General features: G+C 43.8%; 9 protein-coding genes across 25 annotated transcripts; 3 read left to right on the top strand and 6 right to left on the bottom strand.

Moving 5' to 3' along the window:
• Positions 1–3,477: 3,477 nt before the first annotated feature.
• LOC115152119 (achaete-scute homolog 1b-like) lies at positions 3,478–5,423 on the bottom strand. The gene has a single exon (XM_029696655.1). The coding sequence runs from the start codon at positions 5,049–5,051 to the stop codon at positions 4,440–4,442; it is 612 nt and encodes a 203-aa protein (XP_029552515.1). The 5' UTR covers positions 5,052–5,423; the 3' UTR covers positions 3,478–4,439.
• Positions 5,424–15,462: 10,039 nt separating this feature from the next.
• On the top strand, positions 15,463–25,140 carry LOC115152118 (interferon regulatory factor 7). Its single transcript, XM_029696654.1, has 10 exons — positions 15,463–15,573; positions 15,905–16,055; positions 16,231–16,399; positions 16,542–16,639; positions 16,777–16,837; positions 16,963–17,031; positions 17,196–17,401; positions 22,092–22,293; positions 23,822–23,937; positions 24,267–25,140. The coding sequence occupies exons 1-10, from the start codon at positions 15,566–15,568 to the stop codon at positions 24,435–24,437; spliced, it is 1,251 nt and encodes a 416-aa protein (XP_029552514.1). The 5' UTR covers positions 15,463–15,565; the 3' UTR covers positions 24,438–25,140.
• Positions 25,141–26,943: 1,803 nt separating this feature from the next.
• Positions 26,944–45,837, bottom strand: phrf1 (PHD and ring finger domains 1). 6 transcript variants are annotated; one of them, XM_029696649.1, is made up of 19 exons: positions 45,736–45,837; positions 44,576–44,696; positions 44,332–44,454; positions 43,995–44,191; positions 43,629–43,712; positions 43,208–43,341; positions 42,908–42,999; positions 42,593–42,759; positions 41,987–42,122; positions 41,775–41,899; positions 41,475–41,668; positions 41,126–41,254; positions 40,885–41,030; positions 35,416–37,144; positions 33,974–35,286; positions 33,586–33,662; positions 30,977–31,144; positions 30,435–30,563; positions 26,944–29,361 (listed from the first exon to the last, which is right to left on the bottom strand). In XM_029696649.1, the coding sequence occupies exons 2-19, from the start codon at positions 44,661–44,663 to the stop codon at positions 29,197–29,199; spliced, it is 5,196 nt and encodes a 1,731-aa protein (XP_029552509.1). In that variant the 5' UTR covers positions 44,664–44,696; positions 45,736–45,837; the 3' UTR covers positions 26,944–29,196. The 6 variants fall into 6 exon arrangements, with proteins under 6 accessions (XP_029552509.1, XP_029552508.1, XP_029552512.1 ...); XM_029696648.1 differs by having other exon boundaries at positions 44,576–44,700; positions 45,736–45,819; XM_029696652.1 differs by having other exon boundaries at positions 33,974–35,280; positions 44,576–44,700; positions 45,736–45,819.
• Positions 45,838–53,796: 7,959 nt separating this feature from the next.
• LOC115152116 (ras association domain-containing protein 8) lies at positions 53,797–121,428 on the bottom strand. Of its 4 annotated transcripts, none has more exons than XM_029696644.1 (6): positions 121,290–121,428; positions 62,101–62,302; positions 60,348–61,336; positions 56,584–56,749; positions 56,396–56,503; positions 53,797–54,832 (listed from the first exon to the last, which is right to left on the bottom strand). In XM_029696644.1, the coding sequence occupies exons 2-6, from the start codon at positions 62,201–62,203 to the stop codon at positions 54,801–54,803; spliced, it is 1,398 nt and encodes a 465-aa protein (XP_029552504.1). In that variant the 5' UTR covers positions 62,204–62,302; positions 121,290–121,428; the 3' UTR covers positions 53,797–54,800. The 4 variants fall into 4 exon arrangements, with proteins under 4 accessions (XP_029552504.1, XP_029552505.1, XP_029552503.1 ...); XM_029696645.1 differs by lacking the exon at positions 121,290–121,428 and adding an exon at positions 109,599–109,942; XM_029696643.1 differs by lacking the exon at positions 121,290–121,428 and adding an exon at positions 95,508–96,222.
• A 16,546-nt stretch (positions 121,429–137,974) lies between these two features.
• Positions 137,975–142,080, bottom strand: LOC115152112 (uncharacterized). Of its 3 annotated transcripts, XM_029696637.1 has the most exons (6): positions 141,968–142,080; positions 141,503–141,570; positions 141,233–141,301; positions 140,783–140,974; positions 140,514–140,686; positions 137,975–140,357 (listed from the first exon to the last, which is right to left on the bottom strand). In XM_029696637.1, exons 3-6 carry the CDS (start codon positions 141,247–141,249, stop codon positions 139,915–139,917), a joined length of 825 nt encoding a protein of 274 aa, XP_029552497.1. In that variant the 5' UTR covers positions 141,250–141,301; positions 141,503–141,570; positions 141,968–142,080; the 3' UTR covers positions 137,975–139,914. The 3 variants fall into 3 exon arrangements, 2 of the variants coding, with proteins under 2 accessions (XP_029552497.1, XP_029552498.1); XM_029696638.1 differs by lacking the exon at positions 141,233–141,301; XR_003867424.1 differs by lacking the exons at positions 140,783–140,974; positions 141,233–141,301.
• A 40-nt stretch (positions 142,081–142,120) lies between these two features.
• On the bottom strand, positions 142,121–145,595 carry LOC115152113 (leucine-rich repeat-containing protein 56-like). Of its 3 annotated transcripts, none has more exons than XM_029696639.1 (3): positions 144,502–145,595; positions 144,127–144,295; positions 142,121–142,509 (listed from the first exon to the last, which is right to left on the bottom strand). In XM_029696639.1, exons 1-3 carry the CDS (start codon positions 144,643–144,645, stop codon positions 142,211–142,213), a joined length of 612 nt encoding a protein of 203 aa, XP_029552499.1. In that variant the 5' UTR covers positions 144,646–145,595; the 3' UTR covers positions 142,121–142,210. The 3 variants fall into 3 exon arrangements, with proteins under 3 accessions (XP_029552499.1, XP_029552500.1, XP_029552501.1); XM_029696640.1 differs by having other exon boundaries at positions 144,188–144,295; XM_029696641.1 differs by having other exon boundaries at positions 144,254–144,295.
• A 23,257-nt stretch (positions 145,596–168,852) lies between these two features.
• On the top strand, positions 168,853–210,777 carry LOC115152114 (GTPase HRas). The gene is made up of 6 exons (XM_029696642.1): positions 168,853–169,177; positions 190,914–191,052; positions 194,821–194,999; positions 201,884–202,043; positions 202,325–202,449; positions 207,568–210,777. Exons 2-5 carry the CDS (start codon positions 190,942–190,944, stop codon positions 202,442–202,444), a joined length of 570 nt encoding a protein of 189 aa, XP_029552502.1. The 5' UTR covers positions 168,853–169,177; positions 190,914–190,941; the 3' UTR covers positions 202,445–202,449; positions 207,568–210,777.
• A 19,584-nt stretch (positions 210,778–230,361) lies between these two features.
• On the bottom strand, positions 230,362–233,678 carry LOC115151363 (leucine-rich repeat neuronal protein 2-like). The gene is made up of 2 exons (XM_029695278.1): positions 233,402–233,678; positions 230,362–232,369 (listed from the first exon to the last, which is right to left on the bottom strand). Exon 2 carries the CDS (start codon positions 232,126–232,128, stop codon positions 230,362–230,364), a length of 1,767 nt encoding a protein of 588 aa, XP_029551138.1. The 5' UTR covers positions 232,129–232,369; positions 233,402–233,678.
• Positions 233,679–258,031: 24,353 nt separating this feature from the next.
• Positions 258,032–281,882, top strand: LOC115152111 (putative adenosylhomocysteinase 3). Of its 5 annotated transcripts, none has more exons than XM_029696636.1 (17): positions 258,032–258,402; positions 271,511–271,616; positions 272,146–272,274; positions 272,657–272,757; positions 272,890–272,992; positions 273,185–273,279; positions 273,398–273,504; positions 278,012–278,128; positions 278,250–278,313; positions 278,414–278,502; positions 278,657–278,727; positions 280,360–280,454; positions 280,634–280,732; positions 280,817–280,885; positions 281,063–281,141; positions 281,246–281,366; positions 281,507–281,882. In XM_029696636.1, exons 1-17 carry the CDS (start codon positions 258,328–258,330, stop codon positions 281,511–281,513), a joined length of 1,527 nt encoding a protein of 508 aa, XP_029552496.1. In that variant the 5' UTR covers positions 258,032–258,327; the 3' UTR covers positions 281,514–281,882. The 5 variants fall into 5 exon arrangements, 4 of the variants coding, with proteins under 4 accessions (XP_029552496.1, XP_029552493.1, XP_029552495.1 ...); XM_029696633.1 differs by having other exon boundaries at positions 272,131–272,274; XM_029696635.1 differs by lacking the exon at positions 258,032–258,402 and having other exon boundaries at positions 271,420–271,616.
• Positions 281,883–288,358: the final 6,476 nt, after the last annotated feature.

Below are 288,358 nucleotides of genomic sequence, written 5' to 3'. Positions count from 1 at the left end.
TGCCATAGACTGTACAGACAACGTCCCTGAACCAATAACACTTGGTTGTATTCATTCAAGTGATACGGGGTGGAAGCTATTAACGTTTTAAGTCATTTTTTTGCCTAAAAACAAAAATACACACAGAATTGCAATAACAAAGCGTGTAACTTCTTCACTATCATCAAATTATTCAGACTATATAATTTACATAATTATTGCACTTTCCCTTTAAGAGGTATTGACGAGCAAAGTCAGAGTATTTCATATAAAGCTAACTACACCGCAGTAATGCTTAAATACAGTGTGGGTAGGCTGTGTGGGTAAGCTAGTCTTGGCTACATGATGAGAATATTATGGATTTGAGCAAGAATATTTTTATTTGTCCAATGGCAGTCAAGTGTCGATCATTTAACAAGAATTAGACCCTCGATATTTATTGGAAAGGAGCATCATACTCATCACTGTGCACTTTCGCCACCCTGTGAAGTTGATTACAACTTATTTCATCTGTAGTCTAACTGCATGGTTTCCCGAGTCGTAGTGGGAGGACCACACACCATATCATGGCGTGACTCCAAGTTTACTTCGATATATTGGTTATTAAATCAACATTTGTGCATAAAGGTGTTTCCAAAGCCATTTCTCACATTATTAATTTTACTGACAAAAAACATCACATCGTGCCGAACGCACAAATTATGTCAGCATTTTTTATTATTATTAATTCAATTTTTTTGGGGGGGGGTAGATCAGCTTTAATATTACTGATGAAAATGTGGATTTGCACAACCAAAGAATTTCGTCACAAACTGTCAGAAACCGTCTCAGGGAACCTCATCTGCGTGCTCATCGTCCTCACCAGGATCTTGACCTGACTTCAGTCGACAAATGCTCACCTTTGATGGCCACTGGTACACTGGAGAAGTGTGTTCTTCACGGATTAATCCAGGTTTCAACTGTATTTAACAGTATAGCTTCCGTCCCTCTCCTCGCCCCTACCTGGGCTCAAACCACGGACCCTCTGCACACATCGACAACAGCCACCCTCGAAGCATCGTTGCCCATCGCTCCACAAAAGCCGCAGCCCTTGCAGAGCAAGGGGAACAACTACTTCAAGGTCTCAGTGCGAGTGACGTCACCGATTGAAATGCTATTAGCGCGCACCCCGCTAACTAGCTAGCCATTTCACATCGGTTACATGTACACTCTTAGAAAAAAGGGTTCCAAAAGGGTTCTACCTGGAACCAAAAATAGTTATTCAAAGTGTTATCCTATGGGAACAACAAGGAACCCTTTTAGATTCTAGGTAGCACCTTTTTTTCTAAGAGTGTACTGGACAGATGGCAGACGTCATGGCGTCATGTGGGCGAGCGGTTTACTGATGTCAACATTGTGAACAGAGTGCCCCATGGTGGCAGTGGGGTTATGGTATGGGCATGCATAAGCTACGAACAACAAACACAATTGCATTTTATCAATGGCCATTTGAATGCAGACAGCTACCGTGATGAGATCCTGAGGCCCATTGTTATGCCATTCATCCTGCGCCAACACCTCATGGATCAGCATGATAACACACGGCCCCTACTAGCACGGATCTGTACACAATTCCTGGAAGCTGAAAATGTCCCAGTTCTTCCATGGCCTGCGTACTTACCAGACTTGTCACCCATTGAGCATGTTTGGGATGCTGTGGATCGAAGTGTACAACAGCATGTTCCAGTTCCCGCCAATATCCAGCATCTTTGAAGAGGAGTGGGACAACAGCCTGATCAATTCAATGTGTCTTGCGCTGCATGAAGCAAATGGTGGTCACACCAGATACTGACTGTTTTTCTGATCCACGCCCCAACCTATTTTTTAAAAGGTATCTGTGACCAACAGATACATAACTGTATTCCCAATCATGCCTTCCCTGTAGCTCAGTTGGTAGAGCATGGTGTTTGCAACACCAGGGTTGTGGGTTCGCTTCCCACGGGGGGCCAGCACAGAAAAAAAAAATGTATGATATGTATGAAATTGTATGAAATGTATGCATTCACTACTGTAAGTTCCTCTGGATAAGAGCGTCTGCTTAATGACTAAAATGTAAATGTAAATGTGAAATCCATAGATCAGGGCCTAATGAATTTATTTCAGTATATGAACTGTAACTCAGTAAGATCTTTAAGATTGTTGCATTTATGTTGCATTTATATTTTTGTTCAGTGTAGAACCCCTTTGTAGGGTTCTTTGAACAGAAGCCCTGGGGTTCTTCTTCAAAAGTGTTTCCATATAGAACCCTTGGGTTCCATATAAGGTTCTATATGGAACCAATTTCAGTTCCATATAGAGCCTTAAAGGGTGCCATATATATGAAGCATCCAGATGCTGTTATTCTAAGAGTGTAGACTCATTCCATTGCTTATCAAAATGTTGGTATCCGTTTTGTAAATCCAGGGTCAGCATGTTTTAGAATTCAACGCAAATTACCCAAAACATATTGGCCTTGCATATTATATCAGCCTCCATCCCAGCTCTTACAGTTGGGTTATATTATGATTCCAAAGAGAGATAAAGTAGCCTATACCCGGTGAAAGTAAACGAGTTATTTCTCTTTCTGCCTCGTAGGTTTTGGCATCGATGTTTATTTACAATGGAGTCTCCTTCATAATACGCATAATGAGACGCAAAGGCAGACACAATAGTGCGCACAATGGGGTGTTGTGCTCTCCATTTCGCAGGAGATGGGCTTTTTGATTGGGTTGTGTGCACCCTGAAAAACACAGTCGGGGATAAAAGTAGTCTACAAACCAAGGTTTTATTTAGACTGTTCTCAATCGGCCAATAACAATTTTTGACCCGCTGCATTGTCTTCCTGACTTTAGCTGAGCCATATTTCAAAGTGACTATAGGGCCTTCCCCTTTGAAGAAAGTGAATAGTATATACCTCTCCCTCCCTCCATCTCTCTCTCTCTCTCTATCGCCCGCCCGCTCTCTATCTCGCTCTCTATCTCTCTCTCTCTCTCCCTCTCTCTCTCTCTCTCTCCCCCCCTCTCTCTCTATATATATATATATATATCGCCTTCCCTCCCACCCTCCGCTCCAGGCCCTCCGTGTTATTGGGCGGAGAGAAAGCGAATGAAAAAGAAACAATGCAGTGCATGAAACGTAATATTAATCTCCCCGTTCTTTACACAGACAAAGCGCAAGGCATGGTGCACGTTTTTAAATGGTTATTGAGTGTTCACACAGCTGCGCAGTTCTCCCTTGTGTGCCAAAACAGCTTGGTAAATGGTCAGACTTGGCCTTTGAATAGAACCTCAGAAGAAGTCTATGTTTGCTCAGTGCAGACCCTCAGATATATTTGTAAATATGATTCAGGTGTGTCGACATAATAATCAAATCATATAGCCTATTATTTGTGAGTATGCCTGTCAGGCCTATACCTACTATTTGACAAGGCTGAGAAAATAAATTAAAAACTGGGTCCACATAATAATGCAACAACATATAATTTAATATAAATAGAGATATCTTTATTCATAACAAAAACTGTTTACACAAAATATATCTGTTAAAATCGCATATGTACACTTTAGGAGGCTACGAAAAACGGAGAGCAAGTGCATACATTGATAAAGGTCTCCATACCACGTAAAACCCTTCAATCTTTCCCGGGGGGATGTAAAAGATATTGTGACCAATCGCATGACACAGACATATGTGCCAATTCAGTTGTCCAGTCATATTTATCACTTCTCATGAGCTCTCACTGTCAGCAAAGTGGCAGTGTTCGTGGTTGCAGAACATTTGCATTGATCTCAATTAACAAAAATAAGTCTTTATATTTAAAAATAAGAATTTCAATTTCAGACAATGTACACCAACAAAGTTCATTTCAGATGGCGGGTCATCTTCGATACAATCTTCCCATCAGATGCAGTCAGTTGAAGGAGTCTTGCCCTTATCTGAAACTGGTGTCAACAGCAAAGTCCTTGAGCCACAACCGTGTACCTCTTCTGGGCTACTGTGCGGACTGCGCCGCTGCTGTGTCATTTATTAATGCACTTATTCAAAGTCATCAATAAATAAATAATTCCAAGCGTCACCCTGCAGTCATTCGACGCTTTGTCCATGCGTGAGCGCACACAGTATCTCCCCTGTTGTTCCGAGGGGAACCAAAGGGCCGTTCGTACTCCCTCCTCTCTTGTAGCATAGCAACGGTAACTCTGCTTTACTTTCCCCTTTCTTATTGCTTTCCACCTGCAAACGCTGCCTGGTGAGGGGAGAGAGAGAGCAAGTCGGTGCCAAGAGAGTGTTCACGGGTGCCTCGCCTTGCAGAGTGAATCGAATAACTTGACATTATTTTCAACTTCCGAGTCACTTCTGTTAAGAAGAAACCCCTGCCTATACACAGGTGCCCTGCCTATACACAGGTGCTGTGGGATGGTAACGACAATTAGGCTACCGGTGTCTCAGTATCTGTCGAACCAGGTGGTAAAGTCCAGCAGCTCCTGCTCCTCAGAGCTCAGGGGCTCATAGCTCCCCTCGTCGGACGAACAGCTGGAGTGGGGTGACTCTGGCTCGGCCGAGTAGCTGTTGGAGATGGTAGGGGAAGGCACCCCGCACTGGAAGGCGGCTGACACAGCATCATGCTCGTCCAGTAGCTGCTGCAGAGCTCGAATATACTCCACCGCGGACCGCAGCGTCTCCACTTTGCTCATCTTCTTGTTGGCTGCTCCGTTGGGCACGTGCTGACGCAGCGTCTGAAAGCCCATGTTTACCTGCTTAACTCGGTTCCTCTCGCGCTCGTTTCGCCGAGCCACGGCAACGGGGAGCTGCTGTGGGATGGAGTAGCCGAGTCCGTTAAAGCTGAGCCGCCGCTTGCAGCGCAGGAGCTCCGGGGAGCTGGAGCGCTGTCTTTTCAGCACCGTGGTCTTGCTTTGGTAGCCGGCTGCAGTGGTGTCATTGGGGAGAGCGCACTCCTGGGCTGGAGCGTGCAGGGTGATGGTGGTGCGTCTCTCCGTCAGTACAAATGGGCATGCGTTCTGCGCCAGTTGCGTGGTGGTGATGGTGGTAGTCTCCATCTTGGTCGGTGGGGAGACAGGCCTACAGACAGATGGGATTTGCAACAGCGCAACCTCACTGACAGAGAAGAAGAGAAGAAAATATAGACAGAGGTTGACAGTGCACTGCTCTCGTGTCCTTCGCGTGGGGACCGTGTGGCTATAGCTGAAGCGCTGAGGCTTTTTGGTGTCCAAGTCTTTCTTGACCGCGCTTGCTTACTCCACGAGCCGATCTGACCCAAACTTTGGCAGCACTCCTCTTTTCAACACGCGCCCCACACACCCCACCCCTTTGGAGATGCACGCTTCCCCGCGAGGCCCCGCCCCGCTGTGTGATTCTTCTGCTAGCCGACTCCGCGAGCCAGGCGCGTGGCTCCAGGAGCTCAATAAACAATCCCGAGCTTTCACTGCGCCAGGAGCACGCGCTGGGCTCATTTACATTCCAATGTCTCCAACTTGAAAGCCCAGTGGTGGATTCAAACGGCCTGCAACCGGGCAAAAGGAAAGCAAGACAGAGAGAAAGAAAAAAAATAGGAGAGAATGAAAAAAGTGAATGGTTTGGTGCTTTAAATGCCTTTTGAATTTGACAATGTACCCCTGGCACATCTTCAAATTATCAGTCTCTCCCCTTCCACCCTTCTCCTCTCGCTCTTTAAAATCCCAAATACCAAGGACGCTCTCTCCGGTATCCAGGCTACAGCCATTAAGAGGAAAATAAAAAGGCAAGCGTGTCTCTGTGTAGAATTATAGACCTTGCATAGAAACACGATTCATTTAAGGTAATATGAGTTGTGGATATGTCTGCCGTGTCCAATGACCGCACAACGAGTGCGCACATTGTCTGCATAGAGATTCAAGCATCTACTGTCTGGCAATATTGGCAGCTGACGATCGGTTAGATTCTGTGCCATTCCAACACTCAAATGCAAGCCTCAATTGTCATTCGTAAAACGTGTATTCGCAAATATGGATTTGGGTGTTTAGGCTACAAATATGTTATAACTAGGCCTATTCAACAAGGCAGTTATTACGCCATTGGACGTATTAATAAATATACAACTTTAAGTACCACCCTGAACTTTGTGTTCTTGTTTGAGGCGATTTTCCCCTTGGTCAATGTTGGATTGACGTTTTCAGCACCACATTCGACTGGACAGCACGTTGCAACAACAGTCCTTACGTTATTTATGGTCAAATGGCTGCACAAACCTAATCCTCCACATAATGTGTAAAAAGGACAATAGGCCTTTTGATTATTCCTTATTCCATATGTTTATAGAATGCAACATTTTGTATGATAACTCGTAACATTCTTTCCGCTCTTACAAAAATGTTAGTGAACTGGGCGATTTTCAACAAATAGTCTCAAATTTAAATCAATGCTCTTCTCCGGCTCTCGTCGTGTATTGTAAACTAATATTACATTCAACGAGACATCTCGAATATCTTGTCAAGTCGCGTTAAAAATAAACACGTAGTGACCTCTGGCGATGAAAATAAGACATCAAGCCGTACAATCGTTGTATCTTTCCATATCGCTATCGGCCAGTAGAGAGCAGCAGTGCATAAGCTTCAAGATTGGTGCTATGGCTTTTCAAAGGAACCGTATTTCAATAGGCCACTTTCCTATGATGCTATTGATTATTATTTTGTCTCCGAGTTAAAATGATGCACCAACAAGAACACAATAGACTACTAAATGGTTGATTTAAATGTGTCAATAGGGAATAGTGATGAGGTGTTTTCATCAGCTGTGCTTCATGAAGTAGGCCTATTTGTTTCTTAATGTGCAGTAGGTCTACACCACAGGAGGTTGGTGGCACCTTAATTGGGGAGAATGGGCTCGTGGTAATGACTGGAGCGGAATTAGTGGAATGGTATCAAATACATTAAACACATGGTTTCCAGGTGTTTGATGCCATTCCATTTGCTCCGTTCAGGACATTATTATGAGCCGTTCTCCCCTCCGCAGCCTCCACTGGTTATACTGAGTTTACAAAACATTAAGAACACCTTCCTAATATTGAGAACAGCCTAAATTCACAGTTGTGTCAAGTTGGCAGGATGTCCTTTGCGTGGTGGGCCATTGTTGATACACACGGGAAACTGTTGAGCATGAAAAACTCAGCAGCGTTGCAGTTCTTGACACAAACATGTGCGCCTGGCACCTAATACCATACCCCATTCAAAGGCACTTAAATATTTTGTCTTGCCCATTTACACTCTGAATGGCACACACACACAATCCATGTCTCAATTGTTTCAAGGCGTATTATTCTTTAACCTGTCTCCTCCACTTCATCTACATGGAGTGAAGAGGATTTAACAAGTGACATCAATAAGGGATAATAGATTTCACCTGGATTCACCTAGTCAGTCTGTCATGGAAAGAGCAAATGTTCTTAATGTTTTGTACACTCAGTGTATACAGTACCAGTCAAAAGTTTTAGAACACATACTCATTCAAGGATTTTTCTTTATTTGTACTATTTTCTACATTGTAGAATAATAGTGAAAGACATCAAAACTATGAAATAACACTTATGGAAGCATGTAGTAACCAAAACATATTATTCAAAGTAGGCACCCTTTGCCTTTATGACATCTTTGTACACTCTTGGCATTCTCTCAACCAGCTTAATGAGGAATACTTTTCCAACACTTGAAGGAGTTGACTGTTTTTCCTTCTGCGGTCCAACTCATCCCAAACCATCTCAATTGGGTTGAGGTCGGGTGATTGTGGAGGCCAGGTCATCTGATGCAGCACTCCATCACTCTCCTTCTTGGTCAAATAGCCCTTACACAGCCAGGAGGTGTGTTTTAGGTCATTGTCCTGTGGAAAAACAAATTATAGTCCCACTTAGCGCAAACCAGATGGGATGGCGCATTACTGCAGAATTCTGTGGTAGCCATACTGGTTAAGTGTGCCTTGAATTCTAAATAAATTACAGACCATGTCACCAGCAAAACACCATCACACCTCCTCCTCCATGCTTCACGGTGGGAACCACACATGCAGAGATAATCCGTTCACCTACTCTGCGTCTCACAAAGACATGGCGGTTGGAACCAAAAATCTCAAATTTGGACTCATCAGACCAAAGGACAGATTTCCACGGTCTAATTTCCATTGCTCGTGTTTCTTGGCCCAAGCAAGTGTCTTCTTCTTATTGGTGTCCTTTAGTAGTGGTTTCTTCGCAAAAATTAAACCATGAAGACCTGATTCACGCAGTCTCCTCTGAACAGTTGATGTTGAGATGTGTCTGTTACTTGAACTCTAAGAAGCATTTATTTGGGTTGCAATCTGAGTCTGGTAACTCTAATGAACTTATCCTCTGCAGCAGAGGTAACTCTGGGTCTTCCTTTCCTGTGGCGGTCCTCATGAGAGCCAGTTTTCATCATAGCGCTTGATGGTTTTTGCAACTGCATTTAAAGAAACTTTCAAAGTGCTTTAAATGTTCTGCATTGACTGATCTTCATGTCTTAAAGTAATTATGGACTGCCATTTCTATTGGCTTATTTGAGCTGTTCTTGTCATAATATGGACTTGGTCTTTTACCAAATAGGGCTATCTTCTGTATACCAACCCTACATTGTCACAACACAAATGATTGGCTCAAACACATTAAGAAGGAAATAAATTCCACAAAGGCACACCTGTTAATTGAAATACATTCCAGGTGACTACCTCATGAAGCTGGTTGAGAGAATGCCAGAGTGTGAAAAGCTGTCATCAAGGCAAAGGGTGGCTGCTTTGAAGCATCTCAAATATAAAATATTTTTTGGGTCACTACATGATTCCATATGTGTTATTTCAGAGTTTTGATGTATTCACTATTATTCTACAATGTAGAAAATAGTACAAATAAAGAAAAACCCTTGAATGAGTAGGTGTGCCCAAACTTTTGACTGGTACTGTATATAAACAATATCAAATATACCCGACAGTTAGTTGTGTTGGCCTATTATCATTGGCAGGTCAGGAGCTGGTCAAACCTGGACCTGGGGATAAAACTAGTTTCAACTGGTGATGCAATACCCAACTTCACACAGATTAGAAAATAAACACCCACAGGAAGTCCAAAACCCTTAGATCAGTATTATGCCAATACAGGGACACGTGGGTGTGTATAGTACATCTCTTTATGATCTTTTTACAAGCACTCATAGTGATGAAACCAGCTTATATGTACAGTATACCGTATCAGACCTGACTATACTCTGGGGTACAGAGTTACAGTAGATACTAAACATACCAGTCTATTTAGATAGTGTTGATAATTGCAGACAATTGAGAGAGGATGGAGACAGGGAGAGACAGACAGAGACAGAAAATCAGAGACAGATAGACTGATATAGAGAGAGGAAGGTATACATATAGATAGAATGGCAGAATGGTGTGGAGGGAGACAGAGAGAAAAATAGAGAGAAGTGGTTGTTTCTGATGGTCTCAATCTCCAAAGTAAAGCAGTTTGGATTTCCCCCTCAAAACTCCCTAAAATACAGGATTCTCGGGGGATCTTTGATTCAGAACTCTCTCTCTTAATTGTCTGCTCAACAATGCATGCTCTCCTCTCTGTGCTGCAAAATGCTGAATAATTTGGTATACTGGTAAGAAACTGGTAAGAAAGTTTGGCCACAATCCAGTGTCTAAACTGTTTTACCGGTATGATGCATTTTTCATGCACTTCCTAGTATGACAAGTGCTAATCACAAATTAAAGTAAGAAGAGGATTTCAACTAAGAGATTTGTCAAGAGATTTTCCTAAACATTTCTGAATTAATCCTTTGACCTTGACACACACTTCAGTAAATCTCTACCCACACTTCTCCATTCTCCACCAAAAGCCTGTGCAACACACCAACAGTGTGTGTGTGTGTGTGTGTGTGTGGCCGCGTGCGTGCATGTGTGTAAATAGGGATGTGAAAACTGCACTTTAGAGTCTGAATGAGGGAACTACATCCATCCCCGGTGCCGGTCCAGGGGCCTACGCCCGGCCACAGAGCCACAGGGGCCTGCTCCTACAAAAAGACAAGCCACAGATTAGGGCACAACAACAATTTCAATGAGCGGGAAGAGGGAAGTGTTCAGCAAGAGTGAATTTGGCTTCCTCATTCTTGAGACAGACATGGTGGAGCATGTATTGTATAGGTATAATATGACTACATTTTGTCCATTTACCACAGGTAAACCAGAGTGTGATGCCTTGATTAGGCTCACTGAGGCAGTGAAGATAGTCTGACCTATGCTAAATAGAGGCTTCCTTGAGACAAATAGAGAGAGTACTAGACTGCCACAGTGGTTGTAGTGATAGTGACTGAAATAGTAATAGACAGTGATATGACTTTTGCTTTTTCATCACTGTGTGGCAGCCTACCATTGCTTCCTACTCATTACGTGTGGGTGGGAGGACACAGATCTAGGATAAGGAGGAAATATGATTATTGTACATCCTGGTGTTTCCCCCTATTGTATGTCAGTGTGGTTGTATTAAAAGAGAGTGGTTGGAAAAAGGAACTGTTATTCTAGGCCCAGCTGAGAGACAATATTAGAGGTTCTCCCGTCAAGAAGAGGGCGTACCCACCCCCTCTCACTCAGCTCACTGTCACAGATGTGGGGTTATAAATAGGAACAATGCATAATCTTGTATTTACAGTGAAGTTTCATAAGTAACAATCTGTGGTGAGCCACCCTGGATCCTCTCGACCAATAGCACGTCACTCATAGCAGATGTTGTGGGTTATAGTTAGCCCACAAACCCTGGACTGCAACCCAATCCACTACTACTGTCCAGGCAAGTGGCTACACGGCTGAAGCAGAAGGGTACCTTGTAGAATGAATGAATGTATTAGGTCATGTTTGAATTGAACTCAAAGGGCTGTAGTGAAATGTATGTTTACTTATAAATAAATATATCTGCATTGTATCAACTTTGATATAAAATTAGAATGATTATATGATTTAAAGTCATTAGGCCAACAACATATGTGGATTGCTGATGCAAGCACTCAAAGTTTCTGATTAAAACTTTTCTAGTTGCAGGGTTCTAGGGGCCTTTGTCTTCCTCTGTATGCCTGAAATCCCCATAATTTCCCAGGAGGTATTGTTCAATGTGAATGCAATGAAAGGACCTTCAAAATGTACCATATGAACCACAGTTGGCATAGGGATAAATGTTTGTTTGTTTGTGAATTTCCACTCCTGGGGATAACATGAGACACACTTCCTGCAATTAGAATTCTTTAAGCAGTGACATGTGCTTTCAGTGCATTCTCGCTCCCTAATAGCCTAGCATCCATCCACTAGCGTGATAGGGGTGTTGAAACAAAACTAGCATGTCATTGAATTCCCATATGCATAAAATCCCTTTAGAACCAGTCAAATGGAATGTTACAGTTGTCACATACAGGTCTAACTCCCCTCCCAGAGGACCTGAGCCCTAGGATCATGCCTCAGGACTACCTGGCCTGATGACTCCTGGGTGTCCCCAGTCTACCTGGTCGTGCTGCTACTCCAGTTTCAACTGTTCTGCCTGCGGCTAGGGAACACTGACCTGTTCACCGGACGTACTACTTTGTCCCGAACCTGCTGTTTTTGACTCTCTTTCTCTACCGCACCTGCTCTTGACCTCTGAATTCTCAGCTATGAAAAGCCAACTGACATTTACTCCTGAGGTACTGACCTGTTGCACCCTCTACAACCACTGATTATTATTTGATCCAACTGGTCATCTATGAACGTTTGAACATCTTGAAGAACAATCTGGCCTTAAATGGCCATGTACTCTTATCATCTCCACCCGGCACAGCCAGAAGAGGACTGGCCACCCCTCAGAGCCTGGTTCCTCTCTAGGTTTCTTTCTGGGGAGTTTTTCCTAGCCACCATGCTTCTACATCTGCATTGTTTGCTGTTTGGGGTTTTAGGCTGTGTTTCTGTATAGCACTTTGTGACATCTGCTGATGTAAAAATGGCCTTATAAATACATTTGATTGACACAGAAGGATGGGAGTAAAATGCATGATGGGTCATTCAGTCTCCCTTAATCCAGAAACGGATGATTATGATGCATTACCATTACATGCTTTCCAAGACCCAATCCCAAATAAATTAATATCTACCTAAAACAAAAACTCCAGAACCAGGTGCTGTATGACACTTTAACTTCCGCCAGGTGCTCTACAGGCTATCAGCCTGCTATCAAAATAGGAATAAATGCTGATCTCTCTGTATAAGTGTCAGATTGACATCCTAAATGTTTGTTGTGATCAGTGGCGATTTTAGCATGACAATCTTGGTGGGGCAAACTCCCCCCCCCCCCCCATTTTTTTAGATGCACGCCAACAAAGCCACTACACAACACTAAACAGTACATTAATTGCACTATAACAATGACAAGCGGTGTCCACAAACATTTAGGGCCTACATAAAGCTGTCCTAACAGCAGAGCTTCTTTCCAGCACAATGGAGTGAATCCTTACCACTGCTACACCTGGCTATCAGCGGAGTCTTGTCTGGCAGCGAAACAATTAATTCAGCTTCATTTACTGCCTTTTAAAAAAACATAGCTGATATGGCTGACCATATCTCCATGGCATATTACATCATTTATGCAGCAGCATATAAGACATTTTTGGACTCACCTTGTTGTCCGCGGCGGTCCTTCTTTGGCAAATTTTGTCATCAAAGAAAATGTTTTACAATTCCGAGTTGGATGATAGTTCAAAACGTATTTTCCTAGTCTGACTTCCCAGTTGCAAAGCTTGCGGTTAGCCACTGTCACCGATTTCTTCCAAACAACTCATTGTTGAATTTGCGATTTCCAACTTGTTGTGTAATGTTTATGTCCAATGGCAGATGAGCACCGATACATTTTATCTATATTTTCTCTTCATTATTTCTCTTCATATGACAAGGATTAAAGACAATTTGCCAGTAGACTTGATTCACAATGATGACTGCTAGCTAAGATTGTGAAAGTAAGACGTTGACATGATCAGTCCAATCAAACTACTGTACATATAACGTGATTTGACATCATTTCTGTGACCAATGACCTTGAGCCTTCTTGAAAGGGCACTTGTAATATAACTCTATGGTAGGACCCAAAGGGCTGAAATTTTGGATGTCTACCATTACTAAAGGACTGAAGCTAGGCGATTCCGCAAGGTCCCCATGAGTGACAGATTTCCGAGCCAATCATAGTGCAATGCTCCTATTTTCTGCTGGCCCGCCCCACCACCACAGAAAGCACTGAGCTAGGCTGAAACACCTGCATTTTGGAGCTGCCTTACTCAAGAAAACAAAAAAGAGACGTGGTTGTATGCAGCTTTAATAACTCAATTATATACACTGCTCAAAAAAATAAAGGGAACACTTAAACAACACAATGTAACTCCAAGTCAATCACACTTCTGTGAAATCAAACTGTCCACTTAGGAAGCAACACTGATTGACAATACATTTCACATGCTGTTGTGCAAATGGAATAGACAACATGTGGAAATTATAGGCAATTAGCAAGACACCCCCAATAAAGGAGTGGTTCTGCAGGTGGGGACCACAGACCACTTCTCAGTTCCTATGCTTCCTGGCTGATGTTTTGGTCACTTTTGAATGCTGGCGGTGCTTTCACTCTAGTGGTAGCATGAGACGGAGTCTACAACCCACACAAGTGGCTCAGGTAGTGCAGCTCATCCAGGATGGCACATCAATGCGAGCTGTGGCAAGACGGTTTGCTGTGTCTGTCAACGTAGTGTCCAGAGCATGGAGGCGCTACCAGGAGACAGGCCAATACATTAGGAGATGTGGAGGAGGCCGTAGGAGGGCAACAACCCAGCAGCAGGACCGCTACCTCCGCCTTTGAGCAAGGAGGAGCAGGAGAAGCACTGCCAGAGCCCTGCAAAATGACCTCCAGCAGGCCACAAATGTGCATGTGTCTGCTCAAACGGTCAGAAACAGACTCCATGAGGGTGGTATGAGGGGCCGACGTCCACAGGTGGGGGTTGTGCTTACAGCCCAATACCGTGCAGGACGTTTGGCATTTGCCAGAGAACACCAAGATTGGCTAATTCGCCACTGGCGCCCTGTGCTCTTCACAGATGAAAGCAGGTTCACACTGAGCACATGACAGACGTGACAGAGTCTGGAGACGCCATGGAGAACGTTCTGCTGCCTGCAACATCCTCCAGCATGACCGGTTTGGCAGTGGGTCAGTCATGGTGTGGGGTGGCATTTCTTTGGGGGGCCGCACAGCCCTCCATGTGCTTGCCAGAGGTAGCCTGACTGCCATTAGGTACCGAGATGAGATCCTCAGACCCCTTGTGAGACCATATGCTGGTGCGGTTGGCCCTGGGTTCCTCCTAATGCAAGACAATGCTAGACCTCATGTGGCTGGAGTGTGTCAGCAGTTCCTGCAAGAGGAAGGCATTGATGCTATGGACTGGCCCGCCCGTTCCCCAGACCTGAATCCAATTGAGCACATCTGGGACATCATGTCTCGCTCCATCCACCAACGCCACATTGCACCACAGACTGTCCAGGAGTTGGCGGATGCTTTAGTCCAGGTCTGGGAGGAGATCCCTCAGGAGACCATCCGCCACCTCATCAGGAGCATGCCCAGGCATTGTAGGGAGGTCATACAGGCACGTGGAGGCCACACACACTACTGAACCTCATTTTGACTTGTTTTAAGGACATTACATCAAAGTTGGATCAGCCTGTTGTGTGTTTTTCCACTTTAATTTTGAGTGTGACTCCAAATCCAGACCTCCATGGGTTGATAAATTGGATTTCCATTGATTATTTTTGTGTGATTTTGTTGTCAGCACATTCAACTATGTAAAGAAAAAAGTATTTAATAACATTATTTCTTTCATTCAGATCTAGGATGTGTTGTTTGTTTAAGTGTTCCCTTTTTTTTGAGCAGTATATATATATATATATATTGTTTGCAAACTGATATGAGACACGTATTAATGCCAAAATAACATGCAAGCCCCACAAAACTTATATTTATATATATTTTGTATTTATTTTTTGTGCAAAAAATGTGGGTCTCAGAGCCCCACCTGCCCTGAATGACGGGTCGCCACTGGTTATGATACATCCTATTATTATGTGTTATTATGTGTTGTATATTAATGACCCTGCCACAGTTTGATTGCAGAAAAATTGCCCATTTTGTTTGTTTCGTTATAATTTGTTGACTGAACAAGAAGATGATGCAATCACGAATGTGCGATCTATCGTCGCAGCATAATTTTCACTTTCAGACCGACGTTGCTCAATGCTCAACACAATTTGATACACTTAATCAATGAGTTGGATACACATAGGTGCAATAGATTAAGGTACACAACCAACTGTGAGAATACATATTAATGATTCTCGTCATCTCTGTTCAATGGGGAAGTCCAACTCTATGACATCACGACGCCTATAAAACGTCTGTGCCCGGCATTGAACTGAAAACAATTAAGTTAGAACACTGACATAGTAATACACGTCCACAGTCAAACACGTCTCAGCATTAAAGATGCAAAGGTAAGTAACGTATTTCATATCTGTACGTCAGGTAAACAGAATTTTCTGGTAATCTGCAGACTATAGTAGTTAAATTGATAAATGTAAAATAGAGTTCGATTGATATTTCCAAGAGCTCGGCAATGCTTGGTGAATGTACTGTGCTTTTAGGTTACTGTAAAAAAACAATGTTACATATTGAATTGATTGTTGCGAGGTAGTACAATGGTAGTCTCTCTCTCTGGAATAAAGACGTGCTCTTTCAATGACACTTCACTCACCAATGTTGCCAATATACTGCCACTCCTTTTATAAGTATGTAGGCTATTTGCTTTCGCCCTGCATGTTTCAGCTGCAAACCTCAGTTCGCTGACTGGCTGATAGAACAGGTGCGGACCGAGCAATACACCGGTTTGTTCTTTATGGACAACAATAAGTTCAGAGTCCCGTGGAAACACAATTCTAGGAAGGATTGCTCCGAGGACGACCGTAAAATATTCAGGGTAAGGAATATATTGTGGAAGGTGGCCAGCGCTATGCAGAAAGTCAAGGCAGTAGAGGCTGTGGTTTGATTGTGAACTGCAGCGCATGAAACGTTACATTTTGTATGTATAATGATCTAATACATAACTTATGATGACAGTTCAATTCTATGGCACATCAATTATCTGGTTACAGGCATGGGCAGTGGTCAGCGGTAAAATCACTGAGCATCCCAATGACAAGGCAAAGTGGAAGACTAACTTCCGCTCTGCACTGAACAGCCTGTGCAGGCGTTTCAAGATGGTGGAAGACCACTCTAAGGACTCAAACGACCCCCATAAAGTCTACCTGGTCATCAATGAGTGTAAGATCACCATGGCTTGTGTAACTTAAGTGCCACAAGACTGTTTGCTTGCTGAACTAAAGCCTAGGCATTAGCTTAGGTAGCCAACTTGAGTATCTTTCCCCAATTGTTTTAATTGCTTTTTTACAATTTTTTTTAACAGATAACTATGAGAGCCCGCACATAGAAGAAATCACTCTGGAGAACTATGGCATTGACCATGCTCTCACCCCTACAGAAAACACCCCCCCAGGCATGGAGGTATAGTAACAGTACATCTATATTGAACCAGGAGCTGGTTATTTAACCCTGCCCTGATAGAAACCATGATTCTAGTTTTTTTTTTTAAGGAAACTTATGTTAAATCTGTGAATGTATTTTTCCCTCCCTCCAAACAGCATGATATACTGAACTTTAGCAACCTAACCTTGAACCACCTAGACCTGAACCAACATACAGGTACAGCACCTCCCCACCTGTTGAAAGTAACCCCTTACAATGGGTTGTTAATTATAAACATTTTAAATACAAATTCTGGAAAAAGCTTTCTAATGACATATGACAACTCTTCCTTTCTCCTCAAGAGAATTATATACCGGTACACACACACCACCCAGTGCCACCAGTCCTAATACAGCAGCCATATGCCCAAGGTATGCCAGGGCCATACAGCCACATGTCAAGGAAAAATCCACACATCCAACTTGTGTAAATAACATTTCACCATGTCTTTTCTGTACTGGAAAATAAAGTGCACTTCACTCATGCAGTACAATGTGACTTATTTGATTACCTTTCCTTTCCTATCTCCCAACAGTAAACCCGGATGCCCTGCTCAACCTGCCTGCCGCCCACTCATCTCTCTGGGACTTGGAGATCACCATCTCCTATAGGGGGAGCGAGATGCTAAAGACCCAGGTGTCAGGCCCCAGGGTTCAGCTCCACTACCAGTGTAATGCTCTCGAGCCCAACACCCAGCCCCTCTGCTTCCCCAGCACTGACGGGCTACCAGACCACAAACAGGTAGGGTACAGAAGCCCACCTGGTGCTGCTACCATTCACCTGCACTACTATCTGTGGTTCTGTGTACATGCCTGTGGTTTTCCAATATGTGTCTTTATTAGGGATGCACGATATATCGGAATCGGACGACATTAGCTAAAAATTCCAACATCAGTATCGCCCCGATGTCTAGTTCAACGGCGACGTGAAAAACCAATATCAAAGCTGACGTGCATACCTATGACGCTACGTAAAATTTTGCGCTAAACATGCAACACCGCATTCCTAACCTAGTCCACAATGTCTGCTGTGTGGCTCGAGCAGTCATTTAACAGTAAGAACATTTCAGCGAGACAACTCAAAGGCCAAATCCATTAACGCCAAGATAATGGCTTCATTGCCCTTGAGAATCAACCGTTCTGTCGTGGGAGACGTTGGCTTTTGCGACTGGTTGCGAACCAGTACACAGTAACGTTACCAAGTGTGCTAATGTTCAGATGTTGCCCTACCGGAGTTCCACAGTAATAGTGTCACTGCTATTAGCATCACGACATACTATGGAACACAGTTTGAGTCTTTGTGTACAAAAAGATACACGTCAAATCAAACTATTTGACGCGTTGAATAAGCTTTTCATTTGACATGCCAAATAACACTGTACTATTATAGAACGTTGTGTGTTCTGAATTTGCACGTGTAAGCCAAGTGTCACCACCACTATTAGTAGCGCTATACAAAAAAAGTCAAACACCAGCCATGAACTGTATTTACAATACCGCATTATTTGTTTGACTGCAGCTTCTGGGCTAGCAGCTTTAGCTTGGTACCTAGCTAACACCAATATGACCAGTAGAAACGGCAGTCATTTTCACTATTCGTAGGAATCCTTGTGAGTAACTATTGTTCACCTATTGACCTTCAGTTCATGAAGAAAAAATTATGGCTAGCCAGCTACTTAACCCTGTTGCCCAAAGCTAACGTTATAAGCAGCCAGCTAGCTTCATCTGGCTAGTGACTCTCGACCTGACTGGGTTGTGTTGTGAAGCTAGCCACAATAGTGGAATTTGCAGTATGCCTTCAAAATAAAAGTACCTAGTTGAAAGGGATGCAGAAGGTTACAATTGGAATCTTGCCATATTTTGACTAGATAATGTTAAACAAGGTTGGAATGTGAAGCAATAAAATGGTATGTCTACTCTGACACCCACAGAACACAACTTTGAGAGTTAATGCAAATATTAGTGTTGTAGCTCTTATCACGTGACTGTGAAATCACCTCCCCAGTCAGCCTATGATGCGTATTGACATTCATATCGCACTGTACGGCCTTACCTAAGGATTGGGGATCGATGAAATGGGGTAACGGTCTACTCAACTGAGGACGACGTTGGGAATTCAGACACCAAAACATCCACGCAGTATTGTTTTTCCTCTGGAATATTGTTCAATACACACAGGTTGACAAATGTGGCTCAATTCAGTTTGAGTCCCGCAATAAGAGCGACTAATGTTCTCTGGGTATCACTGAGTAGACTGATACCCCATATGTCATTGATCCACAATCCATAGGTAAGGCTGTACAGGGAAAAATTACACTGTACAGTGTATTGTATAATACACTGTTCAAAAAAAAGGGAACACTTAAACAACACAATGTAAATCACACTTCTATGAAATCAAACTGTCCACTTAGGAAGCAACACTGATTGACAATACATTTCAGATGCTGTTGTGCAAATGGAATAGACAACAGGTGGAAATTATAAGCAATTAGCAAGACACCCCCAATAAAGGAGTGGTTCTGCAGGTGGTGACCACAGACCACTTCTCAGTTCCTATGCTTCCTGGCTGATGTTTTGGTCACTTTTGAATGCTGGCGGTGCTTTCACTCTAGTGGTTGCATGAGACGGAGTCTACAACCCACACAAGTGACTCTGGTAGTGCAGCTCATCCAGGATGGCACATCAATGCGAGCTGTGGCAAGAAGGTTTGCTGTGTCTGTCAGCGTAGTGTCAGGGCATGGAGGCGCTACCAGGAGACAGGCCAGTACATCAGGAGATGTGGAGGAGGCCGTAGGAGGGCAACAACCCAGCAGCAGGACCGCTACCTCCGCCTTTGTGCAAGGAGGAGCACTGCCAGAGCCCTGCAAAAAGACCTCCAGTAGGCCACAAATGTGCATGTGTCTGCTCAAACAGTCAGAAACAGACTCCATGAGGGTGGTATGAGGGGCCGATGTCCACAGGTGGGGGTTGTGCTTACAGCCCAACACCGTGCAGGACGTTTGGCATTTGCCAGAGAACACCAAGATTGGCAAATTCGCCACTGGCACCCTGTGCTCTTCACAGATGAAAGCAGGTTCACACTGAGCACATGTGACAGTCTGGAGATGCCGTGGAGAACGTTCTGCTGCCTGCAACATCCTCCAGCATGACCAGTTTGGCGGTGGGTCAGTCATGGTGTGGGGTGGCATTTCTTTGGGGGGGCGCACAGCCCTCCATGTGCTCGCCAGAGGTAGCCTGACTGCCATTAGGTACCGAGATGAGATCCTCAGACCCCTTGTGAGACCATATGCTGGTGCGGTTGGCCCTGGGTTCCTCCTAATGCAAGACAATGCTAGACCTCATGTGGCTGGAGTGTGTCAGCAGTTCCTGCAAGAGGAAGGCATTGATGCTATGGACTGGCCCGCCCGTTCCCCAGACCTGAATCCAATTGAGCACATCTGGGACATCATGTCTCGCTCCATCCACCAACGCCACATTGCACCACAGACTGTCCAGGAGTTGGCGGATGCTTTAGTCCAGGTCTGGGAGGAGATCCCTCAGGAGACCATCCGCCACCTCATCAGGAGCATGCCCAGGCATTGTAGGGAGGTCATACAGGCACGTGGAGGCCACACACACTACTGAGCCTAATTTTGACTTGTTTTAAGGACATTACATCAAAGTTGGATCAGCCTGTAGTGTGTTTTTCCACTTAAATTTTGAGTGCGACTCCAAATCCAGACCTCATTGGGTTGATAAATTGGAATTCCATTGATTATTTGTGATTTTGTTGTCAGCACATTAAACTATGTAAAAAAAAAAAAAAAAAAAAAAAAAAAAAAGTTTCTAAATATTATTTCATTCAGATCTAGGATGTTATTTTAGTGTTCCCTTTATTTTTTTTGAGCAGTCAAAAATCCAGTGTGATTTCAACAGATGTCAAACTAACAACATTCCAACCTTGTTTAGCATGAGCTATTCAATTATGGCATAATTCTACAATTTGTATTCATTTGCATCTGTCAATGACACACTTATTTTTAAGGCTAACGGAAAAGTCCACTTTTTATTTTATTTAACCAGGTAGGCCAGTTAAACAAGTTCACATTTACAACTGCGACCTGGCCAAGATCAACAAAGCAGTGTGACAAAAACAACAGTTACACATGGGATAAACAAATGTACAGTCAAGAACACAATAGAAAAATCTGTATACAGTGTGTGCAAATGAGGTAAGGCAATAAATAGGCCAATAGTGGCGACGTAATTGCAATTTAAACTGGAGTGACGTGCAGATAAGGATGTGCAAGTAGAAATAAGTATTTGACCCCTCTGCAAAACATGACTTAGTACTTGGTGGCAAAACCCTTATTGGCAATCAGAGGTCAGACGTTTCTTGTAGTTGGCCACCAGGTTTGCACACATCTCGGGAGCAAATTTTTTTTTTTTTTTTTTTTTTTTGTCCCACTCCTCTGCCGACCATCCTCAAAAACCAATAGAAAAACCAACCATAAATATATATAAATGTGTATGAGACCATCCTCTTAGAAATGCAAGAGAAAGGTCATATTGTAAATTAGCTCCCTGGATGCAATTCCAATGGCTTCCACAAGGTGTCAGTCTGTCCAAGGTTTTAGGCGTGGAACTTCAAAAACGAATATGAAATACGTTTTAGTAGAAGGACAGTCTTGGAAATTCATGTTTGCGCGCCTTGAAATTACGCATCTGCTAATATCGGTTTCCTATTGAACATACTACTTTCCAAAATATTATAGTTTGATTTACATTTTAGGGTATCTGAGAAGTGAATAGAAACGTATTTTGACTTGTTGAAACAAAGTTTAGGGGTAGATTTTCGGATTTCTTTGCAAATTGAATGAGTGGATTACTCATCGATGGCGCCAACTAAACTGACTTTGGGATATAGAAAGATTTTATCTAACAAAACGACACTACATATTATAGCTGGGACCCTTTGGATGACAAAGAGGAAGATTTTCATAAAGTGAAAATTTAATCGTTATGTGTATGAAACCTGTGCCGGTGGAAAAATATTTTGTTGGGCGCCGTCCTCAAACAATCGCATGGCATGTTTTCACTGTGATAGCTACTGTAAATCGGACAGAGTAGTTAGATTAACAATAATTGAAGCTTTCAGCTGATAAGACACTTATGTACCAAGTGTTTAATATCCATAATTTTTGATTATTTGAATTACGTGCCCTCCAGTTTCATCGGAAGTTGTTCCGAATGCTTAAGGCCGCTTAAATTTTAAATATCAGCTTTTTTGGCAAGGAAAATATCGGTATCGGCCAAAAAAAGTAATTGGTGCATCACTAGTCTTTTTATATGAAACTGACTGGTTAATTCCCTAGCAACAAGATGCACTGGAGACGAGCGAAACAACTTTATTTTATTCCAAGACTAACTTTGTGCCTCAATTATACCAGATTGACTACACCAACTGCATCCTAAGAAGCGTCCAAAGGGGTCTTCTCCTCGAGGTACAAAACACTGGTATCTATGGTTACCGGCAGGACAAGTGCCACGTGTTCTCCAGTACTAGCAACCCCAGAGAGGCACACCCCGAACCCAGGAAGATGCCCCAAAATGAAATGGTACAACTGTTGAACTTCCAGCAGTACGAAAATGGTAAATATGGCTCACTGTCCGACACACAAACACAACACAAACTCGGCAAAAAAAGAAACGTCCCTTTTTCAGGACCCTGTCTTTCAAAGATAATTTGTAAAAATCCAAAACTTCAGATCTTCATTGAAGGGTTTAAAACTGTTTCCCATGCTTGTTCAATGAACCATAAACAATTAATGAACATGCACCTGTGGAACAACCGTTAAGACACTAACATCTTACAGACAGTAGGCAATTAAGGTCACAGTTATGAAAACTTAGGACACTGAAGGTCGAAAGTCAGTATCTGGTGTGGCCATCATTAAATCTCGCCATGGACTGCATCAGATTTGCCAGTTCTTGCTTTGAGATGTTACCCCACTCTTCCACCAAGGCACCTGCACGTTCCTGAACATTTCTGGGGGGGGAAGAGAATGGCCCGAGCCCTCACCCCCGATCCAACAAGTCCCAGATGTGCTCAATGGGATTGAGATCCGGGCTCTTCGCTGGCCATGACAGAACACTGATGTTCCTGTCTTGCAGGAAATCACACACAGAACGAGCAGTGTGGCATTGTCATGCTGGAGGGTCATGTCAGGATGAGCCTGCGGGAAGGGTACCACGCGAGGGAAGAGGATGTCTTCCCTGTAACGCAGTGTTGAGATTGCCTGCAATGACAAGCTCAGTCCGATGATGCTGTGACACACCGCCCCAGACCCTGATGGACCCTCCAAATCGATCCCGCTCCAGAGTACAGGCCTCATGTAATGATCATTCCTTCAACGATAAATGCGCATCCGACCATCACCCCTGGTGTGACAAACTTGTCAGTGAAGAGCACTTTTTCCAGTCCTGTCTGGTCCAGCGCAGGGTTTGTGCACGTAGATGACGTTGTTGCTGGTGATCTGGTGAGGACCTGCCTTACAACAGGCTTAAGCCCTCTGTCCAGCCTCTCAGCCTATTGTGGACAGTCTAGGCACTGATGGAGGGATTGTGCATTCCTGGTGTAACTCGGGCAGTTGTTGCCATCCTGTACCTGTCCCGCAGGTGTTACACATGGTCTGCCACTGAGGACAATCAGCTGTCCGTCCTGTCTCCCTGTAGCGCTGTCTTAAGCGTCTCTCAGTACGGACATTGCAACTTATTGCCCTGGCCACATCTGCAGTCCTCATGCCTCCTTGCAGCATGCCTAAGGCATGTTCACGCAGATGAGCAGGGACCCTGGGCATCTTTCTTTTGGTGTTTTTCAGAGTCTGTAGAAAGGCCTCTTCAGTGTCCTAAGTTTTCAGAACTGACTTAATTGCCTGTAAGCTGTTAGTCTTAACGACCGTTCTACAGGTGCATGTTAATTGTTTATGGTTCATTGAACAAGCATGGGAAACAGTGTTTAAACCCTTTACAATGAAGATCTGAAGTTATTTGGATTTGTACGAATTCTTTGAAAGACCGGGTCCTGAAAAAGGGACTTTTTTTTTTTGCAGTTTATATACACATTTCTCTAAGACCTGTATCCACTGTCAGCGCTTTGACAACCATCAACCTTTTTCAGAGCTGATAGCGTTTAAGGAGAACAGGCGAGGCTCACCTGAATATACCATCCACATGTGCTTTGGTGAGAAGTTCCCTGACGGAAAACCCCTGGAGAAGAAACTCATCGTCGTCAAGGTAACACGTTCATGAGCTTTAAATCAGTAAGGCAACAGGCAGAATATTAACTTAACCAGACATGGCTCCAACTGTTCCTAGAGAGCTACCATCCTGTAGGTTTTTGGTCCAACCCTAATCTTGTACACCTGATTTTACTAATTAGCTGGTTGAAAAGCTGAATCAGCTTAGTTACAACTGTAGGTTCACACCAACCCCAGGAACAGGGTTGGAGAGCCCTGCCCTAGAACAAACCTATATACAGTGTGCTGCATATCCTATTTTTGAAATGTCTTCTCTCCACCTCTTGTTTCTCATTCCCTTTCTCTCCCTTCACGCTTCTCTTCCAGGTGGTTCCCCTGATCTGTCGTTACTTCCACGAGGTGGCCCAGCAGGAGGGGGCGTCGTCCCTCCAGAATGACAACATCAGCCTGCAGATCTCCCACCACAACAGCCTGATGGAGCTCATCAATGCCACCTGGCCCAACGGCCCACAGCACACCATGGGGCAGTACTTCTAGACCACCAATTGTACCACATCACCAGTCCCTATCTAGGACCGGTATCGCACTACTGTATCACTTAATTTAATCTTCCCACAGGAAAGAAATGCTTAGCAAGTGGATATATAATGCAATTGTGTACGACTCAAACTTGTAGATCTTTGAAAGTCAGGCAAATGTTGGTGTTAGATCAGGGCTCTCCAATATTGTTCCTGGAGAGCTAGCCCTATAGGTTTCAATCAATCCTAATCTAGTGCACCAGACTTGAATAATTAGCTGGTTGATAAGCCGACTCAGGTTAGTTACAACTGGGGTTGGAGTGAACCTACAGGATGGTAGCTCTCCAGGAACAGAGTTGGAGAGCCTTGTTAGATTATTCTGATTTGTATCGTTTCTGTCAATGTGTCATGCAGTAGTATAGGCCATCCTTCTCTTGACAGGTTAACAGTGTGTCTTTTAAATATACATCAAATCACTATCGCTGCGTGTTTAATGTGTTAATGTCTCATTTAGTGGTATTTTCTCTTCTACTGAATTCCCTTCTGTCCCTATGGGCCACACTTTAAACCTGTCTAGGTCACTTAACCCTTCAGTCTGTTGTCTTTTGTATTGAAAAATCTGTTTTATTGTACTGAAAGTGAGCAAACTTCACCCTGGCATTGAAAAGCACAATTGTATAGTATTGCAAAACCAGATCAATAAACTTTGCCTTGTTTCCTTACATTGGTTTACATGATTTTACCCAGTGAATTATGAAATGTTTACTTTAGTACTGTATGTCATCCCTCCTAGCTAGCGTGTAGTAAGTGGCGTCATAAACACCTTGTGTTTCTCTCAAATATATTTTAAGTAATTTAATTTAGCAGTTGTCAAAGTGCTACCCAGCCTAAAACGCCAAAGGGCAAGCAATGCAGAAGCACGGGGGCTACATTTATGTCATTTAGCAGACGCTCTTATCCAGAGCGACTTACAAATTGGTGCATTCACCTTCTAGGAAAAACTCCCTAGAAACGTAGAGGAACTAGGCTCTGAGTGGTGGCAAAACCTCTTCTGCCTTTGCCGTCAGGAGATTTTCAGGCTACCATTAAGGCTAGATCTTCAAGACTTTAAAATGTTCAAAGACCAACAGGGTCAGATAATAACCAGTGGTTATATAGGGTGCAGTGATTTAACACCTCAGGAGTGTTATCTTTTCTCCAATTGCCAAGCATTGAGGTCTCAAACAGGTCCAAGAGGGTCAACAGCAAGTCCTGGACAAAGTAACATGTCCAGTGACACCAGTCAGGGTTCCATAGGAGCAGGCAGAATATGACAGGGTGGCTTGGGGACAGCCAGGTAGTCCTGAGGCTCCTAGACAGTGGTTACTTTGTCTAAAACAAACGGTATCATGTTCACCAGTGCTGTTGCAAACATGATGCAGGTCAATTTGGTTCCTTTAGCTTAAAAAAAAAATAATAATGCAGAAAATGAACCAATTGCTTTCATCTAGGAATGATTTCCACTTCTAGTAGTACTAGTCAGTTTTATGAAGTGATCATGCTTAACATTAACACTGTAAGGGGGGGGGGGTTTGGATAAAGATACTTAGGCCACTGAGTTTGGTAGGGTTGACTTTGTAGCCTTGAATAAACAAAGCTTTCAAATATATTTAATTATTTTAGATGCTTTGGGGTTTATCTTAAATGTATTTCAATGGTGAGAAATGAATACCAATAGAATTTCTATTTTTTTTATTAAATACATTGTCCCAGATATGTACAGTTGAGTGGGACCTCCAGGCCCAGTGCGACAGTCAAGGCAGCAGTAATGGCTCAGAGCAAACCATTACTCAGAGAAACCTACAGCAGACTGGGTGAAAATTAGGCATGGTTTCCACCTTCATTCCAGTCAATTCAGGCTTTAAAATGAATTGCTATGGAGAAGTGTAATGGCTGCTTTTAAAGCTAGAATGCACAGTTGGAAAAAAAAGGGGACACCCCACCTCTAAGTAAAAAGCTGAAGGATGGGCCTGGAGAAATGTAACCTCAAATCCATAGACGTGGAGAGCTATGGCTGCTTGGACTGACCATCCATGATATCAAAAGTATAGTTTTAACCATGTTTTGAGGCTATACAGTGTTTGCTTATATTGGAGTAAAACAGTCATATCTTGGGTTCTGATGGGGTACAACAGTTGAACTAAGCTCATAAGGCATTTATAAGTTATATTCAAGAATCAATGGGTATATATATTATATATTAATTTATAAGTCCAAAAATTGATGTAGCAACTGAGGATTCTAGCTTTAACATTTGACGGGAATTGAACTGAAATTAATATAACCCCCACCCTTGGTGAAATATCCAGCCTTATAATCATTTCATCACAGTTTGAGATGAACTACTTCTGTAAAGATTAGTAATATCCTGTTAAATATTATGTTAGTGGGTTCCTTTCCAAAATGTTACCCATTCAGTCAAAATATATCTTCACCCCAACCTTAAATTTTGCATGTTAGTAAAACATGAACACCACAAAAAAAAGTAAACTGGGACAAAAATGTATTTTATTTTACTTAGTTATCATTTTGTGTTCCCTCTGAAGCACTTGCCCTATGAGATCAAGTAATGAAGGAGAAAAAACAAAATACATTTAACTCAAGCACCTCCTTTCCCCACTCCTCTCAAAAACAAAGTACGTGAACTCAATTCCAATCAAACCCTAGACACTTCCTGCAGTATCTGATCCTTTCAGATCTACTTGTACAGTATACACAATTTGGTAGTAACTCCATCTGGCCCTCTGATACACCAATCCAATCCTTTTAGGTCTACAGAAGTGCCAAGGGGATATAATCTAGGGATCGATTTGAAATGTGAATATAGGTGTAGGACAAGACAGGTAGGTGCCCAGTCCAAGGCAGGTTCACACACATCCAGAATGGGAACATGCCAATGACAAAATGGAAAAGATAGGGGGATATACTTTAACGCACCTTTCTACAAATAAACTTTTAGAAGAGATCTAGAGGAGTCTTTGAAAATAAGTAGAGAAGGCCAACCGTTTTCAGGTACAGTTGTAAGAAGTATTCATTAGCAGGAAGGAAGTGAACCACTTCCACCAATGAGAAACAGTTATTACGGATGGCATGAATTGAATACCGTATGACTAGGGTCAGGGATTTCTCCCACCGACGACACCTGACTAGGAAATCCTTTGGCCCCTTGTTAAGAGTGTTTGTCAGGTCATGTCGTTATCAAAAACATCCTGGCCTTGACTAGGATTATGGACTATTACTTGATTACCAATTTCCAAGTTCGCAACTACAAGTGTGCCAATATTTGCAAGGACTAAAACAACTCGTTTGTTTGTGATAAAGAACAAACTCTGTCCGACCAGTGTCAAGAATAAGGGTTATTGCACATTATTCAAACTGGAAAATAAGCTTTTGGAATTAAACAGTCTTCCAGAAGAAATGTGAGCAACCAGTTGAGTTCATAACCAAGTGTGAATGTGTAAAGAAATGGGAAAAACATTGATTAGGCTGCAAGACAGGCATGATATGCTTTGTCTTATGACTTGTTAGCCTGTTACAAATATACAACAGGACTAGCCAATTGATTCTAGACGATTGTTAAACTAAGAGAAAACATAGGTGAAGGTGCAGTATTCACAAAACGTATATAAACTCCAGTGTCTGCTGGTTTTCACTAATCATTGGCAAATGACTGGTCAATTGATAAATTAAAGCTGATGATTGCAGTCACCTCACCTGGTTTCCTGTCTTAATCAAAACCTAATGAAAAGGTAGGATTAAAACCAGTAGACACTTTGGGCCTAGTCCAAACTTGAGAAAATTCACACAACTCAAACTTTCTCAACAAACATGCATTGATTATCAATGGGAATTTTTTTGAGGAAGTCTGAATTGTGTGCCCTCATCTCAAGTTAGTATTCTGCCAATAGAGACCAAAGGAGCGTTGACAATCTGAGCACCACTGAAGAGGACAGCCACTATGTGCAGAGCCACATACTGTATGGTCAACCAGCACTCCATCGGATCCACAGTTCCATAGCACAGAGACATTCACAAAAACAACAAACTTCATCCAGAACCATTCACAATATACATTTGTGAATTCCCGGTAGGCAGCTAACAACTGGAAGGGTGTACATAATGATCATTCAAAATCAATATTTACACCAAATCTAAAACCTGAAATAATCTTTTCTCCTTTTCAAAACAAATTGCATACTGGTGTTTTTCTGCATTGTGGCATTCTTTTAAAAAATACCCCTCTACTGCCCAAAAGATACAAAATAAAAAGCCACCACTGCTTCTATTCAGACATTTTGCCAGTAGAAATAGCTGCTTCACATTATCCCTTAGCCTCTTGACTGAAAGGCTATCTGACTGAGAGCTGTCTCTTTAAGACAGAATCTCTGTGCTAGCCTCGTACAGAGTAGACCAAGCTAGACCAACAAAGTACATCTACATGGTCTGGCCCCGGGTGAACCTGGAAACAAATTCAATTCAAAACAGATGCTTGGCAGTCAGTGGTAATCAAAGTGCCAGACAACACTGCGTGCAGTAAAAGTTACTTGCACATCTTTCAACGAAACGGCTCTTCCATGATTTTGTGAAACTGTGAATTACTATGGACAGAACATAACTTTATCGCACCAAAAAACTATGAAAGAAAAATCTAATTTGGAGGCACTCTTGCTCTAAGCCCTTGCTTGAGTCCCCTAAAAACACGTGACATGATCAGATAACAGAAATGATTGTGGATGATTTCACGGGGTCTCTGGATCGTTTGTTCTATCAGTTTCTGCCTCCTCCGTCTTCCCTCCATCCTCTCCTTTCCTGTGTTTCCTGTCATGTTTGTATTTGTCCACATAGGCTTTGACCAGGTTGGCCACTTTCACTGGGTTGATCTCTCCACTCTTACTGTGGCAGACCTGGAATCACAATGGATCATATACAAGTTAGAGAAGCAATTTACAAACAGTCAAATTATTTTATTTTTAATCCACAGTGAAACACAAGGGCTGCATTCCAAACACTTAAAAGACACACCCTATCCCCTCAGCCCTCAAATTAAGTGGACACTTCTGATGACGTATCATGACGTCTGACGTGTTTACACTTGCAGGGCGAGGAGGTAGGAAGGAATGATTTTTAAAAGGACCACCCTTGCCCGGAAATTCGTCACTTGTTCATCCCTCGATGATTGTGTTTTCAGCCACCGGTAGCTTGTGGGTGCTTTATATGCGCTACAGTCAATTATGATTGCATGTCTACTTATATTAACTATATAATTATTAATATATGCCTACTGTATGATAGCTAGCAAATGAATTAGCTAACTAACGTTAGCCTGCCTAGCTGGAACTTCTGAAGAAAAATGTTTTATTTCTACAATTTCCAAAAGCTAACCAAACAAAAATATAATTACTTTTACTAGACGCGTTTGTGCCGTCATGTGCATTAGTAGCCCAATTTCTAACCTTTTTACATCCGTTTTTACTTACACTTGTATGTTGACTTCTCCATATTGACGTTGAGGTTTTAAGTTTTGGCTGACTTTTCTTAGCAGATGTACAATCATCGCGAATTGAATTATGGGGCATTTCAGGCCCCTAAGTGAACATAATTGTACACTCACAAACTCGATAAAAAACGAGGGCTGAGGGGCTTACGTTCCAATCTTCCCAAGGGCATAAGGCGAGGGTAAGTGGATGACGGTGTGTCTTTTATGAGTTTGAAGCACAGCCACAGGCTGTCTTTCGTCATGTACTGCAAGAATTAGTGGAAGACTTAGTCGATTCTTGTAAATCTAAACTCTCATATTACACAGGTTGGGACAAGCCCCTACATCAACCAATGAAAGACACCTGATCTAAAGATTTACTCCCATGATAAACACCTTTGGTTTCATTATTTTGTGCATGTTCTCCAGTTCCTGTAAAAATTCATTTTAATTCGGAATTTCAAACCACATGACACATTTTGAGCCAATTATCAGGTCTACCTTCTGGACAGCCTTGCGTACGATTTCCTTGTACTCGTCCTTCGTGATGTCTTTCTTCTGGTAGAAGGGCTTGATTGCCAGTTTCACCTCCTTTATGGCTCTCTCCTGCATGTGAAGCTTCTTTATGTACTGAGGATAGACACCGGTGATTAGTCAACATACACTACTACACTATGAAGGGGACTTGTCATTTGTTGGCAAGAAGTATACAATGACATATATACAGTGCATTCAGAAAGTATTCAGACCCCTTGACTTTTTACAAATTTTGTTACGTTACAGCCTTATTCTAAAATTGATTAAATCGTTTTTTTTCTTCATCAATCTACACACAATACCCCATAATGACAAAGTGAAAAACAATGGACATTGCTGAGGGGAAAAAACAATTTAATCAATTTTAGAATAAGGCTGTAACATAACAAAATGTGGAAAATGTAAATGGGTCTGAATACTTTCTGAATGCACTGTATACACATAGATATCACACAAGTGTGCATTGATACATTTGAAGACCATCATTGTCTTTCTCTCAGACTCACATTATCGTTTCTGGAAGCATCATCCTCTCCTAGGGCTTCATTGGGTTCCCCCTGCACAAGTTTGGAGAGCCCTACTTGTGGTAGGCTGTTGGAGCTGGAGGGCGCACTGGCCCTCTTGGTGCTCTGAACCTTGGGGTCAGTGAGTGACGTAGCACCCAAGGCGGCCTCCTATGGGTGGGAAGGTTTACTGACTATGGGGTGAATCCCAATTTGAGATGTGTGTGCAAGTTAGATGTTCACATAAATAGTGCATTTATGTTAATGGAAGAATTACACAAAGATTTTAGGTATTGGTAAATTACAGTACAATACTAACATTTTTATTTTAACTATTGTATTTCATGTTCTTAAATCACAACAGCAATATTACCTAACTAATAAAATAAACATTGGCATAAATCTCAACCATTAATTGTCTCATCGAGACCTAGCAGGAAATATGTTATTGTGCTATGGTATTCCCAGCACATTAAGGCCTCTAACGTGTAACATTCCCCGTTCTACACTTTCTATTTCCCAAGTAAGGCTTCTACTTTCATTTCACTGAAACGCTGCTTTATCAGTTTCAGTTTCTGTCACATGATCTCTCTATAGACCCATGTGATCGGCAATGGCTTTACTCTGACAGCCACAACAACTGTTCTCCGAGTAAAACACAAAGACAGACTGCCACCCTGTGGCCTTTCAGGAGAGATGCATGTTAATTACAGGAACATTTGCGCTGAATGTTTTGGAGCACTAAATCCCAGATATCTATAAAGATCAACAGTACTACTTTATATTATTAATATGACTGGCCGGCAGTATGATGCTGTGACTAGGTGCCATTTCATAGTGAATTCCATACTGATTTATCGTAACCAAAGTTCCCTCTAAACTAGACCCGAGACGGTTACGCGGCTCCCCCAGACTAGCGCACACGGAGAGAAGCACGATATTGAACTTCACTCAACTTTCTAGAGTTTCCCTTTACTGTTGAAATTGTGATCGAGTCAACGTAGAATTAGCCACTTTCAATGCAACATATCGAAACAAAACGATCTATGCAAGAGATGTTGCTGTTCGCACAACGCTTCGGAGTAGGTTTCTATTGCGCACCACTCAGCCTATTCTCTACAGTCTACACAGACCAGTGTGGCATTACCAATCAGAGTTGCAGTAGGCCTATATACAAATAGGCATTGCCATATATTGAGCTGTGCCATTTACTTTGTACTGGACTGTTTTTACAGCTGTAGTCTTGAGTAGATGCGTTTGTTTTGAGATCAAAGCAAGAGCTGCATGAAGCCACATGTGCACATTTTGTTCATATCCTTTACCAGTTAGTGAGTTATTAGCCCAGTTATATATAATTTGTAGTCAACAATAGAGGAGTGATTGCTTTCTACAAGAACACTAAACGTGTACATTTCTAGACCACATTGAAAAGCGAGAGCTTTTTTTTGTCTTAAAGGGGCAGTGTTGTATTTTGAGACAGCCAAGTAGCCAATAGGCAGAGGGTAGCATAATGTGTCTGGTTCTCTGTAATAATGGTATGTAAATAATAATACATTTTATTTTGTAAAGTTGTTTCCTGCATCAAACAACATTTTCAGTCACCTCCTTGTCTGAAGGACAAGTGGACAAACAGGTTAGTGTTTTTTTCTAAAGTCTCATGGAATGTAGGCCTACGTTGAACTGCTACTGTAGGCTGAATGATAGAACAGCTATTTCCATGATAAAATTGGATGGATTTTGTCCATTATTTTTGATGCTAGGCCACTGGTAGACATACATTATAATCAAATACCCACAGTAGCCTACTTGACCACCATTAAAACTAACTTAAAGCGGGTACAGCCTCATTGTTCACAATAAACGCACGCTGGAAGTTGCACAGAATTTGAACTCAGCAGACCTGAAATTTGCTCAGTGTCAAACAAAAGTGAGGGGGAACATTGATCATAACTATACTGAACAAAAATATAAACGCAATGTGTAAAATTTTCTAAGAGTTAACTGAGTTACAGTTCATATAAGGAAATCAGTCAATTGAAAAATACATTAGGCCCTAATCTATGGATTTCACATGACTGAGCAGCGGTGCAGCCATGGGCCCACCCACTTGGCAGCAAGGCCCAAACACTGGGGAGCCAGGCCCAGCCAATCAGAATTTGAGACATCTGTGGCAAAACTGTGTGACAAAACAGCACATTTAAAGTGGCCTTTTATTGCCCCCAGCACAAGGTGCACTTGTGTAATGATCATGCTGTTTAATCAGCTTTTTGACATGCCACACCTTGGATGGATTATCTTAGCAAAAGAGAAATGCTCACTAACAGGGATGTAAACAAATTTGTGCACAACATTTGAGAGGAATAAGCTTTTTGTAAGTATGCCAAATTTCTGGGATTTTTAGTTCAGCACATGAAACCAACACTTTACATGTTGTGTTTATATTTCTGTTCAGTGTACATATTAGCAGGAAAGAAAGGCAGCATACAGCACAAAATAGTTAAGCACAAAATAGTTATCTAGGTAAGTAGGCAGGCCAACCTAATGCACGAATGCATCTATGTTTCTGAGAAGTAAGGAAGAGGTGTGTATGTGACGAGGTGGCTGAGCCATACCTGATTGGAAACCTGGGCGGAGGAGGCAGGTCTGCGAGCTCCCTCCTGTTTGAGCTTCAGTTTGTAGAGGGCCAGCTCTGAGACAGAGAAAACACACACGCTATGACCCTCTCTGTGTTATGTGAATTAGAGGTAGTTTCTGAACCGAGTCAAACAGCTGACTAGAAAAAGTTCTGTAATACAACACATAAGGGCTCTGATTAGGTCAATCCAGATTGTGGTAGGCTTAAATTGTATTCAAAATTAATTATGTTTCTTTGTCATATGCACAGGAACACTTGGTGTACACAGTACAATGACATGCTTACATGGAGGTTCACCTCTCAACAATGCAACAACAATAAGAAGAGAAAATGTAGAATATTTGAAAATGTACAATAATACTCACTACTGCCAGTCTTCTCTGGCTGTGGTCCATCTGGTTCCTGTAGGTTCCAGGTGACTCTCTTCACCGAGGGTTTGGCTTTAGCACCTGGCGTGACTGTCTTCACCTCTTCGTCCTCCCCTTCTCCCTCCTTCACCTCTTTAACCCCAGCCTCCCCTTTCTCTCCTCCTGGCTCTGCTTTCTCACTCTTCACATAGTCCAGAGTGTCCAGCATCATGTCCACGTCCATGTCATCAAGTTCATAGTCGGAATGCTCCTCTACCTCTTCCTTCACTGGGATGGTTTGGACAGATGGAGGGGTCTCTGTGAGGACCTTTGGTACTAGAGACAGGGATGGGCCCACCTGCTGGCCGGCTGTAGTCACTGCAGCCTGAGAAGGAGCAGGGACAGGGTTGGTGCGGAGTGTTGAGAAGCTGGGGCTGGGTTGGCCTGTGGGGGGAGCAGTGATGATGGAGGTCAGTTGTTGAGGCAGCTCAGGCCAGATGGGCTCAGTCTTGGTTTCCTTTAATACCTGGTATTTTTGTTCGGTTATGTCTGAGATGGGGAGGGCGCACGCCTCGTTTATGAGGGGGGGAGGTTTTTCCTTTTTGATCTCCTTGTGCTCCTGCAAGTCCTTGAACTCGCTGAACATTGACAGAGGTTTTTCTTCCTTGATTGGTTTACTATCCAGTGATTCTTCAAACATATCAAAGGCAGGCGGTATCTCTTTTTTGATTTCTTTGAGCAGCTTCGAGTCCTTGAGCAGTTTTGCTGAGAGAGAGGCGTGCTTCTCTGTTCTAAATTCATTGCCGTCACTCTCCTTTTTCACCTGGTAGACAGAGAGGACAGAATGAGGTTTGAGTCCTGCAGAAGAGGAAGGCATCTCTTGTTTGATCTCTCGCTCTTTTCTCTCTTCTTCAGCCTCTCTCTCCTCTTTCAGAGTAAGCACTTTCTCTTTTTTCTTCTCTTTCTGTTCTTCTAGCTCTTTGGAGGAGGTGGTTGAGAAAGACCCTGGTCTGTGTGTGCCCTGTGACGACCCCTCTTCTTTTCTCCTCTCTCTGGACCGCGACCTGGACCTCGGCCTCTTCTTGTCTTTTGACCGCACCTCAACCCTGTTCTTTGACCCAGAGGATGATGGTTGTGATTGTGAGTGGTCTTTCCTCCTCTCCCTGGACCTGGACCGTGAGCAAGACTGCCAGCGACCTCGTTTCTTGGCCTTTGATGGCCGACCCTTCTCTCTCTCACTTCCTCTGCTGTCGTTCCTCTCCCTGCTCCCCATCTTCTGCTTCCTACTCTGGGACCGCTCTCTGCTGCTGGAGCCGGACCCTGACCTCGACCTAAATCAAAATAATAATAGGAGTTATTATAATAACAGTATATACTAGAATACATTTCATAATTTATTATTAAAAGACCACAAAATCACTGCACACAGAATTGACATTATCACAGAATTACATTATTACCTGGAGCGCCTCCTGTCTTTGGAGAGCGAGCATGACCGTCTGTTCTTCTTGCGAGACCTCTCAGAGGCCTCAGAAGTGGAGCTGTCTGATGGAGAACGAAGCCTTCTCCTCTCCCTCGATTCTGAACGCCCGGACCTTCTCTCACCCCCCTCTTCTCTTCTCTTACCCTCCTCGTCTCCCCTCTTCCTCCCTTGCTGCGCCGGGGCCTTGTCTCCCCTTCTCCTGCCTGTCTCCGGGCTGTTTGAGGTGGACCGCCGTTCCGTGGAAGACCCCCCACCTTTGGATGTTTTCCTCCCATGGCCTGAGGGCCTGGAGGTTGATTTAGACCTGGACGGGGACTTGGGGGGGCTGTCCTGGGGCTCTGACTTGATCTCGGTTTTCACTATCTTGTTGCTGTGGTGGCTGGAAGCTGAGCTGGATGAGAAATGATCAGTCTTCTGGCTGTGGGGATCTCTACTCTTGCCCGTCTGCCCGTTCTCGCCCCCTTGTTCTTTCCTCTCCCTCTTCCCAGGGACATGGCTCTGGGACAGGGGTGTGCTGGTTCCAGTCATCCCAGACCTGGGTGTGTTGTGTGGGCCGTGACCAGGCTTTGCCGTGTCTGCCTCGCTCTTCACATCCAGAACTTCTCCTGAGCCCTCATCCCTCTCCAGTGACACCCTATTTTCCAGTGCCTCAGCTTTCACCTGGTAGATGGCACCTTCCTTGTGCGCCATGGATGGTATCCCCCCAGCATGGCTCTCTCCTTCACTTTCTGAGCCTGTTGGGTGGAAGGGGTCATATATATCCCCCTCCTCCTCCTCCTCCTCTTTTACCGGTGTGTGTGAGGTGGCCAGGGGCCTCTGTTTGCTGCTGCGCTCCTCTCTTCTCCTCTTTGCCGTCTCTTCTTCCGTGGACAGTGGTTCTTGACTGTTGCCGGCGGCAACCATTGCTGAGGCGTTGCTAAGCTGTCGGGCGTGCCACGCATTCCCACTGGCATTGATCCGGAAGCACACCGTGGATGCCAATATCGGGTTGGCTGGGGAATCAGAGGAAGAGGAAAAGGAGCTGGAGAAGGCAGATGAAGAGCCTGCTCGCTCTGGTCTCTGGGTCTGGCTCTCTGTCCTGCCCTGCTGCTGCTGGTCAACCCTTGGCTGCCTACCCCTGTTCCCACCCAGGCTGTTCACACAGGCCTCAGGGAAGCCATTACCATTAGCACGGCTACTACTACCCCCTCTACTGACACTGCCATTCGTTAGCACACCACTCTCCCGTTTTATCTTTGGTATCCTGGGAAGCACCGATACTGGTGCTTCCCATACTGGTTTAGGGGCAGCCTTCTTAGCCTGGGGCTGTGGTGGCACAGTCTCCCTCCCTCTTGACCGAGAGTCTGGGGTAGGAGTGGAGGTAGAGGTGGCTTCCCTCTGGGTCCCATGGGGGAGTTGTACACCAGTGGCCCCCCAGTGGCTGTGTCCAGGACTAGGGCTGGGTCTGGGAGGTGGGGAAGTCTGGCTGTGGGTGGCCGGGCAGGGGGATGAGGGGGTGAGAGGGGACGAGCAGGGCCCTGGGGAGCTGAGGGAGGGCCTGTTCAGTGGGCTACAGGAGGGTCCCACCACTAGGTCTCCGTTAGTGGGGAGAGAGAGGGAGCTGACTGCTGCTGGGTTCGGCGACATCCCTGAGTGGTTCTGGGCTACTGATTCACCAGAGCTGCTGCTCCTACTGCTGCCCAGCCTGGACAAAGACGACACACCCACTACAATACAAACACAAGACAACCATTTACTAACCCTTATTCTGCTGTTTAGCACAGAATCCAACAGACTTCAAAATCAATGATAGACAAGCAATACAACTAGGGCTGTCCCCGACTATAAAAAAATCTTGGTCGACGAGAGTCGTCCTGTTCCTTCGACCGAAATGTTTGTCAAAATGTTTAAACTTATTCCCCCCCCCCATGTGTTTGAATAAAACCAACGACATATGCACTGAGCTTGTCTGATGCTATAAGCACACTGTTTGGTTAAATAATTAAGACACACAAATGACTCAAGAAAGAGCCAAATGGACACATGGTAAAAACAAAATGACAGTGTGCCTGGCGCACATTGTCTCGCTCTCCTCCCTACTGCAGCGAAAAAGCACCACAGCATTTTAGTTTCTAACTGAAAAGTTCTGTTACCTACAGTTGAAGTCAGAAGTTTACATACACTTAGGTTGGAGTCATTAAAACTCGTTTTTCAACCACTCCACAAACTTCTTGTTAACAAACTATAGCATGACAAGTAATTTTTCCAACAATTGTTTACAGAGATTATTTCACTTAATCACAATTCCAGTGGGTCAGAAGTTTACATACACTAAGTTGACTGTGCCTTTAAACAGCTTGGAAAATTCCAGAAAATGATGTCATGGCTTTAGAAGCTTCTGATAGGCTAATTGACATAATTTGAGTCAATTGGAGGTGTACCTGTGGATGTATTTCAAGGCCTACCTTCAAACTCAGTGCCTCTTTGCTTGACATCATGGGAAAACCAAAATAAATCAGCCAAGACCTCAGGAAAAAAAAAATGTAGACCTCCACAAGTCTGTTTCATCCTTGGGAGCTATTTCCAAATGCCTGAAGGTACCACGTTCATCTGTGCAAACAATAGTACGCAAGTATAAACACCATGGGACCACGCAGCCGTCATACCGCTCAGGAAGGAGACGCGTTCTGTCTCCTAGAGATGAAGGTACTTTGGTGCGAAAAGTGCAAATCAATCCCAGAACAGCAGCAAAGGACCTTGTGAAGATGCTGGAGGAAACAGGTACAAAAGTATCTATATCCACAGTAAAACAAGTCCTATATCGACATAACCTGAAAGGCCGCTCAGCAAGGATGAAGCTCCAAAACCGCAATAAAAAAGCCAGACTACGGTTTGCAACTACACATGGGGACAAAGATCTTACTTTTGGAGAAATGTCCTCTGGTCTAATGAAACAAAAATAGAACTGTTTGGCCATAATGACCATTGTTATGTTTGGAGGAAAAAAGGTGAGGCTTGAAAGCCGAAGAACAACATCCCAACCGTGAAGCACGGGGGTGGCAGCATCATGTTGTGGGGGTGCTTTGCTGCAGGAGGAACTGGTGCACTTCACAAAATAGATGGCATCATGAGGCAGGAAAATTATGTGGATATACTGAAGCAACATCTCAAGGCATCAGTCAGGAAGTTAAAGCTTGGTCGCAAACGGGTCTTTCAAATGAACAATGAGCCCAAGCATACTTCCAAAGTTGTGGCAAAATGGCTTAAGGACAACAAAGTCAAGGTTTTGGAGTGGCCATCACAAAGCCCTGACCTCAATCCAATAGAACAATTTTGGGCAGAACTGAAAAAGCCTGTGTGAGCAAGGAGGCCTACAAGCCTGACTCAGTTACACCAGCTCTGTCAGGAGGAATGGGCCAAAATTCACCCAACTTATTGTGGGAGGCTTGTGGAAGGCTACCTGAAACGTTTGACCCAAGTTAAACATGTTAAAGGCAATGCTACAAAGTACTAATTGAGTGCATGTAAACTTCTGACCCACTGGGAATGTGATGAAAGAAATAAAAGCTGAAGTAAATCATTCTCTCTACTATTATTCTGACATTTCACATTCTTAAAATAAAGTGGTGATCCTAACTGACCTAAGACAGGGAATTCTTACTAGGATTAAATGTCAATAATTGTGAAAAACTGAGTTTAAATGTATTTGGCTAAGGTGTATGTACACTTCCGACTGTATACATACAAAAAATATATGGGGGATTGGAAATGATGCAGACAATTACATTGATGGAAGCAACAATCTATCCTCAATATTAAAGTTGATCCACCCCCTAAAAAAAAAAAACCTCAGCAACGAAGTGGTAGGCCACACAAGCTCGCAGAACAGGACCACGAGTGCTGAAGCACCTAAACATCGTCTGTCCTCGGTTGCAACACTCACTACCGAGTTCCAAAATGCCACTGGAAGCAACGTCAGCACAAGAACTGTTCGTCGGGAGGTTTATAAAATGGGTTTCCATGGCCGAGCAGCCGCACACAAGCCTAAGATCACCATGCGCAATGCCTAGTGTCGGCTAGAGTGGTGTAAAGCTTGCCGCCATTGGACTCTGGAGCAGTGGAAACGCATTCTTTGGAGTGATGAATGCTTCACCATCTGGCAATCCAACGGACGAATCTGGGTTTGGTGGATGCTAAGAGAACGCTACCTGCCCCAATGCATAGTCATAACTGTAAAGTTTGGTAGAGGAGGAATAATGGTCTGGGGCTGTTTTTCATGGTTCGGGCTAGGCCCCTTAGTTCCAGTGAAGGGAAATCTTAACGCTACAATGACATACTCAACAATTCTATACTTCCAACTTTGTGGCAACATTTTGGGGAAGGCCCTTTTTCTGTTTCAGCATGACAATGTTACCGTGCACAAAGTAAGGCTCATACAGAAAGGGTTTGTGAGATTGGTGTGGAAGAACTTGACTGGCCTGCACAGAGCCCTGACCTAAACCCCATCGAACACCTTTGGGATGAATTGGAACGCCGACTGCTAGCCAGGCCTAATCGCCCAACATCCTTGCCCGACCTCACTAATGCTCGTGGCTGAATGGAATCAAGTCCCTGCAGCAATGTTCCAACATCTAGTGGAAAGCCTTCCCAGAAGAGTGAAGGCTGTTATAGCAGCAAAGGGGGGACCAACTCCATATTAATGCCCATGATTTTGGAATGAGATGTTTGATGAGCAGGTGTCGACATACTTTTTGGTCATGTAGTGTATACATGGATGATTTATAAAGCCAGGCACATTTAACTGCTAGGCTATTGATTATACACCTAATTAAGTTGGGGTTTGTCCTCTCCTCAATTTGCTTAGACAATTAGGCTAAGCCCTATTCGCAATGGGACTAGTATTACTAGAGAAAGTTGGTTGTCATTATTACCCCAGAATGTTCATTATTCCAGAGGACAATTCAGATCGGATTAGTTTTTTCTAAACTGCCCCATGTAATTATTTTTTCCAATAGAATTACAATTATGACGGAAGGCTGGAGGTTTTTTTCTAGGCGTGAATATATTTCAACAAGTCGAGACGATAACAGGGCTACAATGATAACTCGAGCTTGGTCCCCAAGTTTCTAAACCATACCAAACCATCTGTGGTATAGTGTTGCCATAATATTTTAATTGAGGAAGTGTGATTAGTCCACTGAGACAGGCACGAATCAGAGTGGTGTCTTGTACACCATGAAAAAATATATTTAAAAAGTTGCGACTGCTCGACTAAAGAAATCTTGATCGACCAACAGCCTATCGACCAAACAATCTACCAGTCAACTAAATGAGGTCAGCCCTAAATAAGACGTTCACTAGTTCTTGAATAGCCAGGTATTAGATACGGAAAACAAAAATATTAGCAGAAAGAAAGAGAAAGGACAAGAGATTGAACTAAAGAAAGGAAGAAATTCTAGCAGCCCACCTGGTTTGGTAGCCTTGAGGGATCCGTCTCTGTTGATGACCACGTCTGAGCTGTCCATCAGCAGCATGCTCTGTCCTGATAGGATGCTGCCCAGAAGGTCAGGCACTGGGGCCAACGCCGCCACCTGGGGCAGGCTTGGGCCCCGCCTACAACACCATGGCAACCACAGGTCACACATGTACCATATTGAAGGATGTGAGCTACGTAACAACATAACGTGGGAGGAGATGAGAAGGGGTACCTGGAGATGCCAGCAGTGATTGGTCGGGCTACAGGCTGGTGCGAGCGGAGGGCAGAGCGAGATAAGCCATGCCTCTTAGCCTCCAGCAGTGATGTCATGGCCGAGGCATGCTCTTCCTCCTCTTCATTCCTGGGGTGGGATCAACAACAAATCAACATTCAGAACAGGGTTGGGGTGCATTCCACAATTGCTTGTTATTTTCCGAGTTTCTTTTTCTATTCATGGTTTTGTTAAAAAATATTGTTGTCTATATGTTCAGTGTTGTTCTGGCATTAGCTGGAGATTTCCACTTTCTGGTTGAATAAAGTACTATGTTATCTTATGGTTGTGAGTTCTGTCTGAGACAGACCTGTCAGTGAAGGGGTCCAGGTCAAAGGGGTCTCCATAGACAGAGAGCGAAGCAGCTCCTATGTCAGCTCTCATACTGCCCAGAGTGGTTTCTGTAGGCCGGTACACAGAGGGAAGGGACGAGCCCCATTTGGGCTTCCCTATCCCCAGGTTATGGGCTATACGACCACGAGATGTAGGCTTCTTCTTCACCACCTAGAAACACACGCAAATACACATAGCCAGATTGAACATGAGCACTCCTATCATTCTGTTGTAGGAATTATACTTTTCCTGCTATACGTGTTAAAAATTGTCACACCATTTTTCTTCTGGACTTGGTCCTCCTCACTCTCCGTTTCCTCCTCTTCACCCCAGTGCCTGCAGCTTTCCCCTTCTCACCCATGGCAGATGATGACCTCTTACTCTTGCCTTTCCTGCGCTTTACTGTGGGCACAGAGCAAATGCATCTCTTTTAACAACCCAGATATGCTGTGTGTCTGTGTGTGCGCGCGCATATGTGAGTGCGTTCACCTGTCCTGCGTCGTCGGCTGGATGGAGCACGGGGTGTGAGGTCCCGTATGTACACGGCTGTGTTGAGTCCTGCCACTACTGCGTTGATAGTGTCATCCAGCCAGGTGGACTGTGGCATCAGAAAACTGGGGGTAATCTGAGACCAGAGGTACACTGCATCACTCTACTGATTCTCGGTTGTCTATAGACAGGTTTTACTTGACATGAACTTCACAGCCGTCTGATGAGAGGCAGCCTGCAGCGTCACTCTGAAAAGCCACCTCTCTCTGACTCTCTATTCTATTCCTGCATGTCAAATGTTACTTTGTGCAAGTAGCGCATTGAAACGAGACAAAATAACAGTCATTCATCAAATGTTATGTAATGTTATGTAATACAATACTACATAGAAATACCCACCGTACACGTTTCAACCCATGAGGGAAAACTTCATTTTTCATTCTGTATGTACATTATCATGCTGCTCAATAAACAATCTTTGCTTACAGCGTTCATATCAATACTGCATATCGGTACTACAGAGTAAGGGCTGCTGACACTAGTGGTGAGTAGCGGAGTGAGGGAGAACAAAGAAGCCAGTAGGAAGCAACACGCCTCATGCCAAACCTGTGCAGTGCGTGCCTGGGTGATGCGGTGGCGGTTGACACTGGCGCGGACCCTCTCGCTTTGCTGGGTGCGGGCGATGGCTCGGGTGGGGCCCGTTGCGCGGGGGCGACTGGTTGTGGGACGGGCGCTGCTCAGACTCTCCACGTCGCTCTGCTCCTCTGAACCCCCTGAGGAGCAGAAACATTGATGAGCTCTGGGATCTTGGTAAAAGGACTTACCTGTACTGTACAATACCTGTACTACTGCTTTATACAAAGAGTATTGTCCACTTTTTTTCCTCAGAGGAAGACGTAATGACTCAATAGTACTGATTACTTGAATGGCGGTTGTTGGCTTGACACTCTGGGCAGAACCATTCTTCCACAGGAACAGCGTCTAGCGGGGGGGTCAGGCACTCCATGTGGTACCTTCCATGGAGCACAGACATAATAGGTTAGAGATTAGGGGTTAACATGGATATGATCAGATCATCATAAAAAAAACAGGGGGAAAAGGCAAAAGGGTTCATTTTAAATGACCAGATGGATGTATTCTGATTTGCCGATGTCATACAATCAGGAATTCATCATGAAAAATCCAAGAAAGATCAGGTGGTGTGTGTAGCTTGTGTCTCACCCTGCATCACAGCCGTCACAGAGCAGCAGTCGGTCTTCACGGTCGCTCCCCCCACACACCTCACAGCTGGTTTGTTCCAGCTCCAGGTCTATCACCTCCTCCTGGCCCTCCTTCACTGGCTTCTGCACTGTGATCTGCACTCAACCATCACAATATGCACATAGAGCAATGAGAGGAAAGTGACTGTCTGCAGCTCCCATGCATGATCCATATTTGGATACACAATGTTTGGACCATAATGTTCTTTGCCACAAAATAAATCAAACACCATTCATGAGGAATACACATGCCATCTGTAGTAGCTACTTCTCTACCTCTCAAAGACATCCCCACCCCAACACATTCATAACATGAAATCATGATCAAAGGCAAATATAAGACTTATATTCAACTACAGAAAGTCTGAACTTTTTTAACTCACCATTTTCTGCACTTTCCCACCATAACATTTTCTCAGGTAGATGTTATTGAAGACTATTCTGTCCACAGGACAGGAGTTTGCATTCTGAGGGAAGAACAAAAGCACGCTTGGAAGCACAACAGTTGGACACACTTTAACATATCATGACTGTCTGTCTTAACAAAACCTCAGTTTATAGGACTGAAAGTGAAAGCTGAGGTGTGGTGACTTGTCCATAGTTTCAGTGATGCTCATCAGTTTGACAGGTTAGTGTCTTCTAGTTCTTCCAACAATATCATAATTTTGAGTATGTACGAAGACTGAAGTGGGTAAAAGGCTTTGACCCCTTGACCCGTTTTCTTGCCCCCTCTGATGTCACCCACCAACCTTGGACCACTCAAGGATGCAGTCGAGGCAGAAGTAGTGTTTGCAGCTCTCTGGTGTGGCTACAGGCTGGCTGTGGAAAGAATTGAGGCAGATGGGACATTTCTCGGTGTCCTCGTCTGAGCTCAGACCTGCCAAGTCAGCAGACACTCCCCCCACCGCACCCTCCACCTCCTTCACAGCATCCTCCTCTTCTTCATCTGAGGAACAAGTATGTTGTATGGTCAGAGGTTATGAAACTCAAGTGGTAGGTCTATACCTTGGATACTAAAAGTGTATCATGAACCATTACCGATTCTTTCCTATGAGTTTAGTGGCCTACATCTCCATAACCTCTCACCATCACTATCCTCCTCCTCTTCTCCCTCATCTTCCTCTCCATCGAGGTGTTCTTCCTCCTCCTCCTCACCACTGTCAGAAGCTACCTCCTCAGATTCCTCCCCACCATCATCTGAATCTTCATCTGGATGTTGACAAAGTAAAGTGGATGTACAGCCTTACAAAGTTAGCTCTCGTATTCTTTCCAATAGTACTAAGATTCGCTCATTAGGCTATTCATAAAATGTGGGGATATGAGCCCATACCTGAGATTGCCCACAATGCTGGCCTTTTCCCTTTTCCGTGGGTGGCATTCCGGTTGATCAGCTCATCCTGGCTGTCCTCTTCGTCCATGGCTGAACATCAGAGGGCCTCCAGCACCAATCTCTAGCTAAATCAGAAAGGCTCTGCTTAAGTGAGACTTATGAATTGCCAGTAGCTGGAAAATACATTACATTTAAATGAGTGCCACAGCTCTTCACCTGGTCCACCCGCAAACAAAGCTTTCCTGTGTACTCAGTATTGACACCTGCTACAAACAAGGACGCTTGTAGAAATATCAGATTAGCACTTCATTAAATAGCGGTATGTGAAGGAGGTATATAAAAACCAGCTAGCATGTCACAAGTCAAGTGCCACTTGAAGTGGACAGCTAGTTAGTCCATTGACAAGAGATTTAACACAAAGGTTAAAGTCTTCCAGCCATAAATAACAAGCACAGACTGACAAACGAGGTAAAAATGTATACCAAGTTCTCTTTTTCAAGATTATAGTAGCTGTTTAGCTTAGCTAGCTAACAACTGTTGCTGCTTCAGTTTCCCCAACAACAAACACGCTGCGCGACTGTGGTTGTGCGCTACTGTGCATACATGCTGGCTAAAAGAGTTGCCTGTTGTTACTAGTAAACTTAAATACGCTTCGTTACCTAGCTACTTACCTTCTTGCAAATAAAACGTGTAAGTTATGGAATATTCTTAGCTAGATATGCAACACTAGCTAGCAATGCATGTTAGCTAGATATCTGCATTGTTTTGGAGAATAGCCTGCTAACATTAGCTTGCTAGCTAGCTAATGTTACCATTATTAGCTTGAGTCTAAATATAACTTGCAAGCTCGTTATCTTCGGTGCATGTGACATTCATATACCATAATGTTGATACATTAACAATTTCTCATTATTCAGGCATACGTTAATGTATACTTGGGGCGGCAGATAGCCTAGTGGTTAGAGCGTTGGGCCAGTAACTGAAAGGTTGCTAGATCGAATCCCCGAGCAGACAAGGTAAAAATCTGTCGTTCTGCAACTGAACAAGGCAGTTAACCCACTGTTCCTAAGCCGTCATTGTAAATAAGATTTTGTTCTTAACCAGTTAAATAAAATAAAAAATAAAAATAATTTGAACATGCAAAGTGTGTTTACACCTACCCTAAACAGTGTTTGGCGTAATTTCTCAGTCCACGATTTTTGTTGAGTGACATCGCCGGCTGGAGTGACGGAAATGGCCGAACGCACTCTTCTTCTTTTTGGGATTGGGTTGGCGGATCGCATACACCACCACCTACTGTACTGGAGTGTGAAGCCAATCACAGCCTACCTACATTAAATTCTCTTCATTATTTCTGTTCCTCTAAGTGAAATAGAGCCCTAGACAACACTTCCCTCCTCTTTCCTCCCCTCACTACACCACCCCTTTCACATAATCTCTCCCTATCACACAGTTCACAAAATGTCAACACATGCTCCATGACAAACACTCATCACACAGACCTGTTTCATGTCTCCCTACCATCCAGAACGTGGCATTCAAACCTGTGTGCCCAAACCCTAGTCTATTCCACACAACGTCCTCACTGCTACATCACACACTTCTTCCTTTACTGACTGGTGCCTCCTTTGACTACTAGCATCCCACTTTGCCAAAGATCGAGCCCTTTTGCCCGGCTCTAGGACTTGAGTTCCCTGCTTACCAGGGGGACCTGAATATCTACCCCCTCTCTCCTCACATAACTCTTAGCCACCACATCGGCCTTCTCATTACCCTCCACACCCAGCCAAATGCACTCAAATCGCTCTTGTACCTGAAAATGTATCCATTCAATAACTAAATGTATGCCATTTGATACACATATTTACGAAGTATACTCTCATGTAGTGTGTTATTTTGGCTATAGGGGGCGATGTAGAGTGGCAGACCAATCTAGGTTGGATAGGTGAAAGCATCTTCGTCAGATAACGCAGGTTTGGTTGAAACAATTTTATACAAATGTCCATTTCTTCCAAGCCTAGATGAAGAAGATTATGAAGTAGATCAGGCCAATTGGATTTAGGATTCACCCCTAGGTTTTTCCCCAGTCTTTTGACAATTTCAAACTACAGTGACTAAGCTCACCGACATAGCACACACCCCTGCAGCCACCGCAAGGGAATGTCATAAACCATTTTATTTTAATGACAGGAAATTAGCTTTAAACTGATTTTTTTTCTCACAACCTCATGGCAAAATGTGTAGAATAGCAGGAGATTAGCTATAAAACTGCAATTTTTTCTCTGCCGCATAGAAAAAAATGCTTTATAAAAAACATTTAGTTGGGGGGGCGTCTTGCTCGTACCTTCCGGGGCCCGGCGAAACTGCGCTATGCCACTGCCTATGATAACCATTATGCTGCCTATTAGGCTAGATGGTTTATAGGTTACCCATGCAAAGCCATCCAATCGTAAAACTTTACTGTAGGCTGTGTGTAGCCGGACTGATCATAAGACTAATAATGGGCATACCGGTTGCCTACATACTATGTGGCTCTGCCGCTCTCTGCTGGTTGATGTAAAAATGACGTATTACCTGAACGGGCCTGTTACATAATAAGCTAAAGCGTAAGACATTCCTGCTTAATTGTTGCTTTGTATCGTGTAATAATTTGTCCCTGTATCCGATTGTATCCAATCAAGTAAATGGTATGGTCTGGCATTTTCGACTTCAAACAGGTCACTTGGTAATGTTATTGAACCTGCGCGTTCAAATTTTGAACAATTTTACGCATAGCCCACCGTTGCTCAAGGCAAACTAGGCAAATAGCCTAGTTTTGCCGAGTTTGCCTTTAGAGACGGTGAGCTATGCGTAAAATTGTTCAAAATTTGAACTTTTGACCGCGACGGATTGGCTGGTGTCAAACAATCATTTTTCTCGCCTCGATGTATATAAAAACATATTTAAATAGTGTCTGAAGCTTTATTGATACTGGCGCGCAGGTTCAATAACATGACCATTTTTTATATTTGATGGGGACAATTGGGGACAATTATATGGTTGAATGAATAATGAAAGTAGTGTCACGATTAAGAGAAAATTGTGTGAATGATATTCAGATGAACCCGCCTGAGTTGCCTCTCACCACCCCACTGACCAGACCACTGTGATCTGGTCGGACCAAACAGTGCAGTAGTTAGAGGAAATGTGGGAATATTCAAGATAGAAATATGTGTAAAATTATTATGATTATGAAGATAATTGTCAGCAGGGGAGGGGAGTACTAAGAAAACGGTAATATAATATATTTATCAGCAAAATGTGAGTATCAATCTGTTTACAACGTGTATTAAATAATGGTATTAAATGGTATTAAACATGGTATTAAATAATGGTATTGAGTGTCGGGCAATTGTATCTGACATAGCACTTTGCGTCCTGCAGGGGATCTAAATAATTTAAGATGCTCCGTAACGCGCCTTGAATACTTCATGATTGCATTACCACATTAGTCTAGAATAGATCATACAGTCTGTGCCATTCGCGCTCTCTCGTTCTGGCTTCCACTACTGTAATGCAGCAGCATCCTTGGTACGTGCACAACCACACTCTCCTCATGGCAACACCGAACACAAGCGAACAGAGTTCAACCACTTTCAGTAGTAGAACGGGTAGAGCGCTCTTTCTCAAAACGGCTTAAATACACCTCCCTTGACTCAAGTGACCAATGTTGCATCACAGTTCGCCCGATTTTTTCACTGGGGGAATCTAGTCGTGAAAGCCTTTCTGATTAATGTTGCCGATTGCAGGAAATGTATGCCGTGAAAATGGTTCATTCCTAATGTAAGACGTGCAGAAATGAACGCGCCGCAACCCAACTATAACTCAGGGAAATCCACCAAACTCATTGGTGGTGTTAAGCACACCCCTTGGAGCTGTAATTCGATGGTTGTCTATTGGACGGCCTGTACAGTAGGAATATGACTGCCCACTGGCTTTACGAGACGTCAGTATCTGTATGATTTGCATATGCAGTTCAGGTTGCAGATGCAGGGGAGTGGGCATGGTTGGGGTAGCGCAAGTGGACTGAACTTCTGCGTTTGTCTAGCCCACACTGCTATTCTTTAAATGCACCTAACTTTAATGAAATATTGTACCTTCTTTTTCAGAAAACAGTTACATTGTTTGCATGCATTAAAGTGTAGCATTCATCAGAGCTATTGGAGTTATTTTCTCTTACAAATGACCTGTTCAAAAATAAAACTTGGGAGATTGGTGAGTAGGCTATACTGTATATTTTTATCTGGTGTAATTTTGTATTCTGTTCAAAATTAGAATATTTTCCAAATGTTTTTGAAATAGCTAGATACAATGTTTCACAGGGTGTATGATGTGTTATAGGCCTATGTTGTAGAATGAATCACTAGTCTTGATCATATTTGTAATTTTGACTGATAAGATTAAAAGAGAACCATGCTAAATATTTTACAACCGAAATGTATCCAGAATTCAGATGAAAATGCCAAAGATTAGCCTGCCAAACCAACTGAGATTGCCATATAGTTTTAAATCCAAAAGTTATTTTCAGCATTTGGATTCACACTATTTAGGCAACTGCTTTGCCAAATTCCTAAGGACACAATTAAGTTTATATCCGCATGCCATGTTGATATCAAATAAGATGTATGATAAGGATATTATTATTATTACTATGCTATTATTGTGTTATTACCACTCCCCAGCCACTCATGTTAGCATTTAGTAGGATATCTTACAAATCTGAAATCAGGTAAGCCACTGACTAACGTACATTGCGCCTATCCCAATTCCACTGTGCGTGTGACAGCGGCTAACCTGGTTTTAGGGAGACTTCCCTGCCCCTCCTGCCATCGTGGGAATGGCCCTGTCCAGACAGACTTTCTCTAAATGTAACGTATATCCGCAAGCTGTACATCTAGTGCTATCTGACACCTATTATAGCTTTACTGCTCTCCTTGTGGCCTTTCTGAGTACTGTATTATATCCTAGTACACAATCTCTAGACAGACTGTCAGTCAGAGGCCTTTATCAATAGGCTTACTATGGACCTTCCGTCCTATAGACCTTTCATGCCGTCTACTGGGACTCTACTGGTGGTGAGTTTTCCTTTGGCATTGCCTTAGTTGACTTTTATGTGTATTTTGTTAATTAGCATAGATACTTGTATCAATGTATATAACTATGTATACTCAGTTCCAAAACAATTAGCTTGACAATGTGTCCCTATGGGGAAAAAAAGTAAACTTTCTATTGAAATCATGTTGCCTCAAGTATATTTATTTCCTTCTTACTGTACAATTAAAAGCCTGTGTGTTGTTTCAGTATTGAGTTTATTGCCTCCTGGATGACTCAGTGACACCCAGTAGATAGTGTAGATATGTAAGTGATGTAAGTCAGACTCATTAACTGTGGCTTACGCAGCATGATGTGAACGTGCGAATGCTCACGGCACCACCCCATCAACAGGCAGTCATGCAGGCAGCAGGGCTATATCTAGAACATTCAGGACTGGCTACAAACAGCCTCTAGCCCCCTACCTCTTAGACCCAGGCACATGTGTACTGTACATTTTAAATGATTGGATAGGTATAAGCAGTATGGCAAAAGTGAAACTACCATCATAGGGCTTATACCTATCCAATCCTTTCAGATCTACACAAGTAAGTCTGTTTTTGGCAGGGCCCTCCTTCTTTCTAGTGATAACAACATTCAATGCCATGCCATGATTTCCAACCCACGTCCTGTCTAGATACATATTGATCTGTCTGGTTAAGGTCATTCTTTATAAAGTTTCTATATTTAAAAGGAAAAAGTTTCACCTGCCTCTTGCTGAAACATCCTAAACAGATTAGGTGAGAGAGGATCCATGTTGAGTGGTACTGTATCTGTGAGCAAACATAATGCCCTCATTAGGTTAGTACCCTGCCAAGCCATCATAATCTGTTAATGTTCTACTGTTTCAGATTGCTTTCCTCAGGGTTAGATTTTGAGTGGGTGAGGTTGTGTGTGTTTGTGTGTGAGAGTGGTAGTGCCCTTGTGACTGTTCTGTCTGTACAGGCCACAAAGGGGATGTTTCCAAAGATTAGAGACTAACTGGATGTGATTAAACTGCTCCTGAACTGGAAGGCCTTCCAGTGTGATAATCCCTAATAGGAAAACATCAATTTTACTCAGTCTGTGTTTTGCTATTTGTTTTTTCCCACATCTCTCTCTTATCTTCCCATGAGACTATCACACAACATTAGCGTTTAGTGTTTCACTTTCACTGCATACACATGTCAATGTGACCCTGCAACAGCTCAGTGTGTGTGTGTGTGTGTGTGTGTGTGTGTGTGTGTGTGTGTGTGTGTGTGTGCTTCCCTTTCCCAGGTGCGGTTTAGTGAAATCATACCAGATCACAGAACTGTCTCCCTCTCTCTCCTTTCTTTTCCCACTTCTCTCACTTTCTCTCTCTCTCTCCCTCCCTCTCCCCCTCTCTCTCTGTCTCCCTCTCTCTCTCTCTAGACTATGGGAATTGTAGGGATTTGGGGCTTATCTATCCCCAGCCAAGCCAGACATGTCCTGATCTTATCACCATAATCTAATTCCACGTAATTCACCTTAATATCAAAACTGTTTTGCCCTTTCAAGTAGCTCTGACAAACATACAGTACCAGTCAAAATTTTGGACACACCTACTCATTCAAGGGTTTCTCTTTATTGTGTACTATTTTCTATATTGTAGAATAATAGTGAAGACATCAAAACTATGAAATAACACATATGGAATCATGTGGTAACCAAAAAAGTGTTAAACCAATACAAATATATTTTATATTTTAGTTTCTTCAAAGTAGCCACCCTTTGCCTTGATGACAGCTTTGCACACTCTTTGCATTCTCTCAACCAGCTTCCCCTGGAATAACTTTCCAACAGTCTTGAAGGAGTTCCCACATATGCTGAGCACTTGTTGGCTGCTTTTCCTTCACTCTGCGGTCCAACTCATCCCAAACCATCTCAATTGGGTTGAGGTCGGGTGATTGTGGAGGCCAGGTCATCTGATGCAGCACTCCACCACTCTCCTTCTTGGTCAAATAGCCTTTACACAGCCTGGGGGTGTGTTGGGTTATTGTCCTGTTGAAAAACAAATGATAGTCCCACTAGGCGCAAACCAGATGGGATGGCGTATCGCTGCAGAATGCTGTGGTAGCCATGCTGGTTAAGTGTGCCTTGAATTCTAAAAGAATAACAGTGTCACCAACAAAGCACCCCCACAACATCACACCTCCTCCTCCATGCTTCAAGGTGGGAACCACACATGCAGAGATCATCCGTTCACCTACTCTGTGTCTCACAAAGACACGGCGGTTGGAACCATAAATCTCACATTTGGACTCATCAGACCAAAGGACAGATTTCCACTGGTCTAATGTCCATTGCTTGTGTTTCTTGGCCCAAGCAAGTCTCTTCTTGTATTGGTGTCCTTTAGTAGTGGTTTCTTTGCAGCAATTTGACCATGAAGGCCTGATTCATACAGTCTCCTCTGAGCAATTGATGCTGAGATGTGTCTGTTACTTGAACTCTGTGAAGCATTTATTTGGGCTGCAATTTCTGAAGCTGGTAACTGTAATGAACTTATCCTCTGCAGCAGATGTTACTCTGGGTCTTCCTTTCCTGTGGCGGTCCCCATGAAAGCCAGTTACATCATGCTTTTTGCGACTGCACTTGAAGAAACTTTCAAAGTTCTTGACATTTTCCTGATTGACTGACCTTCATGTCTTAAAGTAATGATGGACTGGTGTTTCTCTTTGCTTATTTCAGCTGTTCTTGCCATAATATGGACTTAGTCTTTTACCAAATAGGGTTATCTTCTGTATACCAACCCTACCTTGTCACAACACAACTGATTGGCTACAAATGTATTAAGAAGGAAAGAAATTCCACAAATTAACTTTTAACAAGGCACACCTGGTAATTGAAATGCATTCCATGTGACTACCTCATGAAGCTGGTTGAGATAATGCCAAGAGTGTGCAAAGCTGTCATCAAGGCAAAGGGTGGCTACTTTGAAGAATCTCAAATATAAAATGTATTTTTAGTGGTTTAACACTTTTTTGGTTACTACATGATTCCATGTGTTATTTCAGTTTTGATGTCTTCACTATTATTCTACAATGTAGAAAATAGCAAAAATAAAGAAAAACCCTGGAAAGAGTATATGTCCAGACTTTTGACTGGTACTGTGTGTGCCTCAGCTACTCCCCCAACCCACAGAGGTAAGGGTTACAACAGGCATGTATAGAAATGCCTGACATTGACAAAGTCATTAGACAGCTACCGAAGGGTGGAAAGGTCTAAATATATGGGTGCACATACAGTATGTAAAGAGATGAGGAATCTTTTTATGTGCTTTTCTGGGGATTCCTAACAAGTGGTAGCAAGGACAAATATTTACAGAGCTGTGGAGCAGCTAAGCAGAGTTTGTTTCAGGACAGTGGTGGTTCATATCAATCATTCCATCAGACAGCCACCATGTTTACACAGGTAAACACAGAGAGAGGGAGAACAGTGGGACTGAGTCATCTGACGTGGGTCCAGAGAGAAGTGGGTTTGATCACTGTTTATGATATCACTTACTGTAGTGGTGACATCCCTAACAAGCTTCATTAAAGAGCAGAAAACTGTGAATAAACATTTTACTTTTCAATGCTATCTAGTCTGCTAAATACACTATCAGGACCAGGGCTACTTATCATAAAAGGTTGGATAGATTTCATTTGCATTTTTGATCATTTGCATAGTCTGTTAAAACTAGATTGTACTGTCCTTGTTCCTAGTTATGCACTTGTGTCATGTTTGCTTTGGGAATAAGTTCCTTTTTATTTTCCATGTTCAATTACCAAAGCAAGTCACTGTGGTTGAGATGAGAGAAGAGGTCTAGACTGGAGCCTGGGAAATGGCGAGTATATGGTATGAAGAAGCACTTGAATAGAGAATGAGCGTGCATTAAATGTGTATGTTCAGCCATTTTGTGAGTGGACATGTCAGCATAGCATAGTAATCTCCATAGCAGTCGGTGCTAGGTCACACATACTGTATGTCTACTGTATTATAATCACCCCCCCCCCCCCCCCCCCCCCACACAGCTGCAGGTGCCAGGATGTGTGCACTACTTCCCTCCCACACCAAGGGAGACATTTTTGTAACAGACTGTGTGAGCCACCTGTGTGTAATGAATTTATTGTGCTTTCTGCCACTCACAGTGCATTGGAAGACTTGCAGTAACCATTCAAAACAGCTCCTTATAGCAGCCATTATTAATCTATGAATACCTAAAATAAATGTATAATGCATTAAACAAATGTGCCTCATTGAAAGAGCGACTTGAGTTTTGAGTCAGCTTTATGCACTAGCATGTGAAATATTTAGAGTTGGACATTCCCAACAACGGCCCATCCTTGCTATATCCTATTGTGTCACTAAACCAGGCCTGTATATGCAAGTACATCTGCAAATATGTGGTTTCTTCAATTCTTCAAAGATGTCTTTCAGAGGATTGAATGTTTTCATTAATTCAAAACACGACAACAACAGCCAGATTATCTAAAACATAATGCCTCATCTTTTATTATATTTAAATACACAGAAAAAGTAATAATTCTCTAGGTAAAAGGTTTCCTAAATTATTTTACATTTCATACATAGGTACTATGTATCGTACTTCATACGGTATACAGTAGCCAAATGCTGTAAATATATTTATGTAGTATATACAGTATGTATATAGTATATCAGTGGAGGCTGCTGGGGAGGACGGCTCATAATAATGTCTGGAACGGAGTAAATGGAATGGTATCAACCACGTGGAAACCATATGTTTGATGCCATTCCATTGACTCCATTCCAGCCATTATTATGAACCGTCCTCACCTCAGCAGCATCCACTGTAGCATATGTGGTAATCTGGATAATAATAATGACAGACAGTAGTTATAAAGACAAACAGGGGTTAAATAGAATATGTGGTGGTGACATTAAAGGGATAGTTCACCCAAATCACAAAATTACATATTGGTTTCCTTACCCTGTAAGCAGTATAGACAATGCATGACAACAATCCATGCTTTGGATTAGTGTTCCTGGCACTGTTTCCTGTAATATTGTAATTTGGGTGAACTATCCCTTTAACTGAACAGTGAACAACTCCTTGGCCCTGCTGTCCCTTGTTTTATCTCCATGATGATTCTCTGGATGTCACGACTGCAAGACACACAAAAATAAGTGGGGATGATGTCTCCATTCATTTGGTTTGGTTTGGAAAACACTTTTCTCGAAACCAATTTTCTTTTTAAGGCGGAAGGAGAGCTTGCTAGATAGAGATAGTAAAGCATGCCCTGGTAGTGGGTAGAAGTTTTTCCTAATCATTGATTCAGAGTCTGATTCTGAGTTATTTAACCACCTAATTGGTTAAAGATTGGGTCATAGGGACAACTGATCCTAGATCTGTGATGAGGGGCAACTTCTACCTCAAGCATGCTACTTCTATTTCCCCATTAAAGCCAGAGAAACAGTCCAAATACCTCAGCAACCTGGAGGGAGGAGGGAGAGCGCACACACACACACACACCGTGGAAACCCATTCCAACCGGTTAGGAGGAAACCCAACATCCCACATACTAGGCCATGGCCCTGTTTCAGTACTTCTGAAATGCATTGTTCCATCCTCTGTCCTTAGAAGTAATCACTCATCTGAAATATCATGGAAACTCTTACTTTACACTATCCAATCAAGTTGGATCAGAGATTACGTCACGGAAGGGAGGAAGGAAGGATGCATGTTTAAAGTATTCATACAGGGCCCATGGCCTCACACGGGAGAGAATGGACTGTGCAATACACCTTACAGAGTTCTGAGGTCAGGCTCTCTCTCTCTCTCTCTTTGGAAGTCAAAGGTCACCAACATACAAGACAATATGGAAGTAATCTCCCAAACAGAAACATAAAAGCCTCTCTGACACAATAATCAAAAATATATATTTTACACTACAGCCCGAATGGTCAGTCGTTGAGCCTTTTTTTATCAATTGTAAGCAGTAAAAATGTGTAAAGTGCAGTTGTGTTGAAACACAGCTGTCTGTAGAGAATAGGCCTGTTGTTCTGAGGGTGGAGAGACACCCTGCATCGCTGGACTGACTGGGGCAGGGGACACAGCGACATACTGTGGGGAATCATGAAGCACTCGCAGCTGCACCACCCGTCTGGATGTTACAGCACAGCTGGAGTGGAGGGAGCAGCAGGAGGCAGAGCTACTGGTAGTCCACAACATGCAAAACACACACACACACACACACACACACACGCACCTACGCACGCACGCACGCACAGACAGACAGAGAGAGAGCCTGACGGAAACAGCTAGAGAGAGCGGTGATCGAGAGAGAGAGACAGAAGTAAGGGAAAGAGAGAGCGGTTGGGATGAAATACAAAGAGAAGAGGGAGGGGAGATGTGCAACTGAGTAAGATGTTAGCAAAGCAGAGTTGAATAACATGATTGTAGACGGACCAATATAACAGATAACCAGAATGATCAGTGAATCAGATAGCATTAGAGGCGTAAAGGGGCAGTCAGAGGACAGAAGAAGGTCGTTAAGGGAAACCTTCAGGGGCAGGGAGGGGATTGGGGGCTCCATGCGAGGACCTCCACCCTTAGTAACAGAAAAGAGGGGTGTGGCCGCCAGGCATTTCCCCACAAAAAATCAAGCCGAGGCAGGGGGGAGGGAGACAGGGTGGGGTAGCGGCAGGTAGAGTGTCACACATACACACCCTCGGGGTTGAGGCTGGACACCAGCGGGTTCTGCAGGTTGCGGGGGTGTCCCAGGAACTGCTTGGCTGTGGGGCGGGGAGGCGACTCTGAGGGGAGCAGGCCCAGGTCTGGTGGAGAGAAAGATGGAGGTTTAAGGTGAGCAATCATCTGAGTGTGTGTGTGTGTGTGTGTGTGTGTGGATCTGCACCTCCATTCCTGTATCCTTCCTGTAGCAGGTGAGCTAGTTCTAGCTGGTCGCTGAGGTCTGTGCGTGAGTGTGTGTGTGTCGGCAGGACTCCCGCCTGCTGGATGAACTGCTGCAGGTTACACTGCCTCAACTCCTTGTTCAGCTCCTCCAACTCCTCCTGTTTCTCCTAGGGAGGGACACAGAGAGGGGGCCAGGACAGTCACACCTAATCCCAAATAGACCCCTACAGAGAGGGGGCCTAAACTGACACACTTAATTATCCTATAGGTATAGGTATTGGATAGGTCAAAAGTTGAGAATGGGCTTTAATGAGCAAATCTCTCTCCTCATTTCTCTCAAGGGAAAGAGGATACCTAGACAGTGACACAATTGAATGCACTCAAACAAAATGTGTCTTCCACATTTAACCCAACCCCTCTGAATCAGAGATGTGCAGGGGGCAGCCTTAAATCAACAGCACCCAGGGAGCAGTTGTTGGGGGTTAACTGCCTTGCTCAAGGGCAGAACGACATATTTTTCCAATTTGCCTGCTCAGGGATTCAAACCAGCAACATTTCAGTTACTGGCCCCACGCTCTTAACCGCTCTGAAATGTACATAGGACAGTTTCAGTCATGTTTGTATTTAGATACAGAACATTAAAGAAGTGGTGAGATGTTTTCAACATGAAAATGTTGCTATTGCATGAATCAACTCCTTTGTTTTCTGGGACTACCTCACAATATCCAAATATTGTATATCTGAAATGCTTAGTTGGAATATAAATCAATCACAAATATAGAGCTAACTGGCAGATTTGCAAGGTTTGCAAGGTTACTTGGACTAGTTACATAATCATAGGAACAAACGCAGACTAACAGGCGCTGAGTTCTTTCAAAGGCTGTAATTCCTATTCTCACCACTAGAGTGCAGCAACAGCCACAGCATTCATCTCAGATGTCAGATGCTCATCATCATTAACGAACAGTCAGTCACCTGCTGCATAAAACTCCAGCTCGCCACTGCTGCCTGCAAAGGTGTAACATTCATGAACATACAGTTCATAAGCTTGTTGCAATCAGCAAGGTGTCTTTAAGTGTATAGATGCCCATCAATTTGAATTGAACTTTGAGTTGGGTGAAAAAGAAGAGAGAAGCCACTTGTCTTGCCAACGTCAACTGTAAAGTCGCTCTCGGAACAGTCGAGAGAGAGAAAGGGAGAGAGGGGGGGTAGATAGAGAGAGATGTGCTCTACACCCTGCCGGAATGGATTAGTTGTGGGAAACAATTGACACCTGCAGGCTCATCTCCATTCAGATTCAGTGTTTATAGTCACATGTACTGGGGTTGCAGGTGTGTTTGTATTGTACAGTGAAAACCAGCAAGCTATGGCCCTGTACCAGGCAGCAAGTCGGTCCTTCCTCCTTGGAGAACCATTTATACAGGGCCAGGTAGCAGAGTGGTTAAGGGCGTTGGGCCAGTAACCGAAAAGTTCTTGGTTTCGAATCCCCAAGCCAACTAGGTGAAAAACTGTTGATGTGCCCTTAAGCAAGGCACTTAACCCCAATTGCTCCTGTAAGTCGCTCTGGATAAGAAATGTTGTGACTGACTAAATGAGTCAGTCATCATGACGATGTAGACCAAGTCACACTCCCACTAAGATGATCGACTGGCCTTCTAATGTAGCACAGCCGTTACTTATGGATCCCCAGGAGATGGGTTGTAATAGTCTAAGAGCGCCTATGGCCCTTTCTTAATGTGGGATGTAGCAAATGCACTCAACCCACATGAAATACATTACAATATCATTAGCTACATAATAAAATAAGGGGGGGTATTTGCACAATCAGTGTAGCCTTCTGTTTGTTTTCTTGGATAAACTTTCCAAAACCATTCTTCTACCTTGTAAAAAGCTGATCTTCCTACTGAAATAGAATGTACAATTCTGGGTGTATCTGACCTGAACAGTAGCCCTGATCCACAAAGTGGCTCTGTTCGAGTATCAGGTTTCATGTGGATTATGATGAGGCTTGTGTTTCCCTCCAACTGGGTAAGGCTATTATTCACCAGGCACTGCAGGCACAGCCTCACCACAACAACAACATTAGAGCCTCACCAATATGTTTTTTGGGGTCCGATACCGTTTCAGATTTTTTGGGGGGCAAAACTTTCCGATACTGATATATCTACCGATATACTGTTTTACAGCGGGGAAATAAAAAAATTGCCATCCAAAAGAGCAATTGTCCACTAACTATGCTACAAACGTTGTGACAATAATGACACATAAGAATGTCCACAAGTGTTCAGATAAGCATGAAATTCCCTTTTTTCATCCTATTTTTTGAATATCGGTTATTGTGGAGTTATCAGCCGATACCGATATAGCATTAAAAGACCAATACCGGCCGACAATATCAGTGAACCGATATATCAGTCCGGCTCTAAACAACATTACCGTCTCCAACTGTAAGCAAACTCTGACAGACCTGCTTGTGGCCAAGTCAAGGCAAGAAAATGCACTTGTGCAAATGAACAGTGAGTTCATTTGAGTAAAAGTAAAGATACCTTAATAGAAAATGACTCAAGCAAAAGTGAAAGTCACCCAGTAAGACACTACTTGAGTAAAAGTCTAAAAGTATTTGGTTTTAAATATACTTAAGTATCAAAAGTAAATATAAAAGTATGAATTGAAAATTCCTTATATTCAGCAAACCAGACAGCACAATTTTCTGGTTTTAAAAATGTACGGATAGCCAAATTTACAGATAGCACACTCCAACACTCAATTTACAAATGAAGCATTTGTGTTTAATGAGCCTGCAAGATCAGAGGCAGTAGGGATGACCAGGGATGTTCTCTTGATAAGTGTGTGAATTGGACCATTTTCTGTCCTGCTAAGCATTCAAAATGTAATGTGAAAGTGTACGGAGAAAAATTACATTATTTTCTTTAGGAATGTAGTGAAGTAAAAGTAAAAGTTCTCAAAAATATAAATAGTCAAGTAAAGTACAGATACCCCCAAAAAACACTTAAGTAGCACTTTAAACTATTTTTACTTAAGTACTTTACACCATGTTTATTCTGTTTTGATCTTTTTCTCCATTTAAAACACAAGAATATAAGGCAGTAGAGGTACTGTCAATGTCATACGAATGAGAGTACAGATTCGTATATGGGAGAGTATATCCAATCGGTCCAGATGAGAACTAGGCTGTCACAGCCAATCATACCAGTCAAGCAAGTTCAGTCAGACACCCAACAGGGGTCACATTACAATTCGTAGCAAACATTCTTCCAATTAGATACAAGTTGGATTTAAGTACAAAACATTGTTTAATTTTGAGCAAGTTTTTTTCCCAATAAATATACTGTAGATTTCCCCATCACCATTGGAATCAGAGATCATATTTACTTGTTGTTGAGTGTCATTGCACTGATAAGTGTATATGTGTGTGTTTGCTGCAGTGTGCTGGCAAGAGGGTGGGAGCTTAGGGTAGCTACACCAGTGGTTCCCAAACATTTTTGATAAAGCTTTTCAAATGTTCTTGTGATCCACCAGATCACAATGTAAAAGATCACTGCAGACCACCTTTAATTGACTGATGTCATTGATTGGCTCACTTGGTTTCCCAGGTTTGAATCAGTTTGTCCCACACCATTGACCCCCCATTTGGGAACCACTGAGCTACAACCATTGAGCTTCTTGTGGGTACTGGGTAGGTGTGTGGGTGAAGGAGAGAGCGAGCTACACCCCTCTCTCCAGGGCCCTGCCCTCTCTCCTTACCTGCAGCAGTGATTCGGCCTTCCCCAGAGCCTTGTCCGTCTCTGATAACGCCCCCTCCAGCTCCTCGCTGTGCCTCCCCTGGCTCTGTAGCTCCGCCCTCATCGCCCCTAGGGACTCCTCACCCCCTGCCTGATTGGCCCTCCCAGGCTGGGCGACGCCCCCTAGGCTCTCCCGTTGGATCTGCTGCTCAAGCTGGGCGGAGCGAGACGAGAAGTCGTGGAGTCGCCGGCCGCAGTCATCCATCTTGGAATGGAGCTCCCCCAGCCTCCTCCTCATCCCCCTCTCCCTCTCCACCTCCGCCTGCAGCTCTTCCTCCCAGAACGTCTCGTGGGCCAACTCGGCCTGGTTCCTCCTGGCTGCCTGCTCCAGAGCTTCCATCTCCTCCGGGAGACGAGCCTCTGGAACAGCGGAGGGGGCCGGGGAGGCCCTGTTCCAGGACCGAGAGTCTCTCTCCATGGCTTCCAGCTGGGCCTCAATGGCCCTCAGCCTCTCCTGCTGCTGAAGAACCTGCCGGAAAACCTCCTCTTTGGACGGACCCACTGGAGGGGAGGGAGAGGGAGAGTGGGGGGAGGGAGAAGGGGAGTGGGAGTGTGGGGATGGAGCATGGTGGGGAGGGATGGGGCTGGGTGAGGCCCTCTGTTCGGGGGAGTCGCGGGGAGACTTTCTGATGAGCTGCTTGGCTTTGGTTCTGGGGGAGGTGGAGGGCCCCAGGTTGAAGGTGAGGGACTTCTTGGGCTGGTTGTGTTTGAGGGGCTCTGGGTCGGGGTGTTTGGGCAGGGGAAGAGGGGTGATCCGGTCCTGGCTGGAGCCAGAGCCAGAGCCCAACCCTGGTCCATCACTGCTACTGGGGCCGGTGCGGCGCAGGAAGAACTGGACATCGTTGCTGTGCTGGCCCAGCTTGGCCAGGGACTCCAGGGGCTTCTCATTGGCTAACAGTTGCCTCTCTGAGTCCCTCAGTCTCTGGATTAGCACGTAGCGACCCGTCTGACCTGTGGCAGGAAGAGAGCGGGAAAGAGATCGGGAGAGAGAGGGAGAGACAGAGAGCCACAAATCACCACACATACCAGACATCACCACACAAATACACAGTAAGTGGGCATCATGTTGACACCCAAAGTTCCATAATCTATACAGTTAACTGCTAGTTGCCCTCTCTCTGGCTCTGGGCTATGGCTAATGGCTATACAAGACTCTAAACTCTAGGTCTGCAGTCCTTCAGTCAACTCTCTCTCTTTCTCACTTCTCTTAGCAATGAAGAATATGAGTAGAAGACTGTTGTATAAGTCTTATACAACATATAAACATTTTCAAACAAACTGAAATCTCCATGAGGACTCTGAAATGAGGACAAGCTCTCCCTAATGACCTGGCAGCCGCTCACGCACAGAGGAAAGGAACCTGCTAAATATGGAGTTTAGTTTTTGGCACTGCGGTATGCGGCTTCAGTACAGCCTGAGGGTGTGGTGACAGAAGCTTGCTCCATACCAAGTCAACCACTAGCCCATTTCCCCCTTGGCACTTCTTTGAGATCAGAAAGGATGGGATCGGTGGAAGACATATAGTAATACAGGAGTTCCACCTTGCCCTATGATCAGTGGGATTTTCACCATATTGCTGAATCCTATCCAATGTTTTCAGATCTAATTAAATGACTTTGGGGTAGGGGCCAGTCAGGGTTGGTTTGGAAAGAGCCTTAAGGATGTCAAGGGACAGAACTTGCACCCTAGAGAGGAAGAGGGACTGAGATACTGACCAATGGCCTGAGCCAGTGCGATGACCACATCCTGGCAGGAAGTCTCCTCTGATAGGCCACAGACCACGCGCACCACTCCATCCACCCACACCTTCAGCTCCATCTGAGACGCTACGAGATGCGACAAGGGCTTCAGTTCAGATCCGCTTGGCTTGGCTCGGTTTGGCTCAGTTCAGCATTGCATGGTGCTACTGACTCCTCTCTGCAAGGAAGAGAAACATGGATAAGATTAAACAACACCCTCACAACCAACCAACCAACCAACCAACCGACCAACCGACCGTACCGAAATACTATACTTGTTACACAGAACATGCCGAACTTCCACAACGTTATCTAGCCAAAGGGGCTGAAAAAAGTAATCCCTCAAGACAGAGCAGCATAATATTGTTGCTAACTTTAACACACCCTGTAGGCATCTGTGTCACATACAAGTGGCCCATTTCCTTCTCCATCTGTTGATTATTGAGGCTATGGGTTTAGCATCTCTCCTGCAGGCTCTATACGTAACAGAGCCGTTTTGACGTCAGGCCCTGCGTATGTGTGACTGAGTCTACCAGTAGTGACTGAGGTTTACATTTCCAGCCCACTGCCCCTGGGGAGCTGAGCAGAGCCGAGTATTGCGTTCCTGAAGTTTCCTGTTGGTTAGAGCTCCGATGGTACCTCACAGACCCGAGAGCGTCAACACAGATCTGTAACCCAATTAAATTCTCCACTTCCCTCCTTCAAAGACGTTAAGACAGCTTATTGCCAAGGGGAGTGGACAGGCAGAATGCACTGTAGCCACTCGGTGTGTGTGTGTTCCACTTTGATGCCTCCCACCAGGAGCTGACCTGGCAGACCTGGCAGACCTGGCAGACCTGGAACTTCAGAGACTGTCTCTGGGAAGAGCAGCGCAGCCTAACACAGGATGAGATTTAAGCCTGAGTGTATTTCACAGTGATGAACAGGAGCAGCACTTACCACTTCCCTGTGTGCTGATTTATGTCTATGCTTGATCTGTATTCCACTAATAACAAGGCAATAACATGCGTAGCCTGACTCAAAGTCAATAAAGCACACCCAGAGACCTTATTTTTTATTTTTATGACAGTAGTAGTAGGCTAGGCTTATAAAGTGTCTCATTTGGCACATGATAACTCAGTAAGGCCAAAGACACCAATATGACAGCGTGATCCTTAGAAAAGTTCTGTCAACATGAGTAATAGATCATATGACCCACTTGCTGTGTAACTGGCACACAGCACAGCTAGTGTTCGAGCTCCTCCCCCTAGCCTAGCCCCTCCCCCTCCTCTCGCTGAGGTGTTTTTACCCAAATCCTCTATTCTCTCCTCCCCACTGAGTGTTGACTGTGGTCCAGGGGCCACCTATACGGGAGCTGCCCAGCAGGAATGCACTGACTTCATCGGATGAGCACAAGAATTGCAGCTTTCTTAACAAACCATCATTATTACGGTTTATATACCATTACTAGCTCCCCTCCCTGTGACCAAGCTACCCCCAACATTACTCATGATGTGGTATTTACAGGCCAAACACTGGATGAGCTGGGGAGCAACAGGGGAGCTCATTTGGCAACAGGACACAGAACTATTCACAACACCACCACACAAAGGAGTCACAACTCAACATTGCCACATTTTGATCTAATCTTCCGGTTACTCACACAGGCTGTTTTCATTTAGAATGCAAGTCAGGGAGGGAGGAAGGGTTAATCTGCTTATCAACCTCACCAAAAGGGCATTCTAGCACTATGGTGGAATTGTCACGACTGGCCAAAATAGTTTTGCACTGTACTGCAATAACTATGTCCACATAAAAAATTCACACAGACCAAAGTGTGTTCACTCTATTCGGAATGAGATAAAATGAGTCATTTATCTATATCGCATTGCTTATCTCCTACAATAACAGCCCTCTTTCCTTCCTCTGGTATCGGTCAGGCCGAGAGCAGTGGAATGCTACCTTACAGGCCTGTGTGAGAGAGAGAGAGGGAGAGAGAGAGAGAGAGAGAGAGAGAGACGCTGGAACAAACTCTCCTTTGTCTGTGAGAAGACTAGGACTCTAAAAATACACTCAGTAACCCAGTAAATCAAACATGGCATGCAACACCAACCCATCACAGTGGCCTGAGAGAGACACCGCTCAACACACTCAGGTAGGAAACTGGAACAAACACTACACCTGAATTCCACAAAATGGCTTCCTTTCCTTGTCACTTGTATTGATCATGCAGAACTGGACGATAGGTGAAAGCAAGTGTAAAGGTTGACATAGGCCTTATCTAGTGTTTTCAGATGGTTGTAAAATCAGGTGGTGAGATAAAGTGAGGACATATTAGATAAGAAGAGGGTAACGCTTTGGATTAACAGAGGTATCTGTCCCCTGACCCCTATACATTAGATCAATCTCATATAGCACCTCACCTGGCCAAGTCTTATTGTCCAAACGAGCCCTAGTGTGTTGGGGGTCAAGTGTGAGAGGTTCTCACGCTCCCTATGACACCCTGTCCTCCCACAAAAACACACCTCATAGACAGTGAAATGTGATCAAGCACACCAACAGGAAATAAACCAACCACGTTACTGCCTGGCTATTCTCACTGTTTGTTTGTCACAGGAACAACGGTGGTATCTATGGGCAGGGCAGTTCTAGGGCAGTTCCGTGTAAAAAGCCCCATGAGCACTATCATGTGAAGTTCATAGGAGAACATACAATTTGGTGTCAAATGGAAGCTAAGAGAAATTACGGCATATGTGTTTTTAACCACTTTCCAGGAATAAGCAACTTTTTTTTACTGTCCCATACTGTATACTGTGCTGTCCAAACTTGTGAAACATCGACGTTTATAATTGGTTCAGATTTGGTCCGGCCAGGGAGGACTGACCAAATTTTAACTACATTCAACGTCCAATGACGTGCACTGTCAGTCGGTGCTTGTTACAGTAAATAGAAAAAAGGGTAGGTGTCATGGCAGGTGACAGTAAGAGCTGGGAGAAGTGACATATTGAGAGAGGAGAGAGAGAAAGGGGGAGAGTGAGAGGGAGGGGCTGTCAAGACTGTTTTCACAGTCTTGTCTTGACCACTAAGCTGAACATAACAGTATATCAGTGGCAGGGAAGACAGTAGCAGGAGATCAGTGGAAGGGAGGACAGTAGCAGGAGACCAGTGGAAGGGAGGACAGTAGCAGGAGACCAATGGAAGGGAAGACAGTAGCAGGAGACCAGTGGAAGGGAGGACAGTAGCAGGAGACCAGTGGAAGGGAAGACAGTAGCAGGAGACCAGTGGAAGGGAGGACAGTAGCAGGAGACCAGTGGAAGGGAAGACAGTAGCAGGAGACCAGTGGAAGGGAGGACAGTAGCAGGAGACCAGTGGAAGGGAGGACAGTGGCAGGAGACCAGTGGACAGAGGACAGTAGCAGGAGACCAGTGGAAGGGAAGACAGTTGCAGGAGACCAGTGGAAGGGAAGACAGTAGCAGGAGGCCAGTGGAAGGGAGGACAGTAGCAGGAGACCAGTGGAAGGGAGGACAGTAGCAGGAGACCAGTGGAAGGGAGGACAGTAGCAGGAGACCAGTGGAAGGGAGGACAGAAGCAGGAGACCAGTGGAAGGGAGGACAGTAGCAGGAGACCAGTGGAAGGGAGGACAGTAGCAGGAGACCAGTGGAAGGGAGGACAGTAGCAGGAGACCAGTGGAAGGGAAGACAGTAGCAGGAGACCAGTGGAAGGGAAGACAGTAGCAGGAGACCAGTGGAAGGGAAGACAGTAGCAGGTGACCAGTGGAAGGGAAGACAGTAGCAGGAGACCAGTGGAAGGGAGGACAGTAGCAGGAGACCAGTGGAAGGGAGGACAGTAGCAGGAGACCAGTGGAAGGTAGGACAGTAGCAGGAGACCAGTGGAAGGGAAGACAGTAGCAGGAGACCAGTGGAAGGGAGGACAGTAGCAGGAGACCAGTGGAAGGGAGGACAGTAGCAGGAGACCAGTGGAAGGGAGGACAGTAGCAGGAGACCAGTGGAAGGGAGGACAGTAGCAGGAGACCAGTGGAAGGGAAGACAGTAGCAGGAGACCAGTGGAAGGGAAGACAATAGCAGGAGACCAGTGGAAGGGAAGACAGTAGCAGGAGACCAGTGGAAGGGAAGACAGTAGCAGGAGACCAGTGGAAGGGAGGACAGTAGCAGGAGACCAGTGGAAGGGAGGACAGTAGCAGGAGACCAGTGGAAGGGAAGACAGTAGCAGGAGACCAGTGGAAGGGAGGACAGTAGCAGGTGACCAGTGGAAGGGAGGACAGTAGCAGGAGACCAGTGGAAGGGAAGACAGTAGCAGGAGACCAGTGGAAGGGAAGACAGTAGCAGGAGACCAGTGGAAGGGAGGACAGTAGCAGGAGACCAGTGGAAGGGAGGACAGTAGCAGGAGACCAGTGGAAGGGAGGACAGTAGCAGGAGACCAGTGGAAGGGAGGACAGTAGCAGGAGACCAGTGGAAGGGAGGACAGTAGCAGGAGACCAGTGGAAGGGAGGACAGTAGCAGGAGACCAGTGGAAGGGAGGACAGTAGCAGGAGACCAGTGGAAGGGAGGACAGTAGCAGGAGACCAGTGGAAGGGAGGACAGTAGCAGGAGACCAGTGGAAGGTAGGACAGTAGCAGGTGACCAGTGGAAGGGAAGACAGTAGCAGGTGACCAGTGGAAGGGAGGACAGTAGCAGGAGACCAGTGGAAGGGAGGACAGTAGCAGGAGGCCAGTGGAAGGGAAGACAGTAGCAGGAGACCAGTGGAAGGGAGGACAGTAGCAGGAGACCAGTGGAAGGGAAGACAGTAGCAGGAGACCAGTGGAAGGGAAGACAGTAGCAGGAGACCAGTGGAAGGGAAGACAGTAGCAGGTGACCAGTGGAAGGGAGGACAGTAGCAGGTGACCAGTGGAAGGGCGGACAGTAGCAGGAGACCAGTGGAAGGGAGGACAGTAGCAGGTGACCAGTGGAAGGGAAGACAGTAGCAGGAGACCAGTGGAAGGGAAGACAGTAGCAGGAGACCAGTGGAAGGGAGGACAGTAGCAGGTGACCAGTGGAAGGGCGGACAGTAGCAGGAGACCAGTGGAAGGGAGGACAGTAGCAGGAGACCAGTGGAAGGGAAGACAGTAGCAGGAGACCAGTGGAAGGGAGGACAGTAGCAGGTGACCAGTGGAAGGGCGGACAGTAGCAGGAGACCAGTGGAAGGGAGGACAGTAGCAGGTGACCAGTGGAAGGGAAGACAGTAGCAGGAGACCAGTGGAAGGGAAGACAGTAGCAGGAGACCAGTGGAAGGGAAGACAGTAGCAGGAGACCAGTGGAAGGGAAGACAGTAGCAGGAGACCAGTGGAAGGGAGGACAGTAGCAGGTGACCAGTGGAAGTGAAGACAGTAGCAGGAGGCCAGTGGAAGAGAAGACAGTAGCAGGAGACCAGTGGAAGGGAGGACAGTAGCAGGAGACCAGTGGAAGGGAGGACAGTAGCAGGAGACCAGTGGAAGGGAAGACAGTAGCAGGAGACCAGTGGAAGGGAAGACAGTAGCAGGTGACCAGTGGTAGGGAGGACAGTAGCAGGAGACCAGTGGAAGGGAAGACAGTAGCAGGAGACCAGTGGAAGGGAGGACAGTAGCAGGAGACCAGTGGAAGGGAGGACAGTAGCAGGAGACCAGTGGAAGGGAGGACAGTAGCAGGAGACCAGTGGAAGGGATGACAGTAGCAGGAGACCAGTGGAAGGGAGGACAGTAGCAGGAGACCAGTGGAAGGGAAGACAGTAGCAGGAGACCAGTGGAAGGGAGGACAGTAGCAGGAGACCAGTGGAAGGGAAGACAGTAGCAGGAGACCAGTGGAAGGTAGGACAGTAGCAGGTGACCAGTGGAAGGGAGGACAGTAGCAGGTGACCAGTGGAAGGGAAGACAGTAGCAGGAGACCAGTGGAAGGGAAGACAGTAGCAGGTGACCAGTGGAAGGGAGGACAGTAGCAGGAGACCAGTGGAAGGGAGGACAGTAGCAGGAGACCAGTGGAAGGGAAGACAGTAGCAGGAGACCAGTGGAAGGGAAGACAGTAGCAGGAGACCAGTGGAAGGGAGGACAGTAGCAGGAGACCAGTGGAAGGGAGGACAGTAGCAGGAGACCAGTGGAAGGGAGGACAGTAGCAGGAGACCAGTGGAAGGGAAGACAGTAACAGGAGACCAGTGGAAGGGAGGACAGTAGCAGGAGACCAGTGGAAGGGAAGACAGTAGCAGGAGGCCAGTGGAAGGGAGGACAGTAGCAGGAGACCAGTGGAAGGGAGGACAGTAGCAGGTGACCAGTGGAAGGGAAGACAGTAGCAGGAGGCCAGTGGAAGGGAGGACAGTAGCAGGAGACCAGTGGAAGGGAGGACAGTAGCAGGAGACCAGTGGAAGGGAAGACAGTAGCAGGAGACCAGTGGAAGGGAGGACAGTAGCAGGTGACCAGTGGAAGGGAGGACAGTAGCAGGTGACCAGTGGAAGGGAGGACAGTAGCAGGAGACCAGTGGAAGGGAGGACAGTAGCAGGAGACCAGTGGAAGGGAGGACAGTAGCAGGAGACCAGTGGAAGGGAGGACAGTAGCAGGAGACCAGTGGAAGGGAAGACAGTAGCAGGAGACCAGTGGAAGGGAAGACAGTAGCAGGAGACCAGTGGAAGGGAGGACAGTAGCAGGAGACCAGTGGAATGGAAGACAGTAGCAGGAGACCAGTGGAAAAGAGGACAGTAGCAGGAGACCAGTGGAAGGGAAGACAGTAGCAGGAGACCAGTGGAAGGGAGGACAGTAGCAGGAGACCAGTGGAAGGGAAGACAGTAGCAGGAGACCAGTGGAAGGGAGGACAGTAGCAGGAGACCAGTGGAAGGGAGGACAGTAGCAGGTGACCAGTGGAAGGGAGGACAGTAGCAGGAGACCAGTGGAAGGGAGGACAGTAGCAGGAGACCAGTGGAAGGGAGGACAGTAGCAGGAGACCAGTGGAAGGGAGGACAGTAGCAGGAGACCAGTGGAAGGGAAGACAGTAGCAGGAGACCAGTGGAAGGGAAGACAGTAGCAGGAGACCAGTGGAAGGGAGGACAGTAGCAGTAGACCAGTGGAATGGAAGACAGTAGCAGGAGACCAGTGGAAGGGAGGACAGTAGCAGGAGACCAGTGGAAGGGAAGACAGTAGCAGGTGACCAGTGGAAGGGAAGACAGTAGCAGGAGACCAGTGGAAGGGAGGACAGTAGCAGGAGACCAGTGGAAGGGAAGACAGTAGCAGGAGACCAGTGGAAGGGAGGACAGTAGCAGGAGACCAGTGGAAGGGAGGACAGTAGCAGGAGACCAGTGGAAGGGAAGACAGTAGCAGGAGACCAGTGGAAGGGAGGACAGTAGCAGGAGACCAGTGGAAGGGAGGACAGTAGCAGGAGACCAGTGGAAGGGAAGACAGTAGCAGGAGACCAGTGGAAGGGAGGACAGTAGCAGGAGACCAGTGGGAGGGAGGACAGTAGCAGGTGACCAGTGGAAGGGAGGACAGTAGCAGGAGACCAGTGGGAGGGAGGACAGTAGCAGGAGACCAGTGGAAGGGAGGACAGTAGCAGGAGACCCAACTGTGGTTTGTGACTACTATGGTTTCCCATTGTAGCCAATTCAATTGCACTAATTCCGTTACAGATTCTTCAGCAAATCTGTTACTGATTTGGTAACCGAGTGATGAGTTTTAATCATGTAATAATTCCTAAACAAACTTGATATCAGTAAAAACACTATATCTAATTGATAGGTCTACCTTTACTTGTTACTTCTGTGAAGTTTCATTATCCTCCCTCCTCATGAGGGAGAGAAAGAAAATATCTAAAATACTTGTTTTTTTAACAGAATTACACGGCACAAGGCAATGTTTCTTACATTTATACAAGGCATATCATTTATCCAAAAACTAAATGTAAGTGTTAATATTAGTCAGGGTTCTTCACTTCAACAGTATTATGTTTTGATGTTTTTATAATACCTTTTAAGACTTTTCTACCAGATGTTGTCTAAGACCCCTTTTCCATCTGTTTAACCAGAAATCAAAGCCTTTGCTTATTCCTCATTTCTTATATGGAAAATGGTTGAAACGTATAGTGGAGTCCTAAATTATTGACACCGCTGATAAATAAAGTAGTCAAAAGTTCAGTATTTGGTCCCATATTTTTAGCATGCTAAGATAACATCAAGCTTGTGAATCTACAAACTTGTTGGATGTATTTGAACTTCTTTTTGGTTGTGTTTCAGATCAATTTGTGCTCAATATAAATGAATGGTTAATAATGTATCGTGTCATTGTCACGTCTAATCCCGATCCACCTCTCCAGCGCTCGACGTCTCTAGGTTTACTAACCACCGGTCCTGGCAACCCATCATATACGCACACCTGTGCCTCAAGTGTTCTCTCTACAGCTCTAGTGGACTCCGGTGCCGCTGGGAACTTCATCAACCAGGCCCTCGCCTCCTCCCTGAACTTACCTCATAGCTGCTCTCCTCTCCTTTTCCTGTCCAAGCCCCGGATACGTGACCATTGGGATCCTGCACAATTATGCACATCACAGCACCACTCACTATCACTGTGGGAGAGCCTTCATGGAGAAGCTGGGGGTCATTGTCAGGACCGGCAGGGGGAGTGGGCCTCAGAACTCACTTCGTCACTCCTCCACTGAGCTGTCTCCCTTCCAGTGCATCCTGGGGTACCAGCCGGCCCTGGCCCAGTGGACTCCGAGCCAGACCGAAGCCCCTGCGGTGGATGAGTGGTTCCGGCGTGCAGAGGAGGTTTGGAACGCTGCCCATGAGAGGCTCCAATGCGCCGTCAACCGACAGAAGGACCAGGCGGACCGCCACCGCAGTGAGGCTCCCGTGTTCCATCCTGGTGATCGCATCTGGCTCTCCACCAGGAACCTCCCGCTCCGTCTGCCCTGCCGGAAGCTGAGTTTGTGGGGCGTTTCATTGTCCTCCGGAGGGCCATTGAGTTAACATACCGATTACAGCTCCCCACTAACTACCTGATCCCACCCTATTTTCATGTTTCCCTCCTCAGGCCGGTGGTTCCTGGTCCCATCATTAGGCACACCTGGACTTCATCACTACCCTGATTTCTCCCCTTTTATTTAGCCCTCAGTTGTCATCAGTCCTTAGTTGTTATTGTTTTCTCCCACATTCAGTACTCTTCTCATGTCATCAGTTCATTATTCCCTTCACCTTCTACACCTGCTTTCTGACTCCCGGTGTGTTACGTTACGCTCATTTTGGAGTCACTTTTATTGTATATTAGAATAGAATATGTTTCTAAACACTACTACATTAATGTGGATGCTACCATATTTATAATCCTGAATGAATTGTGAATAATGATGAGTGAAAAAGTTACAGAGGGTCAAAGATCATACCCCCAAGAAATGCTACTCTCTCGAAATTACCAAAAAACAGGGGATATGACCCTCTGTAACTTGCTCACTCATCATTATTCATGACCCCTACCTTTCTGGAGAAAATAAATGTATTACACAATCTCTTTCAGCAGATTTTTCACCTAGTTGGCTCAGGGATTCGAATCATCCACCTTTCTGTTACTGGCCCAAGGCTCTTAACCTCTAGGCTACCTGCCGCCCTGACACAGCATGCCAACATGCCACCAACAACAGCATGAAATATCATACATAATTAATCGTGCACATCTATCCTGGGATAATGTAAGTATGTCCAATGAGACATCCAGCAGCCTCTGACAGCTTCTCCAACCCCAACTGTCTTCAGGTCGACTTCACCACATCCTTACAGTGGCATTTCAAGCCCTGACTAACACTCATCTATGTGGTTGTGTGAAAGGTGTGGAGGATCCACACAGACCACTCACACATGTTCTGAAACACATCCACCACCGCTTTCCAGGTTTTCAAAAACACAAATATCCACCCAGGACCTCCACACCCAAAAGTCTCAGAGAACAGACAATTAGCAGCCCAGAAATATCCCCCGTCCCCATTCCCTCAACCCACCCTAAATTTCTCAATGCTGCTCTGCTCATGCTCATTATCTCCTAGTTCAGCCCAAATCCACCCAAAGAGACAGAACAGTGATTACAGACATGTGCCCTTCGCTTCTCTCACTTCCCTTCTCTTTTCATGCCTCTCATCATCATCACGAAGCTTCCGACATGGCTGCTTGCTACACACACTCATCCTTATTCCAATGGGATAAACAAACACTGACACACAGGTCTAGTCTGGTGCTCTGAAGGCTAAGGCTGACTCTTGCCACAGCTTGTTCTAGGGTTAAATAGGGTGAATAATGAGGTGTTCTTCCTCAAGAGAGAGAGCTCTTTGACCTGATAACCTCTAACCATGGTAACCATAGACACATTCCTGTGGCGACTAACTCACTTGATAGATCACTCTAAACACACACACACACACACACACACACGCACGCACGCACACACACGCACGCTCACGTAAACGCACACAGATTCATACAAGTACGCAGTTTTTCAAAAGTATCTTTAATCTGATTACAATCTTTTTGCTGGTACCGTGACTGCTGACGCAAATGCACACAGATTCACACAAGCAAGCACACAGTGGTCCATGCCAACCAATTCTAAGTTTCCACCGTACAGTAGAGGTGATGGTCATTCACTGGTGACATTTGTCTAGTTTAATGTCAGCCGAACTACTAGGGTCACCTCTGAGGGGGACATGAACACACATCTACACTCGACAAAGCACAACAGACTCAGTACAGGTTTTCCTCAAGTGATCAGCATCAAAGCCCACACCGACACAGAGGCAGCATATATCTTTCCGTCTGTGTGTAAAATAGTGTTTGTATCTGTATGAGTAACAGTTTCGGCCTGTATACAGCACAGGGCCCAAGACAAGTAGAGCATGAAGAGGCCTCCATATGTACTCCACAGCTGTTCATAGAGGGGAACACGCATACACACACACTTTCACAAAGACACACCTACTTACTGTACGCCAGACACACCTTAGAATAAAGGATATGGGAAAACTTTCCGCATGTGCTTTAGGATATGAATCCGATCCAACACCTGCCCCTTAGGCAGTGAAAAGCAAGGAGCGGTATGGGTGGATGTGTGCCCACACTAACTGCACTACATGCTAATTCAAATCTATCCCCGCCCCTCAGAGATAAAGCACTGTTGACACCAAGGCCCAGAGAGAGAGAGAGAGAGAGAGAGAGAGAGAGAGAGAGAGAGAGAGAGAGAGAAAGAAAGAAAGAAAGAAAGAAAGTATCCCTTGTCACTGAGTAGTCACATGGAAGAGAGGAGAACAATGAGGAACAAAGGCCAGTGTACAGCACACACACCCTCAAAGATGACGCACACACACAGAGTTTCAAATACGTTCTCATTCTCTATGAAACACAAACTTTAAAACATAATCTCTGTTCTCCCTCTTATCCTCACTCACAGGCAAACACACACAGTCCTTGACACACCAACAGCCAGTACCAGTGTAAGCATCACCCCCAGCTCCCTGAGGTAAACAGTGTGATAATGAGTGTCATTCTGGCAGTCTGGACAGTGGGCAGTGTCCTAGCGACGGGCACGACAGTAAACAGCTGGCACCAACCACCCTGGTCCCATTTGCACTTTGGGGAGACTCATTGTTACAATGGTCACACATATATTCCTCTGGGTTCCTCTTGCTTTGCACCCCAGAGACACTGATTGCTGCTCCTATCCGTAATGTACAACAACATGGTCTGTCACAATGGGCTCCACATATTCATGTCGTCATCACGCTCGCTTTGTTTGTTCGGCTTGACACTCATGACCGGCTTTGTTGGTTCTGTCCGTCTTGTCAGGCCGTCTGTTTTATGACCATTCTGCCCCAGGTGGGACAGCGATAACGCTATAAGAAAAGTCTTGATTAAACTTTCTTTTGTCCTCTCTAACATCCATACCCTCTATTCTTCTTCTGTCCCTCCATCGTTCAGAGCAGCTCCACAAGTGAGACAGGTAAGACTAATAAAACAGCCAATTAGGTCAAATCATCGTCATCTGCATCCAGCAGGGTTCTGACAACATAACCACATCACCGGATGTCTCCGCTACCGAGCATGTATAAAAGAAAAGATGACACACACGTCCAGTGGTTTGGAGCAGGTGCTAGAGGTCAAGGCACTGGCTCAGCAAAAAATAAAAGACTCAAGAGTCGAGAAACATCACAAAATGTTGTTTCGATAAACCACATGGGAGCATACTGTAGATCTTCAGTGTGCAGTCTTCTTGTACTTTTTTTTGCAACAGTACAGAGCAAGCAGCCTAGCAGTTTCTAACTTCTGAGGAGGAGGAGAAAGACAAGAAGCTGTCACATTCTGACACTCTAAACACAGACATAAAAAGCCCACAAAACTGCATCCTGCAGTAGGCCATATCTAAGCATATGTGTTCACATGCAGAAGTGATTAGCAGTAGCTTTGTCCTCCTACAGAGCTGCACTGACTGACTGACTGACTGACTGACTGACTGCAGTAGAGAACAGGGAGTGGTCACAGGCCCTGGAGGAAATAAGATCTGTGAACTCAAGCCTCCACATGCTTGCCTAAAAAGGACTTTAATTCCTGGAGAACTTTTCAAACAGGACCACACCTCAGACTCGAGCGGATTAACCTTTACTGTCTGTGACAATGTAATAAAGTGGTTTGAACAACAACAAAACCTCAATGGAAGGTTTAGTTTATTAGGAGGTCTTAGCAAAACAAAAAAAGCAGAAAGGTCCGTGTGTGTGGAGGTAGAGGCAGGTTTTTACTCCTGTCTGAGTCTGTATAGCTGTGTGTATGTGTGTGTGTGTGTTGCGTTTTTTTTCTCTCACACAGAGGGGGCCAGGCTGCTCTGGCCTCTCTAGACAGCCTGGTCTCATAGACTAGACGTAACATAGTAAAAGTAAATTCGGGACACACAAATTAGCATGATACTGTATGTTACGTTTGGTATTGTTGCATAAGACAGAAGGTTACTTGAGTAAATAACGAAAGTAGGTTGGTTGGTCGGTCAGGTTGATGGGTGGAGGTATAACGCAAATGTTACATTTTCAAATCTCATCACGGACAACTTTATAATTTTTGGTAATTAGCAATTACTTACTACTTTTTATTATATTATTACTTACTACTTTTTATCATATTATATTATTAGCAATTACTTACTACTTACTACTTTTTAGCTACTTTGCAACTACTTACCATGTTAGCTAACCATTCCCCTCACCTTAACCTTAATCCTGTAACCAACTCCTAAACTTAACTTTAACCCTATGTAACGGTTGTCGTCGGGAATGGAGGTCCAAAACGCAGCAGGAATGTGGATGCTCATCTTGTATTTTAAATAAAGGTGAACACCAAAATGACAAAAACGAAGAACTCACGAACAACAAAACAGTCTTGTCAGGCTCACACATGCAAAACAAGAAACAATCTCCCACAACACTACACCAAACAATTACCCATATATAGGACTCTCAATCAGAGGCAAAGCACCTGCCTCCAATTGAGAGTCCAACCCCCCATTAACCTACACATAGAACTACACCAACCCAGAAAGAACATAGAAGTACAAAACATAGAACATAAACCAAAACCCGTAAATAATAAATCAAACGCCCTACTAAATAAACCACCACCCCGAACCACATAAAACAAATACCCTCTGCCACGTCCTGACCAAACTACAATAACAAATAACCCTTATACTGGTCAGGACGTGACACCCTAACCCTAATCCTAACCTTTATCCCTTAATCCTAACCTCTAGCCTAGCTAATGTTAGCCACCTAGCTAACATTAGCATTAGCCACCTAGCTAACGTTATTCACAACAAATTGGAATTGGTAACACACCATATGTTTGCACATTTGTAACATATTGTACGAATCGCAAGTCGTAACATATCATATAAATTGTAATACGTAACATATCATACCAAATGGATGACAGACATCCAAAATGAATACACACCATACGAAATGTAACATATCATACTAATTGGCATGTCCCGGATTTACATTTAATATGTTACGTCTACCCCTGAGTCCAGGTTGGACACAGCTTGCTAATTAGACTGAGCGGTTGCCTGGTTTTCCAGCGAATGGAGCGCAGAAACAACTCATGAATAATGCATTTCACAGCACATTAATTTGGCAAATATTTCTCTGAACAAATCCCAAACACGTGACCGGCAGAGCCTCTTTGAAAATATCCCCTCTGTCTGTCTGTCTGTCTGTCGTAGCACTATTCAGATGCTAATGACTTAGCAGGAGGCATCATAAACTGTGGTAATAATAACACTTCACTGCTACAGACATCAATATCAACTCATTATTGGCTTGCTGAAGCCTTATATCCTCCAGGTTTGTGGGTTTATTTGCTGCAAGAATGACAATGTCTTTTATAATAAATTTGTGTTCTCAAAGCCTGTCAACAGTGTTTTAGTGGTTAGTTAATAATGTGGACACCTGTGTCTCTACGGCTCTGTGAAATGACAAGGCATATGCCAGCCAGGCATTGCTGAGCAATATCTCACTCAGTTTAAAAGATGCACAGTAACCACCCAGTTGGATACATATAAACCAACAGTAGCAACATACAGTATAAACACTAACAGCAGCAACAATAAGGCTAACGGACAGACCGACAGAGACAGACACCCAAGACATTCAGAGTGTCAGTCCTGCAGCCGAACAGCACAATGTGAAAACCACGGTCTGGGTGAAATCCCAACGATCATCAACTAGCTACCAAGCATGGCAATACTGACAAAGGAGTTGAATTCTCGTCATCACCAGTCACAGTCAGTCAGTGGGACAGTGACTTTATGACCGGTTCCTACTCTAAACCACAGAAAAGGCACACATCTGGGCAAAACGGTTTATATAGTCATGCCCAATCAGAGGTTATGGTGTGGTTTAATCATACCAAGAGAACACTATAGGTTTTGCTCACACTAATGACTCACCCCTACCTCATCCACTCACTGGCCTGACTAAATTCCCTGTTTTTGGCTGATTTAACTAACTTAACAGTTTACCCCTCTATGTTCACTAGACCAGTGTTTTCCAAATGGTGGGTCAGGGACAACTGGTGGGTCACAGCTGATTCCTTTTCCGTTGTTACATATCATTTCAGCAAGCCATGACACCCACCATCTCAGATTGTTCTGAAATTGTTCCTGTAGTTAAAATATAATTAGATCTATGAGAAATTAAGCTAATTGATTGCACCCAAATTTGACATTTTATTTTATAGGTTTCAGATAATGTTCAGTAAATATAGTAACCAAAATGAAAAGCCAAACACGGACCCCGACACTATGTTTGACAAGTAGTATGAAGCTGCAGTTTGGAGTATTGCTTCTCCATACTATGTAATGTATTTCCTGTGAATCTGGTAATGTTTTATTCCCCTGTTCAGAGAAATTTCTCATTGGAAATGAGAAGTCACTTGCATTATTTACCAAACAGTACTGTGAAAGTAGCAGGTGGCCACTAGAATCCGTAGTTCCTGTTATACCGCCACACTCCATTGTGCTGGTCAATTGTGTTTATTAAATAGATCACAACATTTCCTTTGCAACTTTGGGTAGTAAACCAAAAGATTTGGCTCATTATGAAAATAAATTATGTTGTCATCTACACAATTCAAGCCAGTCCTCGAAAGTAATTCAGTTTGTCCTTCTTTAAAACTTAATCACAACAATGGCGCCGGAGAAGGCTGACGTTGAATGTGTCCCCAACCGATTGTGTTTTTGTTTGTTTCTTTGCGTTATTTGTATTTTTGTAACGTTTTTTTTTACATAATGTTGCCGCTACCGTCTCTTATGACCGAAAATAACTTCTGGACATCAGGACTGCGATTACTCACCACGGACTGGCAGAATATTTTTTTCCTTTAACGAGTCTGACGAGCCCGACGCGAACGATATATTGCTTTCTCAGGAACAGGCCCAGATCCCCAGGATTTGCATGAAGAGGAGGCCGAACAAAAGGGGCCAGAGGGTGAGCTGCCTTCTGAGAATTTGTAGGCGATCGAATAAACCCCCACTTCCTTCCATTCTGCTAGCAAACGTGCAATATTTTGAGAATAAATCGATGACCTATGCGGAAGATTAATCTACCAAAAGGAAAATTCAAAACTATAATATCTTATGCTTCAAAGACTCGTGGCTGAACGACGGCACTATACTATGTACTGGCAGGATAGAACAGCGGTGTCTGGTAAGACAAGGGGAGGTGGACTATGTATTTTTGTAAACAACAGCTGGTGCACGATATCTAAGGAAGTCTCAAGGTTTTGCTCGTCTGAGGTAGAGTATCTCATGATAAAAGGAAGACCACACTATCTACCTAGAGAGTTTACATCTATATTCTTCGTAGCTGTCTATTTACCACCACAAACTGATGCTGGCACTAAGACCGCACTCAACAAGCTGTATACAGCCATAAACAAACAGGAAAACGGTCATCCAGAGGCGACGCTTCTACTGGCCGGTGACTTTAATGCAGGGAAACTTAAATCTGTTTTACCTAATTTCCACCAGCATGTTAAATGTGCAACCAGAGGGGAAAAAAACTCTGGACCACCTTTACTCCACATACAGAGACACATACAATGCTCTCTTCGCCCTCCATTTGGCAAATCTGACCATAATTCTATCCTCCTAATTCCTGCTTACAAGCAAAAGCTTAAGTAGGAAGCGCCAGTGACTAGATCAATAAAAAAAGTGATCAGATGAAGCAGATGCTAAGCTACAGGACTGTTTTGCTAGCACAGACTGGAATATGTTCCAGGATTCCTCCGATGGCATTGAGGAGCACACCACATCAGTCACTGGCTTCATCAATAAGTGCATCGATGATGTCTTCCCACCGTGACCATACGTATATACCCCAACCAGAAGCCATGGATTACTGGCGACATCCGCACTGAGCGAAAGGCTAGAGCTGCCGCTTTCAAGGAGCGGGACTCTAACCCGGAAGCTTATAAGAAATCCCGCTATGCCCTCCGACAAACCATCAAACAGGCAAAGCGTCAATACAGGACTAAAGTGACACAAGCCTACCAGATGTGCTAAACTACTTCTATGCTCGCTTCGGGGCAAATAACACTGAAACATGCATGAGGGCATCAGGAGTTCCTTAAGACTGTGTGATCACGCTCTCCGCAGTCAATGTGAGTAAGACCTTTAAACAGGTCAACATTCACAAGGCCACAGGGCCAGACGGATTACCAGGACGTGTACTGCGAGCATGCGCTGACCAACTGGCAAGTGTCTTCACTGACATGTTCAACCTCTCCCTGTCTGAGTCTGTAATACCAACATGTTTTAAGCAGACCACCATAGTGCCTGTGCCTAAGAATACTAAGGTAACCTGCCTAAATGACTACCGGCCCGTAGCACTCACGTCTGCAGCCATGAAGTGCTTTGAAAGGCTAATCATGGCTCAAATCAACACCTTTATCCCAGAAACCCTAGACCCCCTCCAATTTGCATACCACCCCAACAGATTCACAGATGATGCAATCGCTATTGCACTCCACACTGCCCTTTCCCACCTGGACAAAAGGAACACCTATGTGAGAATGCTATTCATTGACTACAGCTCAGCGTTCAACACCATAGTGCCCTCAAAGCTCATCACTAAGCTAAGGACCCTGGGACTAAATTCCTCCCTCTGAAATTGGATCCTGGACTTCCTGACAGGCCACCCCAGGTGGTAAGGGTAGGTAACAACACATCCGCCACACTGATCCTCAACACAGGGCCCCTCAGGGGTGCGTGCTCAGTCCCCTTCTGTACTCCCTGTTCACTCATGACTGCATGGCCAGGCACGACTCCAACACCATCATTAAGTTTGCTAATGACACAACAGTGGTAGGCCTGATCACCGACGACGATTAGACAGCCTATAGGGAGGAAGTCAGAGACCTGGCCGTGTTGTGCAAGGACAACAACCTCTCCCTCAACGTGATTAAGACAAAGGAGATGATTGTGGACCACAGGAAAAAGAGGACCGAGTACGCCCCCATTCTCATCAACGGGGCTGCAGTGGAGCAGGTTGAGAGCTTCAAGTTCCTTGGTCTCCACATCACCAACAAACTAACATGGTCCAAGGACACTAAGACAATCGTGTTGAGGGCACGACAAAACCTATTTAGGAGACTGAAAAGATTTGGCATGGGCCCTCAGATCCTCGAAAGATTCTACAGCTGCGCAATCGAGAGCATCCTGACTGGTTGCATCACTGCCTGGTATGGCAACAGCTCGGCCTCCGACCGCAAGGCACAACAGAGGGTAGTGCGAATGGCCTAGTACATTACTGGGGCCAAGCTTCCTGCCATCCAGGACCTCTATAACAGGCAGTGTCAGAGGAAGGCCCTAAAAATTGTCAAAGACTCCAGCCACCCTAGTCATAGACTTTTCCCTCTGCTACCCCATGGCAAGCGGCACCGGAGAGCCAAGTCTAGGTCCAAGAGGCTGCTAAACAGCTTCTACCCCCAAGCCATAACATCTAATCAAATCACTACCCACACTATCCCCCCCCTTTACACTGCTGCTACTCTGTTATCATCTATGCATAGTCAATTTAATAACTCTACCTACATGTACATATTACCTCAACTAACCGGTGCCCCCACACATTGACTCTGTACCGGTACCCCCCTGTATATAGTCTCACGATTGTTATTTTACTGCTGCTCTTTAATTACTTGTTACTTTTATTTCTTATTCTTATCCGTATTTTTTTTCAACTGCATTATTGGTTAGGGGCTCGTAAGTAAGTATTTCACTGTAAGGTCTACACCTGTTGTATTCGGCACATGTGACTAATACAATTTGATTTGATTTGTGTCCAGGAAACGGATCCTTTGTGTGTGGTTTATTCCCTTCAAAAAAGGTCTGGGTTAGTTACTGCTAGACCATTCCTTGTGAACAACCAAACCATTAGGCTACAGCAGTTCTAATGGTTTCAATGTTATGGTCTCTAATGGTCTTCAATGATAAAACTCCCAAACACACACTGTATAGTGTTTTGCTATTGTAATGGTATTGGGTTGCGTTGTGTTTAATGGTAAATATCACTAATCACAATACAAAGAGCTGTTTTTTAATAATTTTATTGAAAAACATAAGACTGCCATGCAATTAATAATTTTATTAGGATTTTAACGACTCTTTAGTCCTTAGCTCATTTCTCCATCAAAGTTTTGGGCTTTTAGGAAAAGTGTTCATATGAGAATTGCATAGGGATAGCCATCTCATAGATCGGTCACTTATTGGACTATTCAATGATAGTTGGGTTTAAGCATTAGGTTGCTATTAGGACAAACTGAATTTCCTTCATGGAGGACTGCCTTGAAATGTGACGATGACGACACAATTTATTTTCATAATGAGCCAAATCTATTGGCTTTCTGCACAAAGTTGCAAAGGGAATGGTGTGATCTATTTAATAAACACAAGAAATCAGAAAAATGGATAAAAGAGTGTGGCAGTATAGCATGAACAGCAGTATATAGTGATACTACTTTATGGTAAATAATGTAAGTGACTTCAATTATTAATTTCTCTGAACAGTGGAAAAAAAACATCACAGGGAATACATGACATAGTATGGAGAAGTAATACTCCAAGCCACAGCTTTATAAGACTTGTAAAACATAGAGAGCTAATACTGTATAGTGGTTGTTGGGGTGGGATTGGCATGGGGTGTGGGTGGTCCGTTGTGGCTTTTGACTATTTCTTTGGGATTCCTCATGTCTTACTCAATGGCAGGAAGAAGTTTGGTCCAAACCAGATGTTGGTGCTATATTTATTGAATATTATCCGAATACTATAAATTAAAATGTCCAATTTGGGTGCAATCAAGTATCTTAATTTCTCAGTGATCAAATTATATTTCTATAATGCTAACCGTATCTGTAACTAACTACAAAAAACGATTTCAGAACAATCTGAGATGGTGCGTGTCGAAATCCTCTTTCTTGTGCTTTTTGAGGTGGAACGACCCATTTGCTTCTGTTTAATTGGTGGGGCGGTAAAACTCTGTTTTAGGTGAGAGTTTGACAGACGTCAGCAGGAAATAAAGTTTGAGAAGAGCTGAACTATGTAGCAGGCCCAGTTTTAGTGGCTAATAACGACAACAATAGAGGCTTACTCATAGTTCCTCAGACCTACCTCATCCACAACCACAACTGATCTAACTGGATTAACACTTTATTCACTACTGTAAAGTATACAGCAGGCAACGTTTTTGTAAATAAATGAAGATGAAAAATAGAATGCGAGAGTAGAGAATAAGAGAGTAGAGAAAGAATGTCAGACAGAGAAGAGAAGGAAATTAGCCTAGATCAGAGTTTCCCAACTGGCCCCCAAAGTTTTCTGAGCAAAAATTATTGTTGACATAAGACTGTAAAAACACCCGCAAATCAGCTCCAAGTGATTTTAATTTTGGAAATCTGTTCCAAAGTATTCCCACGCATAATATATGTGATCATATACAAATGTAAGCAAGGTTTGAAATGATTATGTTTTAGTCAAATATTATATCTGTTTGGGCTGCTTACATGTCCATTTGCAGTCTACAAATGATTTGTAATTATGTTCCAGTCCCCTGACATCCGTTCAAGCAAAAATCATCTTGCTGCTGAATCTATTTGATGATCGCTGGCCTAGATCATATCATGTTGATGCTAGGTTTGTGCCCAGAATCTAGGACTAAAATTAAGAACAGAGAGTTCTTTATTTTAAATGGTATCCTTAAATTGCACTGATGACAGCTATATTGGTAGGCCGTGTTCTAGTCTCATCTGTGTGTGTGTGTGTGTGTGTGTGTGTGTGTGTGTGTGTGTGTGTGTGTGTGTGTGTGTGTGTGTGTGTGTGTGTGTGTGTGTGTGTGTGTGTGTGTGTGTGTGTGTGTGTCTCGGCCACCAGTACCAATGGGCTGGTCTCATTAGTAATTTAAGGCTCTTTCCATGTTTGCTAACATCAATAATTAAATCCATTTTTTCTTTTCCTTTTGGGGATTTAATGTTCCAGCAGTATGCTCCAAAATGTTCCAAATGATACCCATTTAAAGTGTTACAATGTTAAACCCCAAACACTAAGTTAAAGGTTGTCTGTAGCCTAAAACCAAACAACAAATGGGAGAGACTTTTGGGATCCAGTCCAGACTAATGCAGGTGTGTATACTTTAACAGGGCTGGACAGACAGTAATAATATATGACTCCAAAACATGGAGTTGTCGGCTAGATGAATGTTTTAACAGATGAGCTCTGTTCTGCATTCCACCCAGTTAGGTTACCTCCCAAGTCACCCAACCTGGCTGGGGCCATGCAATGTTAACAATGGGGCATTTCCGTGTAAAAAGCCCCATGAGCGCTAGCATGTGAAGTTCATAGGAGAACATACAATTTGGTGTCAAATGATAGATAAGAGTAGATGTTTGTGAAATTAAGGAATATATACATTTTTCAACCATTTTCCATCCTAAAAATTAAGAATAAGCAAAGGCTTTGATTTCTGGTAGAACAGAAAGGGGTCTTAGACAACATCTACCAGAAAAAGTCCTAAAACATACTAGAAATACATCAAATGACCGTGCCAAATAATATCAACATTTATACATAGTTTTGCGGAAATTATTTACCATCTGTAAGTTGAAGAAATATTACCAAGTGTCTTGTCTTTCTTTAAGATATTTTCTAATTTCTCTCTCTCATGAGGATGGAGGATAATGAAAGTTCACAGAAGTAACAAGTAAAGGTAGACCTACCAATTAGTTATAGTGTTTTTGCTGATAGCAATTTGGTTTATGATTTATTAAGTGATTAAAACATGTCATTCTGTTACCAAATCGGAACTGAATTGGCTACAATAGGAATTCATAATAGTCAGAGACTAACCACAGTTGGGTCACATGCTACTGTCCTCCCTTCCACTGGCACACTGTCAGCTCATAACTGTTTTCTTTCCCTTTCTATTATGTTGTGGTCAAAGCAAGTGTATGAAACCAGTCTGGACAACTCCCCCTCTTCTCTCTCCAGTTAACGTCACCTTGCTGACACCTACTCATGAACCCCCTCTCTTTCCATTTACTGTAACCAGTCCTCTCATCCACTGAGCACCGACCGACATTAGACATCCAAGGACGTTGAAAAGTAGTTGAAATTTGGTCAGTCCAAATCTGAACCAATCATAGACATCTGTTTCACAAGTTTGGACAGCACAGTACAGTACAAGAAAAGAAAGAATAGGTCATTACAATACAGTGTAGTACTGTAGAGTAGAGTACGGTTTAGTACAGTATAGTAAAGCACACTAGAGTAGAGTATAATTTACTGTACTGTACTCTACTGTACTGTAATGAACTATACTTTACTGTACTACTGTATTGTACTGAACTCTACTCTGATGTCCAAACTTATGAAACAGAGACGTCTATGATTGTTACAGATTTGGTCCGGTTTGCCCAACAGCAATTCAACACTGGTTTCAATTAAACTGAACTCAGCTTAGTTTCTATGAGGACCTAGTTCCATTTCTTCTCCATAACACGAGGGAAATATTTTCAAAGTTCCTAACCTGTGGTCATGCAATGGATACTGTAGTCAACCAACAGCAAGCTCTGTCCCATGGCACTAAACACATCTTAGTTTCCTACGGATCCATTTCTTCTCCTTCTCCTCCATTGAATCTCCTAAACACTAGTGAAACATGTATCAAAGTAATACACAGATTAGGTAATAAACAGATGTTATAGATGAACATGTAGCTCCATGGTTAAGTTCAGGGATATGCAAACCTAACACACACATCTCATAATGGCCCTGGGAGAGTGGGAGCAAACAACACAGGAATGTGAGTGTGAGAGTGAGTGAGTGAGTGAGTGAGTGAGTGAGTGAGTGAGTGAATGTGTGAGTGAGTGAGTGAGTGAGTGAGTGAGTGAGTGAGTGAGAGTGTGAGAGTGTGTGTGAGTGAGTGAGTGAGTGAGTGAGTGAGTGAGTGAGTGAGTGAGTGAGTGAGTGAGTGAGTGGACCTTCAGGTGAGGTCTGTACGTGAAACAGGATTCCTACACCCTGAGGAATATGTGTTGTGAAAGCATGCGTTCAGGACAGAGGTAAGGTCGCGGGGGGAGTAAGGTATGGGTTTAGGGGCAGAAGGGGTTTGGTATGAAGGGAGCCGAGTACGTGGATGTTTATGGATGCTATGAAGGTATTATTGACATGAGTGTGGTCATGCCGTGGGGATCTTTAGGTGAGTGTAGGGCTAAGAAGGGCTAAGGCCACTCATTAGGACAGATTTATAGAGTGGTGCGGAGGTGTCAGCCACAAATCTCATTAAACTGGGGGACGAGTGACAATTATCGCTCTCCAAGTGGAGGGGTGACTGGATGGAGTGGAGGATGTGGATTTATGGTGGAACTCCTCGTATCCCAGACACTTTAATGGAACAGTGTTGTACATCTGCCTCGCTCTGTCCCAGCCCCGGAAACCTCACTTTCACCCCTCTTAACACACACAGACACACACACACACAGACATGCGCATGTGCACACAGTGAGATAAACCTGCAGTTTGGTTCACACACACACAGTCAGGGATCCATAGTTGACACTGGCCAGGCTGTTGAGATTGATTTATTCTAGGGAAGATATGTCTACCCCCTGCGAACCAGGAGGGAGGCATGGGGGAGGGGTTAAGCTTTTCTTTGTGTATGCCTGGGATACATTTACTAAGTTATTTTCCACACACACAGCTCAGGCACTTTTCAATATTTCAACGCTAAAGTGTCTATGGTGGTACAACCAGTCCACAGTCAACAGAGCAGGATGGAGATATAGCCAATTTTGACTTCGTGTCTGTGGAATCTAGTGGAAACCGCTTATCGTCCGTTTTGACGGAATTGAAAATCACTGCACCATTTTAAGCACCGCCTTCATCAAATCCTGATTTGTCCAAATAATCAATAACGAAAAACCCCAAACCAGGAACTACTGCTGTTTGTAATCACATGATTCTACGTGATCCTTGACAGATTCTCGCCGTTACATCTGTCCAGGGTTTCCAGGTCTATTTAACCTTTCCAGCCCAATGACCATTCAAAACCCACCCAAAAGGCCTGAAAACTAGCTCAACATTTTGTTCCACAGCAAGAGAGGAGTTGCCACATTTATACAACAACCCTTTTTCCATAACGTTATCGAGCCAATTAAGAAGGAATATTGACGTAATCTGTAATGACATTAGAAGCAAAATTTGGTTGCGAACTATGACATAATAAACTCATTTGAATATGTCGCAAGAGAAAAGATAATTTGCCCTTATTAAACTCGCCAGATCACTTTCCATCAATGACTGTCGATTTAACTAATTTGACTGCTATGATTAAATGAGTTAATGTGTGGTTCCAACCGTGAAGCATTGATGAGGAGGTGTGATGGTGTGGGGGTGCTTTGCTGGTGACACTGTCAGTGATTTATTTAAAATTCAAAGCACAGTTAACCAGCATGGTTACCACAGCATTCTGTAGTGATACGCCATCCCATCTGGTTTGCGCTTAGTGTGACTATCATTTGTTTTTCAACAGGGCAATGACCCAAAACACACCTCCAGGCTGTGTATGGGATATTTGACCAAGAAGGAGAGTGATGGGGCTGCATCAGATGACCTGATCTCCACAATCACCCAACCTCAACCCAATTGAGATGGTTTGGGATGAGTTGGACCGTAGAGTGAAGGAAAAGCAGCCAAGCATATGTGCTCAGCATATGCTCAGCATATGTGGGAACTCCTTCAAGACTGTTGGTTGAGAGAATGCCAAGAGTGTGCAAAGCTGTCATCAAGGCAAAGGGTGGCAACTTTGAAGAAATTATTGTTTACATTCTTTGTAAACAATTTGTTTAACACTTTTTAGGTTACTACATAATTCCAAATGTGTTATTTCATAATTTTGATGTCTTCACTATTATTTTACAATGTAGAAAATAGTAAAAATAAAGAAAAACCCTTGAATGAGTAGGCGTGTCCAAACTTTTGACTGGTACTGTATAAATTAATAGGCTACTTGATGGTTAAAAGATGCAAATGTATAATTCTCCACATTTAATGTTAGTTTCATTGAGGACTTTTCCCCATAACAGAAGCCCGCGAGGGAGTTCCATAACTTCTGTTCCAAAACTTCCATTCCATAACTTCCATTTAAAATTTCCACTTGCGTTAAATAGCCTACCTACAACTGGTAAAAAAGTTGTCATGATGCTGATCTGTCTCTTTTCACTCATGTGACTCAGCCAATAGTGGACTAAGCTGTATGCTGCAGTGCTCTCTCAACTCACACACCTCCAGCCCTCCCCACCACTCCCTCAGCAACAGCCTGCCTCACTGGCTGATAGTCAGCAGCAGCAGGTCACACTGAAAATACAGTGAGGGAAAAAAGTATTTGATCCCCTGCTGATTTTGTACGTTTGCCCACTGACAAAGAAATTATCAGTCTATAATTTTAATGGTAGGTTTATTTGAACAGTGAGAGACAGAATAACGTTCGGTGGTCAACGTCACCGGCCTTCTAGCCATCGCCGATCCACTTTTCATTTTCCATTTGTTTTGTCTTTGTTTTACACACCTGGTTTCAATCCCCCAATCACTTGTTCATTATTTAACCCTCTGTTCCCCCATAGTTTTTTGTGAGTGATTGCATGTATACGGTCTGTTATTGTGGGCTAGTTTACTGTGTTGTATTTATTGATTCCTTGAGTAAATAACGTTCCTTACTCATATCTGCTGTCCTGCACCTGACTCCTCCACACCAGCTACACATAGGCCGATTACACCTTTAAAATCATAGATTTAGTACCCTGTGTGTGTGTGTGTGTGTGTGTGTGTGTGTGTGTGTGTGTGTGTGTGTGTTCAGACCCTCCACTGGCAAAGACTACATCTTTATTTACGGTCTTGTAAGATGCTGTGAGTCAACACGGCTCCTCAAACACAACACCCCATCGCCATGTCTCCGCCTGGCGTCACAAGACTCTCCCAGGGGATTGTGGGATGTTTGCGTTGCCACGGTAGCAAGACAGTGCTGAGGAGACAAAGCTGCGTCAAGATAAATCTCACTAGACGCACCACACACTGCAAAAAGGGAAATCTAAGCAAGCCTAAATATTTTATATTGAGTGATAATTCACTTAAAATATATATATTTTTCTTACCAAGTTAAATTATCTAACGTCATTGGCAAATATTAATTTATCTGATATTAAAATATTAAGGACAAATATCTTGAAGCCTTTTTTAGGTTAAAATAAGCAAAATGATCTGCCAATAATGTTAGATCACTTAGCTTGGAAAGAAAACAAATACTAATTATAATTGAATTATCACTCAATATAAGATATTTAGGCTTGCTTAGATTTCACGTTTTGCAGTGCGCACACACACAGCCCGTGGTCTCTACATCCACAGGTGTCCGGAAGCTTGGCAACACCGCCAAGGACACTGACAGAAAAAACACACACACACACACCCTTGTCTTCAGGTCAGGGTGAAAGAGGTGAAGCAGTACGAAACAGACAGGGCCACCGGTGAAGCTGAGTGCAGTGGAAAAGCACACCACCGTCACCCATGTAGACTGTTGTCAGTAGCAACAAATCCTGAGGTGTGTGTGTTATCAGGTTGTAGTCTGACAGTGAGGGAGTTTGTTGCTACTGGGGCACCAAGTTCTTGCTCTTTCACTACCGGACTAAGTGACCACAGCCTAACTGTCCGGGACTTTCCATTAGAACTTTTCTCTAACTGGTTGACTGAATGCAAACTTGCAGCAATTGGTATCAAACATTTCCCTCCAGAAACACAAACAGACTGAAAGCTATTGGTTCCTGCTACGCAGTTAGGGCCACGTTTACAAAGCAATGTAAACATGGCTTATTGAAAGAACTGATGAGGTAACATATGAAAGTCAAACTGTTCATAGAGCATAAGAGAAAGAAGAGAATAGATATTGTGTGTGTGAGTGAGTGAGTGAGTCAGAAGAGTACACATGAGGAGAGCAACACTGGATCAATGTTTTATCGCCGCAGTGCGCTCTCCTTCCTGAGCCAAGCACAACTCACTCACTCACTCACTAAAACACATAAGAAACATGCAAACATTTCTATACTGTTGCCTTGAGTTGAGTTCACTGTCAGTAGGTAGCTTAGGTCTCGTTGTGACAGGCAGAACCACTTCACAGCCTGAGGACAGTCACTATATACACCCACATCATGAGTTAGAGGGAACTGACTGCACTCACCAAGATTGCATTACATTACAGCTAGACACACACACACACAATTCATAACAGAGGCAGAGAAAAGGGGCCATGCTTCTCCATTGATGTATACTGACGTAATAAAAGGCCATTAAAAGTAACATCACAGCCATCCCTCAGAGGATGCTCCATTCTCTCCATGTAAAACACACCCAGCCCAATGTAATGGGAAATGAACCATACTGCAGGTTTAATCCTGTGTGTGTGTGTGTGTGTGTGTGTGTGTGTGTGTGTGTGTGTGTGTGTGTGTGTGTGTGTGTGTGTGTGTGTGTGTGTGTGTGTGTGTGTGTGTGTGTGTGTGTGTGTGTGTGTACAGACGAGAACTAAACAACCAGGCTAAGATAAGAGGGGAACTTAGAGGTGATGTCACTGACTGAGGAGACAGCTGGATGATGTGCTTCATTTTAGAAAACACACACACACCAACCACAAACACACACATAGCCAAGTTTAAGAGGATAATAAATGTGAGGCTCCTGTGTTTAAACACAATCACGTCCCTTCCTCCATCCACAACCATCTATTACCACTGACACCATCTCACACACACTGACAGACAGACACACATACTGGCACAGTCACACACTAAACACACTCTGAGAAACCAACATACACAAACAAATCACATTTTATTTGTCACATGCGCCGAATACAACAGGTACTGGCACAGTCACCTTACAGTGAAATGCTTATTTACAAGCCCTTTAACAATGCTTTAAGTATTTTTTATAAAAATTAAGTAAAAAATTGATACATTTTTTTTTTTTTAAAGGCACAAATTATTAAACAGCAGTAGTAAAATAACAACAGCGAGGCCATCTACAGGGGGTACGGGTACAGAATCAATGTGCAGGGGCAGCGGTTAGTCGAGGTAATTGGGGTAATATGTACATGTAGGTAGAGTTAAAGTGACTATGCATAGATAGTAAACAGAGTATCAGCAGCGTAAAAGAGGGGTCTGGGTAGCCCTTTGATTAGCTGTTTAGGAGTCTTATGGCTTAGGGGTAGAAGCTGTTAAGAAGCCTTTTGGACCTAGTCTTAGCGCTCGGGTACCGCTTGCCGTGTGGCAGCAGAGAGAGCAGTCGATGACTAGGGTGGCTGGAGTCTTTGACAATTTTTAGGGCCATCCTCTGACACCGCCTGGTATAGAGGTCTTGGATGGCAGGAAGCTTGGCCCCAGTGATGTACTGGGCCGTACGCACTACCCTCTGTAGTGCTTTGTGGTCGGAGGCCAAGCAGTTGCCATACCAGGCAGTGATGCAACCAGTCATTATGCTCTCGATGGTGTATAACCTTTTGAGGATCTAAGGACCCATTTTATATCTTTTCAGTCTCCTGAGGGGGAATAGGTTTAGTTCTGCCCTCTTCACGGCTGTCTTGGTGTGCTTGGACCATGTTAGTTTGTTGGGGATGTGGACACCAAGGAACTTGAAGCTCTCAACCTGCTCCACTGCAGCCCCGTTGATGAGAATGGGGGCGTGCTCAGTCCTCCTTTTCCTGTAGTCCACAATCATCTCCTTTGTCTTGATCACGTTGAGGGAGAGGTTGTTGTCCTAGCACAACACGGCCAGGTCTCTCCGTTGACGGTGATCGGGCCTACCACTGTTGTGTCATCGGCAAACTTAATGATGGAGTTGGAGTCGTGCCTGGCAATGCAGTCATGAGTGAACAGGGAGCACAGGAGGGGACTGAGCACGCACCCCTGAGGGGCCCCCATGTTGAGGATCAGCGTGGCGGATATGTTGTTACCTACCCTTACCACCTGGGTGCAGCCTGGCAGGAAGTCCAGGATCCAGTTGCAGAGGGAGGTGTTTAGTCCCAGGGTCCTTAGCTTAGTGATGAGCTGTGAGGGCACTGTGGTGTTGAACACTGAGCAGTAGTCAATGAATAGCATTCTCACATAGGTGTTCCTTGTCCAGGTGGGAAAGGGCAGTGTGGAGTGCAATAGAGATTGCATCATCTGGGGATCTGCTAGGGCGGTATGCAAATTGGTGTGGGTCTAGGGTTTCTGGGATAATGGTGTTGATGTGAGCCTTGACCAGCCTTTCAAAGCACTTCATGGTTACAGACGTGAGTGCTACGGGTCGGTAGTCATTTAGGCAGGTTACCCTTAGTGTTCTTGGGCACAGGGTCTGCTTGAAACATGTTGGTATTACATACTCAGACAGGGAGAGGTTGAAAATGTCAGTGAAGACACTTGCCAGTTGGTCAGCGCATGCTCGGAGTACACGTCCTGGTAATCTGTCTGGCCCTGTGGTCTTGTGAATGTTGATCTGTTTAAAGGTCTTACATCGGCTGCGGTGAGCGTGATCACACAGTCGTCTGGAACAGCTGATGCTCTCATGCATGTTTCAGTGTTACTTGCCTTGAAGTGAGCTTAAAAGTAATTTAGCTCATCTGGTAGGCTCGTGTCACTGGGCAGCTCTCGCCTGTGCTTCCCTTTGTAGTCTATAATAGTTTGCAAGCACTGCCACATCCGACGAGCGTCGGAGCCGGTGTAGTACGATTCGATCTTAGTCCTGTATTGATGCTTTGCTTGTTTGATGGTTTGTCGGAGGGCATAGCGGGATTTCTTATAAGCTTCCGGGTTAGAGTCCCGCTCCTTGAAAGCGGCAGCTCTACCCTTTAGCTCAGTGCGAATGTTGCCTGTAATCCATGGTTTCCGGTTGGGGTATGTACGTACGGTCACTGTGGGGACGACGTCATCGATGCACTTATTAATAAAGCCAGTGACTGATGTGGTGTACTCCTCAATGCCACCCAGAGATGGTTGCACATTTAACATGCTGGTAGAGATTTGTTAAAATTGATTTAAGTTTCCCTGCATTAAAGTCCTCGGCCACTAGGAGCGCTGCCTCAGGATGAGTGTTTTTCTGTTTTCTTATGGCGGTATACAGCTCATTGAGTGCGGTCTTAGTGCCAACATCGGTCTGTGGTGGTATGTAGACAGCTACAAAAAATACAGATGAAAATTCTCTTGGTAGATAGTGTGGTCTACAGCTTTTCATGAGATACTCAACCTTAGGCGAGCAAAACCTTGAGACAGATATCGTGCACCAGCTGTTGTTTACAAATATACAATCGCCACCCCTTGTCTTACCAGAGGCTGCTGTTCTATCCTGCCAATACAGTGTAAAACCCGCCAGCTGTATGTTCTTCATGTCGTCGTTCAGTCACGACTCAGTGAAACATAACACGGAACCCAAACCGGTTGTGCGCGTGCACCATCGTGCATAAATGTATTTTGTCCCCCAACACCAAAAGCGATCACGACACGCAGATTAAAATATCAAAACAAACTCTGAACCAATTATATTAATTTGGGGACAGGTCAAAAAGCATTAAACATTTATGGCAATTTAGCTTTTTACTGTTGCTAGCTAGTTTGTCCTGGGATATAAACATTGAGTTGTTATTTTACCTGAAATGCACAAGGTCCTCTACTCCGCCAATTAATCCACATATAAAACAAATTGTTTCTAGTCATCTCTCCTCCTTCCAGGCGTTTTCTTCTCTTGACTATATATTGCGATTGGCAACTTCATAAATTAGATGCATTACCGCTACTGACCTCGTTCGTCTTTCAGTCACCGACGTGGGTATAACCAATGAGGAGATGGCACGTGGGAACCTGCTTCTATAAACCAATGAGGAGATGGAAGAGGCAGGACTTGCAGCGCGATCTGCGTCAGAAATAGAACTCATTGGCGTGCGCGAGCAGTGTGGGTGCAATAATTGAATAATATAGATTTCTACATTTATTTTACAATGCTCGCGCATGCGACGCGAGCGGTGTAGTCAGCCTGTAAGATATTACAGTTTTTAATGTCCCGTTGGTAGTTTAAACACACATGCACACACAGAAAGCACATGAAGTATGGCTGTTCACTCAAATCAAATCCATTTTATTAGTTGCATACACATATTTAGCAGATGTTATTGCTGATGTAGCGAAATGCTTGTCTCAGGGTAAGCCAGGATATAAAATCACCTCTCTTTTTCTCTCTGACTCCCAAATCGATCCACAGGACAAGACAACAACTACAGACTCACAATAAGACGCTATCTCTAAACACACACACACATAGGCTAGGATAATGAGTTATGCTTTAGCATGTGTAGCCCTCCATAAATCGATCTTTAATCTGTGAGGGTAAAAAGAGCTTGGTGACGTGCTGGCTGTGGAAGAGACACCCATGGCTTTATCATGCCTTCTCACACACACATGCATGTATAGACATACAGACACACTCACCAGTACATGCACGGGTTGGACAGACAGTTCCAGGTTGTGCCATGTTACAGAGGAGGGGGCTTAGCACCAACAGGCACATTTAAGGACACAGTAGCCTGGTCAGGGACACTGAACACACACACACACACACACACACACACACACACACACACACACTTTGGTTGTTCCACCTCAAAAAGCACAAGAAAGAGGATTTTGACACCCACCATCTCAGATTGTTAATTACTCCAGAAACGATTTCAGAACAGATATGATTAGCATTCCTGATACATTATTTTGTTGAAATATAATTTGATCTTTGTGAAATTAAGCTAATTGATTACACCCAAATTGCCCCTTTTTATTTATAGGATTCATGATATATAGTAAATATAGTACCCAGCATCTGATTTGGATCAAACTTATTCCCACCAATAAGTAAGACATGCCACACATGGACACCCCACACCCTATGCCAATTCAACATACAGTATCAGTTCTCTATGTTTGACAAGTAGTTTAAAGCTGTAGATTGGAGTATTGCTTCTCCCTACTATGCAATGTATTACTTGTGAATCTGGTGATTTTTTTAACCTTTATTTAACTTGGCAAGTCAGTTAAGAACAAATTATTATTTACAATGACGGCATAGGAACAGTGGGTTAACTGACTTGTTCAGAGGCAGAACGACAGACTTTTACCTTGTCAGCTCAGGGATTCAATCTAGCAACCTTTCGGTTACTGGCCCAATGCTCTAACCACTAGGCTACCTGCCGCTCCTGATTCTCCCCTGTTCAGAGAAATTAGGAATTGAAGACACTTCCATTATTTACCATAAAGTAGTACCACTAGACACCGCTGTTCCTGCTATACAGACACACTCTTTAATCCATTTGGTCTATTATGTTTATTAAATAGATCACAACATTTCCTTTGCAACTTTGGGTAGAAAAACAATAGATTTGGCTCATTATGAAAATAAATTGTGGTCATCCTCACAATTCATACGAGTCCTCCATGAAAGTAATTCAGTTTGTTCGTCTTTTAGCAACTAATGCTTCTCTTCTCTCTAATGCCAAACTCTCCTTGAATAGTCCTGTATGGTCCAGTGTGGCTCTGTTGGTAGAGCATGGCCTTTGTACCACCAGGGTTGTGGATTCAATTACCAGGTCCACCAATATGAAACATATGAAAACATTTATTTTGGCATAACTGCAAGAGTCGCTTTGGATAAACGCGATTGCTAAATGGCATATATATTAGTCCAACTAGTGGCAGCTCTCTGAAGACTTTTCCTTCAAGCCCAAAACGTTGATGGAGAAATGGGCTAGAGACTAAAATGTTGTGACAAAATAAAATAATGTAATTGCATGGCAGTCTTATGCGTTTGGGTCTTTTACCATCGAAGACCACTAGAGAACATAACATTGAAACCATTAGAATTGAAGTAGCCTAATGTTTTCCTTGTTCACCAGGAATGGTCTAGCAGTAACTACTCTAGACATTTTTTTAAGGGAATAAACCACACACAAGGGTCCGTTTCCTGGACACAGATTAAGTGAAAAGAAAGACAAACAGAATTGCTTTCATGGAGGACTGGCTTGAATTGTGAGGATGACCACACTATTTATTTTCATCATGAGCGAAATCTATTGGTTTTCTACCCAAACTTGCACTTCTGGGTAAGCTTTTACTCAAACACAATATGACGCACTTATAATTTAAACACAAACTTCCTCACAAACTACTGAGGAACATTCAAACACATAAACTCCCTCATACAAACACACACACTCACGCAGAGAAACACACACACTCTTTCCCAGAACAAAATGTGTCACACTCACCAGGTGTGGAAATGTCTTCCTTCTCAGCTCTCGCTCTCTTTCTAGCTTTTTCTCTCTCAGGTAGATTCCACTCGCTCCTCCGAGTTCTGGAGCGTGGGATCAGGAAGTGTAGTCCCAGCGAACGAGGGAGGGAGTGAGTGAGTGTTTCAGGGGAGGTAAAGTCCAGCGGGGGTCAGAGTCAGACGAGGTGGCTGGAGATTAAACAGATCTGTCTGTCGGTACTCCTCTGTTTCTATCTTTCCTCTCCCTCTCGGTTTCTATCTGTCTCCCTCACTCGTTCGCTGGCTGTTTCAGGAATGCAGCTCTCCTGGGTGTTCTCACCACAGCAAAGATCTGAGACTGCTAAGCCTCTCTCTCTCTCCATTCTCTCTCTCTCGCTCTCTGCCCTGACACTGCTGACAGGGCAGGCCCCTCCCTCTCTCCAGGTAGTGTTAGTAGAGGAGTCTCTCTCTGCCTTTCTCTTTCACTCTTAATAACACACTCAGAATTGAATTTGCTGTATTGAACTGTCTTAATATTCACACCGTACACTGCATAGTGTGTGTGTGTGTATTTATGTGTGTGTTTGTGTACATACTACCTGAGGAAGTAGACTTCCTCCCTCTGGCCTCTGGTCACATGAACAGCTGACTATGCAAATGAGGCTCTCAGGTGATGTTCTCTTCCTGGAATGAGGTCACAGTTCCATGTCCAGGTGTGTGTGTGTGTGTGTGTGTGTGTGTGTGTGTGTGTGTGTGTGTGTGTGTGTGTGTGTGTGTGTGTGTGTGTGTGTAAATGTGAGTGTGTGTTTAAACAGTGAGGGAGCCTCTCCCAGAGAGTGCAGGGCAAACCTGACCATTTGGGTTGGGAACACACACATACGTCCTGCCCTCCAGGACATCTATTGTACAGCACCCGGTGTTACAGGAAGGCCAAGAAGATCATCAAGGACCTCAGCCACCTGAGCCATGGCCTGTTCACCCCTCTACCATCTTGTAGGCAGAGACAATAGAGGTAAATCAACGCTGGGACCGGGAGACTGAAAAACAACTTCTATCTCCAGGCCATCAGACTGTCCAATAGTCACCAGTAGCTGGTCTTCGGCCAGTACCCTGCCCTGAACTTTAGTCACTGTTACTAGCCGGCTACCACCCAGTACTCAACCCTGCACCTTAGAGACCGTGTGTGTGTGCGTGTCATGTTCTGCTAAGCTACTTAGGCTGGGTTTGGAACCATGCCAGACCAATTAGATTTTGTTGTGTTGAAATCAACAGCCAGACTGAGCATTAGGCTAATTTACAGACTAACCTGATATGATTCATAACCATCTTTAGCTAAACACATTCACAAACACAGACACATTGACACTAAAATGCAAAAGGATTGGTCTGTTTTTCTTGCAATAGCCCGTGTCCCAAACGTAATGCCATTTAGACGAGGCTAGGCCCAGCTTTTTACTTCAGCCTGAACTATAGAATCCCTCAGAGTTTCTTCACATTTGAGTCACAAGCTTTTGACACATTTAAGAGCTGAGATTCACAACAGATCCTGCCTGTAATTCTCTCTCACACAAACACACAGTAGGCCACTTCTGACTGGAACTAGAGTAAAGGTAGAGTACCCTAGAGGTTCAGCTGCTAGTGGCCAGGGTGAGAAAAGCAGAAGGTGTCAGAGGGAAGTAACTTTTTAAAGGGACAATTTCAAGAAGTCAGTCTTTTTCCTAACGATTAGGGCCTACTTAGTTGGGAAATCCCAAAAGTCAAACAGAGCCAACTGGACAGAGCAAGTTGGGTTAGTTGTGGGCCCTGTGATGTAATGAATTCTCTGAAGGTTCACTGTCACCTTTCAGGCATTCCTGAGGGTGCCTTCCTGCCTCCATACATCCCTTTTCCATCACCCCATCCCTCCCCCTCAACCACCCCTACTTTTCTATGACATTCAACCCCCCCCCTCCCCCCCACCCCCCTTCTCCATCCTTCCAGTTTGCATCCAGCAAAAAAGAAAGCAAGAAGAGATTAGGTCTAAAAAGCCTTCATCTTCGCATTCAAACCCAATACAGACACATTTCCTCCCTCTCACTGTTCAGTCCCAGCACACAAAAGACGTAGAGAGCATTCCTAAATCCACAACCCGGATCGCCAGACGGCATCCCTAGCCACGTCCTCAGAGCATGTACAGACCAGCTGGCTGAGGTGTTTACGGACTTATTCAATCTCTCCCTATCCCAGTCTGTTGTCCCCACTTGCTTCAAGATGTCATCATTGTTCCTGTACCCAAGAAAGCAAAAGTAACTGAACTAAATTACTATCGCCCCATGGCACTCACTTCTGTTATCATGAAGTGCTTTGAGAGGCTAGTTAAGGATCATATCACCTCTACCTTACCCGACACCCTAGACCCACTACAATTTCTATACCACCCCAACAGATCCAAGGATGACGAAATTGCCATCCCGCTGCACACTGCACAAATCCATCTGGACAAGAGGATAACCTATGTAAGGATGCTGTTCATCGACTACAGCTCAGCCGTCAACACCTTATTGCCCTATAAGCTCATCACTAAGCTCGGGGCCCTGGGTCTGAACCCAGCCCTGTGCAACTGGGTTCTGTGAAGGAGCTGATTGTGGACTTCAGGAGACAGCAGAGAGAGCACGCCCCATCCACATTGATGTGGCTGCATTGGAGAGTGTGAAAAGCTTCAAGTTCCTCGACTTGCACATCACTGACAACCTGAAATGGCCCATCCACACAGACAACATGGTGAAGAAGACGCAACAGCGCCTCTTCAACCTCAGGAGGCTAAAGAAATTCGGCTTGGCCCCTAAGACCCTCACAAACCTTTACAGATGCACAATTGAGAGCATCCTGTCGGGCTGTATCACCGCCTGGTACGGCAACTTCACCGTCCAGAACCACGGGGCTCTCCAGAGGATGGTGTGGTCAGCATAACTCATCACCAGGAGCACACTGCCTGCCCTCCAAGACATCTACAGTACCCGGTGTCACAGGAACACCAAGAAAATCATCAAGGACCTCAGCCACGCGAGCCACTGCCTGTTCACCCAGCAACCATCAAGAAGGCAGAGACAGTACAGGTGCATCAAAGCTGGGACCGAGACTGAAAAACAGCTCTATCTCCAGGCCATCAGACTCTTAAATAGTCACCACTAGCCAGTGGTAGAAAAAGTACCCAATTGTCATACTTGAGTAAAAGTAAAGATACCGTAATAGAAAATGACTCAAGTAAAAGTGAGTCACCCAGTAAAATCCTACTTTAGTAAAAGTCGAAAAGTATTTGGTTTAAAATATACTTAAGTATCAAAAGTAAATGGAATTCCTAAAAATATACTTAAGTATCAAAAGTAAAATAATAAATATTTCTAAAACCAGATGGCACCATTTTATTTTTTATATTTTTCATTGACGGATAACAAGGGGCACAATCCAACACTCAGACATAATTTACAAATAAATCATGTGTTTAGTGAGTCCACCAGATCAGAGGCGGTTGGGATGACCAGGGATGTTTTTTTTTTTGTGAATTAGACCATTTTCCTGTCCTGCCAAACATTAAAAATGTAACAAGTATCAGCAAAAATGTATGGAGTAAAAAGTACATAATTTTCTTTAGGAATTTGGTAAAGTAAATGTAAAGTACAGATACCCCCCAAAACTACTTAAGTAGTACTTTCAAGTATTTTAGCCGGCCTCTGCCCAGTACCCTGCCCTAAACTTTAGCCACTGTTACTAGCCGGCTACCACCCAGAATTCAGTCCTGCACCTTAGACAATGCTGCCCTATGTACATAGTCATTGAACACTGGTCACTTTAATAATGTTTACCCACTTCATATGTACTGTATATACTGTATTCTAGACAAGGCTCATCCTATATAAGTACTGCTGTGCACACCTTTTCTAGTCATATATTGTCCATTGCTCGTTCTAATAATTCTATATTTCTTAATTCCTTTATTTGTATCTTCTGGATTTACATGTATTGTTAGGTATTACCGCACTGTTGGAGCTAGGAACACAAGCATTTAGCTACACCCTCGATAACATCTGCTAAATATGTGTACGCGACCAATAACATTTTATTTGATTTGAGAATGATAAATAGACCTGTCTTTCCTGGGACTCTCTCAATTAGGTCCTGCGGAGGGTAGTGGGCTGAGGTTTTTTTTGTTGGCTGTTCTGCATCAGTCTTGAATAGCATTGTCTAAGGCTCAACTGTTTCCCCTCCCCCTCTTCAGAGATTAGACCTCCCTCTCTTGTTCCCCCGTTTCCCAGAAAACCTCATTCAACAGGTGGGAACAGGACAGATAGACACCGCACTGGGCAAAAACAGGTTGAATCATCATTGTTTCCACGTCATTCCAACCCCCAAAAATCAACAACGGAATATTAATTGGATTTGCAAAAAGTCATCAACGTCAGGGCGTGTCGTCTTTTTTTCACCCAACTTTTAACCTAAATCCAATGACATGGTGAAAACGTTTGTTGATTTCACTGTGAATTCACGTTAGTTGACAACTCAACCAAACGTAAACCAAAACTGGACGTTGAACGGACGTCTGTGCCCAGTGGGACAGGTCTTTAAAACAAACAAGAAGTAGAATCAGGCAGGGTCGTGTTCAATAGGAGCAAACACGAGAAAACACTTTAAACCTAAAAGGGACGACAGTCCAATAAGAACATTGATATTGTTTTTCCTTTTTTCCAATGTTTGCTTCATTGTTTGTCCAATTGAAGCCATCCCAGGATTGCAACGACACACTCTGAGTTTTGAACTTTTGTTGACAGATTTTGCGTTCAGGGTAAGTAAGACCAAGGTAATAGTAATGTTTTGTTTTTCCTTCCTAGCAGAGCTGTCATTATGGTCAGGGTCAAACTATTGCTCCTGCATTGTAGCTCTGCTCAGTGTATCATTAAGAAGGGCTGGATGGCTTTCTCTTAGGTCTTTGCATGGTTTACTCTTAAATATAGGCAGAAAACCTGGCTCAATGCCCTGAAACCTGGCTCAATGCCCTGAAACCTGGCTCAATCAGGGAATAATGTAAGTCTATCTTTATGATCTCATTAGGAAATCGTAATAATTAGTGATGCAGATATGAGATCTTTGGCCGATACCGATATCCGATATTTTCCTTGTAAAAAAAAAAACCCGATGCCGATTACCAATATTTAGAATTTTAGAGACCTTTTAAGCATTCTAGTACAGTTAAATAGTTAAGACACACACACGGACGCAGTGGTCTAAAGCACTGCATCTCAATGCAAGAGGTGTCACAACAGTTGTTGGTTCGAATTCAGGCTGTATCACTTCTGGCCATGATTGGGAGTACTATAGGGAGGCGCACAATTGGCCCAGCGTCGTCCCGGCCGTCAATGTAAATAAGAATTTGTTCTTAACTGACTAGCCTAGTTAAAGAAAGTTTACACACACACACCACACACTAACCAAAATTTTATTTTGTTGGCTTTTAAGTACAATTGAAGTCGGAAGTTTACATACACCTTAGCCAAATACATTTAACCTCAGTTTCACAATTCCTGACATTTAATCCTAGTAAAAATAGCCTGTCTTAGATCAGTTAGGATCACCACTTTATTTTAAGAATGTGAAATATCAGAATAATAGTAGAGAGTGATTAATTTCAGCTTTTATTTCTTTCATCACATTCCCAGTGGGTCAGAAGTTTACATACACTCATTAGTACTTGGTAGCATTGCCTTTAAATTGTTTAACTTGGGTCAAACGTTTTGGGTAGCCTTCCACAAGCTTCCCACAATAAGTAGGGTGAATTTTGGCCCCTTCCTCATGACAGAGCTGGTGTAACTGAGTCAGGATTGTAGGCCTCCTTGCTCGCATGCGCTTTTACAGTTCTGCCCACAAATTTTCTACAGGATTGAGGTAAAGGCTTTCTGATGGCCACTTCAATACCTTGACTTTGTTGTCCTTAAACCATTTTGCCACAACTTTGGATGTTTGCTTGGGGTCAATGTCCATTTGAAGACCCATTTGCGACCAAGCTTTAACTTCCTGACTGATGTCTTGAGATGTTGCTTCAATATATCCACATAATTTTCCTGCCTCATGATGCCATCTATTTTGTGAAGTGCACCAGTCCCTCCTGCAGCAAAGCACCCCACAACATGATGCTGCCACCCCTGTGCTTCACGGTTGGGATGGTGTTCTTCGGCTTGCGAGCTTCCCCCTTTTTCCTCCAAACATAACGATGGTCATTATGGCCAAACTGTTCTATTTTTGTTTCACCAGACCAGAGGACATTTCTCCAAAAAGTGCAATCTTTTTCCCCATGTGCAGTTGCAAACCTTAGTCTGGCTTTATTATGACGGTTTTGGAGCAGCAGCTTTTTCCTTGCTGAGCGGCATTTCAGGTTATGTCGATATAGGCCTCGTTTTACTGTGGATATAGATACTTTTGTACCCGTTTCCTCCAGCATCTTCACAAGGTTCTTTGCTGTTGTTCTGGGATTGATTTGCACTTTACATGCACCAAAGTACGTTCTTCTCTAGGAGACAGAACGAGTCTCCTTCCTGAGCGGTATGACGGCTGTGTGGTCCCATGGTGTTGATACTAGTGTACTATTGTTTGTATAGATGAACGTGGTACCTTCAGGTGTTTTGCTACCAAGGATGAAGCAGACTTGTGGAGGTCTACAATTTTTTTCTGAGGTCTTTTGATTTTCCCATGATGTCAAGCAAAGAGGCACTGAGTTTGAAGGTAGGCCTTGAAATATATCTACAGGTACACTTCCAATTGACTCAAATGATGTCAATTAGCCTATCAGACGCTTCTAAAGCCATGACATTATTTTCTGGAATTTTCCAAGCTGTTTAAAGGCACAGTCAACTTAGTGTATGTAAACTTCTGACCCACTGGAATTGGGATAGTGAAATCTAAGTGAAATAATGTGTCTGTAAACAATTTTTGTAAAAATTACTTGTGTCATGCACAAAGTAGATGTCCTAACAGACTTGCCAAAACTATAGTTTGTTAACAAGAAATTTGTGGAGTGGTTGAAAAACGAGTTTTAAAGACTCCAACATAAGTGTATGTAAACTTCCGACTTCAACTGTATGTCCCCATTACCAGTAAAACATAATCAAAACCTATTTCTTTCACTTACTTGCTGTGCTGTTTCGTTGTTAATTTTTTAGGTCATTTCATTCTTAACCAGGATTTCTATGGAACTCCGTTTGGGTCAAATAACATGACATAATCTGTTTCAGTAGCTATAGTTAGCTAGCTAACTATATAGCTAGGTGTCATCATCTAAAATAACCCTAATTTATAAGACAGTTCTTATCTGATTGATGGTGGTCGGACCCATCTACAGTGAGGGAAAAAAGTATTTGATCCCCTGCTGTTTTGTACGTTTGCCCACTGACAAAGAAATGATCAGTCTATAATTTTAATGGTAGGTTTATTTGAACAGTGAGAGACAGAATAACAACAACAAAATCCAGAAAAACGCATGTCAAAAATGTTATAAATTGATTTGCATTTTAATGAGGGAAATAAGTATTTGACCCCCTCTCAATCAGAAAGATTTCTGGTTCCCAGGTGTCTTTTATACAGGTAACGAGCTGAGATTAGGAGCACACTCTTAGAGGGAGTGCTCCTAATCTCAGTTTGTTACCTGTATAAAAGACACCTGTCCACAGAAGCAATCAATCAATCAGATTCCAAACTCTCCACCATGGCCAAGACCAAAGAGCTCTCCAAGGATGTCAGGGACAAGATTGTAGACCTACACAAGGCTGGAATGGGCTACAAGACCATCGCCAAGCAGCTTGGTGAGAAGGTGACAACAGTTGGTGTGAGTATTCGCAAATGGAAGAAACACAAAAGAACTGTCAATCTCCCTTGGCCTGGGGCTCCGTACAAGATCTCACCTGGTGGAGTTGCAATGATCATGAGAACGGTGAGGAATCAGCCCAGAACTACACGGGAGGATCTTGTCAATAATCTCAAGGCAGCTGGGACCATAGTCACCAAAAACAATTGGTAACACACTACGCCGTGAAGAACTGAAATCCTGCAGCGCCCGCAAGGTCCCCCTGCTCAAGAAAGTACATATACATGCTCGTCTGAAGTTTGCCAATGAACATCTGAATGATTCAGAGGACAAATGGGTGAAAGTGTTGTGGTCAGATGAGACCAAAATGGAGCTCTTTGGCATCAACTCAACTCGCCGTGTTTGGAGGAGGAGGAATGATGCCTATGACCCCAAGAACACCATCCCCACTGTCAAACATGGAGGTGTAAACATTATGCTTTGGGGGTGTTTTTCTGCTAAAGGGACAGGACAACTTCACCACATCAAAGGGACGATGGACGGGGCCATGTACCGACAAACCTTGGGTGAGAACATCCTTCCCTCAGCCAGGGCATTGAAAATGGGTCATGGATGGGTATTCCAGCATGACAATGACCCAAAACACACAGCCAAGGTAACAAAGGAGTGGCTCAAGAAGAAGCACATTAAGGTCCTGGAGTGGCCTAGCCAGTCTCAAGACCTTAATCCCATAGAAAATCTGTGGAGGGAGCTGAAGGTTCGAGTTGCCAAACGTCAGCCTCGAAACCTTAATGACTTGAAGAAGATCTGCAAAGAGGAGTGGGACAAAATCCTTCCTGAGATGTGTGCAAACCTGGTGGACAACTACAAGAAACGTCTGACCTCTGTGATTGCCAACAAGGGCTCTGTCACCAAGCACTAAGTCATGTTTTGCAGAGGGGTCAAATACTTATTTCCCTCATTAAAATGCAAATCAATTTATAACATTTTTGACATGCATTTTTCAGGATTTTTTTGTTGTTATTCTGTCTCTCACTGTTCAAATAAACCTACCATTAAAATTATAGACTGATCATTTCTTTGTCAGTGGGCAAACATACAAAATCAGCAGGGGATCAAATACTTTTTCCCCCTCACTGTGTGTAAAGCTAGCCACAATAAGGATTAGCCACAATAGTGAACTTTGCGGTTAGCCTTCAAAATAAAAGAATTATAATATTTGTATTCATTTGCATCACTGTCAATTACATACTTTTACTTTGAAGGCAAACTGCAAATTCCACTGTTGTGCCTAATCCTTATTGTGGCTAGCTTCACAACACATATCCCGATCCGGTCGAGTCTCACTAGCCAGATGAAGCCAGCTGGCTGTTTATAACGTTCGCTTTGGGCAACAGGATTAAGTAGCTGGCTAGCTATTTATTTTCATGAACATAAGTTCAATTTCAATAGGCGAACATCAAGTGGCAACCTAGCTACTTCTTACTCACAAGGATTCATAAATCATTGCTAAGAATAATGAAAATAACTGCAATTTCTACTGGTCATTGTTTTCAGGCTGGTTGTATTGGTGCTAGCTAGGTACCAAGCTAAAGCTAGCTACCCCAGAAGTTGCAGTCGAACAAATAATGCTTTATTACCAACGCGGTATTGTAAACACATCATTTGTGGCCGGTGTTTGCTTGTTTGCAGACTTTTTTTGTACAGCTTTAACAGTGCTACTGTAACTTTTTTGACATGCAAAGACCCATACGGCGTTTCATAGTATGTATGTCGTGAAGCTAATAGCAGTGACGCTATTACTGTGTAACTCCGGTAGTGCAACATCTGAAAAACAGCGCACTTGGTAGTGTGTACCGGTGCTTGACCAGTCAGCGAAAGCCAACATCACCCACGACAGATAATGGTTGATTGTCAAGGGCAATGAATTCCGTTATCTTGGCTTTAATGGATTTGGCCTTTGAGTTGTCTCGCTGAAATGTTCTTACTCTTTTAAATGACTGCTCGATCCACACAGCAGACATTGTGAGCTAGGTTAGGAATGCGGTGTTGTATTTTTAGCGCAAAATTTTACGTGGCGTTATTACGTCATGTACCTACATTATATTGGTATGCACGGTAGCTTTGACATCAGTTTTTAACATCGGCGTTAAACTACAAATCGGGTCGATACCAATGTTGGAATTTTTAGCTAATATCGTCCGATTCCGATATGTTCACCGATATATCGTGCATCGCTAATAATAATTCCACCTCATTTCATCTGTACTACTACAACAGGCCATTGTCTTGTCTGTGCATTAAAAATAGGAAAGAGAGAAGCGAACGTGGTAGCCTGTATCTCTTCCTCTGCTGTCATCCAGTCTAGACCAGTTTGGTGTCATCCCACAGCCAGAGCAGGGAAGGGCTCTCTCTCTCTCTCTGTCATGCATGGAGCACCTCAGTGTGGAACACAAAAGCCAGTCAGGGTTTAAGTCAACAGTACGCTCAAATCACACACTGACCCCAAGCCCCAACCCTCAGCTCCTCTACATTGTGGAAGTTCTGGTGGTGGGGGTGGGTGGGATAACAAACCGCCAGGCCAGACAGAGAGAGAAACAGAAAGACAAGCAAGTGTGGGAGAGAGAGAGAGAGAAAGAGAAAGATGGATAAACAGACCGAGATGGACAGACAGATGATCAAATTAACACACACACACATGGAGAGACAGAGAGAGAGAGAGAGAGAGAGAGAGAGAGAGATGAACAGAGTAGGCAGAGACAGAGAGAAACAATCCGACAGACAAAGAAACAGAGAGAGAGACAGGGGTAAAGAGAGACTGTGGGAGGTAGAGGGTCTGGAGGGTGGGGTTGTTGATGATGACAAAAGCCAGTGGGAGAAAGCAACGGTTATAACATTTGTTAAATTATGAAAATACTCCAAACTTTTTACATTTTTTAAATCTGTCAGATATTGAATTACAGCACATTAAACATTTTATTTGCACAGGCAAAAAATGAATGGAGTTCAGGGATTTTGGTTAACAATTCAGGGATTCAATGTATTGTAAAATGTCACTTTTATTGTCTAAGAATGCACTCATATATACATGTTCTAATGGTATCAGGATAAAATAAAGAAAATTATATGTGCCTCATTTGCAATTAATTAATATAAAAGGGTAGAACAGGGCTGCAACTACCAAAAACCTGAGCTGTCTAGGCCTCCTGCACTCACCTGAGCTGTCTAGGCCTCCTGCACTCACCTGAGCTGTCTAGGCCTCCTGCACTCACCTGAGCTGTTTAGGCCTCCTGCACTCACCTGAGCTGTCTAGGCCTCCTGCGCTCACCTGAGCTGTCTAGGCCTCCTGCACTCACCTAAGCTGTCTAGGCCTCCTGCGCTCACCTGAGCTGTCTAGGCCTCCTGCGCTCACCTGAGCTGTCTAGGCCTCCTGCGCTCACCTGAGCTGTCTAGACTGCCTCATTAATTTCGGTTGTTGTTGCAAAATTCAAAGGGGGTCAATAGTAGGACACCCTCAGATTAAAAATCAACAGGCTTGGCTCTCGATTACACCTATATCTACATACTTTACATTGTTTGCGAGATCAGACACAATATCACTATAATCCAAGTGTTCATTTTTGGGGGTGTTTTCATTTCAGCGCATCTAAATAGTAAACATTTCAACTGTATTGAATTATTACTTTTTCAAGTACACAAAAAAATTAACACCCATCAAAATAAAGGGAACCTTTCTTTTCATCCAAGTGTCAAGACAATGCATTAAATCATTGACGATGCTTTAGCATTCTTATATATGCAACGGAAAGATAATGTATTCCATTCAGCCCATTTCAGCCATTAACGGGGTGTGTTTGACAGGTCATTACAAACATTTCAGCAGAAAAAACAGCACAAGCAAGAGTATGAAAGAGTAGCAGGAGTAAAATGAAAGCAATCAATCAAGCCAGATTTAAGTGACAAGTGGATTTTGTAACCCTCAAACACAGGAAATAGAGATGGCTGAAGACAGATCCTCATGTGGGGGGCATGTGCTTTGGTAGTGGAAGGGCATGAACTCCCGGTTAGGGCAAATGGACCAGTCAGGTGATTAGAGGTCAGAGGTCAGAGGTCAGTGGTGAACAAAAACACAGAGTAAGCCTAACAGAGAGTGTGTGAGGTCCCCTAATGCAGGCACTGACGCTCTGTCTGTCTGAATCTCCCACTCCCTTTACTTGTCTGTCTGTCTGTCTGTCTGTCTGTCTGTCTGTCTGTCTGTCTGTCTGTCTGTCTGTCTGTCTGTCTGTCTGTCTGTCTGTCTGTCTGTCTGTCTGTCTGTCTGTGCCATTCTCTCTCTCTTTGATGTTTGGGGAAAGGGCTATCTATTGTTAGAACAATAAGTCTCAATGGCTTTCACTCCACTTCTCTTTCTCTTCCGTGGATCAAACGATTCATCTTGCTGTGTGTGCAGTGGGGTGGTGTGCACCCTACCCTTCCCTCTGCACACAACCGCCTGCCTGGGGAACATGACACTGTCTCCTCTCACATAATGGACTTGTATTGTTCTACTGCACATTTATTTTATAGATATCATCCTCACAATATGCCGTACGTCTCGTATTCTAGAGAGTGCTAGTGTAAAAGGCCTCATCAGAACCTGGCATAAAAATAATCTAGTAGCCTAAAGAATCTACAGAAACACTGCTTTGCCTAACACCACCAGCGGTGACATCATACAAAGCACCATGCAGCATGGAGCAACAACGCGGCCCAAGTCCCCGTTTCCTCTTAGTCAAGTATTAATGTCTACGGATAGATAAAGCCATGACACACTCCACCATAGCTTCCTGTGAGCACACACACACACACACACACTCATGGGGGCGCACACACACAAACAAACACACTTAAAATCCTGAGTAGATAAACAATTATTCACTCGTCACAGAACAGCTGTTTCCCAAACTGTCCAGTCAGTCTGCCTCCAGTACATTAGCCTCCCTGTCTAGATCCAGCCAGTCTGCCTCCCGTACATTAGCCTCCCTGTCTAGATCCAGCCAGTCTGCTTCCCATACATTAGCCTCCCTCTCTAGATCCAGCCAGTCTGCTTCCCATACATTAGCCTCCCTGTCTAGATCCAGCCAGTCTGCCTCCCGTACATTAGCCTTCCCATACATCCTTTTCAGACAAGACACAGACAAGTAATACAGTCTCTCTTATCAGCAACCCAGCTCTGAGTATGAGAGATAACCTCTCCCACGACTGGTCTCCCCTGAAATGAACCTGGTATGTCTGCTCTATTGTGTAGGAACTGATAACTGACTGATCTGCGCAGGTCCACTATCACAGGACAGCCAGGTCAATCGAGCAGTGTGTGTGTGTGTGTGTGTGTAACAGTAGATCCTCTGGCCATTAGACAGACAAGACAAGAGTGCACCTGTGGGAGTGGCCGAGAGCTCTGCTTCTGGCGTTGTCACGGATACCAAACACAGGGCAAGCCACCTGGTTGGTGGAGCCGGAGCAGGGCAGCCAAAAGAGGACAACACTTGAAGGCGGTTGCCATGCCAAAATGTGCCAAAATGGCCTAATTCACAGACACAGCCCAAAGATTGTGTCGGGACAAGGCCAGAGGAACACAGACAGCTCACAGCTGCAGTCTCAAGATCGCAGCTTTCTCTACTGCACGACCAATACAACCCAATGATTTTAAGAACACAAATCTTGAGACCACAGACACAAATGTCACGCCATCAGTTTAAATACAAAATCTTTCCATAGACTTCTACTGAAATTAAGACAACTAACTGTAAGGTCCATGTTTAGGGCTAATGCAGCTTTACACCAAAATTACCTGTCAATTTTAATTTCCCATGGAAAGGAAATCCACCGTCAATGTAAATAGCCTACATGAGAGCTTTGAAAATGTACCCTCACCTGGTATAAAGACAAGACATTTGTGCCAATGTTAGACCTGCATTCACCGTTAGACACTCAAGTGATTGCTCTGCTCTTGTCGTTACCATGGTAATGTCTTTAATAGATAAGCTACTGGTAAGAGCATTTTTCATCAGTCAGTTGCCAGAAGACAATGTGAATGCCACATAAGCAAACAAAAAGACAGTTCAATTGCAGACTGATTTTATCATTCCTTTTTTGTTACAATCTGCCTTAGAACGACATCAACGTCTATTACCTCACATTAATTAAAACACTCTGAAAGCAACAGTTTGACAAAGACAGCCAACAGAAAAGTACACAGAGCAAACTTGCAAAACATGGGACAAAAACCCAACAACTACTCACTTTTTTTAGTAGACTCCAACTGTTTGTCTGGGTCTCTGTGGTGGTGTGAAAGAAGAGCAAGAGAGAGAAACAGCCCTGTCACTGTGAGAGTGTGTTACACTGCTACCTGATCCAGTGGAGTGAATAAGAGCCCCCACACACTCAGCGCGACGTGGAGGGGAGGGGTGGGAGCAGGAGAGAAAAGTAAAGTGGTGCCGCCATTCTCTGTCACCCTGGAGACCAATGCTTTCAAAGAAATCGACCAATGACAAACACTGGCGATTGTGTTGAGACAAAAAAGTCACATGACTGCAGTTCCCTTAACACAAAAAGCACAGAGATAGAGGGTGCGAGAGAGAGAGAGAAAATAAGAAAAGAGACAGGGAAGATTTTATGAAAAAGACAGAGGAAGAGAGAGAGACAAAGACAGAGAATAATCGAAAAACAGACAGAGAGAAACAGAGAGAAAGAAAGGGGGATGGAATGGAAGTCAAAAGGGGGCCAGACACTGAAGAGGCCACCAGACCAAGTACTGTCCCCATTTTCCTCCTCCTCCCTGCTCAAGGGTGGGAGCAGATTCTAGTCCTGCTCAAACTTTAACTCCCTGCCCGCCATTACGCCCTTTGACCTGCTAACACCCCCACAGCCTCACTGTGCTCGAGGCACAAGTTGCCATTAACCACAGGCCAGCATACCCCATTCCTCCAATCCAAACCTTAGGCCTAACTATTAGGAGGATGGGAAAATATCTGACCCTGTATCAGTGGTTAAGGATTGTCCCATATCCTCCCTGTATTTCCCACGGCTGAGAGGATCAATGCTCTCTTCATTCTACACAACTGTGTGAGCCTGACGATAAGTGCTACAGCTTCAGTTGGTCCTACGTTCGGAAACAGCTGATATTCCACATTATTATCTGTTGTTGACACCATTCTGGTGTTGTCAACGGGTCTGCTGATGATAACACTGTCACAGGTGGCTGGTGTACCGTGTGATTTGATAAGAATGTGACTGGCTTCTGAAGTGCTGTTAAAGTGCAGTGCAGAAAAGCCCTGATTTCCCAACAACAGCTAACGTGTAGGGACTAGGGAGAGTGAAATACATGTAAACGGGCTAATCAGAAAAGATAGCTGTATATTTGCACTCACACATCCCTCACCTTTTCAGCAATACTTGAGCACATGATCTGTTTCACTAAATGACCCTCCTTCAGCAGTAAAATGCTCTCTCCAAAGGGGGTACACACCACAGAGGGAACAGACAGGTCTAAATGGCTAAGATTGATTTATTTGAAGTGGGTAATGGAGAGTTTTGACTGGAAATGAACTGCTCTGTGATAGCCCTTTAATGGCTGCTGAATTAGGCTTTTAGTAATAGCTGTACCATAGATCTCAGTTTAGCACGGATATTTAGGCTACATACAGCACCTAGCCTATTTGAAAATGAGATTTATCCCCAAAATGAACAATGAATGACCTATTGCACTGTAGCCTAATAGTAATAGAGGGTAGCCTAATAGCTATGGTTGTGGCATGCTCTATGAATGGATATAGCCTACTGTAAGCTTAACAAAAGTAGCCTTATAACATCCTAGTATGACAGTCATTTCAAAATCATAGATCCCCATAATCAGAGACTGAACAATGAGGCATAGTGTTTGAGCAGTGAGCAAGCAGCATGTTCTGTAAATACTGTGTTCCAGTATAATAGTGACTGACTGACTGTAGAGATAACCTGGAGCTGACAGGAGGAACCAGAAGCAGCCTAAGCTATGTTTTTATGGGCCTTTCATTCAGAGGAGAACATGTGAGTCACAGCTCTGATTAGGCTGTTGCAGGAGTACATGCAGGATTAAGTACACTAACACTTCTAACTGTTCTGACTGGGACAGAGGAAGAGTGTATATTGAGATCCACACAGTGAGTAGCCTAATTGGGGTGACGGGAACAGGGAGTACCTCTATGGATCTTTCTGGGTGACTGGTTAACAACGACATCATAGTGTTGGAGAGTGGACTGATGCGGGAGTACGTAGTTTACTTGGGGTCATGCCCATGAACGGAATGCACTCTGTCTACCCCACAGCTAACAGTGTGTAAGGATGAGTGATGTGTGTGTGGGTGATGTGTGTAAAGTGCTATCTCCAGCTGGTACACAAGCCTTTTTGTTTTCCAATGGAAAAGCAGCTGGACGGATGATTCAGTGTGGGGGGATTTCAGGGAGGAGGAGGGGGAGGAGGGCAAGGAGGGGGCAGACCTACAATTAGATACACATCTTTTGTTTCATTACAACAATATGATAAGACCCAATAGACACTGGGGGAGGGAATGTATTCATATCATGGGAAAATACACCATGAACATACCAAATTATGTTTTTGCGTTTCACTGAAGTGCAGCTCCCAAAGAAATAGAAAGATGCAAATGTGGCTTATTTTGCACTGCAGTTTTTAGATTGCAGAAGTAAACTGTTACTTCCACCATTAGGAGTTGAGGAGGAGCAGAATGGAAGGACTAGTCTACAGATCAGGGGGATGGGATGTTTACTAACAAAAAGCCTAAGATACAAACATAGCGCTAACTAAGTTCATGCTGAAATACTTTAATGGCATTCCACAGCAACAACGGCGGTCGGTGCCGTTTAAGATTAGGGAGGACGATTTTTGGGGGCCTTATGTCTATTACACCATATTGGATGACTGTCATTCATATTCCATTCACCCATCGATAGGTTTAGGCTACTACATGATACTCAAAGTTGCCCTATACCCATCATGCGGTTGCTACAACCTACAAATGATAGCTTATAATGTAGGTGCACAGGTCGAGAGACAAATTTGAGTAATCAAGGTGACAGACAGTGACACATTCAATACCACCTTGCACATTCTTGCCTGCATCTAGCTGACCTGGGGTGTAATCATTAGTCCAAAGAGTTGACTAACAGAGCTGCCTCAGGACCTGAACGACTTGCCTTAATAGAAGGAACCATGAATTCTGCTCTGTATCAGAGAATACTATAAGAGAATGTCAGGCCATCCGTCTGTGAGCTGAAGCTGGAGCGCAGCTGGGTCATGCAGCAATACAATGATCCAAAACACACAATCATATCTACATGAAAATGTCTAAAAAGACACAAATTTGATGCACTTGTACTGACCTCGCCTTCTGGATGATAGAGGGGTGAACAGGTCGTGAATGGGGTGGTTGATGTCCTTGATGATATTTTTGGCCTTCCTGTGACATCAGGCGCAGGTAGTTGGCCCCCAGTGATGCATTGGGCAGACCACACCACCCTCTGGAGAGCCCTGCGGTTGTGGGCGGTTGCCGTACCAGGCAGTGACACAGCCCAACAGGATGCTCTCAATTGCGCATCTGTAAAGGTTTGTGGGGGTTTTAGGGGCCAAGACAAATTTCTTCAGCCTCCTGAGGTTGAAGAGGCGCTGTTGCACCTTCTTCACCACACAGTCTGTGTGGGTGGACCATTTCAGATCCTTTCAGATCCTCAGTTATGTGTACACTGAGGAACTTGAAGCTTTCCACCTTCTCACTGCGGTCCCGTCTATGTGGATAGGGGCGTGCTCCCTCTGCGGTTTCCTGAAGTCCATGATCAGCTCCTTTGTTTTGTTGACGTTGAGGGAGAGGCTATTATCCTGGCATCACTCTCCCAGGGCGTCATTGTTGGTAATCAGGCCTACTACTGTTGTGTCATCTGCAAACTTGATGATTGAGTTGGAGGCGTGCGTGGCCAAGCAGTCATGGGTGAACAGGGAATACAGGAGGTGGCTGAGCACGCAGCCTTGTGTGGCCCCTGTGTTGAGGATCAGCAAAGTGGAGGTGTTGTTTCCTACCTTCACTACCTAGGGGCTGCCCTTCAGGAAGTCCAGGCCTTAGTTGCACAGGGCGGGGTTCTGACCCAGGGCCCCAAGCTTATTGATGAACTTGGGGGTTACTATGGTGTTGAATGCTGAGCTATAGTCAATGAACAGCATTACTATGCAGGTATTCCTCTTGTCCAGATGGGATAGGGCAGTGCGATGGCGATTGCATCGTCTGTGGATTTATTGGGGCGGTAAGCAAATTGAATTGGGTCTAGGGTGTCAGCTTTGATGGGTACAGGAACAATGGTGGACATCTTGAAGCAAGTGGGGACAGCAGACTGGGATAGGGAGAGATTTAATAAGTCCGTTAACACTCCAGCCAGCTGGTCTGCGCATGCTCTGAGGACACGGCTAGGGATGCCGTCTGGGCCGGCAGCCTTGTGAGGGTTAACACAAGTAAATGTCTTACTCACATCAGCCACAGAGAAGGAGAGCCACAGTCCTTTGTAGCGGGCCATGTAGGTGGCACTGTGTTATCCTCAAAGCGTGCGAAGAAGGTGTTTAGCTTGTCCGGAAGCAAGACGTCGGTGTCCGTGACATGGCTGGTTTTCCCTTTGTAGTCCATGATTGTCTGTAGGCCCGGCCACATACGTCTTGTGTCTGAGCGGTTGCACTGCGACTCCGTTTTGCCTGTTTGATTGCCTTACGGAGGGAATAACTACACTGTTTGTATTAAGTCCAGTGTTGTTCTTTGAGGGCTGTCATGGTATCGGCTTGAAGGGGAATATACACGGCTATGACTATAACCGGAGAGAATTTTCTTGGGAGGTAATACGGTCGGCATTTGATTGTGAGGTATTCTAGGTCGTGTGAACAAAAGGACTTGAATGTCTCTGTGTTATCACAATCATACCACGAGTAGTTAATCATGAAAGATACACCCCCGCCTTTCTTCTTCCCGGAGAGTTCTTTATTCCTGTCTGCGCGATGTACTGAGAACCCAGCTGGCTGTATGGATGGGGACAGTATATCCCGAGAGAGCCATGTTTCCGTGAAACAGAGTTTGTTACAATCCCTGATGTCTCTCTGGAAGGAGATCCTCGCCCTGAGCTCATCTACTTTATTATCCAGAGACTGAACATTAGCGATTAATATACTCGGAAGCGGTGGATGGTGTGCACACCTCCTGAGTTGGACTAGAAAACCACTCCGAATACCTCTTCTTCGTCGGCGGTGTTTTGGAGCAGCCTCTGGAATAAGTTCAATTGCCCTGGGGTTACGAACAAAGAATCCAATTCAGGAAAGTCATATTCCTGGTCGTAATGCTGGTGAGTTAACGCCGCTCTGATATCCTGTTGGGGATAGGGGGCAGTATTTGCACGGCCGGATAAAAAAACATACCCGATTTAATCTGGTTACTACTCCTGCCCAGTAACTAGAATATGCATATAATTGTTTGATTTGGATAGAAAACACCCTAAAGTTTCTAAAACTGTTTGAATGGTGTCTGTGAGTATAACAGAACTCATTTGGCAGGCCAAAACCTGAGAAGATTCCAAACAGGAAGCGCTCTCTCTGACCATTTCATGGCCTTCTTGATCATCTCTAACCAAAACAGGGGATCTCTGGCATAACGTGACATTTTCTAACGCTCCCATAGGCTCTCAGAAGGCGCCAGAACGATGAATGGTGGCTTTGCAGGCCATGGCTGAAAAACATTAGCGCATTTTGTAAGTGGTCGATCTGAGGACAATGAGACTGGAGGCGCGTGCATGAGCCGACACCATGTTTACTTTCTCTCTCTTTGAACGAAAACAACGACTCCCGGTCAGAATATTATCGCTTTTATAGCATAAAAATTGATTTTAAACAGCGGTTGACATGCTTCGAAGTACGGTAATGGAATATTTTGAAATGTTTTGTCACGAAACGCATCGGGCGCATCACCCTTCTTTACCCATCGGATAGTGTCTTGAACGCACGAACAAAACGCCGCTATTTGGATACAACTATGGATTATTTTGAACCAAACCAACATTTGTTATGGAAGTAGAAGTCCTGGGAGTGCATTCTGACAAAGACAGCAAGGGTAATCAAACTTTTCTAATAGTAAATCGGAGTTTGGTGAGTACCACACTTGGTGGGTGTCAAAATAGCTAGGCTGTGATGGCCGGGCTATCTACTCAGAATATTGCAAAATGTGTTTTCACCGAAAAGCTATTTTAAAATCGGACATAGCGAGTGCATAAAGGAGTTCTGTATCTATAATTCTTAAAATAATTGTTATGTTTTTTGTGAACGTTTATCGTGAGTAATTTAGTAAATTCACCGGAAGTGTTCGGTGGGAATGCTAGTCACATGCTAATGTAAAAAGCTGTTTTTTGATATAAATATGAACTTGATTGAACAAAACATGCATGTATTGTATAACATAATGTCCTAGGATTGTCATCTGATGAAGATCATCAAAGGTTAGTGCTGCATTTAGCTGTGGTTTGGGTTTATGTGACATTATATGCTAGCTTGAAAAATGGGTGTCTGATTATTTCTGGCTGGGTACTCTGCTGACATAATCAAATGTTTTGCTTTCGTTGTAAAGCCTTTTTGAAATCGGACAGTGTGGTTAGATTAACGAGAGTCTTGTCTTTAAAATGGTGTAAAATAGTTATATGTTTGAGAAATTGAAGTAATAGCATTTCTAAGGTATTTGAATATCGCACCACGGGATCACACTGGCTGTTGAGTAGGTGGGACGCAAGCGGATATCCCAGAGAGGATATCCAAAAGTTATTTCCGGCTGTATGTCATAACACAAAAAATGTCTGGGCTAATAATGTAAGAAATAACACACAAAAAAATCTAAATACTGCAAAGTTACTTAGAAGCTTGAAGCAGAGCTGCCATATCTGTCGGCGCCATCTTACATTTGGTTTTAAATATTCTTAAGTATCAAAAGTAAATGTAATTGCTAAAATATAGTTGAGTATCAAAAGTAAAAGTATAAATCATTTAAAATTCCTTATATTAAGCAATGCAGACGGCACCCTTTTCTTGTTTTTAAAATGTATGGATAGCCAGGGGCACACACTCCAACACTCAGACATTATTAACAAAAGATGCATTTGTGTTTAGTGAGTCCGCCAGGCCAGAGGCAGTAAGGATGACCACGTGTTCTCTTGATATGGTGAATTTGACAAATTTCCTGTCCTGCTAAGCATTGAAAATGTAACGAGTACTTTTGGTTGTCAGGGAAAATGTATGGAGTAAGAAGTACAATATTTTCTTTAGGAATGTAGTGAAGTAAAAGTAAAAGTTTAAAAAATATAAATTATAAAATAAAGTACAGATACCCCAAAAAATGAGTTAACAACAAATTCTTATTTATAATGACAGCCTACCCTGGCCAAACCCAGACGCCCTATGGGACTCTCAATCACCTAATGTGATGCACCCTGGATTAAAACCAGGGACTGCAGTGACGCCTCTTGCACTGAGATGCAGTGCCTTAGACCACCGCGCCACTTGGGAGCCCAAGTAGGACTTACCAAGTAGGACTTAATTAGTACATTAAATAATTTTCACACCACTTTTACGCTGCTGCTACTCTCTGTTTATCATATATGCATTGTCACTTTAACTATACATTAATGTACATACTACCTCAATTGGGCGGACCAACTAGTGCTCCCGCACATTGGCTAACCGGGCTATCTGCATTGTGTCCCGCCACCCACCACCCGCCAATCCCTCTTTTATGCTACTGCTACTCTCTGTTCATCATATATGCATAGTCACTTTAACCATATCTACATGTACATACTACCTCAATCAGCCTGACTAACCGGTGTCTGTATGTAGCCTCGCTACTTTTATAGCCTCGCTACTGTATATAGCCTGTCTTTTTAATGTTGTTTTATTTCTTTACTTCCCTATTGTTCACCTAATACCTTTTTTGCACCATTGGTAAGAGCCTGTAAGTAAGCATTTCACTTTCTACACCTGTTGTATTCGGCGCACGTGACAAATACACTTTGATTTGATTTGAACTTTGATTTGATTCGTACCATTAGACATACAACTATAAAGACTGCTGTTTTCCTACAGAACACTATAACAGCTGGCACTCTCACACTGCTATGGCAGATTATTTATTTCATAGGAAAAAGCAGCAACATCATGCACTGCATAGCCGCGGGAAGTAGGTTGGGGGTGCTGCGATTTTTTTGCCAGCACTGAAGATGTCTATATCAGTCTGCTAATACAGGACTAGTAAAGGCCCAGTGCACTAGTTTTGTGAAAAAAATGTAACTAAATGTAAATGTGTTTACCAGAATTTGTAACTTGAGTCTGATAACTATCTGTACAAAACAGTTCATCTGATAATACTTGTGGAATATAGAAATACTTGTTTGATATACTGTATTTTTTCCAGTTTCTTGAAATACTATGCAAATGCAACTTGTTTCTATGTGAAAGCTGAAATGGTCTATTAATTCCTTTTCCATGTTAGTAGACACTCTTATCCAGAGCAACTTACAGTAGTGAGTGCATACATTTTCATACTTTCTCATATTGGTCCCCCGTGGGAATTGAAGCCACAACCCTAACATTGCAAGTGCCATGCTACCAACTGAGCCACATCACCACAAACCACAAACCACTTGCCACAAACTCAATATGCCACGACAATATGCCACGGCTAAGGGCTGTGTCCAGACACTCCGCGTTGCGTGTACGACCTCTCCTAGGGCCTTATTGCTTAATTATACAACAATCTTTTTTGACAAAGCAGAGGCGCTGCAAAACAAAGTTGACCTCTCTACAGACACTACAGATGTCTATATCGGCCCGCTAATACTAGCAAAGGCTAAGTGCACTACTTTGTGATTTTTTATGTAGAGTACCAGTCAAACGTTTGGACACACCTTCTCATTCAACAGTTTTTACATATTTTTCCCATTTTCTATATTGTAGAATAATTGTGAAGACATCAAAAGTATTAAATAACACATATGGAATCATGTAGTAACCAAAAATGATGCATCACTCCATCACTCTGCTTCTTGGTCAAATAGCCCTTACACAGCTTGGAGGTGTGTGCTGGGTCATTGTCCTGTTGAAAAACAAATGATAGTCCCACTAAGCACAAACCTGGTTAAGCATGGCTACCACAATTCTAAATAAATCGGCAACAGTGTCACCAGCAAAGCACCCCCACAGCATCACACCTCCACCTCTATGCTTCACGGTGGGAACCACACATGCAGAGATCATCCGTTCACCTACTCTGTGTCTCACAAAGACACGGCGGTTGGAACCAAAAGTCTGAAATTTGGACGGACAGATTTCTACCGGTCTAATGTCCATTGCTCGTGTTTCTTGGCCCAAGCAAGTCTCTTCTTCTTATTGGTGTCCTTTAGTAGTGGTTTCTTTGCAGCAATTCTACCATGAAATCCTGATTCACGCAGTCTCCTCTGAACAGTTGATGTTGAGATGTGTCTGTTACTTGAACTCTGTGAAGCATTTATTTGGGCTGCAATCTAAGGTGCAGTTAGTCAGTGGCAATTTTAGCATGTAAATCTTGGTGGGGCAAACTCAACAAAAAAAGTAAGATGCATGCCAGCAAAGATACTACACAACACTAAACAATACATTAATTGCACTATGGCAGCAACAAGCGGTGCCCACAAACTGTTAGGGCTACACCTTACCACTGCTACACCTGGCTATCAGCGGAGCCTTGTCTGGCAGCGAAACAATTAATTCAGACTCATTTACTGTCTTTTTAAAAACCATAGCTGATATGGCTGATTTGCTTAAACAAATGTGGTTTCTACTGACAATTGAATTGTACAAACCATGGCATAAGGGAACAATGAGCGGATAAGAGGCATTCCGTAATATCGATTAAGATATTAATGAGCGAGCTACGGTAAGATGGACGTAGTCAATATAACTATTTGTTCAGCACTTTTGAAATGTACAGTGACAGAATGCAGAACATGGGCTGCTCTTACAGTATTTTCCCGTAGGATAGAGGGGGCATATAAGCAGACAATGAAACCTCTTACAATATTAGATGATGACATTTCTTAAAAACAGGTTATAGGCTGCAGCACCACCGAGTCAGAACAATGACGTAAAGCAAAATTAAATAAAATAGACCAAATTATTAGGGTGAGGCACATGGGCGACTAAAAGCTTACTACACAACATACACTTAGAATTACTTTCTTAGCTACGTTATACATATCTCTCTGGCATCCTACATAATTTATGAAGCAGCATGACATTTTGGACTTGTTGTGATGTGCTTGAACAGGAAAGTGGCGCGGCCGTCCTCCATGGGCAAAATTTGTCATCAAAGAGAAAGATTCTGGATTTACAGTTCCGAGTTGAATGACCGTTCAAAAACGTATTATTCCCAACTTCCCAGTTGCAATGCTTGCAGTTAACCACTGTCACGATTCCTTCCAAACCACTCATTGTTGAATTTGCGATTTCCAAATTGTTGTGTAATGTTTATGTCCAACGGCCGATGAGCACCGATACGTTTTTATCTATATTTTCTCTTCATTATTTCTCTTCATATGACAAGGATTAAGAAGGATTTGCCAGTAGACTTGATTCATGATGATGACTGCTAGCTAAGATTGTGAAAGTATGATGTTGACATGATCAGTCCAATCAAAGCTACTGTACATATAACGTGAGTTGACGTCATTTCTGTGGCCAATGACCTTGAGCATTCTTGGAAGGGCACTTCTAATGTAACTCTATGGCAGCACCCAAAGGGCTCACATTATTGACGTCTACCCTTACTAAAGGCGGGTGACAGTGTCCCCATGAGTGACAGAACACTGAGTCAATCACGGTACAATGCTCCTATTTTCTGCTGGCCCGCCCCACCACCACAGAAAGCACTGAGCTAGGCTGAAACACCTGCATTTTGGAGCTGACTGTTTGTACGCGGCTTTATTAACTCAATAATATATTTTTTTTTACATTGTTTGCAAACTGATATGTGACACGTATTAATGCCACAATAACATGCAAAACAGGCCACCCCCAAAATAGAATAAAATATTTATATATACATTTTATTTATTTATTTATTTTGGGGGGAAATAATGTGGGGCTCAAAACAGGCTCTGCCCCACCTGCCCTGAATGACGGGACTCCACTGCAGTTAATTGCTGATTTCTGAGGCTGGTAACTCTAATGAACTTATTCTCTAAAGGTAACTCTGGGTCTTCCTTTCATGTTGCGGTCCTCATGAGAGCCAGTTTCATCATAGGGCTTGTTGCTTTTTGCGACAGCACTTGAAGAAACTTTCAAGTTCTTGAAATTTTCCAGATTGACTGACCTTCATGTCTTAAAGTAATGATGGACTGTCGTTTCTCTTTGCTTATTTGAACTGTTGTTGCCATAATATAGACATGGTCTTTTACCAAATAGGGCTATTAGCTGTGTTTGCTATGGATGGGGGAAAAGTGTGGCTCGGGGGGGGGGGGGGGGGGGGGGGGTGAAGGAACTAATGGGATGCTTGAGGGGGGGCGTTTTCCTGCAGAGCAGATGCATAAATGCAGGAACTCCCTGAATGGCGGGTTGCAGTTGCACACTATTCGTCAGATCTTGTACAACTGTTTAACCATAGTGAAGGAATTGATCCCATTCACACATCAAAATATCAACCTGATATTTACATACTTGTGCAAATATTTCAATGGTAGAAAAATGGACACATTATGGTTATTGGAGGAGGCAATCAGAAACTGAAAACAAGTACACACACAACATTGAGCTGACTAGCATGGCTTACTTAGATAACACTACTGTAGCTGGCTAACAGGTGTTTTTTTGTGCAGGTGTTTTACCAATTTTGTCTCTTACCGGATTACAGCAATTCGGGGGTCAAACTACCGAGATCTTTGTCCCTTATTTCAGTGTTATTTTTTACAAGTTGTTTTGCCATGGAGTGCATGGTCCCGTTGAATCAACTCCCGACGGTCCCTGTCAGCTACTTTCTACTGGACATCAGACCCCAGGCCACTGTGTAAACAACAGTCTGATTGACATCTTAAAGGGGTAGTGTCTGGAGAATTTGGCCGACATGTATGAAAAAAGTTGTTGATGATGATGATGACTCGTGTCCAGGCTGGCGTATGCCATTTATTTCCTTTCTTGAAAGTAAGAAATAGATGCTAGATTTAGAAGTTTTTACTTTAAGTGCATTTTAATAACATAAAGTTGGCATATTTCTATTGAACTACAAAACAACAGATAGTTCTCATATCAGCTCCCCTTCCTTTAACAGCATTCCACTAACTTCTCCGAGCAACAGGTTCACCCCTTCTTCTGCCCATTTTTATTTCTATTTTCCTGCCTATGCCAAGAAACCAATGGTCTCATCGCTCATAGCAACAGTAAACAACGGCCTTGGAAAAACACTTCACATCCCCAACATAATCAGATTCCATGTAGGCCCACACTTACAGAGGTTGAGCTAACCATAGATACAATATGATACCTGTATGATACCTACATAGATACCTCAACTTCGTATCGGGCCTAACAACACCAGTGCCAATATATACTCCAAACACTCGGGCATTATCACTTAAATATTGTCTATGGTGCTAACAACAACTAATGTGACACAATTTGGTGACATCAAATCAGTTCTATGTAGGTTACTTTACTTTAGTTATTTCACAATGACAAACTGAAAGTTGTATAATGCTGTGAAATCAAATTGTAGCAACTTGTAATAGCCTACACTTTTTGTAATATAAATGTTCAAAGCTAAATGGTATCTGGCAGGCATCTATTGCAAACTCCATTTGCAAATATTAAACCCTAGCCAGCAGCTCTAGCAGCACTAAGCTAAGCTACACATGCATTGGCTTGTTGGCTACATCAATGAACATGTTCTTGATCTCAGTTTTTAACGCATAGGCAAAGCATACACTTAGATTGTTACAGCAAAGATTAGTGCAGAGGCCCAGATGAGATAGGCTTACATGGACCAGGGATGGTGTCACAGAGAGAATGGAATGGAATTCAAAACACCTTCCTCGCTTGCATAGGCGCCTGAGCAATGGAGCAAACGGAGCAGCTGTACCCACACTTTCAAAATATGTCACATTTGCTCCTACAACGCCCTCTACTGCTCATCCTGTGTCTCCTTGACCTGCCGCCACTCCCCCAGTACTCTCTCCCTCTCCCTCTCTCTGTGTGTGATTGTGTGGGCGGAGACAGGTGTACTGGAGTCAGAACAGATCCCCACCAGCTGCAACCTGTTCCGTAATCAAGACCTCTACAAATACTCAGCCCTGCCACTTCCATAATGCCAGATCATAATCTCTGCTAAGTCAGTCTACGTTTCTAGCCGTTTGTTGCTATTCAGTGCCTGTTTTCCTTGCCTGATGCTGTTTTCCTCTCCACTACAGTTCTGCCCGCTCTGCCTCTGGCCCCTGTCCCAGTTCCACATCTCGTCATCCTGCTACTCTGTCCTGGATTCCCCACTCTACTACTCCCTTGAATTCCCCTCCGGTCCTGCTTACCCTGTCTCAACCCCTCTCACTCCAGCCTCAGCCTCCGCACTTGGTTTCCAGCAACCCGCCCGAGCTTCCCCTGACCTGCACTCCATCTCCCCCCTGTGTGTCAATAAATACCATGGTTACTTCATCCCAGTCTCCTTGTCTGAGTCTGCTCTTGGGTTGCCCTGTTCCACTTCGCATAACAGTACGATCTGACACCAAAAGAGATGAACCCAGCAGACTCTGCTACTCTCCACCAAACCCTCGTCGGCCAAGGCGCCCTGCTCGAGCAACATGACCAAGCCCTAAAGACCCTTCTGGAGCACACCAAGGAGTTTTCACAGAGCCTGTCTGACCTACAGGGCCGACCCTTTGCCCAGAGCTCACAACCAGTTCCAAGTCCTTCTCCTCGGCTCCGGGATCCGTTTGTTCTGACTCCCGAGCATTACGATGGCAACCTCAGAGCTTGCACAGCCTTTTTGGTACAATGTTCACTTGTATTTGAGCAACAGCCCTACTCTTATGCTAGTGAACAGGCCAAGATTTCCTTTCTGATTGGCTGCCTCCATGCACTTTCCTGGGGCACGGCGGTCTGGGAGAGACAGTCCCCCATCTGCTTCTCCTACTCCAGATTCACAGAGGAGATGAAGGTCTTCGACTACCCGGTCTGCGGTAAGGATGTCGCTAAACGAGTCCTGTCCCTCCGTCAAGGCCCCCATAGTGTTGCTGAGAAGGCATGTGAGTTTCGCAGCTGAGAGTGGCTGGAATGAGGCCCTTCAGGGAGCATTCCAGAACGCACTCACTGAGACCCTCAAGGACGAGTTGGTGTCCAGGGATGAGCCTGATGGACTTGATGAACTCCTCTCTCACTATTCCCATTGAAAACTGTCTCCGTGAGCGTCAAGGGAGAGGGTAGGTAGGGTTGCATGTCCCATAACATCTGCTTCAGTGCCTTGTCATCCTTCTCCGACTGCATCCCATCCCCAGGCTCATGCAGATCCTGAACCCATGCAGCTCGGCCAGGCCTGTCTCTCTCCAGAGGAGAGGCAATGATGAATCAGCGCTAGGAGCTGCCTATATTGTGGTCCAGTTGGTAACTTTGCCTCCAGTTGTTCCCTGCATCCAGCAAAATAGGGGGCTCGGCAGTAGTAGGGGATATACTGTTGAGCCAAACCGCCTGCCCATCTTCCCCCAGACCCCTGCTTGAAGGCAACCTTGTGTGGCAGAGCCAGGCTTTTCCTCTGTCTGCTCTCATCGATTCGGGCGCCGATGAGAGCTTCCTGGACCAAGGTGTCATTACCCAGTTGGGCCTGGACACTGTCCCACTCGATTCACCCCTCGATGCCAACACTCTCAATGGACAGCTCCTCGTCCGTGTCTGTGAGAGAACCGTCCCTGTCATCCTGCGTTTCTCTGGAAATCACCAGGAAAAGATCAGTTTCCACATAATCGACTGTTCTTACTCTCCCCTGGTTCTTGGCCATCCTTGGTTAAAGCTACACAACCCACAGATTGACTGGACTGCCGGAAAGGTAACCACTTGGAGATCCTTTTGTCACAGGGACAGTTGCGTATGGACCCTGCCAAGGTCATGGCAGTCAGTGGCCTGGGCCATCTAACCTGAAACAGCTACAGCGTTTCCTGGGGTTTGCAAATTTTTGGACGTTTCATCCGCAACTACAGCCGTCTGGCTGCACTTCTCACCACTCTCACCCCCACCTCGTTCCACTGGACTCCTGAGTCAGAGGCAGCATTCCTTGAACTCAAGCTTCGCTTCACCTCCGCTCCGGTCCTTACTCAGCCCAACCCAGAACTCCAGTTCATTGTGGAGGTGGATGCCTCTGACACCGGGGTAGGTGCTGTTCTATCTCAACGTTCCTCCTCTGATCAGAAGGTCCACCCATGTGCATTCTTTTCCCATAAGCTCTCACCTGCAGAGGAATTTTGACATCGGAAACCGGGAACTCCTGGCAGTTAAGCTGGCTCTGGAAGAATGATGTCACTGGCTGGAGGGCTCTGTAACAACCTTCATCACGTGGACTGACCATAAAAACCTGTCCTACATCCAGACAGCAAAACGTCTGAACTCCCGGCAAGCCAAATGAGCCTTGTTCTTCGGTAGATTCAATTTCACACTCACTTATCGCCCTGGTTTGAAGAATACCAAGCCTGATGCCCTTTCTCACCAGTTCACCACCGACAACATGGGTACCGAGCCAGAAGCCATTATGCCATCCACCTGCATCGTTGCCGCCGTCACCTGGGAGATCGAGTCCCGTATCCGCCAAGCTCAGCAGAACCAGCCTGACTGGGTCAGGCTGACCCGGGTAACGGTCCTAGTAATGCTCTGTTTGTTCCAGATTGTGTTCGCTCTGATGTTCTTCAGTGGGGTCATTCTACCCATCTCACCAGTCACCCTGGTATGAACCGGACCCTCGCCTTCCTGCGTCAGCACCTTTGGGGGCCCACCATGGAGAGATGTCTGGGAGTTTGTCTCAGCCTGTTTGGTTTGTGCCAGGAACAAAACCTCCACTAAACCCACTTCCGGTCTGCTCCGCCCTCTTCCCATATCCAGTCGCCCCTGGTCACACACAGCTCTGGACTTCGTCACTGGCCTTCCCCCATCTAATGGTAACTCCATCATCCTCACCCTTATTGACAGGTTTTCCAAAATGGCTCACTTCATTCCCCTCTCCAAGCTCCCGTTCTCCAGGGAGACTGCAGACCTGTTAGTATCCCATGTGTTTCATCTGCATGGCATCCCCACTGATATCGTTTCCAACAGAGGACCCCAGTTTACCTCCCAGGTATGGAGATCCTTCTGTTCAGCTCTTGGTATCAATGTCAGTCTTTCTTCTGGATATCACCCCCAGACCAAACAGGCCAACCAAGAGATGGAGACTGCCCTACGCTGTGTGATTTCTGCTAAGTCTACACCCCGGGTCAAAAGGTATGGCTCTCATCGAAGGACCTGCCTTTGAAGATGGCATCGAAGAAACTTTCCCCCGATTCATTGGTCCCTTTGAAATTGACCGGGTCATTAACCCCTCTGCGGTGTGCCTGAAACTCCCAGTCTCTCTCAGGATCCATCCTACCTTCCATGTATCCCTGATTAAGCCTGTCTGCTCCAATTCCCTGTCTACTCCTGCAGCAGCTCCTCCACCCCCTCGGCTGATCAATGACCATCCTGCCTATACCGTCCGGCGGCTTCTGGACGTGCGCCGTCGTGGCTGGCAGCACCTGGTGGACTGGGAGGGATACGGGCCTGAGGAGCACTGCTGGGTGTCCGCCGTCACATTCTGGACCCCTCCTTCTTACGGGATTTCTATACCTCACACCTAGATAAGCCTGGTCAGGCGCCCGGGGGGGGGGGGGGGGGGGTACTGTCACATCTGCTCCTGCAATGCCCTCTATTGCTCATCCTGTGTCTCCTTGACCTGCTGCCACTCCCCCAGTACTCTCTCCCTCTCTCTCTGTGTGTGATTGTGTTGGCAGAGACAGGTGTGCTGGAGTCAGAGCAGATCTCCCCACCAGCTGTAACCTGTTCCATAATCAAGACCTCTACAAATACTCAGCCCTGCCACTTCCACACTGCCAGATCATGATCGCTGCTCAGTCAGTTTACGTTTCTAGCCATTTGTTGCTATTCAGATCCTCTTGTGCCTGTTTTTGTTGCCTGATGCTGTTTTCCCCTCCACTACAATTCTGCCCGCTCTGACTCTGGTCCCCGTCTCCAGTCCCATCATCCTGCTACTCTGTCCTGGATTCCCCACTCTACTACTCCCTTGAATTCCCCTCCAGACCTGCTTACCCTTTCTCAACCCCTCTCGCTCCAGTCTCAGCCTCAGCACCTGGTTTCCAGCAACCCGCCCGAGCTTCTCCTGACCTGCACTCCATCTCTCCCCTGTGTCAATAAGTACCTTGGTTACTTCATCCCAGTCTCATCGGAGTCTACTCTTGGGTTCCACTCCGCATAACAAAATAGGGGTATAATGTAATGTTTTGCAACACCACTTTTTACCAGAAAATTATTGTGATCCATTGGCTAATTTGTCATTTTTAGTAATGTTTTGAGCTTGTCTGTATTAAAATAGATAAGTGTTGCACCACCTATCCCCATCCTCAGAAGAGGAGTGGTTTTGACCACTTGCTTCGCTCCCGCACTCCACTGTTTTGATTCAGTGCTGTTAAAAAGCAGTAGTTGCACCACTTGTGTTTAAAATGAAAAGGCTCCTGCATGTCCGACGGTATTGGTCCAATTGTGTTACATATAATTCAAGCGACGTGCACCATGAGCAAATTCATTTTATAAAGTCACTTTGCCTGTAAGAATCATGATGAGCACAGGCATGTCTGCTTAGATTAGGCTTTGCTGTAGCGCAGACTCTGACTCTAAGTAGCCTTCCATCAGCCTAGCAAAGGTTGCACCTTAGCGGGATGTCAAGGAGTAGCTGGCAAGTGAGAGATTGTGACGTAGAAGTCTGTCCCTGTCCGCGGGCAGCATTTGGTACTTTAACGCACGCACACATTCATCACTCCTCCCTGCTCCGTTATCAGATAAGTTAACAATGTGGGTCGACACACAAGTTAACTTCTCTATCTTAGTACATACATTTCACACATATGTCAGTAGCCGGTTATGGTATAAAGAAATAAACAGACAAGTGTTCATATTTAATATAAGCAATATTTATTATACTTTTCGATGTTATGGATGAGCGCGTTGTTTGTTTGGTTCTGTTCCTCTATCTCCATCTCTGTAGCTTCCGGGTATGCTGGGATAAGGACCCGAGCTAAGGGAATTGGGCTGAGTTTGTAGTGCCTGTCCCGAATGGCTCGTTAATGTAAATGGGCATATTGAAAGACACTATGTCAGTAGTGATGTAATTTTGTAAATGTTATATTGGGATAAGGTTTCATAAAAAACGTGTTGCAATGTATATACTTTAGTATGTTTAGTTGAATGGAAAATGTAGGTTTGAATAGGTAATTGCTTAATTAATTAGTGTTAATTGTTCTCAGGGGAGGGGCTACCCCTACAAAAGGAGCCTCTCTTTCAGTTCAAGGAGAGGCATTTTGGATTGAGCTGTGGATTGGGCAGCATTGTTTTTAGCTGTCCCATAAGGTATACGTTTGATGGCAATACTGTTGTTTTTGTTACGGAATCACTATGTAAATAAACACCCTTGCACAGAAGAACTTTTGCCGCTCCGCCATCTTTTTATTTTTGATAGAGGTTAGGTTTTCCAGTTTAGCCTTCTGGCCTACTCTACGTGACAGAGATAAACAGTAGTCCCAATATTGGGCTACATGATTAAATCTGTGAAATTATTTTCCTTCCCAATCTTACACCATTCTGCATTTACCCCATATTTCCCAACTTCAAATTGGTTAAATCACATTGTTAAAATGTTTATATTCAGTTAGAAAAGTAACAGACCTGTTCAGCAGTACACAGCCTAGCCTACATCAGCTGGTGAGCTGGTGAGCTGAGGGGGTGCAATCATTCGTGTGGCCAGACATGCATTTTACATTCAGAAAGCAAAACGCATACCTTTCTAAAACTAGGCTACTTGGGGACCGAACCGTTAACCATTTGTTTAGCATACACCTTGTTCAATCATGTAACCTTATTTGCTAGCTATAGCAAACAACCTGGGGCACGTTCAGTAGAACTGTCAAGTCCTGACCATAGAGAGCTCTTATTTTCTATGGTAGAGTAGGTCAGGGTGTGACTGGGGGGGTTTATTCTAGTTTTATTTTTCTATGTTTGGTTCTAGTTTCTGTTTTTCTATGTTGGGATTTTTGGATGATCCCCAATTAGAGGCAGCTGGTCATCGTTGTCTCTAATTGGGGATCATATTTAAGTAGTTGTTTCTCCCACCTTTGTTTGTGGGAGATTATTTTGAGTTAGTGCATGTTGCACCTCTTCGTCACAGTTTGTTGTTTTGTTTTTGGTTTATTGTATGTCTTGCATAGTTTCACATTATAATAAAATATGTTAATATAGAAATATACAATGTAGAACAAGCATGCCTCTCTGACATGCTGAATAAGGAATAGCGTCGGCTCTATTCATGCAATTTCTATCTGCAACGCTCGAGAACGTTTTGGTAGCATTACCAGTAGCCTACATGCAAGCATTTGGTGGCACAGAAAGGAAAATGGATAGCAACAGTTGACTAAATCCCTCTTGCCACTACACTATATCTGACTGGGAAAATCATTTTATTTTGAGTTAATCCTGACCCAGTGATTTACACTTATAGACTTAGACCAGGACTCGAGCACGGGGACTCAGACTTTAGCGATAGGGACTTGTGTCTCGAGCATTGGTGACTCGGACTTGGACTCAGTCGAGCACAGGGGAATTGGGACTTGTTTTGAGCTTGAGGTTTAGAGACCTGACTACATTACTGGGAGAAATAGTCATTAGCCCCCATTCACTTTTGGACATCAATGTGGCTGTGGCGTCTGTGGAACGTTAATAACAAAAGCAATGACATGACCGAGTGATGGAGGTGCAACCCATACTACTTGGCCAATACTTTGTGGCATGTGGTGATTTTGCTACTTTCGCTCTCTCTTGCTCTGCGCTTGTGTGTGTCTTTTTGTTTTGTATGTAATGTGCAATATGTAGATTGAATTAGGAATTTACATGGCCGGATAATTGTAATACAGTGCCTTGCAAAAGTATTCATTTCCTATTTTGTTGCATTACAAACTGTAATTTAACCTGCTGGGGATAGGGGGCAGTATTTGCACGGCCGGATAAAAAACATACCCAATTTAATCTGGTTACTACTCCTGCCCAGTAACTAGAATATGCATATAATTGTTTGATTTGGATAGAAAACACCCTAAAGTTTCTAAAACTGTTTGAATGGTGTCTGTGAGTATAACAGAACTCATTTGGCAGGCCAAAACCTGAGAAGATTCCAAACAGGAAGCGCTCTCTCTGACTATTTCTTGGCCTTCTTGATCATCTCTAACCAAAACAGGGGATCTCTGGCATAACGTGACATTTTCTAACGCTCCCATAGGCTCTCAGAAGGCGCCAGAACGATGAATGGTGGCTTTGCAGGCCATGGCTGAAAAACATTAGCGCATTTGGATATTGGTCGATCTGAGGACAATGAGACTGGAGGCGCGTGCACGAGCCAACACCATGTTTACTTTCTCTCTCTTTGAACGAAAACAACGACTCCCGGTCGGAATATTATCGCTTTTTTACGAGAACAATCGCATAAACATTTATTTTAAACAGCGTTTGACATGCTTCGAAGTACGGTAATGGAATATTTCAAAATTTTTGTCATGAAACGCGTCGGGCGCGTCACCCTTCTTTACCCTTCGGATAGTGTCTTGAACGCACAACAAAACGCCGCTATTTGGATATAACTATGGATTATTTTGAACCAAACCAACATTTGTTATTGAAGTAGAAGTCCTGGGAGTGCATTCTGACGAAGAACAGCAAAGGTAATCAAACTTTTCTAATAGTAAATCGGAGTTTGGTGAGTACCACACTTGGTGGGTGTCAAAATAGCTAGCCTGTGATGGCGGGGCTATCTACTCAGAATATTGCAAAATGTGCTTTCACCGAAAAGCTATTTTAAAATCGGACATAGCGAGTGCTGTATCTATAATTCTTAAAATAATTGTTATGTTTTTTGTGAACGTTTATCGTGAGTAATTTAGTAAATTCACCGGAAGTGTTCGGTGGGAATGCTAGTCACATGCTAGTCACATACTAATGTAATAGCTGTTCTTAGATATAAATATGAACTTGATTGAACAAAACATGCATGTATTGTATAACATATTGTCCTAGGATTGTCATCTGATGAAGATCATCAAAGGTTAGTGCTGCATTTAGCTGTGGTTTGGGTTTATGTGACATTATATGCTAGCTTGAAAAATGGGTGTCTGATTATTTCTGGCTGGGTACTCTGCTGACATAATCTAATGTTTTGCTTTCATTGTAAAGCCTTTTTGAAATCGGACAGTGTGGTTAGAATAACGAGAGTCTTGTCTTTAAAATGGTGTAAAATAGTCATATGTTTGAGAAATTGAAGTAATAGCATTTCTAAGGTATTTGAATATCGCGCCACGGGATTACACTGGCTGTTGAGTAGGTGGGACGCAAGCTGGCCCAGAGAGGTTAAATTGATTTTATTTGGATTTCATATAATGAACATACACAAAATAGTCCAAATTGAAATGTGAAGTGAAATGAAAGAAATTACTTGTTTATTCGAAAAAATCAAAAACGGAAAAGTGGTGCGTGCATATGTATTTGCTATGAAGTCCCTAAATAAGATCATGGTTCAACCAATTACCTTCAGAAGTCACAGAATTACTTAAAGCACCTGTGTGCAATCTAAGTGTCACATGATCTCAGCATATATACACCTGTTCTGAAAGGCCCCAGAGTTTACAGCACCACTAAGCAAGGGGCACCACCAAGCAAGCGGCACCATGAAGACCAAGGAGCTCTCCAAACAGGTCAGGGACAAAGTTGTGGAGAAGTACAGATCAGGGTTGGGTTATAAAAAAATATCCGAAACTTTGAACATCCCACGGAGCACCATTCAATCCATAATTTAAAAAATAGAAAGAATATTGCACCACAACAAACCTGCCAAGAAAGGGCAGCCCACCAAAACGCACGGACCAGGCAAGAAGGGCATTAATCAGAGGCAACAAAGAGACCAAAGATAACCCTGAAGGAGCTGCAAAGCTCCACAGCGGAGATTGGAGTATCTGTCCATAGGACCACTTTAAGCTGTACACTCCACAGAGCTGGGCTTTACGGAAGAGTGGCCAGAAAAAAGCCATTGCTTAAAGAAAAAAATAAGCAAACACGTTTGGTGTTCGCCAAAAGGCATGTGGGAGACTCCCCAAACATATGGAAGAAGGTACTCTGGTCAGATGAGCCAAAAATGTTGATTTTTGGCCATCAAGGAAAACACTATGTCTGGCGCAAACCCAACACCTCTCATCACCCCGAGAACACCACCCCCACAGTGAAGCATGGTGGTGGCAGCATCATGCTGTGGGGATGTTTTTCATTGGCAGGGACTGGGAAACTGGTCAGAATTGAAGGAATGATGGATGGAGCTAAATACAGGGAAATTCTTGAGGGAAACCTGTTTCAGTCTTCCAGAGATTTGAGACTGGGACAGAGGTTCATCTTCCAGCAGGACAATGACCCTAATCATACTGCTAAATCAACACTCAAGTGGTTTAAGGGGAAACATTTAAATGCCTTGGAATGGCCTAGTCAAAGCCCAGACCTCAATCCAATTGACAATCTGTGGTATGACTTAAAGATTGCTAACCAGCGGAACCCATCCAACTTGAAGGAGCTGGAGCAGTTTTGCCTTGAAGAATGGGCAAAATCCCAGTGGCTAGATGTGCCAAGCTTATAGAGACATAGCCCAAGAGACTTGCAGCTGTAATTGCTGCAAAAGGTGGTTCTACAACGTATTGACTTTGGGGGGTGAATAGTTATGCAAACTCAAGTTTTCTGTTTTTTTGTCTTATTTCTTGTTTGTTTCACAATAAAAAATATTTTGCATCTTTAAAGTGGTAGGCATGTTGTGTAAATCAAATGATACAAACCCCCCCAAAATATATTTTAATTCCAGGTTGTAAGGCAAAAAAATAGGAAAAATGCCAAGGGGGGTGAATACTTTTGCAAGCCACTGTACACTGATTGTATAAAACATTATTAACACTTGCTCTTTCCATGGCATAAACTGACCAGGTGAATACAGGTGAAAGCTATGATCCCTTATTGATGTCACTTGTTAAATCCACTTCAATCAGTGTAGATGAAGGGGAGGAGACAGGTTAAAGAAGGATTTTTAAGCCTTGAGACAATTGAGACATAGATTGTGTATGTGCCATTCAGAGGGTGAATAGGCAAGACAAAGGATTAAGTGCCTTTTAACAGGTTATGGTAGTAGGTGCTTGGTGCACCAGTTTTAGTGTGTCAAGAACTGCAACCCTGCTGTGTTTTTCATCCTCAGCAGTTTCCCATGTGTATCAAGAATGGTCCATCACCCAAAGGACATCCAGCCAACTTGACACTGTGGGAAGCATTGGAGTCAACATGTGCCAGCATCCCTATGGAGCGCTTTAAACAGCTTGTAGAGTCCCTGCCCCAACGGATAGAGGCTGTTCTGAGGGCAAAAGGTTGGGCGGGGGTGCAATGTAATATTAGGAAGGTCTTAATGTTTTGTACACGGTGTATATTCTTATATACAGTTGAAGTCAGAAGTTTACATTCAACTTAGCCAAATACATTTAAACTCAGTTTCACAATTCCTGACATTTAATCCTAGTAAAAATTCCCTGTCTTAGGTCATTTAGGATCTCTACTTTATTTTAAGAATGTGAAATGTCAGAATAATAGTAGAGAATGATTTATTTCAGCTTGTATTTCTTTCATCACATTCCCAGTGGGTCAGAAGTTTACATACACTCAATTAGTATTTGGTAGCATTGCCTTTAAATTGTTTAACTAGGGTCAAACGTTTCAGGTAGCCTTCCACAAGCTTCCCACAATAAGTTGGGTGAATTTTGTCCCCTTCCTCCTGACAGAGCTGGTGTAACTGAGTCAGGCTTGTAGGCCTCCTTGCTCGCACACGCTTTTTTAGTTCTGCCCACACATTTTCTATAGGATTCAGGTCAAGGCTTTGTGATGGCCACTCCAATACCTTGACTTTGTTGTCCTTAAGCCATTTTGACACAACTTTGGAAGTATGCTTGGGATCATTGTCCATTTGTAAGACCTATTTGCGACCAAGCTTTAACTTCCTAACTGATGTCTTGAGATGTTGCTTCAATATATCCACATAATTTTCCTGCCTCATGAGGCGATCTATTTTGTGAAGTGCACCAGTCCCTCCTGCAGCAAAGCACCCCCACAACATGATGCTGCCACCCCCGTGCTTCACGGTTGGGATGGTGTTCTTCGGCTTGCAAGCCTCCCACTTTTTCATCCAAACATAATGATGGTCATTACAGCCAAACAGATCCATTTTTGTTTCATCAGACCAAAGGACATTTCTCCAAAAAGTCCGATCTTTGTCCCCATGTTCAGTTGCAAACCGCAGTCTGGCTTTTTTATGGAGGTTTTGGAGCAGTGGCTTCTTCCTTGCTGAGCAGCCTTTCAGGTTATGTCGATATAGGACTCGTTTTACTGTGGATATAGATACTTTTGTACCTGTTTCCTCCAGCATCTTCGCAAGGTCCTTTGCTGTTGTTCTGGGATTGATTTCCACTTTTCACACCAAAGTACATTAATCTCTAGGAGACAGAACGCGTCTCCTTCCTGAGCGGTATGACGGCTGCGTGGTTCCATGGTGTTTATACTTGCGTACTATTGTTTGTACAGATGAACGTGGTACCTTCAGGTGTTTGGAAATTGCTCCCAAGGATGAACCAAACTTGTGGAGGTCTATAATTGTTTTTCTGAGATCTTGGCTGATTTCTTTAGATTTTCCCAAGATGTCAAGAGGCAGTGAGTTGGAAGGTAGGCCTTGAAATACATCCACAGGTACACCTCCAATTGACTCAAATGATGTCAATTAGCCTATCAGACGCTTCTAAAGCCATGACATAATTTTCTGGAATTTTCCAAGCTGTTTAAATGCACAGTCAACTTAGTGTATGTAAACTGCTGGAATTGTGATACAGTGAATTATAAGTTAAATAGTCTGTCTGCAAACAATTGTTGGAAAAATGACTTGTGTCATGCACAAAGTAGATGTCCTAACTGACTTGCCAAAACTATAGTTTGTTAAGAAGAAATTTGTGGAGTGGTTGAAAAACTTGTTTTAATGACTCCAACCTAAGTGTATGTAAACTTCCAACTTCAACTGTATGTTTGTCTGCTGTTGGGAAGAGAGTAGGATGTTATGCAAAAAAATATGTCGGTAGGACAAGGCTATATATGTTTCTGCACTTAAAAGTCAGTGATTTATGTTAACTATAAGTTATTGAGGCAATACAACATTTGTGATGTGACTAAAATGTGACTCAAATCTAAGGGCATTTAGTTGACTAAAATGGCCCACTGTTTTTGTCATTTTGACAATAACTAGACGGAATCATTATTTAAATGACCAAAAAAAATGTTTTAGTCAAATTGACTAAGAGTAGACTCAATCTAAAAAATAGTGCCAAAATGAACACTGCTGTGGGCAGGATTCTGTTCCATACTGTACATGTCTGAACCCATAAGCTGTTCCAACACTGGGACCCAGTTGAGCTTTGTTATCATTCCTAGAATGGAAAACTGGCATGCGTCCACCTAAAGTAACAGAACAAGGCAGGCAGTTTCCTCGAATAGTTGTCTCATTAATTGCTCACTCTTGACAAAGGTGTCTATGTCAGAGAATGCATGTCTGTTATATAATTACACGTTTCTCGCTTGGCATCAGGCTCAGACTGTGAATTTGTGCCTTGTTAACTTATATTATAACTCATATACTGTAGTTGTTATATCACTTCTTCTTCTGCCTCTTATGATTGAGGTTGTCGGATTGTGATTTTAACTGAAACCTACTTGACAAGATCGTAAATCACATCCAAACCCAATTATTTCTGAGTCCTTATTTTATAGCTAGTATGTATGTTGTGCTGACACTGTTTACATTACAGTCAAAGTAGGGTACTAGGGGGTAACTAGCCCCCTGGGGTAACTGTGTAGATCACATTAAGACCACAAGATATCACCAGATTATTTTCTCAACACTTTCCCTGGCTGCCACTGCTCTTGCGCAACAAAATATTTTGTCTGTGTCATCACAACTTTTGGAGATATTTCCACAAAATGATTTTGTGGTAAGTTGTAGATATATTCCAAAGAAGTTAGATATATATATATACACTGCTCAAAAAAATAAAGGGAACACTTAAACAACACAATGTAACTCCAAGTCAATCACACTTCTGTGAAATCAAACTGTTCACTTAGGAAGCAACACTGATTGACAATACATTTCACATGCTGTTGTGTAAATGGAATAGACAACAGATGGAAATTATAGGCAATTAGCAAGACACCCCCAATAAAGGAGTGGTTCTGCAGGTGGGGACCACAGACCACTTCTCAGTTCCTATGCTTCCTGGCTGATGTTTTGGTCACTTTTGAATGCTGGCGGTGCTTTCACTCTAGTGGTAGCATGAGACGGAGTCTACAACCCACACAAGTGGCTCAGGTAGTGCAGCTCATCCAGGATGGCACATCAATGCGAGCTGTGGCAAGAAGGTTTGCTGTGTCTGTCAGCGTAGTGTCCAGAGCATGGAGGCGCTACCAGGAGACAGGCCAGTACATCAGGAGACGTGGAGGAGGCCGTAGGAGGGCAACAACCCAGCAGCAGGACCGCTACCTCCGCCTTTGTGCAAGGAGGAGCAGGAGAAGCACTGCCAGAGCCCTGCAAAATGACCTCCAGCAGGCCACAAATGTGCATGTGTCTGCTCAAACGGTCAGAAACAGACTCCATGAGGGTGGTATGAGGGCCCGACTTCCACAGGTGGGGGTTGTGCTTACAGCCCAACACCGTGCAGGACGTTTGGCATTTGCCAGAGAACACCAAGATTGGCAAATTCGCCACTGGCACCCTGTGCTCTTCACAGATGAAAGCAGGTTCACACTGAGCACATGTGACAGACGTGACAGAGTCTGGAGACGCCGTGGAGAACGTTCTGCTGCCTGCAACATCCTCCAGCATGACCGGTTTGGCGGTGGGTCAGTCATGGTGTGGGGTGGCATTTCTTTGGGGGGCCCACAGCCCTCCATGTGCTCGCCAGAGGTAGCCTGACTGCCATTAGGTACCGAGATGAGATCCTCAGACCCCTTGTGAGACCATATGCTGGTGCGGTTGGCCCTGGGTTCCTCCTAATGCAAGACAATGCTAGACCTCATGTGGCTGGAGTGTCAGCAGTTCCTGCAAGAGGAAGGCATTGATGCTATGGACTGGCCCGCCCGTTCCCCAGACCTGAATCCAATTGAGCACATCTGGAACATCATTTCTCGCTCCATCCACCAACGCCACGTTGCACCACAGACTGTCCAGGAGTTGGCGGATGCTTTAGTCCAGGTCTGGGAGATCCCTCAGGAGACCATCCGCCACCTCATCAGGAGCATGCCCAGGCGTTGAAGGGAGGTCATACAGGCACACGGAGGCCACACACACTACTGAGCCTCATTTTGACGTGTTTTAAGGACATTACATCAAAGTTGGATCAGCCTGTAGTGTGGTTTTCCACTTTAATTTTGAGTGTGACTCCAAATCCAGACCTCCATGGGTTGATAAATTGGATTTCCATTGATTATTTTTGTGTAATTTTGTTGTCAGCACATTCAACTATGTAAAGAAAAAAGTATTTAATAAGATTATTTCTTTCATTCAGATCTAGGTTGTGTTGTTTAAGTGTTCCCTTTATTTTTTTGAGCAGTATATATATTTAATATACAATACAAGTAGGAAAGCCTTAAGATAAATAATCCACTTATTCAGAGAGAAAAATGTAGATTATTTTTGAATAAAGTAATATGTTGGATGAGTGTGTTGGGGGGGGGGGGGGGTTACCCCGGTACTTACATTTTTCCTATGAACAACATTTTATGAAATAACTAAAAGGTGTAAACTATAGCCATTTATTTCCCTTTCTAGTTTATTTGCCTAAACATGACCTTCATCCACATACCATTTTTTGCATGCCGCATGTCCACTGAAGCTAGGAATGGGGTGTCCCATCTCCTCTCAGAGACTCCTATAAGATCGTTTACTTCTAAGAAAGAATCTACATTTTTGAATGATACGATAAACATCCATCCACTTGGCATTTTGTTTGTGTTTCAGATGTCTGGTAAACAGGTGACATTATAATTAGTACTGTTTACTTTTTTTTAATTTGACTTGAGCCGAAACACCCTTCCTCCACCCTCTAAAGAGTATCAATGTTCTGTTGAAAGCTATCTCTTGGGAATCAAGAGGCAGATTTGGGGAGGAGTGGTGTGGTGGTATAATTGTCTTTTTAATTTGATAACAGAGAAAAAGCATCTTCCTTCCACCTGCTGTCATACCAACAGTGTCAATCATCTCCCAACAACAAGGTTGTAATGATAGTGTTCCATTCACAGTAACCCAGGGGCAGAAGGATCCAACCAATGTACCCACACCCTGACTTATAGTCTGTTACCAGGCCCTTTACTATGTGGTCTGTCATCTTTATGTAGTGGTCAGCTGGTTACAAATAGCAGCCTTGTATAGTGGTGAAGGTATTTTCTCATTTTATGATAACGCTGGTAGACTTCAGTGTGTGGCGTAATGGTGGGAGAGTAGGTATACAACCTGCAGGCTACATTTACAGTGCACCTGGTTGGTTACAGACTAATGACTGGTGAGCAGGGCCAAGCTCTCTACAATCCAGATTCCAGTCAGTCACCACCAGCTGGGAGTCTGTCTTTCCACAGTCAAATTATAAACCTGTTAAATGAGCCTACTACCTGGACCCCTGACTGAGCTTCCCTCTCCAGCTGTCTGCTGCATAGATCTTCCTCTCTCACTCTTTCTCTCTCATCACTAGCAGGCTGTGTCGATGATTGCCCTTTGCCAAGAGTGTTAACCTCAGAGAATTAAATTCTCTGGTTAAATGAGATGAGCAGTAAGTAGGCATTGCAGTTGAGAAGGCCCAACAGGGTGCCAGCTATACAGATCATGTGAGACATGGCTGGTGAGAGCACAGGTGCGTGCTGGGAAACAGCTGCACAGATGGGCTCAGACACGAGGCAGCAAAATGCATCAGGTTATTCAGGCAAGTCAAATCAACAGCTTCTTCTTGTTATGTAAGGACAGTCTCATGGTTGAAACACGCACCTTCGTATGGTATTTTCTGTGTTTCTGTGTATCCATTAATCCCACACAAGTCTTCTATGGTAGTAAGTAATCAAACAGTAGTCTGTGGTTGTGATGACAGACAATGTTTTGTTATTCTATTGCGCCTTTATTTGTGTCCTGTTGCCTGAGACAGCAGTGAAGCAGAACTGACAGACATGTGGACTGGAATCAGGCCCTCAGTTTGCGGTGTGAGTGTGTGTATGTGTGTATGGATTCCCGGTCTCCCGGAACAGGATTGGGCTTGCTCAAATATGTCAGCTTGGTTAAAATTGTTCACCTATTGTCGACATGGGACGCCACATGAAGAGGAGGGTGTCACAGAGTTTCTCCAGTCAAAACAAACAGAACTTAAATTACATTCTACCCTTAGGAACTGATTTAGGATCAGTTTTCCTCTCTCTGGTCCTGACCTTTCCATTGTAAGCTTCACAAGAGCACTGGTCCTGATCCAGCAGCTCAGGGGTATTTCTCTAAGCAGGAACACTGGCCAACTAACTTTTTCCAAATATTCTGAAAAAGCTCCAGTAGTGTTAGTACTAGCCTACAGCACTCAGACAGTCTGATTATATGCACATACACTATTTCATTTAGGAAACTCCATGTGACGTCTTCATTACTTTTGCTATGATCAGGGGCACAACTTCGGTTTTAGAAGTTGGGGGGACATTATTATTACTTTTTTTAATCCAGTCGGATAAACACTCCAAACAGCCTATCCGACCGCTCGGAGGCGTCCACATGGTCCTTAAGCACACTGTTGCCTTGTTTTGTATCACATTCCAATGATAAAACAGTGGGCTACAAAAATGCAATTTTGGGAATGTGCCCCCCCCCCCCTACAAGGGCTGTTGTCCTCAGTAAAGGCACTGTGAGATCAGTGTCAGTACTGTACAATTCTGAGCTAGGAAAGAAAAGCGGGATGTAAGTGATTCTTTAACTGTCCAGCAGAGAGAGTCAAAACACTGACAAAGAATCTATCGAATCCAAGTGTGAACTTCCTATGTTCTACTCTTCAGGTGATTGTTGGATGTAATCCAGCCCCTAGGGTCCTCTTCCCTAAACATGATGGCCGTCCCCTCTGGTGGTCTGCACGAGGTGATTGCTTGATGCCCGTTGCTGGACTGCACAGAAGCTCCGCCTGTCGGTGACCTGAGCCCTTGGACTAGGGGTCTGGAGGCTGGCCTGTGTGGCAGGGGGTGAGTAGCCTGGGGAAGCAAAGAGACTTTGGGCCTCAGACTCCTGGAGCCCTTGGTTCCTCAAGCCTGGGTCTCCTCTAATTGGCCCTAGCTCTGTGTGGTCGTCAGTAGGCTTTACAGCAGTCCCAGCCCTGGCCTCAGCCACCCCACCACTAAGCCTCAGTCTGCGTGCTCGCAGCTCTGACACCCTCAGGCCACCAGGGTCTGATGTGGCGTTTTGAGGGGGAGAGGGCGTCAGAGTGGATTCAGAGGACAGGGAGATACAGGCCACCTCAAGGGATTTGGCTTTTATCTGAAACACATCTGTAAATGAAGCATAGTTTACTAGAGAACATTTGATGTTGCATTGTGGTAGTGTGATTTCAAGTTATTCTGTGTTAAAATCCTTGGATTTATATTTAGGTTTCTTGGTTTTGACATGTTTGATGGCCTTGTAAACCAGAGGTGAGAGAGACTCACCTGAAGAGGGGGACTGGAAAGGTAAGTCTGGTGAGCCAGTGTTTGCCCAGTGACTCGACCCGTCTCTTTTTCCACCCACCTCCTCGCCACTGAAAATGCTGAAACTTCCTTCATCATCCTTCTCGTCATCACTGTGGAAGATGGTCAGTATCTGAGGCCATCCCTCTCCATAGCTAATAAACGTCAGGAACACAAAGTCATAGAAAAGAGTGAAAAGTCAGTTCAGAGTGGCTGGCTGACTGACTGACACAGGACTAAGTGGTCAGTACATGTTATGCTGTTCCCTCCAGGCCCTGAGCTCAGAGAACACGTTGCTGCGCTGGTGTCCGTCCTGCTCTGAAAGGTCATATGTGTGCTCCAAAACATGGAGGGGTGGGGCGCTCGGAGTGGACACAGGTGAGGGGGCCGCAGTCTGCATACAAAGGTAGGGACAGAGCTTTACACAGAGGTGGGGGTGGCACCTGCATAAGGAGAGAGAGAGAGAGAGATGGATGAGGTTGAAGATAGAGGAGGGTAAAGGGAATCAGAGGGAGGGATAGAGGGACAGGAATGGTGAGAGGGATGGAGCTATTGAATATGGATGGAGGCAGAGGAAGAAGAAATACAGTGAAGAACCGAAAGAGAAATGAGGGAAATAAAAGAGAGAGAGTGACAGACAGCACGTGTGTAGAGATGACAGATCGTCGGACGTTGGCAGGAAGCTCCGTCTGTCATGTCACCTGGGCCACAGCTGCATCGCTCCATCACCCTCCCCTCCTCTCTCGGATAATTATCTCCTTCTGTTCATCCTGACATCACATTAGAGAGACAGGGGGCGACGTCACCCAGCCATAATGGCCTGTCACAACACATAACTATTCCACCTTCACTCTGGGCCACTTTCCATTGGTCACTGGAAAACTGTCAAATCTCTGCTGTGGTGGTCAATGTGCCAGAGATGAGTAAGAACTCAGTATCTACAGTTTATCCCCACTGATGGGTCAACATACCCTCATCTTCTGTCGCCTGGCTCTGATGGCCTGGACAGGGTTCCCACAGAACAAGATCTTCCCTGCACCTGGAGAGAAACAAAAAACATTTCATTACTGTGGAGGATAGCTAATCAGGGATGGGATTGTCACAACATGGGAAATTAGGAAACTGGATAAAGGCATAGTATGCCTGATTTCTGGGGTCAGACAATCAATGAGCTTTGATTTGAAACTACATGATGATGAATCTTCAGACACTGTTACAACATGTCCTCATGGTGGCAGTGTTGACTAATTATACATTTGGGTGCTACGTTTTGAAAATAAGTCAAATACATTAGAAACTGTTGAATAACACACAAAAAGGAGACACAACAATAAGCCTGGTTCACTATATGGGCCATATTCAGTTACTAAAAGTGAGGCCTTGTATGTGGAGATGGTAGGGCTTTCAGTGCCAAGGACACCAATACAGTATCTCACCGTGCGTCAGAACGCTAGCGTCTGGGTCCACAGAGGCTGGACCTGCATCAGCAGAACCGGATCTGGACCCGGAAGGAGAGAGGGCTCTGGACCCAGCCCCTGATAAGGGTCACGACCCAGAAAGGGGTCTGGAGTCAACTGCTGAGAGAGGCCTGGCACTGACCGGTCGACTGGATGGACAGGAACTGGAGAGGCTATGAGCTTGGAGCTGGCCAGATTGAGTGCCTACTCCAGACCCAGCACCTATCTGGCTGCTTTCTCCTCTATGGCCAGACAGGGAAGAGGGAAAATATAGAAGAGTACAACACAGAGTAGTATTAATGGCCTTATGGAAGCAAAAAGACACACACACACACACCCTGTGCCATCTCTGTGCAGCTGCAGTCTTTGATGGACTCTCTGAGCAGGGCCCAGTCTTCCCCCATGGAGCTGGTGCAGCCAGGCCCTGCCTTCTCCTCTGCACACATGTAGTCTAGGTAATGCAGCTGTGGGACCAGCTCCCTTACCGCCGACCGGTAGCAGTAACCCTCCTCCTCCTCGGACTAGGGAAAAGAGAAGAAGACAGGATGAAGAAACACGAGAGGGTACCTTGAAGGAAGAGAACCCGCACATAAAAAAAGAGACACTAACAGATCCACTCCAACTACTTTCAGTTGCACAAGACCAGCCCAGTCAACGAGTACTACATGGAGGGTAGGGAAAATCTAGTCCTGGAGGGCTGCAGTATGTGCAGGCTTTTGTTCCAGCCCAGCACTTACACACCTCATTCAACTAATCGAGGTCCATATAAGCAGATGACACGTTGAATTAGGCTAGGTGTGTTAAAACAGGGCTTGAATAAATGCATCCAGTGCAGCCCTGGAGGAGCAGAGTTGCCTACCTCTGAACTACATAGTCGATTCAGTATGTTAGGTGATACAAATATGATAGGTGACTGTTTAAAGGGTCCAAGGTTGTGCTTTGGTTGTGATTATAATGGTTGATTAAGGCCAAGGAATGTCCAACCTTTCAAAGTTATCCTTTCAACGCCAAACACACCCCTTAACACCAGAATAACATACTGTAAAAGAACATAGCCCTGTTAGAAGAGCTTTAAGCTACAATGAGTGTAACTTCTGTTCAAAGGAGGAGACAAAGAACATGGTTCTGAGTGCTAATAATGGCAATAATCTGCACTTTGTACTGTGTTCTGGTCCTTTATCAGCACTGAGAGGAGAGCGAGGAGGGAGAGAGACCAGTAAAAGCACTATGCTGCTGCTAAGAGATCAAATTAGAGCGGAGTACTCTCACCCTTCACCAACCAACAGAGAGAGAGGGGGGAGAGAGAGGGAAAGAGACAAGAGAGAGGCGAGACTGAGGGGGAGAGAGAAGAAAGAGAGAGCGAGAGCTGCACTTTCTGTGCTCCACCAAGGGTATAGACAACCAGAGTCTAGAAAGAAAAAAAAAAGCAAACCCAAGGACCCCTCTCTGTGTTTGGACCAAGCCTAATGCATATTCAGGACAGCGTTCCCTCCCTCGCTGCCCCAGTTTCCTAATTCCTGCTGCTGGTTGGGTGGGTAAAAAATAAACACATTCACTCATCCATTCATACCACTTCAACACTGCATCACGTCATTATAGTGAAACCTTAATACACCACTTTAATATGGGCTTATTCCCATATCAACACCTGTGCTAAAGAGAGTATATTTTCCACCCTGCCTAGTTGAGCAATGTTTATACTAACCATCACCACAGCTTGTACCATCCCTACTTACAGAAGCAAAGCCTGCTTTGCTCTGGACACCAATTCCCTATCCCCTGTTCTCCAGTCCCACCCTGTTCTGCCTGATGCAGACATTATCATCTGGGCCCATATGGGGGACATTGGGGAGAGTATGACTCACAGCCTGAGCCCAGCATGCAGAGCCATGGTAGCACAGTCATTCTGGATAATCTCATTACCAGACTCAAACACTCACAACCCCCATGCCTGGACACACACACGCACACACACACACACACACACACACACACACACATATATGCACGCATCTTGAGTATCTAAAATCCAGATTCAGTAAGGTATACAATAATATACACGATTGTGGTTGTGGTGAGGGTTAGGAGTGTAGGAGTGTGTGCAAATACATGTGTGGCATTAGGTTGGGGGTGCATACAGACAGGGTTTCCCTCTACGGTGAGCGTGCGGAGTTGGGAGCACAGGCCCAGGTACTGCACCTGCACCAGGTCATCCACATCATTCCCTTCCAGGTCCAACAGCTGTAGATTCTCCAGCATGCTCACCTGACTCAGGTCCGACACTCTGTTGTAGGCCACATACAGCTCCTAGCGTAGGGAGAGGACATACCAACACATGCTCTGGTTTAGTGGAACTCAACTTTTACATAGTCAAATATATAAAACGTCAAACTTTGTTGAATTGTGAGGTTTTCACAGGTGAACGAGGTGGCTTGAAGCCAGGTGGAGTAACAGGTCTTGTAGACTGTAGTTCATGACGGTACACTGCAAAGGTTTTCCACTACAAACTCTACCTTGAGAGAGGAGGAGGGGACACCATCCAGGTCTGCCAGGCTGTAGTGAGATATCCACAGCACCTGAAGGTGAGACAGCGTGGTTCCCAGGTCTCTACACAGCCATGATCCAGAGGCAAGGGTGGAAGTGTCACAACAGAACATCAGGAGGGAAAAAGGCTACCGGCAGGGCTTTGCTCATTGGTACTGGTAGCACTGGTGTACCCAACTTTTAAAACAAGCACCAGAGTAATAGATTGATTTAAATGTATTTAGATAGCCTATATGAATCATGTTTTGAAGCTCATCTCCTGGAGCCGCTGTGGTGATACTGATGGTTTGTCGAGATTTATGGTTTGTTGACAACTGTAGCATTTTAGCTAAGCCTAACCCAGCTACGGACAGAAGTGACTTTACGTAGCTGGTTAGGAGAATGAGGTTAAGGTTAGGAAAAGGTTTTGGGTTAGGCTTAGCTAAACTGCTACAGTTGTCCACAATTGTTATCCCCAACGTGACAACTAGATGGAGCTGTACTGGTAGCCACCAGGCTCGACAAACTATTAGTATCATAACACCGCCTCCAAAACTAATGCAATCACTTTTCAACTGGTGAAAACTCCTCCCACCAGGGTAACCCGAACCAGATAATTGAATCCCCTCATTGGTAAATTAGCTGCCACAATCTGACCAATCAAACTGTTTTGTGTTGTACTCCCATTGTGATTGGTCCCTGGCCTGAACCAATAGGAGGCCATTTTTTATAATATAAAAGCCTCCTTCATTTAACCATCTGTAAAACTGGAAACCTGGGGAAGTGTCATTGCGGAAATCTGCTAAAGAGGGGTGTTAATCAGTGATGACTGCTAAAGAGGGGTGTTAATCAGTGATGACTGCTAAAGAGGGGTGTTAATCAGTGATGACTCGTAACACGTTAAACCAATCAAATGCCTTGCCAAAGGTCCTCACCAGATTAGTGACGTAGAAGAATGTTTTTTCACTAAAAACAAGCAGGCTAGCATTAGGGCCAAGAAGAAGCTAGTCACAATGAAGTACTTTTTGAGAAAAGTCAGCTAACCTTGTAAGCTACCTAGGTATACACTGAACAAAAATAGAAATGCCACATGTAAAGTGTTGGTTCCATGTTTCAAATAAAAGATCCCAGAAATGTTCCATACGCACAAAAATTGAATTTCTCTCAAATTCAAATCAAACCAATTGTTATTTGTCACATGCGCCGAATACAACAGGTGTAGACCTTACCGTGAAATGCTTACTTACAAGCCCTTAACCAACAGTGCAGTTCAAGAAATAGAGTTAAGAAAATATTTCCAAAATGAAATAAAGTAAAAATAACAAGTAACACAGTAGAATTACATAACAATAAAGAAACTATATACAGGGGGCCTGGTACCGAGTAAATGTGTGGGGGTACAGGTTAGTCAAGGAACCTGTGTGCACAAATTTGTTTACATCCCAAGCATTTCTCCTTTGCCAAGATAATCCATCCACCTGACAAGTGTGGCATATCAAGAAGCTGATTAAACAGTATGATCATTACACAGGTGCACCTATGTAATGGGGGCAATAAAAGGCCACTCTAAAATGTGCAGTTTTGTCACAAAAAACAATGCCAGATTTCTCAAGTTGTGAGGGAGCGTGAAATTGGCATGCTGACTGCAGGAATGTCCACCAGAGCTGTTGCCAGAGAATTTTATGTTCATTTCTCTTCCATAAGCCGTTTTAGGGAATTTGGCAGTACGTCCAACCGACCTCACAACCGCAAACCACGTGTATGGTGTCTCTTGGGGGCGAGCGATTTGCTGATGTCAACGTTGTGAACAGAGTGCCCCATGGTGGTGGTGGGGTTATGGTATGGGCAGGCATAAGCTACGGACAAGGAACACAATTGCATTTTATCGATGGCAATTTGAACTCAGAAATACCGTGACGACATCCTGAGGCGCATTGTCGTGCCATTTATCCGCCGCCAGCACCTCATGTTTCAGCATGAAAATGCAAGGATCTGTACACAATTTATGGAGGCTGAAAATGTCCTAGTTGTTCCATGGCCTGCATACTCACCAGACATGTCACCCATTGAGCATGTTTGGGATGCTCTGAGTCGACATGTATGACAGCGTGTTCCAGTTCCCGCCAATATCCAGAAACTTCACACAGCCATTGAAGAGGAGTGTAACAACATTCCACAGGCTACAATCAACAGCCTGATCAACTCTATGCGAAGGAGATGTGTAGCGCTGCATGAGGCAAATGTTGGTCACACCAGATACTGACTGGTTTTCTGATCCACGCCCCTACCGTTTTTTTTAAAGGTATCTGTGGCCAACAGATGCATATCTGTATTCTCATTCATGTGAAATCCATAAATTAGGGCCTAATGAATTTATTTGAATTGTCTGATTTCCTTATATGAACTGTAACTCAGTAAAACCTTTGAAATTGTTGCATGTTGCGTTCATATTTTTGTTCAGTATAGTTCAATTTCTCATGATTATAAAGCCAACAAAATGTTAATAAAAAAAGTATTATTTTCATACTGTACCTACAATATTATTTTCATACTGTACCTACATTTTAAAGGTTGGATTTGCACTAACCAATGTTATATGTCGGCACTTAAAAACCCCTAAGGTCGATGTCCACTCACCCACAGGAATAGAATTAGCATAATAAAAAATCCCCATAAAAATGCATCAGTTTAAGCAAGAGATGTTTTTTTTTGCATTGGATGCATCTCAATCCACCGCATCCACCTACAGTGCATTCGGAAAGTATTCAGACCCCTTCCCTTTCTACACATTTTGTTATGTTACAAGAGTTGCCAAGAGTGTGCAAAGCTGTCATCAAGGCAAAGGGTGGCTACTTTGAAGAATCGCAAATATAAAATATATTTTGATTTTTTAACACTTTTTTGGTTACTACATGATTCCACATGTGTTATTTCATAGTTTTGATGTCTTCACTATTATTCTACAATGTAGAAAATAGTAAAAAATTAAGAAAAACTTTTGACTGGTCCTGTATATAATTATTTTTGATACTTCAAGGGGTCTTACAATTCAAAATCAAATAGCTAAATGATTCTTGTTATGACCATCTGAAAACAATTCGTTCAACTACTAGACAAAAAGGAAATGTTCATTTGAGAATACAACACGGAAACAGAGACAGAAGCCCTTCCCCTCCTTACTGCAGGATTGTGATATGTGATTAATCAACATTGACACTAGTGTCATTTGAATAAAATAGTTTAACAATTAAAACAAGTTAAAACACTTCCCTCGAAAGAATCAACACTTCATCACTATAAAATGTACAAATAAGATAACTCGTAAATTAAGATTAGACATCTTAGTCAAAACAACAATAGATTATTGAGGAGTAGACTATTATTACTAAAGCATCATTTCAGGTGAACAAAAGAAAAAACTCCATACCAGCGATAGCACAACCTTGCTCCACTGATCTACTGGGTGAGCAAACTTCTGTTACATCCCAGAAATAGCACACTTGATTGTCAACTCAATGGGTTTGATAAGTTGAATCAGGTGTGTTATTGCTGGGCTGAAACAGAATCTTGCACACCCAGCAGACCTCCAGCAGGGTTCGCCTGCCCCAATTGTAATAGGTTTATACATTGTGTGTGATGTTCAACTGTATATTTGTATACAACCTGTGCTAACATAAGTAGGACTACACATATAACCCATGGCATATAGGTAGGCCTACCTATGTTATCAACATTTTGTATACAAAAATACAGCTGGTATACACAGTTGGTTTGTGAGAAGATGTTCGTTCACAGTTAGCCTTTGTTATGTAAATTAAACTGCAAAGTACCAGTGGCTTGGCTTTGGCCCCAAGTGAGAGCAGGTCTGCCGGAGACATGGCCCATTGGCACAAGGGTGCCGTCCCGTGTAGATGGAAACCGAAAAGTCTGAGCCTTATGGGTAAAACACTGGGGTAAATCATGTATGGAAATGCACCATTAGTCTTTTGGAACATTCATTGGGACCTATCTTTTCATTTGCAAACACAGGCTTTCTATATCTGAGGACAGAAAACATCACAAAGAAACAGGCTTCATTATACTCAAATTAGACAGCACTGAATATTATCTCTCTGTCCTCAAGGTTTTTCTCTCTCGGGTCTGGAACTGGAGAATATTTTCATAATGTCCTCCCACAAAGTTACCTGCGCTATCCAGTAGCCTACACTCTCCCTTTTCTGACAACTGGAGCTGCAATTTTACCTTTTTCCATGACTGTTATCTACAAAAGCATTTGGAGACTGTGTTTTTCATTTACAATAATTACATCAAGATAGCTAGCTAGTAGAAAGTTAGCTAGCTGATGACATTTAATTCACTTAGCTAAACAGTGTAACATTAGCTAGCAGATCAGTTGAGTTAGCCTACAAAGTGGCCTACTACTAGTACTGTAATACATTATTTTTAATTTTTTTTACATTTTCTAAATGTATTTACCTACTTTAATAGGTTCTCCCACTCCCTTTGTTTTTTCGGGTCCTTACTACAACGAAATAATGGGCAATCAAAAGATTTTACCTGTGGTAGCAAAGCGCAGCCATGGGGACGAATAGAGTACCACTGCATGAGTCATAATACCTATAAAATCTAGCGGACAAACAGGGAAATAGTTCAGGTAGCTAGGATTACGGAAGGATGATTGCAGAAACTGAGGTTTTGTTTGAAACTGCTAGTGAGTCGAGTGAAGCTAATAGTACGGAAAGTGAGAATGAGTGGGTAAACGAGAAGTAAAGCTATGTTGGAAAATAGGAAACCACTAGACTCGTTTTTGGTCAGTGTCAGTGTTTGGGATGAATGCTACTTGAGAAATATGTTTAACGTATCCAGGAAAATCTGGAATGTGTTGGAATAAAGTGTGGAGTCGGTGAGAGTCACAAGAAGTGGTCTTTAGATTTTTTGTGTGTCTGCGGAGCAGAAGACGCGAGTGTTAAGACTCAAAAAGATATCGGAGTGGAATGTTTCCTGCATGGATTTTCGTAGCAGGGCGCCTATCAAGGGGGCTATTTCTGGGGTGACGCAAGAAATAAAGGCAGAGGATATAACTGAAGACATCGAAGGAGTGGTTGGCGCACGTTGATTGACCTGTATGATTGACAGAGAAAAGAAATTCACTTCATCCATGCTACTGTTCTTTGATGAAGAGTCTCTCCCTTCTCATATAAAGTTAGGATTCATGAGATACCCTGTAAGAGCCTTTGTGCACAAGCCCCTTCAGTGTCATAAATGTAAATGATTTGGTCATGTGTCAAGTGTGTGCAGAAGGGAAGAATATTGTATGCCAGATGAAGGGAAGTGCTGCAACTGTGGAGGTGAACATGCGCCTGAATTCTTGGAGTGCCCAGTTAGGGTGAAGGAGAATGAGGTGGCAAGGGTAAGGAGTGTCCAGCGTGTCTATTATCTGGAGGCGGTGAGAAAATTGGAAGGAACGGGTAGCGGGGAAGAAGGAATTGTAGTAGAGCCACCAAGACCGGTGAAGGTTTGTCATCAACCAATGGACAGTGAAATGCTACATAGTAAAAAGTTGGACTTTGTATTATTTATTGTAATGGTCATAAACTGTACAGCACAAGCGGAGAAAAAGTATACCAAAATTGGAATAATTTTGAATGTTGCTGAACGTTTTTTGGGATTTCACAGCCGAGGCGGTGCAAGAAATCCTGTCGGTGAATGTAGCCCCATCGTAGGGATGTATTTTGGAGTGGACTGTGATTGGAAAAAGTATGATTTAATTTTGTAAATGTTAGTTGACGTGTTTTATTTTGTATGATGTCATTTTCCCCCTTTCCCGGAATGTTTTTTCTTATTCAATACCCCGTCCAGCCGGTGGCGGTAATGCACCATTAACAATGGATGCCAACCACCGTTAAACCTCATTGAAGAAGAAGGGAAACGGTTCCAGAAGTTTTTCCACCATTCATTTTTCCCATAGCGGGTTTTAGAAACACTTAAAATAAGGGCTGTGTTTTGTGTAGGCTTACTCTACCCCTACATTTCTTTAAATGTACCTATTAGCAATGTTGCCATCGAGAGACAACATGCAGAAGTTTGTGAGGATTTGTATTCTTGCATGATGTCCGATTTGTGCTAATTAGCATTTTCTAATCTGAGAGTAAATAGCGCCGAATATATTGATAAAAGTCACCTTGTCCAAAAGATTGACATGGTTTTTAAAACGTCACGCCAGGGTAAGCCTACATGAAACACAGCCCTTATTTGAAGTGTTGGTGAAAAAAATGGTGAAAAAATGGGAGGGTTTTTGAAATGTAACATCCAATCAAAATCTTGCCACTGGGAGCCAGCGTATCCTTCAAACAGTTTTTGCAATACAAAATTCTAAAGACCGCCAAGGGAGCCGTGACCAAGATGTGATTTTGGAGGTATGGCAACGTGAGACTAGGTGCTACCAACCAAATTATCAATACTCCAGCTAGCACAGAAGAAATATTTAGAGCATAGGCCTATGCGACCAAAATGGTTGCGCTTTAGACCAAAGGCCACCTGTCCATTAATAACGATAATAAAATAGCAACAGTTGTAAGACATAGTATTGGTCCGAAAATGTGGAATTCATGATAAGGAAAAATAATCACATCTGAAAGGATCCTACCAGCCCTTTTCCCGAAGCAGTCCCCACTTGACACCCCCATCCGCCAGTGTCCCAGCCCTCCTTCCCCTGCACACTCTCTTCTCTCTCACCAGCCTCTGTTATGAGTACCCCTGGACCTTAGCACACTCCTTACAGTCCCCCGACAGGCCTCCAGAACCCAGCCAGCATACTGCATTCTCCACAACCCCTCTGGACTTTCTATCCCTACTCTCTGCACACTTCCCCAGCCCCCGCATCCAAACCCAGGCCCATGGGAAACCCTTTTGAAGCCTTGTTTATCTATGACTACTGGTCAGTCCCCAACTTCAGTACATTTTTAAAAGCTGGTCCCCTCAACCTTCGCCCCAACAGCACACTCCCTACTTTCTCTACACTCCCTACTTTCTCTCCTGACTCCTCACAACACCAGCAGGCGCAGTATTCAGTCGTCCCTGACCGCCACCCTCCCTAACAAACACTCTCTCCTCATCAGCCTCCGTAGACCAGAGCAGGAAATGCTATCGAGGCTATTCACGTCCGGCCGGCCCTTGGCTGTTCCTCACAGGGTGGGTCACACAGTTCTCTATCTCCCCTCTGCTCCTCTCCCCTCTCTTATCCCTTGTTCCTGTATCACTCTACCTTCCCTCTCCTCTCTTATCCCTCGCTCCCTCTACAGAACTTCCAGGCCATGTAACACAGATATTTCTCCCCTCTGCTCCTCTCGCATCCTCTGCTTCCTGTATAACACTTACCCAGATGCACAATGGCTTCATCTTCATCCTCCAATGACAAGCTTTTTCCAGCAGCACCTTGTCAGCCTTGCCTGGTTGCCAAATCTGTGTGCTTTGTGCTGTTATACATGCGAATGACAGAGGTTCTGGCTAAAGCAAAAAATTGATCTGGCAAACAGGCTACAGTCTGTCTGTCTGCTGTGCGATTTACAGGCCGGGTGCATCCTCTTTCTCCACAGACAAAGGCCCTCAGTCAGATTTGCAGTTCCCCCTCGCCCTAGTGTTACAGCTCCCTACGGCCTGCCTTAGTGGAAATAAAGCCACTGCACCTGTACTGTGTATGTTCCTATCCCATAGCCTACCAGCAGGGCCCAGGGGTCTCGGTCTTCAAAGCCTAGCTCTTAACCACATTGCGGGCCTCCAGAGCCTTCTGCTTCTGGGCCTTTCCTGATGCAGACAGCCAGGCCAGGGTGAAGCGTCACAGAGATCCCCATGGGATGACACTAGCTCTGGTTCCAATTACAGCTCTCTTTGTGGGAGGATGGGAAACCCACACACAGTGGGTCTCCTGCTTGTCCCCTATCATAGGAATGGATCATCTAGGGCTACCTGCCTTTTTACTGTTAGCTGCTGCTAGTAGTAGTGTTTGTAGTACTCAGAGCAGAAAATGCTTTGTTTTATTTAACAGAAAATTCCAACACATAACTACAATAGACAGAGAGACAGAGACAGAGCACTATAGAGTGGGACTTTCCGCTTACCTCACTGACGTTATCATACTGTTGTTAATTTTCAGATGCACCAGCTTGGGCAAGTAGGCACCTGCAAGATGATAAGATAAAGAGAGAGAGAGACGTTCCTCACACGTCACAGAGGGCCGATGACTTGATTCGATTGGGTCTTAAACAACTGGCTGGCTCCCTCCCAGCCACGCCTTAACAGACCTATAATCTCCATTCATTATCGGAGAGAGAGAGAGAGAGACAGAGTCTGCTGCTTGTGATTCACCCCTGTGCAGACAAACTTCCGTCATGCCCGCACAAGTTGTGCAATTGAGTTTTTTTTAAGGACATAGGTGAGCATGATGGTGCGGTTCTTTCTGTCCTTATCTGTTAAAGCAGTGAGAAGAGCAGGAGGGAGTTGTGCTCAGTGAGAGAGCTATGTATGGTACAGTACAAACCTGAGTGTGAATTTGGCATGTTCTGTTTTGTGCATGGGGTTGGAACCTAAATTATTTTGCCATCGTTTCGTTCTGAACAGAACTATTCTTTTTTCCGTTCTACTGTTCCAACCAGCAAAATAAAGTTCTGAACCAGTTCGAACCCCAAAAGAAGTAATGGTTCCTTTTTAAACTTCTGAAATCGACATTTTTTGCTCGACATTAAATTACATAACCAATCGGATAGAGCAGCTTTCTATGGAGCGGGAAAGCGAGGGTGGAGGTGGAGGAGGAGGCTTGACTTGAAGCTCTGGGCATCTTGCTGTTATGCATTATCTGAATTGGGCTCACAGAATTATACCTAAGGATGAGCAGCTTCTATGAAGGAACTTTGAATGTCTTTGAACTTCAGAGAGTTGGCTTAATGTTAAACCAGAGAAGCTAGCTAGATAGCTAGCTAACAAGCTTGTGTGTGCAGAGCGGCACCAGAATTAAAATAAAAACACGTCTTAGCTTTTTGTAGTTAATAAATCCAATATGAAATGTGATAACTACAGTATCCTTAACTAGCATTGAAAAGGTTAATCCATTCTTCTCTAATTAAATCTGTCTCCCTAATTTCTGAATCATGGTTGTAACGTCAGTAAACTACAGTAACCTACACACACACTGGCAAAGATTTTCAGCTGGCAGGCAGACACTGGAATAAGTTTCTGAGTGACAGTGAGGGCTTTGCATAGGCGCTATGTTGCAATTTTTAGTGGGACTTGAACAAATTCCCGGAATGTAAAATATCATTATTAACCGATTCCCATTATTTTAAAATAATGTTTCTGTTCCGGAACAGATCACTTTGGTTCCCGGTTCTGATTCTGTTCCTTGAAAAACATTTTTTTTCCTCAAATGTTCTGTTCTGTTCCCTGAACCGGTTCCAACCCCTGGTTGTGTGCATCACACAGCCACGGTATGTTTTTGGTCTGGCCTTTATCTGTCTAACAGTAAACCATGTCTGTGTAGATTGTGATTGTCTTAATTTATCTATACTATGAGTCAATACACATAATATGAACTCATCATGTGTGAGTCTGTCAACACTGTACATTTTCACACATACAATAGGTATTGCATAATGCCCACTTCATGTTTGATTAAAACAAGGATTCACATACAGTACTGTTCACATACACGTCATATACAGTAAAAATAGCTGGTTTGATGAGCATGAAAACGATGTAAACACTCCAGAATCTCCCACAGTTGGCTCTCCAGAATCTCCCACAGTTGGCTCTCCAGAATCTCCCACAGTTGGCAGTTACTTGGAAAGTATTGGGAACAAAATAATCTGAACCACATCCAAAACAAACAGCAAATGCATCCAACAAAATGTGTCACTGTCCCAATACTTTTGGAGCTCACTGTATGTTACAAGTAAATGCCAAAATAAAGGAAATGGCAACATAAAGTGTCTTAACAGGGCGTTGGGCCACTACGAGCCTGAAGAGCTTCAATGTACATTGGCATAGATTCTACAAGTGTCTAGAACTCTATTGGAGGGATGTGACACCATTCTTCCATGAGAAATTCCATCATTTGGTGTTTTGTTGATGGTGGTGGAGCACTCTGTCTCAGGCGCCACTCCAGAATCTCCCATAAGTGTTCAATTGAGTTGAGATCTGGTGACTGAAAAGGACATGGCATATGGTTTACATCGTTTTCATGCTCATCAAACCATTAAAAACCACTCGTGCCCTGTGGATGGGGGCATTGCCATCCTATGGGGGCAAAGCCATGGCAGCCAACATAATGGCCTGCCAAGCATTTTCATACATGACCCTAGCATGATAGATATTAATTGCTTAATTAACTCCGGAACCACACCTTCTTCTTTGGGATTGGGTTGGCGGATCGAATCCAACTTAAAGGTGCATACACCGCCCCCTACTGTACTAAAATGTGAGGCCAGTCACGACCTACCTACACTAAATTATCTTCATTATTCCTGTTCCTAAAAGGAAAAACTTGCACCACAAACTAACCCTATACCTATATAGCCCTATTTCATATAAATAAAAAATCAGCACCCCAACTCATACACCCAGGTACCTCTCTGCAGATGCCACCTACACTCATTAAAAACCCACTACCCCATTCCACTACTTTGATGGTCTGGGAGGACGGGCCACACCCCTCAACACACCCTGTAACTCTTCTGAAGTCAAATCTCGTATACCCTTCTCTGCAGCTGCCACCACAACATCTATTCGCTGTGATTTACGTTCCATTTCTGCGGTACAGTTGATAACCATTGCTACAGTATGAACGCTAAGAAGCCAACCTTACTGAAGCATAACTCACACGTTACCCTATCCCTCTGTGTTGGCAGAAATCTACTACTTACTGGGATCCTCTCAGGATCCCTCACCCTTGACTCATCCCCCACCACTTCCTTCACTGCCTCAGTGTACGACACCCTCTGCACTACTCTGACTCTGGCCACTTCAACCTGCCTCTGTCGCCCAGGACACTTCAGATCCCCAGCAACATGGGCACCCCTACAGTTGACACACACAACTTTATCCACCGAAACTACACAATCCTCTGTCCCATGCACTACTGCACACGTCCCACATCTTGGAATCTCCCTTCTACACACTGCTGAAACATGACCATTGCACCTGAAACAACGCAGTGGTGCCTGCTCCCTCTGGTCAGAAAAAACACAAACACATATCACAAGTCCACTACAGGTTACTTCACTGATTCAATTGCCCCCAACTCTTTTCTCACCCACCCTGAAACCACAAATGGATCTGCCAATAGGCAGGGGTCCACTTTCTCCCAAAATGTCACTCCTATTGGTCCAGATTCTTCTTTATCATGTCTGACGCAATTCTTCCTCAACACGCATCTTCCTACTACACTTGGCTCTTCTCCTTCTTCCTCGCTGTCCATTATCCCATCTATCCATTCACCATGCTCTTGCCGCGCCTTCATCCACCTCATTGCCTGCAGAGCACGCACTGATGGTGTTTCTCCAAAACCAAACTTCTGTTCCTTAGCCCATTTTACAAGTCAGGCTAACTCTGACCTCTCCATGCTTCTTTCACCTTCTGGAACCACACCTGTGTGGAAGCACCTCCTTTCAATGTACTTTGCATCCCTCATTTACTCAAGTGTTTCCATTATTTTGGCAGTTATCTGTATATTTATTAGTAATACAATACAAATACAGTATGGGCCTACACATGTAGTGGACTGAGAGGGTGGTGTATGCTGCTTGGCTAGTGGTTGTCTCTCACCAAAGTTCCCCAGAGTACTTTCCCCGAGTGTCCACACACATTTCTTGGGAGGTGACCAAACAGAGGTCTTCTGTTCCAGAGAAGGCTTTCTGTGGAGTCAGATATAAATATGTAATGGTCTTTTTTTACATTGTTTCTCTAAGCCTACAGTATGTAACAGCGCTGGATAGGTCCCAATCTCGCAAAGGCCATAGGATACAGGTGGACAGGGTTGGTCTGCTTGTCACTGGAATGACAATCCAACTTGGGATGGGGGAGGTTTTAGGAGGTGGAATAGTGGAGAGCAATTGGAGGTTTATTCAGTAGCAGTGCAGCTATTTGGACATTGGTACAGCTATTTGGACATTCAATCATTATGGTACTATTTAATGGTAAGTTTACAAACATATACTATGATAAATAGAATTGAAATTTGTATCTCATTGTGGTAAATGGTGAAGTAAGTATAGCCATTTATAATTATAATGGCTTAACAGATAATAAAAGACGATCAGAATTTACCCGGCTAAAAGAGAATAAATATAAATATCTATTGTTTACAGGAAACTCATTCAACAATTTTAGATTAAGTTGTATGGAAAAAGGACTGTGGGACAGAATATACTTCTCCTATTGGCAAAGAAACTAAAAAAGCAGTGATGATATCAATAATTTTGACCCGAATGTGCAAATTGTCCAAACAGATCCTCAAGGTAGATGGATTATTTTAAATATGTTATTGGACCATAAGCAGATCTAGATCATTAATCTATACGGTCCAAATAATGATGGTCAATGCTTCTTTGAAAATATATATAATAATTTATCAAGCTTACAAGCAATACAAGACTATTATTATGGTGTCAGATTATAATACGGTTTTAAATACCTCAATGGACCGTAAAGGAAATCACACTACAAACTATCACCCTCATGCACTGAAGGAAATCATGAATGTCATGGATATATTGGAACTAGTGGATATATGGAGGCTTAAATATCCTGACCTAGTGAGATATACATGGTGGAGGTTTAATATCCTGACCTAGTGAGATATACATGGTGGAGGTTTAATATCCTGACCTAGTGAGATATACATGGCGGAGGTTTAATATCCTGACCTAGTGAGATATACATGGTGGAGGTTTAATATCCTGACCTAGTGAGATATACATGGAGGAGGTTTAATATCCTGACCTAGTGAGATATACATGGCGGAGGTTTAATATCCTGACCTAGTGAGATATACATGGAGGAGGTTTAATATCCTGACCTAGTGAGATATACATGGTGGAGGTTTAATATCCTGACCTAGTGAGATATACATGGCGGAGGTTTAATATCCTGACCTAGTGAGATATACATGGTGGAGGTTTAATATCCTGACCTAGTGAGATATACATGGAGGAGGTTTAATATCCTGACCTAGTGAGATATACATGGTGGCGGTTTAATATCCTGACCTAGTGAGATATACATGGCGGAGGCTCAATCAAGCTAGTCGTCTTGACTATTTTCTTGTCATTCTCGATGGCACCAAAATAATGTGGTCGGACCATCAAATAATTGGCATATACATTACTCTTACAGAATTTCCACTAGGCCATGCAATTAAATACTCATCTTTAAAACAAAAGCAACTTTGTTAAAATAATTAATATTAACAAAGGAAATAGAGGGACTAACAGTACAGATGGATAGCAATACAAAACTGTACCATAGAGGCACAGAATGTTAGAGGAAAAACAAAAAGAAATGGAGGAACTTAATCAAGAAAAATCAAGTGTATATTATTATAAAAAATAAAGCGAACTGGATGGAATATGGGGGGAAAAAATGCACCAAATTCTTGTTTAATCTTCAACAAATGAGTCACCCATGATTCAACAAACAATAATTTGAAAGAGGAAGCAAAGTACTTAAAGCATATGTTTCTGTTTCAGTCTCCTCCATCTCCACTAACTGAAGTTAATTGTAAGGATTTATTTCTATTAATAATGTAAAATTAACAGCTGTACAGAAGGACTCGTGTGATGGTCAAATTACAGAGGAGGAACTTATTGATGCAAGTAAGTACTGGAAACAATAAAACAATAAAAAATCTGGGAAACCAGGCCTGGTATTCATAGCTGACTTTGAAAAGGCTTTTGATAAGTACGCCTGGAATTGATATTGTGGTAAACCGTGGGGTGTTGGGTTGAGCGTGCAGAGATTGACATAGAGACAGGGAGGCTTTAGTCCGAAAAACAACTTAAGACAGAAAATAAATGAATCACAGAAATAACTTAGGTTTGCTCGGTCTTCCGTCTCTCTCTTCTCTAGTGTCCGTCTCTCTCCCTTCTCTCCCGCGGTGTGCAATCGTGCTCCTTTTATTTAGCCTCTATGGCTGGTTGGCACTTTCCTCTAATTACCTCCATTTAGCTGTCCGTGTCTGGGTGCCCAGCTCCCGTATTCCCAGCAGAGGGAGCCAACGCCGCCTCACGTAGCTCCCCTCTATTACCATCCCCGGGGTAGACCTCCTGGGATACTTCTCCCGGGAGGCCGCTGCCAGTGACACCTGCCAGTACCCCTTCGTCAGGTCCAAGGTGCTGACGTATCTCGCCGTCCCCAAGCGGTCGATTAGTTCGTCCACCCGGGGCATGGGGTAGGCATCAAACTTACTGACCTCGTTCAGGCCCCGGAAGTCATTACAGAAGCGGACGGTTCCGTCCGGTTTCGGAATCAGCACTATGGAGCTAGACCACTCACTGTGTGACTCCTCCAGTACCCCCATTTATAACATTATCACTTCCCGCTGGACCGCCACCCTCCGGGCTTCTGGTATCCGGTATGGCCGTTTACGCACTTTTTCTCCCGGAAGGGTGTGGATCTGATGTTCCACGTGGTCCGTGCGCCCCGGCACCTCGGAGAACACGGCCGTATTCCGCTGGACCAACTCTCTGAGCTCCTGTCGTTGGATCGGGCTGAGATCTTCCCCCATTGCCACTTCGACCGAGGATGGGCCCTGCTGTGGCCGGGTCCACGTTACGTACAGCGCCTCGCGTGCGTGCTATTTCTTCAGTAAATTCACATGGTAAAGCTGGAGGGGTTTTCTCCGCCCCGGTTGGCGGACCTTATAGTTGACGTCGCCTACCCGCTCAACGATGTCGTAGGGCCCATGCCACGTAGCCAGGAGTTTACTCTCCGTGGTAGGGATCAGCACCAAGACCTTCTCACCAGGTTGGAACTCTCGTGGTTGGGCCCCCCCGTTGTAGACACGCTCCTGGGCACATTGCGCCTGGGCCATGTGCTCTCTCACCACTGGCCAAATCGCCATCATCCTCTCCCTCATCTCCTCCACATGTTCCACTACGCTGAGAAGGGGGAGGTCGGCTGCTCTTCCCAGACCTCCTTGGCTAGGTCCAGCAGCCCGCGGGGCTGACGGCCATACAGGAGCTCAAAGGGGGAGAACCCCGTGGATGCTTGGGGTACCTCGCGCACTGAAAACATCGGGTGGGGAAGCAGCTGGTCCCAGTTCCTCCCGTCTCTCTCGATGACCTTCTTCAGCATCTGTTTCAGGGTCTTATTGAAGCGTTCCACCAGCCCGTCAGTTTGTGGATGGTACACACTGGTCCTCACCTGTTAGATTCGTAACAGATTGCAGACATCCTTCATCACACGAGACATAAACGCAGTGCCCTGGTCCGTCAGGATTTCCCGCGGAATACCCACCCGGCTGAATAAATGGAAGTGCAATACCTTTTGATGCCGCCGTGCGTAGCGGGATTGCCTCAGGATACCAGGTGGCGTAATCCATGATTACCAGGATGTATTGGTGTCCCCTCGCGGCCTTCACCAATGGACCCACCAGATCCATTGCCACCCGCTCGAATGGCACTCCTATAATGAGCAAGGGAACCAAAGGGTTTCGATACTGCACCCTCGGAGCTGTGATCTGGCACGCCGGGCAACTACGGCAGTAGTCCTCCACCGCGCACTTGACTCCGGGCCAGTGGAACCGGTTCCCGATCCGCTCCCTGGTTTTCTCCACCCCCCAGGTGTGCCCCAAGCAGGTGGGTGTGGGCAAGCTGCAACACAGTCCTAACATATTGGCTGGGTATGAGTAACAAGTCCTTAGTCTCTCCATTATGCTTTACTACCTGATACAATAAATGATGCTTAATTGCGAAGCGGGGGTAGCGCCAATCACTTACCCCAGGTAACAGTACGCCATCCACCGCCATCACCTGGGCCTTAGCGTTCTGGAGATTTGGGTCTTCTAATTGAGCCGTCCCGAACTGACCCGTGAGGATTCCCCTGTCGGGAAGTCCGTCTAGGGCCTCCACCTCCATAAAGGGGAGCCTGAGGTCTTCCTCGCACGGTGGCTTGCTTGCTGGAGCGGGGTCGTCTTCCTCCTCCGGGTCCGACTCGGGCCCAGTGGACACCTTTTGTGGCAGGGGTTGGGTAGCACAGGCCACCATCTTGTTTCCTTTTCTTCCTACCTCCCGTGCTCGCCTCCCCAGGTCCCTCCTCCACAGTGCCTGGAAGAGAGGGCAGTCTCGACCGAGGAGAATGGACACGGGTAGGTTAGGCACAGCTCCCACGAGCATCTGGCACTCCCCCTTTGGGGTGGTTATCCTCACGGGCACCGTTGGGTACCTCTTCATGTCCCCGTGTACACAGGACACTGTCACCACCTCGTCCCCCGGTTCCTCCTTCCCCTCTTGTGTGAGCCACTGCGGGTGGGCCAGGGTCACCATGCTGCCGGAGTCCAGCAGAGCGCTGGTGTCAATGCCATCGATTCGTATCGGAACCATCGGAGGGGCCGTCTCGGTGTGCGCCCAACAGGAGGTGATGTAACTCCCATCCGGGTTATCCCAGAGCTGGGGGGTGCGGAGGGCATGGCCTCCTCCCGGCTGGGACAGCTCCACGCGAGGTGCCCCGGCTCACCGCACCGCTTCACAGCCTCGGCTGGTTCCGTCCTGGCCCCCTTCAGCTTCTCGCCTCTCTGTGTTGGTCGCCCCCCTCACCGTGTCTCCTCTCACCACTCGGGCCCCTCTCAGCAGGTCCTGGGTGTTCTGGTGAATTTCCACCGCTGTCAGCAATTTCTCCAGGTTCTGGGGGTTCTGCATGCTCACCGTCTTCTTCATCTCGTAGGGCAGGGCCCGAAGGTATTTATCCAGGACGAGTTTGTCGAGCATCGGGAGGGACGGTACTTCCGTCAGTAGCCAGCCCTTGGTCAGCCGCACCAGGTCGCTCATCTGCGCACGGGGGGACAGGGTGGGGTCAAAGGCCCAGTCGTGGACCAGTTGTGCACGGCGTGCGAGATTGAACCCATAACGGCTTAGTATGTCCCTCATAATTCGTAGCCTGGTCAGTGTTCAAATCAAAGCAGGCCTTCTGGGCCTTCCCAGAGAGGTAGGGTGCCAACAGGCTGGCCCACTGGGGCTTGGGCCATCCTTCTCGCTGTGCCATCCTCTCGAAGGTGCACAGATACGACTCCACGTCATCTTCCTCCCTTAACTGAACAAAGAACTGATTCGGGCCAGACTCCTGAGCCCTCCCAACCTTCAACTGGGCTACCTCCGCTACCAGTCTGTGGTTTTGTTGGTGCTGCTCCTCCAGCGCTTGCTCCTGGAGAGCCTGTTGCTTATGCTGGCTGAGGATGAACTGAGCCACCAGCTCCTCCATGGTAATCTCCGCACACTCGACCCCACGGCACCCAAATCTATTGAAGTGCCCGCATTCTCCACCATATGTGGTAAACCGTGGGGTGTTGGGTTGAGCGTGAAGAGATTGACATAGAGACAGGGAGGCTTTAGTCCAAAAAACAACTTTACTTAAGACAGAAAATAAATATATCACAGAAATAACTTAGGTTTGCTAGGTCTTCCATCTCTGTCTTCTCTGGTGTCCGTCTCTCTCCCGTGGTGTGCCTTCGTGCTCCTTTTATTTAGCCTCCATGGCTGGTTGGCACTTTCCTCTAAATTACCTCCACTTAGCTGTCCGTGTCTGGGTGCCCAGCTCCCGTATTCCCAGCAGAGGGAGCCAACGTCGCCTCATGTAGCTCCCCTCTATTATCATCCCCCGGGGTAGACCTCCTGGGATACCACAATATATACAGTGTATTCACAACCCTTGAAGTTTGTTACGTTACAGCCTTATTCTAAAATTGATTAAATTGTTTTTTTCTCTCAATCAATCTACACACAATACCCCATAATGACAAAGCAAAAACAGGTTTTTATACATTTTGGCAGATTTGTTAAAAATAAAAAACCCAAATATCACATTTACATAAGTATTATGACCCTTTACTCAGTACTTTCTTGAAGAACCTTTGGCAGCGATTACAGCCTTGAGTCTTCTTGGGTATGATGCTTGGCACACCTGTATTTGAGGAGTTTCTCCCATTCTACTCTGCAGATCCTCTCAAGCTCTGTCAGATGGGGATGGGGCGCGTCAATGCACAGCTATTTTCAGGTCTCTCCAGAGATGTTCGATCGGGTTCAAGTCCGGACTCTGGCTGGGCCACTCAAGGACATTCAGAGACTTGTCCCGAAGCCACTCCTGCATTGTCTTGGCTTTGTGCTTAGGGTTGTTGTCCGGTTGGAAGGTGAACCTTCGCCCCACTCTAAGGTCCTGAGTGTTCTGGAGCAGGTTTTATATATAGCCAAATACCTTCACAGATCTTCATTGTAAAGGGATTGATGAGAGAAAAAAAACGATTTAATCAATTTTAGAACAAAGCTGTAACGTAACAAAATTTTGAAAACTTCAAGGGTTGTGAATACACTATATACAGTGGGGGGGGAAAGTATTTGATTCCCTGCTGATTTTGTACGTTTGCCCACTTACAAAGAAATGATCAGTCTATCAGTCTATTAATGGTAGGTTTATTTGAACAGTGAGAGACAGAATAACAACAAAAAAATCCAGAAAAACGCAAAAATGTTATAAAATGATTTGCATTTTAATGAGGGAAATAAGTATTTGAACCCTCTGCACAACATGGCTTAGTACATGGTGGCAAAACCCTTGTTGGCAATCACAGCGGTCAGACGTTTCTTGTAGTTGGCCACCAGGTTTGCACACATCTCAGGAGGGATTTTGTCCCACTCCTCTTTGCAGATCTTCTCCAAGTCATTAAGGTTTCGAGGCTGACGTTTGGCAACTCGAACCTTCAGCTCCCTCCACAGATTTTCTATGGGATTAAGGTCTGGAGACTGGCTAGGCCACTACAGGACCTTAATGTGCTTCTTCTTGAGCCACTCCTTTGTTGCCAAGGCCGTGTGTTTTGGGTCATTGTCATGCTGGAATACCCATCCACGACCCATTTTCAATGCCCTGGCTGAAGGAAGGATGTCCTCACCCAAGATTTGACGGTACATGGCCCTGTCCATCGTCCCTTTGATGCGGTGAAGTTGTCCTGTCCCCTTAGCAGAAAAACACCCCCAAAGCATAATGTTTCCACCTCCATGTTTGACGATAGGAGATGTTGTTCTTGGGGTCAAAGGCAGCATTCCTCCTCCTCCAAACACGGCGAGTTGAGTTGATGCCAAAGAGCTCCATTTTGGTCTCATCTGACCACAACACGTTCACCAGTTGTCCTCTGAATCATTCAGATGTTCATTGGCAAACTTCAGACGGGCATGAATATGTATTCTTGAGCAGGGGGACCTTGCGGGCGCTGCAGGATTTCAGTCCTTCACGGCGTAGTGTGTTACCAATTGTTTTCTTGGTGACTATGGTCCCAGCTGCCTTGAGATCATTGACAAGATCCTCCCGTGTAGTTCTGGGCTGATTCCTCACCGTTCTCATGATCATTGCAACCCCACGAGGTGAGATCTTGCCACAGGCCGAGGGATATTGACAGTTCTTTTGTGTTTCTTCCATTTGCGAATAATCGCACCAAATGTTGTCACCTTCTCACCAAGCTGCTTGGCGATGGTCTTGTAGCCCATTCCAGCCTTGTGTAGGTCTACAATCTTGTCCCTGACATCCTTGGAGAGCTCTTTGGTCTTGGCCATGGTGGAGAGTTTGGAATCTGATTGATTGATTGCTTCTGTGAACAGGTATCTTTTATACAGGTAACAAGCTGAGATTAGGAGCACTCCCTTTAAGAGTGTGCTCCTAATCTCAGCTCATTACCTGTATAAAAGACACCTGGGAGCCAGAAACCTTTCTGATTGAGAGGGGGTCAAATACTTATTTCCCTCATTAAAATGCAAATCAATTTATAACATTTTTGACATGCGTTTTTCTGGATATTTTTGTTGTTATTCTGTCTCTCACTGTTCAAATAAACCTACCATTAAAATTATAGACTGATCCTTTCTTTATCAGTGGGCAAACGTACAAAATCAGCAGGGGATCAAATACTTTTTTCCCCCACTGTATATCAATTCCAGGCGTACTTAATTTTTTTTGCTGAGTGTATTAGGGCCCAGACAGAGATGCTGAAGTGGTTTGTTCAGTTGAGTATCTCGATAGGGGGAATAGAAGTGATCTGAAAATGGTTTGACTGTTGAACCAGATGTGTTGGTCCTCCCCAGTGCTGATACCTAAATCTCCTCTGTCTCTGTACTGTGTTTGTGTGTGTGTGTCAGAGTGTTGTACTTTCTGTTTCCCTCTTATTCAGCTGTAGTTAGTGTAGCTCATAAAGGAGACGCAACAATAAGCTACTGTATACCTGGGCTCTGAGGCCACTTCTCTACATGATAGACTACAGTACACAAGCCCACTACGTAGGATTAATCATCCCAATAAAGCTGTCACACAGGCCTTTCTACTGACTCTGAAAAACACCAAAAGAAAGATGCCCAGGGTCCCTGCTCATCTACGAGAACGTGCCTTAGGCATGCTGCGTAAGAGGGAAGACATCTTCCTCCCTCATGTTGTACCCTTCCTGCAGGCTCTTCCTGACATGACCCTCCAGCATGACAATGCCACCAGCCATACTGCTCGTTCTGTGCTTGATTTCCTGCAAGACAGGAATGTCAGTGTTCTGTCATGGCCAGCGAAGAGCTCGGCTCTCAATCACATTGAGCACGTCTGGGACCTGTTGGATTGGAGGGTGAGGGCTAGGGCCATTCCCCCCCAGAAATGTCCGGGAACTTGCAGGTGCCTTGGTGGAAGAGTGGGGTAACATCTCACAGCAAGAACTGGCAAATCTGGTGCAGTCCATGAGGAGGAGATGTACTATAGTACTTAATGCAGCTAGTGGCCACACCAGATACTGACTGTTACTTTTGATTTTGACCCCCCCTTTGTTCAGGGACACATTATTCAATTTATATTAGTCACATGTCTGTGGAACTTGTTCAGTTTATGTTTCAGTTGTTGAATCTTGTTATGTTCATACAAATATTTACACATGTTAAGTTTGCTGAAAATAAACGCAGTTGACAGTGAGAGGACGTTTCTTTTTTTGCTGAGTTATCTCATACACATACACACACACACACACACACACACACACACACACACACTACCGTTCAAAAGTTTTGGGTCACTTAGAAATGTCCTTGTTTTTGAAAGAAAAGCACATGTTTTGTCCATTAAAATAACATCAAATTGATCAGAAATACAGTGTAGACATTGTTAATGTTGTAAATGACTAAACGGCTGATTTTTAAGGGAATATCTACATAGGCGTACAGAGGCCCATTATCAGCAACCATCACTCCTGTGTTCCAATGGCACGTTGTGTTAGCTATTCCAAGTTTATCATTTTAAAAGGCTAATTGATCATTAGAAGACCCTTTTGCAATTATGTTAGCACAGCTGAAAACTGTTGTTCTGATTAAAGGATCAATAAAACTGGCCTTCTTTAGACTAGTTGAGTATCTGGAGCATCAGCATTTGTGGGTTTGATTACAGGCTCAAAATGGCTAGAAACAAACACTTTCTTCTGAAACTCGTTAGTCTATTTTTGTTCTGAGAAATTAAGACTATTCCATGCGAGAAATTGCCAAGAAACTGAAGATCTCATACAACGCTGTGCACTACTCCCTTCACGAAACAGTGCAAACTGGCTCTAACCAGAATAGAAAGAGGAGTGGGAGGCCCTGGTGCACAACTGAGCAAGAGGACAAGTACATTGGAGTGCCTAGTTTGAGAAACAGACGCCTCACAAGTCCTCAACTGGCAGCTTCATTAAATAGTACCCGCAAAACACCAGTCTCAACGTCAACAGTGAAGAGGCAACTCCCGGATGCTGGCCTTCTAGGCAGAGTTGCAAAGAAAAAGCCATATTTCAGACTGGCCAATAAAAAGAAAAGAAAAGATTAAGATGGGCAAAATAACACAGACACTGGACAGAGGAACTCTGCCTAGAACTCTGCCTACCCCTAAACAAAAAAAGTGCTTTACGGTAATTACTCTTGCTTTTGGCATCAAACAGGCAATGAAAACGTTTAAAATTTGACTCATGAAAAAGTAATAAAGAGATCCAAGTGACTGTGACTATTGTCTGTCTGTCTGTTACTGGAGGAGGCAGTCAGGTTCTAGGTTAAAGGTCCAATGCAGATGGTTATATCTCAATATCAAATAATTGGTGGGTAACAACTAAGTACCTTACTGTGATTGTTTTCAATTCAAATTGTAAAAAATAAACAAAATAGCTTTTTAACAAAGAGCCATTTCTCAAGCAAGAATTTTGCTAAGACTGTCTGAGTGGGGAGGGAAACACAGAAAACTAGCTTTAATAGGCAGAGAGGTTTGGAACTATTTCTTATTGTTCTATTAACTAATTTGCCGCATGGTGATCTAGTTTTTGACTGCACACCACAGATGATTATGGATGGGACATGCCTTTTGGCTTAGCATACTCACAATGATGCACAGACACCAGAGATACATCCAAATCTCCCCAAAAGCTTTAATGGCCAGATCTCACTAGTTGCACCCAGCTGTCTCCTCCTTTCCAGAAACCAATTTCACTGAAGAGGCTAATAGCGTTTCGCACCAGGCAACCACACCACAACCTCATTTATAAACTAGCCCACCAAATAATTTCAACAGTGACGCTGACGGAAAGCGCAATGAGAGTTTGTTTTATCATTTTGATAAAACCATTTAAAAAAAAAAACACTGCAAGGAGAGATTACAAAAAAAACTTGATCTTATTGATGTTAGCCTTATTGTTGATATCAGGGTATTAAATATGAAGACTTGTATATAGACAGAGGCTGTGTATAATGTACGTTCTCTAATGCTGTGCTTAGGCCTACATCCTGAGCGTCCAGTGTGCCATTCATCAACCTCTGATGCTTGTGACACTTATGAATATGCCCCCCCATATGTCCACTCAGCAATCAAGGTCATGGAGCATGTTAATGGTTTAAGAACATTAGCTAATTTGTGGAGTTACATGCTTGTCCTTTAAATGCATACGAATATAGGAATGTATAGGTTTTTATGCAAACTACAATTATATAATTGTTTTAATGCCCTAAATTTTGTCAAGAAGCATGCTTCCATATCCCATAAAAGGCCACACATCCCTTCCCAATAAGAGCCTCACCAGCTTTTCTGTAGAGAGGTAGAGCTCCACCAGCATGTCAGAGTCCTTGTAAGCAGCAGGGGTTGGGTTCATTTGACCAGACCCACTCAGCTAAGTCACCAGTACCTTCTCTGTGCCCGGCCGCGCCAAAGGTAGAGTCCTGGGAACAACTCATCACTCACGGACACCCGGAAGCAATTAAATAAAGGTGAATAATAATAATAATATGTTAGTGAAAGCATCAACATATTTATGTGTGTGAGATGTGGCTGCTGTAACTGCAATGGAAACCATTGAAGAATATAGCTAAGATAATAAAAACAAAGCATATAAAATGTGACATTGCTAGCTAGCGCCACTTCTACTGGTGTATCTAACATACTTGTTGCATAAATTCCTAAACAAGACATTCTATTTGAGGCATATTGTCAGAAGAAGTCGCTCGTCTGGCTATTTGGTAAGTCAGCTAGCTGACATCACACACTTAGGGGTTGGCGCTGCTGGCTTGAGCATGAAAAGAAGCTAACTTCTCAATATCATACAAATGTGTTGATTGGCTGCAGATAACAAATTAATTTAAAAGTCCAAATGGAATCACAAATAACTTTTCATTTTGGTTATCCACCAATACCCAATGTCGTATTTTATCTTACCTTAGATAGCTAGCTACATTCGTAAACGTGTGAAGTGCACATTCTTCAGAGAGCATTTGCAAAGACACGCACAAGTTTGCTTGACAACGGCAAATGACTTCCTGGATACGGTGATAAAGGGGGCTTTACCCCTTGGGATATGTAGTCTAAAGTGTATTTTTTTAATTGCATGATCGATAACACTACGATGATAAGTTACCACACATTAATATTAAACATACAATACTAAAGCTCACAGGTTTACTTTATCTGACTGGGCTATGGTTCGAAAATGTGAAACGCATAAATCACGTTAAGATAGGGTACTACGGAATTTGTAGTTGTAATTCTGTATGCCCACACTGCCACTTTTATATTCTGCAGTTATACGGAAACCGCCCAATGTGCTAACTAACGATGGTCAAAACAGGCAACTGAACTGTTCTCGCCGGGGCGGTTCATACAGGGCTGGGCGTGGGCTCTAACAGTCTCCTCTCCCTATTCGAAGCACATTGTTCGCCGTGAGCTAACCTCGCATACAACACTGAACGAATGCTTTGATACATTTCACTTAAAATTGCAGTATCTGGAATAACAACATACATTTCTGTTGTCGAAAACTATTGAGAGACATTCGTTGAGGAAACACCATCTGGACTTCAACGCTTGGAACGCTCAGAAGCTACTGAGTAATAATACATTGTTTCCAGTTGACCACCTCACCCTCTTGATAATTAGGGTAGAGCTCTGCTTATTGTAAGTATTCCGTGCACATTTTTCACCTCTTACACAAATGTATGATTCTTGAAATGTGTCGCTCAACGTTGTTTGTGCATTGACCAGGGAACCCATACAGTGGACCAAAATGTGCTACAACTGCTCGAGCTCGTTCACACCGCCACCACTGCGGCGCACCTTTACATTTTGTGTTTTTACGACGTCATTCACGCCTGCATCAGGCTGTCTCGTTGGCAAGCACAACATTGGGAAGTGTAGCCTAACGTTTTGCCAAACAAACTGCTATTTCCGTGATCATTGACGCAACATATTGCTATATAATTTGTTTACTACTATTTTCTCAAATATAGGCTATATTTAGTTCGTAGGCAAAATCCCGGCTCGCCGCCTAAACTTCACGGACAGGGGAGGATAATTTAATGCCGATATGTAAACTTAACCATGGAAGCACATTTTCATTGTCAAGAAATTCAAGTGTTAAGCTGTTGCCATTTTTTTGTATGTTATGGCCAGTCAATGAGCGCTCCACAGTCGCCCTGCGTCTGTAGTTTGTAGACCACACAGACACGGGTGACGCCCAGTCACAGTGAAAACCGAATTGGAGCACTGCGGAAGTTGCATTCCATTACTAGGCGTTTGATTAAGAACGCGATTCCATTCCGACGTGCTTGGTCATGGTCCAGGAATAACTGATTTATAGGCTAGAGACAGTTGGTTATGCCGCGTTCAAGACAACTGGGAACTCGGAAGAAAAATCTATCCGACTGGGAAAAATACTTTTGAATGATCGTCCAAACTATAGACATTAATGCAGCGTTCAAAACAACCGGGAACTCGGACATCATAGATTTCAGTGAGTATAAGACAACTTGGAACTAAATAAAAAATTAAAATAAAAAAAAACGATATACGACTGAAAAATCATTTTAAACAGTCATCCATCTCGAAATTCCAAGTCGGAAACTTGGGCATCTTTCTAGAGCTCCGACATTCCGACTTGAAAATATCAGATCTCATGATTTAACCTTGTTTTTTTTCAGAGTTCCCAGTTGTCTTGAAAGCACCATAAAACCAGTAGATAGGGATAACGCTGACGTCATCCACGTATTCCTATGGAAATCTCCCGGCGGGCCTGAATACGGAAGTATTTGAATTTGAAGCGAGCCATATTGCTGAATGGCACCCAAAAATTTCTAAGGGTTATGGTGAAATTGGCCGTAACTAGCAAAGGATCATGGTCGATGTAGTCGTTTTCATCTTGCCTGAGAGTTAAATGGCGTCTCCTCATAGCCTGCAAGCCTGTGGTTGGTCCGTCAACATGTGGTCCTGTATGATGATAAATGTAGTAGTCAGAATGGATCACTATTTAATTCAATATCTTGATTTGTAGCAAACTTTAAAATAATTCACTGTGGGTATTGAACTTGATCATAAACAAATTTTAGATCTGAAAACGGACATCCAACATTTTTTGGGGCCTTTCTGGTGATCGTAATTTACAAAGGCTTTCTAGGGTAGACCAGGACTTTTGGCACTGCTAGGTTGCTACGCAGTAGCCGACCAGCAGCGCTCATGACTCCACGCACCAGACCGGACACTGGGGGGCCTGCAACCAACTCGGAATTCCAAATCAGAAACTCTGGCTTCTTTCTAGAGCTCTGATTTATTTATTTATTTTTCAACCTGAAGATCACTGATATCATGATTGGCCCTTTTTTATTTTTATTTTTTTACTACTATCAGTCCTACCAGACAAAAATGTCACAAGTTTGTCTATGTTGCCTAGCTTACATTCAAAGTTTAGGCATAGAGTAAGTTACATGTGAAACAATATTTTTGAGTAGCCTGACGTTGAAACGAAAGAAAAGCATGGTATTGTGTGTAGTCTATATGTATATAGCCCACACAAGGCTAAATATAACGCTCATTCAACAACATTGCTACTCCCTATCTATGCCTGCCAAAGTGTAGCAACTCTCACCGGGTTTCCACTAGATAGCACAGCCACAAAGTCAAAATTGGCTGTATAGTAAAAATTCCTAAAAACAGCTTGGTCTTAATTTAAGGTTAGGCATAAAGTTAGCTGTGTGGTTAGGTTTAAAGGCAACCCAAGTGGGCTGGGTTTATGACTTTGGCAGTAGTAACTAATGACGACCCTCTCACCACCCCTCAGTGGGGTATGACATCATCCGTGTAGTGTTGACCAAGAGATTTAAGGTAAATCCACACTACAGAGACGGAAGCTACGGAGCGTAGCGCAGTGTTGTAATGTCGTTTTTGGTCACAAAAGCGGCGATTCCTTGTAATACGCTCCGGCATTTGACACAGTTTTTTGCTAACTGGAAATTGAGAAGCGCCATATCATTCCTTGCAAAGACTTGAGGGGCAGTATTGAGTGAGGTTTGCAATGGAAGTCCCGCCCTGTATCTAAATCACATCCCTTCAGATATAAACACAGAAAAGATGGAAGTGCTGCTACTTCGCTGCAACTGCTATTCTACTTGCAAGCATCCTTTTTTTGTGCTTTTATTTCAACATTTGCTACCCGCAATTATGCCTGTCCAGTTTTGAGGAGCGTCTGCAAGGAGGTGAGACGATACGATAACCTCTGCAATCCTTCAATGCAGTTGTATTCAGACAAGAACGTAAAAGATAACCGCTGGAGGGAGATATCACAAAATTGGAACAAGGATACTGATATCAAAGAAAAATGGAGTATGATTCGGGACCGGTATGTTCGCAATCAGAAAAAGGTGAAGGAGACAAGGAGTGCGGCTTCGTGTTTACGTGAAACATCATTGTCAGACATATGCCAGATATGGCATGTACTCTTGTCATGCAGCTGAGTACTTTTGAACAGTGTATGTTTTGATCTTCTGTTTAGCAGACCTAGTTAGAACATGTGAAGTCATCTCGTTTCTGGATGGGAGAAATTGTAAGTTGGAAATATCCTGTGCCTGTTTTTGTTATCATAATGATTAGCAGGGCCAGTTTAAACATCTGAAAACAGACACTGTTTGTCTGCTAGTTAGATTGGGATGTATATGAAATCAGTTATTTTGTGTGAGCATTTTAACTCAAAATGGGCCAATGGAGATTGCTGCTTATAGGCGTTGAGAGAGGGATTGCATTGTAGACAGAACTGAGCCCCGAGGGCCCATCTACAGGTGGCTCATCGCCCATTGATTCATCACGTCCCCGGACCCTCTCACTAACGCCTAATGCTCTCTGCCCTGGCACTCCATCAAACTCCACCCAGCTCCAGTGGCCAGACGAGGATGACAGCGGAGGATCCTTAGGTCACTGAAATTGTGTCCTCTTGTGATCGTCACCCGGGGAAAAAATAAAATATATAGAGCAAAAGGTCTGACAATGTCTTTGTCTGGTTATTGGCACTTGTGACAGAAAACAATTCTGTTTTCTTAATTAGTCACTCAGTAAACTTGTACTGCTTTGCACATGAGCTATGTGAAGTAGATGAGGTTAAAGTCTTGGTCTGTCCTTATTCTATACTGCTGGACAGTCATTCTCACCTATTTACCATAGTAGGAAAGTTCTCATTGAAATGTTGAAAGGCCACTACACATAACACAAGGTTGTACATGTAAATGTGTTGTGGGTCTAGCCTTAAAAGAATATGACAAACTAAAACAACACGAGGATGAAGTGACTGTCATTATTGTACTCTTTATTGTGATTAGTAAAGTGTGAATAAGATAAAGGCCAAAATCCAAACGGCGAAGCTAAGTGTGTCGCTCACAACATGACCTAGAAACAGACATCACCCAGAGGAAGAGAACATATGTCCGCCCATGTTTTCCGTACCACACCAACATTTTGAACATTTATTGTAGGGTGCCACGTGTGATGGCAGCATCTTGGAAAGACACTCAACCAGCTGGTATGAGGAAGTAGGCCTTTAGGTTATTGCGCACATCAAGGCCAGCAGAACCTTTTCGAATAAATAATCATTTCCGTTAGCCATCATGTTCCCGTTCAATACTATTGTGTACTGTAACAACTGTGTAGCCTATGCTTTGGACATAGGCCCCAATCCTCTTATTGGGATGCCAGATCACTTTTATGAGGCATATAATTACAAGTTCTATATTGGTATAATTTTCACACCATATATAATTAGTCATATGCATTTAGCGTATCTACATGGATATGGTCACATCAGGTTTACTCTGTGGGAATGCCTCGTCTCCCACTTAGACATACCGTAATTTCCGGACTATTAAGCGCACCTGAATATAAGCCGCACCCACTGAATTAAAAAAAAAAAAGGTAGTATTTTGAACATAAATAAGCCACACATGTCTATAAGCCGCAGGTGCCTACCGGTACATTGAAACAAATGAACTTTACACAGGCTTTAACGAAACACGGCTTGTAACAAAAAAAAAAAAATTAGCAGTAAGCTTTAGTTGTCTTTTTGCACTGAGTCAATTCCTCACGCTGCTGTTTCCAACGTCTTATCATCGACTCATTAAGACCAAGTTCCCGTGCAGCAGCTCTATTTCCTTTTCCAACAGCCAGATCAATCGCCTTCAACTTGAAAGCTGCATCATATGCATTTCTCCGTGTCTTTGCCATGATGAGGGTGACAAAATGACTACCGTAATCAGAATGATGGGAAGTTTGAGAGCGCTTGATTTAATCTAAACAGTAAACAAAAAAGTTGTTTGACCTTAACCCGTTCGGCAATTTAATTGGTCTAATGAAAGCTTCATGCCGCCAAAAAACTGAGCACGTCACAGAATGTGGTTTTTTTTTGAGAAAAAAAATTGAAAGCGGGAAAAATCCATATATTAGCCGCGTCATTGTTTAAGCCGCGAGGTTCAAAGCGTGGGGAAAAAGTTGAGGCTTATAGTCTGGAATTTACGGTATGTGCTCTGTGTTTGGGTCCCCGGTATGCACTCCGGCCTTGGTAGCTGCAATGAGTTGGGAGCCGACCTTGCTTCGCGAGAAGATTCCCACGTCTCCCTCCTAACCGTATGCACCCATGTCGATCATAATGAAGCAGTACTTTCATCGCAAAATGCAATTAGTACCATTGAGAAAAAGCTCTTGTAGTTGTGGTACTCGTTGCCTGAGTTTTCCGTCGACAGCTCCTGCACACAACTAATAATTCCAACGATCCCAAAACTCAGCCCATTTCGTCCCATTTTGCCATGGAGGCATGAGCAACAAAATCCTCCTTCAGGACATACCAGATAGCCTGGCACTGTGATTATGGCACACAATGTTGATATTTTAGTTTATAACTTGCTGCGATACTTTGTGTGCTGCCACTCGCTAAAAACCGAAGGGTCATAGCCAGCCTTTCTGCAGCATTTAGCTATGGACAAGCTCGTCCCTTCCTGTAGTGTTCACTGGACGAACATACCATTTTCTCCCTTTTTTTTGGTTTTATCTCTCCTCCTGAGTAGTAAGAGCAGTTCAAGGTCTTCCAATTCGTAGAGCGACATGTTTGCTTCTGCAACTAGTTAAACATTAAGAAGTGTCTGGGCCTCCTGAGTGGCGCAGCGGTCTAAGGCACTGCATCCGGGTTCGATCCTAAGCTGTGTCGCAGCCGGCCGCGACCAGAAGACCCATGAGGCAGCGCACAATTGGCCCAGCGTCGTCTGGGTTAGGGGAGGGTTTGGCTGGTTTGTCCTAGTCTCATCACACTCTAGCGACGACTCCTTGTGGCCGCCAGGCGCATGCACGCTGACTTCAGGTTGCCAGTTGTACGGTTTTTCCTCTGACACATTGATGCGGCTGGCTTCCGGGTTAAGCGAGCAGTGTGTCAAGAAGCAGTGCAGCTTGGCGGGTCGTGTTTCGGTGGATGCATGGCTCTCGACATACAGGAGTTGCAGCTATGGGACAAGACTGTAACTACCAATTGGATATCATGAAATTGGGGGGGGGGAATAGGTAAAAAGTACACAATAGGACACCATACTAGCTAGTATTTGTAAACAAAAGGCATATAACACCGGATCCAGAAGTTCAAATGTCATCACTAGCTATGGTCAGAGTGCCTCGGACCCTCTTGCTTGGTAAGCTACTCTGACATCCCAAGCCCCTTAGTAGATATACACTACACAAGGCAGACTTCCTCTCTGGGAATGCAGAAGTGCACGCTGCTCCAAAAAAATCTGACTCCGCCCATGCACACGCAGGCACGTTGATCGCTGGAGTGATGTCTGTAGAGACCTTTATGGATTATATATTTTCACACTGTATAATCATACATGTCATTCATTGCAGGTCAGTTTCACACATTGTCAGTCATCGGGTGTTTTGATGATAACTTCCTATTTTTGTTTATGATGTCGATGCTTATTAGTAATACAGTAGCCTAGCGGTGCTTAGTAATACAGTACACTGAAATATGAGTGGATGACAAAATCAGTGGTCTGATGAAGAATGATTCGTGAAGCATGACTCGTCATCAATACCCCATGAGTAACAGGTTAATACAAAAAATAAGGATGCCAATGGAAGGTCTCTACTCATTTACACTCAAGCTAGATAAACCATTGATTTGGACACGGTCAGATTTAGAAAGGGTTCCATTCACATAACGGGTATTAAGGTCGTTTGTTACATTTGGTGAGGGGTAGCCGAAGCTACCTGAGGGACAAGGCCCCTCTAATACTTGGGCATGTTGCTTCGTGTTAGGGATTGTTGACTAATGGATTGAATGGTTGGTCTTCCAGCTGCTTCCTATTGTCATAGAGCTGAATAGAGAGAGACTCTGTCCACTGATGGTCCTGTCTCGTGTGTGTGTGTGTGTGTGTGTGTGTGTGTGTGTGTGTGTGAGAGAGAGATGATCCCTGGTTAACAACCTAAAAGGAGGACCCAGCGGGGAAAAAGGTCATATTTTGCTAAGAGGCTGTCTATTTTGAGGCTAGGGTCCTCACTTCTATTCTCTTCTACACACCGCATTTTATTGGGGAGAAGAGGGCACTGCACTCTCACTCATTTACCACTCCCCCGCTTTCTTGACTCCAAGGATCTTGATTAGTTGACTGACTGAAAACTGTCACCTTATTCATAGGAGATGCAGGCTTCTATCTTCACATTGTGTTCTAATGGATGAGCCATAAATGTAATGGGGTTACTCACCATCCAGGGCTCCCATTATCCATCCCTAAAAGATAGGGTTCGATACTGTTAGCAAGCAAATAGATCCAAGTTGGCTAAAGATTAGCTGGCTAATCACTAGCACATGAGCTTGATTGTTGATGAGACCTGTGTTCATTTTCTGTAAGCCAATACCCGCTACAAAAAGTTAGCCGCAGGTGCCTACCGGTACATTGAAACAAATTAACTTTACACAGGCTTTAACGAAACACAGCTTGTAACAAAAATAAATAGGCTTTAACGAAACACGGCTTGTAACAAAAATAAATAGGCTTTAACGAAACACGGCTTGTAACAAAAAATAAAAAATTAGCAGTAAGCTTTAGTTGTCTTTTTGCACTGAGTCAATTCCTCACGCTGCTGTTTCCAGCGTCTTATCATCGACTCATTAAGACCAAGCTCCCGTGCAGCAGCTCTATTTCCTTTTCCAACAGCCAGATCAATCGCCTTCAACTTGAAAGCTGCATCATATGCATTTCTCCGTGTCTTTGCCATGATAAGGGTGACAAAATGACTACCGTAATCAGAATGATGGGAAGTTTGAGAGCGCTCGATTTAATCTAAACAGTAAACAAAAAAGTTGTTTGACCTTAACCCGTTCGGCAATTTCATTGGTCTAATGAAAGCTTCATGCAGTCAAAAACTGAGCACATCACAGAATGTATTTTATTTTTTTTTTAAATTGAAAGCGGGAAAAGTCCATATATTAGCCGCGTCATTGTTTAAGCCGCGAGGTTCAAAGCCTGGGAAAAAGTTGCGGCTTATAGTCCAGAATTTACGGTAGGTATTTATAAAAATAAAAAATCAAGGTATACAGTGCATTCTTAAAGTATTCAGATCCCTTGACTATTTCCACATTTTGCTACGTTACAACCTTATACCCTGACTACACCGTGCGTGGCCATTGCAAAATAAATGTAGAAATCTATATTATTGCACCCACACTGCTCGCACGTGCCAATAAGTGTCTGCGTTGCCAAGGGTAAAAAATAAGTCAGTTCTATTTGTGATGCAGATCTCGCTGCAAGTCCTGCCTCTCCCATCTCCTCATTGGTATATAGAAGCAGGTACCCATGTGCCATCTCCTCATTGGTTATACCCACGTGGGTGACTGAAAGACTAATGAGGTCAGTGGCGGTAATGCACCTAATTATGAAAGTTATCAATCACAATATAAAGTCCAGAGAAGAAAAAGCCTGGAAGGAGGAGAGATGACGAGAAACGATTCGGTTGACCGTTTTATGTGTGGATTAATTGTTGGAGTAGAGGACCTTGTGCATTTCAGGTAAAATAACAACTCAATGTTTATATCCCAGGACAAATTAGCTAGCAACAGCAAGCTAGCAAAATATGACAAATTAGCTAGCAAGTGCAAGCTAGCTAGCTAAATTGCCATAAATGTTTAATGCTTTTCGACCTGTCCCCAAATTAATGTAATTGGTTCTGAGTTTGTTTTGATATTTTAACCTGATCGCATTTGGTGTGGGGGGACAAAATACATTTATGCACGATCAACCGGTTTGTGTTCCGTGTTATTCTAAAATTGATGAGGAAAATGTTTTATTTAATACATCTACACACAATACACGATAATGACAAAACAAAAACAGTTTTTTAGAGATGTTTGATAATTTATTACAAATAAAAAATAGCTACCTTATTTACATAAGTATTCAGACCCTTTGCTATGAGACTTGAAATTGAGCTCAGGTGCATCCTGTTTCCATTGATCATCCTTGATGTTTCTACAACTTGATTGGTCAATTCATTGGACACGATTTGGCTGGCACACACCTGTCTATGTAAGGTCCCACAGTTGACAGTGCATGTCAGAGCAAAATCTGCAGCATTGAAGGTCCCCAACAACACAGTGGCCTCCATCATTCTTTGGAACCGCCAAGGCTTCCTAGAGCTGGTTGCCATGCCAAACTGAGCAATTGGGGGAGAAGGGCCTTGGTCAGGGAGGTGACCAAGAACCTGATGGTCACTCTGACAGTGCTCCAGAGTTCCTCTGTGGAGATGGGAGAACCTTCCAGAAGGACGACCATCTCTGCAGCACTCCACCAATCAAGCCTTTTATGGTAGAGTGGACAGATGGAAGCCACTATTCAGTTTAAGGCACATGACAGCCCGCTTGGAGTTTGCCAAAAGGCACGTAAAGGATGAAATCAAGATTGAAATATTTGGCCTGAATTCCACGCATCACATCTGGAGGAAATCTGGCACTATCCCTACGGTGAAGCATGGCGGTGGCAGCATCATGCTGTAGGGATGTTTTTTCAGCATCAAGGACTGAGAGACTAGTCAGGATCGAGGGAAAGATGAACAAAGCAAAGTGCAGAGATCCTTGATGAAAAGCGGGTCCAGAGCTCTCAGGACCTCAGACTGGGGTGAAGGTTCACCTTCCAACAGGACAATGACCCAAAGAACACAGCCAAGACAAAGCAGGAGTGGCTTTGTGACAAGTCTCTGAATGTCCTTGAGTGGCCCAGCCAGAGCCCGGACTTGAACCCGATCGAAACATCTCTGGAGAGACCTGAAAAGAGCTATGCAGATAAACTCCCCATTCAATCTGACAGAGATTGAGAGGATCCGCAGAGAATAATGTGATAAAGTCTGCAAATACAGGTGTGCGAAGCTTAGAGCTTCATTCTCAAGACTCGAGGTTGTAATCGCTGCCAAAGCTGCTTCAACCATGTACTGAGTAAAGGTTCTTAATACTTATGTGAATGTGACATTTCAGTTTTATTTTTCCCCCACATTTTATTATGTACATTTGTTTAAAAACCTGTTTTTGCTTTGTCATTATAGGGTATTGTGTGTATTAATCCATTTTAGAACAAGGCAGTAACGTAACAAAATGTGGAAAAAGTCAAGGGGTCTGAATACCTTTTGGAATGCACTGTGAATTGCCTAATACGTTTATTTTTATTTTTAAATGGAACATTTTTAGGCCATATCTCCCAGCCCTATGCAACGGTGCCAGTGAAAATTTACCTGGTCACGTTAGTTTTTGTTTCACAATAAACCAGCATTCTGAAAAGGCAACAACTGCACGGTTATGCCCCTCCCTGTTTGTCAGGACTCAATAATCTAGGCTAAATAATTGATTTTAAAAAAACGGATGGATTTCCACTGCTGTTCGTTTTTTTGTCGATTCATTTTTGTTATTTTTATTCTTTATTTATCACACGCACACTGCACACAGCCTATAGATAATCTGTCGGGCAGAGACCGCGTGCAGCTTTCAAACAGCTGGTTGTTGTTGTGTGGAGCGAAGACCGACAGTGGTAGGGGTAGGGAATATGATCCAAGTTATATCTACCAGTAAATGCTATGGCAAGAATGGGTATGCAAACCAGGTATTGAAAAAAATGTAAAGTCTTGGCTGAATTGCCCATTGTAAATATTGAACCATCATGGAATAGCCTAACATGAAAATCAGACATTTCCTCTAGAGTCTTTAGTCCTTGAAAATTCATGGAAGTTATGGTAGCCGATTTAGAAGTTCTACTACTCCAATATAATTATTCCTTGATTTAATTTCTGATCAATTTTTATGAGGTAGACGCTTTTGTTTGTTAACCACCGGTTCAATTGAATGGTGTTGTGCTAGTCTGTTGCGCATGTTGCTGTAAAATCATTGAATGTTGGCTTCAACTTGGTTTCCATAGTGTTAAAAAAAAATTGGGGTCGCTTTCTCATTTTGAAACATGGTACAGTAACCCCTCAATAACTCTTCAACATCCCAAATGGCGAGACTGACTAGCTACCACATATGGACAGGCTTCATTAGTGTGTTTGTGTCGGGAGCATGCTGTCTATACTGAACAAAAATATAAACGTAACATGCAACAATGTAAAATGATTTTTACTGAGTTAGTTTTTAGAAATAAATCAGTCAATTGAAATAAATTCATTAGGCCTTAATCTATTGATTAAACATCACTGGGTAGGGGTGCAGCCAATCATAATGAGTTTTTCCCCACAAAATGGCGTTATTACAACAATGAAATATATCATGTTAAGTCCTCGAAAATTACAATATAAGTGCCTGGAAAAAGTCCTTGACAGTCGTGGATTTTGACTTGCCGATGTCTGTATGAACCCAGCAGTTGCAAATGGAAGATAGCAGATGATTTTATTGAAGTTATGCGGGCATCATTCGCTTTCCTGTCAGATCTTGACCTGGGCCAGTTTTTTTTTTTTTCATTTGGGGCCAGTAGCTTTGGCCTGGTGTGCTACTGGCAAATTTACCGGAATATCAAGCCCTGCTATAGGCTTACCACCATGTCTACCACTTGCGTGGCCGTTAGCGTCGCTAATGATAGTATAACCATTTTCGGTTAGATGCAAAGGCAATTAAAAGGTAACTACAAAGTAGCCTATGCCAACCTTGCATAATCATGGTTATTTGCATCAATCCAGTGGCCATTTGTGGCTAAAGACACGCCACTAGCCAAACAGCTGTCTGGCTGGTGCACACCTGAATTAAAGGTTAACTACACAAAAAAATCTAAATATCTCATTTTTCCTAGACCTCAAATGGTGCCCTGATGTGGTTTACGCATTGTTGTGGACTTTTCTATAAAAAATAATAAGTGTGATTTTTGAGAGTCAAAACCTGAAACATCAGACCTCCTTCCCACCTTTTTTATTTTTTATTATTGTTTATTTTTTTGCTGTGGTATCGATTTTGCAGAAAAAAACACATGGCACTTAAAATAAAGTGCAATATTTATTTATTGCGGATTTTAAAGTCTCTTTACTTTGCTGTTACAGTAAATCAATGTAAGAACACTGGTTCTGTATGGAATGCATGCACATTTATGGCACACATGCCAGGTCATTATGTTTATTTTATTTTTTTAATTGTGCGACAATCACCAGTGGAAAAAGTTAGTGTAGAACCCTGAAAGGCCTGGCTAGTTACATCTCCCTTTGCAAATGGATGGATTTTCTTAAGCTAAATTGTGTCAAGGCTTGGTTACATTGTGTTGTAGCATTGCAGCCAAGTCTCATCTAGTGGGGCACTGAAGATGCCATTTACAGAGATGAAGTCATTTGTGTGTGTGTGTGCGCGCGGGGGGGGGGTTGGCTCCATGGTGGTCGCTGTGTTCGATTGTGATCCGTCCCTAGAGAGGTTCGCCTTACCATCATCTCTCCATTAAAAATCTATTATCCCTGCAGTGGGCTTTTGGCTCTGCCAATATGGATCCTTTAACCAATTTAAGTGCTTTAGTTGAGAGGGGGGCTGCATGTGTAGACGCAGGAGGTCCGCTCTTAAGTTCTTAATCCTCGACATAGGATGGGTGGGACCGACAGCAGGACAATTCTTTGTTTTCAGGATGAAAGGTAGTCTCCCTCTCATCAGAAACTCGATTGAGTGGCAAAGAGTAGCCTACTAGTATCAAATCAATGCTGAATACAATTTATTTTCTGCCCGTGCGTACTGTGTCTATGCAGTGGGGTCTGAAATTATTGACACCCTTGATGAAGATGAGCAATAATAACTGTATAAAAATAACAAATTAAAATACTGAGCTATATTGTATGCTAAAAAGGGAAATTACATTATTTAATGTATACTAATACAATTGCTCAGAGAAAGAGATTTTGTTTAACAAGTAACCTCCCTCCCTAACCTCACCATTACCAATAACAGGAGAGGTTAGCATTTCTTGGGGATATGATCTTTCATTATTCTCAATTCATTCAGGATTATCCATAATTATGGTAGCGTCCACATTAATGTAGAAGTGTTTAGAAACATACAGTATTCTATTCTTATTTACCATTAATTTCTATTGGGCACACAATCTGAAACACATCCAAAAAGAACTGCAAATGCATCCAACAAATTTGTAGAGTGACAAGCTTGATGTGACTACAGAGTCACATGACTTGTTAGGAACATCAGGACAAATACTACATTTTTGAATACTTTATTTATAAGATTCTTTAAGTGTCAATTTTGACCTACCTCAAAAAAAAATTGTTGAAGTAATCTCTCTCTCTGAGAAATTGTATTTGTTTAAAATAATATAATTTCCCAATTTTTTGGGGCGCTTACAATATAGCTCAGTATTTTATCTATTTTATACAGAAATTAGCAATAATCTTTATTGACGGTATCAATAATTTCAGACCCCACTGTATATAAACCCAATGTGTTGGTAAGGCACTGCTACCTCCTAGGTCCAAAATGTATGCCTAACTCGTGGGGTGCAGTGCATACCAGTAAGGTAAGTTGGATGTCTCTGACTGTTTCAGGTCGACGACCCCCCCCCCCCCTCCCCCCGTCCAGCGAATCCCAGCTCCCAGCCTGCGCCCTCAATAAACTGTCATGTAAGATTACCCTCATGGTCTAGGCAAAGCTCTAGGGTTTCAAAACAAACTGTTAATGTCCCCCAGCTCAAGATGGCCGTGGGCTATATATAACCCTACACATGTACATGTACCTCTCCTTGAGCAAAAGGGCACAGCCATGTAGAGATTTAGTGGAGTAGGCCATCAGACAGGGATGTGGCCGAAGACAGACAGAGTATGTAGACTATATTGTCTGTCCCCACTGGAAAGTGCTTACATGAGGTTTGCGCCTCCATTTTTGACCTCTGGAGCTGTGTGGAATTTAATGTAGGTGCTGATGCAAGGTCCAATGCAAATGCTTTTGGAAACTTCTAAAATATATATATATATATATATATATCACTAGCACTGTGCCCATCCCAGACGGTATGTGTTTACTGTAGTGATGGGGTTGGACTGTGTGTCTGCGTGTGGGACTATTGTTGCGGTCTGTGTACTGTAGCATTGGGGTACTGTGTACTTTAGTGTTGGGAGTATGCGTGTACTTTAGGGGCTAATTAAGACTGGTGGAGAGAGACCCAACGTGTTGTGGCACTAATTACCAAACAGTCAGAGGAGAGGGAGAGAGGGTATGGTTGGCACAGGGAACTGTGTGTGGGTGGGGGGGGGGATCCCGTGTGGTAGTGTCCTCCCTCGTGGTAGTGTCCTCCCTCAGTAGTACCTAGACAAACACCACAGAAGAGCACAGATCCCTACAGACAACAAGTGGTACTGGAGTCAGCAGGCAGGGCTGCAAAAAAAAGAATAATCTCTCTGTATATCTGGATTATTAATCTCTGACATGGCCTAGATCAGGGGTGTCACATTTATTCCATGGAGGGCCTAGTGCCTGCAGGTTTTTCCATTTTTTTCCCCCTTTCAATTAAGCCCTAGACAACCAGGTTTGGTGTTCCTTACTAATTAGTGACCTTAATTCAGCAATTAAGTACAAGGGAGGAGGGAAAACCCGCAGACACTCGGCCCTACATGGAATGACTGACACCTGTGGCCTAGATTGTCATTGAATGGCACGGCTTTGTCTCCCCTCACCCATAGAAGTGTGTAATAGACAGCTCCTCTTACCAACATCCACAATAAAATTCAAATCTGCCTAGACTGCCGCTATTGGCTCTTCCCAATGTGGGCACGCCTCAAAGTGATATCATGATATGACTACATGTGACGTCACATTACAGAGTTAAACTGTTATTCTCATTATAATGAGAATTTAACGATCCATGATCAATCCCTGATACGGCGTAGAAACAAGGTACTATTAGTGCTGAGCAATTCGTGCTTTTTGAGGTCGTTTTTGGTAGAAAATAATCACTTTTCGATTTCTGTTTCGATTCATTGTTATAGACATGAAATGCATTATGTGGGTTGAATGCTGTAACACAGAATAAAACAATTCCAATTCCCATGATGGTAGCAACTGCCCCTTACTACTTATCACTTATTAACCATCATTTATTCACATTTACTTTAATAAAATGTTTCATTTTATTACAACGGAGGTGGAACAGGTGAGGGCGGAGCACCAATGGAGTGGAATGGTTAGGAGTCGGGTGAGGGAAGGTGAGGAGAAGTAATTGGCACTCATTTTCCACCGTCTCCCTGATTTGACCTACCTGCCCAGTCCATCCTGTTGATTGGTTGTGCCTCTCTTCTCCTGTGATGTCATCCAATCCTGTCATCCCTGTAGTTGTGTCCACCTGCCTGTCAGGATTGACAGCCCAGTAAGATCGATCTGCCGCTATAAATCTCCATGTTGAAAAGGCAACAATGGCCTGTATGCAAGAAGCCATCTTCCCTATTGATTCAGAGGGATGGATCAAAGCAGCAGCTTCTCTCTCTGGACCAGACCTCTATCACAATATAATGAATCAGTGATTTGTATTCTGTTACAGCCTCCTGCTTTAGGAGATAACACTACGGTAGCCCAGGCCAGGCTCAGCCAAGAGACGCCTCAAAACATGTCCTCCACCTCTGCTGTAATAACCAGTTAAATGCCCAGTATCTGGCTATGTTAGTGCATTGTGTGTGCATAGACGGGAATAGTGTGCGTGCATGTATGCACTTACGTGGCTGTTCTGTGCACGTGTGCGTTTTTTACTGACTTTATTTACAGTATGGAAAGAAGGAAGCTAAATGTTTGCCCACACGATTGAGGTCGTGGTAATTCCCTTCCTGTTGCGTTAGCGAATTATAGCCGTGTGTGTGTGTGTGTGTGTGTGTGAGAGAGAGAGAATTATAGCCATCAAGTTGTTTTCACAAGCCTGTGAGTGTTGACATTGGTGATGGTCTAGCCGATCTGGAGAGCTACCTGTTTCCATGAAACCCTGTGGCAGTCTGGTATAGAGCCTGCTGGAACTGCCCTGCAGGAGAAGCTGTTTTGAAGCAGAGCAGAGGGCAGCTGCTCTGTCAGAAAGAAGCCTGCCGTGACCCAACAGTCTGCTCATCAACAAGTCACCCTGGTCTGGACGACACACACACACATAGGGGCTCAGAGAAGCGGAGTTACATGATCTATTAATACACCCAGAGACAAATATAGGAATTACTTGGTGTGTGTCTGTTGCCTTTGACTCCCCGCCACTGCATTAACCTTGTAAATGGGTTCTTTTGGGGGGTTTTGTCGTGTATCCTGCTCTCATCAAACTGTCCAGAGTCCAGGTTGATGTCACTAGTTACTCCTCTCCTCTAGGAACACTGCAGCTGCTGTGTGTAGGTGATGTGTCTGTGTGTGTACACACAGGGAGTATGTGTACAGTTTTATGAGCACATGAGGAGTAACAGGGCTTCATGGAGCTCAAACTGTAGAGGTAGGGTGGGGCAGACACTCACACACAGGCCAGGACAGGAGGTTAGTGTAGGATGGGGCTGTTGAGTAATAAAGATATTTCTGAGTGCAGTGAGGATGTACAGTGGCTGGTTGGTCAAGAAGGTTGTGGTGAGTGTAGTGTACTTACTACAGGAGTATGCATATGTGGGGTAGAAGATCCACAGTTTGTTTGTACGTGATCTGTGTGAGTACGTGATCTGTGTGAGTACAGTAGAAGATAAAGGTGGGGCAGATCCATACACTGGGTTGCAGTGGTGGGAGTGAGGAGGGGTTGGTTGGCTGGCTCATTATACCCTGATGAAGACAGCTTGTCTGTCGAAACGTTGGACATAAATATTTTTAATCTGAGGTCCTAGAGTGTGCGGCTCTCCTTTATTTTTTAAGTGTTCTACTCCGCTAACCAGCACCTCGCCTAAATAGGTGTGTGTTTCTTTCGCCTCTAGATGGTTGGCTGGCTGGCCAGAGGATTGGGTGTCGTACTGGAACTGATTCCACCAGTGTGTTTGGTCTTGTCTATGCTCATCTGCTTATTGCCCTTTTGAGAGAGAGAGAGATAGATAGAGAGAGATATATATATATATATATATATATATACACTCCTGACTTACAGTGAAATGTTTATACGTTTTTCCCAGTCTCTTCACAGCTCTGATGATGCTATATCACTGATCTACGTCCTCTGTTACATCACTCTGAATTTGTGTAACTAAGGGAGGGGTTCTGCGGTTGCCAAGAAGCATCAGTGAAATTATCTTGTGGTTAGCTGAGGTCCTGGTTACATCCAGAAAATAATGTTGCAAAACACAATTCTACACATTTTGCTATGGCTTATGCCGTGTTATGCTGAGTGAGTCAAAAATTCGAACAAAATCTATGGAGGCCTCATGCCATGACATGTTTTGAATTTTTGATTCTCCCTAACTGTCTAGTTTTTATTTTGGTGATTTGTTAGTTCTCAAAGATTATCTTATTTAAAAAATATATATATAGCTCCATTATCTTAGACACTTTATCTGGTTTTAGTAATTTAAGTTTACACTGACCTTTTTACATCCCAATTATTTTTCGCATTATTATTATATAAAGTCAGCAAAAAAAGAAACCTCTCACCGTCAACTGCGTTTATTTTCAGCAAACTTGTGTAAATATTTGTATGATCATAAGATTCAACAACTGAGACATAAACTGAACAAGTTCCACAGACGTGTGACTAACAGAAATTGAATAATGTGTCCCTGAACAAAGGGGGGTTCAAAATCAAAAGTAACAGTCAGTATCTGGTGTGGCCACCAGCTGCATTAAGTACTATAGTGCATCTCCTCCTCATGGGCTGCACCAGATTTGCCAGTTCTTGCTGTGAGATGTTACCCCACTCTTCCACCAAGGCACCTGCAAGTTTCCGGACATTTCTGGGGGGAATGGCCCTAGCCCTCCGACTCAACAGGTCCCAGACGTGCTCAATGGGATTGAGATCCGGGCTCTTCGCTGGCCATGGCAGAACACTGACATTCCTGTCTTGCAGGAAATCACGCACAGAACGAATAGTATGGCTGGTGGCATTGTCATGCTGGAGGGTCATGTCAGGATGAGCCTGCAGGAAGGGTAGCACATGAGGGAGGAGGATGTCTTCCCTGTAACGCACAACGTTGATTGCCTGCAATGACAACAAGCTCAGTCCGATGATGCTGTGACACACCGGACCAGACCATGACGGACCCTCCACCTCCAAATCGATCCCACTCCAGAGTACAGGCCTCAGTGTAACGCTCATTCCTTCGACGATAAATGCGAATCCGACCATCACCGCTGGTGAGACAAAACAGCGACTCGTCAGAGAAGAGCACTTTTTGCCAGTCCTGTCTGCTCCAGAGACAGTGGGTTTGTACCCGTAGGTGGCATTGTTGCCGGTGATGTCTGGTGAGGACCTGCCTTACAACAGGCCTACAAGCTCTCAGTCCAGCCTCTCTCAGCCTATTGAGAACAGACTGAGCACTGATGGAGGGTTTGTGCGTTCCTGGTGTAACTCGGGCAGTTGTTGTTGCCATCCTGTACCTGTCCTGCAGGTGTGATGTTCGGATGTATAGATCCTGTGCAGGTGTTACACATGGTCTGCCACTGAGGACGATCAGCTGTCCATCCTGTCTCCCTGTAGCGCTGTCTTAGGCGTCTCACAGTATGGACATGGCAATTTATTGCCCTTGCCACATCTGCAATCCTCATGCCTCCTTGCAGCATGCCTAAGGCACGTTCACGCAGATGAGCAGGGACCCTGGGCATATTTCTTTTGGTGGTGTTCAGAATCAGTAGAAAGGCCTCTTTAGTGTCCTAAATTTTCATAACTGTGACCTTAATTGCCTACTATCTGTAAGCTGTTAGTGTCTTAACGACCGTTCCACAGGTGCATGTTCATTAATTGTTTATGGTTTATGAACAAGCATGGGAAACAGTGTTTAACCGCTTCACAATGAAGATCTGTGAAGTTATTTGGATTTTTACGAATTATCTTTGAAAGACAGGGTCCTGAAAAAGGGACGTTTCTTTTTTTGCTGAGTTTATATATATATATATATATATATATATATATATATATATATATATATATATATATATATATATATATATATTATATATACATACATACATACATACATACATACATACATACATACATACATACATACATACAGTGGGGGGGGGGGGGGAGTATTTGATCCCCTGCTGATTTTGTACATTTGCCCACTTATAAAGAAATGATCAGTCTATAATTTTAATGGTAGGTTTATTTGAACAGTGAGAGACAGAATAACAACAAAAAAATCCAGAAAAAACATGTCAAAAATGTTTACATGATTTGCATTTTAATGAGGGAAATAAGTATTTGACCCCTCTGCAAAACATGACAATACTTTTTTCCCCCACTGTGTATGTATGTATGTATGTATGTATGTATGTATGTATGTATGTATGTATGTATGTATGTATGTATGTATGTATGTATGTATGTATGTATATCTCTATCTCAGTACAAAAGTTTGGACACACATACTCATTCAAGGGGTTTTCTTTATTTTTGCTGCATTCTGCATTGTATAATAATAGTGAAGACATCAACTATGAAATAACACAGAATCATGAAGTAACCACAAAAATCAAAATATATTTGAGATTCTTCAAAGTAGCCACCCTTTGCCTTGATGACAGCTTTTCACGCTCTTGGCATTCTCTCAACCAACTTCACAGGAATAACTTTCCAACAGTCTTGAAGGAGTTCCCACATATGCTGAGCACTTGTTGGCTGCTTTTCCTTCACTCTGCGGTCCAACTCACCCCGACCATATCAATTGGGTCTCTCACATACTACATATGTGTTATTTCATAGCTTTGATGTCTTCACTGTTATTCTACAATGCAGAAAATAGTAAAAATAAAGGAAAACCCTTGAATGAGTAGGTGTGTCAACTTATGACTGGTACTGTGTGTGTGTGGATATATATTTTATTTATTTATTTTAGGAATTTGTTTAATCTTTTTTGGGGGGGGCAACAATTTAGCGGTGTGGCTGTTTTATCCACGCTACACTACCATCCACCCAGTTCACTGGCATATTGGGTTTGACCCTGTCAGATCAGAGCTTTACTGGTTGGCTCGGTCTACTAAGGCTGGCCTGGGATGCATGTGCTGAGATCTTATGGGACAATTACAAGTTCATAGCTTTCTGTTAGTGGTTTTTGTTTTACAACACTGATGTCCTATAAGTAAGCCACTAGTCTGACGCTGTTATATAGTTACAGGTGACACACTGATTGGAGCTAGTGGGGCCAGTGTGTAGTGACAGACATGTATCAAAACCATCACCATTGTCTTCTAGGCTACATTCATATCTGATGCGGTGGGTTATCTCTGAATCCCTCTCACACTCTCCATTCTGCCATCTGTTGCAGTGAGAGACTGGATATGTACAGACAGTTTACCCTTCCACTTGACAGTTCACTGTGTATTGGACAATACTCTTATGGCTCCCTTTCCTTGCCTCCTCTCCTTCATAATCAATGATAGGTGATTGGATATGGTAGATTTCTACCTTTTTATAGCTCACCTGTCAAGAGGATGCATTTCTGAAGGCAGACATTTTGCAGATGCTTTAATCCACAGCAACATACAGGAGCAATTAGGGTTAAGTTGGCTCAGGGATTTGAACCAGCAACTTTTTGGTTACCGGCCCAACGCTCTTAACCGCTCGCCTACCTGCCACAGCCTGTTGTTTTGAGTCTCTCTCCAGTCATGTCAGATCAGTGACGAGATGAAGTTGCCTGGCTACCCAGACTCCTTGCTTCAGCCAAACGCTACGCTACGCCCATGGACGTACCTCCCCAATCTTTCACCGAATGTGAACACATTGCGGGCCGTCTGATCGGTCCAGAAACCGATGGGTTGAGCCGGAGCCAGAACACTTGGGTAAAGTGTCGGTTTCAAAATTCGTCATTAGCTTTGATAATCTGATTGGTTAGAGACGATCCAATCGCTGACGTTTTGTACAATGCCCCTCATCACCACAAACGACTTCACTAAAGAATGTAGTGAATGACAGAGTAGCGGAAGACAATAGGAAAGGATGTGTTCTGGAAGAGAATAAGGCCTGGGCGTATTTACTATTAGCCATATGGAAGCAGACAGGACAAAAAAGGACGTTCCTGTCCAATAAGAAGCGTTTGCTATCGTTGCAAAACGTTTTGCACCAAGAAATACAACCCAAGTTGTTTAGTGAGAGCCAATGATTTATGGGCAGGGCAGCCGTTTGTAATGGCTATTGCTGTGCCTGTTAATTGGACCCACATGGTTGTCCTAAAACCTTCTGACTGCAGGGCCTCCCCTTCTCTGTCCTCTCCTTTCCACTGCCCATCAATGCTGCATTGCCACCATGTACTTTGTATTCAACAGCTGCATGGGCTACATACAGACTTTCAGAGAAACAGCACCTTTACGCTGTATAAAAAAACAAAAGGCTTCAGATTGTGAGGTAGGCAATACTAGGCATCAATGAGGAGCACTCTGCCAGTGTCATACCCCCTCCCTCTTTTCCCTCCGCTCTCTCCCTCCCCCTCGTGTTGAGCGGGAGTGGATGGAAACATTGAGTACCTTCAGCACATTTTTCACATTCCCCTATGGGGGTCTCAGCCCCCCCACACACACACACATCTCACCTCTGGGCAGAGGTGGTGGTAAACTCAGTAGCACGGTAGGGGTTCAGGGAAGCTAATGTCAGACTCAGAACACTGCCAATAAATATACAGTAGCCCAAATGTATACTGTACATTGAAGAATAACAAAACATGATCAAATGTATTAACCTTTCTCTTCACTCCCTGTTTTTCTGCTGCTCTCCTATTTCTTTCTCTCCTCTCACGCTCTCCCTCTCTCTCGCAGAAGTGTGTGTGTGTGGGGTGCAGTGAGGATGACGGAGTACAAGTTGGTGGTGGTGGGGGCAGGAGGTGTGGGAAAGAGTGCACTCACCATCCAGCTTATCCAGAACCACTTTGTGGATGAATACGACCCCACCATAGAGGTATGTGTCCAGAGCCTCTGTCCACATCTGCAGCTGATCACTGTGGGTGATGTCATGCGGATGTGGCCCCTCCCCTCCCCTGGTCTACAGTGAACGGAGTAGAGTAACCTAGTGTGACTCCGCTGGCTCGTTGGAGAGACCACTGTTCACTATGGCTGTGACGATACCAGTATCGCAATATTGTTTTCCATTAAAACACAAAGCAGACTCCTCTTTGATCCTTTAAAACCTGCTGTATGTAAAATAGTGTGTTATAGCTTGAAAAATAAATAAACGTGACTCTGGATGACATGTTGTTTCCAACATTAGGGATGTTTTCCTAAAACCACTTTGTGTTTTGTTTCCTTGCCACGACACTAACGAGTATTGCATTACTGGTATTGTCCTGTCCCTGCTGTTCACTACAAAATCTCATTACCATATATGGCCACTCACTATCAATTCAATTCTCCAAATGTACTACACCTCCACTCCGAATGTCATTCCTCTCCGTTCACTATAAGAGGAGAGAGAGTCTGTCTGATTTCTCCACTACCCTCTCTCTCTCTCCCCCATTTTCTCTCTCTCGTTCTCACCACGCCTGCCTCTGGACAGACAATGTCTTTTTTGTGTGTGTGCATTCCTGTCCCCTATGCACTAGCACACAAAGGCCCCGCACCACATGTTTGTGTCTGTGTGTTAGGACGCTAAACATTTGCCCTGCTACTCTGCCCTTTTGATACCACTACCTCTTCCCTGGCCAGTCACACAGCATAGGGATTTAGCGTATATATCAACCAGCACACGTGTGTGTGTGTGTGTGTGTGTGTGTGTGTGTGTGTGTGTGTGTGTGTGTGTGTGTGTGTGTGTAAAACTAGGTCCCAGGCTCATGCTTTATGCCTAGTCGAGAGACATGTGTAAATGGTTAGTTATTATATTGAACACGCATCAATGGATTTCAGCTTATACTTCATTACATATTGCTAGTATGTTAATTTAGTCAATAATGGAATTTATTTGCAAAGAATTTGCAAAACCCAATCAGATTTCGACAGAAATATGGCTGACACGCAAAGAAAATTAAAGGAGAGGGGTACAAAAATGGTCAGATGAATACTGCCATTTAGAAAATTCAAAACAAATTGAGACATGATCTCTTTCAATGACGGTCTCGCAAAAAGAAGCATTATTGCATTCTAACTACCCACTATTCAAAGTGCTCTGAACAAATGAAAGGAATCGATCAAAAATTCTAAGATCCGCTGACAGTATCGGTATTCTCACCGACAACACCATTCTGTATACTTCTGGCCCTTCTTTGGACACTGTGTTAACTACCCTCCAGACGAGCTTCAATGCCATACAACTCTCCTTCCGTGGCCTCCAACTGCTCTTAAATACATGTAAAACTAAATGCATGCTCTTCAACCGATCGCTGCCTGCACATGCCCGACCGTCCAGCATCACTACTCTGGACGGTTCTGACTTAGAATATGTGGACAACTACAAATACCTAGGTGTCTGGTTAGACTGTAAACTCTCCTTCCAGACTCATATCAAACATCTCCAATCCAAAGTTAAATCTAGAATTGGCTTCCTATTTCGCAACAAAGCATCTTTCACTCATGCTGCCAAACATACTCTCGTAAAACTGACCATCCTACCGATCCTCGACTTCGGCGATGTCATTTACAAAATAGCCTCCAATACCCTACTCAATAAATTGCATGCAGTCTATCACAGTGCCATTCGTTTTGTCACCAAAGCCCCATATACTACCCACCACTGCGACCTGTATGCTCTCGTTGGCTGGCCCTCGCTTCATACTCGTCGCCAAACCCACTGGCTCCAGGTCATCTACAAGACCCTGCTAGGTAATGTTCCCCCTTATCTCAGCTCGCTGGTCACCATAGCAGCACCCACCTGTAGCACGCGCTCCAGCAGGTATATCTCTCTGGTCACCCCCAAAGCCAATTCCTCCTTCGGCCACCTCTCCTTCCAGTTCTCTGCTGCCAATGACTGGAACGAACTACAAAAATCTGTGAAACTGTAAACACTTATCTCCCTCACTAGCTTTAAGCACCAGCTGTCAGAGCAGCTCACAGATCACTGCACCTGTACATAGCCCATCTATAATTTAGCCCAAACAACTACCACTTCCCCTACTGTATTTATTTATTTTTGCTCCTTTTCACCCCATTATTTCTACTTTGCACTTTCTTCCACTGCAAATCTATTTACATTTAGTCATTTAGCAGATGTCCTTATCCAGAGCGACTTACAGTAGTGAGTGCATACATTTCATTTCATGCATTTTTTTTTTGTACTGGCCCCCCGTGGGAATCGAACCCACAACCCTGGCGTTGCAAACACCATGCTCTACCAACTGAGCCACAGGGAAGACCTGTGTTTTACTTGCTATATTGTATTTACTTCGCCACCATGGCCTTTTTTGCCTTTACCTCCCTTATCTCACCTCATTTACTCACTTTGTATATAGACTTATTTTTCTACTGTATTATTGACTGTATTTTTTTTTTTACTCCATGTTTAACTCTGTGTTGTTGTATGTGTCAAACTGCTTTGCTTTATCTTGGCCAGGTCGCAGTTGTAAATGAGAACTTGTTCTCAACTTGCCTGCCTGGTTAAATAAAGGTGAAATAAAAATAAATAAATAAAATAAATTCTCACAGGGCTCGAAGATCAATTGGTACACTCTGATTTACCACCCCAAAATATCCCTGCACAGCGTCTATTTGCCCCTCGACCGGATGGAAACTACAAGTGTAATGGCTGTGCTCAATGCAATGGCACTTATAAATGTAGATCCTTCAAACACCCCCAAACAGGGAAGCAGATCCCAATCAAAGGTGTTATCACGTGCTCCACTAAGGCAGTTATTTATCTTAGAACATGTCCTTGTGGTAAAAATGATGTGGGTAAAACAAAGCGCGAATAGGAAGTGAGAATCTTGGAGCATCGTAGCACCATTCGGTGCAGGAACTCGACTTAACCAGTTGCAGCCCACTTTTGGAAGTGAACAACTCGATTTTGTCCCTACGTTATATTGGCATCGAACATGTCACCCTCCCTAGGAGAGGGGGTGACCTCGACAATTTATTGTTAAAACGAGAGGCTGCCTGGATCTTTAATTTAAAGACCCTTGCTCCTCTCGGTCTCAACGTAGACTTTGATCTGAAGCCATTGTTAGTATTGGGATTTTGCTATTGCTATTGTTTGTGTTTCCTATGTAGCCAAATTGTATCTATGATTGTATGCTATCCATTCATGTGTTTTGTATGTTATTTTTATATCTGAGAATTAACCAATGATATCAGGCCACAACCGGCCATGATTACAGACACCTGTGTGTGTCCTTTGACACTATATAAACTAGTGACCTGCAGTGTTTGTCTTTATACCCTGATGAAGACAGCTTGTCTGTCAACGTTGGTTATTCAATTATTGCATCTGAGCTCCTAGAACACTATTTCAAGTGTTCTACTCCCCTAGCCATCACCTCTCCTAATAAGGTGTGCGTTTCTTTCGCCTCCAGATTACAGCCATCTGAAACCTAACAAGGTGGCAGGTAGCCTAGCAGTTAAGAGCGTTGGGCCAGTAACCGAAAGGTCGCTGGTTCAAATCACCGAGCCAACTAGATGAAAAATCTGTCTGTGCCCTTGAGCTAGGCACTTAACCCTAATTGCTCCTGTGCACACTTGGTTAAAGAATACGTAGGCAGCCTGTCTGTAGCAGTGTAACTGGAGGATGTCCCTCCCCCTCCTTCAGGACTCGTACAGGAAGCAGGTGGTGATTGATGGGGAGACATGTCTGCTGGACATCCTGGACACTGCAGGTCAGGAGGAGTACAGCGCTATGAGGGACCAGTACATGAGGACAGGGGAGGGCTTCCTCTGTGTCTTCGCCATCAACAACACCAAGTCCTTTGAGGACATCCACCAGTACAGGTAGGTAGGTAGGTAGGTAGGGGTGTGTGTGTGTGTGTGTGTGTGTGTGTGTGTGTGTGTGTGTGTGTGTGTGTGTGTGGACAGAGGGCTGTACAAAGCTTTAAAAAAAAGCTTAGCCTGCGACTGAGGGGATTACAGCACGCTGTCAATTAAATCGATCCTGACTCAATTGGACCAGAGAGAGCAGTGTTAATTTCGTCAACCTTTTTCCTGACTAAAACTATGACGATAACGAGATGAGATGCTCTTGAAAAACGCAAACTATTACAATTTTAATTGACAAATGTGACAACAATTCCACTTGAGACTAATGGACATTCAATTTCACATGAAGCTCCTTTACATCAGATTTTTTCCAATCTTAAGTGTTGCAGCAAAAGCGAGTTGCAGTAGCTTTGTTCCTATGGGAAAAATGAATGCTATTTATTGAATATTAGGAGTACAGTAATACCAGGTCCTCTCCTAATACTATCGCTGCACCATTGAGAGCATCCTGACTGGTTGCATCATAGCCTGGTACGGGAATTGCGCCGTCCACGACCGTCCAGCAGGTGGTAAAGACGGGTCAGTAAATCACTGGGACTGGGCTCCCACCCATCCAGGACATCTACTCGAAACGGTGCCCGAGGAAGGCATGCAGCATCATCAAGACCCCACATACCCAAGCCACGAGCTGTTCTCTCCTTTACCGTGGGGCAGACGGTATCAGAGTATGAGGTCTGATACCAACAGGCTCAGAGACATTTTATATCTACAAGCCACCAGACTGCTGAACACTTGAACTGGACTGACCACCTGCTCTGATTCTTTGCACCTTAGCACACATGTACACACCCACACAGATAGATGTGTGTGTATATATCTATCCTATCTATCTATCCAGTTGAAGTCTGAAGTTTACATACACCTGAGCCAAATACATTTAAACTCAGTTTTTCACAATTCCTGACATTTAATCCTAGTAATAATTCCCTGTCATAGGTCAGTTAGGATCACCACTTTATTTTAAGAATGTCAAAATAATAGTAGAGTGATTGATTTCAGCTTTTATTTCTTTCATCACATTCCCAGTGGGTCAGAAGTTTACATACACTCAATTAGTATTTGGTAACATTGCCTTTAAGTTCTTTAACTTGGGTCAAGTGTTTCGGGTAGCCTTCCACAAGCTTCCCACAATAAGTTGGGTGAATTTTGGCCCATTCCTCCTGACAGAGCTGGTGTAACGGAATCAGGTTTGTAGGCCTCCTTGCTCGCACACGCTTTTTCAGTTCTGCCCACATATCTTCTGTAGGTTTGAGGTCAGGGCTTTGTGATGGCCACTCCAATACCTTGACTTTGTTGTCCTTAAGCCATTTTGCCACAACTTTGGAAGAATGCTTGGGGTCATTGTCCATTTGGAAGACCCATTTGCGACCAAGCTTTAATGTCCTGACTGATGTTTTGAGATGTTGCTTCAATATATCCACATCATTTTCCATCCTCATGATGCCATCTATTTTGTGAAGTGCACCAGTCCCTCCTGCAGCAAAGCACCCCCACAACATGATGCTGCCACCCCCGTACTTCATGGCTGGGATGGTGTTCTTCGGCTTGCAAGCCTCCCTCTTTTTCCTCCAAACATAACGATGGTCATTATGACCAAAAAGTACAATCTTTGTCCACATGTGCAGTTGCAAACCGTAGTCTGTCTTTTTTATGGCGGTTTTGGAGCAGTGGCTTCTTCCTTTCTGAGTGGCCTTTCAGGTTATGTCGATATAGGACTCGTTTTACTGTGGCTATAGATACTTTGGTACCTGTTTCCTCCAGCATCTTCACAAGGGCCTTTGCTGATGTTCTGGGATTGATTTGCACTTTTCGTTGCAAAGTACGTTCATCTCTAGGAGACAGAATGTGTCTCCTTCCTGAGCAGTATGACGGCTGCGTGGTCCCGTGGTGTTTATACTTGCGTACTATTGTTTGTACAGATGATCGTGGTACCTTCAGGCATTTATAAATTGCTCCCAAGGATGAACCAGACCTGTGGAGGTCTACAATTTTTTTCTGAGGTCTTGGCTGATTTCTTTAGATGTTCCCATGATGTCAAGCAAAGAGGCACTGAGTTTGAAGGTAGGCCTTGAAATACATCCACAGGTACACCTCCAATTGACTCAAATTATGTCAATTAGCCTATCAGAAGCATCTAAAGCCATGACATCATTTTCTGGAATTTCCCAAGCTGTTTAAATGCACAGTCAACTTAGTGTATTTAAACTTCTGACCCACTGGAATTGTGATACAGTGAATTATAAGTGAAATAATCTGTCTGTAAACAATTGTTGGAAAAATTACTTGTGTCATGCACAAAGTAGATGTCCTAACCGACTTGCCAAAACGATAGTTTAACAAGATTTGTGGAGTGGTTGAAAAAATAGTTTTAATGACTCCAACCTAAGTGTATGTAAACTTCCAACTTCAACTGAATATACATATGTGTACACACACACACACACACACACACACACACACACACACACACACACACACACACACACACACACACACACACACACACACATTCATGCTGCATGCACATCACAACTGCTGCTACCAGACTCTTATTATCCTGCTTAGTTTATACACTTCCCCACCCCCCCTTCCCTTCCCCAATACGCAAGTAAATATTGGACTGTAAATGGTGCCTTCCTGTATTATACTTATGCTAAAATGTTTATTCTATTCTACTGAGCCATTTACTTTATGTTCGTATACTTATCTTGTATTTCTTATTTTTGCATTGTCGAAGGAGCCTGCCAGTAGGCATTTAGTTGAATGATGTATACAATGTGTATCCCACACATAAGAATACTAAAACTTGAAACTTCTGGCATTTTTGTAAAGCTGAAATTCTCCACTTTTCAAGGAAACAACTGTTATTTACCCCTCTTGACGGTTATTGTTTAACCTGTAGGCAAGACTTTTATTGCCTATATAGTTAATTATGGCTGACATTGTAACCAATCTGCCAATATCAATGTTGCCTGCTATGGTATTCTACTGGATAGTAGGCCTAGTTGGACAAGCTTATCTGGATGTGCACATAATGGAAGTTAGAGGTGGCCTAATTATTCATTATTTAATATCTAAAAAAGCAGACTTATGTGATTAAAATGTCTGTGACTAAAACTAAACAAAAATGGTCCCGCATTTTAGTCTACTGATAACTAAAACTAACGAAGGGTGAAATTACTCAAATGTGACTAAGACTGAAGGGTATTTTAAGACTAAAACTAAGACTGTAACTAAATCTAAAATAGCTGCCAAATTATCACTGGACCAGAGAAGAGCAGCAGGAGAGGAGAGGGGGAGCACCCCCAAGGATGAGAGAGAGATGGAGGGAAGAATTCCAGATGACGATGAATCTATTCTGCTTCTTCCCTCTCCCCACCCCTGTCTCTTTCTCTCCACCTTTCTCTCTCCCTCTTGTTTGTTTTATTGGTAATGAGAAAGATTGTTATATTTGGGGATCATGATTAGAACAGAACCACACACTCTAACAGCCAGTGGCTATTTTAGCATATACATTTTTTTTGGGGGGGGGATGCATGCCAGCAAAGCCACTACACAAAACAACATTATACAAAACATGAATTGCACTATAAGGTGACAAACTGTGCCCACAAACTGTTAGGGCCAACACCTTACCACTGCTACACCTGGCTATCAGCGGAGCCTTGTCTGGCAGGGAAACAGTTCATTCAGCCTCATTTACTGCCTTTAAAAAAAACAAATCTGATATGGCTGATGTGCAACAAATGTTGTTTCTACTGATAATTGAGATGTGCAAACTATGGCATAAGGGGACAATAAGAGGCAATCCGAAATATCGATTAAGACATTAATGAGCGAGCTAGGACGGACGTAGTCAATAACTATTTGTTCAGCACTTTTGAAATGTACAGGACAGAATTCACAACATGGGCCGTTCTAAGTGTTCACCCTGTACACCAAGTCAGAACCGTAGGATAAATAAACTGGGCATATAAGCAGACAATGAAAGCTCTTACAATATTCAATGATGACATTTCTCTAAAACAGGTTATAGGCTACATGTGCACCACCAAGTCAGAACAGTAGGCAAAATTTAGAGTGGAAAATAGACCAAATGATTAGGGTGAGACACATGGGCTACTAACAGCTTACTACACAACATACTTAGTATTACTTTCTTAGCTACAGTATACATATCTCATTGGCATATTACATCATTTATGCAGCAGCGTACAATACATTTTTGGACTCACCTTGTTGTGCTGTGCTCACTTGAACATGGTGGTGCGGTTCTCCTTCGTGGGCAAATTTTGTGATCAAAGTCTGACTTTCTCTGGATTTTTGGTGCTTTCAAGACAACAGGGAACTCTGGGGGGGAAATAAGGTTGAATAATGTTGAAGTCGGTGATCTAGAAAGAGGCCCAGGTTCCCAACTTACAATTTAGTGTTGGATGACCATTCAAAGTTATTTTCCCAGTTGGAGCTCGTTTTTTTCCCAAGTTCCCAGTTGTCTTGAACTCGTTGAAGTCTGATTTCTCAGTTCCGAATTTTCCGGTTGTTTTGAGCGCGGCAGAAATCTTGCTGGATTGACAGCATGGCCAATGTTGAATGTTTTTATAATTTTAAGATTGGAAAAGAGACCCTTAAACCCAGAATTGGGACCACACACCCACTCAACTGAATAGCAGGCTAGTGATTGCTTTGCAATGCTTGCAGTTAGCTACTGATGACTTCCAAACCACTCATTGTCGAATTTGTGATTTCCAACTTGTTGTGTAATGTTTATTGCCGATGAGCACCGATACGTTTTATCTAGAATTTATTTTTGTTATTTCACTTCATATGACAAGGATTAAAAAGGATTTGTCACTAGATTGTCGACTTGATTCATGATGTTGACATAAGTCCAATCAAAGCTACTGTTGAAATAAAGTGAATTGACGTCATTTTATCTGCGGCCAGTGACCTCGAGCCTTCTTGGATGGGAACTTGTAATGTAACTCTATGGCAGCACTCATGGGGCTTGAATTTTCGAGCTTTACCCTTAGATTTGGCAGTGACGTAGTGTCCCCTGAGTGACAGAACACTGAGCCAATCACGGCACAACTAGAGAACATTACCAACCCCCTACGCTCCGTATTTTCTGCTGGCTGCCCCACCACCACAGAAAGCACTGAGATAGGCTGAAACACCTGCATTTTGGAGCTGCCTTACACAAGAAACCAAAAAATAGACCATGTTTGTATGCAGCTTTATTCCCTTTTTTTTACACATTATTTGTAAACTGATATGTGACATGTATTAATGCCAAAATAACATGCAAAGCAGGCAACCCAAAACCCCACCTGCCCTGAATGACGGGTCGCCGCTGCTAACAGCACATTTGTCTCCCCCCTGTTTTACTCCTGACAACCTGGTGTGCCAGGCTCCAATGCTGTCAGTTAACACCACATCACTGTCTAAAGATGGACGGACACTCAGTGCTGTAATAATACTCCCCAACCTAGAACCCGGGCCAGAATGGAGGATGACTACTGAGTTACACTAGTCAAGTTATTTAAAGATGTATTGTTCATGTGATAGACAGAGGGAGGGTGCAGTTCGTTCAGTGTCTCTGTGTTAACTCCAGCTCTAATGCCAGGATGCCAGCTGTGGAATTGTTAAAGCGTGCCTGTTGCCAACCATTTGGCCTGCACTATACAGGGAATCGACAAGGCCAAAGCGCTATGCAGAGTCACTGATCCACAAATCACTCCAGACGGACCATAGATCCGTGTTGGTGGGTTTGCATTGGCTATTGTGTGTACTGCTAGGTGATGAAGGTAAGTTGAGGGGTTGATTATATAGATCTGACCCATTACCCTCGATCTCCTCACACGGTCATACAATCATCTGACTGGCTGTTTTTGTGGTGAGCTCATGTTCCCTGCCTTTCCCATCCATCTCCATAGACATTGAGCATGCAGGTTGTCTTTATTTTCACAGCGTGGATAAAGACAGCCTGGAATGCCACCACTACAACTCCTCCTGGTGTTAGCTGTCCCGCCTGTGACTGTGCTGAGTTACGGACACAGAGAGGTGGCACGAGCTGAGTTGATGGATAGATCTGACCCACTCCCCTCACACGCTCACACTCCCCTGGCCTTCTAGCTAGATGGCTGCTGGAGAGATGAGGTCATACTGTTTGCTGCCCACCTGCCTGCTGTCCACCTCCCTCCCCCCTCCCTCCAGCAGTGCTGCACAGCAAGGCCTGCTCCTCTGGGTCATAGAGCCCCTTGTTTGTCTGACTGGTGGTGTTTATGGAGGGAAGGAGAGGGAGGTAGGATCCTATACAGATGGGTGAAATGACCCACGAACACTGAGCTCCTTCATTGGGAATTGATTATGGCAACTTTACATAATGCTTTAGTTGTGGAATGACTTTGTAGCAGGTGGGTATGTGTACAGCCAGTCACATAATGTTTGCCTAGAGGGCGGCAGGTAGCCTAGCGATTGAGCGTTAAGCCAGTAACCGAATGGTCGCTCGTTCGAATCCTAGGTGAAAAATCTATCAACGTGCCCTTGAGAAAGGCACTTAACCCTAATTCCTCCTGTAAGTCGCTCTGTATAAGAGCGTCTGCTAAATGACAAAAAAAAGTACTCCAAATGTTTACAGTCACCATGACGAGGTTCTCCATAGCTGCAAGTGCATACCACTCTACTACAAGGTATTGACATTACACTAGTAATTGTCCTGGTAGTTCCTCTGGTATACGGTTGATGTAATGTGGAGTACGGTCCTAATTCCTGTACACAAAGGTTAAAAGAGAAACCGGTTAGACCAAGTAAGGAACTGACCAGTGTCTTCTGTCCTGTAGGGAACAGATCAAGCGTGTGAAGGACTCTGACGATGTACCGATGGTGCTGGTGGGTAATAAATGTGACCTCCCGGCGTGTACCGTGGACACGCGGCAAGCACAGGAACTGGCCCGCAGCTATGGAATTCCCTACATTGAGACCTCAGCCAAGACACGACAGGTACGCTTCCACACACATTTTCTCGTTTCTACCATTGCAAATGTTCTATTGGTTGCATCCGACGTGATTGCCATTTCCATGGTGATACTGATCCGACTTTGAAAAGCTCACAAGTTTTTGAGATTTCATTTGTTTTCATTCATTTGTTTTCAGTGTTAAAGAACTGCTCAAACAAATACAGAGAAAAGTCATGTTGTTGATGGCCATGTTTATGAGCTTGGTAATATGTAATGCCCACTTTGCAGATTGATGTAGTTCTGAAGGTGTGTGTGTGTTTGCAGGGGGTAGAGGATGCCTTCTACACACTAGTGAGAGAGATCAGACAACACAAGCTGAGGAAGCTCAACCCTCCTGACGAGAGCGGGCAGGACTGCATGAGCTGCCGCTGTGTGGTGTCTTGATGGAGGTCAGTCATAGACTCAACTTTATCGCAAGCAGGGATGGGCAAAAATGACAAAATACAGTTACAAAATACCATAAAGATCAAAATAAAATACAAAATACTTGTATTTTGTAATGTATCTAATTTAAAATGCATGCATTTTAAAATACAAAAATACAGCAACAACATTCTCAGTAACGGTTACAGAAACGTTTTACTTGCTATGACTGATATTTTTTTATTTCACCTTTATTTAACCAGGTAGGCCAGTTGAGAACAAGTTCTCATTTACAACTGCGACCTGGCCAAGATAAAGCATAGCAGTGCGACAAAAACAACAGAGTTACACATAAACAAACGTACAGTCATTAACAGAGAAGATCTATGTACAGTGTGTGCAAATGTAGAAGAGTAGGGACGTAGGCAATACATAGGCCCTAGAGGCAAAAATAATTACAATTTAGCATTAATACTGGAGTGATAGATGTGCAGATGATGATGTGCAAGTAGAGATACTGGGGTGCAAAGGAGCAAGAGAGTAAGTAATAATATGGGCATGAGGTAGTTGGGTGTGCTATTTACAGATTGGCTGTGAACAGGTACAGTAAGCTGCTCAGACAGCTGATGCTTAAAGTTAGTGAGGGAGATATAAGACTCCAGCTTTAAAGATTTTAGTAATTCGTTCCAGTCATTAGCATTAGAGAACTGGAAGGAAAGGCGGCCAAAGGAAGTGTTGGCTTTGGGGATGACCAGTGCAATGTACCTGCTGGGGAGTTTTTTTACGGGTTGCTGTTGCTATGGTGACCAGTGAGCTGAGATGTGGCTGGGCTTTACCTAGCAAAGATTTATAGATTAGCTGGAGCCAGTGGGTTTGGCAATGGATATGTAGTGAGGGCCAGCCAACGAGAGCATACAGGTCGCAGTGGTGGGTAGTATATGGGGCTTTGGTGATAAAACGGATGGCACTGTGATAAGACTGCATCCAATTAGCTGAGTAGAGTGTTGGGGAATATTTTGTAAACAACATCGCCGAAGTCAAGGATTGGTAGGATGGTCAGTTTTACGAAGGTATGTTTGGCGGCATGAGTGAAGGAGGCTTAGTTGCGAAATAGGAAGACAATTCTAAATTTCATTTTGGATTGGAGATGCTTAATGTGAGTCTGGAAGGAGAGTTTACATTCTAACCAGACACCTAGGTATTTATAGTTGTCCACATATTCTAGGTCAGTTGTTGTTGTTTATCTACCTTAATTGAACACACTGACTGAAATTAACCTAAATGTGTATGTGAAAATGAACATACCAAAATGAGCTGCGAAGCACACTATTATTATTTGGCCTTCTTTCGGGGCGGAGCTCATTAGAATAATACTCAGCATGCTTTGCAGTTGTTTGTTTTTACATATACATTTATATTTAATTAATTTAGCAGATACTGCTCAAGGTCCTAAACGACATCGTAACCGCCATCGATAAGAAACAATACTGTGCTGCCGTATTCATTGACCTGGCCAAAGCTTTTGACTCTGTTAATCACCACATCCTCATCGGCAGACTTAGTAGCCTTGGTTTCTCAAACGATTGCGTCGCCTGGTTCACCAACTACTTCTCTGACAGAGTTCAGTGTGTCAAATCGGAGGGCCTACTGTCTGGACCTCTGGCAGTCTCTATGGGGGTACCACAGGGTTCAATTCTTGGGCCAACTCTTTTCTCTGTATACATAAATGATGTCGCTCTTGCTGCTGGTGAATCTCTGATCCACCTCTACGCAGACGACACCATTCTGTATACTTCTGGCCCTTCTTTGGACACTGTGTTAACAACCCTCCAGACGAGCTTCAATGCCATTCAACTCTCCTTCCGTGGTCTCCAACTGCTCCTAAACACAAGTAAAACTAAATGCATGCTCTTCAACCGATTGCTGCCTGCACCTGCCCGCCCATCCAGCATAACTTCTCTGGACGGTTCTAACTTAGAATTTGTGGACAACTACAAATACCTAGGTGTCTGGTTAGACTGTAAACTCTCCTTCCAGAATCACATCAATCATCTCCAATCCAAAGTGAAATCTAGAATTGGCTTCCTATTTCGCAACAAAGCATCCTTCACTCATGCTGCCAAACATACCCTCGTAAAACTGACCATCCTACCAATCCTCGACTTCGGCGATGTCATTTACAAAATAGCCTCCAATACCCTACTTAACAAGCTGGATGCAGTCTATCACAGTGCCATCCGTTTTGTCACCAAAGCCCCATATACAACCCACCACTGCGACCTGTATGCTCTCGTTGGCTGGCCTTCACTTCATAATCGTCGCCAAACGCATTGGCTCCAGGTCATCTACAAGACCCTGCTAGGTAAAGTCCCCCCTTATCTCCGCTCACTGGTCACCATAGCAGCACCCACCTGTAGCACGCGCTCCAGCAGGTATATCTCTCTGGTCACCCCTAAAGCCAACTCCTCCTTTGGTCGTCTCTCCTTCCAGTTCTCTGCTGCCAACGACTGGAACGAACTACAAAAATCTCTGAAACTGTAAACACTTATCTCCCTCACTAGCTTTAAGCACCAGCTGTCAGAGCAGCTCACAGATCACTGCACCTGTACATAGCCCATCTATAATTTAGCCCAAACTACTACCTCTTCCCCTACTGTATTTATTTATTTTATTTATTTTGCTCCTTTGCACCATATTATTTATATTTGAACTTTGAACTTTCTTCAAACTACAAATCTACCATTCCAGTGTTTTTCTTGCTATACTTTATTTACTTTGCCACCATGGCATTTTTTGCCTTTACCTCCCTTATCTCACATCATTTGCTCACATTGTATATAGTCTTATTTTTTTCTACTGTATTATTGACTGTATGTTGCTTACTCCATGTGTAACTCTGTGTTGTTGTATGTTGTCGAACTGCTTTGCTTTATCTTGGCCAGGTCGCAATTGTAAATGAGAACTTGTTCTCAACTTGCCTACCTGGTTAAATAAAGGTGAAATAAAAAATAAAAAAACACCATAGTGCAATCAGACTTACACTGCTCAAAAAAATAAAGGGAACACTAAAATAACACATCCTAGATCTGAATGAATGAAATAATCTTATTAAAGACTTTTGTCTTTACATAGTTGAATGTGCTGACAACAAAATCACACAAAAATAATCAATGGAAATCCAATTTATCAACCCATGGAGGTCTGGATCAAAATTAAAGTGGAAAACCACACTACAGGCTGATCCAACTTTGATGTAATGTCCTTAAAACAAGTCAAAATGAGGCTCAGTAGTGTGTGTGGCCTCCACGTGCCTGTATGACCTCCCTACAACACCTGGGCATGCTCCTGATGAGGTGGTGGATGGTCTCCTGAGGGATCCCTCCCAGACCTGGACTAAAGCATCCGCCAACTCCTGGACAGTCTGTGGTGCAACGTGGCATTGGTGAATGGAGCGAGACATGATGTCCCAGATGTGCTCAATTGGATTCAGGTCTGGGGAACGGGCGGGCCAGTCCATAGCATCAATGCCTTCCTCTTGCAGGAACTGCTGACACACTCCAGCCACATGAGGTCTAGCATTGTCTTGCATTAGGAGGAACCCAGGGCCAACCACACCAGCATATGGTCTCACAAGGGGTCTGAGGATCTCATCTCGGTACCTAATGGCAGTCAGGCTACCTCTGGCGAGCACATGGAGGGCTGTGCGGCCCCCCAAAGAAATGCCACCCCACACCATGACTGACCCACCGCCAAACCGGTCATGCTGGAGGATGTTGCAGGCAGCAGAACGTTCTCCACGGCGTCTCCAGACTCTGTCACGTCTGTCACATGTGCTCAGTGTGAACCTGCTTTCATCTGTGAAGAGCACAGGGCACCAGTGGCGAATTTGCCAATCTTGGTGTTCTCTTGCAAATGCCAAACGTCTTGCACGGTGTTGGGCTGTAAGCACAACACCCACCTGTGGAAGTCGGGCCCTCATACCACCCTCATGGAGTCTGTTTCTGACCGTTTGAGCAGACACTTGTACATTTGTGGCCTGCTGAAGGTCATTTTGCAGGGCTCTGGCAGTGCTCCTCCTGCTCCTCCTTGCACAAAGGCGGAGGTAGCGGTCCTGCTGCTGGGTTGTTGCCCTCCTACGGCCTCCTCCACGTCTCCTGATGTACTGGCCTGTCTCCTGGTAGCGCCTCCATGCTCTGGACACTACGCTGACAGACACAGCAAACCTTCTTGCCACAGCTCGCATTGATGTGCCATCCTGGATGAGCTGCACTACCTGAGCCACTTGTGTGGGTTGTAGACTCCGTCTCATGCTACCACTCGAGTGAAAGCACCGCCAGCATTCAAAAGTGACCAAAACATCAGCCAGGAAGCATAGGAACTGAGAAGTGGTCTGTGGTCACCACCTGCAGAACCACTCCTTTATTGGGGGTGTCTTGCTAATTGCCTATAATTTCCACCTGTTGTCTATTCCATTTGCACAACAGCATATGACATTTATTGTCAATCAGTGTTGCTTCCTAAGTGGACAGTTTGATTTCACAGAAGTGTGATTGACTTGGAGTTACATTGTGTTGTGTTAAGTGTTCCCTTTATTTTTTTGAGCAGTGTATTATACGAATGGAGGGTGAAAGGGAGCACACAAAATGGTGAACAGCTGTAATAAAAAATATTAAAAAAAAATTTAAAAAAAAATATATATATATATATATAAATATATAAATAAATAAATAAATAAATTATAGCTCTCGAATGCATCTGGTTACAAAATAATTGGAGTGTAGTTCAGCCCAGTGTAATACAAATGACTAAATACTCAAAAGTAATTTAAATACTGCCCATATCTGATCTCAAGAATAATCAACAACATAGTTCATCCAGCACAGCCAGAAGAGGACTGGCCCCCCTCAGAGCCTGGTTCATCTCTAGGTTTCTTTCTAGCTTCCTGCCTTTCTAGGTTTTTCTTAACCACTATGCTTCTGCATTGCTTGCTCATTGGGGTTCTAGGCTGGGTGTTTGTATAGCACTTTGTGACAACTGCTAATTTCTTAAAATTACTTCAATAAAATACATTTGATTCATTTATTCACAGCAGAGACGCTGAGTCCTTACACAATGTCTTAATAATGTATCCTTCTCTCCCACAGCTCACCAATTCACGGTGAGGAGTGGACCTATGGCGCGTAGTGGCAGCATGGACTTGAAGACTGACGGTGGAAGCTGAAACAACAACAACAAACTTTGAAACTAGAGGACGGTCAAAGAAAGGCAGAGCAAGCAGATGCATCAACAAGCTATCTGTGTACCGTAGACGTTTGGGAGAGGAGTACCTTGCCCCTGCCAGGCCAGGCTGTGCCATGCTAGTCTCGTCTAGACTAGGCTGTCTGTCCCCTCTTTTTGAGTCCATGTCTGCCAGAGCAACACCACTAATGACTGTTTTTCTCCAGTGTGATCATGCCGAGCATCTCCAATAAGTTCCTGCGAAGTTATTGTTTAACAGTCTCAACACTGGTCTTAAAGGGGGGTGTCACCAACCCCTGGTGAGTCCCCCCACCACCTCCTCACACCTCAAAACCCAGATTTTACATTTGACCCCTGAAAAGAGTGGGCAGTAGTTGCCTATATACCCATGCCTAATTAACCTCCCCCAGCCTCCCTGTTCCACTCTAGAGGGGCTCTGCAGAAACCTCATTATTATGGATACAAGTAGGGGACAGAGCATGATACAAGACACACCACATAGGAATGGTGCCTTTTTTTAGTCCAGCCGTCAAACCTAACTTTCTTTTCTTCTTAAACACATTTGTTTTTGCTATGTGATTTTTGTTGTGATTGAAGGTGGTCATGCTCAGCGCTGTAAAGTAAGTCAGGATGTTTATTTTGTGTGATGGGAGGTTGCCATTTTAAGACCTGTCTTGGGTGGAGAAGTGAGTGGTACATGAGTGATGTTTTACTTTCTGTTGCCTTCAAGGTTGGGCTGAATTGTGGTTGGAGGCTGGGAGACTAAAGTCATTGCTTGGTCCATGCAGTGCCATTTATTTATCATGGAATGGTTACGCAGCGAAAGATTCGTACACAGCTTTTCAAGGAAGTAGAACAAAATATGCTTTGAGCTTGATTACCGGTGGCATTAATTTCTTTCAAGTTCCTTTGCTTAAATAACTTCCTGGTGTTTAGTATAGTTTTCCAGTTGTAGATAGCAGGTATCAGTCTTCCCTGTGTTTTTATTAAGGCTCAGGAAATAGGAATGTCCAGAAATGCCTCGCCTTTTGATCCTGGAACATAAGATAGAATGACAGAATTTCAACTTCACAGATTGTAATGCACAAGACCTGCCTTAAATTACTGCTAATATGCGGGATAAAACTGGTTGTTTGGCCACAGTAACCGTCTCTCTCATTCTACTCACTACTGCTGCCTCAGAAAGATATCTGGTTCCCTGAGAAGATGATTTTATTTAAGATAGTCATGTCTGAGCCAACTTCTATTGGAAGAAAAGTCAGCGGAAAACATTCTTCATTTCAGGGGTTCTCGTGATATTTCTCAATATTGAATGGTGTAGGTAGGACTACTAGCCTTTGTGCTCTCTACAGCACTAACATCAGCATAGGGCTGACAGTACAAATGAACACTGCTTGGTCCTGTTTAACTTGCCTTATTTGTTAGCTAGTACTTCATGCCCTGTACATGTTAGAGCAGTAAGTTTGTTGGAAGCAAGTGTTTCTGTGGTGGTCTGTGTTTGCTTTCCTCTGTGGATAACTGTTGTTGTGAATGACTTATGACGATTGGAGATTGTTTTCCTCATGTCTGGAGGGAAAGAAGGAGCACAAACAAACTCTGAAACACTCCAACCAGATGTGATTTTGTACTGCATGCCCTGTCTGAGTAGTTAGATTGTTTATGTTTTAGTCCAAACTAAGTATGTTTAATGACTCCAATCTTAATTCATTAAGTGTTCTGGGTTTTTTTTACTGTAAAGGGCCACTTTATTTCGATTTCCTCCTCTTGTTTTTGAAGGTACTTATTCCCACAGTTCAGCCACAGTGACCCAGTAGAACATTGTGATGCCTCATTAGACTTCTGTCAAAGCCAAGTCAACACCCCTTGACCTCTTGTGTAGAAGATAGACCTAAATGTTGGAAAATAATCATTTTATTTTGTTTCTAGAAATGCTTAATTTCACTCTGACTTTTTGCTGCTATCATACATGTGAGTGGTGTTCCTTAGTATACGTACAGTAGGTGCTCTTGTATGTGGTTTTCCAGGAGCTCCCCCTCCAACAAACACTCTGCTGAGTTGCCCCCTATCTTGCCTGAACACAATAACACCTGTTGGCATATAAGGGCTTTTTGACCTGCACCCTCTACCATGAGAGGGCCCTGCAGTCAGACAAGACTCCCCCAGATCCTGTCACCTTTCCTGGTTTGCTACCCTTCATATGACCCCTTGGATCCAGGGAATGGACAAACTGTCATGGAGGTGGGCTGTGGTCTAAGGATGAAGACACCAGGCTTGGTGCCGTAACCTCAGACGACAGCCACTACACTTATTCTGGCTCTGTCTGGATATAACTTCTCCACTGCATTGTGTGGACCACAGATTATATTCTGGAGCTCTGAGGGATTCCGAGACTGGGACGATGTTGACCTTGTATAGGTTGATTCTCAATCATTTTTTTGTGGGGGGGGTCAAACTGATCAAACTGTGAAAAAAGGTGCATTTTAACAGAAAATATTGTTTGTTCTATTAATATATGGCACTCCATAACCGTATAAAGTAAATCTATTCTGTACCTTGAAAAATAAATAACCGATCTTAAATCTTTGTCCACATAGTGATCTACTGGGTAACGTTAAACAAATCAGACATGCTATGTAACTTGTGTATCAGGTGGACCTCTGGTGATCGAAGACATGTACTGTACAGTTGTCTGAACTATAGTTGCCAGTTATATGCCAGTTAATTATTTTCTACCATTTCCCTTCCCTTGTCTGACTGTACTATATTGTACACTGACTGACAGGCAGTGATGGACACACATCTAAAGGTAAATTCTTACAAACTGGACATCAGTTGTCATCAAGAGGAATACAAGACCAGCAGGCCACTGGTAATCATGTCTGAATGGAGGGGAGATTGGGGGGGAGATTGGGGGGGGGGGGGGGTTTGCCCAAGTACTGAAATCACATAAAGGGCTTGCTTCTCCCTGTAAAACTAGTTTGAACAAGCGAGAGAAGACGTGGGTTTGGAAGTTTGATTGTGAAAATATCAACTGTTTGAACTATTTAAGATGTATTTACTCTAACAAAATAGCAAATGTACAGCAGGGCAGGAATAAAGATGTCAAGATAAACTCATTTACCTGACTGACCGTAGTTATTTTAGCTACCATCTCTCCTCTCTCCCCCCTCAGTCCATCCCTCTCTCCTCTCCCCCCTCAGTCCTTCCCTCTCCCCCCTCAGTCCTTCCCTCTCCCCCCTCAGTCCTTCCCTCTCCCCCCTCAGTCCTTCCCTCTCTCCTCTCCCCCTCAGTCCATCCCTCTCTCCAGGCTAAAATATTAATGTAAATACTATGAACACCACATTTGTTTTTAGTGCAAAAACAAGGAATTTGTTTGTGGGGAATTTTACAAGATTCATTGGAGCAGTTAAATATAACTATTTATCCACATGATGTAAGATGTCTAGTGATCAGAGCAGAAGTGTGCAAATCACAGTAACAAACTGAATTGATAGCACAGGTTACAGAGTTAAGAATATGTAAAATGCACAAAAATGCAATACTACACTGTCACGAAATATCTCTTAATCTGGATAAAGATGATGTAATTTATCCCCTGTGACCTAAATTCTAGTCTATCCTACACCCTTTCCAGTGAGTGAAATGGTGTTTTTTATTTCTCCACAAGAGGGCACAAAAGCTCTTTCAGAAGGAATGTGATGATCATAATTGTGTTTTTCAGTTAAAATAATAACAAAGGCTGTGTTTACACTGCTACCCTAAGAACCCAAATCAAAAAAATTTCCCCCTGGTTGTCCACTCAAAATTTTACATGTGAGCCATATTTAAATGTATATTTTAGTCAGTCACAGGGCATGTTCCTCTGCCCAGGCGTTGCTGACTCCTGACAGATCTTAGGTATTTTACGTATCAGCTAACTATATAGGGCTCCGGAGTTGCGCAGCGGTCTAATGCACTGCACCTCGGTGCTAGAGATGTCACTACAGACCCTGGTTTGAATCCAGGCTGTATCACAACCGGCCGTGATTGGGAGTCCCATAGGGCGGCGCACAATTGGCCCAGCGTCGTCCGGGTTAGGGTTTGGCCGGGGTAGGCCGTCATTGTAAATAAGAATTTGTTCTTAACTGACTTGCCTATTAAATAAAGGATAAATAAATGTTATAGCAATCTGACAGTCGATGAGCAGCGGAACACGACCACACTGATGCGGCCTCTGAGTCCTTAGGAAACTATGCAGTATTTTATGTATTATTTCTTACATTGTTACCCCCAGGAAATCTTAAGTCTTATTACATACAGCCGGAAAGAGCTATTGGATATAAGAGCGAAGTCAACCTACCAACATTACGACCAGGAATACGACTTTCCAGAACATTTACATTTAAGTCATTTAGCAGACGCTCTTATCCAGAGCGACTTACAAATTGGTGCATTCACCTATAATATCCAGTAGAACAACCACTTTACAATAGTGCATCTAAATCTTTTAAAGGGGGGGGGGTTAGAAGTATTACTTTATCCTATCCCAGGTATTCCTTAAAGAGGTGGGGTTTCAGGTGTCTCCGGAAGGTGGTGATTGACTCCGCTGTCCTGGCGTCGTGAGGGAGCTTGTTCCACCATTGGGGTGCCAGAGCAGCGAACAGTTTTGACTGGGCTGAGCGGGAACTGTGCTTCCTCAGAGGTAGGGAGGCGAGCAGGCCAGAGGTGGATGAACGCAGTGCCCTTGTTTGGGTGTAGGGCCTGATCAGAGCCTGAAGGTACGGAGGTGCCGTTCCCCTCACAGCTCCGTAGGCAAGCACCATGGTCTTGTAGCGGATGCGAGCTTCAACTGGAAGCCAGTCCTCTGTTGGACCGCCACCCAGGACAATGGATCTTATCCCAGAAGCCGACCCAAAACAACGGCGCCACAGAAGGGGCAGACGGAGGCTCCGTAGACATGCACATCTCCCACCGCTCCCGAGTATACTACTCGCCAATGTCCAGTCTCTTGATAACAAGGTAGACGAAATTCGAGCAAGGGTTGCCTTCCAGAGAGACATCAGAGATTGTAACGTTCTCTGTTTCACGGAAACATGGCTCTCTTGGGATATGTTGTCGGAATCAGTTCAGCCACCGGGCTTCTCCATGCATCGTGTCGACAGAGATAAACACTTCTCTGGGAAGAGGAAGGGTGGGGGTGTATGCTTCATGATTAATGACTCAAGGTGTAATCATAAAAACATAGAGGAACTCAAGTCCTTCTGCTCACCCGACCTAGAATTCCTTGAAAAGAAATGCCTGTCATATTACCTCCCAAGAGAATTCTCATCAGTTATCGGTACAGCTGTGTACATTCCCCCTCACGCAGACACCACGACGGCCCTCAAGAAATTTCACTGGACTCTATGTAAACTGGAAACCATATATCCCGAGGCTGTATTTATTGTAGCTGGGGATTTTAACAAAGCAAATTTGAGAATACGGCTACCTAAATTCTATCAGCATATTGATTGCAGTACTCGCGGGGGTAATACACTCGATCACTGCTACTCTAACTTCCACGATGCATACAAAGCCTTCCCCTGACCTCCCTTTGGCAAATCCAACCACAACGTCATCTTACACCTACCGTCTTAAAGGCAGATACTCAAACAGGATGTACCAGTGACTAGAACCATTCAACGCTGGTCTGACCAATCGGAATCCACGCCTCAAGATTGTTTTGATCACGTGGACTGGGATATGTTCCGGTCGGATATGTTCCAGTCGCACAAAACTGAAAGCGCGAACCATCGCATTTAACCATGGAAAGAGGTCTGGGAATTTGGCTGAATATAAACAGTGTAGTTATTCCCTCCACAAGGCAATCAAACAAGCAAAATCCCGGTACAGGGACAAAGTGGAGTCGCAATTCAATGGCTTAGACACGAGACGTATATGGTAGGGTCTACAGGAAATCACGGACTACATAAAGAAAACCAGGCACGTCACAGACACCGACGTCACACTTCCAGACAAACTAAACACCTTCTTTGCCCGCTTTGAGGATAATACAGTGCCACCGTCGCAGCCCGCTAACAAGAACTGCGCCCCTCCCTCTCCTCCTCTGTGGCCGACGTGAGTAAAACATTTAAACGCCATCTGCTGGCCCAGATGGCATCCCTAGCTGCGTCCTCAGAGAATGCGCAGACCAGCTGGCTGGTGTGTTTACGGACATATTCAATCACTCCCTATCCCATTCTGCTGTCCTCACATGCTTCAAGATGGCCAACATTGTTCCTGTACCCAAGAAGACAAAGAACTGAAATAAATGACTATCGCCCCATAGCACTCACTTCTGTCATCATGAATTGCTTTGAGAGACTAGTCAAGAATCATATCACCTCCACCTTACTGGCCACCCTAGACCCACTTCGGTTTGCATACCGCCCCATCAGGTCCACAGACGATGCAATCGCCATCACACTGCACACTGCCCTATCCCATCTGGACAAGAGGAATACCTTTGTAAGAATGCTGTTCATTGACTACAGCTCAGCATTCAACACCATAGTACCCTCCAAGCTCATCATCAAGCTGGAGTCCCTGGGTCTCAACCCTTCCCTGTGCAATTGGGTCCTGGACTTTGACGGGCTGCCCCCAGGTGGTGAAGGAATGAAACAACATCTCCACTTCATTGACCTGCAACACTGGGGCCCAACAAGGGTGCGTACTCAGCCCCCTCCTGTACTCCCTGTTCACCCATGACTGTGTGGCCATGCACGCCTCCAACTCAATCATCAAGTTTTCAGACGACACAACCGTAGTGTGCTTGATCACCAACAACGACAAGACAGCCTACAGAAAAACAACCTCTCACTCAACATCAACAAAACAAAGGAGATGATTGTGGACTTCAGGAAACAGCAGAGGGAGCACCCCCCTATCCACATCAAAGGGACAGCAGTGGAGAGGGTGGAAAGCTTTAAGTTCCTCGGCGTACACATCACAGACAAACTGAAATGGTCCACCCACAGACAGTGTGGTGAAGAAGGCGCAGCAGCCCCTCTTCAACCTCAGGAGGCTGAAGAAATTTCGCTTGTCACCCAAAACCCTGACAAACTTTTACAGATGCATAATCGAGAGCATCCTGTTGGACTGTATCACAGCCTGGTACAGCAACTGCGCCACCCTCAACTGCAAGACTCTCCAGAGGGTGGTACGGTCTGCACAATGCATCACCTGGGGCAAACTACCTGTCCTCCATGACACCTGCACCCCCCGATGTCACAGGAAAGCCAAAAAGATCAAGGACAACAACCATCTGAGCCACTGCCTGTTCACACCGCTACCATCCAGAAGGTGATGTCAGTGAAGGTGTATCAAAGCTGGGACCGAGAGACTGAAAAACAGCTATCAGACTGCTAAACAGCTATCACTAACTCAGAGAGGCTGCTGCCTACATAGAGACCTAATCCCTGGCCACTTACTCATATCACATGTACAGTTGAAGTCGGAAGTTTACATACACTTAGGTTGGAGTCATTATAACTCGTTTTTCAACCACTCCACAAATTTCTTGTTAACTATAGTTTTGGCAAGTCGGTTAAGACATCTACTTTGTGCAATTTTTCCAACAATTGTTTACAGACAGATTATTTCACTTATACTTCACTGTATCACAATTCCAGTGGGTCAGACGTTTACATACACTAAGTTGACTGTGCCTTTAAACAGCTTGGAAAATTCCAGAAAATGATGTCATGGCTTAAGAAGCTTCTTATAGGCTAATTGACGTAATTTGAGTCAACTGGAGGTGTACCTGTGGATGTATTTCAAGGCCTACCTTCAAACTCAGTAACTCTTTGCTTGACATCATGGGAAAATCAAAAGAAATTAGCGAAGTCCTCAGAAAGAAATTGTAGGACCTTGTGGAGATGCTGGAGGAAACGGGTACAAACGTATCTATATCCACAGTAAAACGAGTCCTATATCGACATAAACTGAAAGGCCGCTCAGCAAGGAAGAAGCCACTGCTCCAAGACCACCATAAAAAAGCCAGACTACGGTTTGCAACTGCACATGGGGACAAAGATCGTACTTTTTGGAGAAATGTCCTCTGGTCTGATGAAACAAAAATAGAACTGTTTGGCCATAATGACCATAGTTATGTTTGGAGGAAAAAGAGGGAGGCTTGCAAGCTGAAAAACACCATCCCAACCGTGAAGCACGGGGGTGGCAGCATCATGTTGTGGGGGTGCTTTGCTACAGGAGGGACTGGTGCACTTCACAAAATAGATGGCATCATGAGGACGGAAAATGATGTGGATATATTGAAGCAACATCTCAAAACATCAGTCAGGACGTTAAAGCTTGGTCGCAAATGGGTCTTCCAAATGGACAATGACCCCAAGCATACTTCCAAAGTTGTGGCAAAATGGCTTAAGGACAACAAAGTCAAGATATTGGAGTGGCCATCACAAAGCCCTGACCTCAATCCTACAGAAGATATGTGGGCAGAACTGAAAAAGCGTGTGCGAGCAAGGAGGCCTACAACCCTGACTCAGTTACACCAGCTCTGTCAGGAGGAATGGGCCAAAACTTACCCAACTTATTGTGGGAAGCTTGTGGAAGGCTACCCAAAACGTTTGACCCAAGTTAAACAATTTAAAGGCAATACTACCAAATACTAATTGAGTGTATGTAAACTTCTGACCCACTGGGAATGTGATGAAAGAAATCAAATCTGAAATAAATCAATCATTCTCTCTACTATTATTCTGACATTTCATATTCTTAAAATAAAGTTGTGATCCTAACTGACCTAAGACAGGGGATTTGTACTTGGATTAAATGTTAGGAATTGTGAAAAATTTTGTTTAAATGTATTTGGCTAAGGTGTATGTAAACTTCCGACTTCATCTGAATATACTGTATTTTATACCATCTATTGCACCTTGCCTATGCCGCTCGGCTGTCGCTCATCCATATATTTATATGAACATATTCTCATTCACCCCTTTAGATTTATGTGTATTAGGTAGTTGTGGGGAATTGTTAGATATTACTGCACTGTCGGAACTAGAAGCACAAGCATTTCGCTACACTCACATTAACGTCTGCTAACCATGTGTATGTGACCAATAAGATTTGATTTAAAGTAGTACACATATGTAATGCTCATGTGCAAAAAAACAAAACAAAACACTTCAGAGCAAAAATATCTGATCTGAGCATCCACATAGAGGTCACATGGAGGATCAGGTTTGTTACAGGATTCAGATCCACATATGGAGGTGTTATAAATCGGAAGTCAACGATCAGGTTCCATGTGTTGTTTTCTGTTTACCCATTAGGTAAAAGAGCTGATGGATTTCAGATATGCAAAATAATTTGCAAAAGATTTGAATTGGGCTGCCTGTGTAAACTCAAAGTTTATTACTTATATTAGGAGCCCAGACACAACAGAGTTGATGGAAGGAACTGAGCTGTTCGCATCTCAACTGGTCTTTATCGACAAGGCTCGGGAACAGTTTGACTTTCTCTTTCTTCCTCACACACAGAGGGCATTTTTACCAAGACTCACAAAGAAAATGGATATTTCTATTTTGTTCAGCATAGTTTTACAAATAAAGACTTTATTGAATGTTGATTGTGACCGAAATGAAAAGACAACAAAAGAAACATAATTCCACAAGATACTCTTGACCTAAAAGTGAATTGTGCCACAAAATGTTTTATTGAACATTATTATAGTATTTTCCAGTGTTGCAAATAACTGGTTCTCCAATTTTGAGTGAAAGGTAAGCAATTGATTTTAACAGTGCTCCATCCCAAATACAGGGCCTTTAGAAAGTATTCATATCCCTTGACTTATTCCACAATTTGTTGTTACAACCTGAATTCAAAATGGATGAAATATTATTTTTCTTATCCATGTACACACAAAACCCCATAATGACAAAGTGAAAACATGATTTTAGAAATGTTTGCAAATTTATTGAAAATGAAATACAGAAATATGTAATTTACATAAGTATTCACACCCCTGAGTCAATAATTTGTAGAAGCACATTTGGCAGGGATAACAGCTATGAGTATTTCTGGGTAAGTCACTAAGAGCTTTCCACACCTGGATTGTGCAACATGTGCCCATTATTCTTTTAAAAATTCTTCAAGCTCTGTCAAATTTGTAGTTGATCATTGCTAGACAACCATTTTCAGGTCTTGCCGTAGATTTAAGTCAAAACTGTAGCTCGGCCACACAGGAACATTCACTATGTTCTTGGTAAGCAACTCCAGTGTAACTCCATTTGGCCTTGTGTTTTAGGTTATTGTCCTGATGAAAAGTTAATTCCCAGTATCTGGTTGATAGCAGGCTGAACCAGGTTTTCCTATAGGATTTTTCCTGTGCTTAGCTCCATTCTGTTTCTTTTTCATCCTGAAAAATTCTCCAGTCCATAATGATTACAAGCATACCCAAAACATGATGCAGCCACCACTATGCTTGAAAATATGGAGAGTGGTACACAGTAATGCGATGTATTGGATTTGCCCCAAACAAAAACATTTTGTATTCAGGACACAAAGTGAATTGCTTTGCCACATTTTTTGCAGTATTACTTTAGTGCATTGTTGCAAACAGGATGTATGTTTTGGAATATGTGTATTCTGTACAGGCTTCCTTCTTTTCACTAGCTAGGTTTCCATCCAATTGTCAACAGATTTTCATGTGAATATTAAAAAATATGCATAAAAACAATATGCACATTTTCCCACCAGAGATGTTTCCATCAAATTGACTTGTTGCAAGAGTAGTAGGCTACAACCGCAACAGAGCATCTAAGTGTATTAAATATTCCGCTAAACTCTAGCTACTGACTGGGAAATTATTGTTTACATAACTTTGAGTGATGTAGTGCAGGCTAAAAAAGTAGAATATTACACAACACAACAAACACCTTCACCCAACATCTGTCAATCAACATCACGTGTCTGTCTTCTAGGCGGGCGCTATCTTCTTATATTTTTATTTGCAGATCGCAACCATTTACATTACATTTACGTCATTTAGCAGACGCTCTTATCCAGAGCGACTTACAAATTGGTGCATTCACCTTATGATATCCAGTGGAACAACCACTTTACAATAGTACATCTATATCTTTTTTTGGGAGGGGGGGGTAGAAGGATTACTTTAGCCTATCCCAGGTATTCCTTAAAGAGGTGGGGTTTCAGGTGTCTCTGGAAGGTGGTGATTGACTCCGCTGTCCTGGCGTCGTGAGGGAGCTTGTTCCACCATTGGGGTGCCAGAGCAGCGAACAGTTTTGACTGGGCTGAGCGGGAACTGTGCTTCCGCAGAGGGAGAGGTAGGGAGGCGAGCAGGCCAGAGGTGGATGAACGCAGTGCCCTTGTTTGGGTGTAGGGCAACCGTGTGGTGCATACACTGCCACCTACTGTACCGGAGTGTGAGGCCATCCACAGTCTCCCAATTCATCTATTCCTCTCATCTAGCTCTGTGTTTCTACCTACTGTTCTGGAATGTGCGTTCATTAAACTTGCCCTACCACCTAACCCTACACCCATTAAAAAACTTCACCACTATTCCACTGCTTGGCCCTATCTGATCCAACACCGGGCCGGCAGCCTGGGAGGATGGGACACTCCTGCTCAACACAGCTTGTAACTCTTCTGCAGTTAAATCTCATACACCCAAGTACTTCTCTGCAGCTGCCACCACATCTATTTTCTGTGATTTACGTACCATTTCTGCAGCACAGTTCATAACCATGGCTATGAACGCTTAGAATTCAATCTTACTGAACTACATGTCATTCCTATCACTCTCTATTGGCCTCGGCCTACTCACAGGGATCCTCTTAGGATCCCTCGTCCTGGACCCATCTGCCACTATTACTGTTTTCCCTGCCTCAGCATACGACACCTGTAGCAACCTCAACCTGCTTTTCTCTCACCGGACACTTCTGATCTCCAGCACCATGAGTACCCCTACATTTAACACACACAACCTCTTCCACCAGTACTACACAATCGTTTGTCTCATGTCCTCCTGCACACTTCTCACATCTAGGAATCTCCCTCCTACACACTGATGCAACATAGGCTTGGCACCTAAAACACTGTAATGGGTTCAGGACAAAAGCTCTCACGGTGTAACTGACAAATCCTAACTTAACATTTTCAGGGAAAGACTCCGCATCAAAACTTAGCAGAACAGACAATCTTTTCTCTGTTTCAACACACTCTCCACCAGGTCTGCGTCGCACCAAATGGTGGACGTCAGAGACACCGGGAATCTTTCATTTCAATTGCTCCTCCCCAACACTTAACAGCACCCCAGTTATCACTCTTTTCAATGGCACCCTGCTCCAGAGAACAAAGCAAGTCACAGTACTTGTCCCTAGGCGTTTAGTATGAAGCGCCTGCTCCCTCTGGATGGTAGAAAAACAAAAAAATCATCATGAGTTAACTTCGAGTTGCTTTCACCAACTCAACAGTCCCCAACCTCTTCTCCACCCAACCTAACACCACATCTGGATCCACCTTCTCTCCCCCCAAAAAACTCACACCCAATGTGCCAGAATCATCTTTATCATCATCAGGACGAGGCTCAATCTTGGGGGTCTTCACCACACCTACCACTAGGTGTAATAGTAGATGTTGCCTTCTTCTTTCCTTCTTTCTGTTTTCCTGCCATGCTGGATTCCCTTCCTTTGACGTCGTCTTCTTCCCACCCATCTTCACTCTCCTCAGGTGTAGTGGTAGATGTCTTCTTTCATCATTTAATTTTCTGTTTTCCTGCCATGCTCAACATACTTTCATTCCAAATCAAATCAAATCAAAGTTTATTTGTCATGTGCGCCAAATACAACAGGTGTAGACCTTACAGTGAAATGCTTACTTACAGGCTCTAACCAATAGTGCAAAAAAGGTGTTAGGTGAACAACAGGTAAGTAAAGAAATAAAACAACAGTAACAAGACAGGCTATATACAGTAGCGAGGGTATAAAAGTAGCGAGGCTACATACAGACACCGGTTAGTCAGGCTGATTGAGGTAGTATGTACATGTAGATATAGTTAAACTGACTATGCATATATGATGAACAGAGTAGCAGTAGTGTAAAAGAGGGGTTGGCGGGTGGTGGGTGGTGGGTGGCGGGACACAATGCAGATAGCCAGGGTAGCCAATGTGCGGGAGCACTGGTTGGTCGGCCCAATTGAGGTAGTATGTCATGAATTGACCTCCACGCTCTGCCGTCGCATGCTGTCTATTTTCCCTGCCATCTTCCTTTAGTCCGTCATTTACCTTCGCGGGAGCTAGCTACATTACGATTTCCTTTTTCTTTCTGCAAACGGCGGGAAATTCATGGAAGTAAGTTTCACCGGGCTGGCAGATGTAGCATTGTGGGCAGCCTGGAGACTGGATAAATCTTTTTTTTCCATAATCTAATTGTTCTTTGTTTTGGACCAGATTGAAGACAACTGTTGGTCTCTCAGGTAAGAATTATCCTGAGTTAGCGTTTATGGCTACTAAACCCCGAGTAGTATTATGTGGACTTATTCAGCAGGTTTAAATATTTAGAATAGAAATAGGCTATTTGCTGATGCAATTATTTTCCACTTGCCAAAGAATCTTGTATGCTTCTACAATATTTATATGAAAGTTCTGAATGTTATTTATTTCTGTATGATCTGAAACCACGACATCCTTAAAATAAAATCTTAAATCATATCAGCAGCCAGGCACAATATCACAATATCACAATATAAATTGGCAAAATATCTTTAAATTAATAATTCTGTGAACTGTCTTGTGCAATTTTTAAATTGACATTGTTAGCAGAGGTGTCAGCTAGAGATAACGTGCAGAAGCTTGCAGGGATTTGTAGTTTTGCATGATGTCTACTTTAATGCTAATTAGAATTATTGAATCTGAGAGTAAATAGAACCGAATATATTGATAAAAGTCACTTTGTCCAAGAGAGATTTACATGGTTATTAAAATGTCACGCCAGGGTAAGCCTACACGAAAGACAGACCTTATTTTAAGCTTTTCTAAAATCCCCTGTGGAAAAGCGATTGGAACCATTTCCCTGTTTGACCGCTAGGTTTTATGGGTATTAGGACTCCATTGTTGGGCCCTATTGACCTCACAATAGGCCAGATTTCTAGTAACTTACATTGGTGCTGAAACTTGAAGCAGCTGCAGCACAATGAATTGGAAATGGACAGCTCATGGTGCTGAAAGTAGGCAAATTCGAGTGAGCATAATTCATTTTAACGTCATCATTTTAATTAAGTTTTACTAACAAGAAGGCTTTGTGTTGGAGCCTATTTCTCCCTATTTAAGAAATAAGTATGCCTACCTGTTTGACAGACGAAATTAGGCTACAGGCTGCTATATCCATAGATTTGTAGGTTAGTTCTTCCACCCACCATGCACTCTTTAAATAGTCTACCTCCATGTCAGTGAAGGGCTGTTAAGTTAAAACCAAGACTCGAGTTAAGGGAATGCAATAGGCCTACTTTTTATTAAAGAAAATGGCAACAACAAAAAAATATGAAAAAAACAACAGGCTTACGCACACAAGGTAAACCAGATGGATGGGGAAGAAATGTGGGTGTAATGAGCGGAAATAACCAGACCACAACCACAACTCACTGTTAGCCCTCGGGGGATGTTTAGTTAAGCATTTAAACAAGCAATTAAACAAATATAAAACTCCCATAAAGAATCAGTAAGAAAAAAAGAAAACAACAACAACCAGGGAAGGTAAGAGAAGGGATTGTTTGGGATCGGGGTCCAATTAATGAAAATAAACAAAAGGTCCCTCCTCTTCGACACACCTAATCCTTCCTAACACAGTCTAAACCCTAACCCACTGTCCTACCTGGTTCCAAGAACATACAAGGGTGACACCCGCCCGGCTAACCTAGTGTATAAAACAATGGGTTATCTATGTGGGAATGTACACCCATGGGCAGGTCTACCTTTTCCCTTCTCCAGGACCTAGGTAGGGTGGAGTACATCAGGAGGACAGGCTGAAACACAAACAAAGATAAATTAAAACAACAAATCATCAACTAGCCAAAAAACAAGTCTCTCTCTCTCCAATCAGCTACAGCTGCCAGGACTCCGGACCGAAGCCACGCCCACCATCGTTAGCCGCAACTCAGTACACCAGTAATGCCTAGGACACAAACACACTAACATGGGAAAATGGGGAGCAAGAAAAACGTGTCACACATAACACATCTCATATTTAATTATTTGCAAACAAGAACAGTTTCGTTGCAAACAACAAGACACTGATTTGGCATTGGAGAAATATGACACGATGAACACTTATAGGCTTATACTTCTGTCTATTCTTAGCCTGTAATTTGTGCTGTATTAAAACATATGTACAATTACGTAGAAATGTTTATAAAAGGCAACGTTTTCTCGGACCTACAAATACGATCACTGATATAATGCGTTTACTATAAAGGAGATCTTACCACCCCTACTCTTGTTCACCGTGTTCTGCGAACCCACAACCTTCTGGCCCGGAGCCCTGTGCGATATCAACATGAATGTGTTACCATGTAAATCTTACAGGACGAAGAATAGTTTCTAAAACTGCATATCTAAGGCTCTGGTCTGTCCAAGAAGTGAGGGTAAATGATCAGTCTTGTCATGATCTGTCTTAGCTGACTTTTATAAAACAAAAATAAGAACCTAAAGCAAACAGCACCACCCTGTGGTTTTGTGGCAAATGGCAATGATTGAATCTGAATGTAGATAGACCATTATTTGGCTGAGGCACTGCGTGCATGTTCTCTTTTTCTAGGATCCTTGAGGAAAAAATCTTATTGAACTTTAAAACAATGAAGTTGAATAATTCCACTGGGGACAGCAAAGTCAGCAGGCTCAACTACATCGCAAACCATTGTCGTTTCTACTGGGAATCCCACAAGGGCGGCGCATGTGACAAATGGAATTCAATTTGATTTTAAAGTTATCGCACCTCATTCAGTTTTCACTTTTGACACAAATGAACTAGGCTGATATATAGAAGGTTACTGGCCGTCTCAAATGTTTCATTTGTTTGACTAGAGAATGTTTTCTGAGTGAGTCCGTAGATAGCTTACCTGTCCTCCTTCCCCTGATGGCCCCAGATGAGTGATAGTGCTGGATAGATCTCCACCATACCACTTTGACCTACTGAGTACTTTAAAATCAGAGATGAAGCAAAGGAGAGTTGAAGAGGTGGCTGTTCCAGGATTGCTGGGACATGTCTTCCTTTGAAGTAGGTAGAAGTTGCCCATAATAACTGATACTGGATCAGATATCTTTGCAACAGCTTATTGATTATGTTCAGGACTAGTTGGAGGCTGATCTGATCCAAGATCTGTAGTTTGGCCCTGACTTCATCACACTTCCCTGTGCCACCCAGGAGGGCACTGGTCAGATTGAGGTCAACTATAGATGGGGTGTGGACAGCTTCTGGCTGCAGAAACACTGGCTGTTGATGTACTTCTTCATCATGACCCCATGGAACTACACCACAGGCTCCACGCGCAGGGTCAGGCTCAGACCCGCTACCTACTTACAACACCCTCCAAGACCACACCTCAGGTAGCATGCACATAGTCACAGGTTATCTTCCACAGAGTCATGGATATGGTTATACACAAGGGCATTCATCAAATCAAACCAATTCAAAATACACTATTACATTTGTGATATGGAATTGTTCTGTTAAAAAACATTGATGTAATGTTTACATTAGTTAATATCACATTTCACTGTGGATGTTGTTCATACTGTCTTTTACATTAATTACCGCACAATGTGAAAATGTATTATTATATCCGGTGTCGTGTCTTTGGCTATACCGGATTAAGTGATATGACATGCTATTCTATAAAATCCTTTCTCTGTAATTAATATTACCTGATTAAGCTAATCATGTAAATGTAATTAACTAGAAAGTCGGGGCACCACGAAAGAGTGTTTATATAGCTGTTATCTTCCGAATAAACTCTTAAAGACCTAGTAATATTTTACCTCAATAGCAGTCAATATTAATCGTCACCTTATTTCAGTCTCATCTGAAAGTTGTAAATTCTTGGTTATCTTCACGAACCCTGGCTAACAAGTTGAATCAGCAATACAAAATTGGGTTTAATTATTTATTCAAATCAAATGTATTTGTCACATACACATTGTTAGCAGGTGTTAATGCAAGTGTAGCGAAATGCTTGTGCTTCTAGTTCCGACCATGCAGTAATATCTAACAAGTAATCTACCAATTCCACAACAACTACCTTGTACACACAAGTGTAAAGGAATGAATACGAATATGTACATAAAAATATATAAATGAGTGATGGCCGAACGGCATAGGCAAGATGCAGTAGATGGTATGGAGTACAGTATATACATATGAGATGAGTATTGTAGGGTATGAAAACATTATATAAAGTGGCATTGTTTAAAGTGGCTAGTGATACATCTAATTACATCAAGATGGCAAGATGCAGTAGATGGTATGGCGTACAGTATATACATATGAGATGAATAATGTAGGTTATGTAAACATTATCTAATATAAATAATATAAAGTGGCAAGTGATACATTGATTACATCAATTTTCCCATTATTAAAGTGGCTTGAGTTGAGTCAGTATGTTGGCAGCAGCCACTCAATGTTAGTGATGGCTGTTTAACAGTCTGATGGCCTTGAGATAGAAGCTGTTTTTCAGTCTCTCGGTTCCAGCTTTGATGCACCTGTACTGACCTCGCCTTCTGGATGTTAGCGGGGTGAACAGGCAGTGGCTCGGGTGGTTGCTGTCCTTGATGATCCTTTTGGCCTTCCTGTGACATCGGGTGGTTTAGGTGTCCTGGAGGGCAGGTAGTTTGCACCCGGTGATGCGTTGTGCAGACCTCACTACCCTCTGGAGAGCCTTCCGGTTATGGGCGGAGCAGCTGCCGTACCAGGCGGTGATACAGCCCGACAGGATGCTCTCAATTGTGCATCTGTAAAAGTTTGTGAGTGTTTTTGGTGACAAGCCGAATTTCTTCAGCCTCCTGAAGTTGAAGAGGCGCTGCTGTGCCTTCTTCACCACGCTGTCTGTGTGGGTGGACCATTTCAGTTTGTCCGTGATGTGTATGCCGAGGAACTTAAAACTCTCCACCCTCTCCACTACTGTCCCGTCAATGTAGATAGGTGGCTGCTCCCTCTGCTGTTTCCTGAAGTCCACGATCATCTCTTTTGTTTTGTTGACATTGAGTGCGAGGTTATTTTCCTGACACCACACTCCGAGGGCCCTCACCTCCTCCCTGTAGGCTGTCTCGTTGTTGTTGGTAATCAAGCCTACCACTGTAGTGTCGTCTGCAAACTTGATGATTGAGTTGGATGCGTGCATGGCAACGCAGTCGTGGGTGAACAGGGAGTACAGGAGAGGGCTGAGAACGCACCCTTGTGGGGACCCAGTATTGAGGATCAGCGGGGTGGAGAGGTTGTTACCTACCCTCACCACCTGGGGGCGGCCCGTCAGAAGGTCCAGGACCCAGTTGCACAGGGCGGGGTCGAGACCCAGGGTCTCGAGCTTAATGACGAGTTTGGAGGGTACTATGGTGTTAAATGCTGAGCTGTAATCGATGAACAGCATTCTTACATAGGTATTCCTCTTGTCCAGATGGGTTATGGCAGTGTGCAGTGTCTTGGCGATTGCGTCATCTGTGGACCTATTGGGTCGGTAAGCAAATTGGAGTGGGTCTAGGGTGTCAGGTAGGGTGGAGGTGATATGGTCCTTGACTAGTCTCTCAAAGCACTTCATGATGACGGAAGTGAGTGCTACAGGGCGGTAGTCATTTTGCTCAGTTACCTTAGCTTTCTTGGGAATAGGAACAATGGTGGCCCTCTTGAAGCATGTGGGGACAGCAGACTGGGATAAGGATTGATTGAATATGTCTGTAAACACACCCGCCAGCTGGTCTGCGCATGCTCTGAGGACGCGGCCGGGGATGCCGTTTGGGCCGGCAGCCTTGCGAGGGTTAACACGTTTAAATGTTTTACTCATGTTGGCTGCAGTGAAGGAGAGCCCGCAGGTTTTGGTAGCGGGCCGTGTTAGTGGCACTGTATTGTCCTCAAAGCGAGCAAAAAAGTTGTTTAGTCTGTCTAGGAGCAAGGCATCGTGATCCGCGACGGGGCTGATTTTTCTTTTGTAGTCCGTGATTGACTGTAGACCCTGCCACATACCTCTTGTGTCTGAGCCGTTGAATTGCGACTCCACTTTGTCTCTGTACTGATGCTTAGCTTGTTTGATTGCCTTGCTGAGGGAATAGCTATACTGTTTATATTCGGTCATGTTTCCGGTCACTTTGCCCTGATTAAAAGCAGTGGTTCGCGCATTCAGTTTTGCGCGAATGCTGCCATCAATCCACGGTTTCTGGTTGGGGAATGTTTTAATAGACGCTGTTGGTACGACATCACCAATGCACTTGTTAATGAACTCGCACACCGAGTCAGCGTATTCGTCAATGTTGTTGTTTGCAGCAATGCGGAACATATTCCAGTCCACATGATCGAAGCAGCGTTAAACAGACCTGAGGGCGAGAGCTACCTGTTTTAGCTTCTGTTTATAGGCTGGGAGCAACAAAATGGAGTCGTGGTCAGCTTTTCCAAAGGGAGGGCAGGGGAGGGCCTTATATGAGTTGCGGAAGTTCGAATAACAGTGGTCAAGGGTTTTGCCTGCCCTGGTAGCACAACCAATATGCTGATAGAATTTGGGGAGGCTTGTTTTCAGATTAGCCTTGTTAAAATCCCCAGCTACAATAAGTGCAGCCTCAGGATATTTGGAAAAGGAAAATGCAATAAATATTTACTCTGAGCTGCGCTTCGGTAGGTTGGTCGTAGATGCTGGCCGTGTTGCCCAACAGAGATCTTCCTTGTCCCTTTAAGAGTGTCTCTGGTGGTAAACTGTACCCGGAACAGCTTATTATCTGAATCCTTCTGACATTGGACCGTCGCCCTAATGTACCCGGAACAGCAAGTTATTTGCCCTTTTAACGCAGAGGCTGCAGGCCTCGCATACTCGGAACCGGAAGTTACATTTTCGTCAAGGGGGAGAGAAGGGTGTGTTTCATAGTTTATAACCAATGTCTCTTCACAGGGGCGGGCCACTGATTGAGCAGAGCTCTACCCTTATGAAAACCCAATTCTCTCATTTGGAAGCTAAGATTACATTTAATCTTTTCACAAATAGTTTCATATTTAAACATTTAAATTGCACAACAATTCCATGTGAATCTGATAACTATAATGTGTAGACTTTCCACGATACAGTTTGTCATCCTATCATTAATAAGAATGTCTCAGATGACAACCGAACTGACATCATATTCATTAAGTACCAATGCATATTCTCCACTGGTTGGATTACCGAAATATGGTTCCTTTCCCCCCACCATTTGATGTTCCCAGACTCTCTATGTTTAACACAGGCTATTCAAGGGTCCTTCAGTAGAGTCAAGAGAGAGAGGGAAGGGAGAAAGGTATTTATGGGGGGGTCATAAACCTTACCCACAGGCCAACGTCATAACACCGGTATTACTAATAAGGACATTAATTAATGTGAATGTGATCTCCTAGGACACCCCCAGATGTGTGTGTGTTCAGCTTCCACTACCACCCAATCTGAAGCCTGAGCCAAGGGAACACCTTCTGCAAGCTGAAGGTTCCCCCTGGGACACTGGTTTACAAGACGGTCCATGACCTGTTCTACAGAACCATGTCAGAGAGCCAGGCCCTGATCATCAGCCTGCAGCAGGTCCAGAACACCTTCCAGTGGGACAAGTGTAGAATGTAAGACTTGACCCCGCTAACATTGAGCACTTCAAATACATTCAAAATACACATATTTTGTGTGCGTGAGTAAATCTTTGACAGTGTATTGTGTGTGTTCCCTTAGCATAAGCAACACATGCAGGTGGACCCTGGCACCATCCTGCAGAGAGACCTGTTCCATTGAACCTCAGAGAGTGCCGTCGAGGATATCTCCCGACAGAACTTCAACCCGCGTGTGGCTTGACCCACTAGCCGTCACAGCCGTAGTGTTTACTTTGCAGTTTTGCCCAGCAAGCTCACCGCTACTCCGTCAGAGGGCCGAGACACTGGGTTCATGTGGGTAAAACCTGATTAGGAACGATAGATTACGTCCCTCGACTCCCCAACCAAACAAGCTCAGGACAGGATCACTATGATTCCTGTGTGAATCGGATGTAGAATCCTACTGTTTTTGTTGTGTTTGACAGCGGTCAGTGCTACCCCTACTACCCCATCAAGTACAAGGTCCTGGAAAACAATGGCAGTGTTGTGTGAAGGGCCCAGAAGCAGAACCGGGAATGTTCAGAAAATAATTAATCAATGCCTTGAGTAAGAGCAAAGTTCCTTGTCTTGGTTAAAGGCGCTCTGTTTGTGAGGAATAAAGAGATAAAGAAGGCAAGCTGTTCCTGAGACTTGTCTACGAAGACCAGTTGAGATGCTAACACCTGAGTTCCTTCAATCGACTCTGTTAAGTTGTGTCTGTGTTCAATGAGAAGTAATACACTTCTGAGCCTTTCAGTTGTATCTGTGCTCTTTTTCAGCAAAAACACTATGGCTCTTCTGCACAGCATACTAAATTATGTAGGGTATTATGATCTGAGATTGTATTTAATAACCCCGGAAATATTGCTAATACAAACCATGGCCAGTAGAAATGTATACGTTATACATGTAATTGAATATGAGTTTAAGTTGTCGTAGGAAGATGGATTGAAAATTGTTGTCAATTCAATGTAGTCAACTTAATGTTTTGAAGAGTGAATCATTTATTGCACTCATCTGCCTCCTCACATGCCTCCAGCGATAAGGGAATTGGTGAATAGTCAGGAAAACAAACCAACATATCAGTCCAAAATGTTTTAATAATAGCTCAAAATAGAATTGAATACATCTAAATCATCTTTGAAAGAGAAGTGGTATACTGGGTAGGAAAACTAGTTTATGGTATGTACAGGTAGTTGGATAGAAGAATACAGTCATGTGATAGAAAGCCAAGGGAATGGGCGGAGTGAGAAAGGGCTGCTCACATTAAGCACTTTGATTTACAAAACCTCAAAGTAAGCAAGGATAGGCTACCATAAAATGGCACTGTTTAGAAAATGCCTGTGCCCTAGTGTAAGTAAAGAGGGTGAGAGTCCTCTCCTGAAGTTCAATCGCTGGGTTAGGTGGATAGGTTCTGGGGATAGAAAACAGTACTGCAGTTTGATTGTCCTCTTTATCCAAACACAAACAATGTCAATGTGTTTGCATATATACTGTAATATAAATACATATCTGATTGTACACCACTGGCCTGTCATATGTTCTATTTACAGGCCCCAATGCTCCCAAACCACTCCCGCAAGCAGCTCCAGATTCAGAACCAACATGTCCCAGCTGCGGCAGGACATGTGGTTCCCGGATTGGGCTTCAAACCACCTACAATGGTACCGCCACCAAGAGCGGTAGCCGTATCTATCCTATAACCCAGTATCTTTGGAAATGTTGGACTGCAAGTAAGTGTGTGTGTGTTATTATATCATCAATTATTTATATAGCTAGGCTTTATTCATGTGTGTGCTTTTCATCATGCTTGCTGTCTTAACCCTTGCCCTGACCTCCCTCAAAACCCTCTCCTTCAACTCCTATCCTCTCCCCTCCAACATCCGGCGCCTCAAACCCCCCCTCCCTTGCCCCTGCACCCCTACAGTCACACTGTGAGTGTCGGCCCCCAGTGTATTCTCAGCCACACAGGTGTACAGACCCACCTCCCGGGCCGTCACCATGGCAATCTCCAATGTCCCCTCTGGCAGTAGCCGGTAGGCAGTGGAGGAGGGAGAGAAAGGGGTGAGGCTGGACATGAGGACTGAGGCATTACCAGATGCTCGGTTGGGTGAGGGGGAATGGTAAGAGGATGTCTGGCTGGACGCAAGCTTGGGGCTGGGGGTGTGGTTGGATCGTCCTAGTCTCATTCCAGAAGGAGTGACCCAATAGATTGTGGGCTGAGGCTCCGCCAGCGCGCGACAGTGCAGAGCCAGCCTCTCCCCCTCTCTCACCCCCATGTAGTGGGGAAGGATACCAGGGGGGATGAGGGGTAGGCAGGAGGCTGACATCTCGGTGATTGACACCTCCCTCACACTACGAGCCCTCAGCTCTGGAGGCTCAGAACACAACATGGCCTGGGGCTGGATAAACCTCACAGCCTGCGACATCTGTGTATCTGTGTGAGGGTGCTCCTTAGCCACCCAGCGGAACAGGCAGTCACAGCGGAGGGGGTTGGAGTACAGGCTGACCTCCCTCAGGCTGGGCAGAGACAGGACAGTGTGTTGGTGCAGAGCGCTCAGAGCGTTGGAGTTGAGCATCAGACTTTCTAGCCGGCCCAGCCGAAGGAAGGCCTGGGGATGGATGTAGGACAGCCGGGGGTTGTTGGTGATCTCCAGCTTGGTGAGCTCAGGCAGGTTCTCCATGGCTGCCCTCTCGATGGCCACCAGCTCCTCCATGTTGTTCAGACCCAGCTCTGTCAGGTGGACCAGGTCCCTGAAGTCCCCCGTCTGAACCACACTCAGAGGGTTCTTGTTCAGGTCCAGGAACTTGAGGCCCGGGATCTTCCTCAGAGCCTGTGTGGGGACGGTGGTGAGGAGGTTGTCGTAGAAGGACAGGCTCTCCAGATTGTCCAGCCCCTCCAGGGCCCTCTCAGTCAGCCCCTTCAGCCCCATGCCCCCCAGCACCAGACTGTGTAGAGACCCCAGGTCCTGGAAGCCCCGGTCAGGGAGGACCTCCACTGGGTTTCCCCCCAGCATCAGCACCTGGAGGCGGGGCAGGGCAGTGAACCAGCGGGGCTCAATTGAGGTCAGGTGGTTGTTGTTGAGGTGCAGGCGCAGCAGGAAGCCCAGGCCGGAGAATGCTCCAGGAGCCAGGTAGAACAGCCGGTTGTGGCTGAGGAAAAGCTCCTGTAGGGCGGGCAGGGAGGAGAAGGAGGCAGGGGGCAGGAACCAGAGCTGGTTCTCCTCCAGGTGCAAGGAGAGCAGGGAGGGCAGGGAGGCAGCCTGGGGCTGGGTTAAGGTTAGGGTTCTAACACAGCTGAAGCGGTTCTGAGACAGATCCAACTCGGTGAGGTTGGGGAGTGTGTGCAAGAGTGGTATCTCCAGGGCAGACAGCAGGTTACTCTGCAGACGGAGGGTGTGTGTGTCTGGGGGCAGAGGAGAGGGGAGTTGGGTTAGGAACAGGTTGCTACAGTCCACAGTAGAAGCCTCGCAGGACACTGACTGGGGGGAGAACCAGGGCTTCATCTGACACACACACCCTGTCGGGCAGGAGACCCGCCATGGCAGGGAATAGACTACTAGAGCACTGGACACCCACACCCACAGGATCAGCTGCCTCTTCAGTAGGACCATTGACACCCTCAGCATCCTCACAGCAGAGAGGAGTTGATTCAGAGGAGTCGATCTATAGGAGTTAATTCAGAGACGTTGACTCAGTGTTGTTGCAAAGTTACAACGCTGTAGGAATCTACTGTTGCCAGGTTACAGTGCTGTAGGAATGTATAGTGTTGTGGATTGTCTAGGTGACGGTCTCTGTGGTCAGACAGTCGCTGTCACATTGTGGCGACATGTGTATTGGGCGTGGCTCTGTACACACTCAGGAGATTACCTGTGAGAGAGAGAGACAGGGGAGATAATGGGTCAAGGTCAGGTTTATAACACATTTAGAAAGCCAGCGTGAGAGGGAGGGATTTAAAAGGACAATACCTCCTGTGTTTTCAACTCTCCATCAACCATTTACTTCCTCTTTTCATCTGCATCCCTGCTAAGTAATGGATTCTATTTCATTTGATGTAGTTTTGATCTCCTTCTTTACTGTCGTTGTGTGTTCAATTAATTAAAAGGTGTGTGTGTGTGTGTGTGTGTGTGTGTGTGTGTGTGTGTGTGTGTGTGTGTGTGTGTGTGTGTGTGTGTGTGTGTGTGTGTGTGTGTGTGTGTGTGTGTGTGTGTGTGTGTGTGTGTGTGTGTGTACTGATGACCTGTGTGTGTACTGATGACCACCAGTAACACCTAGTGGCAGTGGTCACCAGTAATGACAACAGAGGAAGTTTGAAATAACACACACAAACACACACACACACACACACACACACTGGAGAGAAAAGGGGAGAAGAGGAAAGGTGGGGGAAATATCAGAAGGGGAAAAGGGAATAGAAAGGAGAGGAGGTTGTCTTGCTGTAGCTGAGACTGCAGTAGGAGGGATGTAACTGAACTAGCTATACATACTGACAGAGACATGGAGTAATGGGAGAGAAAAGAGAGTGAGAGCGAAGAAAAGGGAATGACGGGGGATAGAGGAGAGGAAGATGGAAAGGAAGGCAGTGAGGGAAAGGAAGGCAGTGAGGGAAAGGAAGGCAGTGAGGGAAAGGAAGGCAGTGAGGGAAAGCGAGGGTGCTGATCAATACAAATAGAGATGCATCCCCCTGCTGGCACGCAAACACAAACACACACAAGCAAACACATACACACGCCAGAGTCTCAGCACACGTATGAGCTGACAACACTGTGACACACCACAGATGCCACTCTTCTCACTCTACTGCTCTGTGTGTCTGTCTGTGTCTAACCCAGACATGTCCTAGCAAACAAACTCACGCAATTATGTCCAAACATCTGCAGCTCACAGAGAAATAGTCCTTACCATCAGATGAGTATCATTGACTGCATGCATCTCTCGATCTTTCCTCTCCTTCTGTGCCTCTTTACCTCTCCTCAATCTTTTTACTGTGTTGTTTTTATCTGGGAATGTTCTGTCAGCTTGTCTTTTTCTCTGTATTCAGGGCAAGCTCTACCATAAATTGTCATTCTTTCGATCTCTCTCTCCTTAAAACATCTGTATGTCCTTCTCTGTATTTCTCTCTTTTTAAAATATCCCTGATTTTCTCTCTGAGGCTGTGGAGAGATCTCTACAGGATGAATCTGCCTCTGCTCTCTCCAACCCCTCTGTAGCTTTGTCAGTATGTATGTGTTCTCTCTCTCTCTCTCTCTCTCTCTCTCTCTCTCTCTCTCTCTCTCTCTCTCTCTCGCACGCGCTTGAGCAGGAAAGACAAAGATGAATTAATAAGAGATTCTGTCCCTCTCTACTCTCCAATGCCTCATAATTGCAGGCTCAGTGAGCTTTACATTTGAGTCATTTAGTAGATGCTCTTATCCAGAGCAAATTACAGTTAGTGTGTTAATCTTAAAATAGCTAGGTGGGACAACCACATATCACAGTCAAAGTAAGTACATTTTTCCTCAATAAAGTAGCTATCAGCATAAATAAATAGATACAGTTGGGGGGGGCTGTGGGATTATTTAAGATGCTCTTTTAAGAGGTACTCCTAGCTTTTGGAATAGCGCACTGGTTTGCTTTTAAAAAGAGAGAATGAACTGTATGTACACTGAGTTTGCCCGCACGTGTGTGTGCAGTAAAGCCGAAGATTCTATCTTCTCTTTCTCTCTCTCCAGCAGTTGCACCTCTCCCCCCTCCTCTTCCTTCTGTCTGTGTGTAAGAGAGAATGACTATATATCTTTGTGTTTGTGTGTTTATGCCCTCAGACATTCCTGTGCCATTAGTGACAATTGAGGAGAAAAAACAAAAGGATTGCACAAAAGTTTCCATCCTCTCCCAACAAACACTGACAAGTCACCTAACCTACACTGTTCAACACAAGGCTTTTCTGCTCAAACTCAGGCTTGAATGTGTGTGTTTATTGTGTGATCGATCAGCAAAAATCTATAAATGAAGATATATTAATATATCTTTATTATAAAACTAACCCATCTAACCCTAATTGAAGTCAGGATGGAATGTCATGTTTAGTGTTTACCTTTTTTACCTTACCTAATCACATAACACAGAATATGAACATCAGAGAGAAGATATAAGGATGGATGGATGATGGATGGATGGATGGATGGATGGATGATGGATGGATGGATGGATGGATGGATGGATGATGGATGGATGGATGGATGGATGGATGGATGGATGGATGGAGGGATGGAAGGATTCCCGTTGGGCAGAGAGAAGGGGATTATGGGAGCTGAGTGACAGAGATTCAGAAAAGTATGTCACCGAGACACACACACGTGCTCACCCTGCAGGCTGAAAAGCAGTGGGGATGAGGGATGAGAGGGAAAAGGAATCAAGAGGAGAGGTCGTCATAGCAACAATCAGAGAGCATTGCTTTTATTTGAGAGAAAATAAGCCCTGCTTCCTCTGTTCTCTCTTGAATTAGTCTCCGGTGTCTTTCCTCTATTCACCTCTCCTCTCCTCCATCTTTCCTTTATTCTCTTCTCATTTCCTCTCTCTCTCTGTGTGTGTGTGTGTGGTCTACTCACACTGAGTCATGGTTGTAAATCATATACTCCATTAGGATGACCCTTAGTTAGGGCTGAGGTGAAGCATGTTGCAGTGTCAGATCCAGGGAATGATTCATATATCAGAGTAAAGCACTAAAGCAAACACACACACACAGACAAACACTTCTGCCTCTAGTAATTCATTTCAGTGTAAGCAAACTGTACATCAGCAGCAGCCTCAAGAAAGTGCATCTCATATGAATGAATATGATACAATACAGTATGATACCATGTGATACTTTTGAATCCTTATGGCTCTTTCCCTCTTTACCTCCATGTTCCTCTCGCTCTCTCTGCATTGGAATTCTGTCCACAACAGGTGTGCTGGACTGGGGAAGTCCTCAAGGACTTATGACACACCCTCCACAGCACAGCTAAATGGTGTGGTGCGGTGTGTGTGTTGTAACTGCAGAGAGAATGAGGGAGAATCTGCTGCCATGGTAACAGGCCCAGCAGTATCTAATAGCAACCGGTTGCTAGGGAGCCTGCATTGGGAGAGGAGTTGGATGGAGTGTGTGTGTGTGTGTGTGTGTGTGTGTGTGTGTGTGTGTGTGTGTGTGTGTGTGTGTGTGTGTGTGTGTGTGTGTGTGTGTGTGTGTGTGTGTGTGTGTGTGTGTGTGTGTGTGTGTGTGTGTGTGTGAGTGAGAGAGAGAGAGAGGGTTTTGTAATGGATGGTTGAGTTCAGAGAAGAAAATCAAATGCAAGTTAGACTGAGTTCTCTTTGGTCTTGTTAATGATGGCTGTTTGGTCACATGTTAGCGCTATTTGACACACCACTAAATCCAGTACGGTTTAATAGAGTGACTGCTCTTAAAATGCTACTTCTCCTTTTCAAAATGGCCTACGTGACATTGATATGAGTCGGAAACATTTATTATAGTGTCAAAATGTACTACAAAGTGTAAATAGGATATTTTTGGTCATAAAGTCACTTCACAATCGAAGAAAGAGGAGACAGCGTTAAGGATATCTGGTGAGACTACGTCAGAGTGGATAAATTGCCTCTACCCTCCATTTTATTGGCGAATGTGCAATCACTGGAGAATAAACTGTATGAGTAGAGTCTGATGGTTGACTGGGTGGTACTGCTTCCATCTGCAGTTTTCTGTGGGAATGAGCTTGTAGACACAACATATACTGAGTGTACAAAACATTAAGGACACCTGCTCTTTCCATAACATAGACTGTTTCTGTACAGCACTTTGTGACATCGGCTGATGTAAAAAGGGCTTTATAAATACATTTGATGATGAGTTCCGTTCGAGACTATTCGATCAACGTGATCTAAAGAACTGTAATATCCTATGTTTCTCCAAGTCATTGCTGAACAAGGACATGGTCAATTTAAATCAAGCTGGTTTTCTATACAATCAGCAGGACAGAACAGCAGAGTCAAGGAGGCTCAACAGCTGGCGTGTGATCTCTAATATTAAGGAAGTCTCAAGGTTCTGCTCACCTGAGTTAGAATACCTCATGATAAGCTGTAGACCACACCATTTACCAAGAGAGTTTTCATCTATATTTTTGGTAGGTGTCTGTTTACCTCCACAAACCGATGTGGTTGGCACTAAGACCGCACTCAATGAGCTGTCTTCTGCCATAAGCAAACAGGAAAACGCTCATCCAGACGCGGCGCTCCTAGCGGCCATGGAACTTTAATGCAGGGAAACTTAGAAATTTGGTAATTTATGATAAATATGCAACTAGAGAGGAAAAAAACTCTGGACCACCTTTACTCGACACACAAAGATGCGTACAAAGCTCTCCCTCGCCCTCCAATTTGCAAATCTGACCATCATTTTATCCTCCTGATTCCTGCTTACAAGCAAATATTAAAGCAGGAAGCACCAGTGACTCGGTCAATAAAAAAGTGGTCAGATGAAGCAGATGCTAAGCTACAGGACTGTTTTGCTAGCACAAACTTGAATATGTTCCGGGATTCTTCCTATGGCATTGAGTACACCACATCAATCATTGGCTTCATCAATAAGTGCATCGATGACGTTGTCCCCACAGTGACTGTACGTACATACCCCAACCAGAAGCCATGGATTAGAGGCAACATCTGCACTGAGCTAAAGGGTAGAGCTGCCGCTTTCAAAGAGTGGGACTCTAACCCGGAAGCATATAAGAAATCCCGCTATGCCCTCCGACGAACCATCAAACATGCAAAGTGTCAATACAGGACTAAGATCGAATCGTACAACACCGGCTCCGACGCTCGTCGAATGTGGCAGGGCTTGCAAATCATTAGCCTACAAAGGAAAACACAGCCGAGAGCTGCCCAGTGACACGAGCCTACCAGACGAGCTAACCTACTTCTATGCTCGCTTCGAGGCAAATAACACTGAAACATGCATGAGAGCACCAGCTGTTCCGGATGACTGTGTGATCACACTCTCTGCAGCCGATGTGAGTAAGACCTTTAAACGGGTCAACATTCACAAGACTGCAGGGTTAGACAGATTACCAGGACGTGTACAGCGAGCATGTGCTGACCAACTGGCAAATGTCTTCACTGACATTTTCAACCTCTCCATGTCCGAGTCTGTAATACCAACATGTTTTAAGCAGACCACCATAGTCCCTGTGCCCAAGAACACTGAGGTAACCTGCCTAAATGACTACCGACCCGTAGCACTCACATCTGTAGCCATGAAGTGCTTTGAAAGGCTGGTCATGGCTCACATCAACACCATTATCCCAGAAACCCTAGACCCTAGACCCACTCCAAATAGCATACCGCCCTAACATATCCACAGATGATGCAATCTCTATTGCACTCCACACTGCCCTTTCCCACCTGGACTAAAGGAACAGCTATGTGAGAATGCTATTCATTGACTAAAGCTTCAACACCATAGTGCCCTCAAAGCTCATCACTAAGCTAAGGACCCTGGGACTAAACACCTCCCTCTGCAACTGGATCCTGGACTTCCTGATGGGCTGTCCCCAGGTGGTAAGGGTAGGTAACAACACATCCGCCACGCTGATCCTCAACACAGTCCCCTGTTCACTCATGACTGCACGGTCAGGCACGACTCCAACACCATCATTAAGTTTGCCGATGACACAACAGTGGTAGGCCTGATCACCGACAACGATAAGACAGCCTATAGAGAGAAGGTCAGAGACCTGGCTGTGTGGTGCCAAGACAACAACCTCTCCCTCAACGTGATCAAGACAAAGGAGATGATTATGGATTACAGGAAAAGGGTGACCGAGCATGCCCCCATTCTCATCGACAGAACTGTAGTGGAGCAGGTTGAGAGCTTCAAGTTCCTTGGTCTCCACATCACCAACAAACTAACATGGTCCAAGCACACCAAGACAGTCATGAAGATGGCACAACAAAACCTATTTCCCCTCAGGGGACTGAAAAGATTTGGCATGGGTCCTCAGATCCTCAAAAGGTTCTACAGCTGCACAATCGAAAGCATCCGGACGGTTTGCATCACTGCCTGGTATGGCAACTGCTCGGTCTCCGACCGCAAGGCACTACAGAGAATAGTACGTACGGCCCAGTACACCACTGAGGCCAAGCTTCCTGCCATACAGGACCTCTATACCAGGTGGTGTCAGAGGAAGGCCCTGAAAATTGTAAAAGACTCCAGCCACCGTAGTCATAGACTGTTTTCTCTGCTACCGCACGGGAAGCGGTACTGGAGTGCCAAGTCTAGGTCCAAGAGGCTTCTAAGCTGCTTCTACCCCCAAGCCATAAGACTCCTTAACATCTAATCAAATGGCTACCCAGACTATTTGCATCAATGCTATACACGTTAGCTACTACGGCAACTGAAATTACACTTAAAGAGCTGCAGTTAGTTTCATAATGGGTGGCAAGGAATAAGTTAGTCCTAAATATTTCAAAAACTAAAAGCATTGTATTTGGGACAAATCACTCACTAAACCTCAACTAAATCTTGTAATGAATAATCTGGAAATGTAGCAAGTTGAGGAGACTAAATTGCTTGGAGTAACCCTGGATCGTAAACTGTCATGGTCAAAACATATTGTTACAACAGTAGCTAGGATGGGGATAAGTCTGTCTATTATTAAGCACTGCTCTGCATTCAACACCAATAGGGCCCACCAAGCTCATCACTAAACTAATGACCCTGTGACTAAAAACCTCCCTCTGTAACTGGATCCTGGACTTCCTGACAGTCCGTCCCCAGGTGACTAGGGTAGGCAACAACACATCTGCCATGCTGACCCTCAACACAGGTCCCCTCAGGGGTGCGTGCTTAGTCCCCTCCTGTACTCCCTGTTCACCCATGACTGTGTGGCCACGCTCGAGACCTGGCAGTGTGGTGCCAGGACAACAACCTCTCCCTCAACGTCAGCAAGACAAAGGAGATGACCGTGGACTACAGGAAACAGAGGGCCGAGCATGCCCCCATCCACATGGTCAACACACACCAACACATTTGTGTTTATACCACAATGCAGTTGTGAGCATACTAGGCATTCTATATTACAACATCAGTATGAATATGGATGATGTGTTGGCTGAATGTTCCTGGCAGGGACCTGAATATTCTTCAGCTGGTGAACGTCATCTTGCGTTGGAAAATGTCAGCTGGTCTGTCAGAACTTCATGAGCTCCATGACCTTGGACTAATAGACTTTATACTTTGGCTCTTGCCGGCAGTTTTTTCCTCTTCCGAGTCAGATGATGTTGAGCTTGAGCTTGTTCCTGGCTGAAAGCTTTCATCCAATGGGTCTACAGGATCTGTACTACTAAAGGTGTGACTAATCATCAGCAACAGCAGAATTAGTCTGTAGGACACACACTAGTCAGTGATTAGCCAACATATTACTACTTTGTCCTGATCAATACACACTCAAACAAGGTACTATATCCACCCCTCCCCCTTGTGTAAATTGATCATGCATAATAACCTTCATACACACAACACCTACCTCCAACAGACAGCAGTCGGTCACCCACACCATCCCCTCCTTACTAACTCTGCTTTTCTCCAATTTAGACTTCAAGCCTCCATAATACAAAGAAAACTACAGTAAAAGTTGTAGCCTACTTATAAACACACCAACTATGACATCAAGACACGGATCATGTTTATGCCTAGCTCCAGTATATTTATTTACTTGTCATGGGAAGATTTAGCAAAGGTGACTTACACTAGTTCCTGGTGCTGAGCTTGATGTAGATGCCGCTGCAGATGTTAATAGAATCGGACTCTATCAATAGAACACTTAGGCCAGTCATGTTAGACTTTACTAGCTAACGGTTAGATACCGTCCGGTAGTATGGGATCAATATCATGCCAAATGTGTTCACAAATGTAAGTCACCAATCCACAAATGTAAATCACCAATCCACAAATGTAAATCGCTTTCCACAAATGTAAATCGCTATCTACAAATGCAATTCACTATACACAAACAAACACCTTTTGATTTGTATTTGTAAATTGATGTATTGCATTAGAATTGTTTAATAACTGCAGATATGCAGGTCATTTCCAAGGGCCTTAAGAAAAATGACTGCCATAAATATTTGCACATAGGAGGGATATGCGCACACATGACATATGGCAAACCTGCGCTTAGGTCACCTGACTTTTGGCAGGGATTTGACGACAAGAAAAAGACAAAGTTCTCATGCATAGAAAGTGATTTGTATTAATAGAAAAAAGGTTTGTACCCATAGAAAGCAATTTCTATAAATCGCTGGCAGCCTCTAGTTCGGCCATGTTGATGCCTGCCTTTCAAGGCTGCAGAAATGATAGAATGGTAACCATAATATGTTAACCATATGTGTAACCATAGTATGTCCAACGTAAATAAATCAAAACCCTAACTCTAGATTACTCTATATTTGCAACACTATTGCGGTGTACACCCGTTCATCACCCAAATAGTTGAATTAGCTGGCCTGTGGGATAGCATCACTAAATCTGAAGGATATGTCATACATTGTAAATTATTATAATCCATCTGCTGTCTCATGTTGCACTGAAGATGAGCATTAAGGAGACATAAATATTCCTGAGGCCTCTAACCGTTTCCCCAGGAGACGCATGCAAAAGGTAGAGGGGAGGTGTAGGATATGGGATATGGTGGAAATTACAAGATTATGTTATAATGCTGTTATTGCATCAAATGGTTGTTTCATGCAACAGAATAAGGGATTGTTAGAATGCTCATCTGTGTGTGTTCTACTGAGGATGGGCTTCTGGAAGATTTACGATGTCTTTGGGGATTCCGCATTCCAGAGCATGAGTTAATGTTTCTGTTCTATAAGTTACCAGGGAGAGATGGCTCCAGTATGGAGTTGGGGGGCCAGACACTGGTCTTTACACAATGAGTTCTCACATTTTTACAGCAGATACTGTCTGCTGTGAATTATAAGTATCTTTCATACAAATCTTAACCTTGTGACCCATTCCATACATCTGTTGTGTGTCATGTAGAGAGAAGGAGGATGGACTTTGCTATAAAATGCTGTGGCTCAAACCAGCTGGTTGAGTTCTCAGTGATCACCTCCAGGGGTGATTACCGACCAGCTGGTTGAGTTCTCAGTGATCACCTCCAGGGGTGATTACCGACCAGCTCCATTACTGCACTAATTAAATAATAAAGTTTGATTGTTTTGAAGAAATCTTAAAAGTCTCTCCTTTTGATTACAATAATTCCACCACAGGGATCAGACTTTGTAACAGTATTGCTTCCGTCCTTCTCCTCGCCCCAACCTGGGCTTGAACCAGGGACCCTCTGCACACAACAGTCACAAAAGCCATGGCCCTTGCAGAGCAAGGGAAACAACTACTTAAGGTCTCAGAGCGAGTGACGTCACCGATTGAAACGCTATTAGCACACACCGCTAACTAGCTAGCCATTTCACACAGGTTGCACTCACCCCCTTTCACTGCGTACTTTTCCGCAACAACCAGTGATCCGGGTCAACAGCATCAATGGGATCAACGTTTATGGGAACTTTTTTTCTACGCTGGAGAACTTTGTCTTTATGGCAGTCATTTTACTTAAGGCCCTTGGATATTACCTGCATATCTGCAGTTATAAAACAATTCTAATGCAATATATTGATTTACAAATACAAATCAAAAGGTGTTTCTTTGTGGATAGTGAATTGCATTTGTGGATAGCGTTTTACATTAGTGGAAAGTGATTTAAATTTGTCGAAAGTGATTTACCTTTGTGGATTGCTGATTTACATTTGTGGAAAGTGATTTACATTTTTGGAAAGGTGATTTACATTGGTGAATACATTTGGCATGATATTGATCGCATATGGTAAGCTGTTGCTATTGTAACGAAGCTAACTTTAGCTTGCAAAGCTACAAATCACATTGCCATTTAGCAGCTAGCTAATTACATTGATTTGCTTTGGAATGTCTAGCCAGCTTATTATGAAAGCTAGCTAGCTAGACAGAGTTTGGTTTAGATAACCAGCTAGCAAACTACATTTGTTTATCTCTGCTCGACTTCATAGTAAGGTAACCGATGAACTGTTACCCCAGCAGCCTGTGCTTGCTTGTAGTTTGCACATCCAGATACTGAGCACAGTGGTGATTTTAGCATGTAAATCTTGGTGGGGCAAAACAAACAAAAAAGTGGGATGCATGCCAGCAAAGTCACTACAGTCATTAATTGCACTATAACGGTGACAAACTGTGCCCCCAAACTGGTAGGGCCTACATAAAGTCCCAACATCCTAACACTGCTACACCTGGCTATCAGCAGAGCCTTGTCTGGCAGCGAAACAGTTCATTCAGCCTCATTTACTGACTTTTAAAAAAACAGCTGATATGGCTTACTTGCTTAAAAAAATGTGTTTCTAATGACAATTGAGATGTACAAACTATGGTATAAGTGGATAAGAGGCAATCCGTAATTTGATGAAGACATTAATGAGCGAGCTAGGACGGACTATTTGTTTAGCACTTTTGAAATGTACAGCAACAGAATTCAGAACATGGTCTGTTCTTACAGAGTTCTCCCTGTACACCAAGTCAGAACCGTAGGATGAATAAAGGGGGCATATAAGCAGACAATGAAAGCTCTTACAACATTTTATGATTACATTTCTCTGATCTCCAGGTCGTAGCTCTAGAAAGATGCCTCAGTTCCCGACTTACAATTCCGAGTTGGATGACCGTTCAAAACATAGTTCCCAGACAGAGCTCGTTTTTTTTCGGAATTCCCAGTTGTTTTAAACTCACTGAAGTCAAGTTTTCACAGTTTCGAGTTAACAGTTGTTTTGAGGGCAGCACAAATCATGCTTCATTGACAGCATGGCCTATGTTGAATGTTTATAATTTTAAACTTGGAAATGACCCCCTTAATCCCAGATTTGGGACCACACAGCTACTGTCACTGATTCCTTCCAAACCACTCATTGTGAATTTGCGATTTCCAACTCATTGTGTATTGTTTATGTCCAATGGCCAATGAGCACCCATACGTTTTATCTATAATTTCACTTCATAATTTCACTTCATATGACAATATTAAAAAGGATTTGCCAGTAGATTGTCGACTTGATTCATGATGATGACTGCTAGCTAAGATTTTGAAAGTATGATATTGACATGATCAGTCCAATCAAAGCTACTGTATATATGTGATTTGACGTAATTTTATCTGTGGCCAATGACCTTGAGCCTTCTTGGATGGGCACTTCTAATGTAACTATGGCAGCACCCAAGGAGCTAGAATTTTCAGTCTACCCTTAAACTTGGCTTGCCCCACCACCACAGAAAGCACAGAGCTAGGCTGAAACACCTGCATTTTGGAGCTGCCTTACTCAAGAAAGCAAAAAAAGAGTATGCTGCTTTATTAGGAGCTTTATTAACTCAATGATACATTTTTTACATTGATTGCAAACTGATATGTGATGCGTATTAATGCCAAAATAACATGAAAAAAAAAATGTGGGTCTCAAAATAGGTGGGGCTCTGCCCTGAATGACGGGTTGCCACTGACTGAGCACCACACCATGATTAAACTTTACAGTTGTTGTCGACACAAAATAAATGGTTCTTCGCAAGCAAATATTTCATGAATGAGTGGCTGGTCTAGTGAGTAACGTTAACAACTGTTAACACACATTCTCAACTGGATCCACCTCGACGGGGGCGGTACTACGTCCTGAAATCGCTATGAATTCTAGATATTATGGTTTGTTTTAAACCAGGAAATGTAGATGCCCGTTTCTACCGGTGAGATGCAAAAACGCTCATATTTGCGCGTAGTGAGAAAATTCTCGATGTTTATGACATATTATATGTTAATAACATATATGGACATATACAGAGAAAGAGCAGTGGTAAGTAATTGTAGAGTAGACAGATTGTCTTTCTATATGTGCGTGCATGTAAGGGTCTGTATGTGTGTGTGTTTGTGTGTTGACGGCGTGGACAAAATGGGCCGCAAGCAGAGGGCCCTCAGACTTCAGAAAAGACACACCCCTCCACCACCCAGAGCCTCCTCTAGGTCGTCACTAGTTACCACAGCCACAAAGTCAGTTGGCCCTCCTACCCAACCAATCAGATGAGGTAGTGTGATGACGCCTATTTCCGGTTTGAGGACCAAATAACTAAATACATTAGGGAACAAGAATTGGCAACGTCACTCAAATTCATAACATTATCTAGGTTTCCATCCAATCAGCGATAGATTTTCATGTGAATATTCTAAAATCTGCATATTGCATTTTCCAACCAGTGGTGTTTCCACCAACTGACTTTTTGCGGATATAAATCAGTGTGTGATGACATAGTGCACACAAAATGTACCTTTTTCATGTACCGAATAAAAATCTAAGTTCAATGTGTTTCCATTGCATTTTCAAATCCATCGATAGTTTTGCACAACAACTGTTGTGTTAAATAGCAAATTTGCGTACTCTGGTCTTGGCACGTACGCTCTAGCAAACAGCTCGCAGATACAGGTAGTTCACATGATGAGATTATTATGGATAAGAGCGAGAATACTTTTATTTGTGAAATGGCAGTCAAGCATTGATCATCATGTCACCAGAATCAAACCCTTGATATTTATTGGAAAGGAGCATCAAGATCACTGTGCATTTTCACCAAGCTGTGAAGGTCATCAAGTTATTTCATCTGTAGCCTAATAAACTGCATGGTTGTTGTAGTGGGAGGACCACACACCTTATCGCGTGACTCCAATTTTAATTCATTTTACAGACACAAAAAGATCCCACCATGTCGAACGAAGGAATTACAGTTGTACGAAGGAATTAAGTCGGAAGTTTATATACACCTTAGTTAAATACATTTAAACTCAGTTTTTCACAATTCCTGACATTTAATCCTAGTAAAAATTCCCTGTCTTAGGTCAGTTAGGATCACCACTTTATTTTAAGAATGTGAAATGTCAGAATAATAGTAGAGAATGATTTATTTCAGCTTTTATTTCTTTCATCACATTCCCAGTGGGTCAGAAGTTTACATACACTCAATTACTATTTGGTAGCATTGCCTTTAAATTGTTTAACTTGGGTCAAACATTTTGGGTAGCCTTCCACAAGCTTCCCACAATAAGTTGGGTGAATTTTGGCCCATTCCTCCTGACAGAGCTGGTGTAACTGAGTCAGGTTTGTAGGCCTCCTTGCTCGCGCACCCTTTTTCAGTTCTGCCCACAAACGTTCTATAGGATGAGGTCAATGCTTTGTGATGGCCACTCCAATACCTTGACTTTGTTGTCATTAATTAAGCCATTTTGTTTTTTGGCTTGCAAGCCTCCCTCTTTTTCCTCCAAACATAACGATGGTCATTATGGTCAAACAGTTCTATTTTTGTTACATCAGACCAGAGGACATTTCTCCAAAAAGTATGATCTTTGCACCCATGTGCAGTTGCAAACTGTAGTCTGGCTTTTTTATGGCGGTTTTGGAGCAGTGGCTTCTTCCTTGCTCAGCGGCCTATCAGGTTATGTCGATATAGGACTCGTTTTACTGTGGATATAGATACTTTTGTACCTGTTTCCTCCAGCATCTTCACAAGGTCCTTTGCTGTTGTTCTGGGATTGATTTGCACTTTTCACACCAAAGTACGTTCATCTCCAGGAGACAGAATGTGTCTCCTTCCTGAGAGGTATGACGGCTGCGTGGTCCCATGGTGTTTATACTTGCGTACTATTGTTTGTACAGATGAACGTGGTACCTTCAGGCGTTTGGAAATAGCTCCCAAGGATGAACCAGTCTTGTGGAGGTCTACAAGTTTGTTTTCTGAGTTCTTGGCTGATTTCTTTTGATTTTCCCATGATGTCAAGCGAAGAGGCACTGAATTTGAAGGTAGGCCTTGAAATACATCCACAGGTACACCTGTTACGTCCGTCGTTTGAATGAGGAGACCAAGGTGCAGTGTGGTAGGTGTAAATTTTACTTTTAATTAAAAATGACACCGGAAAAAACAACAAAATACGAAAACTAACGTAAAGCTATATGCAGTGCAGAAAGCAACTACACACAAACAAGATCCCACAATCACAGGTGGGAAAAAGGGCTGCCTAAGTATGATCCCCAATCAGAGACAACGATAAACAGCTGCCTCTGATTGGGAACCATACTAGGCCAACAAAGAAATAGAAACATAGATATGCCCACCCAAGTCACACCCTGACCTAACAAAATAGAGAATAAAAAAGGCTCTCTAAGGTCAGGCCGTGACAACACCTCCAATTGACTCAAATGATGTCAATTAGCCTGTCAGAAGCTTCTAAAGCCATGACATTATTTTCTGGAATTTTCCAAGCTGTTTAAAGGCACAGTCAACCTAGTGTATGTAAACTTCTGACCCACTGGAATTGTGATACAGTGAATTATAAGTGAAATAATCTGTCTGTAAACAATTGTTGGAAGAATTACTTGTGTCATGCACAAAGAAGATGTCCTAACCGACTTGCCAAAACTATAGTTTGTTAACAAGAAATTTGTGGAGTGGTTGAAAAACAAGTTTTAATGACGCCAACCTAAGTGTATGTAAACTTCCGACTTCAACTGTATCTGTCGGCATTTATTAAATTGTACCGGATCCTCCTGTTTCCATCACAGCTGTTTTATACGGTATGATTTACTCACATAAAAACTGTGGATGGAAACGTGGTTAGTTTGAAAAGACAAAAGGTTTTGGGCAAAAGGGGTAAGTTGTAATTTCCTTTTTAGAAAACTACTAGCTAACTTCTTATACTATCATCTAAAATGAGCTAGTTAGCTAGCCAACATAAGGGATTCCATTCCAAGCACAGAGGAGTTATTCTATTTGATAGAGCAATGTTGTTAGTTTCCCTACAAACCTTTAATTCTAATAGTAATGTATCATAGTCTTGACCTTCAACAGATGCAAAAAAAAAACTCAGTTGGGAGAGTAAAAGTCTCCCATGCAATGATGTTCTGTTTCAAAGTTGTGGGAACAAAGACATATGAATGCCACCAGGGGAAAGACACATAAACAAAACCTAAAGAGAAATGTGTTGCTGAAATGAACATGAAGGCAGTAAGTTCAAAGACAAATCACTGTAATGTATACCATACACTGGGATTTTCCTCAATAAAATTGAAGAAGGGGCTTTAAATGCGTGTCCTTACTCTGTGGTCACTAAAGATCCCACGGCACTTATTGCAAGAATATTTAATGATGAGTACCATTTTATGTGTAAATCAAACTGTAATCCTATCATGTAACTGTGTATAAAAGTACAATGTATATATATAAAAGTGTATAAATAATGATTCTGCAACTACAGGCACTTCCATGTCCTCGGGTCAATTTTGGGGATTTTATAAAAAACAAAAAAAATGTAAACACTTCTCTATCAAGTATTTTAGCTACTTTTCAGATGCATTTTATACCTCAATTTCACTATTTTGCCATTGTCCCTGACCCAGACTTTTAAGCTTCTACTAGTAACCGTAAGGGCAAACATCATGATAAGCTTATAAGCTGAGTTTGAATAAGACACCCAATTACCACTTTGCATTTAGAACAGTTGGTTTAACTATATCTAATAAATACTCAAATCATTGATGGATCACTAGATAAAATAAATGCATGTCTCTTGTCTGCCCCTGCATGCCAGTCGGCATACGCATCATCACACTCCCTCATCTGATTGGTCGTTTACCACCAAACGTAAGCCGGCATACGCATCATCATCATCACTCTCATCTGATTGGTCAAGTAGGCGGGCCTTCTGACTTTGTGGCTGTGGTAACTAGGGATGACCCTCCCTCTACCGCCCTTCCTCATGCTCCGCAGAGTAGACACACCCTCTGCATCCAGTTACCTCGGAAACGACCCCTGGAGCACCTGAGTCATCTCATTAAGGTTGGAGCAAAGACTTCCTGAACACTCACCCTGAAAGTAAAGACTACTGGCTCTTTCTTCATCATTGTCTGTGTTGCAACCTTCTTTGTTTTTAATAGATGGCAGTTCAGTGAACCATTTCCATTTCTGGGGGTTGTTCAATGGAAGTTTCAATGGAATTTCAATTTAAGTTTGCAAAATAAAAATGTTGGTTGTGGGGCTAAATACTTAATGTGATCTGCCGCTTTCTGTGACCATCATTGCCAAATGGGTTTACTGTAAACAAATGCCACTGTGTGTAATGTGGTCTAGTGTTATCACGGACAACACAATGGCATGGAGGCACTGCAGGCAAAAAGTCTATATAAATCTGTTTTATCCTGTCCAACCAATGACCCCATGGAAATTTATGGGAAATCTTAGAGACTTTTCCTTAGGATTTACAATAAACCTGAATTTATTATATATTTATAATGCCGACATTGCAGCCCTGGTGTTGAAAAGGAACATATGCTGGAGGCTGGCTGGGCTGCAACATGATATCACAGGAAAAGGTCATTCTGTCACATTTTGCAAGAAGTGTTGCATCAACCAATTGAAGTGTATGTCAATTGGCCATGCTCCCAACAGGCTTTGCGGTGCCAGTGGGAAAATATGGGCTGCAACCATTTGACGCTTATGTCAATACATCGCAGTCAATGGGAATAGATGAGTGTAAACCAATTGATGCTAATGTTAAGACATTGCATTCAATGGTAAAACATGAGTTTCCCAAGGTTGATGGCGCGTTTGTCAATACATCGCAGTCAATGGGAAAATATGAGTGCCAACCAATTGATGCTTATGTCAACACATTGCATTCAATGGGAAAAGAACAGTCTCACAAGGTTGATGCTTATGTCAATACATTTCCAGTCAATGGGAAAAGTTTAGTGTCAACCAGTTGATGCTTACAGTATGTAAATAGATTCCAGTAAATAGGAAAAGACAGACACACGTCTCTCTTGTTCTCTATTCTCTAATCCTCCTCTTCCTGTTTCTCTCTCTCTCCCTACTTCCTTCTCTCCTCTTTTTCTCCCTCTGTCTCTTTCTCCCTCCCTCCCCATCTTTCACCCCCTCCGCCCTCTCCCCTCTTGCCATCGTTCACTCTCTTTTTCTCTCTCTCTTTCTCCCTCCCTTCTCTCTCTTTCTCCCTCCTTCTCCCTCACTCCTCTCTCCCCCTTTGTCTGTCTGTAGACTCTCTCCCCTCCTTCCTCTCTTTCTCTCTTTCACCCTTTTTGTTTCTCTCACTCCCCCTCCCTCCTCCATCCCTCCTTCTTTCCCCCACTCCCCCTCTTCATCTCTCTGCCTCTCCCTCCTCTCTCTCTCTCTCTTCTCTTCCAGCTCCACAGACAGGATATTTATGCATAAATATGCGTCAAGGCCATTGAAGGCAAAAAACTTGGTGATACAGCCGCAATGGGTAAAATGGTGAAAAAGACAGTCAGACAGGTGGGCGGGAAGACAGATAGACAGGCAGACAGATGCAGGTAGGTAAGCAGACAGGTAGGTAGGTAGGTAGGTAGGTAGGTAGGTAGGTAGGTAGGTAGGTAGGTAGGTAGGTAGGTAGGTAGGTAGGTAGGTAGGTAGGCAGGCAAGCATGCACAAACAAAATCGTCACAAAATTCCATCATAATATATGTGCAAACTGTTTTGACTGGGAAGCATATGGCAAGATTTGGAATTAATTGTGAAGAGAATATATGAATATATATTGTGAAGAGAATTGAGAATATTTTTTTTGTTTTATTGTGCCCTTCTGCCTGTCAGCCTGCCTTCCTGCATCTGTCTGTCTGCATCCCTTTGTCTGTCTGTCTGTCTGTCTGTCTGTCTGTCTGTCTGTCTGTCTGTCTGTCTGTCTGTCTGTCTGTCTGTCTGTCTGTCTGTCTGTCTGTCTGTCTGTCTGTCTGTCTGTCTGTCTGTCTGTCTGCCTGCCTGCCTGCCTGCCTGCCTGCCTGCCTGCCTGCCTGCCTGCCTGACTGCCTGCCTGCCTGCCTGCCTGTCTAAGTTTTTCACCAATTTACCCATTGCAGCTGTGTCACAATTTTTTTTTGCCTTGAATGCAATGTGTTGACTTATGCATCAATGCCCTTCACGCATATTTATGCATAAATATCCTGTCTGTAGAGGTGAGAGAGGCGGGAGAAAGAGGAGGGAGAGAGAGATGAGAAGAGGGGTAGGGAGGGAAAGAAGGAGGGAAAGAGTGGAGGGGAAGTGAGAGAGAAGAGGGGGGTGAAGGAGGGAGGGGAGAGAGAGTCAGCAGACACACAGGTGGGAGAGAGAAGAGGGAGAGAGGGTGAATAAGGGAGGAGAGCGATACATAGACGAGAGAGGGGAAGTGAGAGAGAAAGAGAGAGAAGGAGGGAGATAAAGGGAAGCGGGTGGAGGGGGTGAAAGAATGGGGAGAGAGAAAAGGTGTGGGGTGAAGAGGTAGAGAAAAAGAGAGTCAAACAGAATGAGAGGGAGGGAGGGAAAGAGAGACAGGGAGAGGGGATAAGAGAATAGAGAGAGAGAAAGACATGTCTGTCTATCTTTGACCCTGTGAAACTCATATTTTCCCATTGAATGCAATGTATTGACATACTGAAACCATCAGTTGGTTGACACTCATCTTTTCCTACTGACTGCGATGTATTGACATAACTGTCAACCTTGTGACACTCTTCTTTTCCCATTGAATGCAATGCATTGACATGAGTCAATTGATTGACACTCATCTTTTCCCATCAAAGGAAATGTAATGACATGAGCATTAACCTTGTGACACTTCTTTTACCATTGAATGCAATGTATTAATAGAAGCATCAATTGGTTGACACTCATCTTTTCCCAATGACTGCAACAAGGAACTAAAGTAATACTGCAAAAATTGTGGCAAAGAAATTCACTTTTTGTACTGAGAGCAAAGTATTTTGTTTGGGGCAAATCCAATACAACACATTACTGAGTAACAATCTACACATTTTCAAGCATAGTGTTGGCTGCATCATGTAATGGGTATGCTTGTAGTCTTTAAGGGCTGGGGAGTTTTTCAGGATAAAAAAGAAATGGAGCAAAGAACAATCCTAGAGGAAAACCTGGTTCAGTCTGCTTTCCACCAGACACTGGGAGATTAATTCACCTTTCAGCAGTACAATAACCTAAAACAAGGCCAAATCTACACTGGAGTTGCTTGTTCCTGAGTGGCCGAGTTACAGTGTTGACTTAAATCTACTTGAAAATCTATGGCAAGACCTGAAAATGATCAACAACCAATTTGACAGAGCTTGAAGAATTTTGCACAATCCAGGTATGGAAAGCTCTTAGAAACATACCCAGAAAGACTCTCAGCTGTAATCGCTGCCAAAGGTGCTTCTACAAAGTATTGACTCAGGGGAGTGAATACTTACATAAATGTAGATACTGTATTTAATTTTCAATACATTTGTTAACATTTCGAAAAACATGTTTTCACTTTGTCATTATTGGATTTTGTGTGTAGATGGATAAGAAAAATAATATTTCATCCATTTTGAATTCAGGCTGTAACACAACAAAATGTAGAATAAGTCAAGGGGTATAAATACTTTCTGAAGGCACTGTATATATTTTTTAAAGCCTTGTCTCATGCTAACGGAATTCATGCTGTAGGCTAACCGTTTACAATAGGCTATCGTAAAGCTGAAAATCAAAGGAAGATGGCAGCTGTGTTGTTACACCACTTAACCTTTGTGAAAATGCTCCCATTATTTGGAGTTAATCGAGGAGAAAGAGAACAACATTTTTTGTCAAATGCAGGGGTGAAAGTAAGCCGGTACGGCATCCTGGCAAAATAAGTTGTGGGTTTACAGCGTACCAGTAAAATGTGAGCCTATAACAATTAACTTAAAATGCCCCCCAAAAACTATAGGCACCATTATTTAACATTACTGCATGTCAGCCGCATGAAAAATGTCTGACTTGACTTGAAACCGGTTGGTATAAGCTCCAAATTGCATTTTGTCAAGGCGGAGATGAGTGGCCAAGACTCGCAAGGACAAGGAAGAGATGAGTGGCAAGACCGAGGCATGCACAGACATCATTGGACACATCAATTCAGTCTTTAAGTGTAGGCCTAATGAAAATCACAGAAAAGCATTACAATACATGTACAGTTAAAGTCAGAAGTTTACATACACTTAGGTTGGAGTCATTAAAACTCGTTTTTCAACAACTCACAATTCTAGTGGGTCAGAAGTTTACATACACTAAGTTGACTGTGCCTTTAAACAGCTTGGAAAATTCCAGAAAATTATGTCATGGCTTTAGAAGCTTCTGATAGGCTAATTGACATCATTTGAGTCAATTGGAGATGGACCTGTGGATGTATTTCAAGGCCTACCTTCAAACTCAGTGCCTCTTTGCTTGACATCATGGGAAAATCAAAAGAAATCAGCCTCAGAAAGACCTCAGAAAACAACTTGTAGACCTCCAAAAGTTTGGTTCATTCTTGGGATCAATTTCCAAACACCTGAAGGTACCACGTTCATCTGTACAAACAATAGTACGCAAGTATAAACACCATGGGACCACACAGCCGTCATACCGCTCAGGAAGGAGATGCATTCTGTCTCCTAGAGATGAACGTACTTTGGTGCGAAAAGTGCAAATCAATCCCAGAACAACAGCAAAGGACCTTGTGAAGATGCTGGAGGAAACAGGTACAAAAGTATCTATATCCACAGTAAAACGAGTCCTATATCGACATAACCTGAAAGGCCGCTCAGCAAGGAAGAAGCCACTGCTCCAAAACTGCCATAAAAAAGCCAGACGACGGTTTGCAACTGCACATGGGGACAAAGATTGTACTTTTTGGAGAAATGTCCTCTGGTCTGATGAAACAAAAATAGAACTGTTTGGCCATAATGACCATCGTTATGTTTGGAGGAAAAAGGGGGAGGCTTGCAAGCCAAAAAACACCATCCCAACCGTGAAGCACGTGGTGGCAGCATCATGTTGTGGGTGTGCTTTGCTGCAGGGTGGACTGGTGCACTTCACAAAATAGATGGCATCATGAGGCAGGAAAATTATGTGGATATATTGAAGCAACATCTCAAGACATCAGTCAGGAAGTTAAAGCTTGGTTGCAAATGGATCTTCCAAATGGACAATGACCCCAAACATACTTCCAAAGTTGTCGAAAATGGCTTAAGGAAAACAAAGTCAAGGTATTGGAGTGGCCATCACAAAGCATTGACCTCATCCTATAGAACGTTTGTGGGCAGACCTGACTCAGTTACACCAGCTCTGACAGGAGGAATGGGCCAAAATTCACTCAACTTATTGTGGAAAGCTTGTAGAAGGCCACCCGAAATGTTTGACCCAAGTTAAACATTTTAAAGGCAATGCTACCAAATACTAATTGAGTGTATGTAAACTTCTGACCGACTGGGAATGTGATGAAAGAAATAAAAGCTGAAATAAATGATCCTCTCTACTATTATTCTGACATTTCACATTCTTAAAATAAAGTGGTGATCCTAACTGACCTAAGACAGGAATTTTTACTAGGATTAAATGTCAGGAATTGTGAAAAACTGAGTTTAAATGTATTTGGCTAAGGTGTATGTACACTTCCGACTTCAACTGTAGGTGTTTTGTAATAGATGTGGGACCACTGTTGGGGTTTGGATGCTGGAATTATTTTGTGAGTGTACGAATGTGTGCGGATGGCCTACAGGACCACATTTGTTAAGTGATTGTTTGACATTCAGATGAAAACATCACGACTGTTTGTGTTTATGCCACATTAAAAAGGCATAGGCGGCCAGAAAGCATAATTTGACCATTGAGGATCATTAGCTTCTTCTTTAAAAAACAACTGGATTTTTAAAAATCACATAGCCTACAGTTTGAAGGGCCCGCAATTTGGGCAGCACGCTCTGCAAATATCAAATAGATGATTGTTTAGTTGCAACTGCAGAAAGACCCAGTCAGGCATTTCGCAATATTTAAAAATACAATTGCGGAAAAAACATTTGGAAAGCAAATGGCTATTGCTGTAAAGAGATGACAATGACAATGACTCCAAATCCAAATTCTAAACTTTATTTAGCAAACAGTAGCCTATCTTATTGGCACTAGCGGAGAACATCGGCCATATCCCCAGTGAGTGTACATATTCACTGTCTTTATCATTGTGTCAGTGTACATATTCACGGTCTTTATCATTCAGTCAGTGACACTTTTGTTTGTTTTTGGACAAAAATTTCCTCCTCCAGGTTAGATATTGTACTTTTGGCCAATTATATGGATCAGACAACGTCATTTTTATTGATTTGTTTGTCAGTGTCAGCAGAGAAGGCTACCCTGTAATTTTGGTAGTATTAAAAAAGATTATGCTAATGTCTCCATTCATATAAAGTGTAGTAGAATGGCATGAAATGTGTTTATAAAAGGCCAACAAGAAATGCATCGGATAGGCCTGTATGGCGTATAGCCTAGCCTACAACAAACAAGGGGGTCCCTCAGGGGTGAGTACTTAGTCCCGTCCTGTACTCCCTGTTCACCCACGACTGCATAGCAGCACACGACTTCAACACCATCATTAAGTTTGCTGATGACACGACGGTCGTAGGCCTGATCACCAACGACGATGAGAGCCTATTGGGATTAGAGTTAGGGATTAGATTAGAGAATTAGGTTAGAGAAATGACAGTGTGCTGCCAGGACAACAACCTCTCCCTCAACGTCGTCAAGACAAAGGAGCTGGTCTTTGACTCCCGGAAACGGAGGGCCGAGAACGCCCCCATTTACATCGACGGGGCTGTAGTGGAGCGGGTCGAGAACTTCAAGTTCTTTGGTGTCCACATCACTAAGGACCTATCATGGTCCAAACACACCAACACAGTCGTGAAGAGGGCATGACAATGCCTCTGCACCCTCAGGAGACTGAAAAGATTTAGCATCGGCCCTCAGATCCTCAAATGGTTCTACAGCTGCACCATTGACTGGCTGCATCACCGCTTGGTATGGCAACTGTTTGGCATCCGACCGTAAAGAGGCTACAGCCCAGCACATCACTGGGGCCAAGCTTCCTGCCATCCAGGACCTCTATACCAGGCGGTGTCAGAGGAAGGCCCTAAAAATGGTCAAAGACTCCAGCTACCCTAGTCATAGACTGTTCTCTATGCTTCCGTACGGCAAGCGGTACCGGAACGCCAAGTCTGGGACCAAAAGGCAGCTGAACAGTTAATCAAATGGCTACCCGGACTATTTTCATTGACCCCCTTTTTTAAACACTGACTCTATGCACACTCACTGGACTCTACCCACACATACTACATGTACAGTGACACTACAACACACACTTTCACATGCGCTGCTGCTATTCTGTTTATTATCTATCCTGATTGACTAGTTAGTTTTACCCCTACAAACATGTACATATTACCTCAATTACACCATGTACCCTTGCACATTGACTTGGTACCGGTACTCCTTGTTATTTTAGTACCATTTCCTTTTTTTATTTAACACAATTTTCTTACTTTTTTCTTACTTGTTGTATTCGGCGCATGTGAGAAATACGATTTTATTTCATTCAATATCCAGTATATTGCTAAGAATGTGAGAGTTGGGTGACTCCTCTAGCAGGTCTCTAACCCAGGCCACCAGCACCAACGACGAACGCCCTAACCACTGTCCCAATAAGGGATATACCTAGGGCATGTGCTTATTTGGCCAGTATAGTTAGGCCCTGTCCAGAAGAAACCCTAAACCTTCTTCCATATGCACTTGTGTAGATCTCAAACAACTTGATAGGTGTAAGCAATAAGGTGAATTGAGTTTGAAGTAAATCTCAGCTCTGTTAATAGTACACAAAAAAAATGTTATTGATCGTATTGATTCTGGAGTATCATTAAAACAGAAAGCCCTTATATTGTTGAAATAAGTAAATAAAATCAATGATGAGAATAATCAGATGATCTGATACCGGACATGGTGGCGTAACAGGAAGATCAGAGTACCGTCAACCAAAAAGGTTGAGAGTTTAAATCCCACGTGAGTACATGTTAAATAATAATTATTTCCTAAACATGCACAATGTAATCATGTATGTCAAATATGTAAGTTGAAAACACTATGTTAAATGTACTGTGTGTGTGCGTATCCCTAACATTGCCAACAGACAAATAGCTATGAATGGATCACTGGTTATAGGGATACTTTGAGATTTTATCTACTTCCCCGGAGTCAGTTGAGCTCATGGGTATCATTTTTAAGTCTCTGTGTCCCGTATGAAGGAAGTTAGAGGTAGTTTTACGAGCCAATGCTAACTAGCGTTAGCGCAATGACTGGAAGTGTATGGGTATCTGCTAGCATGCTAACCCTCAGAAAACTGGAATGTTCTTGCAACGTTCTCATAAAATGTGTCCTGAACATCCATATACTATGTTCTAAGAACATGTCAGCTATGTTCTGTGTATGTTTAGTGGGACGTTCATAGAACATTCTCCTAACCCACAGAAAACTAGACACAAGTGTTCTTGCAACTTTCTTATGGAACTTGTCTAGAACATTAATATCGTAAGTTCTGTTTACATGGCAACCACTTTGTGGGTAAGTTCTGTTTGACATTAAGGTAATGGTCTCATGGAAATGTTCCTTGCACTTCACAGGAACATTCCTATGAAAATGTTAGTTAATGACCTAATGAGACCCTTAAGGGAATTTCTGTTGTTAGCAGGGCGTATGAAGGTTGTTTAAAGGTTGTGAACCCGTACTAGGTCAGTTTGGTGACATTCAGGGTGTGCCAGAGTGACACACTTCATGAGGTAAACACACCACACACACACACTTCATGAGGTAAGCTATACTAAGAGTGCGGGCCTTTAGAAGAACAGGTTCACTCTCAAGCCTTTAATGGTCAGAGTGTGCAGCTTTATTTGTGTGTTTCCATGTGTGTGTTCAGGACAGTTTGAGTTTCTACTAAGCTCTACTGAAGTCAAATGTGCTGAATGCAACACTGAAATGTGTTTCTCAATACGGGTACTTTCTCTTCAGGCTCACTCCCACTCAGGTAGCAGGCGTGCATCTGCATATCCTTATTTTGTTAATCATCGTATTGTTCGTGGCCGGCCATATGAATGTTTTACACGCACATGACAGAGAGTACATAGTACATATATTTAGCTCCCCTTCTACCATTAATAAGTGTAGTTATTGTGTAAAAACAATGAGTCAATGACTAGGACTCTACCCCCTCATGTTCCTGACCTCAACAAAGACAAGTCAGCCTCTGTTATAAATTAATGCTGTGTCAACTTACCAGGACAAGACAGCTCTCACAGTGGTTGTGTGTTTGTGTGTGTACACACTTGTCCGTGGTTCTTGTGTTTGTACATGCATGTGTTTTCCCACTCTTCTTCTCTGGACACACACAATTCTCACACTCACACACCTCTGCGTTTGTATTGTTTACCCTTGGGAATTAGAGAGCACTCCAAATGTCATTCATATTCATTAGAGGCCTCAAGTGGTTCTTTATGTACTCCTGCCCTCCATCCCTCCCCTCTTTTGCTCCCTCCTTTCCCATCCATTCATCCTGGAAACCGCTCCTCTCGTCTTCTCTCAGCTCACAAAGGCTCCTTTCTTCTTTGGCCCACTCTCCTCTCCTCCTGTCTCTGGCTCCTCATCTTTTTCTGTCTTTTGTCTCTCCTCTCACCTGGAACCTGGGCCTGAGAGCTGAAGGTGTGGCTCCTCTCACTGTGTTAGCTTAGCCAGCCTTTAATCCCTGAACCTTCGGTCAGGTCACGGTCGAGCACGGTCAGTCCACGGTTAAATACAGTCTTTCTGCGTGTGGTGGAAGGCGTTCACATACTGAGGTGAACCTGACAGCATGAAGAAAGTGTACAGCATGTTCAACCTGAACAAAACCAAGGAAGAGGAGGCAGTTCAGTCCATCTGTATCAAGGTATCTCTGTTCTAGTTTCTCTTTGCTATCTCTAGTTCAGTCCATCTGTATCATGTTCTCGTCTCTCTCTGAAATCTCTAATTCAGTCCATCTGTATCCTCCCCTGGTCTCTCTTCTTCTGCCTTTCTGTGGGATAGTGGTGCTCTTTGGAACACTTAAAGTCTTGCTTATGCCAAAATGACAGGATCACATTGGCTCAATTATATGATTAAGGGAGTTCAGGTGTATTATATTTTTAAGGGAGTGCTTTACACAACATTTGAACAGGTGACCATTTTTTTAACTGTCCAGTGTTTCCAAATTTCTTTGAAATATTACCTATAATTAATTACAATATGTGTGAAATTATTGTCATGTTTTGGAAGGAAAACGAAGTGTTAAAAAGCAGATTTTTTGCGTTGGAATGGTGTGGGCGTATACCGGTCTTTAAAAGTATTAATGCGAGTAGACCGCTGATTGGCCAGCTAATCCTCGTCAGGAGGATTACGTCATCCTCTATGAGGAAATAGCAAGCATTTTTTAAATGGTCTGGGCCCATTTTCCCAAAAGCATCTTAAAGCTAAGTTCATCGTTAGAACCTTCATAGGAGCATCGTTAAATCTCCAAGATGTTTCCAAAAACAATCGTTATTAAAAGGTAAATGTTAATTTTTCTACTTCATATTCGTAATCTCAGTTGTAAAGAAAAACATTGACAACTTTGTATTTGTAATCAACTTTGAAGTTATTGGCACTGACCAATGTGGTGCGTTGGGATGTTATCGTAAACTTAAAAATGTGTAACAAGTACAAGCATTCGTTGTTACATAAAATGGCAAAAAAGACAGCCAAAAAATCAATCATGAGGAATAAAGTTTGGAAATGTCTGTCCTATATCTAGGAGATATAAGAAAGCTCAGGAAATATTAGTTTTTTTGGACACATTTAGCCCTTTATTTTTGATGGCACAAAACTACCTGCATACCTCCATTAGTTTGTATGGGTACCTTCAGACGAGTCCCATGCCACTTGTGGGGGTTGTAGAGCACAACGGAGAATATCATCGTGTTTGTGAGAGTCTCCATTTATATATTAATGTGTAGCTCAAACGGTTCGGACGCTTCAGGCAGAAGTTGGCACATCAGCATTACCGACTTCAGATGAGTCACGTGACACTAGTGGGGGTCGTATTCTATAGATGTTTTCGTGAGAAGACCGATTTTCGGGATGTCTCATGGTTAGACAAACACTGCTGTAGCTCGGCCACCTAACAACGCAGATGCGTAAGGCCGGCATACGTGGATGCAGTGGATTGAGACGCAGCCAGTGGCAACCCGTCACTCAGGGCAGATGGGGCAGAGCCCCACCTGTTTGAGCCCCACCTGTTTAGCCCCCCTAAAATATATATATATATATATATATATATATATATATATATACACACACACACACACACAGTATATTTTTGTAGTTGTTGTCTGTCTTGCATGTTATTTTGTCATTAATATGTGTCACATATCAGTTTGCAAACAATGTAAAAAAAAATATTATAATAATAATCATTGAGTTAATAAAGCCGTATACAAACTTGGTCTCTTTTTGCTGTCTTGAGTAAGGCAGCTCCAAAATGCAGGTGTTTCAGCCTAGCTCAGTGCTGTGGAGGTGGGCAGCCAGCAGAAAATACAGAGCGTAGGGGTTGGTAATGTTCTCTAGTTGCACTGTCATTGGCTCAGTGTTCTGTCACTTCTGGGGACACTACGTCACTGCAAAGTCTAAGGGTAAAGCTAGAAAGTTCAAGCCCTTGGGTGCTGCCATAGTTACATTAGAAGTGCCCATCCAAGAAGGCTCAAGGTCATTGGCCACAGATAAAATGACATCAAATCACATATCTACAGTAGCTTTGATTGGACTTATCATGTCAACATCATACTTTCAAAATCTTAGCTAGCAGTCATCATGAATCAAGTCGACAATCTACTGGCAAATCCTTTTCAATCCTTGTCGTATGAAGAGAAATTATGAAGTGAAATTATAGATAAAGCGTATGGGTGCTCATTGGCCATTGGACATAAACATTACACATCAAGTTGGAAATCGCAAATTCAGCAATGAGGGGTTTGGAAGGAATCAGTGGCTAACTGCAAGTATTGCAAAGCAATCACTAGACTGCTATTCAGTGGAGTGGGTGTGGGTTCCCAAGTCTGGGTTTAAGGATCTCTTTTCCAAGCTAAAAAGGATAAACATTCAACATTGGCCATGCTGTCAATTCAGCATGACTTCTGCAACGCTCAAAACAACCGGAAAATTTGGAACTGAGAAATCTGACTTCAGTGAGTTCAAAATAACTGGGAACTTGGAAAAAAAACGAGCTCCGATAGAGAAAATACATTTTGAACGGTCATCCAACTTGGAATTGCAAGTCGGGAACACGGCCTTTCTAGAGCTCCAACCTGAAGATCACTGATGACATCATGATTCAACCTTGTTTTTTCAGAGTTCCCAGTTGTCTTGAAAGCACCATAAATCCAGAAACTTTGCCGAAAGTTTGTTGACAAAATTTTCCCACAAAGGACCGCCGCACCACCTTTCTGTTCAATTGAGCAGAACAAGGTGAGTCCAAGGTGAGTCCAAAAACGTCTTGTATGCTGCTGCTGTATTAATGATGTAATATTCCAGGGAGATAGTATTACTTTCTTAGCTACAGACAGTATACATAAGTGTATGTTGTGAAGTAAGCTGTTAGTAGCCCATGTGCCTCAACCTAGTAATTTGATCACTTTTCCCCTCATAATATTGCCGACTGTTCTGACTTGGTAGTGCACATGTAGCTAATTTCCAAACGCCTGAAGGTACCACGTTCTTCTGTACAAAAAATAGTACGCAGTATAAAACCCATGGGACCACGCAGCCATCATACCGCTCAGGAAGGAGACACGTGTGAAGATGCTGGAGGAAACAGATACAAAAGTATCTATATCCAGAGTAAAACGAGTCCTATATTGACATAACCTGAAAGGCTGCTCAGCAAGGAAGAAGCCACTGCTCCAAAACCACCATAAAAAAGCCAGACTACAGTTTGCAACTGCACATGGGGACAAAGGTTGTACTTTTTGGAGAAATGTCCTCTCTTCTGATGAAACAAAAATTGAACTGTTTGGCCATAATGACCATTATATTTGGAGGAAAAAAGGGGAGGCTTGCAAGCCAAAGAACACCATCCCAACCGTGATGCACGTGGTGGCAGCATCATGTTGTGGGGGTGCTTTGCTGCAGGAGGGCCTGGTGCACTTCACAAAATAGATGGCATCATGAGGACGGAAAATGATGTGGATATATTGAAGCAACATCTCAAGACATCAGTCAGGAAGTTAAAGCTTGGTCGCAAATGGGTCTTCCAAATGGACAATGACCCCAAGCATACTTCCAAAGTTGTGGCAAAATGGCTTAAGGACAACAAAGTCAAGGTATTGGACTGGCTATCACAAAGCCCTGACCTGAATCCTATAGAAAATGTGTGGGCAGAACTGGAAAAAGCATGTGCGAGCAAGGAGGCCTACAAACCTGACTCAGTTACACCAGCTCTGTCAGGAGGAATGGGCCAAAATTCACTCAACTTATTGTGGAAGGCTTGTGGAAGGCTACCCGAAACGTTTGACCGAAGTTAAACAATTTAAAGGCATTACTACCAAGGACTAATTGAGTGTATGTAAACTTCTGACCCACTGGGAATGTGATGAAAGAAATAAAAGCTGAAATAAATTATTCCCTCTAATATTATTCTGACATTTCACATTCCTAAAATGACAGGGAATTCTTACTAGGATTAAATGTAAGGAATTGTGAAAAACTGAGTTTAAATGTATTTGGCTAAGGTGTATGTAAACTTTCGACTTCAACTGTACATACTTTGTTCAGTTTGTCATGTTTAACTGCCGTAAATATCGACAGTGGTACGCATGCTAATCGATTAGCATGCTAACCAAAAGACATTTCCATTTTTTGTTTTAGATAGTTTTTTTGTATGCTTAATGTTATGGCTGTCGTAGAGAGGGGACCGAAGCGCAGCGTGGTACGTGTTCATGATTATTTATTAAACACTAGAACCAAAGAAACAAAACGAAAAGCCAACAGTTCCGTCAGGTAACGAATCCAAAACAGAAAACAACTACCCACAAAACACAGGTGGAAAAAGGCTGCCGAAGTATGGTTCCCAATCAGAGACAAAGATAGACAGCTGCCTCTGACTGGAAACCATACCTGGCCAAAACATAGAAATATAAATACATAGAATGCCCACCCCATATCACACCCAGACCTAACTAAACAGAGAAAAACGGCTCTCTCAGGTCAGGGCGTGACACTTAAAACCCTACCAGTCCCGAGACACCAGCAAAAATATGCTTTTCATTTATCAGCATGTCCAGCCCTTAGATTTAGCCTCACAATGAAGTGTTTACCATTTTATTTAGAACACGAAACAATTTGATATTAAACAGTTGCATTCATGAGTTTTTATTTTGAACATTTAAGGCATGCTCTTTCATGCTAGATTCAGGACTTCAAGCTTATAGAGAATAAGCTTGAAGTCCTGAATCTAGCATGAAAGAGCATCCTTGTAGCTGTGTGGGCTAATATAGTAAAAATGTTTGCCTTGGGGTAAATTTAACAAATGGACATGGGGTAAGTTGAGCCAATGGAAAAAGCTTAGGAAATTGAATTGTTTTCTTCCCAGGTGTAATGCAAGGCATTATTGCTTGGATAGGAGGTAACAAAAGGGCATGTTAAAAGTGTTTAAAAAATACCAAAAATGTTGTCAAGTGTTAAGCCTGTGTTAAAAGTTGCTTAAAATTATAAAACGACAAAGTGATTGTATTTTATTGTATTTTGGGAAATAAAGACAGTGGTAATATTTCATTCTGTACAGAAATGTGTAGGCGGCTGAACTTACCCTGTCCCACGGCCCACACCTGTGCCAAGAGACCACTGTTTTGGACAAGCTATGTTTTCAAAACTGTAATGTTTACATCAATTCTGATTATTTCCAGGGATACACAACATCCTGAAATATATGTAGATATCTTTCTTCGAAATAATACTATATTTCCCTTGACAGAGTGATGGTGGATGTAAGAAATGTAAAATCAATTCTCAACTTACCCAACTCACCCATATTTTAAAATGTGGGAAACTGGGAAACGTATAAACTGGGAGCAACGAGTTGTGTGTGTTCACCTGTTTTGACCTTGTTAAGAAAGTCGATTGGCTAATGGCAGGCAAGCAAGCTGCATCAACCATAAACTAAAAGTACTGATGCTCAAAGAAATAGGTGTTCATTAACCATATTAATAAATTGTTTTTTACAAATAATGTTTTGTTGTTGCATATAACTTCTGAAAATGCTGTTACAGAGGTAATTTCCTTAGTATTTGACGTCAGAGTTCAGCATTTTGGAGAAGTCGGACGCTCAGAGATGATAGACGAGTTTCCTACTAGTAATGTGGATTTTTCCCAGTGGTATGCTGGTATTTACGAGATATTATGAGCAGCATTTCATCTTTATGTCTATCTTTAAAGGGAAAGTGCTACATTTTGACAATCAAACCCTTTTTATTACTTACACAGAGTCAGATGAACTCATGAATACCATTTTTATGTCTCTGAATGCAGTTTGGAGGAATTTGAAGGTAGTTTCTGGAGCCATCGCTAACTAGCGTTAGCGCAATACTGGAAGTCTACAGGAACAGCTTGCATGTTGTGGTATCCATGAGTTCATCTGACTCTGGGTAAGTATAAAAACAGTTCTTAATTGCCAAACTGTTGCACTATCCCTTTAATCACAGTAGCTCAGATTATCCCTTAAAGTGGAACGGACAGCTTTATAACTACTTTGCAGATATGAAACAGAATGTCAAATTCCCAGTTTATGCTACAAAACCAACTCCAGCCATCCTGGATGCACTGTTTTCAGTTCCAATGGCACAATATTTTGGACAAAAATTGACAAATGTAACTAAGGCTGGGACTGTCAATACAATCAAACTAGCAAGGGCATTGACCTCAAGTCAGTCATAATGTGGAATAGGCTAGCTTATCTATTTATGTAGCCGTTTATTTAGCAAGCTAAAAACACAGAGCCTAACTAACTAGCTGCTGGGAGGATGTCATGTCATTGGACAAGTGGGTGATGGCAAACCTTTTCCCCCCATAGAGTTTTTGGTGGTTACAGCTAAAGATGCAGGTGTCATTTGGTTAGCTAGCAAAAAAATGCTAATCCCTTTGCTAGCTAACAATGCTGAACCTATGCTAACTGTGAATAGTTGTTTATCTCAATTGTCGATCAAATGTACTCTATTTGGCATCGATCAAATGGGCAAGGCAGGCAAGTTCCCATTCAGTTGTCAAAACGTGGGTCGGGACAAGCATACATTGGCAGGCAGGCTGCAGAAGGGCGAGCAGGCTACTATTTCCCCTCATTAATCAGTGCAACTACAAGCTTAAAATGTTTGGGAGGGTTTATCTAACGTTACTGTTCCCTCGTTAGATTTTAGCTCATCTTGCTCTGGCTAAAAGTTGTTGATCTTAAACACAACCGAGGGAGAGATAGCCTACCTGTTCATGGTCATTTGAAAAAATAAACCTGTAATGTTTCCAAATGTAAGAGGATTCCCGTGGTATTTACATATTTGCAGAAATCCATTCAAGTGTATTTTGGGGAATACTTTCTAATGATCTAAATTAGTGCTGTTGTTACTGTCTGTAAACACACAGTCCAGTTCAAAGTGAATGATGGCAGGCCAGTGTGGCAAATGGCTTATTTGCATGTAGGTCTACTGTAGCTCTGATTGGCTATGGTGCACCGGTCTGTGTAGTCCAGTCCTGGACAAGACTGACACATTTTTATTTGGTTTTATTTACTGCAGTGTCTATAAAGGTGTTTTCACACTTGGTCCCAATTGTTGTGAACTCAGTGCTTTTCGCTTAATATTTTGTGCAGTGTGAACATTCAAAAGGAACTCAGGCCCCTCGACCATCTCGAGAGGTGGTTTGAGTTCGGTTTGCTTGAATTCCGCGATTCGGTTCTCTTTTTTAGGGCAATGTGAACACAAAGCTCCCCAGGTTCACTTGTCATCATTCCCGCACCACACACTAGACTACTGCAACACTGTTTTCTCTGCAATAACCCCTCACATTGGTGCCACAAAAGAGAGAGGAGGATGATGTGCAGGTTCGCAGAAAGAAATGTGTGCTGTTTTTGGATATTGATGCACAGAAATTCCCAAATGGGTGTGGAGTTTTTTGTTTAGATTATTTGTTTGCAATATGTGATCTACAGACTAAGAGAGCTTCATCAGCTGTTTATTCGATTGTGCGGTTTGAATAGTTTGAGAAGAAAACATATATTTGGTGAGAATCACAACATGGAGTACAACATCTATTCCAGGTCTTAAAGGGGCAGTAGCCTACATTGGGTGTACAATTTTCAATTACAGCATTATTTAATCTGTAGTTATTCTTCTGCTATTTATTCTGTTACCAATAATATTGACATGTTAATAGTATCTTCTGATTACAACTATTATGTCTCATCTTTTAGCTAAATGCAATCTATTAGCTTCCAAAATATAAGTAGGTATATCTAGCTTCTCGATAACACGTTCTGATGGAATGGCTTGTCCTGAACTTTGTAAAAAAAACTGTGTGCATTGAGTGAATGTTGGAAATAGACATTGGTTACTTTCTAAACATAGCAATGTGAACGCAAAGAGGAAGATGACCACAAAATAGGTGATGTGAAGTGAACTGGCAAAAGAGTTGAGTCCTCATTCAAAGGCAAGTGCAATGTGAATACAAAGAAAAATGTGTTATTTCACTTTATTAAAGAGGACTGAGATCGGTTCTTTTTAAGAGGACTATATGTGAAAGCACCCTTAATTGTCCAACAGCATGGCCGCTTTCACACTCTATATTGCTTTAGAATTTTCACTCATGCCTTACACTGTCATTCCCAAACATTCTATTGAAAGTATGAAAATGACCATATTTAAGTGTTCGCTTCTCAGAAAATTCCTAGTGGTGTATATGAACAGATTTGAATAAGCGTTTTCATGTTGCTAAAATGCTGTCAGTTCCACTTTAAAGGCACAGTGCAGTCAAAACTATGGTTTCCTATGTTTTGTATCATATTGTACAGCCGATGAAACTGTTACTGTAAAAGTCAGTATTATTTATCACATGCACCAAATACAACTGGTGCAGAATACAGTGAAATGCTTGCTTACAAACCTTTCCAAACAATGCAGAGTTTAAAAAAATAAACTATTAAACAGTAACTAACATATATGGATTCATGTAGTAACCAAAAAAGTGTTTAACCTCTGGCGCAGGTGGGACGAATTCGTCCCACCTACGTAACAGCCACTTGAATCCAGTGGCGCGATTTTTGAAACGTTTGAAATACTATTACTTCAATTTCTCAAACATATGACTATTTTACAGCTATTTAAAGACAAGACTCTCGTTAATCTAACCACACTGTCCGATTTAAAAAAGGCTTTACAACGAAAGCAAAACATTAGATTATGTCAGGAGAGTGCCCAGCCAGAAATAATCAGACACCCATTTTTCAAGCTAGCATATAATGTCACAAAAACCCAAACCACAGCTAAATGCAGCACTAACCTTTTATGATCTTCATCAGATGACACACCTAGGACATTATGTTATACAATACATGCATGTCTGTTCAATCAAGTTCATATTTATATCAAAAACCAGCTTTTTACATTAGCATGTGACGTTCAGAAAAAGCATACCCCCCGCAAACTTCCGGGGAATTTACTAACAGTTTGCTAAATTACTCACGATAAACGTTCACAAAAAGCATAACAATTATTTTAAGAATTATAGATACATTACTCCTCTATGCACTCGATATGTCCGATTTTAAAATAGCTTTTCGGATGAAGCACATTTTGCAATATTCTAAGTACATAGCCCAGCCATCACGGGCTAGCTATTTAGACACCCGGCAAGATTAGCCTTCACCAAAATCATATTTCCTATAAGAAAAATGGTCTTACCTTTCCTGTTCTTCGTCAGAATGCACTCCCAGGACTTCTACTTCAATAACAAATGTAGGTTTGGTCCCAAATAATCCATCGTTATGTTCCATGAGCGACGTTTTGTTCTTGCGTTCTAGACACTATCAGAATTGTAAATCACGGTCACGAGCATGGCGCAGAACGTGACAAAAAAAATTCTAAATATTCCATTACCGTACTTCGAAGCATGTCAAACGCTGTTTAAAATCAATTTTTATGCAATTTATCTCGTAGAAAAGCGATAATATTCCAACCGGGAATCTGCAATAAGCTAAACAGCCGAATGAAAATATTCCACGGGGGCGAATCGCGCACGCGCCTAGTTCTATTGTCAGCTAATGGGACACTTGGAAAAGGCGATAACGTGTTTCAGCCTGAGGCTGCCTCGTCATCGTTCAGGTTTTTCCCGGTTCTGAGAGCCTATTGGAGCCCTAGGAATTGTCACGTTACAGCTAAGATCCTTAATCTTCAATAAACAGAGGCAAGAAGAACGACTCCTTGTCAGACAGGCCACTTCCTGCATGAAACCTTCTCAGATTTTTGCCTGCCATAGGAGTTCTGTTATACTCACAGACACCATTCAAACAGTTTTAGAAACTTTAGGGTGTTTTCTATCCAAACCTGAACAATAATATGCATATTCTAGCTTCTGAGTTGGTGTAGGAGGCAGTTAAAAATGGGCACATATTTTTTCCAAAATTCTCAATACTGCCCCCTAGCCCCAACAGGTTAACAAATTTGAGATTCTTCAAAGTAGCCACACTTTGCCTTGATGACAGCTTGCACACTCTTGGCATTCTCTCAACCAGCTTCATGAGGTAGTCACCTGGAATGAATTTCAAATAACAGGTGTGCCTTGTTAATGTCACATGGGATGACGAAGCAGGTACGGGGAGTCAAACATTTAATAAGGAACGGACATGGAACGAGACAGGAACAGCGTCAGCATACGAGTAAACACAGACAAAAAACAATCAATGCAGAAGCGGGGAACAGAGCTGGGGAACTGACAAATATAGGGGAGGTAATAACAGGTGATGAGTGAGTCCAGGTGAGTCCAATATCGCTGATGCGCGTGACGAGGGAAGGCAGGTGTGCGTAATGGATGATAGGAGTGCGTGATGCATGGCAGCCTGGCGCCCTCAAGCGGGAGCAGACGTGGCGGGAGAAGACGTGACAGTTAAAAGTGAATGTGGAATTTATTTTCTGCTTAATGCGTTTGAGCCAATGTGTTGTGTTGTGACAAAGTAGGGGTGGTATACAGAAGATTGCCCTATTTGGTAAAAGACCAAGTCCATATTATGGCAAAAACAGCTCAAATGAGCAAAGAGAAATGACACTCCATCGTTACTTTAAGACATGAAGGTCAGTCAATGCAGAAAATGTCAAGAACTTTAAAAGTTTCTTCAAGTGCTGTCACAAAAACCATCAAGAGCTATGATAAAACTGGCTCTCATGAGGACCGCCACAGGAAAGGAAGATCCAGAGTTACCTCTGCTGCAGAGGATATGTTCATTAGAGTTACCAGCCTCAGATTGCAGCCCAAGTAAATGCTTCACAGAGTTCAAGTAACAGACATCTCAATATCATCTGACCAGAGGATACTGCGTGAATAAGGCCATCGTGGTCGAATTACTGCAAAGAAACCACTACTAATGGACACCAATAAGAAAAATAGACTTGCTTGGGCCAAGAAACACAAGCAATGTACATTAGAAATTTGAGATTTTTGGTTCCAACCGCCGTGTCTTTGTGAGACGCAGAGTAGGTGAACGGATGATCTCTGCATGTGTGGTTCCCACCATGAAGCATGGAGGAGGTGGTGTGATGGTGTGGGGGTGCTTTGCTGGTAACACTGTCTGTGATTTATTTAGAATTCAAGGCACACTTAACCAGCAAGACTATCATAGCATTCTGCAGCGATACGCCATCCCATCTGGTTTGTGCTTAGTGGGACTACCATTTGTTTTGTTTTTCAACAGGGCAATGATCCAAAACACACCTCCGGGCTGTGTAAGGGCTATTTGACCAAGAAGGAGAGTGGTGGAGTGCTGCATCAGATGACCTGGACTCCACAATCACCCGACCTCAACCCAATTGAGATGGTCTGGGATGAGTTCGACCGCAGCGTGAAGGAAAAGCAGCTCAGCGTATGTGGGAACTCCTTCAAGACTGTTGGAAAAGTATTCCTCATGAAGCTGGTTGAGAGAATGCCAAGAGTGTGCAAAGCTGTCATCGAGGCGAAGGGTGGCTACTTTGAAGAAGCTAAAAAATATTTTTATTTGCGTAATACTTTTTTGGTTACTACATGATTCCATATGTGTCGTTTCATAGTTTTGATGTCTTCACTATTATTCTACAATGTATGCAGAATAATAGTGAAGCCAAAATTGCTCTTGAGAAATTGCTCTTTGCTAAGAAGCTATTTTTGTTTCTTTCATTAATAGCAAATCACAGTAAGATACTCTAATTGTTACCCAGAAATGATTTGATATCGAGATAAAAACGGCTGCATTAGACCTTTAAGGGCAGGCTGTATTTTCCTTCAGTATATATCTTTCTGTTCAATGTAAACAAGTCAGTGATTGAGTGTGTAGTCTCTTTCAACAGCCGCAGTGTCTACATGGAAAGAAAGCCTCATGGGTCAGGTCGGTACAGGTTATCAGTAAGTTGTACAGTCTTTCTACAGTGTGTAGTGTTCTACCTTTGAATCCCATCCCCTCCCTCCAAGGCTCTACCCTGCTGATGCATTCACACCTGAAGGGATCACATAGGACAGCTTGTAAACAAAACACAAGCTGTAAACACAAGCTGTATCTAGTGGAAGGGGCTAGGGGCTGTTCTGGCTTGGGGCTGTTTTGTCATGGAGAAGGTTAATGTGAAGGTGGTGCCATGTGTGAGTTCGTTGATGGACAAATGAGAACTGCAGGCCCTACCAGCGGAAACACTGCCCTCATGTGGCAGACTAGGGGAACTGTCCACTGCCTCAGTTCAGATGCTCAGACAAGGAAGCCATACACTACAAATACATGTAGGCTACAATACAGTACATACAAATGGTTTATAACTTAAATATCTGGTTAAAGTTACACACTGGGCCTTTCTGTACCTCTAGGTGCGTCTCTCTCTGAGTGCTCACCGCACACAGGAGTGGATTTTGCTTCTAGCGCCTAAGAAACTTTGCAGTATTTTGTTTTTTTTGTCCGTTATTTCTTACATTATTAGCCCAGGAAATGTTCCTTAATTCCATTATTTTACTTTTAGGTTATGTTTATACTGTTGTGAATTGTTAGATATCACTGCACTGTTGGAGCTAGAAACACCAGCATTTCGCTACACCCGCAATAACATCTGCTAAACATGTGTACGTGTACAAATACAATTTGAGACTGTGACAGAGGGAGCAGACACTAGGCATGGCTAAGGGGGAACCTTCCACCAGCCCTGCCTTCCAACCACCACACTGGATGGTGAGACAGAGAGAGGGACAGAGGGATGGAGAGAAAAGGGGAGCTTTGGAAAGTGAGAGAATCATGAAGAAGGAAAAGAGAATGAGAGTGGGTGACCATGTTATGGAGAGTGTGTTAGGGAGAAGGTGTGCAAGTGTTAGCTATGATGAGAGTGAGAGAATGATGTGAGCCTCTTGATAAGAGGACCAACTTTCCTGCATCGTCTGTCTCCTTTGTGTGTTTTGTTCCTTATGTGGAGACATTTCCTGTCTTCCCTGTGGCTCAGTTGGTAGAGCATGGTGTTTGCAACGCCAGCATGGTGTGTGCAACGCCAGGGTTGTGGGTTTGATTCCCACGGGGGGCCAATACAAAAAAAATAAAACAAATGCATGAAATGTATGCATTCACTACTGTAAGTTGCTCTGGATAAGAGCATCTGCTAAATGACAACAAAAAAAAGTAAAAAGTTGATATAATGCCTTGGACAAAGTGGTGGATGTACTGTAACCCTGGTGTCTGTCTGACCCGGTTTGTTTTGCTTGTCTCAAAAGTGATTCTCTCCCTTCCTCTTTCTCCACAGCAAATCCAGTTTGCTGATCAGCAGCAGGATTTTAACAAACGTCTTAGTAAGACCGGTCGTCGCTCCCGTTCTTTCTCCCAGTCCTCCACAGTTAACTACAACTCAGGTACACACACACACCTGCTTCGTCGGCATGGTGTGTTTTGTCTCTAAGTGTATAGCTGCCCATGTCTGGCTGTTGTCCCAGCGGGTTGTTACAGTGAGATACGTTTTGAGCCTTTCTCCCTCAGCCAAAGTTTCATTGAGAGAAAGTCTTCAGAGGAATTACCTGTTTAATTTACTCCTTATCTGTCTAGTTAGCTGTTCTCAGACAGAGAGGGAGCAGTAATCCCAACTGTACATAGCACATACTTAAACCTCAGACAAACACAACAAAGCTGATTCATAGTATTGTAGCTGTTTCCAGATTTACAATCCATTGGAAGGTATAAATAACGGTTTATTTTGCTTCTCTACTTTTGCTGATAACAGTTGTAACCTGTTACCATTTGAATATTGGTCCAATGGGAGATTTCAGTTAACCCTAGATGGTTTATCTTGCTCATACTGCTTCATTGTGCCTGGTGTTACTCTGTCAACCCCTCAAACGCTTGCACACACACACACACACACATCCTTAGCTGTGTCGTACACAGACTGTTCAGAGGATGCGACGTCTCCTAGAGACAGGCAGCAGAGGAGCTCTAAGGGACATCAAGATTTCTGCATCAAGAACATCAGACAGGCCGGCTTAGGACGCAGGGAGATAGCGATCGCTGAGCAAGGTGAGAGGGAATGGAAGAGGTGTGTGTGCTCTTAGAATAAAATGGTTTCAAAAGGGGTTCTTCAGCTGTCCCCATAGGAGAAACCTTTTTTGTTCCAGGTAGAACTCTTTTAGGTTCCATGTAAAACCCTCTGTGGAAAGGTTTCTACCAAAAGGGATCTACCTGGAACCAAAAAGGGTTCTTCAAAGGGTTCTCCTATGGGAACAGCTGAAGAACCCTTTTCAGTTCTAGATAGCACCTTTTTTTCTAAGAGTGTGAATGTTAAAGAGTAAGGTAAGAGAGAGGGAGGAACATGACTCAAGGTGTGTCAAGTTTTCTCCCCTTTATTTCCCTCCCTCTCTGTCCCCCCCTCCCACTCCTTTTCCCTCATCTCTCTGTGTAGAGATGCCAGCTCTGATGGCCCTGAGAAAGAGAGCAGAGGGAGAGAAGCCACTGGCTGGAGCTAAAGTAGTGGGCTGCACTCACATCACCGCTCACACAGCCGTGAGTACGCATGCACACACACACGCACACAAACAGACACTGAATCACGCAAGTACACACACGCAAACTGCAATTGGACTGTGTGTATTTGCGTGTGTCCGCGTGCGTGCGTGCACATATGCGTTCCTGTAGGTGTTGATGGAGACTCTGTCTGCGTTGGGGGCTCAGTGTCGCTGGGCAGCCTGTAACATCTACTCCACCCAGAACGCTGCAGCTGCAGCTCTGGCTGAGGAAGGTGAGAGACACACAGTATTACTCTTGCGCTCTCCGCTGTCACTTTTTCTCACCAGTCTTCTCAGCTCTCTCTTTACTTTTTACCCCACCCCAAGTTCCTCCTTTTTTCCTCATTATCTCTCAAACTCAGTAATCTACGGAAGTACAATAAACTCTCTCTTGCCCTCTCCCGTATTCTGTCTCTCTCTCTCAGGCTTCCCTGTGTTTGCGTGGAAGGGGGAGTCGGAGGATGACTTCTGGTGGTGTATTGACCACTGTGTCAGCCTGGAGGCCTGGCAGCCCAATATGGTACACTATAGGCCTACATGTCTCCCTCTTAATATGGTACACTATAGGCCTAGCTCTCACATTAGACAGCTATGATCCGGATTAATCCAGTCATGGATAGATTCTCTGTATTTCTCAGATCCTGGATGATGGGGGAGACCTGACCCACTGGATCGATAAGAAATACCCCAACATATTCAAGATGATGAAGGGCATCGTGGAGGAGAGCGTCACAGGAGTTCACAGGTGGGATTGGAGCACCCATGTCTCTGATTGTTGTGAGATAGATTAGAAGACGTGCCTATCTGAAACAATGGATTTTTCAGGCATGATAAGCCTATTGTTTGACTAAGTCATTACAACTTGTGTAAGTCACGTGAGTCACCTGTGTAAATAAGGACAGCTCATGCAACATACATATAATGAAAGAAGGTAACACTTGTGACATAATTAGACTGCTACACTGTGTCTGTGCCCCAATTGACACCCTATTCCCTATATAGCGCACTAGTTTTGACCAGAGCCCAAAAAAAACGATATTTTCCAGAATATTCCGAACTTTTATACTTTGGTTTTCTATTCATTTTCCATAAAACTTCCTCAACTGAAGAGACAAAATGTGTACACTAGAGCTGCAGTTACACAAACTGACTACAGAAACCCTCAAACGGAAACCAGTCAAAAAACAAAACCATCACACAATTTCTTCCTGACTAAAGTCTCTGACTTGACCAAACCAAGGGACAATAACCCGTCTGGTTCTAAACTGAGACCAACTCCATTCACTCGGCCCATGGTCACAAGCAACAAGCTCCATCTGATATGTAGCCAGCTATAAGAGACTTGAAGCAACCACCACTAAAGACAAGTAAACATCAACCACATCTTCAGCCAACTCACTAGGAACACCATCATGTTCCCAAACGCCTCTTTTCTCCAGCCCTAAACACTCACTGGAGGGGAACTGTTAGCCAGATCCTCCTCAATTAAGGTGGAGGAACGTAACAGGAGACACTCTTGGCCTACATGATGCCGGAACTAACCTCTCCTCGACAACAGGAAATGACAACACGGGTGGATCTGGCTTTTCCACTCAAATCATTTCTTCAAGCTCCTGATTCTCATCACAAAACCCAGCAAAACCCAGACCGGATCTTCCAGCGGATCCTCACTAACATCGCCTTGTGACTGGGAAGAATCTCCTCCCTCCCACAGCTTATAAATAAAGGTGTCAGCTAAATCCAGACCTGACACCCTAACAACCACATGGTCAGCCTGCGGAGGAACCACAACCTCAAGTACTTTGGTAAAGATTATGTCAGCTAAAGGAACAAAAGAATCACTGACAACCTCTGAATCTAACAGATCACTTGGGCAAACCAAATCCACTATCAGACCACCAACATAACCTAGTTGCTCATTGTCACTTAACCCAACTAAGAATGTCTCCCCTAAATTGACACATGAATCAACCTCATCCTCAACCTGCAGAAGGTACATTACATCACATATCTCTGCCCAGAAGCTCTCAGCTAGAGACATACAAGAATCACTTTCTCACTAGGCAGTCTGGTCTCATAGACTAGACGTAGATTAGTAAATTATTATATTTTACGCTTGATAGTGATTACATAAGACAGAAGGTTAATAACAGTTTAGGTCCCGTGTGGCTCAGTTGGTAGAGCATGGTGTTTGCAACGCCAGGGTTGTGGGTTCGATTCCCACGGGGGACCAGTACGGAGAGAAAAAAAATATAAAATGTATGCATTCACTACTGTAAGTCGCTCTGGATAAGAGTGTCTCCTAAATGACTAAAATGTTAACTTCTCTAGGGTAGGGGGCAGTATTTTGATGTCCGGATGAAAGGCGTGCCCAAATTAAACTGCCTGCTACTCAGGCTCAGAAGGTAGGATATGCATATTATTAGTAAATCTGGATAGAAAACACTCTGAAGTTTCTAAAACTGTTTGAATGATGTCTGTGAGTACAACAGAACTCATATGGCAGGCAAAAACCTGAGAAAAATCCAACCAGGAAGTGTGGAAATCTGAGGTTTGAAGTTTTTCAAGTGATTGCCTATACAGTATACAGTGACTTAGGGTTCATTTTGCACTTCCTAAGGCTTCCACTAGATGTCAACAGTCTTTAGAATGTTGTTTCATGCTTCTACTGTGAATATGGAGCGAACAAGAGGGCCTGGAAGTTGATGAGTGAGAAAATGACATGAGCTCAGAGGCGTGCACTCACGTGAGCGTTAGCTGTGTTCCTTTTCTTTTCTGAAGACATTGGAATTGTCCGGTTGGAATATTACTGAAGATTTATGTTAAAAACGTCCTAAAGGTTGATGCTATACATCGTTTGACATATTTCAACGAACGTAAATATAACTTTTTTTGCCTTTTTGTCGTGACATTTTGCGCGCGCTTCCTGCATTTGGAGTAGTGGATTGAACGTGCGAACAAAAAGGACATAAATGATGGACTTTATCGAACAAAACCAACATTTATTGTGGACCTGGGATTCCTGCGAGTGCATTCCGATGAAGATCATCAAAGGTAAGTGAATATTTATAATATTATTTCTCCACAAAATTGCGGGTTTGGTTTCGTGTCTGAACGCTGTACTCAGATTATTGCAAAGTGTGCTTTCGCTGTAAAGTTTTTTTGAAATCTGACACAGCGGTTGCATTAAGGAGACGTGTATCTATAATTATTTGAATAACAGTTTAATATTTTATCAATGTTTATGATGAGTATTTCTGTAAATTGATGTGCTCATTCACCGGAAGTTTTGGGAGGCAAAACATTTCTGAACATTACACGCCAATGTAAAATGGGGTTTTTGGATATAAATATGAACTTTATCGAGCAAAACATACATGCATTGTGTAACATGAAGTCCTATGAGTGCCATCTGATGAAGATCATCAAAGGTTAGTGATTCATTTTAGCTGTATTTCTGTTTTTTTGTGACACCTCTCCTTGCTTGGAAAATGGCTGTGTGATTTTTCTTGTATAGGTGCTGTCCTAACATAATCTAATGTTATGCTTTTGCCGTAAAGCCTTTTTGAAATCGGACAATGTGGTTGGATTAACGAGAAGTGTTTCTTTAAAATGGGATATAATAGTTGTATGTTTGAGAAATTTGAATTATGAGATTTTTGTTGTTTTGAATTTGCCGCCCTGCTATTTCACTGGCTGTTGAATAGTGTGTCCCGCGGGTGGGACGTCCCACATACCCCAGAGATTAACAAAGGCAAAATGAAAGTATGACGCATGGGTGGGCGTATAACGTGAGCATTTAGAAAAGTTGCGTGTTCGAATCTCATCACGGTCAACTTTACAAGTACTTACTACTTCCTAGTTACTTTGCCTCTACTTAGCATGTTAGCTACTGGTGGAAACTGGTTTAGAGACAAGACTGACTGACAGGAAACACAAACATTCTCCCCTCTATGCAGCCCTTCATTCACCTGCTTTTTCAAGAGTGCTATTTCCTGTTCTAGCCTCACTATTTCCAGTCTTCTTCCTCCTGACTGCTATCCACCAGAACCAACGGCAAGAACTCACTCCACTTCTCCAACAACAGCACTGCAACCTCTAACTTGCTCAACTCCTCTGCTATTTCAACCTCCAGCATTTCTGTCACATGACCTAACTGACCCCTTGTTAGCTTGAGCAAACCCCAACTATCATCTACCTCAGCACAAAACACTGCTGGCTCAAACGCCCCCAAAGTCAAAATCCATACGCTAACAAATACAGGACGCGCTCCAAGCCCCAGAGATAACCACTCCTACTAGGCAAAAACCAAACCAGCATGCCATGCACCAAAGCTACAAACCATAACCACAGTTAGCCACTAGCCTAGCACTAACACTGCCTTATTTACCAAAGCTACAAACCATAGCAACAGTTAACCACTAGCCTAGCACTAACACAAACGCATGTGCCATGGAGTCCTCTAGACTCCAAACTCGGAAATCTTATCCTGCCAACAGCACTAGCCAAAACAGTCAACACAAAATATTCCGGTCCACAAGCAAAACACTTCATCAGCCCTACAGTAGTTAACAGCTACCAACTGCAAATGATTGAGTGCAGCCACACCAAACATTTCTGTTGACCAAAGCCATCAGCTATTTTTCTAGCCAGGAAACTGAAACTCACGCTAACACTGCTGCAAACCTTTCCTAGCATGCTAGCGTGACACAAACTTGACAAAAACACCTGCTACAAATTTTCTTAACAAATGCACACCACCAAATCCTACCGGTTCACAACCACCTGGACTACAACCGCCAATGCTAACATGTGTTAACGTTTTTTATGAGCCCAATAACTAGCCACTCTCTTTGTCTAGGGGTTTTGGCCAAGTTAAATGGTCTGTAACCTGAATGAATGTGTGCATCTATGTGAGAAATCAGCATATGTGCCTAGGTGTTAAATGTGCATGTGCCCAAGGAGGCAGCATCCTTACCTTGGTCAAGGGCCAACTCTGTCACTCTTGAGCTCTCGGTCGGCCAGACACTGATTGACCATCTTAATGGGCAGCACCTGTCTCCTTAGCAACCAGTCTCAGCAGCTGGACAAGGTTGCTGCTGACCCCTGGGGAATGGAGTGTGGAAGTTGTAGTGAGCTGTAGTGTGCTGTCTAAACTACCTTACCTAATCCATAACAATAGGTAATAGGTAGCTATTTGAGACTCAGCCTATGTGTTGTGCTAAGGTAGCAGTGTTTCCCTTCTTCCCAAGGCTGTACCAGCTGTCCAAGGCAGGGAGGCTGTGTGTTCCTGCTATGAACATCAATGACTCAGTCACCAAACAGAAGTTTGACAACCTCTACTGCTGCAGGGAGTCCATACTGGACGGGTACATATAATAAAACACACAGATGCAGAAATAACATGAGTGCGTGTGTGTGTTGGTGTGTGTGTTTGTGTGTCCTTTGGCTTTTTGTGTGTGTGACCTTTGGCCTCCCATCTCCCCCTAGGTTGAAACGGTTGACAGATGTGATGTTTGGGGGAAAGCAGGTGGTGGTGTGTGGTTATGGAGAAGTCAGTATTTAATTAGCACCTATTAAACACCAAGGTCTAAGTTGTTCTCTTTATGTATGTGTTTATGAATGTTTGTCTTTCTACCCTCTCCCTCGGCCAGGTTGGTAAAGGTTGCTCTGCCGCTCTGAAGGCCATGGGATCAATAGTGTACATCACAGAGGTCGACCCCATATGTGCCCTGCAGGCCTGGTATGGAGAGAGAGAGAGAGAGAGAGAGAGAGAGAGAGAGAGAGAGAGAGAGAGAGAGAGAGAGAGAGAGAGAGAGAGAGAGAGAGAGAGAGAGAGAGAGAGAGAGAGAGAGAGAGATATGAACTATTTGTGTTTATGTCTCTCCCTGTTCCAGCATGGACTGCTTCAGACTGGTCAAGCTTAATGATGTCATCAGACAGGTGGACATGGTCATCACCTGCACGGGTAAGACATGTCATCACCCACAGAGGTAATGTGAATGGTCTAGTAAAGAGAGGGGCTTAACTCTCTCACGAACTATAGCTCACAAAAGTTACACATGGAAGTATTGTAGAGTAAATTTTTTGCCTGAAATGTGTACTCTCCAGTAGTGTTTTTCATGTTACCAACCCTTTCAGTGTGCTGTAATGAGACCGGCTAACCCTAACCTTAGCGTCATGTCCACATCACGGTTCAACCCTAACACTAGCCTCAATCACAACCCTAACCTTAAAGCTGATAATACACTATACATTTCTTTGAAGCAATATTGCGGAGCATATATTTATAATCTGGAGAATTTTGATCAGCAGCCCCACCAGTGGACGATATTTAGAAATCCTCCAATCAGAGTGCATATATTGGTCATGTGATCAGTCTGCGTTCTAAAACATTTTGGAAACATGGTGGCAGTTTTTGAGCCGAAGTGTCCGAAAAATCAACTCCTGTTTTGCAGTGAAATGTTGGTCATTCACCCATCAAATGTTTCCTCACCACAATATTTGATCATGACACGTTACTACATACATACTGTGTTCAGTTTCTCAAGTTTAACTGACGACAGTATCCATGCTGGGGCGTACTAATTGATTAGCATGCTAATCAAAGCCCATGTATATTCAATGGCCCAAATTGGTTAGATTGTTAGCAACCTGGAAGCAGGTTGAGTGGATGAACAGGGCAGAGGCAACACCTCTTTGTTGCTTGTTTGTTAGCTGATGAATTGTTATACAGCTGTGGCAGTCAACAGTCAATAACAAGCTATAGGAGATTAGTAAATGAATGGGCAAATTCCGTTTTTAATTTATCTATGCTTTATATGAAATATATTATTATTTTATTGTATTTATTTAACCCTTATTTCAACAGGTAAGTTGACTGAGAACACATTCTCATTTACATCAACGACCTGGGGAATAGTATTAATGCCCATTGTTGTTCATTGTTCTTCATAGCTCCAATGTCTCATACCCCACTCTGTTCCCAGCAACATTGCTTGGCAATATTGCCTTAGAATATTGCCAGTGTATCCTCCGTAGCATTTTTCGCACGTCATGTTCATATCATCTATAAGTGACTTTGTTGAGCCTCACAATCAATTTGAGATACTTTCAGATGATTTGGACATGATGTCTGGAAAATGCTAACATCGGTCCAATGACTTGAAAGGGATTTGTGCCACCAATGCTAAAATGTTAGCATGTGGAAACGGTGCCAGGGAAACTAAACCAATTTCTATCAAACCTTGTCCATAGACTGCTTACAGAGTAATGAAATAAATGTGTCATTTTGTAATTTAGGTGAACTATTCCTGTTCAACTCTAACCCTAGCCTTCACCTCAACCATAACCCTAACTTCATGTCTACATTTCGGTTCAACCCTAGCCTCAACCACAACCCTAACCCTAGCTTCATGTCCGCATCCTGGTTTAACCTCAACTCTTACCCTAGCCTCAACTCCAACCACAATCCTAACCCTAGCTTCAGCCCCAACGCACCCCCTCCTCCTGAACCTGTCAGCCTACAGTAAGTAATGATGGGCTATGACAGGTTATGTCAACTTATAACAGGATATAACAGCCTCAGTTTTGTCCTCAGGAAACAAGAACGTGGTGGGAAGAGATTATCTGGACAGAATGAAGAACGGCTGCATCGTCTGTAACATGGGTCACTCCAACACTGAGATAGACGTGGTGAGACACGCGTGTGTGTGTGTGTGTGTGTGTGTGTGTGTGTGTGTGTGTGTGTGTGTGTGTGTGCGTGCGTGCGTGCGTGCGTGCGTGCGTGCGTGCGTGCGTGCGTGCGTGCGTGCGTGCGTGCGTGCGTGTGTGTGTGTGTGTGAGGTTGACACACTGTGTTTTTCCTCTGTCAGGCGAGTCTGCGGAGCCCAGAGTTGACCTGGGAGAGAGTGAGGTCACAGGTGGACCATGTCATCTGGCCAGATGGCAAGAGAATTATCTTACTGGCTGAGGTCAGCGCCTGTGTGTGTTAAGTGTGTGACCACTGATCACTGGTGTGTGTGTGTGTGTTTCACAGTGTGTGTATATTCTCTCAGGGTCATCTGTTGAATCTGAGCTGCTCCACGGTACCCACGTTCATTCTCTCCATCACCGCCACCACACAGGTCTGTCTGTCTCTCACGCAGCAGGGGATGTCATGGTCGCAGCAAACACACAAGCTCTACTGTGGAGAGCTACATTTATGCACTGTGAAAAGGAACTGGCCTCTGTAGCCACAGTCTCTTTGTAATTTAATTATGTTCTAGGTATACTACTTCTATAACGCAACGTAATGCCCTCAGGCGCTGGCTCTGATTGAGCTGTACAATGCCCCAGAGGGACGATACAATAAAGACGTCTACCTCCTGCCAAAGAAGATGGGTAAGACACCACATTACCTACCTACTGCTTTGTTACTCCGGTTTTGACAGGGTATAGTGTGACTATGTTTGGGTGTGTGTGTGTGTGTGCTTGCATGTTTTCAGACGAGTTTGTGGCCGGACTTCACCTGCCAACGTTTGACGCCCACCTCACAGAGCTGACTGATGAGCAGGCCAAATACCTCGGCCTCACCAAGACTGGACCCTTCAAACCAAACTACTACAGGTGGGGAAACACACACACACACTCACATCTCAAGCATATAATGCACATATACACAGTAAAAGCAGGAATGAACATGAACAGTAATGTCATTTGGCGTTCCAGTATGTTCCTGTGGCTTACAGTGAGAGTGTTCATTGCAGGTACTAATCCATGGAAGTGAAGATCAAAGATACACCAGAGCACCCCAAAGACATGTGGCTCAGAGGAAGCGAGGACCAGGGAGACCTGGCTCAGATTTGTGTATGTGGGGTAAATGTAGCCCAGCGCTGAGGTGTAACACCCCAACCATGACGGTCTGACTGACCTTTAACCCCTGACCTCTGACCCCTGCTGAGCCATCTGACCCATAGAGATAAATAGAGGACTCTAGTGCCCAAAAGCCTAGGTTTGGAGGAGGTGTACGTCAACATGTAATAGAGAAACACAGATTATCTACTTTTTCATAGACTTAACTTTCAGTTACAAATCTTACGTTTTAACTTTCTGAACGTAAATAAAAGCAGATAAGCAATAACGAAAAGGTAAAAGATTAATAAAATGTTAAACATTTTTCTTGTATTTTTTCAAAGATAAAGGTATGTGACCCACCCACCAGTCTCATAAACTCCTCTCCTCAGACAAACAGCTCTCTCTCTCTCTCTCTCTCTCTCTCTCTCTCTACTAGTGAACTGGGTGTTCCTTTGAGTCCCCCCAGGAGATGCTCCACCAATGACTGTTTCCATGGCGCTCGACAAGTTGGTGTGTGTGTAGCATAGGAGGCTGGTGAGGGGAGGACGGCTCATAATAATGGAGTAAATGGAATGGTATAACATTCCCTTTATTCCATTCCGGCCATTAGTTCTAGCCATTACTTAAGCACGTCATACCCAATTAAGGTGCCAACGGCCGCCTGTGTAGTGTGTGTGTCTTTGGGAAGAGCACAGTCAGCACATCAACACTCAGCACCCCCCCTTTCCTTCAGATCTGAGTAGCTACTCACTGCTCCCTAATCAGGTTCTGATCCCTCCCTCTCTCTCTCCGCCTTCCACTCACTCTCTCTCCTCTCCATCATAACTCATGGATAATGATCCTTCAGAGCAGATGATTATATTACGTACTAAAGTGTTTATGGGATAATGTTGGAAGAAGAGGCAGTAAGATAGCTGTGTGACCTGCCATTTGAAAGCAGTGCTTTAGAAGCCTCAATATCACACAGTATTACCTAGACAAAGCAGGACTACCCTTGGGTCTCCTCTTCTGCACTCTACTCTAACTCAGGTGGCTTGGTTGGGTTTCCACCGTATTGCGTACACACCTCCTATCTTTTCATATCTACGACAGCTGGGTAGTGGTGGGTATCTCTCTCGTCCATCTTTCTCCAGTGTAGGCTGCTATGTGTTGCGATGGTAAAGAAAGCGAGACATCTCACTGGCAAAATGTTTATGGGCGGTGCGGGTGTGGCGAGCAGGGAGAGGACAATAAGTAGGACAGAGCCAGCTGTTGGGCTGTTTCACGTTGAGAAAATCCTGTGTAAATGGCCGTTCCCTCTCTCGTGTGAGCATGCCAGAGATTATGGAGGAACCGTGAGCTCATGTGGGAAAGCATGCTCACGTAAGAGAGAGACCGCCCACTTACACAGACAGGAACATTGAAAAATGTTTTGCTATGTGTTTGCTGTGGTCATCCTAAGCACAGGGTGGCAGTATTCCGTAGTGTCTCTGGCCAATGCAATTAGATTACAAAGCTCTCCTGCAGTAGTATTACACAGATGGATCTCAATACATGAGCAAATTTCTTTTGCCTTTTTTTATTCTGTATGAAAAGCAACAGTTGTCAGTTTAACCATAAAAGCAATCCAAGGCAAAACTAATTAACTAATTGTTGCATGTTTTCCTAGATCAGTGCGCCACACGCCTATCATGGTGTAGATCTCTGGCCGCACAGACCTAAAAATACCCTCTGTCCCTGGATTACTGTAATCCAGTGTGTGTGTGTGTGTCTGCGTGCGTCTGTGTTTGTGTGCATGCAGGTGTCTGTGCACTCACTGAAACAACTCTAGATTTTTTTTTTTTACTGGTCTAGAATTGAACCCTTCCCCAAACCCCCAGTGCATTGTGGTTATTTAAAGCAAGCTAAAAGGATAGTATCCTGGATGAAGCAGCCAGGTCACGCATCATACAAGTCAGTATTCGATGTCAAGTAGGTTTCAGTTTTGCTATGGCATTGTGGACCAGGATGGAAGATGGGCGTAAGCATCTGCTTCTGGTGCACGTACCACGACATGCGCCAGCCGCAAGCTGGACAGCCAGCGCCGCATGGAGACCAGGGCTAGCGCTAAAGTTTTCCTCTTCAAATCCAGCGATATAAAAAAATCTATCAATTTTTGTTTTAAACCTATCCCAAACCATAACGCTTACCTTAACCATTGAGTTAATTCATAAGATTTACATTTTTTGAGGTAATGCCTAAACTTAACCCTAACCTTAAAAATTCTGATTTAATGCCTGAACTTAACCTTAAACACTTTGACATTTGCAACAACTAAGAAATGTCATGTTTGAGAAACATGGATGAACATGTAATTCTGATGTGAGACTGGGATTGTGATGGCCCGTCCCTGTTTTGTCTACTGGGTTTTGCTGTGGAGAGGTGGGCGGAGCTGGGAGGGTCATCAGTGCTGATGGGGCACACCTGTGAAAGCTCAGCTGTGGCATAAAGCCACTGTTTCCCCATTCAGCAAGATATTCCTCTCTCCATGCATACCTTTGGTTGTTTCATTGTGGCTTTGGCAGTTGACACCTAATTTGCTGACCTTCATGCCTCATCTGATTATTGTTGTGAGTGTTTACTTTATTTATGGAATAAATTCATTTTGTTATTCCTTTACTCAGTGTGTGGTTTCCCATTGTTAGTTACAATCTTGAGCCAGGTTGTGCCAAAACAAAATTAACCTGGCTCAAGATTGTAACAAACAATTGGAAACCACACACTGAGTAAAGGAATAACAACTGCCAAAGCCACAACGAAACAACCAAAGGTATGCAGGGAGAGAGGAATACCTTGCTGAATGGGGAAACAGTGGCTTTATGCCACAGCTGAGCTTTCACAGGTATGCCCCAATGACGCACAATACGGTCATAGGTCTTCCTAACACCCAAATGGCCAGCAATATCCCCATGAGAGGACTGCAAAACCAAATCACGGAAGGTATATGGTACCACAATTTTAATGACAGGGATAACCAAAAAATGGTCACCATGAGGCAGCCATTTCCTCACCAACAATTGACCCTGTAAGTAGTATCCCTGTACTACACTTGGAACATCATCAGCCGGGAGGACCTGCTCAAACAACCCTTTCATCCATCTATTCAACGTTCATTACAGAGGGTTACGTATCCCTGATAGGTAACCAAGATTAAGGAAAGATGGCACCGAAGAACATGGCTGGCGATTCACATTCTCCCAACCAATTGTGCTGTTTTGTTTGTTTTTTGCATTTTGTGTAACTTATTTTTGAATTTATTGTGTACATAATGTTGCTGCTACCGTCTCTTTTGACCGAAAATAACTTCTGGACATCAGAACAGCGATTACTCACCGCGGATGGGAAGCTACTTTTTCCTTTAACGAGTCTGACGAGAAGGATATCTTGCTTTCACTGGAACAGGCCCAGATCCCCGCCTTTTGAGTGAATATAAGACGCAGGAAAAGGGGCCGCAGATCAGGCATCCTTCTGAAGATCTGTTGGCGAGCGGGTAATCTCCCACTGCCATCCATTCTTCTTGCTATCGTGCAATCATTGGATAATACAATTTATGACCTATGACTAAGACTATCCTACCAACGGGACATTAAAAACTGTAACATCTTATGTTTCACCGAGACGTGGCTGAACGAAGATACGGACAATATAGAGCTAGTGTCACGCCCTGACCATAGAGAGCCTTTTTGTTCTCTATTTTGGTTAGGTTGGGGTGTGACTAGGGGGGGTGTTTCTATCTAGGTGTTTTATTTCTGTGTTGGCCTGGTATGGTTCCCAATCAGAGGCAGCTGTTTATCATTGTCTCTGATTGGGGATCATATTTAGGCAGCCATTTCCCCACTGTGTTTTGTGGGATCTTGTTTTGAGTTAGTGCATGTAGCACCTCTGATGTTACGGTTAGTTCTTTGTTTCCTTTTGTTTTTGTAAGTTTCACTAAATAAAATATGTGGAACTCAGAGCATGCTGCGCCTTGGTCTGTCTCTCCACACAAATGTGACAGAAGATCCCACCACAACAGGACCAAGCAGCGTGCCCGGGAGGAGATTGCATCCTGGACTTACGAGGAGATCGAGGAGAAAATATCCTGGACTTGGGAGGAAATCTTGGCAGGACACGAAAGCCTGCTGTGGAAGCAGACGCAAGGAGAGAAGGGAGGACAGCGATGACGCCGGGGTTTGCGGCCACAAAGACAGCCCGGAATTTTTTTTGGGGGGCACACGGGATGCTCGGTGGAGCCGAGAAATGAGCCAGAGACCGTCAGGGAGTCGAAGGAGAAACTCGATGAAAGATTCCGGAGAGAGGTGGTGGCGATGAGAGTGCTGCAGCGTGGGCGTGCTGAAGAGCGTGTCACCAGTCCGGTGCAACCTGTACCGGCCCCATGCACCAGGCCTCCAGTGCGCCTCCAGTGCGCCTCCCCAGTCTGGTACGTCCTGTGCCTGCTCCTTGCACTCGCCCTGAAGAGCGTGTCACCAGTCCGGTGCAACCTGTACCGGCCCCACGCTTCAGGCCTCCAGTGCGCCTGCCCAGTCCGGTACATCCTGTGCCTGCTCCTTGCACTTGCCCTGAAGTCCGTGTCACCAGTCCAGAGCCTCCTGTGACGGTCCCCAGTCCAGAGCCTCCGGCGACAGTCCCCAGTCCAGAGCTTCCGGCGACGGTTCCCAGTCCAGAGCTTCCGGCGACGGTTCCCAGTCCAGAGCTTCCGGCGAAGGTTCACAGTCCAGAACTTCCGGCGATGGTCCCCAGTCCAGAGCTTCTGGCGACGGTCCCCAGTCCAGAGCTTCCGGCGACGGTCCCCAGTCCAGAGCTTCCGGCGACGGTCCCCAGTCCAGAGCTTCCGGCGACGGTCCCCAGTCCAGAGCTTCCGGCGACGGTCCCCAGTCCAGAGCTTCCGGCGACGGTTCACAGTCCAGGAACCTCCTGCGACGGTCCACATTCCGGAACCTCCTGCGACGGTCCACAGTCCAGAACCTCCTACGACGGTCCACAGTCCAGAACCTCCTACGACGGTCCACAGTCCGGAACCTCCTACGACGGGCCACAGTCCGGAACCTCCTACGACGGTCCACAGTCCCGGAACCTCCTATGACGGTCCACAGTCCCGGAACCCCCTACGACGGTCCACAGTCCGGAACCCCCTGCGACAGTCCACAGTCCGGAACCTCCTGCGACGGTCCACAGTCCAGAACCTCCTACGACGGTCCACAGTCCAGAACCCCCTACGACGATCCACAGTCCGGAACCCCCTGTGACGGTCCACAGTCCGGAACCTCCTGCAACGGTCCACAGTCCGGAACCTCCTGCGACGGTCAACATTCCGGAGCCTCCAGTGGGGGTCAACGGTCCGGAGCTTCCAGGCAAGGCGTCCAGTCCTGCTCCAGGGCAGGAGCCTCCCTCTGTGCCGGTGCCCAGTCCAGGCACGGTGTCCAGTCCAGCTCCAAGGCCGGAGCCTTTCTCTGCGCCGGTGCCCAGTCCGGGCACGGCGTTCTACCCGGCTCCATGGCCGGACCCGTGGGCAAAGAGCCGCACCGGAGCTGCCACCGACAATAGTCACCCCCCCACCCTCCCCAGTTGGTTTCAGGTTTTGCGGCCGGAGTCCGCACCTTTGGGGGGGGATACTGTCACACCCTGACCATAGAGAGCCTTTTTATTCTCTATTTTGGTTAGGTCGGGGAGTGACTAGGGAGATGTTTCTGTCTAGGTGTTTTATTTCTATGTTGGCCTGGTATGGTTCCCAATCAGAGGCAGCTGTTTATCATTGTCTCTGATCGGGGATCATATTTAGGCAGCCATCTTGTTTTGAGTTAGTGCATGTAGCACCTCTGATGTTACGGTTAGTTGTTTGTTTCCTTTTGTTTTTGTAAGTTTCACTAAATAAAATATTTGGAACTCAGAGCACGCTGCGCCTTGGTCCGTCTCTCCACACGACCGTGACAGCTAGCGGGATTTTCCATGCACCAGCAGAACAGAGACGCTACCTCTGGTAAGACGAGGGATGGGAGAGTGTCTATTTGACAGCATTTTTATGTTACGTGTGCAACCAGAAAAAAAATCCTAGACCACCTTTACACCACACAGAGATGCATACAAAGCTCTCCCCAGCCCTTCATTTGATAAATCTGACCATAATTCTATCCTCCTGATTCCTGCTTACAAGCAAAAACTAAAGCACTACAGGACTGTTTTGCTAGCACAGACTGGAATATGTTCCGGGAATCATCCAATGGCATTGAGGACTACACCACCTCAGTCATCGGCTTCATCAATAAGTGCATCAACGACGTCATCCCCACAGTGACTGTGGGTACAGTTGAAGTCAGAAGTTTACATACACTTAGGTTGGAGTCATTAAAACTCGTTTTTCAACCACTCCACAAATATCTTGTTAACAAACTTTAGTTTTGGCATGTTGGTTAGGACATCTACTTTGTGCATGACACAGATAATTTTTCCATCAATTGTTTACAGACATAATATTTCACTTATAATTCACTGTATCACAATTCCAGTGGGTCAGAAGTTTACATACTCTAAGTTGACTGTGCCTTTAAACAGCTTGGAAAATTCCAGAAAATTATGTCATGGCTTTAGAAGCTTCTGATAGGCTAATTGACATCATTTGAGTCAATTGGAGGTGTACCTGTGGATGTATTTCAAGGCCTACCTTAGCACTCAGTGCCTCTTCGCATGACATCATGGGAAAATCACAAGAAATCGGCCAAGACCTCAGAAAATAAATTGTAGACCTCCAC

The sequence above is a fragment of the Salmo trutta genome, chromosome 17 (assembly GCF_901001165.1).
Source record: "Salmo trutta chromosome 17, fSalTru1.1, whole genome shotgun sequence".
Lineage (NCBI taxonomy): Eukaryota > Metazoa > Chordata > Actinopteri > Salmoniformes > Salmonidae > Salmo > Salmo trutta.
Note: the sequence above shows the minus strand (reverse complement) of the source record. Positions and strands in the feature narration are given on the sequence as shown.

Excerpts from the sequence above, each read along its gene's own strand:
- LOC115152119 (XM_029696655.1), bottom strand. The coding sequence starts at position 5,051 with ATGGAGACTACCACCATCACCACCACGCAACTGGCGCAGAACGCATGC.
- LOC115152118 (XM_029696654.1), top strand. Across the intron at positions 17,402-22,091 it reads GGCTACCAGACCACAAACAG|ATTGACTACACCAACTGCAT; the intron begins GTAGGGTACAGA and ends CAATTATACCAG. Across the intron at positions 23,938-24,266 it reads AGAAACTCATCGTCGTCAAG|GTGGTTCCCCTGATCTGTCG; the intron begins GTAACACGTTCA and ends CTTCTCTTCCAG.
- phrf1 (XM_029696649.1), bottom strand. The coding sequence starts at position 44,663 with ATGGACGAAGAGGACAGCCAGGATGAGCTGATCAACCGGAATGCCACC. Across the intron at positions 41,669-41,774 it reads CCAAGTCCAGAAGAAAAATG|GTGGTGAAGAAGAAGCCTAC; the intron begins GTGTGACAATTT and ends GTGTGTTTCTAG. Across the intron at positions 37,145-40,884 it reads CCTCAAGGCTACCAAACCAG|TGGGTGTGTCGTCTTTGTCC; the intron begins GTGGGCTGCTAG and ends TTTGTATTGTAG.
- LOC115152116 (XM_029696644.1), bottom strand. The coding sequence starts at position 62,203 with ATGGAGCTGAAGGTGTGGGTGGATGGAGTGGTGCGCGTGGTCTGTGGC. Across the intron at positions 61,337-62,100 it reads CGCACTGGCTCAGGCCATTG|GTCAGACGGGTCGCTACGTG; the intron begins GTCAGTATCTCA and ends TTCCTGCCACAG. Across the intron at positions 56,504-56,583 it reads GGAAGGATACAGGAATGGAG|ACCTGGGCCTGCTCCCCTCA; the intron begins GTGCAGATCCAC and ends TCTCTCCACCAG.
- LOC115152112 (XM_029696637.1), bottom strand. Across the intron at positions 140,687-140,782 it reads TGGAGGGAACAGCATAACAT|CTATGGAGAGGGATGGCCTC; the intron begins GTACTGACCACT and ends GACGTTTATTAG. Across the intron at positions 140,358-140,513 it reads TTTCCAGTCCCCCTCTTCAG|ATGTGTTTCAGATAAAAGCC; the intron begins GTGAGTCTCTCT and ends CTTCATTTACAG.
- LOC115152113 (XM_029696639.1), bottom strand. The coding sequence starts at position 144,645 with ATGTTCTGTTGTGACACTTCCACCCTTGCCTCTGGATCATGGCTGTGT. Across the intron at positions 144,296-144,501 it reads TCCCCTCCTCCTCTCTCAAG|GAGCTGTATGTGGCCTACAA; the intron begins GTAGAGTTTGTA and ends TCCCTACGCTAG. Across the intron at positions 142,510-144,126 it reads CGTAGAGGGAAACCCTGTCT|TCCGAGGAGGAGGAGGGTTA; the intron begins GTATGCACCCCC and ends TCTTTTCCCTAG.
- LOC115152114 (XM_029696642.1), top strand. The coding sequence starts at position 190,942 with ATGACGGAGTACAAGTTGGTGGTGGTGGGGGCAGGAGGTGTGGGAAAG. Across the intron at positions 191,053-194,820 it reads AATACGACCCCACCATAGAG|GACTCGTACAGGAAGCAGGT; the intron begins GTATGTGTCCAG and ends CCCCTCCTTCAG. Across the intron at positions 202,044-202,324 it reads CCTCAGCCAAGACACGACAG|GGGGTAGAGGATGCCTTCTA; the intron begins GTACGCTTCCAC and ends GTGTGTTTGCAG.
- LOC115151363 (XM_029695278.1), bottom strand. The coding sequence starts at position 232,128 with ATGCTGAGGGTGTCAATGGTCCTACTGAAGAGGCAGCTGATCCTGTGG.
- LOC115152111 (XM_029696632.1), top strand. The coding sequence starts at position 271,427 with ATGTACTGTAACCCTGGTGTCTGTCTGACCCGGTTTGTTTTGCTTGTC. Across the intron at positions 278,503-278,656 it reads ATATGTGCCCTGCAGGCCTG|CATGGACTGCTTCAGACTGG; the intron begins GTATGGAGAGAG and ends TCCCTGTTCCAG. Across the intron at positions 280,733-280,816 it reads GAATTATCTTACTGGCTGAG|GGTCATCTGTTGAATCTGAG; the intron begins GTCAGCGCCTGT and ends ATATTCTCTCAG.